This window comes from Podarcis erhardii, assembly GCF_964252035.2.
Source record: "Podarcis erhardii genome assembly, chromosome: 8".
Taxonomy (NCBI): Eukaryota; Metazoa; Chordata; class Lepidosauria; order Squamata; family Lacertidae; genus Podarcis; species Podarcis erhardii.
The window spans coordinates 28,779,980-29,008,504 of record NC_138499.1 but is presented as its reverse complement, the minus strand read 5'-3'; the positions used below and the strand labels follow the sequence as shown (position 1 = coordinate 29,008,504).

The following is a 228,525-nucleotide window of genomic DNA, read 5'->3' as shown; positions in this document are numbered from 1 at the left end:
GCAAGTTAAAGGAGCCACCAAGACGTCACTCAGAAAAACAGGCTAAAAACAAAAGAAGCCAATGCAGAAAGGAAAACAATGGATAGTTTATTTTACAAAGTCTTGGCACCAAAGTTTCTCAAAGTAGAAGTCAGAGTTAGGGTGTCTTTTGTTTTTCATTTTGATCCAGAGCTGCAGGGACCTTGCAGCTCAGAATCCCATGGCCAACAAAGGCAAAGCATTTTAAGCATACTGTGAGTCAGCTAGTCCTTCAAGGGTTTTGCATTACAGTGACCTCCACTTTTGCTGTATGTGCTTAGTACAGCAGAAGTGCAGTATGGGCTCACAGTAGTAGCTGCATATTGTGCCTAATGCAACGTCACTATCTGCCATGGTGCCTTGGAATAAATAAGTCTGCTCCTAATACTGCTTATCCAACAACAACATGCTCCATATTTATGGTACGAATGCACTGTGTGTGTGTGTGTGTGTGTGTGCGCGCGCGCGCACACACACACACACACACACACAGAGAGAGAGAGACATTGCTGGTTAAAAACACTGGTTGATATGGATTCGCCAGTGGCTTAAGATTTTGCCTTGTGTCATGCACACAATGAGGTACCGGTAGCTGTGTAGTTTTCCCAGTCATTCAGCTTAAGCACACTGTATTATTATTATTATTATTATTATTATTATTATTATTATTATTATTATCACCACCAGTAACAAAATAGTGCAGTGTATCTTTGCCCTGTAAAAAGAGTGCTGCTGTTTGGAGCTGCACCCACATAGTACTTCATAGTGCTTTCTAGCACAAGCCCACTTTAGAAAAAGAAACAAACATTTTGCAGATGGTAAAGTGATGGCAAAATGCATTAAAAATGTGAATGAACGAATGATTCATAGGAAAACATATAAACACCCTGCAAACAAACACCCAGCAGACAAATCAGGATTAATGCAGGATGAAGGCTCATTGCCACATAACATCGCTGCAAACAGATCAGAATGAATGCTTAGTAAAGGCCAGATATGAGCTTTGTGCAAGCAAATCAGGATGAACACTCACTAAATCGGTGCACAAATGCAGGAGCCTATAGACATATTAATACTAACAAAGTGGGAGCAGTACATTGCTCTGTTGTGTGTGTTCCTGCACCCCATGCGTCTTCTAAACAGTTGTACTTCTCCCAAGTTATACGAAGAAAAATCTTCTTAAGTCAGCTGTTCTGTGAATAAGATGACATTTTGCTCTCTTTGGGTATTTCTAGCCAGAGGGAATGTGGATATGAAAAGGATTCCTCTAGCTTGCACTAAAAAATAAAAAAAAAATTGTCCCTCAAGATTTGTTTGCATTTTTTGAAGGAATTTCATTGCTGTCCACCTGAGAAGAAAAGTAAACCAATTGATTTTATTAAACTAGGTCAGCTGGTGTATTCCCCTGTACTTTCTTTAATTATTGTGAATTCATTCCACATCCAGTTTAAAGAAAAAACACAAAAGTTACAAAGTCAATATTTTTAGAGCTTATCAAAACTTCTTCAGGCAAAATGAATTAAGATAATCATTACACACACACACACACACCCCACACACACATTCCCTGCCTGCCTGCCTGCCTGCCTGCCTACCTAACTAGCTGATCTAAATGTGTTAATCACTTTTCTGTAAAAAGCTCTCAATAAGATTAACAGAAACAACAACAGAGTGGTATCAATTATTTCCATTGGTGCTGAAAATTTTCTGAAGGAGAAGCCAAGTGGAACAGAACTTGTTCTTCTGCACTCCACTCAGTACTGCCTAGGAAATCTGGTTTAAGTCCCACTCAGCCATGAAGTTCACCTTGGGACAATCACTTTCTCTCAGCCCAACTAACAGGGTAGAGGACTCAGCTATACAGCTGCAAAGACAGTGGTACCTCGGTTTTTGAATGTAATCTGTTCCGGAAGACCGTTCAGGTTCTGAAACGTTCAAAAACCAAGGACTCAACAGCCAACAACTAGGCCTCAGGATCTTGCACTCAGTGGAAGCCGTGTGGCATGTTCAACTTCCGATATGTGTTCGAAAACAGAAGCATTTACTTCCAGGTTTACGGCATTCATAAACCGAAATGTTTGTCGACTGAGACATTTGAAAGCCAAGGTACCACTGTATAAGGTTTTAAGTGAGTTCTAAGTGCATTATATAAATGTGACACTAGATGGTGATGGTGAGCTAATGGCAAATTCAATATATCTATTAAAACTTTTTTTAAAGATGCATTTTCACAGTGGTTTTTTTTTATATATATGTCTAGATTCAGCCAGAGTTGAGGGTAAGTAAGAAGAGCCTGCAGATCAGGCCACAGTGGCCAATCAGATGCCTATTGAGAACCCACAGGCATCACCTGAGGGCAACCACACTCTTCCCACTTGTCATTCTCAGCCATTGGTATTCAGAGGCTTACTGCCTCTGACAGAAAAGGAAGAATAGTCTGAACAAGAGTTTGGCAGTGAAACTCTGGATAAGGAATTGAACGCTTCTTTTAGTGGCCACTTCTTTTTGGTACGACAACAAGGTATGTGAACACGTATGAAGTAGTCTTGTTAGCTTTGGGTGGTTTGTTTAGCTAAATGGTTGCCTCTGTTATCCTAGGAAGGTCACAGTTTTCTTCTTTATACTAATCCTTATGCTGCTGTCATTTCCTTTGTTCTAAGGCATCCAGCATGGGGGGGGGGGGGTTAGTAGTGACTTTCAGATACAGCAGCAGCAACCTTTGTACATGGAAATCCTGCAGCAGCAAGAACTGTCAGAGGCATCCTGGCTGAAGGAAGATGTTCCCTGAGCCAAAACCCCTCTAGGGGAAGTGAATGTCAAATCAGGCACTTCATCACCGAAACAGAAGAGAAGCAGCAAAGACTTAGCCATAAGCACAGATGCACAGGGACCACTGGCATCTGACTCTCCATGCAACTGTGAAATAGGGAAAGCCGTAACATCACATTTTGACAATTTACTTTGGCACATACCCAATTCAGTTTGTGATTTCAAACATGTTGTTTTCAAACTACCCTAAGGTCACAGCCACACCATGCATTTAAAACACTCTAATACCACGTTAAGTGTCATGGAGAATTCTGGGAGCTGTGGTTTGTTAAGGGTGCTAACCACACAAACCTACAGTTCCCAGCACCTATAAGAAATTACAGTTCTCGGGATTCTACCTGTTAAAATGGAATAAGTGCTTTAAATGTATGGTGTAGATGTGCTCCATCAGTTACATAAATTAATTCAATTTCACAGGCACCTCCAAACTGTCTTTATTATCTGGTGGGATTTGATCACACACTCATCTGCCCTACACAGAATCTATATCCCATTTAGTCTGCGTCTGGATCAGCAAAGATGGAAACCAGAAAGTTGGACAGACCATGGTTTGCAAAGCAAACGAAACATCAGGAGGTTACCAATCCACCATGGTCTCTACACAACGGATACCAAATTATCACTTGCTGAGCACTGATATGTGGGAGACTGGATTGAGCCAAGCAGACTGAGCAGACTCTTAACCCTCAAAGAGGATTCGACAGCACTGTTTGAGAGTGGAACTGTCTCCCTCGGGAGGTTGTGAATTCTCCTTCCTTGGAGGTTTTTAAGCAGAGGCTGGATAGTCATCTGTCACGGATGCCTTAGTTGAGATACAGTGGTACCTCGGGTTAAGAACTTAATTCGCTCTGGAGGTCCGTTCTTAACCTGAAACTGTTCTTAACCTGAGGTACCACTTTAGCTAATGGGGCCTCCCACTGCCACCGTGCCGCCACAGCACGATTTCTGCTCTCATCCTGAAGCAAAGTTCTTAACTTGAGGTAATATTTCTGGGTTAGCGGAGTCTGTAACCTGAAGCGTCTGTATCCTGAAGTGTCTGTATCCCGAGGTACCACTGTATTGCAGGTTCGACTAGATGACCCTTGGGGTCCCTCCCAACTGTACAATTCCATGATTCTATGACCAACAGCAGTACTGCTCAGCTTGGGATATCTGTCTCATCTTTCCAGAGCCAAAGGACCAAAAATAATGACATTACATGGGTACATTAATACATTTTTACTGTCTGGGTGTTTCCTTTGATAACAGCACCCATAAGGGGTGCGCTGAGCAGAACTGGAACCATGATGCACGACGAGGGGCTTAACTCTTTACCTCCCTCCTCTTTGTTGTAGCCTAAAAAAAATACCCTCCCTTGTGCTGCTATTAGCCTGAAGGAGGGAAGCTTCCACTTGGTGGTGGCAGTGGGAGGCCACATTGAGGTAATATGTATTAGGACTGCAGCATGCAATGGCTGGCCAAGGTCACCCAGCGAACTTCACAGGTGAACAGGGATTTGAACTCAAGTCATCCTGGTCCTCACTTGCCACTCTACCCACCACATCTCACTGCCTCTCTTCTAATTAGGAGCTTACCAGAATTTACAAAGTCAGTTTTTAATATTGTAATTTCATGTTGTGAGCAGCCCTGAAGCCTATGGATGATGGGTGATATACAAATTTAATAAATAATAATAATAAATAATAGGTTCAACAGGAAAGCATGTAAGTGCTGCTGTACGTCTCTTCAGCAATATATCCATTTCGCCTAAGCATGCTTACTTTAAAGCAAATCTCGGCCCAATCTTATGCATGTTTACCTCAAAGTGAATCTCATTGTGTTAAATGGCACTTGTTCATCAATGTGTGCTGCACACATTCGAAGACGAAGTGTCACTCCATCCTCATTTGGCTTTCAGCAAGGTCTGCCGAGCTGCCTAATGAAAATGAAAAAATTCACCGTGGAAAAAGCCAATCAGCATTTTAGTCTCCAATCAGACTTAGAACATACAAATGAGCTTCATTTTGAAAGGACAATGAACAAAAGTGGTGCATAATGATAGCTGAATTAAATTTCAAGGCAACCTGTATTTAAGACAATAAACCTGCTCAAGCTCACCTCGGACCGACTGAGGCTGCAATCAGATAGCACTGACATTTCCTTACTTTATGGACATATTCCTCCATCCCTGGGTTAGCTGCATGCCTGCATCCGCTCCTGATCCTAGGAGACAGGAAAAGCTTTGCCTCTCCCAAGGAGCTTCCTCTACAGATGGTGCCTTCTAGATCACTGATCAGATGAATCGGCTTCAGGGAAGTGATTCAACAGAATAGGCCCTAGCATCTGCCATATGCCAGAGGATCTGTCCAACTTTCTATAAATATACAGTATACCTCTGACAGTGAGGTTTATGTTGACTGTGAAATTTGCTGTCAAAATATGTTGCTGGCAGAGAACGATTTAGGAAGGAGTGAATTATTTGGCATGATTACAATGTGTATAACATGCACCTGAGAGTTACCCGGGTTCCACCATAACCAGCAGCCTCTCCATTGATGCTGAGCTGGACAAGCATATTGGCAAGGCGGCTAGAGCAATGGCTTGCCTCTCCAAAAGGGTATGTGGGAGAATGTGGTGCTAAAGTCCAATTCCAAGATGAAGGTCTACCAGGTTTGTGTGTTGAGCATGCTGATTTATAGAAGCGAGTTGTGGACAACTTACAACTGACAAGAGTGATGTCTCAACACCTTCCACATGCACTGCATCAGGAAGACTTTGGGCCTCACATGGCAGGACAGGGTCCCAGCCCACATTCTCAGCATGTTTGCACTCCTGTCTCAGTGATGTCTATGCTGGCTTGGTCATGCCCACAGAATGAAAGATGGCAAGATCTCCAAGGACATCCTTGATGGGGAGCTGGCTTCAGGTACCAGGCCTGTTGGCAGACCAACTCTGCATTACAAAGGAGGAAGAGGGGAGGACAGATATGAAGAAAGAGCTGTGAGTGAAGAGGCTCCCTTTTCCCATCCTGTGGACCACCAGGGAAACTCAACAAACCTGCTGTACCTGGAACTGGGAGAATACAGCTGAATGGGACACAGCTATGAGCAGCTTGAGCAGTACCAGCCACCTGCCCATAAATAGCAAATCTAGAGTGAGAGACTAGGGTAATACCCACAGTTTCCAGGAACTCTTCATGTTGTGAGACTTTTGTGGGTGAGCTAAGAGTTTGTTTGGACCCTGAGTGAGAACCCAGATCCGGGCTGAGAGGGAGGATATGTCAGAAGCAAAATGAATTCATACTGATATATATATATATCAGTACCTTTGTATTAATATAACCATTTTATATGTAACTGCATGTTTTGTAATATTTTTGTTTAAGTTGCTTGTTGTTGCTTCAGTTTTCTGTACACCGCTTAGAAATATTATAAATATATTAAGCAGTACAGAAATTAAATCATCTTCATCATTGCATGATAGAGAGTCCCAGGGTAAAAAACATTTGCCAGTGAAAGATCATGATGAAAGCTGGAGGGAGGGAGGGAGGGATGACAAGTAATTAGATCTCTGTGTTCTTTAGTCACCACTAACTATATTGCATCTATATGGGACCTCCTATTAAAATGACAGTGTTCATTAGTCACACTTATCCACTATGGTTTAGAATGTTGTATAATGATGCAGAAGCTATAACAAAAGCGAACGGCCTCATTTCTAAGGCCTTCCAGCTATTTTTGACTTAGCTACCAAGTTAATGGCTACAAAAATCCAGAACGAAAGCTCACAGGGATGGGATAAGCTATTCAAAAATTATATGCCACAATGAACGCTGCTCAAACACTTTGAAGGAGGGATGGAGAGGTGGCCTACGGCTTATTAAACAGAATTTCACCAAATCATAGCAATATGTCTGAACCTGGTCTATAGATATGTACCCATATCTATGTTATTAGCCAAAGGTGTACCACCCATATAGCTGGATGCAAGACCTTAGTTACAATGATGTCTGTGCTACTGTGATATTATGTTCTCTGAATATACATTCTTCTTGTTTGAGCAAAATAAACCTTAAAGATTACAGTGCTCTTGTACAGCTCCCATTCACTTACATTGAGGTTATGCAGGATTATTTCTGGGTGGGTGGTCTCTCATTTCACAATGAAAGACAGTTCTGCTTTTTATTGTAGGTTGAAACACAGTAATCTTGAAGCATTGCAAATATTGTCACATGCAAAGGACAGTGTTCCTCTCAATATCAACAAATGGGAGAGTCAACAAAATGTTGCACTGTGGAGAGTTCTGGTTCCATGTTCCACCCAGGCAGCCATGCCCTCTTAAGAACATAAGAAGTACCCACTGGATCAGGACAGTTGCCCACCCAGTCCTAAATCTTCTCACAATGGCCAACCAGATGCCTATGGGAAGACCATAAGCAGGACATGAGCACAACAGTCCTCTTCTCTCCTGAAATTTCTAGCAATTGTTAGCCGGGGGCATTCCTGCCCTTTACTGTGGACACAGGATATTCCATTCTTCTAGGATATTCCATTTCATTTTATTTCCCTTCTGCCTCAGTTTTTCTCCTCCCTCCCCAAATGACACTCCATCTTTTTTGTGGCATTTAATCTGAGTCCTAACTGGGTTATTTCTTCTTTTTCCTCCTCCTCTTCTTCTTCTTCAGTGGCTTAGTTTGTTGGTATTGCTTGTCAGTGCAAAGATGGATTCAGGGCAGCACAAACAGTTCCACCGCACTGGGCACCAAGCCTAGAGGGCTCTGTGGGGTGTCACAACTGTGACGTATTGAACTGAGCAGAACAGAAAGGGGAGGGGATTTTGATCTTACACAGGGCGCTAGTGAAATTTGAAAGACCCAAGTCCACTCTTGGCCAGTGGTCCCATTTGGCTACGATCACCAGCTGAATTCACTATTGGAGTGCTGTCAATTCTTTGAAGCACAAATTAATACATTAGGCCAACAGTGGCCAACCTTTCAGTCAAGGATGCTGCAAATCAGAGCGTCACTTGTGGCCACCACGTGCCAGAAATTTGGTGTTTTTACGTGTACTCTTTCAGCCCAATAAACATTATGCTTTCAAAGCCAATGTGCATCATGTTCAGAAGAGGAGGAGAAGGGAAGAGGATGTAGGAACTTAAGTGTTGGAAGGAAATCTTGTTGAGGAACATAGCCTGAGCAGAAGAGAGAGAAGGAGTAACAAAATAATCTGCATCGTGAATCCTGTGTACGCAATGAAAACCTCACGCAAGCTGCTTAATTACGCAGCTAAGAAATAGCCGCCTACATGTGACATAACAGCCACAGGCTAAGACTCGAATAATTTACATATCACTGCAAGAACAAAATGCTTCCAAGCTCCTCTAAATATGGAAACAGTAATACCTTTCCCTCCCCCACTTTTGCAGAGCCTTTCACTGCCACTTCCTATGCTAAAACCCTGCAGGGAATTACAGTGCTAGGCTTTCCTCATCTGACCTTCATCAAGAGTAGTGTGTGTACACACACAGGGAGAGAGACACATGCACATGCACACACACACTTTCCAGAGGAGTAAGCATGTTAGTTGTATTAGTAAACAACAGCCAAGAGTCTTGACAAATATTTATTATGGCATATTAAAATCTGTTAATCCTTCAGGTGCTTTGTTGTTGTTAGAGGATCAGCCCTTAGTTCTTAAGGTGGTTTTTTCTTCTTCTTCAAAGGAAGAGAATGAGATTTCCCTTTGTAATTATCTCTGTTTAGACTGGAGGAAGAGGCAAAGGACCTGTGGTCCTCCAGATCTTGCTGGACTAATTCCCATCATCCCTGATCATAGATCATCCTGACTAAGGTTGTTGGGAGTTGAAGTTCAGGAACATCTGGGGGGCACCACATTCCCAACCCCTGGTTTAGACAAATGAAAAAATATAGGGAGCATCACAGTTGGGCAACAGGAGGCCAGCCATTCATTTTCACCTGGACAGTACAGGAAATAAAGAACTATGCATGGGGATGGGAGCCAATTTGTGCCCTGGATGCTCAGAAAACTGACAATGCTCTTGTGCGCTGAGCCCACCTCTGCTCTCACTTGACTCATCATTACCGGGACTTCTGCTCGCTAACCTGGGAGAGGCTCAAGTAAGAGCACCTTACCAACTGGCTCAGGTGATGGTGATATGAGATGTGAGGTGATTCACATATTTATAGCTTACGTGGTTGCTTTACAAATAAATAGCTAATACATAGGGGAATTCGGAACCTAATAGAGACCACGACATGTGGGAGTCTTAAACCCTCTGCTCCCACCTTGGTCCTGATCCAAACCTGGGCCTCTGTGCGTACTGTTTACAACAGGAAGCAAGTTACCTGGGCAAAAACAGACACAGAAAAACCATCCGTTAAAGAGCTAAAAGATGTTAATGATAACACATATAGTTGGGCCCTAAAATAAAGTTAGGAAATAAAAATGAGATGCTAGGATCATGTTTGATCTAGTAAATGAAAAATAAAAATAAAATAAAGCAGGTAAAGCCAAAACAAATGAAAAAGCTGTGTTTATCTTTTGGTCACTGCTGTTTCCTTGTAGCCTGCACCAGTTAACGTACAGTACTGGCTGTGTTTTTGGATTAATTTATGTCTGTAATCACACATAATCCATGCTATAATGACCTCTAGATTAGATTATAGTAATGCAGTCTGTGTGGTACTGCCTTTGATGGCTGCTACAGTCTTCAAAGGCATCTCCCAGAAAGAGCACATTACCGTAACCTAATCTAGAGGTTACGATAGCATGGTTTGTGTGTGGTTATATGCATCAGACCCCAGTAATTAAAAGTGGGGAGGCAGATGGAGCACAATGCATAGCTAGGTAAAGGTGGGAAATACGTGCTACCAGGTGGGAAACAAGAAGCAAAGCCAGTTCCAGGGGAAACATGTAGCAAAACTGATCCCTCAGTACACATGGAACCCCATCTAGATTTGACTTATTTTTACTTTTTATACATATATCTGGAATCTCACCAATTTTCATCACCTCTCTTTTATGTGGCTTGATCTTCAATTTATTGGCCACGAACTATTCCATTACTGATTCCAGGCTGCAATTTGGGGATTCTGCTGCCTCGTTTGGGATTTGAGAAAGAGATAATTGAGTGTCATCCATCAGCATACTGATGACTCTGAGCTCTGTACCCTCTAACAAACATTCCCAGAAAATTTATGAGAAGTTTGAAAGCAGAAGAGGTACCCAATGTCACCTTCTGAAATCTGCCAGACAGGTAGGGATGTAAGCACTTTTCCTAGTTTGTAACAATTGAAATTCACCCAAGCAAAAAGTAATGAGACAGCACTGGAGACATGTCATGTATGGATATTGTTTTAGGCCTTACAGAGAAAGATTTTTTCCTGGTGCCTAAAAATATAAAATAAAGTTATCAGCCTGCTATTGAAATATTATGTTGGTGTTGAATGGCCAAGCTTTCTGTGTTGTGGGAATCAATATAGTGGGGGCAGGGGATCTTGTTACACGTTGCCATCCCCCCATCCCCATTTCATAAGAAAATTAAAATATATATATTAAAGTATGAAACCTGAAATTTTATTAAAATGAGTAGTGAAACCAGGGACTGAGGCAAAGGACCAGATGGCACCCAGTTCCCATTCCACATACAGAAGACAACCAGGCTGCCATCTGGATTTTAATCCAATACTGGTGATTGGGTAGTTTAGGGAGTGCAGATAACATACTTAGTTCTACACTACCACAGAGGGAAATGGTCAGGGGTCTTTGGAGGAACAGCAAAAAGGGTGTTCTTTCTAACCCACCCACCCCTGGCACCTTCCAACTGAGGTGGTTGCCTCAGTTTGCATCATGTTAGGCCAGTCTGGAACAAAACTCCTCCCTTCCATCGCTCAAATACTGTGCCCTTCTTAAACCCATGTTCTGAATTGGACTGCATTAAATATGAGAAGCTGAGCAACAAACAGCTCCACCATGAGGCGAGAATAAGCATACACCTGTCTGAGATGGAACTGAATCCTATCTGTGCATAGAGGCTACAGCATCAGTGGGGACTGGGAGAAGGAAGTACATTAGGAGAAGCAGTTCCCGGCTAGGAGTGATATCCAAACTTTCGCGTCTCTGTGCTTCTTCTTATTTCTAGCAGTGGATACCCAAACCAGCACCCGCAGATAAAAATTGCTTCCAGCATTGTCTCCCTTGAAGCCTACAGAGAGAACCACTGCTGTTGAGAGTTGAGGAAAAGTGGACTGCTCTCATTGCATGATCCCTAGGGTGGGATTTTATCTGGACTGCAGACTTAGGAGATGGGCACTTCTACACACTCAAACCCTATTACACTAAGAGACCGCTTCGAATGCTTGTGGAAATATACTGGCCCTTTATGGGATTATGTTGGCCCTACCACAATGTGCATGGCTCATTCAACCCAAATGAACTGTGAATCAGTGCTAAGGTTAAAGTTATATCTCTGTCCCTGTATCCATGCTTCTTATACATAAGGGCCATGAACTACCAGTTTTTCTTATAACGAAAGTGCATCATCCCATAACTTGACACCTCTGCAATAAGCATGCACACATTTTCTTCAGATCGCTAATGAATCAGTGGAGTGCACTCAGTTACCACAACCTGAATGGTGCCTGTGTTCAGCTGTCTTGACTCCTCCCAAGAGTTCACTGTCGCGAATTCCTCACGGCACTTTTTAGCGAAACGCTCAGAGTCCCAGGTTTCTTTTCAGTGCAGTCTTTTTAATGTGAGCTATATACAAGTATTTACAAAAACAGTCCATACAGAGTACCTGCTCCTTAAGGCAAATGAATACTCTCCACCACAGCACCACCACACCACAGCACAACCACCACAGCACAACCACCACAGTTATTGTTGAACAGGCTTTCCTTTTTAAAACAGGTGATAGCCAATCACATTAATCACACTCCTGCTGAGTCACTCTGACCCAGCACTTCACAGAGTATTGCATCATCCTGTTGAAGCCTGCAGACTTACTCAGTATCCTGCGAATCCCAACATTCACATAAGAGGTGTTCGCATGTTACATTCAATGAGTGTGCTATCTGTGTAGACAACTAATTGTGCTGTCTGTTTGTACAGTTATTTACCTGCAACCTTCAATGAGTTTCCGGGCACACCATAGTTGAGCTGTACAAATCAACATCTTGAGTGTGCATGGAGGCAGCTTGTAGTGTGTGAACAAGTCTATAGCGGCTAAGGCCATTTTGACAACTATGCAGGTCGTGCAATCCACACAGAGATGGATATCAGAAACCTTCAACTGGGACTAAGGATTTTGAAGGCACACAGTCCTGAACTTCCAGCCAGTAAAGGCTGGTCCACAAGGGCAAATGGGGCACTGCCCCACCGGCCTCAGTCTGCTCTCATCCCGCCCCCACATGCCAACTTCCTCTTCTTTAGTCTCAGTGTTGCCTTTGTAGAACTCAGCAGTTATGATGGGAGCAAAACTAGAGTTAGTTGGCTATGGCTGCCATTGGTCTACTGTTGGTCTCTCTACCTTCCTCCCTACTAGCCCCAATGGGCGTCAGGCACTACTGCTTCCACTTTGATGCTAAAGTGCTCATTTTGGAAGGGTGCAATGCTCCTGTGCCGATGTGCCTAATGGGTGCCCATTGGCTCCCATAACTTCAGAGAACAGACCCTACAAAACCAGTACCTTCCTATTCTTCTGAAATTTAGGAATATTTATTTGGAGGCTCTGGCTTACTACAGCATAGGGTAGTTCCTAAACAAAGTGACCTGATCTACAGGAGATCTGTGTCTAAGGAATGTCCATGTGCAGTTCTCAATGGCATTTCTTTTTAAGAGAGGGGAGAGTGAAGGATCACTTCTAAAGCTCTCTGGGCCTTCTTCCAGAAGTTGAGCTCCTTCAAAATATACCCAGCTAGGGAGTGCTTGTAGTGCCTGTACCTTTTAATCTTTCCATCACTTGGCAAAGGACAAGGACTTAGTCTCTTTTCAAGTGAATGCTAATCTCATTTGTTTGCCACTAACAGTATTAAAAATGCAATCACTTAAATGGAAAATGTGAACGACAGCCCTTGAAATGGCTTCCATTTGGGATAATTGCCGCAGTAACTAACTTCGCACAGCTCTCATTACCAATAGCCATGTGACGTTTTTAAGAAAACATTAACAGGTTTCTTCTGTTTGCAGTGTTGTGTTGCACAGAATGAAGCTTCTGTCCTTACCATAAATTTTGAAGGTCACTTGGAACTGGCTTAAAATCAATATTTCTCTTAGGCACTTGGAACTTATTGGTTCTTTCGCAGTCACCAGCTAGGAGAGGCTGGACTTTGCTCCTGGGCTACTTGCTCAGTTTTGTGAGAAAGCAAACTGTGCAAAAGCTTAGGACTATTTCTTGGTGAGAAACCTCCAAACTTTTTTTTAAAAAAATACTGACTCAGTGTTGTATGTTGGACAGAGTGCTGGGCTTGGGCTAGTGAGATCTGGGTTCAGATGCCCTTTCAGCCATGAATTTTAACATACGGCTTTCAGCAAGTCACTATTTTCCAGACCTTCAGGGCCAATCTACATCACAGTAAGAACCTCTGTTGCAAACTGCTCTCAGGAATAGTTGGCAACTCTCTCTTCTGCAGCAGAAAAGAAGAAGGTGGTGTTCAGTCTTTCCCCATCAGCTGCTGACCACCAAAAACTCACTCTCACACAGCTTCTATGGCTACCCCACCCGATCCCACGTTTCAAATACAGGCCCAGAACTCTGTGGGGACAGAAGCAGTGTTGGTGGGGAGTTTTGGGGAAGAGTCACTGGAAAGGGAAAGTGTTTAAGAACTCCTTGCCCTGTTTAATGTTTGCGTTATCAACTAAATATCTGGCATGTGGCCCCTTCAAGAGAAGCAGCCACAAGGAGGCCACCTCCTGGAGAGCTGATTCAAAGGTGTGGCCTGGCTGGAGAAGATATTGTTACTTTCTGCTGGCACCAAGAATAAAGTTTTGTGCTATCATTAGCTCAGCTTGCAGTGAGTTTCTGCTTAAACAGCAGAAGACAATACACTTGATCCTTTGCTTGCAACAAAATGTTTTCTTCTGTGGACACATTATACTGAACCAGGAGCCCTCTGTATCATATGCAGTGTACCATATGGTTTGGCCCTCAACCTAACCTAAGGGTGGTCGTTCACACAAGAGGGTAGACAGACTTCAGACTTGATTCAATTTTTATTGTAACATTGAGATCCATGAACCAAAGCCAGATCAAAATCATGGCACAGGGCAGGGGGACCCAAACTGTGGTCTGTGGAGTGCTGGTGGTCGATGAGCTTCACTCAGTTGGTCTGTGATGTGTCTGTAAAAGTACAATTTTAAATCATACGGCATCTAGCAGAGGGCTTTACAAATGCTAGAACAGGCAGAAAAAATATATACAGTGGTACCTTGGGTTACATACGCTTCAGGTTACACACTCCGCTAACCCAGAAATAGTGCTTCAGGTTAAGAACTTTGCTTCAGGATAAGAACAGAAATTGGGCTCTGGTGGCGCGGCAGCAGCAGCAGGAGGAGGCCCCATTAGCTAAAGTGGTGCTTCAGGCTAAGAACAGTTTCAGGTTAAGAACGGACCTCCAGAACGAATTAAGTACTTAACCTGAGGTACCACTGTAAAGTGGTATGTAATTCAATGCATACTAACATAAAGAAACTCAACTGTTTTATGAGTAAGCTACATCGGACTGTGCTGGAACACACTCCCTCCCATTCTTTTATTATTATTTCTTACTCATTTTAAAATATTTATACACCGCTTCTTAGGGTGGCTACCTTCCCCAGGCAGCTTCCATACAGCAATAAAGTACTGTACCAGAAACTAACTACAAAACTATTACAAAATAGCAAATATATTACAAAACTCATAAAGATCATAGGAGCAGTCATAACAAGGAACTTGATCAGACCAGCATAATAAAACCTACTAAACAAGCTAAAACCAGTTTAAAACCAGCTAAAACCAATTTAAAAGTAGCTAAATGGAGCATCTTATTAAGTACAGTAACATGCATAAGCTGAGCATCAATAAATGTCACAGGGCCAAATAAAAGCACTGTAATTATGCTCTCTAATGTCCTATGAAATTAATTGGTTAAATTACTGCAGTGTGGCAACAAGAGAGCCCTTGGGGGCAGGCATGCGTCTGTAATCAAAAGGCTTGGTTTCATTTTGAAGGGCACAGCCTCAGTTCAGGTCCTGAAGATGACTATAAAGGGAAATCATAGCTGTTCCCCTTCCTGAGTCTTATATGATTTATTTGGCAAAAGAGCAATGCTGTAAATTTTTTGACGCAGCAGGAAGGTGAGCATCCATGGCAGAGTAAACCATTTCCTCGCCTGGACTTCCCTTGGGAAGTTGCTGGACTTACTGGCAAGTGGATAGCAATATACAGCTTACATTTCAAGTGTTTTAGTATAACTCATAAAGGATCATTGTACCATTTCTCAAAGGAAGCATGTCAGAGGTTGCTTGACTACAAGAGTGTATAAGAGTGCACCTATTTACCCTCTGAAGTATGAGATGTTCATTTTCAGGACGCGCCCTATTCCTGTGACTGTAATTTGTTTTAACTGATTCAAATACAGTCGTACCTTAGAAGTCAAACAGAATCCGTTCCGGAAGTCTGTTCAACTTTCCAAACATTCAGAAACCAAAGCTTGGCTTCCGATTGGCTGCAGGAAGCTCTTGCAGCCAATCGGAAGCCGCAGAAGCCACACTGGATGTTTGGCTTCCAAAAATCGCTCGAAAACCAGAATATACAGTGGTACCACGGGTTAAGAACTTAATTCGTTCTGGAGGTCCGTTCTTAACCTGAAACTGTTCTTAACCTGAAGCACCACTTTAGCTAATGGGGCCTCCTGCTGTCGCCACGCCGCCGGAGCACGATTTCTGTTCTCATCCTGAAGCAAAGTTCTTAACCTGAGGTAATATTTCTGGGTTAGCTGAGTCTGTAACCTGAAGTGTATGTAACCTGAAGCGTATGTAACCCGAGGTACCACTGTACTCACTTCCAGGTTTCGATCATTCGGGAGCCGATTTGTCTGGGAGCCAAGGCATTTGAGATCCAAGGTATGACTGTACTGAATTTTAAATTGTTGTAACCTGTTCTGGAACCTGCTGATGAAGGGTGGGTAATACTAATACTAATACTACTCTTACTACTACTACTACTACTACTACTACTACTACTACTAATAATAATAATACAGATACAAGTTACCTGTTTACATTTCGTCCATTATCTCCCAATGGAAACAAGACTGTTGACTGCTTTACTGTCATCAACTCTGCTCCCCATTCATTTCTTTCTCAGTTGATTAGTATTGTGCAGTTGAATGATCATGTGGGCTAGAGAAAGGGGAAGTTTTTCTTGAATAGCCTGAGAAACACATGTGGAGTGCTGTGGAGCAAGTTTGGCCACCCCAATCTATCAAACCGTGTACACATTATGGTTTACTCTTGCTCCAGTGTACTCCCAAGCAAACATGACAGTCCGTAGGTCCTCTGTGGTTTCTTGAGAAATACTTCTGCTTGATGCATTGTCCCTCAAACCAGCTTCCTCTCCAATATGAAAATGCATGCAGCGGTTGAGCTGAACTGTGTACACTTCAGTCAGTCATTGCATATGCACAAATGACCACTTCATTGAATAGGAGCTGGTAAGGTGGGACGCTTCAGGCATGAAGAAACAAACTGGGTAATGCGCAGCAGGTGAAGACATTCCTGCCCCCTCTCTGGTGCAAGTGCAAATGTGCCTTGAAATGCAGAGGGGGAAATAACTGTATTTTCAGCTGCTAATGTGTACATAGCCTTAATATACACAACTGTGCACATGGTACAGTTGCCATACATCCAGAATTTCCTGGACATACCCTGAATGCTGCAGTCAGAAGCAGTGTCCAAGCAAAAATCGGTAAAATGTCTGGAAAAAACCGCATGTATGGCAACCCATGTCAGCACTGTTGTTTTTGCTGATTTCCCTTAAAAATAGCTCAAAAAGTCTGAGGAAAGAAAGAAAACACAATGTGATGAATGTGATGGATAGCTTGAGTCTTAGCCATTGTGACAGATACTATTATTTTTCTCTAGTCACTATGGAGGCCTAAATTATAGCCCACAAGGACTTTTTATGCCTCAGGGTCTAATGTAGAAAATCAGGTTGAGTAGTCTCTCTCCAGACATGGGAAGTCTCATCCAGTTTTCCCCACAGATAGTGGGGACATCTGGCAGTAAGCAGGCAAGTCTTACCCACAAAGATATTTCTGTACACAAAAACTAGTTGTGATCTTGTCACAACTGACAAAACAGGATTAGGCAATAATCTCCACTGCACTGGGTTTGTTGCCATAATAACAAGAAACCATATATGCACACAGTGCTTAATTATGATGGACAACATCTCACCTATTCAAAGAGATCTTGCAATTCATGTTAGGTTTTGGACCAGCAGCATGACTGGTGCACAGTGAGAGAATCTGTCAATATCAGCATCATTTTTAGAGGATCGGATTAGGCCACAGTGGACTGTACGGCAGGAGCCTGTTATGGGCCCTCATAAAATTTGGCTTTCACAAAATAGAAAGTGCAATGTCATAGTCTGAATGTTGGACTAGGACCTGGGAGCCCAGGGGTCACATCCCCACTCTGCTGTGTAGCTCACCTGGGGCCAGTCTCTAGGTTGTATGCTAGTCCTATGAAGAGTAAGCCCATTGAAATGAGTGAACGTGACTATGTTAAGTCAATTGATTTCTGTGGGTTGACTCTGGGCAAAACTCTGGATACAAACCACTGTCTCTCAACCTAACCTACCTCATAGGGCTGCTTTGGGGATAAAATGGTTAGAAGAAATATGCATGCCACCTTGGATTCCATGAGGCAGGATATGAATGCAATAATAAATAAAGCAAGGCACCAATTCTGGACTGAACTTCATATGATGTCAAATGCATACAAGCAATTACCATATTTTTTCGTCATGTATAAGATGCCCCCTATTTTGGGGGTCTCAGAGTTAATAAAATGGGGGGGGCATATATCCGTGTATAAGACACCCCCCCTAATTTTTCACATTAAATACAGTAACATGTGTACTTTTATTGTTTAAATGTCAGCTGCATAGGGTGGGGGGCAGGATTGGGACTGAGGTGCATAGGGAGGGTTTTAAAAATCTCTTTTGTTGTGTGCCACTGTCCTGTTGCAAATTACTCTCCCACAAAACTGACATTTGCCCCAGGAGTCCACCTCTGCTTCCAGTTCAGCATTCAAGTGTCAAACAGAATGGGCAGGAACTGATTGGACAAATCTAAGAAAGTTCCTGCTTGCCTTTTTCTCTCTTGCCTTCTCTAACTGCTGCTTGAAAACTAACAAGGACCAAGCATCCCCACCCCACCCCATGACCAATTATTCTAAATCAGAAGTGGGGAACCTGTGGCCCTACAGATGTTATTGGACTCCAACTCTCATCAGCCCAAGTTAGCAAGGCCCAGTGCTGTTGTTGCTGAATCAGAGCTAGACCCTGTAAATTTTAACCTTGACCCTTATGTTTTGTCATTACATATCACTTCCTCCTTTTATTTTTCTTTCAAAACATTCCCACAGCCAATTAGCATTTCTTTTTTTAAGTTGGCAGGAAAGCAAGATTACACACACACACCCTCCATAACTTATAGATCCTCGGCATATGGGCTTGGAGCCAGCTAGAAGACGAAGGTTTGTAGTAGCTTCATTAAGAATGGAGGAGTTGAGCGTAAAGTCGCACTGCAGGCTTCCTCCAGGGATTTGCTGCAGTCTCTCAGGAGATGGATTACTACCAGCTTTCCCCCCCCCCCCCCCACTACCAGATTACTGCAGCAATGCTACTGCTGACGTTTTTACTAGAGAAAGAGGAACTGGGATTCTAGTGGGAAATCAGGAAGCCATCCAGGGCTCCACTGAGATCCTACAAACCTGAGTTCATTTTCCAACTGCCGCAGCAGAATTTTGCAATGCAGATAGAAAATGTAATCGAACTAATGAGCTACAGAGGTGACAAATGCTTCCATCTATTCATTTGTTTGTTTGTGTTAAAAAGCTTTCAGAATTAATTTCCCAGGCACTCATTTTATATCAAGATGTTCCATAATGCAGAATGTTTTGGCGTCGACTGTCTCCCGAGTTTCTTTATTTACCTGTTATTTAAAAGCATTCTGTTTTTTCAGTGCTCAAGGGGATGGCCGGAAGGGGCTCACTGCATCTTTAGAAACAGGGTCATAATAAGTTACAGATAGGTAGCTGTGTTGGTCTGCCATGGTCAAAACAAAATAAAAAAATTCCTTCCAGTAGCACCTTAAAGACCAACTGAGTTAGTTCTAGGTATGAGCTTTCGTGTGCATGCACACTTCTTCAGATACATGTATCTGAAGAAGTGTGCATGCACACGAAAGCTCATACCTAGAACTAACTCAGTTGGTCTTTAAGGTGCTACTGGAAGGAATTTTTTTATTTTGTTTAGGGTCATAATAAGGTCAACATTCTAAATTAAAAGGGTGGGGTAAAACAAGAACCAATTCAGTAGATAGCAGAATCATTGCAACCCAGAAGGCCAATCACTTCGAGGAAAAGGAAGGTCCTTGCCAAACAGCAAAAGATCACAGGGGCAGGGTGGGTGGGAGAAGGGGACAACATGGACCTCCATTGGTAGGGCGTTCCATAACCTTGGTGTGGCCAGAGAAAATGTTCTCCCCAGCACCAGAGCCTCAGCTACTGATGGGAGAGACAGGGCTGGCCTTAGGCAGGCAGAGTAAGTTGGCTGACTCAAGCAGAAGATGCCAAAGGGCAGAGGGAGCTGAGTGGGACAGTGAGGTGTTTTGGGGCACAGCTGGTTGAGTAGTATTACCTGCCCCACACCCCCTAGGCCAGTCTGCTGCCCTTAGCTATGTAAGAACAGTGCATGCTGTCCTGTTGCAAATATTGGAGCAAGATTAAACTGCCAGTCTGGTTGCTTCTGTATGTGGAATGAGGGGGCGCCATTTTGTCATTTGCCTCAAGCAGTGAGAAGCGTTGGGCTGGGCTGGCCTGAAGGAGAGCCTATGCAGAAGATTTTAAGGAATGGATAGATTCAGTTGGGATGAGGTTGGCTCCCTTGCTCTGTTTCAAGCCACATTTGCAGTGTTGCTCGCATTAGAGAGGAAGAAAATATATTTTCGCCCAAAGTGCATGACCTATTTGGTTCCCCTCTGCAACACCTTCCCCCTGAACTCCGATTCAGGAAGCTATGTGCATATCTCAAATGTTCACACTATTCTTAAGTATGAAATGAAAGCGGCCGAGGTTTTCCAGTTGGATTGAAGCTGGTTTGAGGAAAAAAATGCATCAAACAGAAGTATTTGTCAAGAAACTACAGGATTGATGTAGACTGCATATGTGGCTTCAAAAATTAGCAGTGGAAGCACAATGGATCTGGAGTAAGTGGTAATGTGAACATAAACTTCCTCGTTAAGATTTTGGAGCATAGTTATTCTACAATGCAAAAGAAAAATCTGTATGTCCCAGAGCACAGTCTCTGCATTGACCCAATACTTGGCACCTGTAGTTCCCATTAAAGCAGGACAAATGTCACATTTTAACAGGTCACTTATGGGCATTCCTCCCCGTTCTATTGTTGGAAGCATTTCTGCCCAGCCAGGATATTGATTGTAAACAGACACGAGTAAGATTATTTATATTTGTTACATTTACTGCAGACCTCAAAATAGAATGCATTTAACAACAAACAACAGCAAATTCAGGTATGGGCAGGCTTCAAGAAGGTCAGAGCAAATTTAGAGGAAGCCATTAGGCTCAGTTACCTAATTAGGTTTGCATGTGCTATTTTCCAGAGGTCCTTTGTTTGTGGCTATATAAACAATGGGGGGATTTTTTAGAATTACAATGAAGAACATGGACATTTTCATCATTCTGCATTACTGCAAAGGTGTTAGAGCTTATTAATAAAAAGAAAATTATATATTTCTACAAAACAAAAATGATTGGGGGGTATTTATTTGCTTACTGAATTTATATCCCACCCTTCCTCCTCCTCCTCTTGCTTTCTGCCTTCAGAAAAACTTGCATGGGGTTTTGGTTTCTCTTTAAAAAAAAAGAAAAAGAAAAAGAAGAGTTGCAGACATAATTAGCTGAATTGTACCATCTAGTGGCTCCATGGAGAATATCCCAGAAACACCTAAAATTATGAGATTTATTATGCAGCAAGTCTGCTCTTGCAGGAAAATAATAATAATTGAGGTGAAACAGAAGGTGAAAATAGCTTTCAGGGGACTATGGTAGAACTCAACTATTTTTGATGGACAATTGCGTACCTTACAAAGATGAAAGAGGCGTTGGTAATGTAACCTAGTGAGGACAGAGTGAGAGACCAAGGAAAACAAACTCTTGTGAAAGTTCAAGAAGGAGTAGCCAAGGGTTTTTTTTGCCAGTAACTGCCATCTCATTTATTTCATTTGTTAAATTTGGAGCCCCCACCTTTTCATTAACTGCTGTTCAATAAAATGCAAGGTACAAAAAAACCCCCACATTTTTAAAGGCAGGAGAAAACACACCAATAAAATCAAACATGCTTTAAATATTTTTCTGGTGTCACCGCTTCTGACCCTGAACACCAAGGGGTCTATTATAACACATAACAGCGTTCCTCCAACACTGCTTAGGTTCATCCCTTACCCATTGGTACTGATATCCCCAAGGAAAGAGAGCTTTTATGGCAGAAATGGAAACCCTCATGCAGAATGCGGCCCCTCAGGCCTCCCTATATGTCCCTCGGAACTCTCCCCCAAGCCCCACCCCCTCTCTAAGCCACGCCCCTTCCTGCCCCTGCTTCTGGCTGGGATGTGTCTTGGAACTCTGATCACACCTCTTGCTTGTCTGAATGGAGGATGGTGAAAGGTATGTGCAGAAACGAATCCACTGTACACCCTGTTTTGTTGCCTGAGGTGAAATGGTAAAGTGCTACCCTGCCACCATGTCATCTCTGCCAAAGCCACCCTTATCTGGATTGCACAGCAACACTTGCAAAGCAGCAATGGCAATGGTGGTTTCTGGCAAAATCTCATGAGATCACACCAAAATCTGGTGAGATCATGTGCGTTCCATGAAATCTCACTCAATTTCAGTGAGATCTCACAAGATTTTGCTGGAAACCGACTCCGTTTCTCTGCCTGAGGTGACTGCCTCAAACTGCCCCATGGGTGGACCGGCCCTGACTGTAAAAGAATAAAATTTATGTTGCACTTTTGCCTCTGCTCACCCACCAAACACTGGCATGTGACTCTTGGAAGGCATTCCAGAAGTGGATATGGTTCTCAGGCTTTTTTTAAAAAGAAGGTTTCCGCATCCTTCTTTTATGGAATGATTCTCTGTAAAATTCCTGATCGCTTTCTCACCTGGATCAGGCAAATGCTGAGCAATAGGGACAAGATGGCTATAGACTGATAAAGAATATTTGCTTCATCCTTGAAGAAAGTCCTTACAATCTGAGGACTTTCTCCTGCCCCAGTCTTGACAGCTTTGAAACACAGCCTTGCAATAGAAAGGGGATTCTTTTCCTGCCCCATTAGGGTTGCCATATTTTGAAGAGCAAAAAGAGGACACATTTGCCGACTTCTACTTTTTGCTGTGATGACTTTCATTTTACATACCCTTTAAAAGAAGAGGACGTGTCCTGGAAAAAGAGGGCGTATGGCAACCCTAGGTGTAGGGAACTACCTTATGCTAAGTTATACCACTGGTCCATCTAGCTCTGTGTTGTCTACACTAACTGGCAGAAGCTCTCCAAGGCTTCAGACAGCGATCTTCCCTAGGCTTACCTTGAGATGCCAGGGATTAAACCTGGAGCCTTCTGCATGCAAAGCACATGATCTACCACTCAGCTACAACTCTTCCTGAATGACAGCTCACCACCACCTGTCTATCTGAAGAAGGATTTGGATGTTAAGGGGGAAGGCAAGGAATTTTCTTCATCATCATCTATCCAGTTGTTTCTCCTCTCCATGTCTACACCACCCTTCTTCTTCTTGCTTCTGCTCTTCCCATTTCCATCTCGCTGTGGAGCAACGTGCTCTAATCCAAACCATTTCTATTTCCTTACTTAGAAACTCAATGATTCAGTGTGTGTTTGTTTTTTACTAAAATGGGCCTCAAAATCTGATTTTCTGTTGGCAACTGTCATTTCAAGGGCAGCCATAAGGAAGTTCTGCTTTTAACCACACAGTTGCTGAAATGAGGAAGTTGTCGCTTCTGTGGAGATGAGGAAGTTGGAGATAAATATAGTTTCTGAAGATATCACAATGCACGGTGAAGGCAATAATGTGAACATTCAGTATCAATAAATGACAGATAGCTGCTCCAGTGTTCCTTTGCCATTCTCATCAACAGGAAAAAGAAAAAGAAAAACAAGGAGATGAGACCCAGACTTGACCACAAAGATAAGAGATGATATAAAATGGCTCCATATAGCAGCCTTCTCACTTCCCATTTCCTATTTATCACAGCTGAAATAACAGATTTTCCATTGCTCTTCAGCTTTGGGAACAATTGCTCACAATAATGCTTGGTCAAATGACCTAATGAGGTTAAAGCCCTACTACATTTCATCTGAGCTCAGTGGAAGACTATACACGGAATTAGGTTTGGCTTTTGATCTCTTTAGGTTTCTCTTCTAGAATAAAAACAACAACAACCCGAGTCATAATGAACGATAAGTATTTACAATGGCTTGAGTTCCTGTGAGCAGAGTTACCCCTGAAGCCCCCTGAACATCTGCTGGGGGGGGGGGGGTTCAGTGCCACAATAACCATTAGGCTATAGTCTTAGCACAGGATAGGAAATCTCTGGCCTACCAGCCTAATTAAGGGGGCACTAATTAGCCTAATTAGGGGCACAGGTGGCGCTGTGGGTTAAACCACAGAGCTTAGGGCTTGCCGATGAGAAGGTCAGCAGTTCGAATCCCCACAATGGGGTGAGCTCCCATTGTTCGGTCCCTGCTCCTGCCAACCTAGCAGTTTGAAAGCACATCAAAGTGCAAGTAGATAAATAGGTACCGCTCCGGCGGGAAGGTAAACAGCATTTCTGTGCACTGCTCTGGTTTCGCCAGAAGCGGCTTAGTCATGCTGGCCACATGACCCGGAAGCTGTACGCCGGCTCCCTCGGCCAGTAAAGCGAGATGAGCACTGCAACCCCAGAGTCATCTATGACTGGACCTAATGATCAGGGTTCCCTTTACCTTTAATTAGCCTACAATGTCATTTCCCTGCTTCCCACCTGGTGTCATATGTGCTTAGTGTAGTTGTTGGGATACACACTCAGAGTTTTGAATGTGTTTCTGTCAGCTGATGGGTGCAGACAGTGCAACTCCAGAGGAACTCGTTCTCAGTGCCCTCTGTTTCCCAGCTCCGTGGGTGGCTAGTTACTGCCACATAGCCTTATCTTCTTTTCAGAGGGTTTGTTGTGAGGATAGGTGGGGAAGGGAAATAAACATATGAACGCCATCTTGAGCTGCTTGGAGGAATGACATTGTTCATACCTTTGCCACAGCCAAAGTCAGGAAAAATGTTAGTGTGGTGAATTAATTCTGTTTGAAGATTCCCACCCCCCTCTGGTTTGAATTTATGGTTTTATTTTACTCCCTTCTTCCAATTTATGTCCTGCCCTTCTTGCAAAAAGGAGCCCAGGGTAGCAAACAGATCCACAATCCATAAAACACAAACACTCTAAAGCAGTTAAAGCATTCTAAGAACAATTGCAGTTAAAAACATTTACCATTAAAAGCATGTTGAAAGCATTGCTGTTAAACACTTCATTTCATCCAGCAATATCAGGATTGCCAGGAACAGTGTTCTTCAGACACTAAATGCTTTATTTCCCTCATGCCTTTAATCCATGAGGGGTTAGGGGCATAGGAAGCTGTCTTATACAGATGATCTGGCTCAGAATCTTTTGAACCAGGGATGGGAAACTTATGGGCCTTCAGCTTTTGCTGCTATGTTCAGCTACGGCATTGTGCTTCCCCAGGAAATCTACTTTTCTATAGATTTATATGGATGAGCATTTAACTACATGATTTCTCTTACCAGCAGTCTGAACATGCTGTGCTCATTGCGAAGACTGGTCCTTACAACAAATCTTGGCAAGGGAGGGAAAAACAATAAGGAGAACCTCGAAAAATGCCAGGCCAGGGATGGAAGAGCTGCAACTTGTCTCTTCATCTGTAAGGGCTGGCTATCATAATTTTCCAGGACAAAACTATAATTACAATTGGCTTTGGCGCCCCCTACTGTTAGGCTCCTTTTCCCCCTGCCCTATCAGTCCCAATGTTCACCATTGCTCAATGGTAGAGCTCATGCTTTAAATCCAGAAGTTAACTCTGTTTCCAAGCAGGGCTGGGAAGGATTCCAGCCTGAAACTCTGAAGAGCTGTGTAAGCAATACTGAGCTAAATGTACCTATGGTCTAATTCGGTATAAGGCAGCTTCCTATTTTCCTAAGTTCCATCATATGCAATTAGGTACAGATGGTTTATGACAATAAACTTGTCATTGTAAAGCAGAAATTATTCCTCGCTCAAACACAAATACCTACCTTGTTAATTGCCAGTTAAATCAACCCACCTGCGTCACCCAATAGCTCCCTCGCTCCTTTCTGTGCCAGCAGAATGAAAACATGATCTGTTGGGAGAAAACTATATTTGTGCTTTGTTATCTAATTTGTTTCACAGAGTTGGCTTTTGTTTCAATGGCGGGGGGGGGGGGGAGTAAGGGCCTATGCAAAAAGCCTTTGCAGATAAAATGACTTCTGAGAAAAGCTTTAAAGGAAAAGATAATACCGTATATACTCAAGTATAAGCCGATCTGAATATAAGCTGAGGCACCTAATTTTAGCAGAAAAAAACTGGGAAAACTTATGACTCGAGTATAAGCCAGTTCACCACACCACAAACCTGGTGGCGGCGGCAGGGGCAGAGGAAGAACAAGCAGTCAAAAGGGCTCCTTTCAGGCTGCTGCGCTGCGCTGTGCCTCTCCCAACTGCGGCTCCTGTGCCTGCCCTTGTGAGAGTCGGGTGGCGGTGGCAGGACAAGCGGCGAGAAAGGGCTCCTTTTGGGCCACTCGTCTCTCTGCCGCTGCTGCTGCCTACCTCACTTGAGTATAAGCCGAGGGGGGCTTTTTCAGCATAAAAAATGTGCTGAAAAAGTCGGCTTATACTTGAGTATATATGGTACGTGCTGAAGTCTGTAATACTGTACAAATCTAACTGGGACTACATTGCATTATTTGAAGCTGTATAAAAAGCTGGACTTGAATCACTCATATATCTCTGGGTGACTGCAACATCCAATGATGACTTGCACATATTGTTGTTGTTTAGTCGTTTAGTCGTGTCTGACTCTTCGTGACCCCATGGACCAGAGCACGCCAGGCACTCCTGTCTTCCACTGCCTCCCGCAGTTTGGTCAGACTCATGCACGTATTAAATCAAACAATAAGGATGATTCTTTAATACACACAAATCCCACTTTATGAACGCTTGCTATGTAAAAAGTCACTTATCTGAACACAACAAATTAGTACCCAAACCTCTCTACATGCGCCGCAGATACACACCCCAGATTACACGTTCAGGAACACATTAACAATTTCCCCATAGGAATCAATGGAAATCATCGACTCGTTATGCGAATAGGAATTGTAAACTCTTTATGCAAATGCTCACCTCGCAAATGATTTCCAGAGAACCGAGTGTACTGTACATTTCAGTGAAGTCAGTTAACATATTCAGCTGTGATATACAAAGCTAATGGGCTCAGCTATGTACATAATTATCCTTAATCCAGTCTCCACTTCCCCAGTGCTCAGATTATGGGGAAATAGTAAGCATCACCCTCTGACTTGTGCCAATTTTAGCCAAATCATGCTTCCCCAGTTTTCTAAAAACAGTAGCTAAGGCAGGACAAAAGGTTTAGGGAGCTACCTCCTGCCGCAGTATCGGAGCACTGCATTATCCCGCCCCCCTCACTGGACTAAAATGCAGGAAGTGGCAAAGAACAGTCCTGTTTATGCATTCTGTGTTATCTGCATATACACTAAACATGCAGACAGAGGGTGAAGCAACATGCCTCTATTCATACAAGGAAATACTTTCTCAGGGCTCCTGATCTTGAGAGCTGGAAAAGGATATGTGGACTTGTTCCTCAGCGGGCCCTGGGTCACATTCTGGTGGGCTTCAGTGCCACGGGCTGCCCATAGCACCTCCTCAGTTGCCTGCCCTGACCCCTAGGTGTAGCACTGTCTTTTGGTTGGACCAGAACCAACATTGGCATCTTGCCTACTGAGGAAAGGTAGCCAAGAGACTTTGGCTGCATTCACAATGCAGTTTATTCTATTTTCCCAAGGTTTCCCCAACTGTTAAGTTCCACATTGTATTTGAGCTTTCACATGATGTAGAAGCTATTTCCAGCACTACAGCGGAATATAGAGGAACTATAGTGCAAAGAGTTTAGTACTCATCTCTACATTATTTGCAAATGTTTTTTCCCCCTGGAAGCAAATAATATGGAAAAGAGCACTAAACCTGTACAATATTCCACTACAGTTCCAGAAGTGGTATTTATGTCATGTGAAAGCTCATATGTAATGCAGAATTTAACAGCTACAGAAGAGCTGTAATAAAACAGAATAAACTGCTATGTGAATGAAGCCAGAGCCTCTGAATAAGCAAATTCTGCCTAAAATAAGGAGGCTGAGTCACATTACCTACACAGCAAATGTCTGGACTTAGCTTGAGGAAAACTGAACCATGGAATGCCTTGTCACAAGGAAAATTCTGTAAAAATGAATTTAGTATTTACCAAAGATGTATTTGATATCAATAGGAAATGGTACTAGTAATTGCCAGCTGATTGTGCCACGCTCTGCCTCCACCTGCCACCACATTTTGTGATTGGCTCTGCCACAGCACCACCATTTTGTGACTGGCGGGCCTTAATAATTTTCAGCTATCTCAAGGGTGGGGTGTAGAAAGTGTGAGAACCCCTGTGCTAGAAATATGTTAAGGTTTTTATTATGGGAAATAAATAACCACGACGAGCTAGATATTGGCTAATGCAATTTATGTATTCAGAGCCTACCTACAGTAGTTTCTGTCAACTTGAGTTCTGGGATTTTGATTCTTCTGGGCTTTGCTGCTGCGTCACAGTAACCTTGGCTACAGAGCAGCTATTGATTCAGAACACAAAGCATGTATGAGAGAATTTCTCTGCACAATTGAGTGATTGTGGCCATTACAAGCAGCTAGTGTTGCTGAAGCAATTCTAGAATTTTTGCCACCTCAGTAAATGGTAATAAACCTGGTAGGAGTTCTTCCTATATTTTCCCTTGGCAATCTTGTTCACTGGAGAGGCCTCATCCTGGTTACCAGCCTTGCTAAATCTTTTCAAATGCAGTTGTGGTCTTTTTCATGTGCTATATACACTTTCAGACATGGAAGGTATGTTAGGGAGAGAAATGCAAAAGTCCAATTTGAAACTTTCTTTTGTAGAAGTAGGGATGAAGGAAGAATTCAATTCAGTTCACATTTAAAGCTGAATCTGTCAAATTCACACTTTCTGAACAATATGAGAATTGAAACACAGTCAGCCTTCAAAATTTGCCCATCTGAATTTTGTGATGCAGTTCTTTGACCAGTGTTTACAAAAATGCTTATGTTAGGGGAAGGTGTGCCTAAAAGTGAACATTTTAGTGAAAATAACACATAGAAATGCATTGTATTTGGATAAATTACTTGCAAAAATGTGTACATCAGTCAAAACTGCAAAAAAAATGTGTTTATTAGTTTAAAAATCACACTAAACTGCTGAAGAATTTTCATGGTGATCTTTTTAAAAACAAACAAACTTTTTTGCAATTGCTGCAGGAATGTGGCAATCTGAATTTAAGATTGGAAAAATGAGAAATGGAGAAAACCAAAATTGACAGGTCTTTCCATTTCAGCCTGTAAGTAAGTCCCACTGAATCAATTGAAGCTTTGCTCAGTTCTAAATACAATATTTTCCTGCAATCATTTCACCAAGATTTATATAGAAAGCACTTCTCCAAGTGGGTTGTGTCTTTTAAATGCCCCCCCTTCCCGATTTAGACTACAATCTTGTTTGTCTGTGCCTAACGTGTTAAGAAATTGTAAGAAGTGGCTAATGATATTCTCTTTATATTTATGCTAATCCTTTTCTCTAATCTGCACCCCAAGAAACCATCAAAGTTCTGCAATTGGGTTACTCAGATACAGTGCCTTGGTAACTTAACTTTCATAATTCCAGTATGTAGATTATGCAGATTTGTATTTATTTGTTTAATTAGCATACTTTACATATTTTAGTGCTGTTGTCTTTAACAAGAATTTTGAATGCAGGTATGGATAAGACACTTGCAAGCTCCATGCTCTGGTCGCTGAAAATCTAGTTGAGCTACTTTTGATTTGCCAAGATTTCACAATACATTTTCAAGTTTTCTCCAGGGTCAAAAGAAACAGCAACTTGCATTTAAATGCTTCAGGCTGATCTAGGATCTCTACAAATATTTTAGCAAACTGGAATGAAGATATCCATTTAGTTTTAGACAGCATGCAACTGTCTCACTCGTTTTATTTATTCAGATTTCCTCCTCCAGGGATTAAAAATAAACACACTACACAACGCAAGTTATGCTTATTAGCCCCATTCAGTATTCTTCCCTCCAGCTCTTCCTTATAGGAGTCTTACTGACAAACCTTGGTGTGAAATTAACTGATAACCTCCCTCCCCCTTTAAAGATGTTTCTTAGGGCACATCCAAACCCTCCTGCAAAAAAATGGATTTACTGTGATTCAGAAATGTTGGGGGAATGTACTGGCAAGTGTAGGATTGGATGTAATGTCATGTACTCTTCCTGCCAACAAATCAGAAAGAATGTTCAACAAATAGCCAACGTGGTCCAATCTTCCCTGCCAACAAATCTTGCAGAATGCTCAATAAACAGGTAATCTGGCAGTACTCTCATAGTTTAGCAGGAAAGGAAAATAAACCAAAGACTTATGTGATCGACACAGAGCTAGGAAGTATTCATGGAAAATGGGAAGTGAGGGCATTGCCCACATGCTGAGCTGTTTGCACATGCCTAAATCATCTTCAGTGAGTGAAGGTCACTCATAGATCATAGATTGCATAAATAAAGAGCTGTGGGGTCAGTCTTAACATGTATTGAACCTTCAGATTATAGCCCCTGGAGGTCTGTAAAATGACCTCAAGCTCCTGCACCCTCATTTATGCTGCTCTGTTATGTGGTAATGCAATTGCACCTTGAAAGAATTCAATTTTGGGAGATGGAATGTGCACTTCTTTAAGTGGCTTCTGACCTCCTTAATGGAGTCTACATATGCTGAACAGGAGATGCTCTCAGAACGACTGCCAACAGTAGGAGCTAAGGCTGATTGACATTCTGTTGCTTAATACCACCTGCCTCGTGCTCTTTTTAGTTCTGCATCAATGGTAGGCAATGCCTGCTTTTGAAATGCCATGTATTTAAATAAGTTATCATTCGCAAATAAATGCTGAGCAGGTAATTATGATCATTTTCATCTATGAGAAAGATAGCAACCTTTGTAGCAGCAGCAGACGTATTTAAGATTGCTCCTTTGTTATTTTATGCTTCTTTATATATGCACTCCAGTTCAGGGGCTTTGGAGCTTGTAGAAAGGCTCTGCAATTCTACAATATATTATTGACACAATAATAGTGCACTGATTTTTCTTCATTAGTTTCCCATGGTACTTCGCAAATGCTACTACATTGTTGCTTCCTGGAGGGGCTATAGCACAACAAAAATGGCACAAAAAGCACACACCCAGCACCCTGGCCCTGACTGGTGGATGCTGTACTCAGACTTCCATCTTGGTTTTTGCCAAAGTCTTTAATGTGAAGGTCAGTATGATACATAAATCCGGCTTCAAAGCATTCAGATTCCAGGGGTCACAATGGTCTAAGTTCATGGCTAGGCATAAGCTGAGAAGACATTGTCCCAACACTAGACTTGCCTCCAAAGCTCTCCTTTTGAATAGCGGGGGTGGGGGTGGGGACACAACCATTTATAGAATCCTAGAACTGTAGAGTTAGAAGAGAACCCAAAGGTCATCTAGCCCAACTCCCTGCAATGCAGGAATTTGCATGGTTGACGTCCCGTGGGAGCTGGTGCCAGAGACACATGCAGCTGCTATGGTGATGTATAATAATAATAATAATAATAATAATAATAATAATAATAATAATAAATTTTATTTAAATCCTGCCCTCCCCAGCCGAAGCCGGGCTCAGGGCGGCTAACAACAATAACAGTACAAATGTACAGCACAAACAACACTCTAAAATCATTCCGCGAAGATTGCCAAGGGAGGGAATCAGGCTGTGCCCTGGCCAAAGGCCTGGCGGAACAGCTCTGTCTTGCAGGCCCTGCGGAAAGATGTCAAGTCCCGCAGGGCCCTAGTCTCTTGTGACAGAGTGTTCCACCAGGTCGGAGCCACAGCCGAAAAAGCCCTGGCTCTAGTTGAAGCCAGCCTAACTTCTCTGTGGCCTGGGACCTTCAAGATGTTTTTATTTGAAGACCGTAAGTTTCTCTGTAGGGAATACCAGGAGAGGCGGTCCCGTAGGTACGAGGGTCCTAGGCCGTATAGGGCTTTAAAGGTTAAAACCAGCACCTTAAACCTGATCCTGTACTCCACCGGGAGCCAGAGCAGCTGGTATAGCACCGGGTGAATGTGATCTCGCAGCGAAGACCCCGTAAGGAGTCTTGCTGCAGCATTCTGCACCATCTGGAGTTTCTGGGTCAGTCTCAAGGGCAGCCCCACGTAGAGCGAGTGGCTAGGTCAGGGCGAGAGAGGTAAGGAGCCATCTGCTTAGCTTGGCAGAGATGGAAAAATGCTGCCTTTGTTATAGCTGCAATCTGCGCCTCCATGGAAAGGGAGGTGTCGAAGATTAGTAGTAGTAGTAGTAGTAATAATAATAATAATAATAATAATAATAATAATAATATAATATTTGTACTCCGCCCATCTGGCTGGGTTTTCCCAGCCACTCTGAGTGGATTCCAACAAAGATTAAGAATACATTAAAATGTCACACATTAAAAACTTCCCTGAACAGGGCTGCCTTCAGATGTCTTCTAAATGTCAGGTAGTTGTTTATCTCTTTGACATCTGATGGGAGGGCGTTCCACAGGGTGGGCACCACTAACGAGAAGGCCCTCTGCCTGGTTCCCTGTATAATTTGGGGTGTTATACAGTATTGAAAGCAGACAAAATGAGCACAAAGCATCCTTAATACACAATAATAAGGATGTCTGTAGGGCCCTAGATTAGCAAAAGTGGCAAGAAGAACCATCAATCAATATTCTTCCTTTGGGATTAATCTGTCATCGAGTTTAATCACCCTCTAGCTATTAATTGAATATAATGTGATTGTGACCTTTCATTAACGAAATTCTGCAAAATGCTTTGTAAACTAATTTGCACATGAATCTGATTAAAGCAGAAGCGCTCTACGCATTTATCTAGGAACTTACTTCTGAGTAGACAATTGCAGTTAACCAATGCAATTGTAGCAATGCTATTAAAGCAAATTTGATGTATATAACCATAATGTCTGTGTATAAATTTGCATAGACTCTTAATTTGCATAGTTCCTTGGTATTCATTCCAAAGTGAACTGAAGCCAAAGCATTTGGTCATATTTATCCTGTATTCCACTTTCCTCCCTCTCACTCACCTTCTGTTGTCTTTCCCCCATCTCAAACTAAATTTAGACTGTAATAATAATAATAATAATAATTTATTATTTGTACCCCGCCCATCTGGCTGGGTTTCCCCAGCCACTCTGGGTGGCTTCCATAAAAACCAGAAATACACTAAAATATCACAGATTAAAAACTTCCCTGAACAGGGACTGTAGATTCCTTGAGTCCTGTTGTACAGACAGGAGGCCAGAGATGAAAGCATGGATTGCAGGAAAAGACCTGGTCAGGTTAGAGGGCTAGTCCTTTAAGACTGACTCCAGCTTCAAAGGCTGTTCAGCTGCTGACTCCAGCTACAAAAGCTGTTTCCGCTGCTCATGATGCCTGGAGACTCTCAGGGTGCAATATTGATTAGGAATTGTTGCCGGTGGTCAAGAATTTGTTTTGGAGCTGCATTATTTTTTGGCATTATCAGGATTATGTTCTTGTATTTTAAATGTTAGACATTATCTTGAATTATCAGTGGATTGTTTTATAATATACAATATACTTTTGTTAGTTTATTGTTTATGGCTATTTAAATTTTGTTATATCTTGTAACTGTTGGTTGAATGATGTAAACTTTTCCTGTTGTGGGCCACCTTGAGCATGATTTCCTATGCAAAGGCAGCATATGGTGATAACAATTCTCTGGCTCCATCACATGTTTACAACAAACCTCTGCAGTAGAGAGCTTTGTATATCCATGGAGGTTCATTTTCCAAGTGGGAGTCCTGCGAGAACAGGGTTTCTACTTTCACAGCCGCCTCAACAAACACAGTGCACTTCCAGACTGATGCTATGTTTGAATGGGATTCAATCACACACCGACAATTTCAGATTGGGCAACTATAGTTGATTGGTAGGTCTTGTGAAACAAATCCACACTCCCCTCCCCACAAAAAAAGTTGGGCATCTTGTGATACGGAAAGTAGCAGAAAAATGGGCTTCCAAGAGTGTGATAATACTTGCTTTGACACGACTTCATCTAACTTCCCTGAAAACAAATCAGGATGAATGTCAGTGTAGTTAGACTGCTAAGCTAGCCCCTGGGAGACCAGGGTTCAAATCTCTACTCAGCTTTGGGCCAATCACTCACCCTCAGCTTTACCTACCTCACAGGGTTGTTGTGAGGATAAAATGAGGAGCTGAAGAGCTACGTGCACCATCTTGAGCTCCTTGCGGGAAAGGTGGAACATAAATGTAATGTAATGTAATGTAATGTAATGTAATGTAATGTAATGTAATGTAATAAATAAAATAAAATAAAATAGTCAGTGATGTCTGATCTCCCTGCCATTAAACCAGGACAAAAGTGCAGGTCATCTGGAAGTGCCCACTGCAGATGTTTGCTGCAAACATGTGAAGGCTAAATGAGAATCCTCACTGTTGTGCTATCTGTACTTCCTCTTCAGGCAAATAGTGCCTTAAGTGGGCTAGAGTATTCTGTTACACTGGTACCTCGGGTTACATACGCTTCAGGTTACATACGCTTCAGGTTACAGACTCCGCTAACCCAGAAATATTACCTCATGTTAAGAACTTTGCTTCAGGATGAGAACAGAAATCGTGCTCTGGTGGTGTGGTGGCTGCAGGAGGCCCCATTAGCTAAAGTGGTGCTTCAGGTTAAGAACAGTTTCAGGTTCAGAATGGACCTCCAGAATGAATTAAGTACTTAACCCGAGGTACCACTGTATTTGAATTCACAGTTCATCTGCAACAGCAACACATACAAACCCATTTGCCACAAGCCCTGGCAAACAGCACTGGGAGCTGAGATCATTTGCCAACATACAGGAAAGCACTCCAAAATGTGACCCAGTTTTACTTCAGCGGCAAGTCATTACAATTGGGGGTTTCAGAATGACAGCCACTGTTCTACTCATGGGTGATTATTAATCACAAAGAAAGCCCGGTCTTTTCAATCAATGGAAAATTAAAAGGCTGCTGACCTCCATGCTGTTCCCAAATCCTGCAAATGCAGCCTTTGCATTACTACCTGTATAAAGGCACGTAGAATCTCAATTAGAGCTTGCATAGGATTGTGTTATGGATTGAATAATGAGAGAGCTGGATCAAACTTCTTCAACCAATGCCAAGTGAAGAAAAAGTGTTTTGTTTGTATTTTTTTAAACTGCCAGATCATTAAAAAAAAATGTTTTCCCTTATTAATAACACCACGCGTTGCCAACATACTTAACACTGTGAGTCTTGTTTCCAAAGCTGAATAGAATAAGATGCTTGAAACAGCAGTTCAGTAACATTCAGAATGGCAATGGAAAAATAAATTCTGGTGGCAAGATGGTTTTGTGTGTCTTTTGGGGTGAATTCTGCTGAACCTTCTTTTGATTGAGAGCCAGCTGGAGACGGTTGGTTTCCAGTTTGCATTCAGAATATGCTTGCAGGGAACTGCTAGTGGGTGCCATTTATCACTAACAGTGACTGTAATATTGGATGCCATATGGCTCAACCTACTTTAGTAAGGCTTTTTGACAGTAGGGAAAATCACAGCTTATTGGGGTGGAGGTACGTATCTGCTCTAGCAAATGGTGCACCACAAAGAGATTGTTTCCTGTTTTCTGAAGCTGGGCAGAAATCACAATGAGTTTCTACTCAATTGTGTTAATAGTTTGCCAAATTGGTTTGTTCTTTGCCTTACTAATATGCAATTGTGTTTTTGGTACTATTGTAATGTTTGTGAATGTTTATATTGTTCTTATGGTTAGCTGCTTTGAATTCAGCATTGTTGCTGCAAAAGCGGAATACAAATATTAAATCAAAAGTAGGACCATAGACAGTTCACCGTGGAGCTGCACAAAATCAGGCTGGGTATTGGGCACCCACATTTATTTCATCAATAAATTGGAGCTAGCTTAGTGCATTCCACACAGCAGTGTCTTGTGAAATCTGAGCTTCTTCTGCAAGCAAGATTTGTTCAATGTCCACCTGATGTCCTCATCAAGATACTGTCAAACTACCACCACCTACCGTATTTTTCGCCCTATAGGACGCACTTTTTCCCCTCCAAAAATGAAGGGGAAATGTGTGTGCGTCCTATGGGGCGAATGCAGGCTTTCCATGCACAGCTTCCATGGCTTCCCATTAGCTGTAGGACACTCTAACTGGAAGCCGCGCCTTGGTTTTCAAATGGTTCCGGGAGTCAAACGGACTACTGGAACGCATTCTGCTCAAGAACCAAGGTACGACTGTATCTTTTTGCTTTAATAACTCTGAACCATTTCAGGTATCATCAGCAAACTTGGTGTGCCGCTGATCGCAGGCCTCAGTTGATGTAGGCAATTATCCAGTTAGGGCAATTTGAGAGCCTATTGGGGCGAAAAACCTGGATTTAAGTGTTCTAAATAAATAAGCAATCACTGACCTGAATGCTTCATCTAGCCAGTTCTCAATAGAACCCATACAATTAATCACCTCAACCCTGAATTACTGATCAGTGTTTAAAGACCACCAGCTGAGTATTAAAACAGTAACAGCAAAAAAGAAGCAAACTATCAGCATCTTCCCCCGCTATTCAATTTGGATGAGATCTTCCAACGATTTAAGGTTTAGAGCCATAATCAGCCTAGACCCCCATTAGTAAGGCCCCAGCAAAATTCCCCTTTAAGCTTCCAACCAACCAGGGAGGCCAAGTTTTGTTGGTCTCCTCGGCACTGCCACCCAACATGAATTTCCTCTTCATTGATGTCTGGTCTTTGTCCAGCCATGGCACCAGCAGAGTGAATGATGAAGAATGACTTATGCCAAATTCATCTAGTTTTATTACTGTCAAACTTTTCAAAACCTCCAGTGAACCTAAAACACCATATTGTCTCTTAGCAGACAAGCAGAAAGCCGGCACATAAGAAATTTACTTCCCTGCAGCTTATTCTCCTAGCAATATCCTCTTTCTCATAGCTTTCTCACAAAACACTGTGATTCTTGCCCAGTTTCTGGAACACAAAAGCCATATAATGTTTACATGGCATAGAACTGAGCAGAAAGGAATGATAGGCTTAATTTCACAGGTTGCGGAGCACTCTCAACATTCAGATGCAGAAAGCTGAAAACTGCTCATCTTGCTGGAGAGGCTGAGCAAATAAAAGATACCAGTAAACTTAGCTGCTGTAGCCTGAAATTATTTTTTGGGTGTGCTTTTTTTAAGATTCTCCTTAACTGCAAGATGTTAACAGCAAAATTTAATTTTTGAACCATTCTTTTTCACCCTGCAGACAGACAAAAAATACCTTATCTCATGTGTATCAAATTGCTCTATAAACTGGATCTTCTGTAGTTTGCACGTTGCAAAAGGTACAGAGAGACCTGACTGGCCCTATCATTAGGCAGAGTGCAGTAGCCCCTTCAGGCGGCAAATGCTGAAGAGCGGTAGACAGCAGGGAGGGGCTGAAGGACAGCACTCTGTGTACCATGCGGCCTACTCTGTCCCTGCTAAACTCACCTTAAGCTGTCCTTAAGCTAAACTCACCTGCTGTCCTCAGTTACAGTGGACCATGCCATCCCATCACCGCTATTTGTTGGAAGCTTGGGTGCAACTCAGCTTGCTGAGAGGGGTTTGCATGGAGTTTAGACAGATAGGGTATGTGACTTCCTGATTTTTCCCCTCCAAAAATGAAGGGGAAATGTGTGTGCGTCCTATGGGGCGAATGCAGGCTTTCGCTGAAGCCTGGAGAGCGAGAGGCATTGGTGCGCACTGACGTCTCTCGCTCTCCAGGCTAGGGAAGCTATCCGCAAGCCCTGCACGCCCGGGGGGAGTTCCCCCGGCGAGCAAGGCTTGCGGGCGGCAGCCGGCAGCACGGAGCACGGGGCGCCCTTCGGAGGACGCCCCGTGCTTCACGCTGGTGGCGGCAAGCCTTGTGCACCCGGGGGATCTCCCGCCAGGAGTGCAAGGCTTACGCGTGGCAGCCTGCAGCGCGGAGCATGGGGCGCCCTCCGGAGGATGCCCCGTGCTCCGCGCTGGTGTTGGCAAGCCTTGCGCACCTGGGGGATCTCCTCCCGAGAGCGCAAGGCTTGCGGGCGGCAGCCTGCAGCGCGGAGCATGGGGCGCCCTCCGGATGACGCCCTGTGCTCCGCGCAGGTGTCCGCAAGCCTTGCGCACCCACGGGATCTCCCCCCGGGCGCGCATGGCTTGCGGGCAGCAGCCGGCAGCGCAGAGCACGGGGCACCCTTTGGAGGACACCCTGTTCTCCGCGCTGGTGTTGGCAAGCCTTGCGCACCCGGGGGATTTCCCCCCGGGAGCGCAAGGCTTGTGGGTGGCAGCACGGAGCACGGGGCGCCCTTCGGAGGATGCCCTGTGCTCCGCGCTGGTGTTGGCAAGCCTTGCGCACCCGGGGGATCTCCCCCCAAGAGCGCAAGGCTTGCGGGCGGCAGTGCGGAGCACGGGGTGCCCTTTGGAGGATGCCCCATGCTTGCACAGGTGTCGGCAAGCCTTGCGCACCGGGGGGCGCATGGGGCGCCCTGAAACAGAGCGCCCCTGGCGCCGGGCAGACATCCGCAGCGTGGGGAGCCCTACGGGAGTTCATGGGGCTCCCCATGCTGCGGACAGTAGCCTGCCACCCAACACGCGGGGCGCCCTGAAGCAGAGCGCCCCTCGCACCAGGCAGATATCGGCCAGCCCCACAAGCTCGGGGGACAGCGGGGAGGCGCAGCACCGCCATCCCACTGTTCCCCGACCTGGTTTTTTGGGGGGAAATAAAGGGGAAAAAATTCCTTTATTTCCCCCCCAAAAAAGTAGGTGCGTCCTATGGGACGGAGCAATACAGTACTTCATAAGAACATAAGAACAGTCTGAAGATGAATTTTTTGAGATCTTCGCATTACAGATGTACCTTGGATCTCAAATGCCTTGGCTCCTGAAGAAATCGGCTCCCGAATGATTGAAACCTGGAAGTGAGAGTTCCAATTTTCGAACAATTTTCAGAAGCCGAACATCCAGCACAGCTTCCATGGCTTCCCATTAGCTGTAGGACACTCTAACTGGAAGCCGCGCCTTGGTTTTCAAATGGTTCCGGGAGTCAAACGGACTACTGGAACGCATTCTGCTCAAGAACCAAGGTACGACTGTATCTTTTTGCTTTAATAACTCTGAACCATTTCAGGTATCATCAGCAAACTTGGTGTGCCGCTGATCGCAGGCCTCAGTTGATGTAGGCAATTATCCAGTTAGGGCAATTTGAGAGCCTATTGGGGCGAAAAACCTGGATTTAAGTGTTCTAAATAAATAAGCAATCACTGACCTGAATGCTTCATCTAGCCAGTTCTCAATAGAACCCATACAATTAATCACCTCAACCCTGAATTACTGATCAGTGTTTAAAGACCACCAGCTGAGTATTAAAACAGTAACAGCAAAAAAGAAGCAAACTATCAGCATCTTCCCCCGCTATTCAATTTGGATGAGATCTTCCAACGATTTAAGGTTTAGAGCCATAATCAGCCTAGACCCCCATTAGTAAGGCCCCAGCAAAATTCCCCTTTAAGCTTCCAACCAACCAGGGAGGCCAAGTTTTGTTGGTCTCCTCGGCACTGCCACCCAACATGAATTTCCTCTTCATTGATGTCTGGTCTTTGTCCAGCCATGGCACCAGCAGAGTGAATGATGAAGAATGACTTATGCCAAATTCATCTAGTTTTATTACTGTCAAACTTTTCAAAACCTCCAGTGAACCTAAAACACCATATTGTCTCTTAGCAGACAAGCAGAAAGCCGGCACATAAGAAATTTACTTCCCTGCAGCTTATTCTCCTAGCAATATCCTCTTTCTCATAGCTTTCTCACAAAACACTGTGATTCTTGCCCAGTTTCTGGAACACAAAAGCCATATAATGTTTACATGGCATAGAACTGAGCAGAAAGGAATGATAGGCTTAATTTCACAGGTTGCGGAGCACTCTCAACATTCAGATGCAGAAAGCTGAAAACTGCTCATCTTGCTGGAGAGGCTGAGCAAATAAAAGATACCAGTAAACTTAGCTGCTGTAGCCTGAAATTATTTTTTGGGTGTGCTTTTTTTAAGATTCTCCTTAACTGCAAGATGTTAACAGCAAAATTTAATTTTTGAACCATTCTTTTTCACCCTGCAGACAGACAAAAAATACCTTATCTCATGTGTATCAAATTGCTCTATAAACTGGATCTTCTGTAGTTTGCACGTTGCAAAAGGTACAGAGAGACCTGACTGGCCCTATCATTAGGCAGAGTGCAGTAGCCCCTTCAGGCGGCAAATGCTGAAGAGCGGTAGACAGCAGGGAGGGGCTGAAGGACAGCACTCTGTGTACCATGCGGCCTACTCTGTCCCTGCTAAACTCACCTTAAGCTGTCCTTAAGCTAAACTCACCTGCTGTCCTCAGTTACAGTGGACCATGCCATCCCATCACCGCTATTTGTTGGAAGCTTGGGTGCAACTCAGCTTGCTGAGAGGGGTTTGCATGGAGTTTAGACAGATAGGGTATGTGACTTCCTGATTCCCAGACTACCACTGTACCTTTATCTGTATGCCAACTTCTCTCTATCTCTTTGATGTTTTGATGGATACATCTTCGATTGCATCCTGTTTACAACTTTTTCCCCACATGTTCCCTGGACTTCAAGGCGAGAGGGCATCTTGGATCTATATCCTGAGAACAAAGAGGGAACATGGCTTCTTTGTTTCTCCAGCTAGATACTTAGCTGGGGCTGTAGAATTCTGTAGGTACTTCCTTTACTAAACATTAACTTTCTTATTTTAAACCAAGTCTCAGTCTGAATGCCTTTCAGCTAAAGGTGTGCTCCAAGCAAGGATTCATTAACTAAAGTTAACTTCTCTGCTAACACTGCTGATTCCAAAAGCTGGTCTAGTTGGCTTCTTACATAGAATGGGGAGGGAACGCTGTATATTATTATATTATTTACAAAAACTACAGATAGACAACCTTTTTAAAAGAGGAATTCTCCCTTTTCTCTCATACATCTCACTAAGATAATGCCTACTGCTGTAAATGTGCATGTCATTGAAAAATAAAGTATGCTGATTGCTTCAGAAGTATTTGTTTTACCCATGTGCCAAGGTAATCAACTGATCGATCACCTAAAGCTCCTGCAATTAATCAAGTAAGATTCTTTAAACAGGTGACAGTCCTATCTTTGATCATCAATATCTCATGCATTCAAGTCTACAAACTGGGGACCCACACTCATGGATGAACTTGGCCTTCAGTTTCCCAAGGGCAAAGTAGAGACATTAACACTTCCTCGCTTTGCTGGAGTGTTGTGCAAATTAATTAGCTAACACCTTCCACAACACACACATACATGCTCAGCATTTGAAGCAGGTAAAATGCCAGCTGAGTCTTACTGCATGTAGAGCCCTCAAGTTGCCAGACAGTAAGGAGGTGAAAGCTAACAGCACTATTTACAGGCATGCTGGTTTGTGCTGCCTCCACATCTGTCATCTTACCTTACGGTTCACAGCAAGAAATAATTCATTTTTTTCTGCTTGAGTTAACACATTACCATGTGCCAAGGTTACCTCAAAGGAGAGCTGGGAAGGCAAGTCGCAGCAAGTGGCAGTTATCTAGAGGTTCAGGACAAGAGAGAGATGCCTCCTTCAAAATGCTTTTGCATGAAGGTAATGTTTCACTGCCTCGAACATCTGCGTCTTGCTGTGACTCTATTTCTTACTGCTAGAGCACATACCCAAGAGCATGTCTTTTTTAAAAGGCATTTTTTATTAAATTTTCCAAAGTACAGAAATGGGGGGGGGGGAGAGAGAGACAAAAATGAGATAGCCAAAGGTTAACCTGCAAAGCAAAACCACCCCTTATTTCTAAACGCAACATTGCAGGGAGAAATAACATGCAAAAATGCATGTTAGGGGAAGTTGTTTTTGCAAAAAAAAAGTGTGTACGTTGCGCCAAACTGCATACAAAGGTATGTCCTTCCCTAGTTGGAAAACCAGCGGTTTTTATGTGGTATGGCTTTTCTTTAGCTCTGCCCTGTGCAGAAACAGCATTGGGATTCCTACATAGCAAACTGAATTTGAATAAAACAAAATGTATTGGGGGTTATTGGGTTTTACCGCTGAAGAGGATGAGATTTTGTTGTACGCTGCAGCATCTAGGCTCTGTGTCATGGCCTCCTAGCAGACTTGTGCTCCAAGGCCATTTTGGAAAAAGTCCAATCGGGGATGTCTGAAAGCCAAACTTGAGGTGACACCCATTCAAACTTTTCCACCCCAGTGAAAATGGCCAGTGTGAGCTCTGATCCAGACTGGAACTACAGCAGGGGGCAAAGGGTTAAAATTTCCTATCCATCATGATATGGATCCGGTTTAGGCTTCCCTGTGCTGGTTATTGGTTAACAAGCTGTGCAATGCCAGACATATCATCTAATTTGGCCCTAAGTAGAGTCTCCTTAATGGCTTGCAAACTTCTATATGTGCACAATTTCCTTCTGCAATATAAAGCTGCTAGACAGGTGAAAAAATTCAGCCCTAAACTTCTCAATACAACAAATATAACATGAGATTTTGGGGACTGCAATCCTACTTACCTGGGAATTAGTCTCATTAAGTCAGGTGGGCTTGCTTCTGACTAAGCATATATAGTATTACACTGTCAGTGTGCATTAGCAGTCCTTCTTAGAGTTTAAGATAAATTCTTCTTTCCATTTCTACAATTGGATTTTAGATCCTGATAACATGAATCAAGATGGTATCATTGCAATACTGATTGGATTTTTTAAAAATCAAAGAAGAAAGCACATTATTTCTTTAAGGACATTGCTTCCTTCCATTTCCTGTCAAGTAATTTAATATTTTCTCAGAAGATAAGCTTTGCCTATGGATACAAAGTCCCTTGTTAGATACCCCCACAATGCTATGGGTGTAAGATTAAATCGCAGTAGTATTAATCAAGAATATTTTCTTGCATAGAATAGCATAATTGCTAGAGCTCCGGATTTCACAGCTGACAAAATATCTGATTAGAACTGCTTCACTGGCAATCCTCAGGTACAGCTTAACTAACCTATTTTAAAGTCTCTAAAAATACACTCAATTATCTTCTTCTGGAAGTGTTTGTTAAAATGACCTTCCTCGTGGGATATAAGCAAATTATTTGCTTGAGCTACTGCAATGCCTTTTGTGTCTCTCATCTTCAAAACATTTTATTTCAGAATTGTCCCACTTCTTTCAGAGGTACTTCCCCCAATACTTTTCTCAGCAATACAAGACAGAAATAATATTGACTATAGTTTGTTAAGGGGTTGCTGGGAATTGTGACTCTGTGAGGGGTAAACTACACTACCCAGAATTCTTTGAGGTGGGAAATGTTCTTTCAGGACCTCCTCAGCCCTTGCAGCCCAGCTCAATGACAGAGATAATCCAAAGGAGCAATGTCCCCCATGTTTCAAAAGCCCAACTGGCTTCAGCAAGAAGTCAGACATTTAGTGTCTCCTGTCCCAAGCTGTGGAATGCTCTTCCATTTGAGTGACCTTCAGGTGTCTCTTGAAGACCTTTTTCTATATACTGACAGCCTACTCAGTTGTTGAATTTCATTTCCTTTCCTTTTTGGATAAGCTGGTCATTTTTGTGATTATTTTGTCATTTTATGTTGTGCAGTGTCTTAATATGTTATGTGAATAGGTGGTATATAAATACTTTTATAAATAAGTCGCTTCATACTTTGCATCGCAGGACCAATCCAGAACCAGTGTTTGCCGATCGGCTTGCCGATCAGGTCGGTGGATTGAATCCGTGTGATGGGGTGAGCTCCCGTTGCTCTGTCCCAGCTCCTGCCAACCTAGCAGTTCGAAAGCACACCAGTGCAAGTAGATAAATAGGTACCACTGTGGCGGGAAGGTAAATGGCATTTCTGTGTGCTCTGGTTTCTGTCACAGTGTTCTGTTGTGCCAGGAGCAGTTTAGTCATGCTGGCCACATGACCCAGAAAGCTGTCTGTGGACAAATGCCGGCTCCCTCAGCCTGAAAGTGAGATGAGTGCAGCAACCCCATAGTCACCTTTGACTAGACATAACAGCCCAGGAGTCCTTTACCTTTTTACCTAGTGGTTAGAGTGCTGGACTAGGGCCTGGGACACCAGAGTTCAAAGCCCCACTCAGCCAGGAAGCTTGCTAGGTGGTCTTGGGCCAGTCACTCACTCTCTGTCCAACCTACCTCACAGGGTTGTTATGAGGATAAAATGGGAGCAAGAGGAACCGCATCCACCATCTTGAGCTCCTTGTAGGAGAGGTGGGATATGTCTGTCATCCATAGAAATAAGTCACCCCTGCGTATTACCCTCTTTGCACCATTACTTAAGGAACGGATGCGGTTTCAGTCATAATACGTAGAAAGACATACTTTCAAAACAGTACGACAGAAAGAACCCACTGTATTTTGGCGGACCTGGTTTGTACACCACAATACGCCATAACTATGGCACAGAGGAAATATGTGGGTTCACAGAGAGGAGATTGCAGCTGCTTCACTCCGACGCAGTCATTTTGCTGTTGCGTCATGGTTAGCCAAGCCATGGTTTGGCTTAATGTCCTGGTTTTGTTTCTCTCCAGACTAATCAGGAGACCTAACCAGAATCTGGGCTATGATTTACAGTTTATGGTTTGTCTGGGAGAGCTAAACCATGAGCCCTGGTTCAGTCGACATGAGAAGCTATTGCTTAGCTCAGCATGTTGGAGCAGCAAAATGACTAGGGCTGAGCAAACTGGCTACATCTGGGGCTGCAGGCACAGTTGTGCTAAGCCATAGTTTGGCTTAGCTTGGCATGTGAACCAGGTGCTAATGGAAGCTTAAATCCAGTAAGAACTTTAAAGCATTTGTATGTAAAACCATAAAAGGATGTCCCCATTTTCATCAGAGAGATGTTGGAGGGTATGGATTAGCGCCACAAAATGGAATTACTATTATTCGGCAAAATATATAGTTCTAAATAAATATCCATAAGATGTATGGTTTCGGTGTTAAATGGCAAAAGATTTTTTCCACTTTCCTCCTATGATTCAAAGTCACATATATATTGAGAGGAGGGAAGTACTAGAGACTCAGAAATTCCTGGTTGCTGATTCTTTTGTCAGCCGCTCTGTAGCAATCTCAGCTTCCCCGGGCAAAAATCGCTATAATGAAATAAATGTCGCTTACCGGCTAGGAACAACGCAGCTTTAAAAATTAGATTTTTGTTTCCTGTTGGTATAATATACTTGTAACTGGTGAAGCACACAGGGAGGAACATATTTAGTCACAGGGTTAGGGAGACTCCTAGTGGCTAAATGTAACCATTTTCAGCCATGCAGAAAATAAAATGCCCCGCTTGCCAGGTTGGTTAATGGTACAGCGGGGTCGGGATATGGCAAACGAAAATTAGATGTCAGATATGACATCTTTTCTGCAAAAGTCAGTTAGTGGAAGAAGTGGTGCTTATGGGGCAGAGGGAATGTGGTTAACTGTTTCACTTGTGCAGTTTTTAAAACGATGTATTCCAAAGCTGCAATCTTTGAGAAATATTTGCCCACCAGAAGGGGAAAAGGCATGTTGGGGTGGGGGTTCATCAGGAAAACAGAGCAGGGAGGAAAGGGTTAATCACCTCTTTTTCTCCCCCACCCCCCAAATTGTGGCCCTCCCAAAACTGCTTTATAGTTTATAGAAACTGGAGATCCAATCACTCTCCTTCAAACCAAAATAATACCTTTGATTTCAAATTCAATCACAGTTGCTCTGAAATTGGCTGTTGCACTTTCAGAGCATACGTCTCTTTGAAAGCGGTTTAAAAGGCGATGATTAAATGTTTTCAAGGAGCAAGCATGCATTCTTCAATATTTTAAGGATATGTTGTCCAGTCCGATCCAACTCACATTCTGTCCTCCTCCTGCCCTTGCTCTTATGTTGTCCTTTACACCCAGAGTAGCTTCGTTACTAATAGGAAAGAGTTAGTTTGTGTCTGCCTGCTGAGCTTATGTTGTGTAAGCACTATGCAGAGCGCAATGATGTTGTACTGGAAACAATGAAACAGGAAGGAGAAGCGAATTAAAGTCCAGCAAAGGCTAGTGACCACTTGCTGTCTACTTCTGGAGACACAAGACTCAGTACTTTTTTAAGCATAGAGAGGCATCAGACCATCTTTTCCACTATGCCGGGCTATTCAGAGTTTTTCTTCAATGTGGATCATGGGTATCTTGAGGGCCTGGTCCGAGGCTTCAAATGTGGCATCTTGACGGCTTCTGACTATGTCAACTTAGCACAGTGCGAAACGCTGGAAGGTGAGTAGGAGTCAAACGAAATCTCAGTCTCGTGACATTTGAAAGTATCACAGCGGCCTCTGTAGCTCTGCTGGGAGGGGAATGGTATTTGATCAACTAACATTTGTTGAAATGTGTTTTTCTTTTTAAATGTTACTGAAACAAAACAAAAAATGGGATTGTCCTTCAAAAGGTCAACTGGAATTCATATTGGGATGAAGGCAGAAATCATATATATACTATACCTTAGGTCAACTGAAATGACATTGAGTTTGTTGGGAATGTGTAACGCTAGCATATCAATAAAGTATTAAAATACAGCTGCTGTTACCAGTTGGACTATACAAATAAACCAGTATTCTTTTATACTTGTAGCCTAATTCATAGCCACGTTAAGTCAAGAACTGAAATAAACAAGACTACTGATAATTTGTCTTAATGGCATTTTTGGTGGATAAGTAGATGATTTTGTGCTGGAATCGTTCAGTGCCATCCAAGAAGACACTGAAGTCCCACACAAAACATATCCGCTGAGAAGTAAATCCCACTGTATATCATGGACATCCCTGTCTGGCAAACACATGTTTTGCATGCTTCCATAATTGGGCACTACGTTCCATCGTGTCTTAACATTGCTACTTTTCAGTATTTTGCCTTCAGGAACAGGGAGAAACGCATGTAGTGAGGAGTACCACCCATATTAAAAAGGGGACTCTAATGCATCAATTCCATAAAATGCTCTCCTCCCTTGGGCTGATCTTTGTCAGAAATCGCTCCTCAGCCCTGCCCAGATTTGGCGGATAAGCCCACCTGAGGCCACTTGAGTTTCCTTTGGCTCAGACCTCAAAGCAGCCCATATACAAGGAATTGGGAAAAGGCTGCTGGCAGGCTGCACAGTTCTGCCTTTAACTTTGTATCTTCTTGGCTCTTTTTTATATAAAGTTTCTTCTGCCTTGCTTTTCTGAGACTCTCCTAAATTCTTCCCGATCTGTTTGCCTGCTCCTCACTTTGTTTCCCCTTAGCTTCCTTCCTCCTTTAGCTATGCCACCCATGTCCTGGGGGGCAGGACTACTTGCTCCCAGCCTCTTGCTATGCAACAGCTTCTCATTGAGAAATGTTTAAAACACGGGGTGGGTGTTGTTGATGCTCGTTGGTCCTTACGGTTCTATGATCGCTTTCCCCAGCCTGGTGACCTGCAGATGTTCTCCTATCAGTCCCAACCAGTTTAGCAAGTGGCTGGGAATGGTGGGAACTGGTGTCTAACTGGAGCTCACTGGGTTGGGGGAGGCTGTTATGTGCTGGGTTTGTATCATTTGGTCTCTCATCACATCGTAACATGATCATGAGTGTTACACCTAACACTTCCGAAAGCTATATTACGGTGCAGTTTGGCAGAGCAATCCAGTGGTGATTCAGACGAGCAAACCAGCTTTAAAAATGTGGCCACCATTGCAGGAATTGCTAGTGAGCCAATGCAATCTGTGAGGGCCATTCCTTCTTGTTACCAGTACCAGCCTCTGATGATGACACAGGTGTGGGGCAAGACAACCTCTCTCTGATAAGCTCTGACAAGAAGCTCATGAAGGCTAAGAGGTAAATTAGGATGAAAGATACCAGCAGCTAGGGATGGAGGGGAACATCAATTCAGTTTGCATTTAAACCTACCTAATTTGCACTTTCTGGAACAATATATCAGTGGTGTCCAAACTTTTTTCAAAGAGAGCCAGACTTGATGAAGTGAAGGGCCATGAGGGCCGACTAAAGGGCCAACCACAGTTGTTAACCTTTTTTTAGGATTGAAGTTGGTTGAGGTTTTTTTAGGATTTTACCCCAGGAAATAAACTGCCACAGGGGCTGGATTAAACCGACCAGCGGGCTGAATTAGGCTCCCAAAATGGACTTTGGACATGCCTGCAATATGCCAACTAAAACACAGTCAACCTTTGAAAATTGCACTTCTCTGAATTTTGCAATATCTTTTTTCATACTTTACCGTAAAGCATTGCTTTCCAAATTGTGTGTCGTGACACGTTAGTGTCAGCTGCAGTATGTAGGTGTGTCACGTGACTGCTCCCCACGCTCCTCCTGGGGCTGGAAAGGGGTTAGTTTAACCTCTGGTTTGCTAGTAAAACTGAATTACTGTGTTGCAAAATGATGCTTGTCTAAAAAGTGTGTCACCAACATGAACACTGAGAAAAGTCTGTGGTAAAGTATGCATAGCTTAGTGAAAATAACACAGAAATGCATGATATAAGGTAAAAGTTCCCCAACTTCTTTTCACCCACTATTCACTATGAAAAATTCTGAGGGTCTTGGCAGACCATTTAACAATTTTCCTGTTGCCTGTTGTAGCAATTGTGATTCACTCTGCTAGACGCTGTATGAATTTTAATTGAACTTTTATTGGTTCTTTTTATTGGTTCTTTTATTTCTTATATTGTGATTTATTGTATTTATGTTTGAATTCCATAGAATTCAAATTGTAATTGTTCTTCACAGACCACCTGAATGAAGCTCATGGACCACTGTTGGTCTGTGGACCTTAGTTTGGGAAACCCTGTATTAGGGGAAATTGCTCTGTAAAATGCATATATTAGGCAATATTTCACACAAATACACAGGTGAATTTTCATGAGGACTTTTTTAAAAATTTGCAAACAAATGTTGAAATATGGAAAACTAAACTTAAGAGTGGAACAATGAAAAACTTAGAGAAACGAAAAATGACATATTTGGCTATCTTGACACAAGGTCACTGACCTTTAGGGCCAAGCAGGCATTTTAATCTGAATCTCTCAGCAGTCCAATTTTCTTTGCACACTACAAATTACATTCCGTTTCTGGTGCAAACAAGCTCATACATACTGAAGTAAAATGAACATGTGTGGAGGTCATTACAGATATTCGGTGTGCATTGATTTCTCTGCATTTGTGAGGACAAGTTATGGTGCGTGAATCACCTCCGAGTCATCTGTGGCTAGTTTCATCCATGCCCTTTTTCTGCATGGAAAAGAGTAATGAGACAGCAGAATGCTGGGTGCCTTGGGTTATTTGACTCCATTCCTTTGTTGCTTGTAAGGGTTTCATCCGCACAATATTTTACCAACAGAGCCTTGTTTTTAAATTCTGCAGCATTTTGTTTAACATGCAACCCTTCATTAGCTTTTACTGGCAGGCTTCAGTCTAAGGCAGAAAAAACAGAAGCCGCACAGGTACATGCTGATGTGAACTTGTATAATTAGTTAAACCGAGTGCACAGAAGCTTCAAAAGCATTTAAATGATCCAAAGCTCAGAGTCTGTCCTTGTGTGCAACTTCTAAAGGGAGTTTGTTATGGAGAGATGCTTTGGTATCAGATACTCTGATCTATCTTTTCCTCATTGCCAAATTTCCATTCCCAGATTTTGTACAGGGAAATCATTGTACATTCTGCAGTAGGAACTAGCAGACGATGACCTAGTTCACACAGTCAGTTGAAGTGGGTTTTTTCTTTTTTAAAAATAAAATAAAACCAAGTGACTAGTAAAATCACACACAATGAGTCACATTGCATCATCCTTCAGAATTCCTGATGGCGAAGGGGACTCAGTTTCATCGGTGGGTGGTGACTATTGACATTCTGCAACAGTGAAGCTCTTTGCTTTGCTTCCCCCCATAGAGGGGAGAACGTAAATGGATCTGGATAGGGACACAACTGGGGCTGGGGCTAATTTTTTTTCCTTACTGAAACAGATAAAATACAAAGCTTGCATGAGATTATAATAGTTGCATCCACTGATGTGCATTGCATTTATGTCATGAGACCTTTATGTGTATTCACTTCTCCCGGTGAGTGCCAATAAAACCCAATACGTATAATTTACTTAAGACATATAATAAACTTATTACATATATACTGTTGCATGTCACCCTAATCTCCAAGCAGTGTGAAATTCCAGGGGTTCCAGGTGCTTACCTAGGATTCCTGTTTCCTTTTGGAAATGTGGCACCGTGGAGACTATAGTGTCTTTATGATATATGCTATGCTTCGTTATGCTTCTTTGTTTTTAAACTGTATTTCTATGTTGTGTGAGTTAATTTTGTTCACATTTATGTACCCGAACTGGGAACATTTTGATGAAGGGTGATAGTAGCGCAGCAATAAAACTGCTAGCACAGTTGCAAAGCTAAGCAGGGTCTGGTATGGCTTCAAACTGGATGAGGGACTGTGTGTTGAGATTCCTTCATTGCAAGCAGCTGGACTAGGTGACCCTTGCAGTCCCTTCCAGCTCTATGATTCTATGAAGTACATTTTAAATAAATACATGATCAAGTTTTATCATTATTATAGAGGCTTTAGGGCAGTTTGGTGTCTGGTTTTTGTGTCTGGGAGCTGGACTAATGTGCTGCATCGGAACTAGGTCTTCCTATGTGACTGTAATACCTGCTCGACCTGTACAATTGCAAACAAAAACAAAGACCCAGATGCACTTGGCCTCTAATGCTTTCACCTTGAAACAACCCTGTAAAAGTTGTTATGAGATTCCTACTGCTCAGAGAATGGAGAGTGAAAGAGTAGCCCAAAAAAAGAGAAAAGGAAGAGATTCCAATCACACAGCAATCTTGGACATCTATGTGCAATGTCTGAATCCCTACATAATAGAAAGAAGAGGAGGAGGAGGAGGAGGAGTTTGGATTTCATAACCCGCTTTATCGCTACCCTAAGGAGTCTCAAAGCAGCTAACAATCTCCTTTCCCTTCCTCCCCTACAACAAACACTCTGTGAGTTGAGTGGGGCTGAGAGACTTCAGAGAAGTGTGACTAGCCCAAGGTCACCCAGCAGCTGCATGTGGAGGAACGGAGATGCGAACCTGGTTCACCAGATTACAAGTCCACCGCTCTTAACCACTACACCATACTGGAAGTCACACTCAGTGCAAACTGCGGTTTACAAGTCAGCTTCCAACCCTGATTTCAGATCTTGGCTTGTCAGCTCCACAGTGAGTGTGGTTTGGGGTGGGTTCAGACCTTAAAGCAAACCATGGGATTGTGCTGCATCTGAACCACTGGGTGTAAAAAAGGAAACGAAAGAGAAGTATGAATTTTTTTAAAAAGCGATACTGTCTCTTTAACCTCCTTGGTTTCTTTGTAGAAAACAAATCTTTTTCAATTCTATTCCAGACCTGAAGTTACAATTGCAAACCACAGACTATGGAAACTTCTTAGCCAACGAAACAGGCTCTCTCACGGTTTCTATCATCGACGACAAACTAAAGGCCAAACTATTGGCAGAATTTCACTATTTCAGAAATCATGCCTTCGAGCCACTTTCCACATTCCTAAACTATATTACGTAAGTAAAATTAGTAATTTCATGATGTGAGCAACTAATAAACAATGACTAAAAGCCCATAAAGTCAGAGTATTGAAAGCCAGTGTGGTCTAGTGGTTAGAGTGTCAGACCAGGACCTGGGAGACCAGGATTTGAATTCGCACTCAGCCAGGAAGCTCACTGGGTGACTTTGGGCCAGTCACTGCCTCCCAGCCTGCCATACCTCACAGGGTTGTTAAGGGGATTAAATGAGGAGAGTTAGAACCATGTACACCACCTTGAACTTCTTGGAGAAATAGGTGGGATATAAATGTGGTAATACATAAATTCTAGTCTCATGCATTTGTTTTTTAGCCCATTTTAATGGAATAGTTATGTACAAACGTACTGGATTTTCTGGGTGCCATGACGTATTGCAACCTGAATTAGTTTCCATTGGGAATAAACTTTGCATGGTCACTTTGTTCAAGCCCCGTTGAAATAAATGAGTGTTACACAGAAGCAGTGTTTGGTGGATTGTTTTCTGAAGTGTGCATCTTATGCTAAGCAGAATGGCCTAGACTCTGTTCAGTAACGGCAGCTTAATCAGAAAACTTACAGTACAATCTGATTACTCAAGAGTAAGCTCCGTGCATCCCCAGTAATGCATTTAGGATGGACTTCAATAAGTAGATCCAAGGCCTACTTATGTAGTCATTGTATTCATTAGCAATGCTTCTTCTGGCCTGCAGTAAATTCTTATGGCAGATGCCCAGACGTTTATCTTTTAATTCATTTTGGCAGCATTGTAATATTAAATTTCCCAACTCCCTTTGAAGCAAGGTTTATTTTTTTACTTGGCAACCTAATTAACATTGATTTCTTAACATCAGGCTGTTTGGGTGGATTTTGTGATTGAATTCATTAAGTCTTCTTAGTTGTTTAAAAGTCTATGCAAGGAATGGTAGCCTGCGGCCATGGTGCATGAGCTGTGATGCTGCCAGTGGACCACCCTCCCGGTCCTGTGATTTTCATGCAATAAAAGGCAAGAATCCCTCTAAATTTCCTCTGCCAAGTTTGGGCTGTGGTTGTGACTTTCTGGTAGAAGTCAGTGCCAATGTTTTCTTACATGTCCATCTCACCAGAGGCTTCCTGTCTGACATTAGAGCAGCCTCCCATAACCCAGTGCCCTTCATATGTCCAAGACTACAACCCCCATCATTCCTGACCATTGTCTGCGCTGGCTGGAATTTATGGGAGTTGTAGTCTGGAATGTGCCAGGTTCAGGAAGCCTGGGTTAAAGGAATGCATCGGGAGGCAGGATCAGGTGTGACTGATCTTCATGTGCTCATTCATAATAATGTTCGATGAGACCCCACATGTACAAATGTATGTGCATGGATTATTTCCACACTATCAAACAGGACTCTACTTAAATTGGCAATCGGCCCCTGCACATTTGGAAAATAAGCCCATTTCCTGATAAAAAGTGGCTCTGGGCATTAAATTCTAAGTTATTGATTTTTGCATTTGATTGCAGTGATTCTGTGCAAGCCTGCTTAGATTAGGGACTGTCTAATGTAGCGTTCTGTTTACAAGAATTCCTTGTTGCCACATTGCCACAGCTGATAAAGAGTGATCACACCTTTTCTGCAGAGCGCTGGCTATTTTAACCTTTATATTTGCAAAATGTGGCTTGGTGTTTGGCTTTTTTAAAGCAGTTTTCTCCCTGAGGAAGAACATAGTATTTTGATGAATGTTGTTTTCTCTCACTAGGTACAGCTATATGATTGACAACGTGATCCTGCTCATTACTGGCACACTGCGTCAGCGGCCCTTGGAAGAGCTGGTCCCCAAGTGCCATCCGTTGGGCAGTTTTGAGCAAATGGAAGCTGTCAGCATTGCTCCAAACCCTGCAGAGTTATTCAATGCAATTTTGGTGGATACACCCTTAGGTATGACAGTTCACAATTTGTGTGTGTGTGTGTGTGTGTGGACCTTCAGATGAGATTGTTTTCTATCATGGCAGCACTTGCTCTCTGCATCTAGTCTGCAGTACTTGTGGCCCATTAAAATGAAGGCAGCCAGTTGTCTTAGGGCAAAGACCACAGAAATGGCAGAATTTTTGCCCTGCATGAAGATGGTCCCAAATTCAATTCCTGGCACCTCTAGGTAGGGTTGGAAATATCCCCATTCTGAAACCCTCCTCTGATCCTCTGAAGAGCTCAGAAGGGTTCTCAAGCTGCTTTGCGCTTAGGCACTACTGACAGCTACTCTTAGCTTCAGAAGCTGAAGCTTTGCTGCTGGTCCCTCTCTGTCCCTAGAGGCTGGGGAGACCAGCAGCAAAGCTGGGCAGCAGAACGGGGGTTATGATCCTGGGGGGGGGTGATGCCTGAGGCAGCTGCCTCACCTTGCCTCTTGGGTGGGTTGGCTCTGCCCTGTAGGAAAGCTCTAGAGAGCTGTAAAAATTCATTGCATGAATGGGACCAGGCACTCTTGGTGATTTTTCTCTCCAATATTCTTAAAAGAAATAAATCACCATTTAAGATCAAAATTATAACAAAACAAACAAATAAATGTATCAGAGTGGGTGATATAATACATATACAGAGAGTAGAATAGCCTTCCTATAGATCATCTATTTATTTTTATTAGTTATTAAATTTGTTAGTCGCATTATCTAGGCAACCCAAAGCAACACTGACTGCTAGGTAGACCAAATTTTATGCTAGCATTTCCTACGAGACACCTGGTGGAGATTTGGATTAGCAACCCCATTATCTTAAAAGCAGAATCCTCCTGCAAAGCTGTATTATATATACACCACATCAGGAATGTTGAAAACATTTACTTCCTCTCCTTCCTTCTATATTATTTTTTGTAGTGCAGTAGAAAGTCAGTCATTGAGCATAAAAAAATTGTTAAAACCAATAAGTGGGCTTCTTATGCTTCTCTACAACTTGCCTTTATAATTTCAACATGTCTGCTTTTCAGCTGATTTCTTTCAAGACTGTGTATCTGAAAACGATCTGGATGAAATGAACATTGAAATCATGCGCAACAAACTGTATAAGGTAAATGCTTTCAGTGTCAGCTGTGAAAAAGTAAAGCAAGGGGATAGGTACAACGTATAGCCATGAAAATAAGCCGTCTTGGGAACTTTGGAGAATGGGTGGGATTTAAATAGTGTACTCTCAATAAATGGGGGGGAAATTAACCCTGATATTGATGTAATGCTCACTGCACCCTCTGTCGTTCCCTGAAATGAATTTGCATGCTACAGGAAACGACAAAAGCAAATGTGCAAGTGACAAGAGAGTCAACTTCCAGTACTTGGCACTTCCTATAAAATGCAAAGCCACCCTAATCTGAGAGCAGGATGTAACATATAGAATGTGTAGAATTTGGACAAGTTCAACTCTAAGGGTAATTCGGAGGGAGCAAGAAGAGCAAGTGTTTTCTGCTTCCTGGAATTTGTGTTTCTCTGTCACAAATGAAACTTTCACATTTCCCCTTGTGACCAGATCTCCAAGCAGCCACTGTTTCTGGAGGGGTAGCCATAATAGTGTCTTGCAGAAAAAAGAACAAAGAGTCTTGTGGAACCTTAAAGACTTTTCACACTATTGTGGCATAAGCTTCCATGAACTATTTTCCACTTCAACAGCTGCACGAAATGTTCTCTTGACTTACAGGTGTATATAAACAGACGGGTGTCTCGGGGGAATGGTAAACATTGAGGTACTGTATATTAGGCAGAATGGAGTTCAAGGAAACCTGCTTTTCTAGTAAATGTGCATGGGAATTCGCCTTTGTGCCATTACATGAGCACTGACAACCTACTGTAGTAGTGCATGTGCAAATCAGCTAACTGCACTTATTTAGTAAAGGCTAAGGTCCTCTAGGCTTTCCTACTGCAATGAACAGTGATTACCGTATTTTTTGCTCTATAAGACTCACTTTTCCCCTCCTAAAAAGTAAGGGGAAATGTGTGTGCGTCTTATGGAGCGAATGCAGGCTGCACAGCTATCCCAGAAGCCAGAACAGCAAGAGAGATTGCTGCTTTCACTGCGTAGCGATCCCTCTTGCTGTTCTGGCTTCTGAGATTCAGAATTTTTTTCCACTTGTTTTCCTCCTCTAAAAACTAGGTGTGTCTTGTGGTCTGGTGCGTCTTATAGAGTGAAAAATACGGTACTTGTGCATTCTAAATAAATAAAAACATCGCTTCTGCTAAACGTTATTGCCAACAGTTCGGTTCCTCTCCTACCAAACGGAATTACTATTGCAGCAACACATCATCAGTAGGAGAAAACTAACCTGTCGCACACCCTTTAGTTTTTACATGTTTTGTACTTCCCATAATGGCTGGTTGAACATAATAAGTAAGGGAAATGGCTGGCTGACTGCTCCAGTCATGACTGTCAGTAATTCAGAGAAGGTTTGAATATAATGTTACTTTTTTCCTGTCCCATTCTTTAGTCTTACCTTGAAGCGTTCTATACGTTCTGCAAAAACCAAGGTGGCACTACGGCAGATATAATGTGCCCACTCTTAGAGGTAAGGAAAACATTATGCCTAGGAATGAATCAGTCATTCTTTAGCCCATGCTTCTTGTGCATGCATACATTTTTCAGTCAATTTGTCCTGTTGAGCCACATTGAGCTACATTTGTTTTCTTTCCAAAATTCACCTGTGAATGCTTCTATACCTTGTCATGTTACAAGGTGATTCAAGAGCTGCCTTTAAGTTTTCCAGTCTGCCGCCTGCTGACAGGGAATAGCTGCTCTAAGAAACTACAAAGTCTGCCTGCCACCATAACCAATACATACATTTCTGATGTTACAATATATATATGTAAAAATAATCACAAGCTATTAGTCTACAATATCTCGATAGTTAAAAATAAATGAATAGGGCAAAAGGAAAATATCAAAATTCTAGATGATCCATTACGCATTTCACCAAAACGTACATGACCATGATTTTTCCATTTATGAATCACTTCCTATAAAACATCTGCAAGCAATTTAAAAGCATCATCAATGAAGACACATATAAGAACAATTATATCAATTTCATACCATTCATAACAATATTTCATTGATAACAACATTTCAAACAGCTTGAAAGCAGAAAATGAAAAGCTCATATATTTCAGCAGTTCAAGAAATACTCAATGCAGATCATGGGAGAATCAGTCAGCAGGCTGTATGAATCCCACTGTTCACGTGGGCAGGTCCACGCCAGACATTTAAAGTGCATTCAACGCACATTTAAAGCACATAGCTTCCCCAAAGCATCATGGGAACTGTAGTTTATTAAGGTGGTTGGAAACTGTACTTCTGTGATGGGAAAACTATGGTTCCTAGGATTCCTTAGAAGAGACTTGTGCTTTAAGTGTGCATTGAATGTGCTTTAGACTTCAAACAGACCTACGTGCATATATGGTATACTGTATATATCTGTTGACGATTGGGGCCTTTGTATACTATTATCATAATTTGGGGAGCGAATCTAACAAATAAAACCAGAAAGTTTTGATGCTTTTGATTCTGCTTCAAACATCCTGCCAGCCACATTAAAAAATGGCTTCTCTTTCAATTAATTTGCTGCACATTAATTCTGGGCCAAAATACTGTAGTTTGTTCTCACTACATCTGCAACCTCATGGTTGTTTTATCCCCTTTCACATTAAATCATCCCTTGTGATTCCATGGTGTCCCACAATTTCCACAGACTTAGGAGGAGAGCAATTTGGGGTAAGGAGGATGAGAGAAGGGTCCCATCGCCAGCAAACCCCTCCTGCACTCCACAGTAGATGTCTACAAAATATTTTTTAAAGGCTGAAAGCTGTCATTTGTTTTTGTCTTATGCAGTTTGAAGCAGACAGGCGTGCCTTCATCATCACCATTAATTCATTTGGCACTGAATTGAGCAAAGAAGACAGACAGAAGCTGTATCCAACGTGTGGGAAACTGTATCCAGAAGGCTTAGATATGCTTGCCAAAACAGAAGATTATGAGCAAGTGAAGGGCGTGGCAGACTACTATGCTGTATGTAAATACTAAATAGCTCCTAACAAAAGCTTACTGTGTCTACAACATTCCATGGCAAGTACCACCAAAGAAAGGGCATTAAGTACTTGTTCAGCCAGATTCTAAACAAAGTGAAGAGTGCTGATTCTCAGCGCCCCTCACTAAGGGAAATACATGGGGCAATTGCCAAGGGAGGGGACCATCGTCTCTGTCATAGGCACCAACTCCTAGGGGCCCAGGTCCCTTTGGGGGTCCCCCATAAAATACTTTAGGGGGCCAGACATCCCCCCCCAAAGTTGATGGGTGGCCTGATTGGGGGGGGGGGAGAAGGAAAGGCTCCTGCACCTAAAATTGTGTAGGAAGTCACTGCAGCTATTCATTAAAGGTGCAATAGTCCCCAGACCATGCTAGCCAGAGCCCAGCTCTTAGATGAGGGCGTGTACCACCAAAGAGACCCGGTGAAACCTTTATAAAGGTAAAGGTAAAGGTAAAGGTACCCCTGCCCGTACGGGCCAGTCGTGTCCGACTCTAGGGTTGTGCGCCCATCTCACTTAAGAGGCGGGGGGCCAGTGCTGTCCGGAGACACTTCCGGGTCACGTGGCCAGCGTGACAAAGCTGCATCTGGTGAGCCAGCGCAGCACACGGAAACGCTGTTTACCTTCCCGCCAGTAAGCGGTCCCTATTTATCTACTTGCACCCGGGGGTGCTTTCGAACTGCTAGGTTGGCAGGCGCTGGGACCGAGCAACGGGAGCGCACCCCGCCACGGGGATTCGAACCGCCGACCATGCGATCGGCAAGTCCTAGGCACTGAGGCCACAGCGCCACCCGCGTCCCTGAAACCTTTATAGTTGGGTCCAATTGATTTATGAAGGTTAATTGCACAATGTTAGAGAAGCTTTAGTGTAGTATCAGTCACTCAAGAAAAATGAATCTGTGTGCTTTGGAAAACTCATTTTAATCAGGAGATTGCATTTTCTGTAATTTACTGCCTACACATAAACGCATAGCCTAACATGATGCAATAAGGATACAATGGCAGGCTATCCCATGCACATCAACAAATACATTAAATAGGGATGGTTTCTGTTTCACTGTGTGTGGGTGACTGGGAGGTGTGAACAGCCCTTGAAAAATTACAAGGCTGTGTCGCCTTGTGGTTAATGTACCTAGCAAAAGTCTTCAGAACACAAACATTTCTATGTATATGAATCTGCCCTTTGGTAAGTCCATGAGGTTTAGCTGCACCAATCTGGCAGCAGCTGTCTAGGTTTTGAGGCAGCAGTATTTTCCAGCCCCACCTGGAGCTGTCATGGCCTGAACCTGGGACCTTTTGCATGCAAAGGATGTGGAGAGCCAGCGTGGTGTAGTGGTTAGGAGCGGTAGACTCGTAATCTGGGGAACCGGGTTCGCGTCTCCGCTCCTCCACATACAGCTGCTGGGTGACCTTGGGCTAGTCACACTTCTCTGAAGGCTCTCAGCCCCACTCACCACACAGAGTGTTTGTTGTGGGGGAGGAAGGGAAAGGAGAATGTTAGCCGCTTTGAGACTCCTTCGGGTAGTGATAAAGTGGGATATCAAATCCAAACTCCTCCTCCTCCTCCTCCTCCTCCTCTTCTTCTTCTCTGTCACTGAACTTTGACCCCTATAAAATCACTTTCAGGCAGTGTTTGAGTGAGGGGAGTAAGAAATACCCTTGAAACTCACTAGCCATACATTCTAGAGTTGTGCACCGAAGGAACCTATTTACAAAAAAAGATTAATTTTAAATACACAGAAACATCACATGTAAGTGAAATAAAACCAGTGGTGGTTTTTTGTACTTTCAGCAATACAGGGCTTGCTTCGAAAGCGTAGGAAGTGGTACAGGAGGAGAAAAAACGTTAGAAGATGCTTTTTTTGAACATGAGGTAAGATGCTCTTTCTTTGGTTCAAACCTTTATCTTTGTAACATTTGTTTTTTCTTAGACTTGCTCAGAGTCAACTGTGAGAGAAAGTGGTGATGGACTTGCAGGAGGTGACATTGTTCACTCTGAATAAACAGCCAGTATCTTCCTAAAGCAGGAAGAGGGAATATGTAGCCCTCCAGATGCTGCTGGACACCCATCATCCCTGACCACTGACCATACTAGCTGGGGCTAATGGAAGTTGGAGTCCACTAAAATCTAGAGGGCCACAGGTTCCCCATCCCTGTCCTTCAGTATTATGAAGGCGCAAAGTGTTAAAAATGACTACCACCTTTTGGAGAAGAGAACTCAAAAGAAAAAAAATGCCCACAGAGCCATTTGTAAGTAATAGAAACATATGGTCAAATTCCATTCAAAGCAGCTCTGAATCTTCCAGTGCTGCAGCCATTAGAGAAACATTAATTTCCGTGTCCTAACCTATTCCTTTAATGTTCCTGTGGCCTGTTAAATTGTCACAAAAACCCAAAGATAGCTGCACTTTGACCCAGCTCCTACTGAGAAAAGTACTTGTAAAAGAAAAGGTTTGTAAAACTCTTTAGAATGCTTGAGAATGAAAGATAACAAGTAACTGATTATTTCCCCTCACTAATAAAATATTTCTTTCTTGCACTCTTTTCTTCAGGTCAAAATGAATGTGCTGGCATTCAACAACCAGTTCCATTTTGGGGTCTTCTATGCCTATGTGAAACTGAAGGAACAAGAAAGCAGAAACATTGTATGGATTGCTGAATGCATTTCCCAGAGACACAGAACAAAAATTAACAACTACATCCCTATTCTCTAAACTAGACTTTAGTGGTGTGTTTTAATGGTACATCTATTTCATCTACTGGGTTCTTTACTAAATTACTCATCATATTCCCAAAAGGGGGGTTAATTTGCACATTATAGCTACCAATAATATTTTATAATTATGATTAGCCAACCAGGAATTTTATGTTTGGGGCACTTCCATTTCCTCCTGCCCTCCCCGATCTTTTCCAAAGGTTCTGTCAGTAGATCATCAGTAGACCCGTGACTGCAGAGTTTTCTGCAGGAATAGTGGAAGGCTGTGCAGCAAATACGCCTTTCTGACCCTTCTAGCCAGTGGATTTCAGGGTTACGATTGCTCTGGAAAATGTTAGATCTCCTTCCCTATCTGATCCCTTTAATTATCACTGCCCCCAGCTGGTGCTTTTTCTTTTTCTTTAAAAGCATGCACCTTAAATGCAAAGTTGCATTTCACTTCACTTCTGGTTGGGCCCCAAGAAATGTAAAATATAGAGAAAGAAAGGCATTACTTTAAAGCATTAGCATTTCATTAAAGAATACTTCTCGTGTATCACATGCATGGTTAGATTTAAATGGCAAGACTCCTATAATACCACTTAAGAATCATAAAGACCAACAAGAAATTAAAGGAACAGAAGTAGCTCTACTACCTACTAATTGCTTGTGATTAAAAACATGTTGCAAAGGCAGAAGAGGGAACTCCCTTGGGCTGTTTTGGTGGGACATAGGCCCGTTGTTGTTGTTTTTAAAAATGCAATAAATGGGTTAAATAAATTGTTTTCCAGAAATTTACTGCGAATATATAGCCGCCATTCAGCTTAGAGTCATCAAATAAAGTTTGTCATGAAATGTGATGATATGTGATGAGATGTAAGAATGTTACAAAATTGCTTATCTTGCTGTCTTGCTGAAATAAAATCTATTTCCTGGTCTATGCATGTATACAATTTCTAGTTTGCTTTTGCTTTACCGGAAGGACAGAAGGAAGGGGAGCAAGGTGTCTGCTTTTAACACCTTCCATGCTATTTTGCTAAGCAAACGTGAAGGATTTTCTTTAATAACATTCTTCTCATAAGGAGCAAATGAATGAACTTGAGAAAAGCAACAAACAAAATTACCTGTATGAAAAACTCAAATCCATATTATCTGAATAAACCAGCGTTGCGCCTGCAAACATTTTGTAGTGCAGGGAACCTTAGGACCTCTAAAATTTGTAGATATTATTGGACTCGAACTTCTGTATGCCCTAGGAAGCATTACCTATGGTCAGGGATGAAGAGTGGTGTAGTCCAATGACACAAAGAAGGCCACATGTTATGGCGTCAAGGTAGTGCCATCAGTGTACATATATCAAAATTATGAGCCAGGATAGAACTCTTAGAAAGCAAATGAGATTTTGGAATGTTTGCAGGAGACTAAATCTGTTAGAATAACCTTGCCAGAACTGACCAATGTCTGTCTGGCTCATCATTCTTTTTTGCTCACAGCAGCCAATCAGATGCTTCTGCAAGCTCACAAGCCATTTGTGAAGATGATGAGCCTCTCTTGTGTTTGCCCTCAGAATCTGGCATTCAAAGGTATATTGTCTTTGTATCTGGCAACAGCTTTTCCCATCCCAATGGACATGGTAATTAATTATCTGTAGCAGTTTACTGGTGAGCTGAAAAAGAACTTCACGGAGATCTTCAAGCACACACATGCACATACACGGTAACTGCCTCCTTGCGGCATTGTCTCACGCAGCTGTGATCTATGAATATTACAGTCATATGAGTGGAGATTATGACTTGGGCTGTTCTTTCACCCAGTTGACACGCTGCCAGGAAGAAACAAAGAAGGAAGTAATGTTGCTCACCACAAAAACAAGAGAGAAAACAACAGATTTTCTCAAATTTTGTTGGTGCATGACATGTTTTGGACAGAAGATTTCCCCTTAAGTTCTCAAGCAGACTTTTATTTTAGGCAAATCCCCTATCCACATTTGAATGACAAACATGTATTCCACTCATTACGAATGAGAATAAAATGGCAGTTATACTTTTGTTACTGGGCCTACTTACTGAAAACTCTTTGGGCTCCACAACAGTAGGTGAATTTACCGTAATGAAAACTTTAAAAGGTAAAAACGAAACACTCCCAAATCTTGTTAATACTAGTCCTCAGTAGACTTCTTCACTCACGGTCGAAATGGAAACAGGTTCCCAAGCCATCCTTGCTAACAGAAGAAAGCCAATTAAGAGGGAAAGACCCACGAAATCAAGCCTGAAATATTTTCGCACACACATATCACAGCCACATGGAATTGTTCCACATAGGGCTGGTCCAAATGTTTCATGGTCTTAGGTCAGTGGTGTCCAAACCTTTTTCCAAAGAGGGCCAGATTTGATGAAGTGAAGGGCCAACCAAAGTTGTTGAGGTTTTTTTTTTTAGGATTTTACCCCAGGAAATAAACTACCACAGAGGCTGGGTTGAACTGACCGGCGGGCCAGATCGCGGCCCTGAGATGGACTTTGGACATTCCTGTCTTAGGTGAAGGTCAATGTGGTGCTTCCTCCCATTCCCTGTACAAAGCTGACCAAACTAGCAGCTGAAACCTACTGCGATGCTGACAGTGGGGCAGCATCTTCCATTATGCCTAGAACCAGGAAGATAGCTTGAGGGAGGATGAACAGACCCCATGGCACACACACAGCTCTGTCCTCTAACACCTTGATGCTCCCCCCTGCCCTCAACAACTGCTACCTGAGGCAGCTGCCTCCCTCACACACCCTAATAGTAGGGCTGGCTCTGATACCACACAGAAGTAACTGCCATGTGCTTTAGTATGCATAAAGGGAGCCAAAGCCTTGAGCAGGAAGAGGCTGCACTACTCTACAATGTGTATTCTGATTTCTCACATTATGTAGATATGTGTGATTTTTCAGCCCATCGAGACAATGATGTGCTCGTCTTAATCACCGCAGCAGTGGAGCTGCTGTATTAAAATCATAGAATTATAGAGTTGGAAGGAACTCGGAGGGTCATTCCTGCAATGCAGGAATCTCAGCACAGAATCATAGAATTGTAAGTCAGGAAGGGCTGTAGCTCATTGGTGAAGCATCTGCCTTGCATGCAGAAACTCCCAACTTTGATCCCCAACATCTGCAGGCAGGGCTGGGAGAGATTCCCTGCCGAAACCTTGGAGGGCTGTTGCCAGTCTGTGCAGGCAATATTGAGCTGGCTGTTGTTCCACCTATATTCTGCTATTCCCTACTCAATTTATAAATAGCCCACACCTGTGGACTGGGGTCAATTTTATCCATGCGGATATCTTGTATTTGATCTAGTCAAATGTGCAAAACAGAGAAATGACATGTATTAGGTATGTGTAAAAAAAAACCCTTTAAGCTTGCACCTTTAAAATGACCAGTAAAAGACCTTAATGTAGCTTACACCCATGCAAATAATTTGCTGTGCTTCCTTCTTGATTAATGTAACAGTTAGTTGCTGACTAATCTTAAAACAAGGGATAATAGAAAACATGAATCCAATAGATTTTTTAAAAATGTAGACAAGTTACGGCATTCTGCTATTCATGAGTGCAGACACTCCATTCTGTTTCCCCTCTCTGTTATTTCTCCCCCACCCCACCCCTGCACAACAGACACTTAGCATTCTGTGATCCCCAAGTGCAGTAAGGGTTCTCCTCTCTTTTCCAAAGTTTTTTGTAATTCTCCAAACTTGGGATTGCCCCCAGTGGCAAAGCTGCATGCTCCGGCACCAGGGGTGGATAGCAGGCAGGGGTGTGTGTCCTGGGGGCACAGCACATCACTCACGGGGGTGTGGCGCCTGGAATGGTGGGGGGTGCGCTGTCAAGAGTTCAGCCTACACTCGAGTAGGACCCTGGCAGAGACACATGCCCAACTGGCATGTTCTCTCCCTCCTGGTCTGTCGTTCGTGAACTTCAAAAGCTTTTTTCAGCCTGAACATCACAGCATCTGATGCCAACAGACATTGGCACACTCAGGGATCCGCAGAGTTTGCGCAGTTGCGTTACAGACCTCAGCAACTCAGCATTTTGGCGAATCTACTTTATTTACATATAAACACTCATGGAGCACTGCAACATGGCTCCCTCTTTCTTGAGCATCAGACAGCAAAGAGAAAAAGAACAAAGGAGAATAGTTCCACTTCACAGAACACAGTAACACAAACATCCTGTCTTCGTCACTTCCCACTCTGTGGAGTCAAAACATATACCGTCATGTGATAGACAACAATCCTATGACTGCAATCACGGAGCAGGAATTCTAATGGTGCTGGTGATTGCCAGTGAATCAGCCAGTGATTGCCCCATGCCTGCTAATACCTCCCCCCCTGTGGTTGGATGGGGCCGATTTGGGTTTTGACTACATGAGCAATGGCACTCACAGCCCAAACATCAGAAATAGAAGGGAATGATGTCACCATATGCCACTGACGGGGGGGGGGGGTGTTTTCCTAAACTCAGCTCAGCGCATGACTCATGATATGGGCAGGTGTGCCAGGCAGATCACTCTGTCTAGCATACCAGCATGTCATGAAGCTTTGAGCAGCTGGCTAGGGAGCATAGTGTTTTTTTAGAATATCGGAGGCTGGTGCTATCAAGTTCTTTTCATATAGCCTTCAAGTGCACTTATGGTGAGAAGAATCTGTAACTAGGAAAAAAGCTGCTGCTGTTACGCAAGACTTTAAGTCAGGAGGTTGAACTTTATTGAGGAAAGCTGCTTGACAATCCCTGACAATCACCACAAAATTCTTTTGCAATTTTTCTGGTCCTCTCCACTCCAAGTGAGCTCTCAATGTGATCACTTCAGTTAAGTAAATGCAATTTCAAAGAATTCCCTGCTGCAAAGAGAAGGAATCCAAACAATGTTAAGGCTCTGTACTTTGTGGATTTCTCTTACCACATAAATACAGAGAAATGACTAAACCAAGTTAGAGAGAACTTTCCTTCCAGGCCTTTTTCTAAAACTGTAACACACTCCAGTTGCTGCAAATGGATAATACCCATATTTCTGTCTAGTAAAGCAGGTTAACCTTCGCACCTACTTGTTGGAGAACTCTGAAGTGCTCTTGATTATTTGTACAGTAGCTGAAAGATTATATGGCCCCTCTCAGATAATTTGTTTAAGCACAACAGCAGTGGCCCAATTGCTCCGTTGTGCCAAAGACAGGATCAAGATGCCCCCCCCCCCCGCCCTGCAGGGTACAGTTCTGTTGCAGGAATATTTTGTGCAACCTTTGCGATCGTGATTGAAGTGTGGAATGTGGTTGCATGAGTGCCAAAAACACCTATGGATTATTGTAGAAGCAGGGACTCTTTGACCTTCCTAATGATGTTGGACTCCAAGCCCCATGCGCCCCAGCCAGTATGACCAAAAGTAAGGGATGATGGGACTTGTAGTCCAATGTGAATCACAAGTGATGGAGCTCGCTTCATTCAGTGAAGGCTGATCCAACCGCAGTCCATCTGCCTTCTTGCTTACAACCAGTCCTGGCTGCCTGCTTCATTCTCCTTAATCTCAGTATCGCCATTGTAGAACTCAGCAGGGAGGAAGAGGATGGGAGACAATACCAGGACTGATTGGCTCTGCCTGTCAGCGGCTCTGGCTACTGTTGACATCCTGGCTTTCTGTCCTACCTGACCCAATGGGCACCAGCCACCGCTATCTCCACCCCATCATATGCTCATAGTTTCCCCCCTTTTATTATTATTCTATATTCTCTAGATCAGTGTTTCCCAACCTTGGGCCTCCAGATGTTTTTGGCCTACAACTCCCATCATCCCTAGCTAGCAAGACCAGTGGTCAGGGATGATGGGAATTGTAGTTCAAAAACAGCTGGAGGCCCAAGGTTGGGAAACACTGCTCTAGATACTTAATGCCTCAATGCAGTACCACCTTACAGCCTCTAGTCAGGGTCTCTTCTCAAACTTGTCACTTGCTGATTCTTCACACACACACTCCCAGTTGGAGGGAGGCATCTTTCCCCCAGCGCTGATGGTTATCTCATTCAAAAGCAGAACAACCATTTACAACAGGTTCCTAATCATTACCTCCCATCAGCCAACTGTCTTTGGGCTGTTAACCAGCAATCTGCCTAACAAATGAACGGTCAGCCAGAAGCTGTTTTAACCAGCAACTTGAATGGCTTTAAAAGAGAGTTTAGACACATTGACCCTATTTGCTGTGTCAAATTACTTGGTTTGGGGGTGGTGGCGGCACGAAATGGGGGGTTTGAGGGGTTCATGGCACAAAACAGCACTAAACTAGCACTAAACGTTAGCATCAGTTTGGGGAGGGATCCGGAATTTTGTGGTCACATGTTAATGAAGCTGAGTGAAAGGGGTTATCAGTGGCTACTAAAGTGATGGTCCTCTACGTTCCCTATTTGGAACAGTGTGCCACCTCTGAGGTGGAGAGAGAACCCTGGCATTCAGTTCCTGCTTGTTTCTGACCACTCTGAAAACAAGAGGCTGGACTACATGGGCCTTTGGCCTGATCCAGCAGGGCTCTTCTTATGCTCTTACTTTCTTATAAGCCATAACAACACGATATGATTGTTTCACAAAACCACCTTCCAAGGTCCAAAGTGTTGGAACAATTATGCTATAACATTTGGCACTGACAAGGCATTTAGTGGAGCTAACGCCCCTGACTTTAATAGCTTAATGTTTATAATTTTAACTCCGCACACTTTGACCATTATTTGCAAAGCTTATCTATTGATTTGCAGCATGTAACACAGCAATGAGAAATTAGTTCCCCATCACCGTGTATTCCTTTTAGTGCAAAACGCTAACTCCCCCACCCCTGCTTTATAGCCATGCTTGATAAACACACACATGTATGTTTTGACCCCAAGAGGAGGCATGGCAAGAAATTCATATTTGCTAGAGTCAGCCAGGCAAGAGGCTATTTTCAAGCCAGTGATGCAGTAAATACAGGCTATTTTCTGCATCAGTAGAAATTGCTGTACCCCCCAGTGAAGTGTATCGTTTCCAGAGACAGCTCAGTCTCAAACACACCTGGAAGCCAGTGCTGCCCCCTAATCCTAAGCAAGGATGGGTTTTGTTTACTTAATAGTGAGAAAGACACTGGGTGGTATTAGACTAGATCAGAAATCAATGGACTCAAGTTAATTGTGCGTATGGCTTTGGCAAATACAACCTACTCTGCACATGTTCAGAGGCCCTTAAATATGTAGAGACAGCCACTCTAGATATTTCAGGAATCTGCTGAAAATAGATTATTGGTCTAAACCTGGCACAAATTAAGCTCTTCCCAAGCAAGAATTAAAAGTCTGCATTTTGCACAACTACCAAATGCAGCGTGGGGGAGTGGGGAGAAAATTATTCATCAGACTGATGATTCTCTGCAGAATACTAATCCATTTCTATATCTTCCTCAGACTATTAAGGGGTGTAGTCTCATGTATTATTCAAACTGTGTTTTTCAGGAGACCAAAACATTGGAAAGATCAGACTACTGTGCAAGCACCTTTCTTGCAAAGTTGAAGAACATTTTGAGGGGAAGCAACGACAAGATCGCAATATCCTTGCAACAGAATCCTTCCACCTGCAGCAAACCAATCTGCCTGATTGGAATCCAAATAGAACACACAAAGCAAATATGTGGTAACATTCTGAACTGATACCGACTCCATCAGCTTGCTTGTTTAAGCACGCTCCAGGCTTTTAAAAATAATAATTTGGCAATGTATAAAATACATCTCCTTGACACTTGCCTTACCATTACATAACACTGTAGTGTAGATGGAGCCATAGCCAGCATCAGAGCACTGTTGGGTGCCTTCTGAGGCCCATATCCCTGCAGGGCCTGGTGAAAGTGTGAAAAGCAGTGATAAAAGGGAGGTGATGGCAGGGATGCAGCATGGGGAGGAGCTGTCAGGGCAATCGCCCTGGGCACATTTTTTCGGGGGGGGGGGGATGAGCTAGCCCTTTGCCACTTTGGAGGGACACCAGTTGGATATGACCCAATAGAAGTGGGGGGGGGGGAGGTGCATGAGAAGAGAGGTATTTGCAGCTCAGCGCTCTAGCTTCACGCTTTTCTTATTTCTTATGTTGCTTTTGCCACGCTCTGCCTGGCTAGTTTGTTTCTTCTATGTATGCTTAATTACAGCCAATTGTTGAACTGTGTACACCCCACCCCCCCATAACCAGTACTCTGTTGTAGAGATGAACAGCTCTAGTGTACCCGTCCTCTTCTCACATGATGAAAAATGATTCGCCGTATCTGCAACATCTGTTAGGTTCTGGTGGAACGCTGGGAAGTTAGTTAGTTGGAAATGATGTTAGGAAAGGGCATCTTAGGTGTTACTTCACTCTTGTCTTTCAGTTGCTGTTGTCCAATATAATTTATACATAGAAATATTTATATACCACCAGTCAATACGATATAACATGCTGGTGTGCAACAGTATATACAATAAAATATAAAACACCATAAAAACAGTAAAAAGAAAGAAAAGTTATATAGGCATGTCTACATACAAAAGGTCTGAAAGTCAAAAGTGAGAGTGCCTGCTGGATGAGTGTTCCACAGAATAGGACTGGTGACACTGCATGCCCCATTTATAGAGGACACCAGTCAATTCTTTGTAACCCTGGGGACAACTGGTAATATTCCTCCGAGTGACCTCATGCTGGACCTCATCATTGTCCTTCCAGATAGCAATCTTACAGTTCCAGTTCTTCTTAGTTTCATGATTTGCACTTGGAAAGAAATCTAAGGCCCCACAGTTGCCTAAACTTGTACCAGCTCAGAGTTTCACTACTTCTTTTTCTAAGCTCATCACATCCAATTGATGCAATGGTCAAGTGAGGGTCAAGTAGTTGGCTAATACCTACAGCCTTCTATGGAACCAGAGATGGCTTGGACAGCCCAAAATATAAAGGAAACTGTCTGAATGTGGAATGCTGGTGGTTTAACCTTTGAATTTGTGGCTTTCACCAATATAGAGGGACAAATAACTAGCTAGCAGTGGATATGTTTGCACACTGGGTTAATAAGTCACACTGTACACAAGTTGTATGCTAGAGTATGCAGCCTGATCAATCCTGCTTCCCTTCTCCCCCATATAGCTTAGCTTTATGCTATAGCACAGCCCAATGTCATAACACATTGGCAATCTAGCAACAAACATGGTTTCAGGCTGGGTAGTGATTATGGCCTGTGAGGGCAGAACAAACCATGATCCTCAGTGTGGATGTAAAACCAATGCAATTTGTTGTTGTTGTAGCCACGCTGCACCAGTGGTACATAGTTATCTCCTGCTTGGACTACTGCAATGCGCTCTACACAGGGCTACCTTTGGAGGAGACTTGGAAACAACTATAATTAATCCAGAAAGTGGCTGCTAGACTGGTGACTGTGAGCCACTGCCAGAACCACGTAACACCAGTTCTAAAAGACCGACATTGGCTACCAGTATGTTTCCAAGCACAATTCAAAGTGTCGGTTTTGCCATGTAAAGCCCTAAATGGCTTCAGCCCTGTATACCTGAAGGAGCATCTCCACCCCCATTGTTCAGCCCAGACATTGAGATCTAGCTCCGAGGGCCTTCTGGCAGTTCCCTCATTGTGAGAAGTGAAGTTACAGGCAGAGGGCCTTCTCAGTAGTCACACCCACCCCGTGGAACCCCCTCCTGTCAGATGTCAAAGAAATAAATAATTATATGACCTTTTGTAGACACCCGAAGGCAGCCTTAAATCTGGATGCTTTTAATGTGTGATGTTCTGTTGTGTTATTGTTGTTGTGTTTCTGTATATTATGTTGGGAAGCCGCCCAGAGTGGCTGGGGCAACCCAGCCAGATGGGCGGGGTTAAAAAAAAAAAATTAGCCCAAAGCATCCAAAATGTACACACTGTACCTCATACTCTTTTAAATTTGGGAATTGCTTTTAGGTTAATCTGTTTAGGACCCTGCTATAGTCCAGATGCACTACAGGCAGAATTGACTTAATGCAAGATTGTGATACTGCATGGGCAGAAAGTGACCCCCCCCTGCAAAAAAGAAAGAATTAAAGAATTGTACAGTTTTGTATACACAGCTGCACACAGTACACTTTGTACACAGCATTGTTGAAGCAGCTGACCTCTTTCCCTTTTGGCACTGAAAGCCAAATCAATCAGTCCAGCCAGGTGCAGTCAGGGAGGAAAGAACCTGCTCATCATCAATAGATGCTGGCAACTGTTTTCAAGTTCCCCAAGCCTTGGGGGCAAAGTTTTGTTTTGGTATCATGAAATTAGATCTCTAAGTGATACCCACATTCTTCAGGCGAGGCTGTCACTTCATCTCCATTTCAGAAAAACAGGTCTGCTTTTTACCAACTATAAGCTATTTTTAGGCAAAGGAACCCACTTAAAATGTGCATGAATTTAAATGAATTTAGATGGGTAAATGAAAAAGTGGTGTTTGCTTATTAAATTTGTTCCCAGTTAGGCAGCTTAAATGACTTGGCACATCAGTGGATGTGAAATTTTTGAAATAAGGTGCACCATGCAGAAAAGAGTAAAAGCATAGCATAAAGTAGGCTAAAATGAAAATAATTTGCATGTAACTGAAATCTGGTGGGTCATGAAGGTGCACTAGGCAAATGACCCCCCCAGGGTTGAGTCATGAAGGGTACTGATTCTAGTATACTTAATAGTGAATTGTATATCAAATCCCAATTAAATGGCATATTTCCAAAAATATGAAGCATGATCCTGACAAAAGAACAAAAGTATGTGCTTAACTCTCCCATATTAAAATCAAGATGGCTTAAAAGGTACTTCTATGTTTTATGGATGTTTAAATTTTAATGTATTAATGGGATTGTTTTATTGTGTTTATTTTGGAGGTTTATCATTTGTGATGAAACTTATTAGTGTTTTGTAAGCTGCTTATAAGCATAATTTTACATTAATTAATTATAATAACAATAATTTGGCATATATAAAAGGTATTGTTGTTGCTATGGTTGTGCTGTTGTTGGTTATTGTTTACCTTTATCTTGATCATGCCCCAAATGCTTTATTAGCAGAGTGCCATCAGCTGAAACTCTCTCTGCCCCCCTTTCTCTCCATGTCTTCCTCCTCCTCACCCCTAAAGTTTGTAGTAATATTTCAAAGACAAATACTGAAACATCTTTGGGAAAACTCTAAAACTATATTTGGTGAAAAGGATTCATAGTTGTGAGCACATACTCGGTTGAATGAAAGTGAGTTCAAGACAATGAGCCATTTTGTAACTTTTTGACCTTCCAGGTTTCTACCTTCCAAGCACGTATCTGTAGATAAGACTATAATGTTTCCTATATGAAAATTCTGGGGGTTGCATAAAGCAGGAAATGACTAGTCATTTTAGTATTCCACACTTCAGCATTTTCCTTCTCCTGTTTTTTGTTGATCTGCAGGCTCGGCACACTTCCTCTTTGGGTGTACTGTACTTTTTCGGTGTAATAAAACAAATGTAATCATCAGTGAAGACACCCTTCTTCAAAAAACAAAACATGAAACCTAGCTTGTGGCAGTCCTCTTGTTCCCTAATTGTCTCCCATTTCAAATAACTACTGAAGTGAGTGGATTTTGCCAAAAATCAAAAAGAAAAAAAGATGCTGATGAAAGGCATTGCTCTTGCGAGACATAATTTGAATCAATGTATTTCTGATGCCATAGAAGAGGTAAAACCAGATCTTGACAATCTGTACAGTTACTGACAGCACAAGCCTATGCATGTCTACTTAGAAATGAGCCCCACTGAGGTCAGCAAGACCTATTCCCAGGTAAGTGTATACAGGACTGCAGTCGACAAAGCAAAAACTTAAGCATCCTAACATTTTATCAACTACATTTATGTAAGCTTTATTCTTTCAAATAAAGCAGATGTCAAGGAACACTTGGGGATGTTAAAGCACATATCAGAATTTCACTTAGGTCCTGCCTGCAGGCTTCCCACAGGCATGTGGTAGGTCACTATGAGAAAAGGATGCTGGAATAGATGGGCCTTTGATCCAAGGAGCCTCTTTTTATGTCCTTAACATAAATTTCAATGGGGTTTTGGATTTTCTTCGGTACGAGAGATTTATACCACTGCAACAGTATTCCAGATATCTTTGAGTCTGTGTTTTCATTTCTTCTCCTTCTGCTGGCAGCACTTATCATTAGAAAGCTGAGAGGGAGAGGGTACTAGACTCTGCTTGAGCAACCTGTGACTCCTTTACCTGGAAGAAAATCCTAAGACTATGACAGCCTACTTTCCAGAAGCAGTAAGGAAAAGCCTCTTTCAGTGCGCCATTAAAGACTACTGTGACATCAGCAGGCAACAAATCCCCTTTAGTTTATTCTGCTCTCTGTTTTGTATGCTTGAAAATTAGAAGTTCTGAGTGGCAAGCTGCGCCATGCAGCAGATTTAAAAACATTTGATTTGCACAGCTACTGCCTTGGACAAATTTGGTACAAGCTATATGTTGTGGATGCAAGTTTACACTTCTCCCCTCCTGTGCATATTAAGAAAAGTCCTTTCTACCCCAATTCAATTTTAAATGTATATCCTACCACTTAATTGGCATCTTGCTAGCACTTAAAAAGACTACAGAGAAACAAGTACTGAATGAAAACAAGGATTTTTGAGCAGGAACTCCTGGGCTACATCCACACTAAACATTTAAAGCACCTGGCTTCTCCCAAGGAATCCTGGGAGCTGTAGTTTGTTAAGGGTGCTGGAAATTATTGCTCTGTGAGGGTTCCCAGGATTCTTTGGGGGAGGGAAGCCGTGAGCTTTAAATGTATGGTGCAGATGTGACTGTGTTGGTTCCTTTATTCCTTCTCCATATAGGTATTTCATCATAACAGCAGCAAAAGAGAGGGCACACAGAAGGGACATTTTATCATCTGGACCAAAGGAAAATTTGACCTGGGGCATCAGATTAATGTGTGGTTTGAAATTGCCAGCTGCAATTTGGCTGCTGCTAGTTGAAACTGTAGGTTAGAGAGCATAAAGTTCCTGACCCAAGCCTCCCAATCTTCATACAAACAGACATACAGTGACACAGATTCAAGCAGAAACAAGGAGTCCTGCTGCAGAAGAGCTTATTAGAGAACTGACACTCTTAGAACGAGCAACTGAAAGGTGCAGTTATAATGACAGCCTCAACAAATTGAGATGTACAGTTTCAAACTGTCCCTATTTATACACTTACAGAGAGCTGCTGCTCTATACAGGGATGTCTTCAGAAGGATAGATAATGATATCTGCACCCTGCCAAGGGGACCATGTTAGAAAACTAGAACTGCATGTGCAAACCATGATAATCTCAAGGGGGGGTTGTGTGTGTGGCCTTGTGAGCCAGCATCTGCTGGAAAGTTTCATCTTTTAAAGCCAACACACACAGTTGTGCTCCCCAACCCACCCACTGGCCAGCACATTTACTGAATTGTCTCTGGCCAGGGGTGGGGAACCTCTGTGATGCTGGTAGTGGAGTTCATTGGGGCTGGCCCTCTAAGGGTCACATGCCAGCTAGCCCTAGAAGCACCATGGTTCTGTGACACTGCCTGCCACAAGTAATTTAATCTATGGGTGATGACCCATAGATGAGACCCATAGATGACCCACTAGCTGAGACCTAGTAAAAGAATCCCAATAAGAGGGGTGGAGAAAAGAAAGGAGAAACACAGAGCAGGAGTAGAGACAAGATTCATCTACTACATATCAGAGTCGTCACACTACTATGGAACAGATGTTATGAAGACAGTAGCTTCCTATATGGAAACACTGATGGATAGAAATGTCTTGTAATAATAATAGCTTGATCAGGCCAACGTATGTCTTGAAGTTGGATAATGGCAAGTTAAAATCTGCAGCAGAGATGAAATTTTACAGAAAGTGAAAACTGAAAAGACAATGTTGAAAAGTAGCCGCAGAGGCCTACCAAAGTTTGTGGAACAATTATTTTGGGATCAAAACATGTCTATGGCACTGCTTCAAACATTTTCTTTTGATATTAATTTACTATGTATATTTTACATGTTTGTATTAAAATTAAAACTATGAAACTTCTTAAGCATTCTATATGACAGCTAGATCACTCAAGTCTGTGAATGATACTGCTGATCATAATGTTCTATAAAAGAACATTACCACTGTAGCTACATTTGTCTATGATTTATTGTTTATTGTAGGCAGGGGTAATATGGCTGAATGCCCAGGGAGGCACTTGGCCATAAATCTAACCTTTTAAAAATCTTAAGACTGGGCTGAAAACTGAACATCCTCAGTAACATGATAGACCATTGAGAAATCAGTGCTCAGCTCATGATGTAGCCAAAATTGAGCACTTTTGCATTTCATTGATTTCCACTGGGATAGTTAAGGATATGCATAACTGTTCTCCATTGAAATCAATGGACCTAAAAGTACTTAACTTTGTCATGTTGTACGTGCATAACACTTCAGTTGCACAAGACATTTTGCAATCTTCTGAACGGCACTTTCTCCACAATAGGTATTTCTAACATACAGTAAAGAGGAACTGATTTTGAATTTTACTAGGCTCTGATCAGATGTAGGGAGCAGAGCATGCTGACTGGACTTCCACTGTTTCTCTAAAGAGCTGCCAATTGCATTCATTTTGTTTCAACCACAAGTCGGACTAGACTTTAGAAACCACCATTGATCTATTTAGTATGGATTCTCCTTTCCCAGTTCCCAGTTTGTAATGTTAGAGCAAGGATGAATCTTTGTTTGATGCAATAAAAAATTGTAAATCATAGAATTGTAGAGTTGGAAGGTACCCTGTGGACCATCTAGTCCAATGTGACGAAAGTTACATATTCCAAATAATCAAGCAGTAGCTCTACGACCACGAAGTAGCTCTACGACCACGAAAGACAGTGCTTGTTACCTCATACTCCGAGATCCTATTCTCTGGAGGCCTTAGATATTGCAAAACCCTACGGAACCTGTGCCAAATATCTAAAGGATCTACTACTCCCTTCCCATTGAAGAGCCTTTATGCTCACAAGATTAAATGCGTTCCCCTCTGCAGTGACCAAAGGTAGATTCTCTCATACCCCATATCCAGCCTGTCTGTGTGCTTGCAACCAAATAGTACTTGATTCAATGGACCACATTCTCTTAGATTGCTCTCTACACAGTAGACCTTGCCAACTGGTGCTGAGTAAAATGTTGGACCTCCGGCCTGTAACACCAAGAAGTCAAATGAGGTTTCTCCTGGCAGATCGGGAAAAAAATATCACTGTTTTAGTAGCTTCCTTTTTAGCCACAATTTTGCCCGAAAGGGTTTCCAACGAACCATCCTTTTGGGGGACAGGGCAAAGCAGAATATCTAAGTGCACACGATCACAGTGTGACCTGATGATCCTTGACAGCTTCACCCTTGTCCTTTTAATCATCCCAGTCACCTGAAATGTTTTATACTGTGATGCCAATTTGATTTGATTTTGATTTTAGTCCAACCCCCTGCAATGCAGCTGTCCCATATGGGGATCAAACCTGCAACCTCAGCATTATCAGCACGATGCTCTAATCAACTGAGCTATCCAGGCTTTTTGTGATGCTGCCAGTTGCCCCGTGCTGGAATTTGTGCCATTAGAGTACATTATCAAATCAGAATTACTTGAGGGCTTGCAAATGTTGGGATATTAGATAATAGCCTCGGAGGACTGACATTTACAGGAGCATATTCAGAGGCACGTAGTCTCCCTTTTGGAAGGGGCAGGTTGCTGAAAGCATATTGCACCAGTGTTCCATTATTTGCCCTGACTCTGAATTAGTCCCAGGTTCAATTCTTCTATGTACATCTGAGAGACAGTGAATAGCTCAAAGTCACTTGGCTAAATAGTTGAATACTCTTACCAACACCCCACAATGGCATAACACACAATTGTGCCAGGATTGGTGTTATATGATATTCTGGTTATGTACCCTATGAATAGCATTATTAATTATTATTGTTTGCATTTATGCCTCACCTTATGGGCAAAGCAGTTCACAAGGCAAAATTCTGTATACAAAACAACTTTGTTCTGGAGCTGTGTGGAAAGGGAGAGACTAAATATTTGATTCAGGATAACTGACCTCTCATTCTGTTCTGCTGTTCTGTTGTAGTATAAGCAAACAATGGCCAATTCAGGGTAGAGCGATGAGATAATTTTACTATGGCCAATAGAATAAAAAACATCTCTAAGAGGCATTTATTAAGGCATTTATTTTCTAGAAAATACTTTTGGACAAAACAGGATCTTATTTCTATGTAAATCTGATGCCGGGCAGAGAAAGACTGAGAAGGTAAAGAGAACTGACAACAGTAATTCTGTAGCAGGAGAGGACTGGAAATACCAGGGCTGATCTACGTCTCTGTCATGTGAGAATCTTAAGTTTTTTATCCACTGATCTTTCTTCTTGTTCACCTTACAAAGCTAGAAGTTGAAGGTAACTATGTTGGTTTATGGGGGCAGGAGTGGGGATCCAAAGGCAACACTAGCATAGCATGAGGACTAATTGGAAAACACCATAAAGAAGCAGGGAGACTGTACAGAGGACTGGTCTCTATAAAGGACTGTTTGGTCTAAGCCTGGTTTAAAAATTAAGAACCAACGGCAAGCAGGGGCTTTGAAGTTGCCCCTTAGCAGTCAGCAACAGGACAGCAGACTGAGCAGTTCCAGGCATCACTGGGTCAGTTTTTCCCATGATGGTGAGATGCATTTAAATTATAGATATTCTTTCAAATTTTATATCTATACATTGGCACAGGCACATTTTGTGCAAATTTGCTTCCTCTTTTTTGGTGTTGTGTAGGTGCCTATGATATAATGTAGTGAGAAAGCTGTTAAGCTCACCAGAATTCTCTTCTCCAGGCTGGGTCTTCTGCCAAAAGTAAAAAAGAAAGAAGTGGTGGTGGTTGGTTGTGGCAGAAACAGAAAGAATATTTGTGGGCATGTTGGAAAAGGCAAATCTGCAAATTGCAACAACGTTAAGCCATAGCTATGGGTAGACATGTTGATCTAAGTTGCTTACAAAGCAGGTAAGTATTTATTGCTGTTTCCTAAACAAGGCACAGTAAACAGAAACTAGATCAGCATTGAAGAGCTGAGTTGCTAAATGAAACCACAGCTCTTTGCATGTTAATTAAGGTAAACTTGAGAATATGGCAGGAATTTACTCTTATTTAGTCCTACCCCAGCATAGTAGGGCTGTATGTGCAGCTGATACAAATGTGCATCAGAATGGTCATCTAGTTCTATTGAACTAGACTGATGTGTCCGAGTATGCTCATCCCATAGGAGAATAATCACACATGCATCAAAATATTATTAGATGTAGATCAGGACCACAATGTGCAAGGGAAACAGAACACTAATTTGAATACTGTGTAGCCTGTGGGACAGTGTATAAGATCAATTTAAAACCATAACTGCATGCTGCTTATTGTGCTGCTATTGTGCTTGTTTTCCTTCTCCTTTTTAAAAATACCTGCTTGCTTTAATTATTTGCATTTTATCTTGTTTTAAAATTTGTTTGTATGCTGTTTGAAGATTAATTGGTCAAAAGGCTGAACATGTGTACGATATGACTAGGTCTTTTCCATCACATCCAACTGATATAGCTTGCAGCCCTACTCTAGTGTAAACAGTGGGGTTAAAAGATCATGAAATGAAAAGAGTAAAAGATAAAGGTAAAGGACCCCTGACAGTTAAGTCCAGTCGCGAAAGACTGTAGTAGTGGCTTATCTGAAACTTGTAGGGTATTACTACTGCTACTAACTTTTCTTCTTTTCATTTGGGTATACGCATACATGCACATATGCCCCTGGCAGCTGAAGAGACCACCATGCCTGTGATGAAGTGAAGTCTAGTCCACAAAAATTATACTGCAAGACAATTGTTACCTTGTCTTATTTATTTATTTACTATACTTATATCCTGCCTTACTTAAAAAGGCAATGGCATATGCCATTCTTCCCTTCTCCATTTTATCTGTACAACTGTCCTGGAGTTAGGCTGACTGGCCCAAGCTCACCCATCCCTGGCCCAAATTCACCCCTGTGGGCTTCATGGCTGAGTGAGAATTTGAATTGGGCTCAAACAGTTGCTTAATAACTACCTATTGCAAAAGCATTTCATGTTAATCCTTGTAAATGCTTAATCTGTTAAAAGAAAAGTGCTACGGCAAGACCTTCCAAGCTTTTGAAGAGAGTACAGAATGTTATTCTCTCACACACTAAAGGATAGCTTGTCTTTAAAAAGTTCAAAATAGCCTTCCCTAAAAGTGATGTATTGAATGGACACTATTCTACTTTCAATACCTTGCTCGCTCGTATTCTTTTCAGTATTCGAATCCACTTGGATGAAAAACCTTTGCGGAGATATTAAATATGTTTTGATTTATGGCTTGGCATATAACCTTTCTAGAACCTTGAGGTCAATTTAAAAAGTAAGAGTCCTGCATGAAGCATATTACATTTCCTTCCAGCATAATGAAAAGGTATACCCTGCTGAGATGATGGGTCCAATAGTATATGGAGTTTTAATTTGATCCTGCTAACTTGAAGTACTGCATGCTAGGATATGCAATTGCTGCATGTCACACCATCACTGGAATATGATTCGTGTGTGTGCCTTATGTAATTTCTCTTAACTTAAAAAAGTTGGGCTAAGGCCCTCTGAAAAATGTCAGTGAGGATAGGAAGTTTCTCTGTGCCATTTTCTTATGCTTCATATATATATATATTTGTTGAAAACTACTTTTCAGAGAACTTAATATCCTATATTTTTCCTGTGTGTTGTTCAGAGTTCTGGAAATGCACACAGGCCCTATTATCCAAATGCTTGTTATACAAAAAATCCAAACACAATGAATTAGTACCCCAACCTTGCTATACACACTGCAGATTCATATATCCCAACAGCCAGAGATGCATGTAGTACTGTAAACAAATAAGTGCTGGTGGTGCCATACTGGAGAGCTGTATGAGTCTAGGGTTGCCATACGTCCGAAATTTTCTGGACATAGCCAGGAAATGTATCTGGATTTTAACCTTTTAAAATATGACAATCCTCTATGAGTCATACACCATGCTGGTTAAGCCAGACTGCTGTTCTCAGGTGTGATGGAAGTCACTGTCCCTTTGCCAGTGCTGAAGTAAGATCCAGCTGCCCTTCCAGCCAACTCCTGCTTTGGGCAGCAAATTGTCTTGGGGCAGGCCTTGTGCATGCCCCCAAGTTGGATGATGCCTTAGTATATTTAACATTGCAGACTTGATGTGCTATACAATTAAAATTGGTTTTGCCTTCCCTCAGCATCAAACAAAGGAAACGAACCCTAGCCAAGTGGTCAGATAGGGGGAAACTCGGGTTTACAACTGGCTAGGTAACAATTCATGCTCCTTCTTTAGTTGCTTTACAGGGTAATGCTATGCATGTTTTCTTCAGAAGCGGGTCCCACTGTGTTCATTGGGGCTCACTTCCAGGTAAGTGAACACAGGCATGAACAAGGCCGGCCCACCCATGAGGGAAGGTGTGGCAACTGCCTCAGGTGGCAGACCCACAATCCTGCTGTACCCTTCTTCCTGATGCAGATCTTCACTTCTACCCCTTTTTCCTTAGTAGGGAGGAGGTGGCACCATTTTGTGGCTCGCCTCGGGTGCCGAAATGTCTTGGGCTGGCCTTGGGGTTGAAACCTTCGACCTTCCATCAGTTTTGCCTCATCGGCTGACAAGCCACAAACCTGCTCAGGTTACTCCATTCATGACACAGAGAGGCTTGTTGAACAGGCTCACCTCTTCCTATCGAGCCCTAGGAGCTTATATGTATGCACAAATATAATAATATTTTGTTTTTATTTTTTAAAATAAAAACTCAGTCGTGTCCTCTTGAGCAACTCTAAAAAAACACCCACTCGCCCAGCTTTTCCAGTTAATTCGGTATAATACTATACTCCCCCCTCCCACCTGTCTCGTTTTCTCTCCCACTTGGTTCAGCCCGGGCCAAACGGCGCGCTTCTTTGAAGACATTCTTTCCTCAGTTCCCACCCCCTTACTTTTCTCAGCCAGTGGTTCAGCCCGGGACCTCCGCTCGCCGGCGGAGAGCGGTACTACTGTAAATCAAACTGCTGCTTTTTGCTCCGACAAGTTCCATCTCCTCAGCTCCTTTTGCGTAGTAGGGCTCGAAGCGCCATGTGTGCGCGTGCGCAGGGCGGCCCCGCCCCGCCCCCGTTCTCCTTTCGCCGCTTCAGTCGCGTTTGGGTTGCCTCGCGCCGGATCCTCCTCCTCCTCCTCTCTCCCTCCCTCCTTCCCTCTCCACCTCGACGGTTGGGGCGCGCGCCGCCAGTGGCAGGCGGGAGACGGGGCGCGCGCGCGCGCGCCATCTCTGCCTCTCTCTCTCTCTCTCTCTCTTTTTTCTGTGAGCCAGGAGGAGGGCAGCCTCCAATGCCGCTGCTGTGAGATGGCATCATTTTGTTGCGCTGTGGCGGCAGCGGCGTTAGTGGCAGCGGCGTTTGGGAGCGGTGCCGAGGGCTGAGGCGGCGGCGGCGGCGGCTGGCGTGGAGGGGGAAGGACAGCCCTCCGCCACAGCGAGGCGGCGGCGGCGGCACCACAGCGCAGCTGGGCTCAGAGCCACGGTAAGGCAGGCACCGAAAAGCAGCCAGCTTGACTGGACTGACTGACAAATAAACAGGCTGCGCAGCCAACGCCAGCTCTTCTCGGTCGGTTCCTGGCGGCGGCGGCCTGACGGAGACTCCTGAGGGAGAGAAGCGTCGTGGGGGCCCTGCATTTCTCGCCCCCTTTGGGGGAGGGGGGTGCCTCGCTTTAGTGGGTGGGAGGAAAGGGTGCGAAACTGCGAGTCTCCCCCCCCCTCGCACCCACCCCTTCTCTCTCTCTCTGCCGGGCCCTCCTGCTGGTTCGGGGGGGGGGTGGAGGGCGAAGGGTGCCCCGTGTCTTCTTGCTTTGCCTGCCTCCCCCTTCCACCCCTTTTGCCACTCTTGCCCTGGTGTCACCTTGTTTATTCATTTCATGGATCTTTAACTGGCGGCAGGGGCGGGGTAAGGCAGGCCGTGGGAGATGGGCCAGCTTGAGCCTTGAACCCTGTTAGCAGCGCTGAGTGGATTGGCAGAGCCGTCAGCGCCCTGGGAAGCAGTCCCGGCAGGGCGGCCCCCTGCCTCTCGATCCAAAGGGGGAGGAGAATATTAGTTACATTTTGATTGCTGTTTACCTTCGTTCTTGGAAAGGGGGTAGAGGAAGAAGGAAGAGGCACTCTCACTTTGGGATGACCTACTGTGACTCTGCAGCCTGTCATTCTCTCTTTCTCCCTCTCCCTCTCCCCCCCCCCCCAGCTTCGTCCTATCACCCTCCCTCTTTTTGCCCAAAATACTGCACAACATTGCTTTTCTCTATTGCTGCAAAGGGAATGGAAGGCCTGCGACAATTGATCATACCTTCCTACCAGAATACCACGTATCTGAAATAATATTGTTTGCAGCTGGATTCTGTTGTATGCTTGGTTGAAAGTTAAGTCGCACTGAATCTGATGTGACTTGCTTCCGAGTAAGTGGGCCTATGATGTAGCCTTAACGAATGCTAATAATAAAAAAGATAGTGTTATGCAATAGGACGGTAATGGGACTCTTCAGAAACTTGATCAGAACAAGGAAGGTCCTGCATAATAGAGGCTTACAATACTTCAGTGTTGAGGTGATGTGACAGTGTCTGCTCTAAGTCTTATGCAGCTGAACTCTCCCAAAATGTTAACAACTCTACAAGTTATTACAATTAGTGCTCAAGTACTGTGTGTTTGTAAATCTACATGGCTGAGTGTGCACTGTTGAGTATTTTATTATTAAGTTTCTAGTATGAATCAAATATATCATATCCTGCTTTTCTGTTACGAACTCAAGGGTTTCCAGGGTATTCATGAGACACCAGCTATACTCAGACGTGTTTTTAGTGCAGTTGCTGCACTATGTGCCTTAGACCATGATTTGAGACCGAAATACTGTACATATTCAGATGTTGCTTTTTTGGCATGCAGGTGTTCTACAGCAGTAGCTTTCATCAGATTCAGCTCCCATCTTTAACCCCAACCTGCAATATGGAATCATTCTATTTGGACTTTCTAGGACATATTTAGACATCACACTAAACAAAGGTTTTCCTCAACACAAGAGCCACAGTGAACCTCAGGCTTGAGTGCTCCCCTATTTTCATCCACATGGCCAGGAGAATTTTGGAAGCTTTTACTTTTAGTTTCTTTTAACTATAACTTTACATTTTGTCTAAATGGTAGATCATAGTTTAACACCAACAGCGCTAAACAGTCAGTTTAAATAAGAATAATTATTTCCAGTTCAGGCAAAATAAGAAGTCATGTTTATAGGAAACAGGAAATAAGTTTCCATAGTCTTTCTATTCCATCTGTGTAGGAGGAGAAAATGGAAGAAAGGGAGTGGGAGCCCAAGGTTTGCTTCTTTTTGTGCATGTCTTTCTAAACCATGATTTAACACAGGATGGGAAACCTTTCTATTTCCTGCAACATTCCTTTGGAAATGCTAGAGACAAAAGCGTTCCAGATTGAGTGATCCAAAATAAAGACTGCCCTGCTTCAATTTTCACTAATGTTAAAATTTGCAGGCCTGTTCTGCCCAGAAGTAAGCCTCATTGGATTTGATTGGTTGATCTCAAGTATATAGAGGTTTTTAAAACATACAACAAACTAATACAGCACTGATCTGAATACTTATTTCTCTCCAACTTTAGTATGCCCCCCACCCATGCATAAGTTTGGCAGAAGCTTACTATTTTTTCCTTAAGCAGCTGGGGGAAAAACTTAATCTCTCCAAACCATATAATCAGAAAGAAGAGGTGAGGGAGAACATCGGTCATTTTTTCTCAAGTAAAATACTCCCCTTCCACTTGCTCAGGAGCTACATGGAAAGATCAGGAAAATGCTTCTTTAAACACCCAGGAAAATTAAGGAGTAAATAAAAAGGAAGCAACTCTGTTGGGATGGAAGAATAGAGTATTTGGGTCAGGGATTACATGTCTGGGTTCAGGACAGAAAATGCATGTGTGAATGACTTGTGCTAGAGAATGGGCATGGGGGGAGCACAATCTCCTTGGTTCTGGACCTCTCAGTGGCTTTTTATATCATTGACCATAGCTGTCTGTCTCAGATGTCACTTGAGGACATTGTTCTTGCATGGGGGTTACAGTTCAGAAGATGGTGCTGGAGGACTTATGTTCTACCTATTGTCCTTTGGCATTCTTCACGGTCCTTTTTTATTTCCCATACTTTTTAACATACATGAAACTACTAGTGAGGTCATGCAGCTCCATCTCTCTTTTCCACATTCTTATCCTAAGGAAACCCTGAACAGATACCTGGGGGCAGTGTTTGGGTAGATGAGGTTAAACAAGACAAAAGTGCTGTGAGTTCGGGAAAACTGCACATCCAGTTGGCATTGTATTCCCCCTAAGGGGCCAAGTGAACATTTTGGGAGTACTCCTGGACTTGGTGCTATCTGTGGAGGCACATGTAACATTGGTGGCCCATGTGTTTTAACTAGTTTGAGCTGTTTTGTCTTATCCAGAGGAGACAGATCATGCCTCAGTGTCATTTGTGTTGGTTACATTCAGGTTGGATTACTTGAATGCACTCTGCATGGAGCTTCTCTTAAAGATGATACAGTAGTTTCAATTACTGCACCACGTATGTGGTAGCAAGAACACTTCTAGGAGTCAAGCGTTTTTATCTTATTACAGCGCCAGTTACACTACCTGCCTGTTCACTTCTGGGCCCAATTTAAGGTGATGGTGTTTAAAATAGTAAAGACTTTGGGTCTAGACTGTCAGAAGGACTGCCTACATTAATAAGTACCTGCTAGAAACCTGAGATTGACATCCGAGGCCCTTCTCTGTGGTCCACTGATAAAAATGGTCAGGTTGTTGAGTACAAACCCCATATTTCTGAAATGCCGTCTCTGAGGGAATTCATATGACTCCATTTTTGCTGATCTTCAGGGAAACCCTGAGTTGTTTTTTGTTTTTGTTGTAATTTGGTCAGCTTTTGGATGATTTTAGGATTTTATCTATTGCTGTTATTTTCATGTTAATTTGTTTTACTGCTACTTTAAATTTTGGATTTTTAATGTATAGCATTGATTTGTTGGGAAAGTATACACACTAAAAGATAAAGTAGAAACATGCTGTAGCTGTCACAATGCCTTCTTCCACATAATGGAGTTCCTTTACATTTGGTCTCTTCATATGTGCTTTTTCTGTTAAAGCTAAGCCCTAAAAATAAATGGTGGTGGCATGATTACTTTTGGATTACAACACTTTTGGGTTACAACACAAGGAATTGAAGACCAATGTTCTGCAATAGGGAACTGGATCTGAATCCTTATGTCTTCTAACCCTGCTCCCCAGGCCTAATTCAACGGGTGGTTGGGGCTGTCCTCTGCCAATGTGGTATGTCCTGTGAGTTCATCTTATAGCATGGTGGATAAAAATCAATGTTTGATATACTTGGGTTTTAAAAGTCATTTATTAAGAATTTATGTTAAAATAAATTGGTTAAAACGAAACCTTGCAAGTTAAACTCCACTATTCTTAAGTTTAGCTTACCTGGCTTTTCAGTGTGGAGGTTGCTTCTGAGAACCAACAGGAGGGATGAGGCAGTGGGCACTGTGAAGGTGAGGCAAGTTAACTCTTCTGCTGCACCCACATCATACCCACCTTCTTGCTCCTTACTTTGTGTTAGGAAGTCAGGTAAGCAATGCCATTCCATTCCACCGCTTCTGCTCCTTAAATTTGAATTGGTTAGCTGCCTGATTCACATGTAATAATGGCTCTGTGGATGAGCCTCCAAAAGATTGTGTGAAGTATAGGGCTCACATGCTCCACCTTCCTTCTCCTGTGGTACGGCTAGGAGGAAGACTTCTGCTCTGTTCAATTGTGCTTTCAATGGCTTAGTGTTGCATATAAAACAGGGTTCATGGCATAAATCACACAAGGATATTTAAACAAGTCAATTTCATAACTCATAATTAGCTTGAATTTAATGCATGAATTTATTTGGTTATGTTTGGTTATTCAAAAATTCTGGAGAGTAATCTTGGTTTAAAAAAAATCACAGGATAACAGATCATTGTGATCCAAAGAAAATATCACTAGCCTATCTAAAGTAATATGTTGAGAAAGATGATTTAGAAATACTGCTGACTGTGTTAGTAGCAAACGCCTTGGAATGGCTCAAAAAACAATTGTGATATTGCTTGGATGTAGTTCTGTACACACTTACCTAGAGGGAAGGACCATTGAATTAAATTGGTGTTACTTTGAGTAAGCATGCATAGGATTGAGCTGAGGAGGGTCCTATTTGGAACTGATCCTCCATCCTGGAATGAAGCTGAGAAAGCTGATGAAAATTTAAGTGGACAAGACATAGCACCAGTGGAACATGGCTATCTCTGGCTGAATATAAACTGTATAAAAAGGACAGGGAATGACATACTGGAGGTGGCATCACTCTGGACATCAAAGAGGACATTAAGACTAGCAAGCTAGAAATCCCTGAAGGGGCAGGCCCTTCCACAGGACTCTTGTGGTTGGTGATACTGGGCCACTTAGTAATTTAGTACAAAACATACTATCACTGCCCTGATCAAAATGCTTCAGGATATCTTGAGATGAAGAATAAAATCAAGGAAGCATCCTAAGGATTCAGATGTTGTAGTGATGAGTGACATCAATTACCCATACATAGACTGGCTGTATATGTGTTCCAGTCATGACCAAGAGGTAAAATTTTTATATAGAGGCAGCCCCTTGTTTATGCAAATTCTAAATGTGCATAACTGCATATTTTTCCAAATCCAGAAATAACATAAAGACATTACTGAAACATCACTAAAATGGTGAGCTGGAGCGGGTGTTTGCAGACTTTTTCAGTGGGTTTCAGTTATACGTGATTTAACTGTTGCCCATGGTGCCTTGGAATGTAACCCCACATAAACAGGGGGCTGCCTGTGCACTAAATTACTGTGCCCTAGAACAGTTGGTCATGCAATTGATCAGAGTGGTGGTGAACCTGGATTTAACCTTGAGTGGTGTCAGGATCTAGTGTGAGATGTAAGTGTTGTCAAACCAATTGAGAGTGGTGACCATAATGCTGTTTAATTAGATATACATGTACATGGCCAATTGCCAAGAAAAATATAACACAATCACATTTTACTTCAAAACAGGAAACTCCCCCAAAATGAAGGGATTGATAAAAAGGAAATTGAAAGCCAAATATATTAAAATGCTTGGGAGTTGTTAAAAAACACAACAGTAGAAGCTCAACTGCTATATAAACATACCATAAGGGCCAAGAGGATAGTAGTGTGGTTAATGAGCAGAGTCAAAAGCCCTATTAGAGGCCAGAAGGCTTCCTTCAAAAATTTGAAGTCTTGTCCAAAAGACTTCAGAACATGAAGAAAACAAAGTGGAACACAATCCTTGGCAAAACAAATGCAATCAAGACAGTAAGATAAAGGTAAAGGGACCCGTGACCATCAGGTCCAGTCGTGACCGACTCTGGGGTTGTGGCGCTCATCTTGCTTTATTGGCTGAGGGAGCCGGTGTACAGCTTCCGGGTCATGTGGCCAGCATGACTAAGCTGCTTCTGGCGAACCAGAGCAGTGCACGGAAACGCCGTTTACCTTCCCGCTGGAGTGGTACCTGTTTATCTACTTGCACTTGGACGTGCTTTCAAACTTCTAGGTTGGCAGGAGCAGGGTCTGAGCAACGGGAGCTCACCCCGTCGCAGAGATCCAAACCACCAACCTTCTGATTGGCAAGTCCTAGGCTCTCTAGTTTAACCCACAGTGCCACCCACGTCCCATAATCAAGTCAGTAAGGGATGCTAAAAAAGAATTTGAGCAGCACATTGCTAAAAACCTGAAGTCCAACAACAAAAAGCTATATAAATACTTTAGTAACTGAAGTATAGGGGAACTGTTGGGCCCTTGGATAAATAGGGAGTCAAATGTGTACTAAAGAAGGATAAGGAGATTCTAGAGAAGCTGAATTACTTGTTTGCATCTGTCAGTGGAAGATAAAGGGTAGATCCTAGTGCAGGGGTCTTCAAACTAAGGGCTGCAGGCCGGATCCGGTCCACCAGCCTCCTAAACCCAGCCCGCCTGAGATGCATGAGTACTGGCAAGGCGAATGTCCAAAATATTACTGAAGGCACAGCCATGTTGATACTAAGCTTGGGCAGCACTTTAGTGCCCTTGCGCATGCAGAAAGCGAGGAAAAGCCGTGAGGCAAAACAAGCACAGCGGGCAAAGGTGGAACTGAGCCTTTGCGGTGGGAGGAGGAGGATAATATGGTGGCCTGGTTGGTCCTTTTGGTGCATGCGCACTGCGGTGTTTGTGTATTCTAGCTGCGCGGTGGCGGCATTGTCAGCGGCTCTGGGGGAGGAGGGGAAGATGGCGTTGTCCTCGCTGGAGCAGAAACTGTCCCGCTTGGAGGCCAAGCTGAAGCAGAAGAACAGGGAAGCCTGGATGTGCATCGACCTCAACTTGGAGATCTGTTTGACCTGGGCTTGGCCTAGTAAGGGAGGCTTTGAGGGGAGAAACGGTGGCGGTGGTGGTGGCAGCAGTGGTGGCTCCATGGAAGGCCCCCCCCCCCGCTTGGGTGATGGACACAGGCCTGCCCGGCACGAGATGCACCTGCCGGGTTCCCCTGCCTGGAGGGAAGCATGTACGTGCTTGGAGAGGCGGAAGCGAAGGCAGGGTTCCAGCTCCACCCTGCCAGGCTGCTCCTGTTTTTCCTGGGGGCCGCCACTGCTGCGTCTTCCCCTCCGAAGCACCTAAAGTTTCTTCTCCCCAGCGGAGCCACTGGGGACTTGGCTATGATGGGGAGCCTTACCGCATGTGGCAAGGTGCCCTTGCCGTCCTCCGCCGGGCCGTGTGGCCAGCGGTGCTCTCTCCTCTCCAGAGCCCATGCGCCTTTGTCCAGCATGGTGGCCCGTACACGGCTCCAGTCCCCGGCCACCGCCGCCTAGGGCTGGCCACTCCTCTGGCTGCTTCTAGCTGCAGCTGCTGCTACCGCTGCTGCCTTCTCGTAGCCGTGGGGGACTGCCTTTGGGTCACTTTCTGTGGTGTGGGGGAAATAGAAGCCTTCTTTGTTGTCAGTTCTGGAGAGCTCGGGGTTTAATTTTATTATATTTCACGACTCTTTCTCACTCTACCAAGACTTTTCCAGGGGAGCTGTCACTTTTCTCTCTCTTCTCTCCGAGGTTTTGCTAAGAGCTTTCAGCCGGCAACTGGTGTCCTTGGACACCCCTGGGCCTTTACTCCTCTCTCCCTGACCTCAAACTTGCATGTCAGCCTCCTGGAGCTCAGGAGGCGTGTGTATCACCAAAGAAAGAATTGGGGAATGGGGATTTGTGTACAGGAGAAAGATTTGTCCCCCGTTCTCTCTCATTCTTTCTCAAGTTGTTGCTTGTGTGAGGCTGGGGGCGTGTGGCGACGGCCATGGGGGGAAATCTCCAGTGAACAAATTGGCAAAAAGTGTACTTTTTTATTACAACCCCCAACACACACACACACACACACACACACACACACACACACTTTAATTGTAGTTGATTTGCAGGGAATCTCGGTTCCAGACATCTCTGGGTCCTGGATTCCAGACATCTCATTCTTTAAACAACTTCAGTTTCGGCGCAGTTGAAAAGTTTATGTTGATTAAAATTGTTCTTCATTTTAAACATTGTATTGTTTTTCCTGTTTTTTTGTGCACTACAAATAAAATCTGTGCAGTGTGCATAGGAATTCGTTCATATTTTTTTCAAACTATATTCTGGCCCCCAGCAGTGTCTGAGGGACAGTGAACCGGCCCCCTGTTTAAAAAGTTTGAGGACCTCTGTCCTAGTGCCTGAACTAGCTCTTACAGGAAGGGAGTATGACGAACGGAGGCTGATAGTGGTGACAAGAGATGACATTCTAGACAAAATAAAAGGTTGTGTAAATCATTTTAAGATGCATTTAAATGCATTTAAATGTAAATCATTTAAAGCAAGTAGGAATCTTTCACCCAACATGGAGCTCGAACCCACAACCCTGAGATTAAGAGGCTCATGCTCTACTGACCGAGCTATCCCAGGGGTATCCCTGAACAATTTAGAATCATTAGAAAACTTGTCCACCTTACTACTCAGTCCTAACTCTACATCATCATCATCATTACTTTTGATACCTTTTTCATGATCAAACTGAACATCTTCCCCGTTTGCATTTATGAGTGCCAACTGTTTATCTTTCCTTGATTCACTGTGTTGCTCTATTATTTAGGTACCCATACATTTTAGATAATCTTTAAATCATTAACTTACCATACTATTTACCTTAGTTTCTGTGTTTTGTAATTACATTTAGTTCTGTATTTATTTAAAGCATTCCTTGCCCACTCTTCATTGCCCAAAGCCTTTCTCTATAATTCTAGTAACTAGACATAAGTGCCCCAAACATTGCTATTTGTCTGCTTTTAATTTCATTTAGGGACAGATGCATGTGGATATAGAAAGATGGTAAATCCTCACTATTTTTAATTGGGATAGATTGTCAAGCATAGATTTAGCATAGTCTTTTTATAGAATATGGCCCAGCAACTGGAGAAGGTCAAGGGCAGAGAGCAGGCTAGTGAACAGTCTTGGGAAGCCACCAGGTGAATTTTGGAAAATATTGGGAGGGTGAAGTTGAAATAGGTCTGTTAAGCAACTGCGGTTAATTGCTCAGATATTCTAGTTAAAAACAAACAAACAAACAAACAAACCCTAAGGCTAATTTGGATGGAGGGGTGGGGTGATTTGTGAAGTGGTTGGTTATAATTAGATAAACCAACTGCAATTGCAAGTGGTTGGGATGGGGTAACTGCAGTTTCTTTTCTGGCCTGGCCCCACAGGTTTTGTTTTGTTTTAAAATGTCTTTGGTGGTAGACAGTGTAGAACTTTATAGGGCTCTCTAAAACTCATCATTCTTGATACTCAATTATTAGAAAGATTTGCTCTCATGGTTATCACCAAAAATTAGATGTTTGGGAAAGCTAGTTTCACAAAATCCTGTTTGTGTCTGTGGTGATATATTTATAAATGATCTGCATGGAATTTTCTTTCAGAAATGGGGAAGACTTTGTGCAGAATGTATACATGTTACAATGTACCGATGTAGATATTTATACTTGGCCATATTTTGGAGCATCTCTTCTGATAAGCATGTGAACTGGTCATTTGTTTAATCATACCAGTTATATCACTGCGGTGTTTATACAGCATTGTTCTGTGGCATTTAGCACATACTTGTACTAATTTTTTTTTGGGGGGGGGGGTACAGTTGTTCTTTATTCTTCTCATATCCTGTTATGTGTGTTTTCTGCAGTCCTCAACATACCAAATTTACCTGAATCGAACATAGTATCTGGAATCAAAAGTACTATGTGTAGAACCTAAGGGGCACTACAGGCCTGCTGAAAACTGTTCCTGAAAGTTTTATGTAGTGTGGGGTTGTGCAAGTGTTTGGCTCTTGTGTCTGTTTTCAATATTAGACTGTTAGATGCTCCTGGAAAATTCGGAAGCATGGCATGGGGGATATAGGAGGAACTCTTGAAAATGTGGTGAGATTTACTGTAAAACAAGGGTATATATTTGTATTAATAATTTGTGACATGGATATATGTGGGCAGGTGAGTTGATACACTTTTTGACAATTTTTGGACAGATTTGAAAGACTGACTAAATTTAAAGTAAAATGTTTCTTTTTATTTAAAAAGAGTCTAGTATATATTAAAGTGGTCAATGCCATTGAAACTGGTGGCTGGTGCATGTAGTCAAATATTTCTTTCTTTCTTTCTTTTTTAATAGGCTGAAGTTGTAGCCTCTGACATGGCTGCAGCCTCTCCAAGATCTGGAAGCAGTAATAACTATCATGGAAGACTGCAAATGCAAGTAACTAGTAAGTAAAAATTTGCAAATCATAAACCTGATCCTTTAAATGTTGTCTTGTTAGAACAGACTTGTAATTTGCCATTATTCACCTTTGGTGAGCAGAAATTGCTTCAAGGTGACCAGTCAGTGCTGATCCAGTCCTTCTAGTTTTCTCTGTCTCTTTAAATGGAAGGTATAATTTGTGTATGCACAGTGAAGTGTATTGCCATAGTTTTTCGTTGTGACTCTGTTCCTCTCCCACTGAGAGGGGTGGGTCAAGAAAATTGTATAGCTCCCTTTAGTGGTTCTGTTGTGTATACATACAGATTTTCAGTTTTGTAATCCTAAACAAGGATGTTGGTATTTTCCATTAATGGTCTTCTGGGTTCTAAAAACAGACTTCCTTGTTACACTTACGGATATTAGTACAGTAGTAATTAACAGTACAGTGGAGTGCTCCCGTTCAGATTTCTTGCCATTCCATTTCTCTATCCTTTCTAGTTTTCTGTCACATCCAAACCCCCAAATGATCAACCAGCATTACACGTCCACTGAGCCTGCTCAGTCCTGTTTTTGTGGGCCACTCCCTATATTTTTTGCACTTCTGCAAGCCTTCAGGTTCTTCCAAGTCTGCTGATGCCTCCCTCTTGTTTGTGGATGGTGTCATTTTGACTTCATAGGAAGTGGCACACATTGAATAGGGTTAACCATTAGTATACATTCGATTGTTTAGCCACTGAGTACAACGAACATATAGAACTATAAATCACAAACTTATTATACATTTGGAAAACCTAACAGAAACATGCAAAGTCATTTTATATTAATTACCTGTGTGGTCTAAAATAATTAAAAATTATCTTCCTTAGAAAGGACAGAATTGATTCCGTAAAAGCTTGATGAGTGTGCATTGCAGAAATGGCAGATGGAGCAATCTTTGTTTTTTTGTCAATCCATTTATGTTGTGGCTTACGGACACTGCTATTTTCCACTGAGCATGCTAGTTTTGAATTTTCAGTAAAATGGATCCCAACTGTTTCCCTCTTGCAAGAGAACTTGTCTGTAAATTGTGGGGTGGATTGCCACTGCCATAAACACAAACATCTTGTGTTTTTTTATAATAATATTTATTAAAGTTTCAAAGAGATTACAAAAATGAAAAAAGAGAAAAAGAAAACAAAAAGAAATACAAAGTACAAAAAAGAATAAAAAACAATTAAAAACATTTCAATCTTTCCATGTCTTGTCTTTCATTTACTTATTTCCCTGACCACCTCACACCTCCCTCTTTTGTATTCTAGTTCAATAGTTGTTTCAGCAAGTTCTTACCCTTTTTGCATTTATCTTGATACTTTATCATAATAAATTATAATTTTACATTTTTACATGTTAACAATCCATTTTTATGTACCCCTTAACAACATTATTGCTAAAACCACTTAACTTCATTCCAACCTCCCTCTAACATTCCTTAATTTTACAGTGTTTCTGTAAATAAACTTTAAATTTCTTCCAATTTTCTTCTACTGACTCTTCTCCCTGGTCTCGGATTCTGACAGTCATTTCCCACAAACATCTTGTGTATAGGAGTGAAGCAATTTTTCATCCAGCACTGTTGTCTGTTTATATTGAAATCATAAAATTACAGCAATAGTCCAATGTTCCTGGGAAACCAGGAAAGTATAGCTTGTTTGGATGGTTCAGTGGTCATCCTTTAAACATGAGATTACTGGAAGATAGATCTCTTAATTAATGTAAGTGTAATAAGTGAACTCTGTATTACTTTTGTATATTACTTTGAGAGCTTATTTAGCTGAAAAAGGCAAATATTTGTATAGCATTTTAGAATAATCAGAGAACTTCACATATATTACCTCAATAGACACAAATGCTTTAAGTTATCTTTTCGAGCCTCAAATCCAATAAGTAATTCTTGCAAAGCCTCAAGAGTACTTTAAAACTCTGAAACAGTAACAGTCTGAGATGTCATTTTACCTGGCATTGTCAGCCTACATTTATTTAGCTCTTTGGTCTCCTGAGAAGCCAAGAACACAGCAACTTCTGAAAGGCCCAGTTGGCTTGGGGCCAAATACCTTTCACTCCTTTGAGCCTTTGACTGGTAACTAACTCCATGTCATTGAAGTTCACAAATGATGTAACAAGGTATGCATGGATGGGCAGGAAATCTAGTTACATTTTTTTTCTAGTTTTAGAGATGTCCAACAATCCTTCTTCCTCCCTGCCAATTTCTGCTGAATGACCCTGCATTTGAAATCTTCCATTTTAAAAAGCAATCTAATTTGATACAGAACAGTGGCTGAGATTATAGTTGCTTTCAGGGTTCACCAGTAGTGTAATCCTGCTGTATTTAACTCCAATAGACTAGAACTACTGCTGTCCAGTAAACTGTTGTTATTTAGGAAATGTATATACTACCCTTCATCAAAACGCTACAGTGCAGTTTGCAACATAATAAACAAGATAATGTAAATCCATAATATCCACACAATACAAAAATTAAAAATTATATAAATACAATTCATAATAATAAGAAATATATAATACATACTAAAATATAATAGATAATGAACAATACATAAGTAGCAGTGTCAAGTTATACATTTGTGAAAAAGGGAAAATGAGAGGTGTGCTCCTAATAGTTTGTAATACTGTACTTTTCTGTGTATAAGACTAGTTTGTTTTCTTTAAAAATTATGCAAAAAGTGGGGACCATCTTATACATGGATAGTGCATAGGGTGGACGTTTGATTGGTTGCTGCCGTGGCTGTCAGCAACTGTTAGGCGTGTTATTGGTTGCTGCGTCAATGGCTGGTGTTGATCGGCTGACGCTGTAGCAATTGGGTGGGCGATTGGCAGTTTGTTCCGGCGATGGGACAGACATGAGGCAGATTTTGGGACGCGTGTGGATTTTCGGCAACCCCCCCCCAAACAAAGCTCAACAACCCTACGTAATCCCCCCCCAAAAAGCACAAGAACTCTGGGCAATCCTCCACAAAAAAGCTCAACAACTCTGTGCCATCTCCCACATTTTCTTAAATTTGAATCCCCCAAAATAGGGGGCGTCTTATACATGTGGGTGGTACTTTACCAAAGTACAGGGGTGAATATAAATATACTATAGATACAGCATGCCCCTGCCTCTTAATCTATGCTAAATCAACACAGTACTAATGTTATGAATGCAGCCATTTTTTAAAAAAAATATGAGCCCGCAACACCTATTAGCTTGCTTCTCTAGATAACATCCATGGTATATTTTATTATTGTATGTAGATTGGTTCTTCACAAACAGTGCTGTTATGTTTCTGCACTTCGCTTGACTGTTGCAGTCAAGACTGAAGAAGGCAAAGCAATTTAAGCACACTGTAGAGTGAATATTGTTTGCTTAAGGCTTTATGTGAATAACAATGGTCTTCACATTTTCTGGTGTGGAAGACTGGCAAACTTTGTTATCTATTTCAATTCATTGCCATTTCCTCCATTTATCTTTTCTGTCACCTGAATAATAAATTATATGAAATATAGGGTAGTTTGTATTTCTTTTAGTTTAATGTGTTTTTCATCTGTTCATTCACTTATTCCATATTCGGCTCACCTTAGGCAAAGGATGAAGTATTGAGTGGATAGGAAATATTGAATTAGATCACAGAAATTCATCTAGGGAAAGAATGAAAAGATTTTTTTTTTTTTTTAAAAAAAGACTTTCTTAAATGGCATATGATTTCAAAACTCAGGTTTTTATTCAGTTTTTCTATTTTCCTAATATAACAAAAATAGCTCAGTACGTAGTATACAATTCAACATGGTTTGGCACTATGAGAACAAGCCTAGAAGGAGCCTTGGATGTGTGTATTCCTTCCTTCCCTTATGTGCTCAAAATACTTAAGTCACTTCCTGTTTCTTGGCAAACCAAAGTTTGTTTATATAAAAACTGGCAAACTGTAATTTGTGCTTGATCTGCTAACCAGGATCACAATCTGTGTTTTAATCCTGGTTTGCATGGCAAGTACAAATAATAGTTTGTCAGTCACTCCCTAGTAACAAACTCTTCAGATAGAGAGTGGTGACAGAAAAGAAGCAATACAGGGCCACTGAGAAACAAGAGGGAGGTGAACTTTATTTCCTTAAGAACTTGAGCATCTCATGTATAACTTAATTAGATCTTAGCTGGAGTTTACTTTGAAACGGAACAGCATAATCTATTGTTTAGTCTAGAAGTGTATTTAAATTTATGATCAGTTTTGCCACAGTGATGCCCAGTTGATGGTGTCATGCTCAAAAATAGGTCTGGGGGAATCAAATACTACATGTTAATCCCTGTTATGTTAGTACTGAAATGGCCCATGTGGGTATTGGATTCATAATAGTTTACTGGCCCATAATTTTTAAAATGTCGAGTTATACAGTGCCTCTGAAGGATACAGTGGCTCTTTCCTGTTTGTTTGTATACATATCATCAGTGCCCCCCCCCCCCCGCCGGGATACACAGGGGTATGCATACCCCTAAACATTTTGTGAATCTTTGTACTTTTGTCCATTTACTGTATTTATTTCCCATGATTTGAACTATAAAATGGTGATTTTCTTGAGTCAAAATGAGAGTACGCCTAAACATTTTTTAAAGAAAAAAGCACTGCATATCATAGGTATATATATTGACATTGTAAATGAGTTATGCTGAATATTAAACCAAAGCTCCTGAGAGCCAGAAGTAGTATTCCCCTATAGCCATACACTTAAAATATCTGCACTTTTTGCTATTCCACACCATCCCCTCTTGCCCCTGGCAGTGTTTTTGTCCTAAGATGAAAGATGAAATGTGTTCTGCTTGATTTATTTTTTTAAAAACTGCCAGAAATAGGGTACTTGAACATTAGGTTGAAGCTCCTTCTCTCTGTGTGTCCCCTCTGAGGGAGGTGCAGAAGATGGTAGGCCGGCCTTTCCTGTTTATGGAATGCTGTCCCAGGAAGGCACACTTAGTACCATCCCTATCTGGATTTTTTTTCCCCTGGTGCCTAAAAAAGTTCTGCTATCCTTCTGCCTTTTCTGAGACCAGAGGATGTTTGATTTGTTTAAGAACAATGGAAGAGTAGTGTGATACAGATACTTTTAGTGTTATTCTTTCATTTTTTTAAGAGGTGGTATTTGTACTGTTGCAGTGACCTATTGGGGGTTGAACTGTATGGCTATGCCTCTTCACTTGTCATTGAGTACACATTGAGTTGAACTGCTACATTTTTCAGCAGAAGCTGAGAAAGCAAACATTGTTTTTTCAATTGATTATTTAATAGATATGTTTGTCATTGTACAATATGAAATGTTTTCCAGTGGTTATAAGCAATGTTTTTGTTAGTTTCTAGTGCCAAACTGAAAAGAAAAAAGAACTGGTTTGGTGGAACTGCCATCTATACAGAACTAGTAGCTGATAGTGAAGTTAAGAAAACGTCTAAATCTAACAGTTCCTCAAATCCAAAATGGGATGAACAGTTGACTGTGTAAGTAGATCTTTCTTCATAACGTTTATTATTGTGAACAACTTCCTTGCAGTGGGATAATGATTCGCTGAGATGCATTTATTATTTTACAAGATTTTTATGGAGGAAACTTGCATCTTACGTTTATTTCGCTTGGCACACTTGGCCAGGAAATAATTAATTAAATAGAAAGTGGGTGGGACAGGCCAAAAGAAGGGCCGGTGGGCAGCAAGAACCCCTCTATGCCTCCATTCTCTTCCTTTCCATGGGGCAGCTAGAAAAAGATTGAGGAAGGTGGATGGGATGTGAAGCTGCAGGGAGAGTGCATGAGTACAAGCTGCCATATCATGGGTTTTCCTCAATTTTGCTTTTGCACACAATGGCCAGAAACATAATCTCCACGTAAGATGTAAGTTACCTGTACCTCTTAATAAAAATAAATCTAAGTGCTTTACTTTAAGTGCTATAATATGAAATACTGTTAAATAATATAAAATACTATATTATTCAGCACCAGCAGGTGTAGTGTTTGGGACTGCTCCAAGTCTCTTGCTCTTCTTGAAAGATCTGTGTACACAGAAAAATATGAGATCCTTCACTCTGATAAGTATGTTCGATGTTTGTATCAGAACTGAAACATTAACAGGGGAAAGAACTTATGGATAAGGAGGGCTTCCATTTTTTTACACCCCTGCCCACCCAGTATGGAATAACTAGCTATGCAATGAATGATGTGGTCAGAGAACATTGGCTATATTCCTCCAGTTCACAGTGGCTACATAGAGAGCCAATAATAATCTATAGGTAACAAAATGTGTGGTTTCAGGAAAGATTAGGTGAGGCTATGTAGCCCAAATCAGTATGAAATTGATGATTTATGACATTAATGTCTAAGCATAAAAATCTACAACTTGTTAAAGAACAACTTTATCTTCCTTCCCATTATGTTTCTAATTTCTTTTCTGTTTGTTTTATTGTATTCATTTTTGAGTTTCAAATGTTTTTTGTAATTACTTTTATGTTAATGTCTTTTAACACACTTAACAACAACAACTTTATTATTTAAACAACAACAACAAATTTATTATTTATACTACTACTACAGTGTTACTATTTATACCCTGCCTATCTGGCTGGGTTACCCAGGCACAATAAATGCAGGCTCATTCAGGTTTTTTTCTGTCCTTTCCTTTCCGTAAATACAGGACTCAGTAGACTTTTATCCATGCTTTTGCTTGTAAAAAAGTAGACTTGCTTTCAGGATTCTGGTCTGGGAAATACGTGGTTTGACTGTTTCACAAGCACTTGGCCCTTCTAAATATTCTCTTCAAACTGGCAATTTTATTCACATGATTCCCTCTAGGTGCAAACTAAGCATAACTAGAAGCTGAGATGCTGCATGTTTCTGCCACCTGTGTTTTCTGCTATGGGATTCCAACCTGATGCAAGCTGTGCCAAAACAAAATGTGTAGATGCTGTACTGTGTAATATCCTGACTTTTGCATATATCTGGAACTTAATTAGACTTGGGTGCCTAGACTGGGGAGAGGTCTTCAGAGCAGTGTACTTGCATTTTTCAGTGGGCGGGGGCGGGGGGGGGGGGAGAGATTCAACATTGACAAATTTGACTGTTATTAAAAACAGCTGTTCAACTTCATAATGCAGATTTATGTCTAAACTCTATTTAGGTCTAGCTGTTGTTTTGTACGTTGAATATGATGAAACTGATAGACTGCAGTGTGCCATGATGAAAAAGGAATTGAAACTTGTTTGTTGTTTATAGGAATGTGACTCCGCAGACCACTTTGGAATTTAAAGTTTGGAGCCATCATACTTTAAAAGCTGATGCTTTGTTAGGAAAAGCCACTGTAGATCTTAGACAAGCTTTGGAAATGCATGATAGAAGATGTAAGTTTCCAGTTTATTTAAATTTCATTAGTTAACAAAATCTTTATACAAAAATGTGTCTTGGTTTTTGTAATATATATGTTTAACTGCAGATGATGTTCCAATTGTTACATATATTGTAGCTATATATAAAGGCTTAAGGCTTACTTGATCTTGCATAATTTCTCCCACCCCACATAAACTGACCTTGCTGGTGACTGTAGGAATGTTATGATTGATAAAACATAACCCATAAAGCAAATTGGAATGAGCAAATCTATGAAGGTTCATTTTATTAGGCTGATGCGTCTTGCATGAGCAAGAGCCCCAAGCTGTCTCCAACCACATTTTCAGAGATTTCCCATTTATAGTAAACCAGTGCTTTTTTTGGGGGGGATGCAGGGGAACCCATACCCCTAAACATTTTGTGAGTCTAAGTTTGGCCTCATTAAGGGACAGTATTTCAATATGAGTAGGAAAATGAGAGTGCCCCTAAACATTTTTAAAGAAAAAAAGCACTGAGTACAACCCCACATGAAGCATCCAATACTTTACAGAAAGTTTCTGAAACTCCAAGGAGAGACTTTGTGGGGGATCACAGAACTGCAGAAGTGGAGGAAGGGTTGGAATGCCCAATTACCCAAGTTGCCTTCTGTTTGTAGAACTTTTGAATCCAGCCTGTAACTGATTAGGCAGGTATATATGTTTGTTTGTTGTAAGTGTACACACACACACACACACACACACACACACACACACCTCAGGGTGGGTGGGTGCTTATATCTACATATTGGTTATGTGTAGGCACAAATAGATCCACAACTGTTAAGGAATTGTGTGGCATAGTTTGTGATGAACTATTCAAGGCACAGTTGTATAGTCCCTGGAAATATGTCCCAAGTGATGTAGAATGGAAAGTCTGACTTCGTACGCTCTTCATGCCTATGGAAACCTCAACAGTGAACTCCTGCCATTTCTCCTTGGCTGGTGCACCATGAGCAAGAGGGCATGCTGGGCTGGATTGAGGGGGGTGTTTGATCTATAGGGTCTATAGGGTCCACGGATGCCCCCCATACCTCTAGCACACCCCCACAACAGGAAGAAAACTATGTTAGCCTTGGAGTTGATGAAGTGAGTTTCTCTCCTATAGGAACTAATGAGAGAGAAATTGAAAAAGGTAAAAAAAAAAAACAACCCAAAACAAAACCCAAGAACTTTAGAATTATTTAGATCAATTGCTCCTGCCACTGTCCAACTCCTGCTGTGGCTGGCAAGGCTTAGATATGACAGTACCCGGCCATGGATTCTCCCTTATACTCTACAGTAGCATTCTCTGTTAAGCATCTAAATAATGTGGAAAATCATGCTGTAGCAGTGTAATCTTGATATTTGAATCAATCATTCCAAAGAATTAAAATGAAAAGTTAAGTATTAATGCAAGCCTACTTAAAAAAAAATATATAGCAATTATTTTTTTCTAGTGACTGCTTCATTGAAATATATTTTTTTCTTATAGTAGAAAGAGTCAAAGAACAGTTGAAACTCTCACTGGAAAACAAGAGTGGCTTGGTGCAAACAGGAGAACTAATAATTGTGCTTGATGGTTTGGTGCTTGAACAAGAATCTCTCACAAACCACAGTTCACTAGTAACCAGTAAGTTAAACTGGGGAAAATAAAATTAACCTTAATATCCCATGGTATAAAAAAGAAAATATCTAATTTTGTTTCTTATTGTTTAGTAGAAGTCCAGCAAAATGGTGATGCTTTACATGAAAACAGAGAAACATCCGCAAGAACCACTTCCAGGTCAGAGTTTTCTTTAAAGAAAACTATTTATGGTAACAGTATAATCACCTTACTAAAATGTCATAAAACTGAATTTGTATTGCAGAATATCAGGTTGCATTTCAGAGTTCAGCTGGGATGTTTTGCAGTAAGAGTAAGAAAGGAAGTGCACTACTGAAAAATAAATCTGCTTTAGAATATGCATTTACTTCGGGGATGGGCATTTACTTTGACTCATTCTACTATGAGAAAGAGATTTTATTTAACTTATTCATCTGCTTATTTTGAATGCATCCAATAATATGCTCTGTAGAGAAGGGCACTCCAACCTTTTTGGACCCATGGGCACATTTGGAGTTGGTTCCACTGTCGAACAGCTCTTACTGTCAGAAGGTTCTTCCTGATGTTTAGTCGGAATCTTTTTTCTTGTAACTTGAATCCATTCATTTGGGTCCTAGCCTCAGGAGCAAGAGAAAACAAGCTTGCTTCATCTTCCACACTACAGCCCTTTAGATATTTAAAGATGGCTATCATATATCTTATTTCAGTCTCCCCTTATCTAGGCTGAACATATCAAACTCCCTCAACCATTTCCTACAAGGCTTGGTTTCTTACCTCTGATCATTTTGTTGTCCTTCTCTGCACACTTTCCAGCTTGTCAATATCCTTCTTAAATTGTGGTGCCCAGAGCTGAACACAGTATTTCAGGTGTGGTCTAACCATAGCAGAATAGAGTGGTGCTATTACTTCCCTTGGTCGGGACACTAGACTTCTGTTGATGCAGCCTAGAATAGCATAAGCTTTTTTTGCTGCAGCATACAGTGTTGACTCTACTAAGACCCCTAGATCTTTTTCACATGTACTGCTAGGAAGCCAGGTGTCCCCTATCTTATATTTGTGCAGCTGTGTCTATCCTATCCCAATATTTTTGTCAATTATTTTGATAAGAATAGGTTGTGAAATCCATATTTCAAGATTCATATAACTAACTTAGTTTTGTGGTGTTCCTTCTTAGCCACAGTATTTCAACTTCCATCAGCTCTGAGATGTCCAAGTTTTTAAAACTAAAGTCTAAGCAGTGTTTCTAAACTGTAAATATTGAAAAAACTACAGTCAGTTTTGTTGCATTTCATTAATTGTCTCAAACCACTCATCTTGGCATTAAGTGGTGTGTATATATAAAAAATAAAAAAGTAATACCACAGAAGGCAAACATTTCTCTCTCTGCTAGCCAACCCACTCCTGCTTTCTCTGCATGATTTACTGTGGGATGTATGTTTATGCACACCCAGCAGGAAAGTAATCAAGTATCAGATTCTTGCAGCCACCTGTTCTGGCTGCAGATCAGTTGGTGATTCTGCTGTGCTGTGAGCTACTTGCACATAAACACTTTTGCTGGCTAGAAATACTCTGTCCCTTTTCTGTGCTGGAGCTGTGGGAAGGAACATCACCCCCTGTGCATCCAGCTCAGAAATGCAGTGGGCTGATAAGGAGGAATAGACAGATTGGTTTCTGTGCTGACAAGGAAGTAAGAGGTTTGTCTTTCCTCTGCTAAACTATTCACTCACCAAGATGGAATTCTATGCAATTATTTGTATGGAATCCCCAGTCTCCAATGGCAACCAGGTGAGTAGTTAAATACAAGACTGAATTTGCCACTAAAATGACAGATACTGGAGCTTTCTCCATTGAGTCTAATCAGCTATTATCCAGCATTGTTATTGATAATGTTAGCCGTTAAACTGAAGTTAATTACAGACAAGGCTACTTTGAATTCCCAGTTGGTTAAAAACTTTATTTTCAAATAGCATTTGATAGTTTTCTCAGACAGTGATCTACATTAGGAAAACTAACTAAATTATAATGTCACTATGAGTGGGTGGAGAAGAGCTGGAATCCATTTAATGACTGTCCAAATATCACTTGCAATCAATGCAACAGAATTGACTGGCATCATATTGCACAATACTTTTATTTATATAGTGTATCTATGAACATGGTGTTTTGCAAAGAATAGATATGAGAGGCTCTTATGTAAAGAGCTTGCTATCTGAAATAGAGATAGTGAAACAACCCTTTTAAGGGTTGAAGACAGGGTACATATGGAATAATATGTGATTATGTCCATTACTTTTGCTTTGGCTTAGTTACAAAAAGAAATTGGGAGTGGGATAGTTTTCAGATGCTTCCTGGAAAAGGTGAGTTTTGTGGAGGAACTTGAAGGGAGGTGGTCAAATGAAGACCACCCGAGAGGCATGTGTGATGTTGTCTAGAATTATAAAATGAATACTGTTCTCATCCTAATTATATTCTTGCAAGTTTTATTCGGGTCCATTAATAATTTTTGTAGGTTTAGCACAAATATGTGTAACAAATGTAAAAATACTTATTTTGACAATATTTCTGTGCTGTTTTCAACAGAATAGACAATCAAACACCATCAAGCTCTGTAGTACAGAACTCATTCCCTATACATGCAGTTAATGGAGACAGTGGAGACAGCACACCATCTCCTCCTCATATTGCAAGCAGACCCAAAAATACCCCAGCACCAAAACCACTTACAAGCCAGTCTGATGACGTTGGTAAGAATACAGCCTATTCGACTACTTGATTATTATCTTTTTTTCAGGGAACTCCGTATTAATTATAGGAAGTAGTGTGCCAGCTAGTCTGGACTATGGCAGCATTTTCATGTATGAAATCAGATGTGGTGCAGGTAAAAACTTCACTAAAAATAATAATTAGTCTTATTGTGTGCTCCCAACTGTTCTTTGGCATGCCAGGACTTGCATTTGGCACCTTTCAGATTTTGCATCAAATGCATGCACTTGTAATTGGTTTCACTCATGAGCTCCCAGCCAGAGTAAATCTGTGCTGAAAGTGGGGTTTGTAGTGTCTGCAGATCAGTGGATTTGCACTGACTATGAGCATCTTTCAGCAGGGACCTTCATTTTCAGTTTTCAGCAAAACAAAACAAAAAAACAGCACACTTTAGAGTGCACTCCTGAGTGTTTCCTTTGAATTTGGGTCGCCTAACATCATGACATCAGTGGACTATGGTGGTTAAGGGAGCTAAGGATCTGTACTGCTACCTCTAACTTACATGTATGTGGTGTTCCATTTCCCCCCTTCGTGCTGCTTCAAATACTGTTCTGAAGAATCTCCTGGCCATTTGAAGCAGCTTTTGGGGAGGAAGAGCTGTTGTGGAATGTGTGCTGAAAGTGAAAGAAGGATGTTTGATTTATTTCTTTACCTACTTTAAATTATTAATCATAAGCAATCTGTTTCTAAGAGAGAGTAAATTATAAAAGAAGGCTGTTTGTGATCTCCAGTGTTGCCTATCAGTTGACAGAAGGAAATTGGTCAGTGGAATGTGCAGGGAGGCAATTTTGATTGTCCCCCTGCATCACCCCTCAAAAAAAACCCCTAAACTGCTTTGGAGGGTCCCTCAAGCTTATGAAACAGATGTAGAGGATGCACAGTATGTACAGGGAGGAAAAAGATTTACAGTTGAAAGCTTCCCTTCTGTCAGTGAACAGACACTCCTGAATACTACCCTGTTTATTTAAATTAAGACTTAAATAACCAAGAAAGGCAAACTTAAACTGCTTGCTTGGTACAAACATTCAGATCAAAACAATAATATTTGAAACATCATACATATGTTATCTTTTTTTAATGAATAGAAAGAAACAGTTTTGCTTTTCTAAATTCAGAGAAAGCATTCAACAGTGTAGAATTGTCATACTGCTTTGAATTCTTTTGAAGGATTGAACCAAGAAAAAGCCCACAGAAGGGGGCTGGCAGAAACTGGATTGCCACCCGTCGTTTCCCTGGCAGTGCCCTGAGCTGTTGCTTGGGTGGCTAAAAAAGAAAGTGGGTTGTGATCTCCAAGAAAACACGATTCATTATTAGAAATAGTCATCTTTTGCAATGGATAATTAAACATCTTCTTTGGCAAAGCGATAGCAGTGAAAAGGATATTAATGCCAATGCTAAATTTCTTGTTTAAACCTTTACCTAGCAAGTGGTTTCTAAAAAAAAGGCTCAATAACTATGAGGGAGGGGGTCAGGAATTTTACTTTTTGAAACATGGGAACCCTAGTACAAGCTGAAAATAAAATAAAAGGTCTTTCCATCTCAATTTTTAAAAAATGTATGACCATGTTAATTGTACTATAAACTGGATTAAAAATCAATAGTTACCAGTGATTTCATCTAAAGAAGTGCCTATTGGCTATTAGTATTAGTATTAGTATTAGTATTACTTCAGTACTGTGGGACACAGGTGGTGCTGTGGTTTAAACCGCTGGCAGATCATAAGGTCAGCTGTTCAAATCCTCGTGATGGGGTGAGCTCCTGTTGCTTTGTCCCAGCTCCTGCCAACCTAGCAGTTCAAAAGTGTAGTAGTGGGAGTAGATAGATAGGTACTGCTGCTGTGGGAAGGTAAACAGCATTTCCGTGCGCCAGAGCGGTTTAGTCATGCTGGCCACATGACCCGGAAAGCTGTCCACAGACAAACGCCAGCTCCCTCAGCCTGAAAATGGAGATGAGTGCCACACCCCATAGTCAAATTTGACTGGACTTAACCATCCAGGGGCCTTTTACCTTTACCTTTACCTACTACTGGAACTGCAGTCTTGTGTATGCTTAGGTGCAATTCCCTTGCCCCTCCCGTTCTCATAATACTAGAACTTGGAACTATAAATGGAGTAGAATGTTGGAAGAATCAGGACAAAGGAAAGTACTTATTCACACAGCACATAGTTAAACTGTAGAATTTGCTCTCATGAGAGGTAGTGAAGGCCAGCAGTCTGGATAGCTTTAAAAAAGGATTAAACAAATTCATGGTGGTTATGTTCTGCCTCTACTATTGAAGGCAATATGCCTCTGACTATCAGTTGCTGGGAACTGCAGGTGGGAAGCATACGGTTGTGCTCAGGTTCTGCTTGCACACTTCCCATGGGTATCTGGTTGGCTGTTTGAGATCAGGATGCAGCAGGCTCTTCTTATTTGCGTATGTAAAGAATAGCAGTGGCTGCCAATTTGCTACCACACTACGTGCATGTTGAAACTGATGCATAAAGCCATATACAACATGGAACAAGAATACTCCCATCTCATCTCTTATACCACATTGACCACTATGCTTTGCAGGAGAGGACATCCTGCAGATACTATCTTGTCAGGAGGTCCATTTGGAACCTCCCATTATATATCAGACAGGTGCTGTCTATAGTGGGGTTTTTGTCACATGTTAAAGTCTTTTCTCTTTTAACAAGCCATTTAGGGGGAAACTTTTATCCCAGTTGAGGATATTGGAAATAGTTTTAGCATATGTAATTATTTTATATATGTTTTTATTGTATTGTGGAAATGCTTTGAGATACAGTTGTACCTTGGTTCCGTTCTGGAAGTCCGTTCAACTTTTGAAAACCAAGGCGCGGCTTCTGATGGGCTGCAGGAGCTTCCTGCATTCAATCAGAAGCCACGGAAGTCGCATCGGACATTCGGCTGTTACCATAAAGAAGCAATGCAGAAGCAAGCAGCAGCTAAGCCAGCTGCTGGTGGCTGGAAAGCCAGACAGGATGTTTGTGACTGTTACCATGGCAAGAAAGGGGCAGTCCATTCTCCGTACTGAGCACCGGACGTTAGCTCAGTGTGTGTCATATGACCTGTACAGGATGTACATGGGTGAAGTTTAATTCTCTCTGCTGTTGTTGTAAAGAGTGCAGACATCTTTATCTGTATGGCTGCTAAAGACAGAAATAAAAGCATGTAGATACACTTCTGTCTGTCTGATTCCCCTCCCTGGGGTAGCAGGGAGGAGAGAGAAGCAGTGGTGTGTTTTTCTCACGTCTGGGAAAAATCGCCGATACAGACCTCGCCTGTTTACCTTCCGGGAGTCGCAGGGGGAGGTCAAAAGGAATTCAGCCGGTGCCTGGAGAGGTAGGCACATTCCTCTGACCGAGGCAGAATTCCAACATTGGCTTCCAAAAAAAAGTTTGCAAACCAGAACACTCACTTCTGGGGTTGCGGCGTTCGGGAGCCTAAACGTTTGAGTCACAAGGCGTTTGAAAACCAAGGTACAACTGTAGTTAATAGGAAGCAATTCATAAACAAACAAGCTAAATAATAAACTTCTACTACTTAGTTTCGAGTGAAGTAAAAACATTGTTTGTGGAGCCTGAGGAGGAAAGAAGAATCTGACTAATACATTTATGGGTCTCATCTTTTTTACACCAGGCATCTAAATGTTGCCTTTTTATTTTTATAATATTTTTATTGTTTTATTATGACATCAATTTTCCTTTATCTTTTAAAATTCAGGATGTAACTTTATGTTGTCAATACAATATGCTCTCTTTTTCTGCATCCCAGTTAATTGTGAGTCAACTATGATGGAGACTGATAATCATTCTGCCTCTGAAACTCTTATGGATTCTGGTGAGGCATCTTCTACATCTGTAGACTGTACTCCAGCTGCTGTAGAACCTTCTTTAGCAACAGAAGTTACTAGCAACTCTGAAAGCAACACATCTACAACTGCTCCCAGTGTATCTGCTGGGCTTGATGCTGCTGCTCCCACAGATACTGCATCTTCTAGTACAAGAAGTAATGTAACTACAGAAGCAGCGAAACCAAGAGACTCTTCAACTGTGTCTGGGGAAACTGTAAGGCAACAGCCTGGTAGCAACAGCATAGAACCTTTGCCCCCAGGGTATGTGGGTTTTGTTTTCATTAATAATATAATAATGCTTAGACCAGAAAAGTTATCCTTAGATATAGAAATGTTATTAATTCCCTTAGTTGTCTATTGGACAGGTTCAGGTAACAAAGAGTCTGGTGAACCCTTAAAGACTAACCAATTTATTATGGCATAAACTTGAATGGATTGCTGTCCATTTCATCATATTACATCATGAACACTGAAGTCAGAGGAAAATGAAATTTAGAAAGTACAGATAGCGTATTAGATATGTAACCAAGAGCAGTAATTCACAAAAAAATTGTTGATAATACAGACATCCTGGTATTCATAAGCCACTTGAAACATGTAGTGTTATTAAAATCCATCATCCCAGTTCAAGCCACAAGTGACTGCATTGATCCTCTTGATGTATTGTAAGTCAGTGGTTTTATGTTTTAAGTTCCTTTGTTCAAATATTTCCACTTTAAGGTTATTTACCAGGATGGTTAAAGAGTTGTCTCACTAGTTTTTAACTAGTTTTTAAGATTTATGCCCATTTATTGTTTTGCATAGGGTCTAGCATGTTTTTCCTTTGTAGAATGCAGAAGAGCATTGCTGACAAATGATGACACATATCAGGTTGGAAGATGAACAGGAGAATGAATGTTCTAGATAACATTATTCAGTCTTGAAATAATGTTGCAGAGCAGACATATGGACAGAGTTGGCATCTGAGTCTGATACATAGTGGTCCTCGTTTTCCTGTATCTTATTGAATTGGATTTAGATTAAGTTAGTTTATCTTAATTCCCAATAAAATCAATGTGACTTAAGTCATGTCTAACTTGACCTAAGTTCAGCCAATTTTGTCTGGATCTAACCTATTGTATATAAAATGCGTGACCAAAAGATGGTCAGTGCTTGCAGTTGCGTAGAGCAGTGATTGGGAATTGATTTTCGCCAGTGGGCTGCATCCTTATATCCCCTGCCACTTGTGGGCTGACCATGACAATTGTGCACAACCACCCACCTGCTAGCCACCTCAAGTCATAATGACACCAGGTGATTGACAGCTGTCAAAGCTCAAAAGAGGCCACTAGCCTCCAGTCAGCTGACTAGTGGTTACAGCAACCTCCTTTGAAAGTGGACTGTTTGGCAGTGGAAAACACACTTTCAAAGAGGCCTCCTGAAACTGATTCATCGTTAAAGCAAGCCCATTTGAAAGCCACTTGAACAATGTAATTTGGATCCAGTCCTCCAAATTGACTTCAAAAGGCCTTGATGCAGATGAAAAAATGCTCTTTTTGGAGAAAATGGTTTGAATGGAAGCTGCTTCCTGAAAATGAAGAAAGTGAGCCCCCTTAACTGCATTGGAGCATTCCTGAAAGGAAAGATTCATTAAGTTAATCTTTCAGAAAGTGACAACACTATTTTCTGTTAATGGTGTTTTACCTCTTTTGTATTTTTATAGATGGGAACAGAGAAAGGATCCTCATGGTAGAACCTATTACGTTGATCACAACACAAGAACAACAACCTGGGAAAGACCGCAGCCTTTGCCACCAGGGTAATAGATAAGTTGTATGTTGACTTGCTGTGTGTCATTTTACTTACTAAATACACAAATTGATTTTTTTTTTAGAGGATTGTGTTAGTTATGGAATTTTCTGTGCAATTCCTTAATAAAATAAATGTTTGTACAGTGGTACCTCTGGTTGCGAATGGGATCCGTTCCAGAGTCCCATTTGCAACATGAGCTGAACGTAACCCGCATCTGCGCGTGCGCGGGTCATGATTTGCTGTGTCTGCGCATGCGTGTGACGTCATTTTGTGCGTCTGCACATGCGCGAGCGGCGAAACCCAGAAGTAACCCTTTCCAGTACTTCCGGGTCGCCGCGGGACACAACCTGAAAAAAAGTATCATGAAGCAAATGCAACATGAGGTATGACTGTATTTAATCATTTTCCTTAGAAGCAGAGATGCAAAAAAATTGCTCACGGATGTATCTTTATTTTTTAAAGACCCATAAATGTGGCTCCTAAGGTACATTAACTCAAAGACATTCACAGAAGACAAGTTCCCCTTTCTTGTTCTTTCTCCCTCGGTCATCCGTGCCCTTTGAAGGGTGAGGGACCCTCCTAAACAAATGGATGTGATGTAGGACCTGCTGATACAGGGGTGGGGAAGTCACCCAAAATTAGATGGAGGTCTACAGAAGGAAGAGGTGACGGGAGTTGTTTGAACATTATTAATTTAATACTTTAGGATCCAAACTATAGTAAATGAATTTTTCTGTAGTTTTCTTTGCATGTTGGTACTGTAATACTACTGTCCTCTAAAAACTTTAGTATGCAAGTAACTGAATTTTGTCATCTGCTGGTAGTAATATCAGGAATCTGGAGTTAAATGCTGAAATGGCAGGGCATACCTTGCTTTTTATCTATTTGTTCTGTTCATTCTTTTATAGAAAAGTTCAGATTGCTCTGAATTAGGCCATACTGCCAGATCTCTGTATTCAAATTAGTTAGGTTTTTTTGGGATGACTTTCAGCGAGTCTCACCAGCAGCTTGCTCCTAAGTGGAGGGATGAGTAGAAAGCTTCAAATGGCTCTCATTTAGAACCCATGTAACTATTGATATTATAGCTCTATCAGCGTGTTTTGTGCTTTACAAAATAGAAGATAAATGCATGCTCCAAGGAGCATACAATCTACAATTTGCTAAGGAGGTTGGGATAAATAAGAAGAATATGCATTTCAATTACATGTTTTTACGCTTACAAATGGGGTGTCTGGCCTTAGTTTTCAAATGCTTTGATTACAAGATTGAGAACTGACTTTGCAGCAGATTTCTCACTTTAGAATTCTGTCATAGAACTTTATTTTGGGGTTTTTTTTATTTGCTTGTAAAGCAAATTTAGTTTGTGCTTATTTTGCATTCTAATTCCTTCCTTTCTTGAGAGAAGAAAATTGATATTTTTCCTGTGTGCATGTTTCAGAACTTGCACTGATACCAGAAGAAGCAAAATTCAGTTGTGTTGCTACTGCAGGAGACAGTACAACTAAGATTTAGCATGCACTATTCTGTCACTTAAACTGTTTCAAAAAATGACTTTGTGCCACTTAACACTGGCAGAAACTCTGAGGCAGATATTCAAGTCTGTGTTTGCTTTCTGATCCCACACTTTATTTTATAATATTGAAATTAGAAAGAATATTTGAAAGGCTTAGATTTATAAGGCAAAATAACAAAGAAAATGTAGTAAATTATTTTTGCATTTTGACTGGAAAGAAAATAGCTTCCAATGTTTCTTAGGTGGGAAAGAAGGGTGGATGATCGTGGCAGAGTTTATTATGTGGACCATAATACAAGAACAACAACATGGCAACGACCTACGATGGAATCTGTCAGAAACTTTGAACAATGGCAGTCCCAACGAAATCAACTGCAGGGAGCTATGCAACAGTTTAACCAACGATACCTCTATTCGGTAAATTTACAAAGTTATGAAACATTTTGAGTTCTTGTTTTTATCTTTGCCTTCAGTTAGATGTTTGATGCATGTTATATGCAGCTGCATACTGAGACCATGTTATAGATCATGGCTGGGTTCAGATGTATTACAAAGCTATGGTTTCTCGATTGGCTTGTTTGGACATTTGTACATAGCTTCATAAACCATTGAGTTCTGACTCCATTTGTTAATAATTGTTATTCCAGATTCCCCTGGTTTAGGTGTAATGAACAACTCTGGCTTAATGCTGGGGAAATCTGCACCAAGGCTGGTGTTCAAGGGGAAGGGGAAGATGAAGAAACAGTACACATTCATGACTCTTATAATAAACCATGCAGCCGTTGTCTTTCACTGAGTGGCCATGGACCAAAGTTTGTTTGGGGCTTGGCAAACCTGGATCTGAAACTACAGTTTGAAACCAATGTTGAACTGAAGTTTTTGGTAACACTGGTTTGCTGTTATGTCTGAATTCAAAGGAGGAATTCCTAGGTGCAGGGTTTCCTGAAGACTTACAGTGCCTCATTGTTAAGGCTTAGCTTTCAAACTAGAGCTTTGTAACTTGTGTTGTTTTTTCATTTGTGTCTTCAGAAGTAGCAAACTGGTTGGATCTAGTCGTAAGCTAGTTTCACATAGATTGTACTGAAATTAATGTGAAAAGTCAGCTTCATTTATTTGAACATGAACAAAGTGCAACTAAACTTAGTCTTGTCCTATTCCTTTTGCAAGTTGATTATGTTATGAATCTATCTGAAGAAGATTAATAACCAATAATAGAACTGTAGCCAGTGTGCCAACTTTTCACTGAAGTTTCACAGTGCAGAATCTCTGTGGAGACCACTGTGCTTTATGGACAATTCTGAACTGTTTTTATTTAAATCTAAATTTCACGAGACAACTCGTGAAATTCCAAATTATTTAAACTGGGTGTATACCTGTCTGAGATGCATTCCTTCCCCATGTGCAGATAACCATGTAGGTTTAGAAGAGCAGAGGGTGATTGATCATAGTCTTGAGTATATATGTTGTTCTATGGTGGGTACCCACAACATTTTACAAAAAGTGGAAAAGCCAACTGATCACCTTCTTGTTCAAATGCAGTCCAGATTTAGTCTACTTGTGTTGACCTCAAACATGGGGAGTGTTCTACCTAGCTAGAAGCAAAGTTATCAACAGGCCAGCTGGGATAAAAAAGAGATGAATTACATTAGACAAGGAGATGACGCCTTCTTTCTATATCGCCTTCTCTGTGAAGAAAGCTTGCAAAGTGAATAGTGCTACCTGTCACACAGCACATGTTCAGCCTGTCTGTTGTGGAGAAAGAAAGAGAGAAAGAAAGCCACCTGGAAATCTGAAGCTGGAAATGATAGGATAGAAAGGATGTAAAAAAATCTAAAATAAATCATTTAAATTTAGTTGTGAAGAGACGCTTGTTAAATATAGAAAGTGTTTTTTATAGACATTTTAATTTTTTAAAAAAATAAATAAATTATTGTATATTTTGTCTTATGTCTTCACTAGGCTTCAATGCTGACTGCGGAAAATGATCCACTTGGTCCTTTACCACCAGGCTGGGGTAAGAAATGTAAATAGCTTTGAGAAATAGACACCTATTTATAGTTAACTTTGCTCTAAATGGTTCATTTCTATTACAGAAAGGAGAGTTGATTCAAATGATAGAGTGTATTTTGTAAATCACAACACAAAGACAACACAGTGGGAAGATCCACGGACTCAAGGGTATGTTCATGTGTGTTTTCTATTCATAAATCGAGGCTAAAGTAGGTGTAAAGTGATTGGGGTTTTAAAGAAATATATTACGTTTATATTTTCAGCTTACAAAATGAAGACCCCCTCCCTGAGGGCTGGGAAATCAGATACACCAGAGAAGGTGTAAGATACTTTGTTGATCATAATACACGAACAACTACCTTCAGTGATCCTCGTACTGGTAAATCTTCTGTGTAAGTGAGATGTTGATGGAGATTTTAAAATATTTGCATTCATAGTACATAGGAGTAATAGTTTTACTGCTTAGGTAGTAGGCAGTGGATATCTTATGAATTTTGGTGGTGGCTAATTGATTCAATATGTACATGGGTTGTTTAAGGTGTACATGAGTTACACCTTATGAGGTGTGACTTTTTAAGCATTAGATGATATTTTAAAACTGACCTTGAAACATGAAGCATGTATGCTGCAACCTTTTCACTATATCTGAAGGAAATCTACAAAACTGCTGAGGAGCTGAAAGTGTTGTAAAATCTTAATTTTCTGCTTAGTAAATTTAGCTATATTTCCTTACAGAAATAAAGGACCACAAATTGCTTATGAACGCAGCTTTAGGTGGAAGCTAGCTCATTTCCGCTACTTGTGTCAGGTAATGCTGATCAAATGATAGTGTAAACTTCAATTTGCATTTTATATTTTTTAAATTTGCATATTGTATTTCATGATTTACTGTCTGTTTGTAGTCAAATGCTCTTCCAAGCCACGTGAAGATCAATGTATCCAGACAAACATTGTTTGAAGATTCCTTCCAACAGGTAAGACAATGTTTACATTATCAAACCTGGTAACTAAAGTAAAAACTGTATAGTGAATTTGCTTCATCTTAACATTGTTATATGACAAAGGGAATTTCATATTTTAAAACTCCATTAAAGCTGTAAAATGTTAGAAAGCTTTTAACTTTTGATAATTTGAATAGCTAGATTCTTTCCTAACAAATCTTCACTTACCTAGTGTCTAGTAGGAAATCATTTGTGTAATTATTCTGTATAGGACTGAGTCAACATGTGGGAGGGCTTTTCATTTCAAGGAAGGGATGTTCTGGGGCTACATAAACTGAGGGAAAATATTTGCCTGTCTGTCATGTGGAGGTGGGAGGAAGGAACGATTTCCACATTGTCTAGGCAGTGTTATATTTTGAGAAAATGTGGAGCATTACTCAGTTACCTGAAAGGGATAAAAACAAGCCCATCTTCATAACCAAGTGTGTGGAGCATTAACCGGTTACCTTGGTAATATAGATGTTTCCTCCCACTTCACAAATGCAGTGCTGCCCCATTTTCCTTCAGAGATGATGCTATATAGCCATCATTGACTAATTCACCATTTCATGCATTGCATGATCCATAACTGGCTGGGAGCATGTACAGTGGTACCTTGCGTTACAAACACCTCAGGTTACAAACGCTTCAGGTTACAAACTCCGCTAACCTGGAAGAGTTACCTTGAGTTGAGAACTTTGTCCCAGGATGAGAACAGAAATCGTGTGCCGGCGGTGCAGCAGCAGCAAGAGGCCCCATTAGCGAAAATACGCCTCTAGTTAAGAACAGTTTCAGGTTAAGAATGGACCTCCGGAAAGGATTAAGTTCGTAACTAGAGGTACCACTGTAGTAAGAGAGAAGAAAGTGACATCTGCAAAACTGTAGAGAGGGAACAAAGTATCTGCAAATTAAAAGAGGCAGAAAAAAGATACGTTGGGAGAGTTAAACACCCCTTAAATTTTTAATGGATAAATTTGTTTAATTCTATATAAAACCACACCAAATTGTATCAAAATTCATGTGTAATATATTCTAGGAAGTTGTTTACTATTTTGCCTTGTATTGTTCAACATTACTTTCATTTGCATTCACCAATTTGTATACAGATCATGGCTTTAAAACCCTATGACTTGCGAAGACGATTGTACGTTATATTCAGAGGAGAAGAAGGATTGGATTATGGTGGCTTAGCTAGGTAAATTATTAAGAATTTCTCTTGAATTTTTTCTTGTATGTATTTATTGACTAGAAACCTACCTTGCTCCATAACTTTATGGAGTATCTGGAGAAAAAAAAGAGAGGTGGGTTATTGAAGTTGCCTGCATGATACAAAACTAAACTAGAGACTGTGCTGGTAAGTAAAGGTAAAGGGACCCCTGACCGTTAGGTCCAGTCGTGACCGACTCTGGGGTTGTGGTGCTCATTTCGCTTTATTGGCCGAGGGATGAGCTGGTCATGTGGCCAGCAGGACTAAGCCACTTCTGGCGAACCAGAGCAGCGCACGGAAACACCATTTACCTTCCTGCCGGAGCGGTACCTATTTATCTACTTGCACTTTTATGTGCTTTCGAACTGCTAGGTTGGCAGGAGCAGGGACCGAGCAACGGGAGCTCACCCCGTCGCGGGGATTCGAACCGCCGACCTTCTGATCGGCAAGTCCTAGGCTCTGTGGTTTAACTCACAGCGCCACCCGCTTTAACAGTATTCTTATGAGAATATGCTTGCTTACTGAGGTTTTAAGTGTGGTCTGGAAAAAAATCATAGGGGAAAGTGGAGAGGCTTTAAAATGTAGTGAACGTGCTGGGAGCAAACGATTGGGGAAGTTGAGATGGTTCAGCATTCCTTTTCTGTGACGAAAACAACTTGGAGCTTTCCCCAAGCAAGTCTCTCCTCTCATAATCTTTGGCAGTAAAGGGGCTTTCTAGGTTTAGGATGAGGTGGCTTAGAGGAAATACACTGAGTTCAAGTCTCTTTTTAAAAATCTTCTCAGTGGCAAATACTTTCTTGAAGCCCAGTCCTCAGCAGTGAAGGAAAACTGCATTCACACTAGGTTTATTCAGAGCAGTTTTATGGAATAGCAAGGGGCTTTTCCTTTGCAAAGGTAGGAGGTACATACAATGGGAAAAGACTCTTAACTGGGCAATTGGGCAGCTTTTGAGACTTTCAGCACTCACACACACACACACACATATATATATATATATATATGGAGGTTGGAGCTTGCAAGTAGATTCTATCTGTGCACTATACCCTAAATTGTGATTAATCTTAACTTTGGTAGATAAGATTCATAAATTATGGCTTGAAGTTGGATTGTTTTAGTTAACTGTGACTGCCATTAGTCTGAAGCAGCAGCAGTCACTTCCATGCTTCTCCCAGCTGTGCTGATAGGAAGAGTCCAAGGCTCATTTGGGCCCATTCCCATGACAAGAAGCCATGTTTATTGTTGTGTCCAAATGAGGTCTGTGCATTTTCTGTGTGCAAAGGGGAATCTCTGCTGTGAGCATGCAGCACACTCTTGAAGTGGGGAAATTGATTTTAATTGAATGTATGAGACAGAAGAGAGGGACGCGGGTGGCGCTGTGGGTTAAACCACAGAGCCTAGGACTTGCCGATTACAAGGTTGACGGTTCGAATCCCCGTGATGGGGTGAACTCCCGTTGCTCAGTCCCTGCTCCTGCCAACCTAGCAGTTCAAAAGCACGTCAAAGTGCAAGTAGATAAATAGGTACCGCTCCAGCGGGAAGGAAAATGGCATTTCTGTGTGCTGCTCTAGTTTCACCAGAAGCGGCTTAGTCATGCTGGCCACATGATCCGGAAGCTGTACACCGGCTCCCTCGGCCAATAAAGCGAGATGAGCGCCACAACCCCAGAATCGGTCATGACTGGACTTAATGGTCAGGGGTCCCTTTACCTATGAGACAAAAAGTTGTTGAACTCAGAAATATATAAAAAATCAGAATTGGCAAATTCTGACAACAGCCAATGGATGATAACTCCAGATTATAAAGACTTCCTAGAAAAAAGGATAAAAATTGTTATTGGGTGATTTGCCATTTTCTATATGTTAGTAACTTGGGGGATCAGATTAAGGTTGCAAATATTGAAATGTTAGGCCACATGACTTCAGGGCTTTCTGCTTGTGTGTATTATATAATACTGCCAAATCAAATATTCATGTAATACTAGACAGTTGAATGCCAGGTTTGGAAAGAAATATAAGAAGTACTTTGAAAGCTCTTCCTGCAGGCTTTCACCCAGCAATGGGAAACCACTTTTTTCAGTTTAAAGCCATATTGTCTGTTCAGCTGGGTGATTTCCTGCAGTAAATTGTTTCAAAGCATTCTTTATTACCTTTGACATAAGGCTGTATCTTATATATTTAATGTCAATTTTTATGAATGCTTGGAGACACCAGTGTTAGATTTTTGTGTTTTATTTATTGTAAATTTTTGTAGAGAATGGTTCTTCTTGCTTTCCCATGAAGTGCTGAACCCTATGTACTGTCTATTTGAATATGCTGGAAAAAGCAACTACTGCCTACAGATAAATCCAGCATCAACAATAAATCCAGATCATCTTTCATATTTCTGTTTCATTGGACGGTTTATTGCCATGGTGAGTTTGATCATTTTTTGTTTCAAGCTGTATGTTTTTCTTTCTGGAGTGTTTCGTATTTGAGTACACATGGCTGTCTGTCATACTTGGATTTCATTCACCAGCAATTCAATCAAGTATTTCTCTGAATGGTTATAACAAGCATGTGAAGAAGAGATTGGTACATTTTCTATCATTGTCCTAGACTCTAGGACCCAGAGGTTGAGTTTGTTTGTTTTTTTAAATATGTTTTGCTTATTTCAAAAAATGTATATACCTCTTGATTGCAAAAAAAATATCAGTGGTTTACAAAAATAAGAAAATAAAAATACTACCACTAAAAATAATTAACAACAGTTTAAAATGTTCAGAAAATTAAAATCAGCAATAAACTAAAAGCATAATTAAAACACACATGAACATTCTAGGTATCAGGATAGACTCTTCTAAACAAAAATGTTTTTAGCACTGAAAAAAAGCACAGTGAAGGTACCTGCCTGATATCAACAGGCAGGGAGCTACAAAGTGTTGGTGCTGCCACACTAAAATATTGATTTCTTACAAATGTGGAATGGGTATTATGTGGCATGTGTAACAGTAGTTCCGCAAGTTGAAGAAGTCAAGTAAGCATTTATGGGGTAAGGAGATCTCACATCAAACTGGCTCCAGACCTTTGGAACAAAGGCTTTTTAGAGAAGTTAAAGAACCACATACCTTCCTCTGGGCATGATTCATTATAATTTAATATTGATAAAGACCCAGCATTATACTAGATGCAGTGGTACATTTGAATTTAAAAGGTACTCGCCAAAGTGAGTGAAGGCATAATGGAATGACAAAAGAGATTCAATGAAAGTGAAAAGCAGTGCATATTGTTTTGTTTTTTTTGCAGAAGAGACCAAATATATTTACTGAGGCTTCTAAATTAAATTCTAAATTAATTGTAATTACCTAGCAATGAAATATTGGGGTCAGAATTGAAAATTTGCTGAAAATATCAGCCCAGTATGCCACATCAGCAAAACAGGAATTCATAGTGCATTCCTATTCCTGTCTCCTCAGATAAGTGTATGTAGGATTGCAGCTTCAGTATAAGGAGGTTCAGTCGTACCTTGGTTGACGAACGCCTTGCGATTCAAACGTTTTGGCTCCCGAACACTGCAAACCTGGAAGTGAGTGTTCCAGTTTGCGAACGTTCTTTAGAACTCAAACGCCCGATGCGGCTTCCGATTGGCTGCAGGAGCTTCCTGCAGCCAATTGGAAGCTGCGCCTTGGTTTCTGAACGTTTTGGAAGTCGAGGTACCACTGTATAAGGGAAAGGCTGAAAATAAAATAGTAAGTATGTTGCAGTTACGCAGCTCTGTAGTGCCCCCATATTAACAAAACTACTCTGAGTGCCTGATGTCAGAGTCACTCACAATTAACATGTGTTTAACTTAAGCAATCTCAAATTTATGCAGTTGGAAGACTGGCCAGTTGAAATCACACAAATTAAATGCATGGAAGGCGGAAAGCTTAAAAGCTCTTTTTGTGCAGGGTTTTCCTGGCATGGAAATAACTTTTAAACTCTCCGCCTTGCTTACCAGGCTCTGGGAGGCTCTCATGAGATCTCAGATGGGTCCAGCAGAGCCTAGTAAGCAAGTCTGAAAGCTTAAAAGCTCTCTGCCTTCTTGTTGCAAGAAGTTGTTTTGACTATTTCAGCTTTACTTGCTATCCCCAGAACGTAACTCCCACATAAGATGCAAGTGATCTGTACAGAAAATGGAAATAAAGGAACCAGAGGGATTGAACAAGTTCCTTAAATGCTTAAGGAATTGGACATTTACCTAAGGAACATGGAAACGTGGGGCAAATCCCATAGAGCAGGGCCGAATAACCTGTGGCTTTACAAAAGTTGTTTAGCATCTATTGTCTTTGGCCATGTGAGGGTTTATGGGAATTATGAGTCCAACAATATCAAGAAGGCCACACTTTCCCTACTCCTACTACATTTTTACATACTTAGGAATAATATGCAAATTGAAAAAAAGCAAATTCATAATTGCACTATGGAAATGAGAAATCACACAATACTGTATTGAAAATGTGTTTTGTAGCATTCCTTTGTTCTAATCTACTTAAAAGATTTGACTAGGAAAGAATCTTTGATAATTTCTCTGGAGCTTCTTGGGACAACCTGAAAGCCCCCTGGTGGCAACATGTTGCATTTGCATTATGTAATCTTTCTCTCTGCATTTGGCAGCTAATCACATTTATGTTCCTATGCACATTCTTAAAACAGAACTCTTTCATTTTAAAAGTTATCACCGTATTTATTTTTCATCTCATTCATTCTCTTCAGGTTAGACACCTCAATGTACTGTATATCCTTAATTGGCCAGCTTTATACTGTACTGAGCAGTAGACTCATCTAAATAATTCATGTAATGAGAATCTGGCTGCAAGACTTTGATCTGCTCTGCTAGTTTAGTCTGCATTTGAAGGGATCTTACTCTGATAATGAGAATCATGTTATCTTCTGGTTTATTGATTTAGAGTGTTTATTTCATTGGTATTAGTTTCCCCTAAGATTACTATTTTCTATAAACAGTCACCACTTTTCAGAGTGATGCACCTGAAGCTGAAATACTGAATTGTTGTTACTTAAATCCTTAACAGGCATTGTTTCATGGCAAATTCATTGATACTGGGTTTTCCCTGCCATTCTACAAGCGCATGTTAAATAAGAAACTCACAATAAAGGATTTGGAATCTATTGATACTGAATTTTATAATTCCTTAATTTGGATAAGGTTTGTAAATCTTTTCAGAAGTTCACAATTTTTTCTGTCATATTAGTAAAGTGATTATATTTCATTTATCTTTGCTTAATTTTCCTCTTTAGGGACAACAACATTGAAGAGTGCAACTTAGAAATGTACTTCTGTGTTGACATGGAGCTTCTAGGAAAAGTTACCTCGCATGAGCTGAAATTAGGAGGCTCAAACTTACTTGTAACCGAAGAGAACAAAGAAGAATACATTGGGTATGGTGTGTGTATATATGTGTGTGTGTGTATATATATATATATATATATATATATATATATATATATATATATATATTTGCTTTCGTAGATTTTCACGGGTACAGGAATGCAGGTTTTGGTGTCCTCGGGTGTCTTCCCGTGTAAAAGTTGGGGTGTCTAGGCGACGTTTCGACGAGGTCTCACTCGTCATCTTCAGGCTGGTGCTTTCGGCTTCTTGTTACTGGAACAGAGCAGGATCTCAGTGTTTGAGTTCCTATAAATACTGTAGAGGGGGTGTGGTGTATAGCCTCCAATGTTCTGGGCAGAGAGGAAGTTCCCAGGCTAGTGTGCCTTTTCTTCTTTTGTTCCTTAATTACTTGAGAGATATCTTGAGTGATTTCTTGAGTGATATCCTGAGTACCACTTAGGTGGGTCATTAGGTGTGGATTAGTTGTTAAAGTCTTTGTGTCTTGACCTCTTGAACTTTGTGAAGAGTTTTCTTGAGAAGATGGCTGTACTGTACTTAGTTGTGCTCTGGCTTGGCTTCGTGTATAGGGGCGAGCTGTGGTTTTGTGGCTTGTGTCAGCCAGATCTGTGTAGGGATTGCAGGGGGGTGCAGCATCCGGAGGTGCCACCATGGATTGGCTACTGGATGGTGTCTGTAATTCATCTGTGGAGAGGGTCTGGGTTTGGGTCTGGTGTGGTTGATTGGTGTTGGCGTTCTGTGTGCCTCTGGATCTGGTGTCAGTTTTTGTGGGGAGGGCTAATTTCCAGATGTCTGGCAAGCGGGATGTGTCGTCACGCTTGTTCATGTTGTGAGGGTGTTTCTCTATCTCGATGGCTTCCATGATTATTCTGGAAATTAGCCCTCCCCACAAAAACTGACACCAGATCCAGAGGCACACAGAACGCCAACACCAATCAACCACACCAGACCCAAACCCAGACCCTCTCCACAGATGAATTACAGACACCATCCAGTAGCCAATCCATGGTGGCACCTCCGGATGCTGCACCCCCCTGCAATCCCTACACAGATCTGGCTGACACAAGCCACAAAACCACAGCTCGCCCCTATACACGAAGCCAAGCCAGAGCACAACTAAGTACAGTACAGCCATCTTCTCAAGAAAACTCTTCACAAAGTTCAAGAGGTCAAGACACAAAGACTTTAACAACTAATCCACACCTAATGACCCACCTAAGTGGTACTCAGGATATCACTCAAGAAATCACTCAAGATATCTCTCAAGTAATTAAGGAACAAAAGAAGAAAAGGCACACTAGCCTGGGAACTTCCTCTCTGCCCAGAACATTGGAGGCTATACACCACACCCCCTCTACAGTATTTATAGGAACTCAAACACTGAGATCCTGCTCTGTTCCAGTAACAAGAAGCCGAAAGCACCAGCCTGAAGATGACGAGTGAGACCTCGTCGAAACGTCGCCTAGACACCCCAACTTTTACACGGGAAGACACCCGAGGACACCAAAACCTGCATATATATATATATATATATATATATATATATATATATATATAAAGACTGTCAAACATTTTTCTTGTAACTTTTTCATCACTAACAATGCAGAAATTCACATTCTGTCAGCAGGGGGAAGATCTTCCCTCCACAACCTTGTGTGCACGGGGGTGGGAGGGACCTCTGTAGGGTTGGAATACTCTGTCAAGCAGAATGGGATGAGGTGTGGGACCCAGGAGAAATTGCCCAAAGTTTGACAGCAATATATCTGAGCAGAGCAAGTATTGCTATTTAATAGGTGTGTGGAAGATGGAACATCAGCTAGTATTAGTCTTTAATTAGTATTTGTACTTTGCTGATTTTCAAAGTGAAAGAAATGTGGGTGGATAAACAAATACATGCTACTATAAAAGTACACTAAAGATTTTGGCAGAGTTTTTCATAACTTTGTGCCAAGAATATACATACATACATACATACATACATACATATGTGTGTGCATAAACACATACCTGCATGTATACATAAATAAATAAATGTGTTTCATCTGTTTGTGTGTGTGTAGAGAGAGAGGAGGGTAGATCTTGTATTAGATAAGCTTGCTTTTGAGATGGCTTAATGTGCATTTTCTCACAGAGCTTTCATAGTGAGAGTCTAGCCCATAAACTTCCAATAATACATACAAAAAATTTGGATAAACGTCCATCTAGGAGTAAAGTATTGGTAAGAGGATATATGAGACTGTTCTAGTTACAATGCTAAAATAAATAAATCTGGAGTTTCTGGAGCTTATACAAATATGGAATTAGTGTAGCTGAGTATAATGTTTGCAGCTTGTTTTTAAATAAAGGATTCCACTTTTAGAACTCTAAACTTCTGTTTCAGCCTAATGGCAGAGTGGCGGTTTTCACGAGGAGTACAAGAACAAACCAAAGCTTTCCTTGATGGGTTTAATGAAGTTGTTCCCCTTCAGTGGCTGCAGTATTTTGACGAAAAAGAGTTGGAGGTAATTTTGATTCAAATTTATTTATTAAAAAGAAATTTGTGGTGCAGTGGTTTAACTGGGCAAGAATCTTTGATACTAACAAGAGGAAAAATAGTACAAGCAAATTGTTATGTCCGTGTTTGACTAAGGCACAAATAAATAGGCAGGCCTCAAAGTGCTGTGAATATTAGAAAACTTTTAGCTTTCATATTCAGTATGTTCACATAATTAAAGATGAAACATAATTAGAACAAAATAATAAAAAATAATTCAGTTGAGGAAAACATAGAGAAATATATAGATTTAATTAGAGGTATGTCAGGTATTAGGGACGCAGCTGGGGCTGTGGTCTAAACCACAGAGCCTAGGGCTTGCTGATCAGAAGGTCGGTGGTTCAAATCCCCGCGACACGGTGAACTCACGTTGCTTGGTCCCTGCTCCTGCCAACCTAGCAGTTCAAAAGCACGTCAAAGTGCAAGTAGATAAATAGGTACCTGTCAGGGGCTCAGGAGCAGAGGCACAGGAGAGGGAGGAAATGGAGAGCGAGGGGGAGGAATCCGAGGGAAGCACAGGAGATGAAAGTGGTCCGAGGGATTCCATGAGCCTTTCCAGCGAATCGGAAGATTCACAGAAGGGAGCGCCAATGGCCAGGGCAAGGGGGGTGCCAAGGGGGAAACCCCAGAAGGAAGGGGCCAGCGGGGACTCCCAGAGCAGCAGTTGGAAATCAGGACCAGCTTCCCCACCAGAGCGCAGTGGGGGGGAGGAGTCCCAGGCATCGGGACCAGTGTTCTCACCACCAGCGAGAGGAGATGAGTCAGGATTAACCACGCCTCCATCGGAGAGCGGGGAAACGGTCAAGAGGAAAGTTACCGGCTGGGCGCGCGCGCCAAGTTCAAATGTACAGGCGAGCGGCACAGCAGGCAGCCCGGATAGGGAGCCAGGTCCTAAAGCCCGCCGGAAGGAGGGGCAAGACTCAGGGGGGTCAGCGTCAGAAGAGTCCAGAAAGGAGGAAACCCCAGGGGGCAGAAGGACCCAGAGGAGGAAAGAACAACGGAAGAGGTGGAGTAAAGCTAGAGTCTTAAACTGGTGTCTAGGAGGCGGAGACTCAGATGGAGCTTCGCCGGTCTAGCTTCTAAGACGTAGAGTTGCACGCTGCGGTTTGGAAATGGAAACTAACCTTCAATAAAGACTTTTATATGTTATTACTGGCTAGCGTTGGTCCTCTGTGAGCTGGGACCTAGAGGCAGCTCTGACAGTACCGCTCCGGCGGGAAGGTAAACGGCGTTTCCGTGTGCTGCTCTGGTTCGCCAGAAGTGGCTTAGTCATGCTGGCCACATGACCCGGAAGCTGTACGCCGGCTCCCTTGGCCAATAAAGCGAGATGAGCGTCGCAACCCCAGAGTCGTCCGCAACTGGACCCAACGGTCAGGGGGTTACCTTTACCTTTATATCAGGTATTGCTCTTTGAAATGTACATATGGTTGTACATTCTCTTGCATTTTGTGACACCAGTACATCTCAAAGCTGCTCCACTTTTCAGTAAGCAGGTTATACAGTTTCTGCCTTCCTTCACTCATATAACGTCCCTTAGCTTGACCATATGGACTGTCTCCCTGATTCTTGCTATGGAATCTTCTAATGTGGGAGTAGCAAACACACACACACACACACACACACACACACACACAGAGCGCATATTGCTGTGCAGCTAGCTCTTAACCAGTTCCTTAACTGCTAATAAGACCAATTCTTTTAATATATCCTTTAAAATATGATGACTGTATTTGTTAGCGAATCATATTTTGTTAAAAGCTTCATCTCACTTTTCCAGAATCTTTATTTGGGGCAAGACAAGAAAATATCAATTATGTCAGTATCTGCTGTTGTGCTTCAGGATCTTAAGCTGCTACAGTGCTAAATCATGTGGTCTTTTTACAGGTCATGCTTTGTGGCATGCAAGAAGTTGATTTGGCAGACTGGCAAAGGAACACTGTTTATCGTCATTATACAAGAAACAGCAAGCAAATAATGTGGTTCTGGCAGGTATATTTTTGTTGAAAAAGTCAACAGATGTGAAATTATTACACATCGGTACAGTTTTTATTTTAGAAATAAAGCCAAAGTTTCTTCCTGGGCTTCTGTGTAGCTCCCTCCTGGAAGTTAGTACAGTGGTACCTTGGTTTGCAACTGCTTTGGATTACAACCGTTTTGGATTAAAATCACATCAAACCCGGACGTGTGTGTCCCTTTTTTTGGATTACAACCCATTTTGGGGGGGAGGCCCCATTGGTGAAAGCACACCTTGGGTTACAACCTTTTTTGGTTTACAACCGGACCTCCAGAATGGATTATGGTTGTAAACCAAGGTACCACTATATATGGGCTTAGCATTACAGCCTGGCTTAATTAGCTTTTAGCATTTTCTGGATCCAGGCAGTAGAAGTGTCTGGCACACAGTTTAACCCCCCAAGCCTTGATTAAATTCTAACACTTATTGGATCCAGGAATTTAGAGAGGCCCAGCACCCCTGAGCTCATAACACTAATTATATAAACACATATTTGATGTATTTATTCATATTTGCTTTGGGATGTTTAATGGGAAGCAATTCAGAAATGAAATGAAATGAAATGAGAAAACCAGTTTTAAAATGTAATGCAAAGCTTTAAACTGTAGGAGTTTGCTTGGTTTAGGAAATTTGGGATCATGTGTGTAAGTGAAATGTAATTTTTAATAGGAATTACTTCTGATAGTGGTAGACAAGCACAAAGTTAGCTCTTAACCAATTGACATTTCAAAGTAATAAAATAAACTTTAAATTTCTGTTAGTTTATAAAAGAAGCTGACAATGAAGTTCGCATGCGACTGATGCAGTTTGTCACTGGTACTTGCCGATTACCACTGGGTGGATTCGCTGAGCTCATGGGTAAGAAAACATAATATACTGCAAAGTGTGTGTAATACACAGTAACATTCCCTGGTCCTTTTAACCTGCATTTTCTCCCAGTTATTGAAATATGGTATCATTAATATCTACCCTGCTGTTAACTAAAATACCATTTTAACCTTTAATTTTATTTTTTATTACTCAGGAAGTAACGGTCCTCAGAAATTCTGCATTGAAAAAGTTGGCAAGGAAACCTGGCTACCAAGAAGTCACACATGGTGAGTTTTTGTAACAGAGAGTTCCTTGTTATCTTACATTTTGTTCTATAATAAGCTTCTTTAACATCAGCCATTCTTCGCAGAGGTTTCTTACCTTTTGGGGCTCAGGGACACATTGGGAATTTTCAAAGTGCTGTGGGCACCATCTCTTGCTTCTTTCCCCTATTCTACAGATCACACTCCCTACCCCAACAGATAGCAGTAAGCGAGTATGTGCACAAACATTCTCTACTTTTCCATAGGGTCCCAGTGAAAATTGGACCCAGTAGAGTTAAAAAGAGTTGTCTTTCATTTGCATGCTTTTTACATGCAAAAAAACTACCATCAGATTGAAATTTACATTGAGTAGATTACATAATAAAAATCACAGATTATTAGTATTATTACCGTATTTTTCGCAGTATGAAGAAAGTGAATTAGAGACAAACTGTTTCTTCCTCATAATTACTGGCATTTGGAACAACACAATGAAGTTTATTGTCAGCAGATTTGGGGCAGACAGAAGAAAGCTGTACTTTATACATCACCGTATTTTTCGCTCTATAAGACGCACCAGATCACAAGACACACCTAGTTTTTGGAGGAGGAAAACAATAAAAAAAATATTCTGAATCTCAGAAGCCAGAACAGCAAGAGGGATCGCTGTGCAGTGAAAGCAGCAATCCCTCTTGCTGTTCTGGCTTCTGTGATAGCTGTGCAGCCCGCATTCACTCCGTAAGACACACACACATTTCCCCTTACTTTTTAGGAGGGAAAAAGTGAGTCTTATAGAGCAAAAAATACGGTAATTCGATTTTTATACAGCCCTTTATCAAAAGTTCTCAGGGCAGTTCACAAGATAAAAGCACAAATAAATAAATAGATCCAATGGTTATCAGCACCAATGCATAGATAACAAAGATAATAACAAAACCGCCAACATATGAAAACAAATAATATTTGAGGATATTTGTATCCTCTCTTATGTTTCCATTTTTGGCCAACGACAACCAAACAGATGTTTCCATCTTTTGTTCATTTCTTACACTGCAAAACTCAAGGGCAATATCAGCCTATGGACAATCAATCTGAATCTGTAAACTTGACTATGTATTTTAATCTAAGTAGACATATCAAAAATGGTCTGCAAACTGGCTTATTTATTTTCAGCTTAACATGGGTATTTATGAATCTTCATGAATTACTTAGTACTGAAGAGGTAAAAATTACTTGCTTTTATAATCAAACAGCTGTGATTGATATGGTCCTGTGAAAGATGTTTTAAATGGGATGTAGAGTCTCTGATTCCCCCCCTCTTCTCTCCTAGTTTTAATCGTTTGGATTTACCGCCTTATAAAAGCTATGAACAGCTAAAAGAGAAGCTGCTTTTTGCAATTGAAGAGACAGAAGGATTTGGACAAGAATAAAAAACAAGTTCAAGGCAAAGTGAAATTTTGTTTTAGCAGGCTGGAGCAACAAAATTGCACAGTTAGTGGTATATAAGCTGTTTCTTCTGTACAGTGATTTTTCTGGAACTCTAAAAAATGTTCTCCGTTCTTCCACAAAGATATGCAAAACAGTTTTACCTTCTCTACTTTATTTATTTTCCCCTCAAAGACTGGCCAGAATAAAATTGAACATGAAAGACTTTATTTAAAAAAATGTGTATATAAATACACACTAATGAGCTCTAGTTTTATAGAGCTGTAAACTTATTAAACATCACAGCCATTCAGAAGAGTCAGGAGTATCTTTCTTGGTTTTGTTCAGAAAATGTGCAGACTGCTCTGTATTCTTCTCACTTATGCAACATCTCTAAGGGTTATTTCTATTGCATGGCTGTTTTAAAGGTGTTAAAAGGCTTAGGCCAAACACGTCCTCGCTATGTAGAAAAATGCTGCTGGCTTTTTGAAATGATAGAATGTGATATTCTGTCAGCTGAATTTAAAAATAATAATTGTAATAGCTGATAACCCAACTTCTGTGTAGCCGAGGTCATAAAGCCTTTATTACTTGCACAAGAGTAATGTACAATAAGATGAATGTGATTGTTAAGACATTGGTGCCACTGTTCTGACTTTTACTGTAGGAGCTGAACAGACTATTATAACTCATTGAGCAGCATTGAAAATTGTTTACATATTACCTTGGGTTATTTCCAAGAGAACAGTAGGTAATCTTCAAGGAAAAAATAAAAAGATTCCTACACATTCTGTCCCAGTCTGGTATCTTACAGGCTTTTAAAAAAAGATATTAGTGATATGTTTCAATTTCATTTGATAAACTAATTAATTTAGGAGGATATGAAAAAGAATGTGAATTGTTCTCATTTTTTTTAATCAGGATCTAGAAAATCCAAATGGAAGTAGTTACATATGCTTTGCACAACTGAACTAATTTTCTATTAGTCTTCAATACTCTCATCCCTTCAAGAAAAAAAAAATCCAGATGTTCCTAATTAAGCAACTCTAAATTTTGTTTTTATATAGGCCAAGGCTTATTTGTCATAAGTGCACAATGTATATAAAAAAATTAAATTGTGTTTGCAGTATTGGGGGGCATTTGCTAAACTGCAAATATGTGTAATAAATTCTACAACTTACTGATGTGAATTATTAAATGCTACTTTTAGCAAATTGTGCTTCCTTATTAGAGTAACATTTTAAATTGCCATTTGTATCATGCTTTCAATATTCACTGTAAATTCCATTAAATTTAACTTATACAGTTTTGTACACACATGAAACAGATTTCCTAGAATTAACATTTCTGTAACATATCAAACTGCAAAAAAACTGTAAATGCAGTACGACTCTGCTATATTTGCTCTCATTTTCTCAATATAGCAGTTTAATTCTGCCAAAATCTTATTTTTCTACATATTGTTACACTTTATTATTCATGGATATTAACCTGTGAATGCTTGATAAAAGCACTGCATTGATTAACAGACCTCCTGTCTATCTTGTGTTAGTTACCCTACACACACATATGTATGATTACACCAAAATATCATCTTGATTTTTCTACTCTGATTGGAACATTAGTCCCTTAGGTTGCCCTACCACCATTCACATGAGCAACTTAAAACAAAAAGTTCCTAAGATAATGCAGAAAACTAATGAAGTTTGACTTCTCCAATGGGCATCCTCCCCCCCCCCCAAGTGGGAACTGTTCCTATTGCTAGAGGGAGGGGGAGGCCTTGCCTAAGGCTACCTAGTAGAGATAAAATCCTCTCTCCCTGCTGCTTAATCTTAGGATTCAGTGCTTACACTTTTTAAACTGCTGGTCCGTTTTGATTTGGCTTATTGGAAGAAACACATTCACACAGGCCCAGCTACAGCCCATATAAGGATGGGTCATAGCATTAGGCGTTTGCCTGTTTCAGAAAAATGTAGTGAGGTCTAAGTCCGGTTCAAAGCAGTGGAATTTCTCCTGCTTTAGATAGGACTCACATAGCATTGATCAGTCATATTTCACTAGAACAGGGCAGGTATGCTTATCCTCAAGCTTTAAGGAAAATCTTTCAACAGCAATCAGTGTGAGGATTCACCCCCCAGCATAGGGAAGTAGTAATTTTCTTCTTGAGTCTCAGATGACAAGCAGATAACAATCTAGATTTGCCAGTTTTAAGATGACTGAACTTCATTTTCCTGTACCCATGGTGGGTCATGTATGTATGAACAGACTTCACTAATGTGTTGCAATGAGAGAATCAAAGTTGGTGGGGGGGTGTCTCTACATAATTTTGCCTAACCTGCTATTTGACAACAGAAACCTAGAGGTAGACCGTGTTCCTTCGAAAATGTCCAAAGGTAGGACATGAGCTCCCTCCAGTGCTTAAAGGTGGAATTGCAGCTGATTTGATCACATCCAACCAGTCCCTACTCCTGTCTTCATGCTGCTCAGTTTTGTGCTTTTGTATTTGTCTTGGTTCTTGACGTGTTCTTTATCAGCATATGGGGGGGATTTTTGCTAGTTTGCATGATTTTTGTGTATCTTGCTTTGTGTTCTAGCTAGACTCCCTCCAGTACTTTTTTTCTAGACTGTTTCACCCTTTCACTTTTGTTTTTAAGATCCTAGAGCCCATTTTTCCTTTAGATTTTTTTTGGTATTCCCAATTGTCCAACCTCTGCTTTGAAGACTTCCAATGAGTGACAGCCCACCACCTGTAGAGATCCTTTGTTCCATTGTCCAACTGCTTGTACCTCCCAAGCGGTTTCTCCTAATCTAGTCCGCAATAACTTATATGATTAGCTCTACACTTGTGATTAGGTAGTAGAGCACAAGCTTTTGTCATCTTCCACATGAGATGGCTTCAGGTATTTCAAGAGTATTATTATGTGCTACACCACCCTCTCCAAGCTAAACATACATTCCCTTAAACTTCAAAGGACTTTTCCTCCATACTTTTTGTCCTTGCTGAAACCTATTCCTATTTGTCTATAGCCTTCTTAAAATGTGGTGCCCAGAACTGAACACGCAAGACAAGGTCGGACTATTTTACTTCCTTGTTCAAATACATCCGGGAAGGGGAAACTGTGGCCTCTAGATGGCTTGATTCCAAATTTTGTCAGCCTTGGCGAGTATAGCCACAAGTCAGGGAGATGTTGTAGCTACTTACTTCAGGCACAGCACTACTTAGGAAGATTTAGGGGTGTGGGGGGAAAATTGTGTTGAGGCCAAGCTTCCTTGTTACACATACAGCACTGATTTCTATGGCAGCAATCCTTACTGTTTCCCTGCAACAATTAAAATAGAGCTGGCTTGACAGGTTTACAGAAAGGGTGATCAGTTTACAGTATCTCATGTGTCTTTTTGTAGATGAATGTTTCAATAATCTTAACACTGCAGGCAATGGAAGATCATACACTTGTAGAACGGAAATTTGGGTAAAGAAAATATACAAAGAGCTCTGGAGTCGGGGCAACCCTCAGCTATCCTCATGGTGGTTTACGACAGATGCACCGAAACCCAGAGTCCTTGGTCCTTTGGCTCAGTGTTCCCAACCTCTGAGTCAAAAGCATGGCCAGCAGCAGGGGGTGGCCCATGACCTGACAAGGGACCACAGTGCCCTGGGATTGATAATGTGCTGGCACCAGCCCACCACCACTAACTGGTCACCCTCCTCCCCACACAGACATGAGCAGCAAGACGACGAAGGGAGAAGTGATGGAGCAACAGGGTGGGGCAAGAGAAGAGAGACAGGCCCCTACCTGCAGGTCTTGTCAGCCCACTACTAGCAATGACTTGCTTCACCCTGTAAAGGGCCTTTCCTGCTTGTCAGTGAAAGAAGAAGTTTCAGTACTCCAGTCTTTAGAGTTGTTTCCCACCAGACACATGGGTTTCTCCCAATTGTTTGGCAAGTGGAATGGGGAGTTTAGTAATCAGCTGCTATTGCTACAAACATTGGTCACATCCTCCTTTAACTGCTCTTCCCCTCTTGCTTGCAACTGCAGTGGTGGCTCGCAAGACGAAAAGAATCCGTTCTGCGATTCTCTTCGTCTAGCGGTTTTTTTGTCTTGCGAAGCAAGCCCATTGACGGCTTAGCGGATTAGCGCTATTAGCGGCTTTTAGCGGCTTATCGGATCAGCTGATAAGCGGCTTAGTGGCTTAGAAAAAGGGGGGGGGGAGAAAAAAAAAGTCGGAAAAACTCGCAAGACATTTCGTCTTGCGAAGCAAGCCCATAGGGAAATTCGTTTTGCGAAGCGCCTCCAAAACGGAAAACCCTTTCGTCTAGCGGGTTTTCTGTTTTGCGAGGCGTTCGTCTTGCGGGGCACCACTGTGTTGGGTTAGCCAGTTACAGGCTTTTCAAGGTCCAAAAGTTACAGTAAGGAGGGAGCGACGTTACAGTTTCAATGGACCCTGTTTGCAGCCAGTACCTTGCTTTGGGCAGCTCGAATTTCATGCTTTCAAGTCTGCAAGAGGAATCAGTATATCCCAGGCAGATTTCAGCATTTAATCTGGATGTTTTAACTGTCAGCAGTCACCAGACAATTTTGTAAATAGGGATCAATTGTACAACAGGCTGGCTTGCTTTAGTTGTGGTATTTCTACACCACCCCACTACCAGAGTTCTCTAGATGGCTAACTTGCCCATGGTGATTTCTGTCTTCAAGGGAGAGAAACAGACCCCCCACAAAACTGAAAAGAGAAGGGACAATAAGGTGCCCCATACTGCGTTTAATGGCAAATGTTCCTTAAGCGTTTGCTGCATCTTTAGAGCCTGTTGAAAGGCTCTGAAAGAGGTAAGGCAAGAGGTCTTTCTTATATAGGAAGCCACACCAGGAATACACAGATCACACTTTTAGGAAACCAGTTTATTTACTGCATTGATACAATGCCTTCCTGCCAAGGCACCCATGGTGTTTTACAATTTAATACTAAAATAACTGATAAAAAGTGAAGTTGGTGAAGGGGAAGGGAGAAATCCATCTGGAGCGGGATCTGGTGTTATCTCTGCCTGCTTCCCTCATTCTCTTGATTAAGGTACCTCCTCTTTTGACAACAAGGAAGCAGTAGCTCATTCTGCCAAACACCAAAAGGTTCAACAAGTGTCCTGGAGTCTATCAAAATTAACCCCAAAGAGGTTCCCTACTTACTCCCCAAGGGTAAACAAATACCCTTAGAAATTGCCATGGGCATGTATTCCACATACATCACTCCAGGAGTTCCTAGTGTTGGACCCATGGGTGCAGTTTCACCCTTGAGGTCTTCCCCAGCACTCATGAAGCCTCTGTCCATCTTGCACCCTTGGTGATGAGGGTGGTTTCCTTTTTCCCCCTTCGAGAAGTAGAAAGAGCAGCAGGAGGAAGGTAGAAGCATGACATTCTTCTGCACTTCCTCCTTCAGTTCTGTGTGCTATTAAAGGCTCAAGTTAATTTTACTGGATCTGATACCCATATCCATTGGAAAACATGTCTCTTTCCAGGGTAGTGAGGGATAGAAGTGATTGGGGTACTCACTCAAAAGCCACAATATGTCCATGGGTCTTAAAAGATGGACAGGCCCAACATTATTCTTTCTATTAGGATTTTTTAAAGTTGGTGTTGGGGCTCTGAAAAACATAATGATAATTAGGCTGTTCTTTTCCCAAGATACTAGCTAGTGAGAGTTCAGCTCCAGCAAGTGAAGAACGGATTTAGAAGCAAAAGATAAACAATGCCTGTAAGAAAATTTTATAACTGCTTTGGATTGGAACAGCATATTTTATACATATCCCCTCCATCTCTCGCAATATATACTTCACACAATAGTCAAGACATTATAGAATTTCCTCCAGTTAAAGATGTGGCTATTTCCATAGCACCAGGCCTGTTTTATGTGTTTGATTAGTAAATAATAATAATAATTTGTACCCCACCCATCTGACAGGGTTTCCCCAGCCCAGTAAGTAGATCATAGCAACACAAAAAAAATCAATTTTCTTGTCACAGAGAATTTAGCAGTTCCACAGCTTCTTTATGTACCTGAAATGAAAAAAGATGAAAAGTTCAATAGTGTCTTCCCACCAAGACGCAGCCATACCCACAATACTCTCTTGGTTAGGGATGGATTTCATCTGCTCTCTGGGAAGCAGCAAAGCAGGAAAAGGGAGTTGTGGGGCAAGAGTGTGATTGAATCACCTTTCTCTGTAAGGACATCAAAAGAGGGGGAAATGTCTCAGCAGAGGTATACTGCCAATACCAATGCATTTTTCAACTGCACTCATTCAATTCATTGGGTGCTGTTGCATTTTGAAGCTGGAGGCTTTGAAGGGGCACTTTGTCATTCGGTTGTGCACAGGCATTATTGCATTCTGCTGAAACGGACCTTTCTACCTTTTGTAAAGATAAAAAATTTCCCTCTACCCTGCTGCAGACATTTTTTTCCACAAAGTCTCTGGAGAAAATGAAAGATAACATCTAAGAGGGGTTACTAAGAATTAAATATATGCCCCCCCTCTCTGTGAAATCTGCCTGCCCAGATTTCCACTGGTGTAATGCAGGCCTCAGCTCGAAAAAGGGACTTCCATCCCTTCCTTTAGAGCCTAACGTTTTACATTAGTTGGAATTCTGCAGTTCTTGGCTCTGACTTTTATTTTTATAATTGAGCAAATGAATGCCAAAAACATCTTGCTGAAGCCCTACAAGTGAAGACCTGCATTTTGTGTGTATGTGGAAATTGAGTGCAAAAATACTAACAGCTACATTAGTGATTAGTGAGAGCTCCAGATGACACAGTTGCCTTCACTTAGCCTGTGAATCTGTCCCCTTTGCAATGCTATTGTTCTTTTCTATTTTGGGGAGCTTCCCATTTCGGCTTAGTAAGCATATGAAAAATACATTAGCTTTCCCACCGTTTGTCATCTTTATTTCTATGAACAGAAGATCCTGCCTTAATTTGTAAGGGAACCACTGAGGTAAAGTAGACTGCACTGGCGGAGGAAGACGTGGGTTTAAATCTCCACTTCTCTATGAAACAGAGCAACCTAGGTCAGTAAACATTTTAGTGTAACCTCCCAGAATTGGAAGAAATCTTAATCTGTTCTTTCCTGAGCTCCAGGGAGGAATGACTATATACCACTGTGATAAGAATCATAACTAGGCTGTAAGATTTATGGCTTTCTAATCAATTCAAGCTCCCTCCCATAAAAAAAGAAATTTCATCCTCATAGTTTTAAATTCAGCTTCTTGGCAGGAACACTTGGAAATTTACTTAAAACTATATGAACATTAGGTCAGCTTAAAAACACTGCTAATACTCCCCATATATACTCTGATGGATTGTTAGCACACTAAAAGGCAAACAATTTGATGACATGTTTATATAGCTTTTTCATTTTGAACACTTATTTCCAAGCACATTCTGAATATACTGCCCTTTGGGTATATATAATAGGAGGAGGTTCAGAGTATGCTGTAACTTACTCTGCAAAAATAGTTGAAAAACACAAGGAGTTTCTTTAGCCAATAGTGACAATGGCCACAATGCTTACCTGCTTATCCTCCTCTGTGTGTGACAGCCGTTCTTTTGCCTTTGATAACCACAAAAGGGCCATTTTTCTGTTGTTCAACTTCATGTATGTCTTTCCCAAGAAGAGTAAGTTCTTACTATAGAAATTTGGCTCAACTGCACAAAAGTAACAACAGAAAGATTTTTGCTATATAATATTGTAGTCAATAACATATTTGAGAACTCTGCAGTGATTTCTGCATATGCACTTCAGGCAACACTAACATGACCAGTAAGGTTTTTGCTTTGTTGCCTATTGCATATAAGCTGCACCAGTTAACCAAAACGTACTAAGAAATTTTGCAGATGGTTGGACCAGATGATCCTCGGGGTCAACTTCCAACTCTAAAATTCTATGATTCTATTATTCTGGGAAAGGAAACACTTTCTTCCTGCTTTACGCCAGAAATAGTCAATTTCTACTTTCTCTCAAAACCAAAAGTAAAAATTATTGACTTGTATTCAATGCAGTACTAAGCAACAGCCCTGTGGGCACAAGGATTTACACTTTATCAATGGAACTTCCCCCAAATCTGTTCTGGAGGGTTGGGGAACACCCAGAACAGATTTAGGATGTATGGGGGGGGGTCAAAGTTGAGAAAGGGACAGGGCCTCCTATCTGTCCATCCCCTGACATCATAGTGACATCAGGCAATGTATCCCAAAGTGGACTTTCAAGCAGCCCTTTGTAAACATCCATTCATGGGGCTTTCAGACACCCCTCCCACATTTCCATACTCCCACTTACCCCAATGTGGTGCGGGAGGGGACATTTGGAAGACTTGAGTAAGGTATGATCCCACCACCCAACAGCTGATGGGTGAATGGAAGTTTGCCTCACTCAATCAAAGAAACAACGAGGAGCTTAAAGCTCCCAGTGGTTCTTTTGACATCAGGTGTTCGGCAGATTGGAGTGGCTTTCTGAAACTAGCCTCTTAAGGCCAAACAGGCAGGTCTGGAGGGTCCACAGATCCCTACCTCCTTCCATAAGGAATTAAAGATTGCTGTCAGAAAGTTATGTTTGTGTTTCCTCCCTGTACAAGTGGTGTATCTACTTACAGAAAAAGATATATGGCACTTTACAGAGATGTTTTAACACAGAGTTAAAGGCGAGGCCATAATAATTTTAGCAGGCTTTTACAAATGAGTCTTGGATATGGGGCTGATCCAAGTAATTTGTGTAGGATGTTTGCATGTTTATTGCTGTGAAATACTACATGTTATCTTGTTTCCTGCACCATTTGGAAATGCCTAGGAAAACCTACCCCAAGTTTTACATTTGAGAACTAATGGGATCCTACGATGTGGGAAAAGTAAAGAGAACACATATAACCTAGATCCTTGTTTCAGCTTCTAGAGAAGGCAAATGAAGACCTCTATACAGGTTTAATGTCTCAAATATTTCTGAGGTTAGTTATGAATAGTAGACTCTTTCATGCTTCTTCTTGACAAGGTTCTACTTGTGCTTTGGTTTTTAATTTTAACGGTTCACGAACAAAGGATACCATGTATTCTACAGTGCTACGTAACTTACCATCTTCAGCCTTCTGGAAGTAACGTAAAGCCTGCAAAATATTGGTATTAAAGTTAGATTATGGCTGAAAAATAACCTGAAATAATCAAAATCCCTCCTGCAGTGGGCTAAAAAAATCCAGGGATTCGTCCACTGTGCAAGGTAATTGCTATGTTTACAAATCCATTCTGTGAAATGGGTGTGCGCTACAAGTGTCGTCCTCTCCCCCCCCCCCCCATTATACATTTTTAGAAGAACATATTTATTTACAAAGTACAGTTTTAACCAGATGTGGGGAACCTGTGGCCTCCGCGTGATGCTGGACTCTGGCTCTGACTGGCCCCAGCCAGCAAAGCCAGTTGTCAGGGGTGAAGAGAACTGTAGTTCAACAACACATGAAGGACAGCAGATGGCCTTCCAATTTGTTTTGTTAAACAGCTGTCATGAATATAGCTACATTTATTTTTCGAAATCTCTGATTCTGTCAGATCAGTATGCTCATGTTTACTGCACGACAACCTTACAGTTTAAGATGAGTGCAACCTTCCACACCCTTTTTGTTCTATGCTTTAATTATAATACAGTAACCAAGAAAAATCCATGCATAGTCTGTTGGGGTACCATACCTCTTCATAGGTGGAGCTGGGTGGCGTTGAGAATAAAGCTGCAGCTATTTTGCTCTGATACCATGGCATGTCAGCAAACGTATAACACCTACAAGAAATGCAAAAGGACGTTGTATACTTTACACCTTGACATTTTGTATGCATGTTTGGAGAATGTTTTCATTCACTTTTAGGTCAACAGAACTATACAACCAACGAAGAACATCACAACACTCAACATCCTACAATAATAAAAGTTATAAATTATCTCAAATGTCTGTATTGGTTCACTTCAGTAAATCATTCCATAAGCTCAAATGAACAATAGTTCAAAATTTGACTATAACTCTGCCATAAAATAAGACCCTTGAATAAGACATTATTAGTCATGCAGGACAAAGGTGTGAGATACCATCTATGAAGAAGCTTTAATGAGGTTCCCCTCATTTTAGACAACACCGATTTTAAAGGTAGTTTTCCATAGAGCAATCCGTTGCTCATTAGCACACACAAGATGTTCAGTTTCTATCAGATTTATACATTACCGAAACTATACTTTTATATGACAGTAGAACATAAACAATAGTATTTTCAAAAGCGATGAGAGTTCTACATGTCTGAGCAATCACCTCTGGCTTCAACGCAAAGCCCATATTATGGTCTACCTGAAATCACAGGAGGCCAAACACTCTACCAGGCTAACCCTCCAAGGTTGCATCCCAAACAGATTAATTCAGTGTAGCACACCAAGTGCCGCAAAAACAGAAAGAACGTAGCAGTCAGCTGCAACCAACTCAGACAAATGAATGCTACCCCACCTATTCTACAAGGGAAATTTTAAAGTTCAGTGTCAGTAATCAGCCTGACCTAAGCGAAAATTCTTTCTCAACCCCCCCCCCCCCAAATAAAAAGAAGAACACAGGCATCTCCCCTCATAGGGCTAACAACTGCTTCAGGGGGATATTTAGAGCAGGAAAACAGTGCAGGAAAACACCTCCAGATTAAACAACAACTCATGTGCCTACTTTTAATTAAAGGCAAAGAAGTCCAGGAGAGTCAGGCAGGTATCTCCATCATGTGCTGCAGGCATCCTTTCCAGGCTACAAGGAGGGTCTCCTCACAAGCTGGAGGTACCGAGGGGCTTTGTTGAGGCTCTTCAGGTCTCTCCCATTTCTGGGTTTCTGGTGCCACATGTATGTGCGGTTGCAAGTGATCTGAATGCATTTAAGGGGAGGGGGGGATGCCTGTAATTCTTGGTCAGGCTGCTTCAAAATGTTTCTGGACACCCATGCCTTCTCAGCAAGCATGAGAAGAATAAAGAATAAAGACAAAAGCTCCCCATCTTGCCCCCCTTTCAAGGATTTGATCAAAATGGCCTCTTGCCACATGGCCATATTAATGTCTTTCAGGGCAGCAATAAGCAGAGCTTGTTGAGGACCTAACAGGGAAGTGTATGCTAATGTGTTTTCAATTTCTTATGCTAATGAACAGAAATATTGAGCCACTTATAACCATTAAGCAGAGCAGGAAGGAGGTAATTCTCCTAAGAGGATGACCAGGAACTTGGGAAATTGCCAAAAGCAATTTAGGTCTCTCAATAGGATTAGGAAGTGTGGCAAAAAAAAAATGTGGGTGGGGAAAAAGAGTTTTGTATGCAGTCTGACCAAAAAAAATCAAAGCAATCCATGTAAGAAGCAAAACACAGCACGCTTCCTGAGACTCCAAAATGGGAATGTTGCTCTTTTGAAAGTGGAAACTGAGCTGTGTTTGAAATGGTGCCCAAAACACACTGGAAATTGTTTCGGTTGCTGTTAATTTTCCCATAGTATTTATCTGTGTATTATTTGGAATACATTATTAAGCATTCTATTTTCATTCTAAACTATCTAGCTACAGAATTCCACAGGGGCCCAAATGGTAATGATGGGTGGAAATAGACTTCTGTTTCCATATAGAATACTAATAATGCTTTGCAATGCCTTATTGCAAACTTGTCTATATCGGCATGGTTGCCAATACAAACTTGGTTCATAATGCTGTTTATAAGCCAGTGCCAAGAGAATCAGGTGGAATTTGCAAAGTTTCTGTCCAAACATTTTGTATTTCATTAACAGCGGTGGCACAAGTATGATTTTGCTTAAAAATCTTACCAAATGCCCATAAGATGAAGTGATGTAGCATCCTTTGGATTCAGTTCTATCGCTTTCTGTCAAGGAAAGGCAACAAATGAAAGCCCAACGGGTATTTTTTTTAACACTGCATTTTACATTTAGGTTTCTGGTGAAAGGAAATTACACCTTTGCGGTAGATCAATTATTAAATACATATATTATTAAGACTGCTTTAAGTTAGGCCTATTATTATTCCTCCACCAAACACTGCTCTTTAAAGGGGCACTATTCATATTATGGTTTAAAGCTTAAATTTAAGTTCATTTGCTGTAGTTATCCTGAGGAATATATGGCCTCAAACACATTCACATCCTTCTCAAAAGAGAATTCCAGATGCTCAAAAGAGAATTCCAGATGTCTCTTTCTCACACATTTATTTAAGCTTTAAAGGTCTTTGTTTACACTGAGACCACATGAAAGTTTAAAATGGCTTGTATGCCTGGTCCTTAAATTCACTTTTGTAAAATGTGTCGAACTAGTTCCCTGTGTTAGAGCAAATAACAATCTCTCCTTTGTGCTGTGTTTAAGTCTGGAAACATTTCTGATAAATAGTTGGAAGCTTGTGCTACTGTCTGTCTGTCTATCTATCTATCTATCTATCTATCTATCTATCTATCTATCTATATGCCAAACACTGAGCAAACAGACACAAGACAGGAAACTTAATTTTATATACCTGGAAGTGTTCTTTGATAACAAAAGCATTGGTAATTTTTTTCTTTATTCCTTCATAATCTCCCACATCACTGAGGCAGATTGCATACCACTAAACATAAAGAAGAGGTACATAATTGAATTTAGGAGTATTGAGATTTTAGTGATTTTTAACAGAAAATATGCAATTGCTATTATTCTGCATGTTAGGAAATACAAATTCTCTTATCAGTTTTTAAAATAATATATGAAAATATTTAGTTCAATAATTCTGCTATGATTTACATCACCAGTCACAGTTATTTTCAAGAGGATGCATTTTCTCACTGTTACTGCTGTTGGGTTTCTAGACATTTAATCCTAACAAAGTTCAAATTAACTGAAATAGGCCCATTTCCATCACTTATAATTTTATTTATGTTGAAAAATCTACAGAAATTGTAACCATTCCCCTTTCTATTACTATATGGCTGGGAGCAAATGCTTATTAAATTGTTCTGTCTAGTTTACTATCAAGGAACAATTGGGAGGAATCTCATCTGGGGAGGACTGGGACCTTGGAGAAAACATCAATATACCCGAAGAGCCGTTAAGCAGCCAATTCACCCCACCACATAATCTAGATCCAGACTTACACACACACACACACACACACACAGAGAGAGAGAGAGAGAGAGAGAGAGAGAAAGAGAAAGAGAAAGAGAAAGAGAGACCGAGACCGAGCCCTTATGGGAGATACTGAACTGGCTGAAAACAAACTTAAGAACCAGAGGTCCATTCAGAAAGAGGGGTCTAGTAAAGAGGAAGAGCCACCAGATGTATCCTGTAGCCCAGATGATGACCAGGAACAATTAGCTGTTTTAGCAAAAACAACAAGAAAAAACACACAACCCTGTTAGTCTCTGCTTTGCCTTTGTGAGAAAAACAACTGCCTCTCCAGAGCTGCCCTATTTCCAGTTCTTATCTATGTTTTCTTGGAGTCTATCTGTCTACAGTAATAGCGATTGCATTTGATGCTGAGTGGATCCACCTCCAGTCAGGGGTTGCCTTTGCGGGATCTACACTGCCACACCCTCGCTTTAGTCTTGGAGCCCAGTAAATGGAGTGAGCCAGACTTACCTTGTGCACACTGAAACATGATTTCTCTTTCTCGAGTGCTTTTGTGGTGTAATCAAGTGCCTCATAGATCAGCTGTTTCTTTTTCTCTGCCGAAGTTTGACTAAGCTGAGCCACATCCCGTGATGCTCGTGCCAGGCGCCACAACAGTTGTGCATTCTCACTAGTTATAAGGAAACACAACAGGATGCACTGATCATTACCAGGCCAGAGTTAATAACCAACGACGAAACATAGCTATGGTTAGATCAGGGATGCTGTGGGCTCATAAGCTATTTCCCCTCATGTGCGAATTCCCCAGGCCTGAACCACCACTTTTACTTTCAGAGCTGGCCAAGGTGCAATTAATAATTTTCTCCACCAATTATGACACTAAGCACATTAAGTTCCATATGCAACCACAGTTAGACTCGGTTTGTTAAATTGCCATTTGAGTGACCCATGGTTAGCAAAAGCAGCACTATGTAGATAGTCTGCATGACACACTAACCCTAATATTGGCTTAGAAAGGCTGAAAATCTACAAGTTCCTAGAAAGGAGCACCCAGCTGCTTTGCTTTTCCCTGGGTCCTTTTTGCCATGCTGCTGTAGTTTAGCTCTCATTAGGAGCAAGCTTCAGCCAAAAACAAACCTAGACTGCAGCTCATGGTTAGTGAGGAAAGGGCTGAACTGTGATCCCCAGTTTGGATGACTTGCAAGGCCAAATCCTGGCTTAGCAAAAAGGATCAAGGACAAACGAAGTGGGTGCTAGCTTTTCTCCAGGAGTCCACATGTGTGCATGGTTTAGCTTAGTGTGTCATGTGTACCAGGCCACTGATGTACTGCTGTACATCAATCAAACTGCTCATATAGTTTTGGACCACGAATAGCAGCAGAAGACAACCTATACGGGCAGTATTCTACTAACATGTCCCATCAGCATAAACATGTTTGCCTGTGCAATGTGGAGGGGAGGAGAGGGGAAGAATGTTCTGTTGCACTAGCAGAAATTCTGTTGCACTGTAGCTTTGCTTCTCGCAATGAAGGCCCTTGGCACTGGACCTCAGCGTCCGGGCAGAATGATGGGAGTGGAGACACTCCTTCAGGTATACTGGGCCAAGGCCGTTTAGGGCTTTAAAGGTCAACACAAACACTTTGAATTGTGCTCGGAAATGAACTGGGAGCCAATGTAGGTCTTTCAAGACCGGTGTTATGTGGTCTTGGCAGCCACCCTCAGTCACCAGTCTAGCTACCGCATTCTGGATTAGTTGTAGTTTCTGGGTCACCTTCAAAGGTAGCCCCAGGTAGAGTGCATTGCAGTAGTCCAAGTGGGAGATAACTAGAGCATGCACCACTCTGGCAAGACAGTCCACGGGCAGGTAGGGTCTCAGCCTGCGTACCAGCTGGAGCTGGTAGACAGCTGCCCTGGATACAGAATTGACCTATGCCTCCATGGACAGCTGTGAGTCCAAAATGATGGAACAATTACCTTACCACTACACTGGACTCCACTATGATCCGAAATAAGGTTTTGATAACACGCCTTGAAGTAGAGTCTTTCAATTAAAACTAAAAGCTATTAAAACAAGCAGCTTCATAATAGCAAATTTCTCCCTGAAAAGAACTGCAATAATTTCTCAAATGCTTTCATCTGCTGTGAAAGAGGCTTCCATATCTCTCCTTTTTTCTCACAACACTTTAGAGTTTGGGTGGGGATTTTTTACCTTATTGTTACGAGGTTGCGCTTGGTGGGTTTTTCCTCTCTCATGAAACATTTCTCAATTGATCTTCAACCTCTACAACTGCCTACACTTCCTGATATGAAAAAGCCCTGAGCTAAAATCAAAGCATGGGAAATTAGGGAGGCTGGCTACCAAGCACATAAAAACACTGTGAATTGCTGATTTTGTCTTTAAGTGAAGTTCTAAATAAATAAAAAATAAACACCCCATACAGATTCTTTTTAACAGTAAAAAAGTCTTCAAAGTAAGCACAAAAAGCAACAATAAGCACCCCCTCTATGTTTACAGGAAGGTTCAAATGAAGATGTGTGTTTTTTTCCCCAGGAGATGTGGACAACCAGGAAGACTGCAGAGAGCAGACAACTGAAAGATGATTTGAGAAATGAAAGAAAGGACCACCTTGGCCACATTGAAAGTAAGATAAATACAACAAAAACCTTGCATCCCACAATATTGTTTTTCTAAAATTTTCTCTCTTTTCACAATTATAATGCAATATGTTTTCTCATTAATTGGTAAAAGAATGGTTGATACAGCACTACTTTTCTCAGCCCAGTCCTAAATACTACCTGCCACGGGGATGTTCTTGCCCTCTATTACAGAGTTGATGGAAGAATAACTAAGAATTCGTGCAACATTTCAAATACTTTTGACATGCTGACTGTTAAGTCTTATGACAATAGCACTAGCTTGGTATTCTTGTCTTCATATAGGAGATGAGACTGCATGTGTTGGGGAGTGGAGATTTCATGTTACAGAGGGGAAGTGGGAGAATTGAATTTCCTCCTGCCAGATGCAGTGATGGTCATCAATTTGGATGGCTTAATGAGATTATTAAGGCAAGTTCACAGAAGACAAGGCTATCAATGGCTACTAGCCATGATTGCTATGTTCTACCTGCACTGAATATGCCTCTGAATACCAGTTGTTAGGAATTACAAGTGGAGAAAGTGCTGCTTGTAAACATCCACAGACATCTGACTGGCTATTGTGAGAACAGGATGTTGGAGTATGATTAGATTCTTAAACAAAATTATACCCATGGCTGCTTTAAATTTGACCAGTCAAGTATATCCTTTAAGAATTATCTCCCCTGTCCCATTATGTTCTGCCCTACAGAAATGGCTGTCCTCATAAAAAGTGGCAGGTGTGACCAGAGTACAGAGGGAGTCTGCTACAATCACTTACCTGTTTTTGTATTGTTCCAGCAACTGATAGAGCTTTTCGGTTTCCCCACTCCCATATAGGTAGTCTGCTTGATCTAGGACTTCATTAACTTAAGGTTGTTTAAAACAGAAAAAAGTGTGACTGTGCTATTCCATCTTGCATGTATAAATAGCTCTAAGAAAAGAACAATTCAGCTAAAGTTAAATAGCACTATGTCTATTTCTTCCACAGTGAAGAACTATTACTAAGTGCCACACTATGCTATGCAAATAATATTGGTTTCTTTCCAGTAACAAGCTGACAGGAACAAGATTTTCATATCAACAGGGAGTTGCCTGTTTTATTCACTTGGTTTTTTTGGAGGGGAGAGGGCATTTTGTCTGTCTCTTTCTTGAATGGGTGTTCTTTTGGAATGCTACCTAGTTTTTTGTACTGCTTGTTTTGTATTATTTGTGTGGGTTTTATCTCTCTCTCTCTCTCTCTCTGTGTGTGTGTGTGTGTGTGTGTGTGTGTCTGTGTGCAAGGCGCGCCTACTTGTGTTACTAGTGTTTTGTTTGTTTTGGGTGTGTCTGTGGGTGTTTGGGGGTTATTTCTGAGCAACACCAGTTTTTCTTCTTCAAAATTGTCATTTTAAGGTGCTCACAATAGTACAGGACTTCTGCATACTGCTAATCATTATTTGCTGGCACAAAAGCCAGGGGAGTTGGCGAGAACAAAATCAACTGAGATATTGTTATTACTTAGTCCATTTGTTTGTCACTTTTTATGGAAAAAATTCAACAAACAAATACAAATACACTTCATGACAAATACGTCCATTAAACCAAAAAGATCCAGTAAAAGTACTCATTCAAAATAATCATCATAGAGTGTATGAAAGATCAAGAGCGAAAGAAGGAAGTATGACAGATGTCTAAATATCAAGGTGTTTAATGAAATAAACTATTCATAAATGTACAATAATATGGAGCAAACTGCAGGTAAAGACAAATACAATATACACTGAGTTAGATCTGGAGAACATGAAGAAGGGGGCGGGTAAAAGTTTACTTTCCTACCTCTTCCCTCCTCAGGGAAAGTGCCTCTGCCCTTCCCCCTCAATGCCCCCCAACATAGCCCAACCCATTGAGAAGAGGTCCCTAAGCTTTTTTCAGGGGCTGCCAGGAGGAGGAGGGGTGTGAAAGTCAATTGCTACCAACAGCCTTCTGCAGGTCTCTCTCTGGATCATATTCATAGGTTTTTCATTTTTAAAAAATAAAGCATTGCAAGTTATATCACTGTTATTACAGAACATCTTGTTATCTAAATATACAAAAAAGCAAGGACTACAGCAATGGAGATAATTCTGCTAAACGAGACCTTCTGGCTGAGCTTACAGATCATCATCATCATTTTGCTAACTAATGCTCCTTTTAAGTCTGTTATTACCCGACTTCTTTGGACTGCTAAGTTTCTGAGAGTTTTCAAAGGGTCAAAAAATGCACTGCAACCATAGTGGCATAAATATCTGATAGCTTCATTTCCATTTTGCTAAAGCAACTGATCATAGTCTTCATTACATTTCACTTACAGATTTGGAAAAAACATATACAAGACAGGAGTTTAGAAAAAGGATCTCTGGTAACCAGTTTTACAACTGTCCATCACAATGCACAAGCAACACTATGCCAAACTATGGCTAAACATGAGCATGTAAGCATGTGTATACCCACAGTAAAAACTGGTACTTCACTCCACTGCAGGCCAGGCTGCTGCTGCACTACCCAGAGCTAACCCATGGTCTGGTATAGCATCATGTTTGAAGCCATGTGATTTGTCTTGCTCCATGAGCTGTAGGCATGGTTTTTTCTTCGCTTACCACTTGCGGTTTGGTGGGGGAGGGGACACAAGTCAAAAGCTCATGCTCAGACATAACATTAAGGCAAACAGGTCTTAGCTATGGGTAGCATAGCAAACGCAGGACTGGGGAAGGAACACCTTCATATTTAGCAATTACTTGCTTTAGTGTTTTGTAAAAACCAGGCCTTTGAATTCCTCAGCTTACCTTTGACATCAGCATGAACCACACTAGAGTGAGAGATTAGTATGTACGCTTCGTAACCCAAGTAGGACAGCGCTGAGAATGCAACTCCTCTTCTGAAAAGTCTGGACTGTTCCAGCACCTAACAAGAGAGAGACAAAGGCTACAATCCTAACCATATTTAGTTGCAACTTGAAAAGAAACATTGCATCTACTTGAGTAAACACAAGTTAGACTGGGCTGTATGCATACAAACGAAGTCCTGCAAGTTCGGAACAAAGCTTTCAATTATTCTTATTACCCAGTACTAAAGGATGGCTGTGAAGCTACTTCTGTGAGTCCAAGGATATATGTGCAGTGCAATCTTAGGCATGTTTACTCGGAAGTAAGTACCACTGTGGCTCATTCCCAGGGAAGCGTGAACAGAATTTCTGTTCTTAGTCTTGATATAGCAAAAAACTATTATTCTTTGTACGTCTGAATCCAACCAGCCATTAATCATAACCAGAAACATGATTTGAAGTTGGGTTTTGTATCTTGGATTGTGCTACTACTTGGTGTCCTTGTTTACTCCTAGCTTGTTGTGTCCCCACTATCACAGCCTACCTGGTTATAAAGACATGAGAGATGATGCCCCCAAAATTAAACCACTTGGGTGTCTAAGTTGGCCCTTTCTCAGACCTCTCCCAATTTTCTGTCTACCTGGCAACAGGCTCCATTTCCTGCCCCCCTGTTGGCTAACAAGCCCTCCCTCTCTAGTTCAGCCAACTACCTCCACAACAGTATTGCAAGGAGGAAAAATTAAAAGCAGCATGGATAAGTTAACTCAAAATATAAATGAGTATGTTTAAAGCAGACCTGTGATCTTAGCAGCTACGTGCAATAGGTTTAACAGATTTATCTGGGCAATCTGTCATGCTGCGACCTGCCGGTTTCCTTTTCATATTCAAAAGAACTGTTTTAATGTGAGCACATGTTCTTCAGCTTCTTCACCATTAAAGTGAACATTACGAACTCCATACGTCTCTAGTGCTCTTACCCGGAAGAAACCAAACTCAGATTGCGCTGCCGCTGGAATCGGAGAATTGTAGAGTTGGAAGCAGTGGCGTAGCGTGGGGGGTGCAGGGGGGGCCGGCCGCACCGGGCGCAACATCTGGGGGTTAGGGGGCAAATCCATGGGTTAGGGGGCACAAATTACTTGTCTTGCCCCGGGTGCTGACAACCCACGCTACGCCACTGGTTGGAAGGGACCCAGAGCGTCAAGCTAATCCAACCCCCCCCCCCCCCGCAATGCAGGAATCTCAACCAAAGCACCCAGAGACTTCCCTACCCAAGGAGCGCTCAACTATAGTTGTCACAGCCCACCCTCAAAGATATAGGGGGGAAGTAGAAAGGGAGGAAATAAGGCGCGGGAGGGGGGGGTGTTAGAGAGTAAACCTTCACTCTAACGCCGAGATTTCCACCGACCAGTTTGTTTTTGTTTTGTTTTTTTGCAAGGCCGCCGTCCCAGGTCACACTTTAAAGGAGACATTGGGAGGAGGGGAGCAGGGAGAGAAAGCTAAGGATAAGCGCACATCGGAGCGCAACCGCACCTCGCTTGCCCCTCCTCTGCGCCCCGAAGCCACTTGGCGCCGCCAGCCGAGTCTCGCCTTCGGAGCGTCCCAGAGGAGCCGCGTCCTCACCGCGCAGCCTCCTCGGCTCAAAAGCCGCGCTGCAGACGCCATAGCGGAAGCCTCTTCCCGTACTCCCCCCTCCCCCCCACCAGGATTCCACCCGCGCCGGAAACGCTCTCTTTCCCAGGCCCCCGACACGCCGGAAGTTGCGCGTGGCCGCCTCCTAGAGCAGCCGGGTTTGCTCCAAAATCTGAGGTTTTCTTGGTTCCCCGGCCCCCTCGCGGCGGACCTTCAGCGAGTCGTCTACGGTTTTGGATTTCCCGCGCGCGAGGGGCGTCCTACGTCCGCGCCGACGTCACGAGGTAGCGCCGGCGTCTTCTCACGTGACTCTCGTGGTGCTGGGGGAGGGGCGGGGGTTAGAAGGATTGGTTTTATTTACTATTTTCCCCTTGGGTCCTCTGAGGTGGCCGACGCATGCGCACGGCCCGCTTCGCCCACAGCGCCTTGGGTTACACAAGTTCTGAGGTGAGGCTGGCCGTTGGAGCCACCACCCCAGATTCAAGTATCTGGGAAGGGCTTCGTCGGTCCTATTATTATTATTATTATTATTATTATTATTATTATTATTATTATTTATTACGGTCCTTCCCAGGCCCTGCAGAGAAGAGGAGCCGCTGCTCAGGGAGGGGCTGCTGCGCCCTTTCGGACGTTTGTGGGAAGCAGCTTCGGAAGGAAGCCTCTCTGAGGTGTGTGTAAAGGAGCGAGCGAGGGAGCAGCCTGTGCTTGTGGGAATTGCGCCTCGGAGAGGAATGGTGGAAATGGGAACCCCCAGGTGGGGGAGGGGGGACTTGGGTCATGCCATTCATTTAAGATGCTTTCTAGCATTTGGATCCTGCCCGTTTGCTCCCCATCCCACCCTCACCCCCAGAAAAAAGGTCCTTTTTCTCGGGCTCAAAAGGTAGGATAAAGGAGTGGGAGGGAGGCGGGCGAAGTTTAGCTGAAGCACAAGTTCTTAAACCGAACAGGTAACAGTGAAGCCTGGAAAGTTTCCAGAATACATAATGAAAGTCGGATCTCATCTAATTTATGTTTGCATTTCTCAGGGATACTACATACACACACACACACTCACGTGTTACTGTAGCCGAGACGATTTTCCAGTTTAAATTAGCAGCGATCCCTAGACGGATGTTTGTTTTGACCAGTGTTTATTTTCTTGGGGGTTACTGAAGGGTATGCAATACCGGCACCTATACACAAACCCCCACCCAAGATGTTAAATGTGTGGTACACACAGTAACAACTTAATGGTGAGTGCCTGCACCTTTTTATGTATAAAAAGCACTGGCTTTGTCTCTTCTTAAGAAGCGCGAGGAATATCCTTGACTTACTTTTTAAAATATATATATAGATGTGTCATATATATAATTTGGTTAAAGTTTGAGGGTTTGTTTGAAGGTGGTGTACCTGCTTTGAGTTTCGTATCTAGAATGAAAGTCCAAATTGAGGTCTGAAAGGTGTACCCTGTGGGGTAAACTTTGGTGGATGAATGTAGGTTCTGCACTGGGTGTGGCTCCTATGCTAGGATGGCAGTGGAGAACTGAAGGCTATGAGGTCTGTTTCATGTTTTCTTTGCAGAGATCACCATGTCTCTTTAGGTATTGTTGCTGGTGCTGCACTAGTCTTTCCTGCTGTATCGTGTATATTTAAAAGAATAATATGAGTTATTCCCCATCCTGCACCCCTAGGTCCTAGAGTGGGTAACATTTAAAATATAGCATAAAAAACTTATTTTAAAAAAATTACAATCAAATATGCAAATTGTGAAGGACAGTTAAGTGTCAGACACGTTAGTTGTTGTTTAGTCGTTTAGTCGTGTCCGACTCTTCGTGACCCCATGGACCAGAGCATGTCAGGCACTCCTGTCTTCCACTGCCTCCCGCAGTTTGGTCAAACTCATGCTGGTAGCTTCGACAACACTGTCCAACCATCTCGTCCTTTGTCGTCCCCTTCTCCTTGTGCCCTCCATCTTTCCCAACATCAGGGTCTTTTCCAGGTCAGACATGTTAAGCTGTGGCCAAATATCCTGTATTTTTATCTTGTGAATGACCCTGAGAGCTTCAGATGAAGGATGGTATTTACATTTAATTAATAATAATAATAAATAGAACTCCCCAAGTCTTTGGTAATATGTGCCTTCCCTTAATATGCTTTACATATCTGCTATGAGAAACACATCAGTGTAGCTGTGGCAAACAATTGCCACACAAAGTGATAATTGTATATGATTATCATGTGTAATTCCCTACACATTTGGGGAGCATATGCCCAGGGAAGCCTGAGGATCAGTATAGCAAATCATTCACACCTTGAGCATATGATTGAGTTGAAATGGATGGGCGTGTAGTTATCGTGTGACAACTAGAGCATTGGGGGTGTGACAGTTGCCTATGAATTCAGACATAACAGCAAACCATAGCACAGGCTCTGTTTTCAGTGCCTAGTTTGTTGGCCCTCAAACAGTGGTTTGTAAGCTCTTTTCTCTTGTAGTTCCATTTTGTAGACAAAAGTGTGTGTGTTTACTGCATTTGTTTATTTAGGAAACAATTGCTTGTGCAGAAGTAATAATAGTGTTGTTTGGAGTACACTGTACGTTAGCATACACCAGGTCCTGTTTTCTGAGCATTCTTGAGACAGCTAGTTGGCTTCAAAGGAATTCTGGTTCAACTCAGCATGGTTGTGTTTATGCTCGTATTGTAAATAAGGGTGCCATTAGCATCTGGAATGGACTGGAGTCCCAAGTTCTGATTCAGTTGTTCAGGCCTACTAGACTACTTCTTGACTTTAAAAAATAAATTGTGTGGGTTTGCAGATAATTTAACACATAAGTCTTCCAAGCTTTCCTAAAGTTCCATAAACTAGGATGTTGTTTTTTCTCACCAGATTGCAGATTTACTAAAATGAAATATTACAGAGCCTTTAGCAGGAGCAGTACATGTGTTCTTTCTTGTTTCATTATACAGGGAGAAAGAAAAGATCTGAGATAACAAGGTCCCTACTTAAAAACTTTTTAAAAAGCTCAACAAAAATTAAATTTTGAATGAAAGGCCATCTTTGATATGAAATGCAATTTTCTAATATGTCAACCCCTCCCCTCTTTTACATTTAGCATAAGCTGTACTATTTATTTCCTATTTTGCTGAAAGCACATGCTCAACTTTAAATCCGCAGTAAAGGTAAGGGGCACGTTGACATTTGCTAGCAAGTCAGTGGAAACATCAAAGAATCTTGAGCACCTTAAGGACAAATGACTTTATTGTGGTATAAACTTTCATGGGCTGGAGCCTCCAACCTTTGTGGTTGTTACTGGCACCAAGTCAATGCATATCTGTTTACCCAGGCATTTTAAATTGCTCTGACTACCTCCCTTGCTTTTATAGTTATTGTTGCCTCTCAGTTTTATGGTTAGTAACAAAGTGTGATGTTTTATAACATTGTGTTGGTTGTTGTTGTGGATTGCCTTGAAATCCATCAAGCTGAAGGGCTGTTTAAATTTTGTAAAAAAAAATAATAATTATCCTGGCATTCAAAAAATGTTTGTCTCAACTTTAGTTCAGTCCTACCATATCTAAAAGAGCTTGAATGCATGGTTTAGTGTGGCCCATTATAAAGTCTGAGAATCCTTGGAATGACAAACTATTTAAAAAAGAGGCTTTTGGCCTACACCCAGAAGTGTGATTCATCACATCACTCTTCTACAGTGTTGCTGTAAAGTACCAGAGTTTAGGTAACTTTATGTGTCTACAGTATAAGATAAGTGTCTTAAATATATTGATGCAATTGTATATACACTTACCTGGAAATGTCACATTGAAGTCAGTGGGACATACTTCTGAGTAGTACCTGCAGACTGCACTGCTGTGGCATCAACTTTTGTAAACTAGAGCTCATTTCATTGAATGCATGATGTTTTCTCCTTGGTTGGTAGGTGTATATGCAGATGTACAGCTGATTGATAAACCTATTGAGCAAGTTATTATTTCTGCTGTGTGAGAGTGACTGCAATCCATCTTGCACATGAATGCTTTTTATGTTCATGGTAGTTTATTTGTGAATGATTAAGCTGCTGGTTAGGGATTTATGCTGCTTAGTTCCGCTATTGACTTGCCAGCAGAGAAACCTTTTTCTTTTCTGCTCTGGAAGGTGCATGTCTACCCAAGATACCCATAGTCATGATTTATTGAATGACTGTTGGGCCACAATCCTGCTTCAGTGGGCTGTGCTTAAATCTTTGTTGGATTTGGACTGTGAGCTGTTAAAATGACCCCAATGTTAAGTATACTTGTTGCTTGCTTCCCATCCAGTGAGGCAGATGGCAGCGCAATGTGTAACAAAGGTGGAGCTAACCATCTCTTGCAGCAACCTCCTGGATAAAGATGTTGGCTCCAAGTCAGACCCATTGTGTGTGCTGCTTCAGCACACAAGTGGACAACAGTGGTATGAGGTATAGTATGTTGATACTTAATTAAATATTTCTAATAAAGTTTCTTTTCTGGCTATTAGCTCTTTGTTTTAATTTGGTCTTTAGAAACATCAAATTCTGGGATGTAAAAGTGAGTTTTATTTCTTTGAAACATCATGTGATGAACTCTCCCCATCACCACCCAATGTCTTATACGCAGGTTGATCGCACAGAAAGAATCAAGAACTGTTTGGACCCCAGGTTTTCCAAGAGATTCCTAATTGATTACTATTTTGAGCTGGTGCAGAAACTCAAATTTGGGATTTTTGACATTGACAATACAACTGTTGATCTGAGTGATGATGACTTCTTAGGAGAATTTGAATGCACACTGGGGCAGGTAGGTGTAAATAACTCATGGAATTCTCTCACTTTCTCTCACTTTCAGAGAGTTTTATTGGTTGCTTTATTTACAGTTCATTTGGTTCTGTCCTGAGAAATGTCATTTGACCTGAAACATCATTCATGCTGGTATTGTTCCTTCACCCAGCAAAACCAAGAAAAGGTCAAAGCGGGAACAATAGCATGTTGCACGTTCTCATTTTGTAAAAACAAAAAATTCCTTCCAGTAGCACCCTAAAGACCAACTAAGTTAGTTCTAGGTATGAGCTTTCGTGTGCATGCACACTTCTTCATTCGTATCTGAAGAAGTGTGCATGCACACGAAAGCTCATACCTAGAACTAACTTAGTTGGTCTTTAAGGTGCTACTGGAAGGATTTTTTTGTTTTGACTATGGCAGACCAACACGGCTACCTATCTGTAACTCATTTTGTAAGTTCTGCTTTTCAATAAGAATTGAAGTAGTAAATTGCCTTCCTTTTATAGGCAGTTTATCTAATGTTATGTTGAATGCTATTGTTACAAGAACTAATCTCTGTGGTTTATCATTCCTTGTTGTCTTATTCCTATGGATAAACTGATTCCCTGAACATAAAATCTGATTTGTGTAAACCAGTTTCCTATTGCAGGTAAATTGGGAAACCAGTCAGTTTCTGGCTACTTAACCAAGAATAATCCTTCCGTTTTCTACTTCCTATGTAACTGGTAAAACTGGTTTAAACAAACCATGATAGAAGTAACAAGAAGTAACAAAGGGGTGACTGTGTGAGCAATTTGGGCTGGAAGTATCTTAAGAGTCCATATGTATAAAATTATTACATACGCAAAAGCAGTAAACAATGTTTTGTTAAAAATAAACCCCGTTTCCTTATGCTCTGTCTTGATTGCTGAGATCTGTTGATGGGGCACCTTTGGTAGTTCCCTTCCATTCAGCTGGCCTTTACCAGGGGCTAAACCTTTAGCTTGACATGCCCTGCCCTGTGAATTCCTTCTTAACCCTTTTTAACCCTGAGACTCTTCACCAACCAGATCTTAATAATGTGTTTTGTGATTTTATTGAAATACTGTACTTTTAGTTTATACTATGTCTTTTGATATTTTATATGAACTTGTGGTTTATAAAAATTTGTAAAAATAAAAATTAATGCATGGGTTGATGCCAATTCTCAGTTAAATAAACCATAGCATATTACTCAAATAATTTCATCTGAACTGGCCTGTTGTGTTACTGCTTTTTCTAGTCATCTGCTAACAGCTTTGACTAAGTCACCATTTATAGAATTCTGTAGACAAGGTAAATTCTTAATCTGTTGAGTTTCTGGATATTTCTGTATTTTTACAGATTGTTTCTAGCAAAACGCTCACCCGGCCACTACTCTTGAAAAATGGCAGACCTGCAGGAAAAGGAAAAATAACGGTATGAAAACACAAATGGTTTTCTCCCCTTCTGGTATTTCTTTGTGGACAAAGATTTTGATGACCCAGGGAAACATGAATTTAGTCAAAACTAAATTTAAGCGCCTTAGGGATGCGGGTGGCGCTGTGGGTAAAACCTCAGTGCCTAGGACTTGCCGATTGCATGGTTGGCGGTTCGAATCCCCGCAGCGGGGTGAGCTCCCGTCGTTCGGTCCCAGCTCCTGCCCACCTAGCAGTTCGAAAGCACCCCCAAGTGCAAGTAGATAAATAGGTACCGCTTTATAGCGGGAAGGTAAACAGCGTTTCTGTGTGCTGCGCTGGTGCTGGCTCGCCAGAGCAGCTTCGTCACGCTGGTCACGTGACCCGGAAGTGTCTCCGGACAGCGCTGGCCCCCGGCCTCTTAAGTGAGATGGGCGCACAACCCTAGAGTCGGACACAACTGGCCCGTACGGGCAGGGGTACCTTTACCTTTACCTTTACCTTTAAATTTAAGAATGCTGAAATTCTGTGGAAATTAATGAGATGCAGGTTGGGATCCTATGTACTTTCTAGGAAATAAGTGAATTAATTAAGACCTGTTTTAATTGTTTTAGGGTTTTTTTTCTACATTTTTCACTTTAAATTTCATTACCAGAAGGCAGGGGCTAGTTTTAATTTAAAAACCAATTACATGCCTAGTTCTGCATCTTTCAAATTTTGTATCTCAAATAGCAGCCTCACATGCCAGCTGGAGAAACTGAAAACTGACTGAAATTTTTCAAAGCAGGGTGTTCATGCATTATGAGTCTGTTGTGGCCAACCATTTAATGTTCTAAAATGGGAGGAAGGAGCATCTTCTTATTACTATAAAACCGTATTCTTTTTTATAGCTGTGAACATGTTGTTACTGCTTTTGAAAATAATAAAAAATAATAGAAATAGAAATGTTACTTCAAATTTTACTACACTCCATTTGTCATACGTTTCATTCTACTGCCCATAAAAGAATTCTATTACATACTTTAGAATGCAGTATCTTATCATGGTGAATGTTGTCTTTGTGTGCTTACTTAGATTACTGCTGAAGAAGTAAAGGATAATCGGGTAGTCATGTTTGAAGTTGAAGCAAGGAAACTGGACAACAAGGTACTTCAAGGTTGCAATTCTATACACATTTATCTGGGGTTAAATCATATTGAGCAATGGGCAAAATCCAACTTTGTCCTCCTACCAAATGGAATTGACTTGTTTGTGCAACAAGATTTGCTGTTTCTCTCCTTTTTCCTGCAACCCCTGAGCATCCCCCAAAACCTGCTCTGGGTGATTTCATGACCCTGGAGAGTAGATCGGGGGGGGGGGGGGGCTGTAGGGGAGAGGAAAGGGATGCTGGATGTTGCCCCGTGGGATTGACTTGTAAGCAGACAAACATAGGATTGTGCTCAAAGTGTGTGTTCTTTAATTAACAGCTAAGGAAGAACTTTTTAGTTTTATGCTGGAACACATGAGAAATGTATGGAAATATTAAAAGATGACCTTTGGATTTCTGTTGAGTTGGATACATATGAACAGGGCAATTTTGTAGTGACACGGAATAACTTAAAAAGTTTAATCTGTTGAACAAATGAACCCAGTGGTTCCCTTATGTGCTCTGCTTTGTGAAAAGCACTGCAGCTTAAACTGGAAAGCTATATGGATGCAACTGGCTTTGTAGGCTTGGTTTTAGTTGGCTTGTGGTGAAGTGAGGGACATGAGGCAGGAGTTGATAATGCAGGTGAGCTGCGCACAGGTGAGCTGAAAGCAAGCTGCCGGCCAGCCCTGTGGAGCCTCCTTTTATTGAGACAAATATGCAAACCCAAGCAGATACATTTTGTGCTATGACCTTTACACATCTTCCAGAGATAGTGGGGTGGTACAAAGCTATTTTGCCACCTGTTTCCACCACGTCATTTTTCCCTTGCACAGTGTATGATGAAGGAGACAAAAGGTCTCAGAGGCAAAGGTTACAGACAGGACACCGCAGACTACTGAGACCGCAAAAGGTTAGACAGAGGCAACAGTGTTCAGACAGCCATGGCTTTGTCTGTGAGGGGTGTGTGTGCTCTGCACCCCAAGGTCACGCGTGCAGGCAGGCTGAGGCTGCCTGCGGGTGGGGAGTGTGCTCCCTCCGGACCCCACTCCCCACTCTGCGATCATCCCTACATTGTGGAAACTGTAACCTGCTGGTTCACAAGTCAGGGCAAACTGTGGTTTCCATGCAAACAGAATTAAAATAGAGTGAGGAAGGGAAGAAGGAGCACACATACATGCTACATCATGATTCAGCTCTGCATGTGAACCAACTCAAAGAGGGGATTTCAGTTTGTGCTGTTGTGCTGTGGTATCTGGTTTGATCTCCATAAAAACTGAAATATACTTTCAGATTTGGGGATGAAGCACTTGCATTTTATGTGGTTCCCTTTGATATTTAAATAAACAACTTTGCATTTAGTCCGCTTTGTCATAAATTGCTGAATTTTCTGATCTTTGGTAGTATGCTAGCAAGGTGAAGCCACAAATTTCTAAACTGCGTGTTTCATAGTTTTTTTACATCGAACAAATAGTTTGCAGCACTCGACACCTGAAAAAATGTAACCAAAATATTTGTGCAGTTAATGTAGTTGATACACCATACACACAGCTTTGCTATATGTGGCTTCATTTTGTTCTTCCACGCTTATGACTTGTACAGTGGTGCCCCGCAAGACGAACGCCTCGCAAGACAGAAAACCCGCTAGACGAAAGGGTTTTCCGTTTTGGAGGCACTTCGCAAAACGAATTTCCCTATGGGCTTGCTTCGCAAGACGAAATGTCTTGCGAGTTCCCGCGGGTTTCCTTCCCCCTTTTCCTAAGCCGCTAAGCCGCTTATCAGCTGATCCGCTAAAAGCCGCTAAACCGCTAATAGCGCTAATCCGCTAAGCTGTCAATGGGCTTGCTTCGCAAGACGAAAAAACCACTATACAAAGAGCCTCACGGAACGGATTAATTTCGTCTTGCAAGGCACCACTGTATTACTTAATGCTTTTACTTCTCTCCTTGTTGCTATTTCTGGTGATTATGGCTGTTGTTGTTAGAGAAAGTGAGTGATAGAGAGAGAGAGAACTTCTACAGAAATACTTAACCACTACCATTGTTCTGACTGGAGTTGCAGAGACTTGCATTAACAGAATTTCCCAAGGAAGGATTAATAATCTGAATGGAACCATGCATGTATGTGCAGCGCTGGTGGAAAAGAGGAAGTGAACTGCATGTTTGTACTTGGCATATAGGTGGTGTCTGTTTTGAACAGGAAGTAATGTAGTGTAAAGTTTATTTGATGGACTTTCACCCCATTATTTAGCTGAAAAAACTCCAAAGCAGCTTATGAATATCAGTAATAAAATAGTCCAGGCTCTCAGTTTTACAATCTACCGTAAATTTCGCTCCATAACACACAGATTTTTCCTCCTAGAAAGTAAGGGGAAATGTCTGTGCGTGTTATGGAGCGAATGCCTACAGATGGCTGGGGAATCTGCTGCAGTTGTGAGCAGTCCGTGGCTCGCTTTGAAACAGCAAAGAGGGTGTAAGCGGCTCCTGTCAGCGAGCTGAGCCAGGGAGGAGGGAGAGAAGCAGAGCGGGGTTGGCTGCTTTAAAACAACCCCCTGCTCTCTGTCCCTGCCTGCAGTTTTTTGCTGTCCGATTTTGGATTAGCCACTATAGGAGCTGTGTGTGTGTGTGCTTGAGCTGTCGTTCTCCTCCTCCTGCTTCCCCTTCGCTCTCCCTGCGCTCTCCCTCCAACTTTAGAATTGACACTCTGTGTGTGTGAGAGAGGGCTCCTTCTCCTCCTGCTGCTTCCCCTTCGCTCTCCCTGCGCCCCTGCGCTCTCCCTCCGACTTTAGAATTGACACTCTGTGTGTCTCTATGTGTCTGAGGGCTCCTTCTCCTTCTCTTGCTTCCCGTTCACTCCCCCAGCGCCCCTGCGACTTCCAGCGCCCTGCGACTTTAGGGCCAGTTCTCTCTCTGCATGTATGTGTGTGTGTGTTTTGACCTCACTGCGCTTGTTGGGGGAGAGTGTTGGTCGCAATTTTTCTTGATTTGTCTCAGAGTGGTTACTATCATGGTTTCCTTGCCGGGGAGGAGGGAGAGACGCAGAGCCTGCTTGTTCTAAAGGAGCAAAGCCGGAGAGGAGCCTCTCCTGCATTATCAGCAGCATCCTTCTCCACACCACCCACGCGTGCTCCTTGTCCCTTGAGTTCTTTTCCTTCCTTCCCCACTTAAAACGTGGTTACAAAGCACGGATCCACATGGATCCTCAGGATTTTTGCACTAGGTCACCCCAAATTCACCATCAGATCACATAGCATATCCATGGCTACAGCCTGCACCAAAAAACACACGCACCCACTGTTTCATGGGGCCGCAATGGCGCAAAAACGTGGTTACAAAGCATGGATCCACATGGATCCTCAGGATTTTTGAATTGGGCTACCCCAAACTCACCGTCAGATCACATGTCTGTGGCCACAGCATGAACCACAAAAATCATACATCCACTGTTTCGTTTAGAATATTTTTTTCTTGTTTTCCTCCTCTAAAAACTACGTGCGTGTTATGGTCAGGTGTGTGTTATAGAGCGAAAAATACGGTAAAAGTCATGACACACAAGGAAAAAGGGAGGAAGAAAAAAGAAGTTGATGCATCAGTTCTTAAAGTTACTGTTCTTATAATGACCAGCCAGGATAGCAGCAATTCAGTTAGCTTAATGGAATAGTTTCTGTTAGGTGACAGTTGAAGGCAGGGCCAGGGGGCAGGTGCTTTTCTTCTTTCTGCTCTGCAGCCTGACGTTTGCAAAAAAACCAACAACCCCATCCTCTAAAGACAATTTTGAAGCAATAGCCTTTGTTTTAATTGCAGGATTTCTTTGGAAAATCTGATCCTTATTTGGAGTTCCACAAGCAGACCTCTGAAGGAAACTGGGTGATGGTGCACAGAACAGAAGTAAGGTGGTTCTCGTTCTTTTATGAAGTAGGCTGATTTGACTCATTGTCTATTTTAATGCTTTTAGTTCTGTTTTTATGAGGTACTACTGGTTTCTATAACTATAGCACTTTCAGAAAGAAATTTGAAAGCTACTGTATCAGGCAGCATCCTATCCTACTGTGATATGTATGGGAAGCTCCAAGGATAGGTTTAGTGATAGTTATTGGAACAGCCAAAGTTATAAAAAGATGGTTAATGCAAAAACCCACAACCTTAATAATGTTTTAACCATTATTATTTTGTATTTATTTAGGTTATTAAAAATAACTTGAATCCCGTATGGAGGCCATTTAAAATCTCTCTCAACTCTTTGTGTTATGGAGATATGGATAAAACGATCAAGGTAATGTATAAAGGATGAGGAAGTAGAATGAGTATTTAAAACTAAACGTGAGCCTGGTTCACATGCCATACTAAGCCCAAACATTGTTTATTCTTGGCTACAGTCCATGGTTAGTGAGGAGACTGCTTAAACTTAAGTCCTGGTTCAGATAACATGCCAAGTCTAAGCTTGCCTTAGCTCAGTCGCAGCAAAAAAGTTTGGAGAGGAGCAGAGCAGCTATGAGCATTCTTGCTATGTCAACATTTGGCTTAGCATGTCATGTGAACAGACTCAAAAACTATTTTTTAAAAATCTGTTCAGGGCCGGATTCATCTACCCAGTCCCTCTAGTGGAAGATAACCCAAGGACTTCTGATAGAACAGCAGGGCCTTCCCCACCCTCTCTTCTTTCCCTGTGCCTCTGGGCCTCTCCCAAATCTGCTCTGGAGGGTCAGGAAAAACCCCCAGAACAGGTTGCAGGGAGAGGAGAGGGAAAACCATTCTGTCAGGCAAGCAGAAATACTTGCGCTGATAGAATGATTCCCTAAGTGCCATGTTGAATTCCACCCTCAATATTTACAATTACATTTTGTGTGTTATATGGGCTGCAAGTGAGCTGTCGGTATGATCCTTTTCTGAAAGTGTAGAAGTTTGTTGGCAGTAGCAGAAATAGCAGCTACTGGGTGTTTGAATACTGTGATGTGGAGAGAATATACCTGAGCTGTTAAATGGGACTTCCTTCTTTTTTGCTTAAACACATTGCATACACTTAGTATGCTTCTCTAAAGATCAAATATCTTACTGGACTACAGAATTCTATAGAATGGGTGTGGTGCCTGTAAAGTAAATTGTTTAACTAAGCTTTAAGAAAGAAGCATTCTTAAAGCTGTGTTTTACCCAGCATTCATAGCTTCATTAAATCTAGTGTTAGCACTGTGCTTGTAACCCAAGAGTCGCCTAATAATACTTTAAGCTGTAGTTTGTCCTTGTTTGTTCCCTTTTGCCTTTTGTTATGATAATCTTTTCCTCTCTTTAACTTGCATTGATGAAGGGTGTTTTCTTCAGCTCATTAATGCTTATTTCATCATGACTTAGTAGCTGGCCCCACAGCAATCCTGTAGAGTCACCAGATCTCAAGCCCTGCTGGTCTTGTAAAAGGTGTGCATGTCTGGAGTGTAGGTGATGTACTTAGCCCCCTGCCCCACCCCCACCCCACCCTCCACTTGCCATCCTGAGTGCATATCAAGGACATAGGAAGACTTTGGATCCCAAGCCACCTAAAGAACTCCCTTTTAATTCACCTTATCTGCTGCCATCAGCCTTCTCCATGTCAGCTTGAAACCTAAGGCTTTTGGTCTCTGTGCCCATAGAGAGGGTGATCTGCAAAACGAACTGGTCTCTTGGACCTCACCCCCCACCCCCACCCCCACCCCGGCCAAAGGATTGCCCCTTCATTCATATGTTCACCATCTATTCTCATAAGTTTGCTAGTTTGTTTCTGTATGTTTCTATATGTTATGATTATGTTTTGTATTTTAATTCTGTAGCAAAGTAAATTTCAACCCCTGCTGGTTTATTTTTGCCCCTTCATGAGCTAAAATGCAGTTTTCTAATAAACTGTTTTAACTTTTTTGGTGCAAACGGAATACAGAAAAACCTCATATGCATGCAGGTCTGTGCCATTGTAATCAAAATCTGACCTTCCATGTTACATCTTCCTGAGGAAATAGAAAAAGGTGAAATAGAGTCTTGCAACCTTATGGAAAACAGTTTAAAATGAAACTACTTTGCTGTAATGAATAAGGGAAAACATTTTATACTATAATGACTGATCAAACAATGCTTTAATACTTTATGCACACAGTGTCTTATGTAACTGGCTATTTCATTATAGTAAGTAAAATCATTTTTCAAGCTCTACCCATCACAAGTGCCTTTCTCTGTGTTAAAATGGCTGTTTGTGTATTCAGTTATAATACACAAACAACTTGCTTTGATATCTCATTACGTTTCCCCCCGAAGTGTGTGTGTTCAAGTGAGTCATTGAAGGCTTCTCTTACTAGCAGCAGGCATGTAGTCATTCATTAGTTCTGTTGTGGGTGGGAAATATGAATATCACACAAAAACAAGAGCAAGCTTGAAAAGGCTGTATCAACTGTTAGTATATTGGGTTAAACATCAACTTCTTAATAAGATGAAATATAGCTATAGTAATGCAAAATTTGGCAATGTTCTTAAGAGCTCATACTAAAAGATAAGTTTTTGGTCCTATTCCTTACCCTTGAATTCAGCTTTACTCTAATTCTGTGTGCTGTCATTACATGAAAATCTGTTTCACAGATTCTCCTTGGTCATAGCAGTGTCTGCATGCTGTTTGCACTGATGGAGAGTGCATGTGCATGTGTGTTAACCTAATACGGTGATGCTCTTGCCATACTTGAGTAGGAGTGGCAATGGGCCCAAGGAACATCAGTGTGAGGTACAATTAAAAGTAACTAGAATTGTTTAAAATAAATGTGAAATACACATTGTACACATAAGTGGCATTTGAAGTTGGAGCCATAAAACAATTATTACGCATGCTTCGTATTTTCAGTGAAACTACAGTTTTGGCTCTGTAGGTCACCGTTGCTGCATTTTAGTCTTGCCTGCCTAATTATCTTGGGACTGATACTCAGAAGTGGCAAAAGCCTGAAGCACACGATTTCTTCTCTTTTGCTCTCTTAAATTACATGGTGTCAGTGCTGTAACCACAACATACTGGGTTAACAAAGAATGCTTCTTTTTTAGGTTGAGTGCTATGATTATGACAGTGATGGGTCCCACGATCTCATAGGGACCTTTCAGACCACACTATCAAAACTGAAGGAAGCGTCGCGACATTCACCAGTAAGTTCTTTCACTTCCCTCCCTACCTCACTGGTAGCCTTAGGCAATCCACTTTCTCTTCTATACAGGCCCTTCCTTATTTATTAGAGTTTTTATGCATGGCCTTCCTTCAGATCAGAGCATTCGATGGATTACAGCACAACATACAGCTTTAATAATAATACTATAAAATAGAACACAGATTCATACAACTTGTAAAAACAACAACACTAGGTAGGTCTCAAGTCCAATCTGTACCATCAGGTTTCACGGTCCCACCTGCTGCACGAGGTGGTGGGACCATGAACAAGGACTCTCTTCAGCTGATCTTAAGGTTTAGAGTGGCAGGTATTGGGAAAGGTGTTCCATAAAGTTTCTGTGCTCTGGGTTTAGTGTTTCATTGTAGTGCCTCCTTCAGAATCAGTGACATGATCCTATATGGTTGTATCTGATAACAGGCTGCAGTAGTTGCAGCTTCTGAACAACTTTTAAGGGAAACTGTGCAAATCCACATTGCAGGAGTCTATATGGAAGACTAATAGTGTGCATAACCTGAGGTCAAGCTATCTTCTGCATTATTACTGAGAGCACATGAAGTGCTTTGAGGATTTGGCAGATAGCCCTGTACAAAATGAAGAATTATCTAAGGTTTCTACCAGTAATACATATGCTCTGTGCTTACGTTTTTTTAAAACAAGTGTGATGCTAAACTGCAGTTACCATTGTTTCTTATGATGAGCAAACTCTCCCAGGGTGTGTTGTCTTCTGACTTAGCTTTTTCTTGTGTTTCTGAAGAATTATAAGCCTGTAGATTTCTCTATGCTAACTTGTCTTGCTGACATACTGATTGGGTTTGTTATTTAGTAATATATACACAGCTCCCTTCCCCTCTGTTTTAGCACAGCTTTAGGGAAGGAAACACAAGTTTTGGGTTGTTTTGAACTAACCACATAGTTGTTATTAATGTCTGAACCTGAACAAACTATAGATCAACTGTTTTGAAGTTGACTTGTTTTCCTAAAGCATAAAAAAGGTAAAGGACCCCTGACAGTTAATTCCAGTCACACACAACTCTGGGGTTGCAGCGCTCATCTCGCTTTACAGGCTGAGGGAGCCGGCATTTGTCTGCAAACAGTTTTTCTGGGTCCTATGGCCAGCATGACTAAGCTGCTTCTGGCAAAACCAGAGCAGCGCACAGAAATGCCGTTTACCTTCCTGCCAGAGCAGTACCTATTTATCTACTTGCACTTTTTGGCATGCTTTTGAACTGCTAGGTTGGCAGGAGCTGGGACCAAGCCACGGGAGCTCACCCCATCATGGGGATTCGAACCGCCAACCTTCTGATTGGCAAGCCCAAGAGGCTCAGTGGTTTAAACCACAGTGCCACTTGTGTCCCACTCCTAAAGCATACTTAAGAATAAACATGCAGAACTAGATAAACTAATGGGAAGAATTTGAAACCGGCAGGACCAGAGATTCACAGAAGATTGGCGTAAATTTATGGACCATTTGAAAAGTAATTGTGATGATCAGATTACATTTGTAGGTTTGCAGGAAGTTTTGTAAGGGGAGTAATTTGAATTATTGCATTATTGAATGAAAAGGATGACGTTAGTTATGATAATTAAAGGCAATATGAATTTAAGAAATGCAGATGAAATCATAAAAATGGGAGATCATCAGAGGTGCTGATGGAAGTCCAAAAGATTGTATAAGAGGTGAAATTTTGTGGAATGTATGACAATTAATATGTTTTAAAATGAATAAATTTTTGTTTATAAAAAAAAGAATAAACATGCAGAGCATCAAACTCGTGATTGGTAGACAAAAAGCTTCTGCTTACTTCCTTGCAGTTGTGCTGGAGAGAAAGTGGGGAGCTCACAAGCTGTTTTTTCATAAGCCATTCCTTGCTGCAAATAGACCAAATCTAGAAGTGGCAGAATGTAATATTGCTAAAGGGTCCCAGACTACCTCAAGTTCTGTAAACTTTGAACTAAGTATGCTTAGGATATTAGTCTTAATATGTGCAATTTTTGCCCTGCTGCTGTTTTGTAGGCTGAATTTGAATGCATCAATGAGAAGAAGAGGCAAAAGAAGAAAAGCTACAGAAATTCAGGCATTGTGAGCGTTAAACATTGTGAGGTCAGCATCAATTTTTTTCTCATTCAGTTGTTAAGTTTACAGAAGTAATAATCACATTTGACATTGTATCATCCCAGCATAAAGGCATAGGATGCAGTCTTGAGAAAATGAGGCATCCGTAGATATCCACTGGGATTTAGACCACTAACCGTACTTAAAATATGTCTCTGGATTGTTCCATTAGTCAGGGCAAGGGTGTTAAACTTCTAAATACTAAATACAATAAACTAGTACTGCTTGCCAATGCTCTTTTTATTTTTAACAAATTTACAGTCAGTCAGTATAGAATTCCTTTAAATAGCCAAAAGTTGATGCATAGTACAGTGGACCCTCAGGTTACATTACCTTTGGGTAACGTAATCTTCAGGTTGCGAACGTGGCAACCCCAGAAGTGGGTTTGTCAATCGTGCATGATCAGAAGCAGTCCTCCAGTTATTAAATCTTCAGGATACAGCCAGGCCTCCGGAACGGATTCTGTTAGTAACAGGAGGTACCACTGTAGAACAAATAATAGGTCTTATTGATCGCTGCACAACATAGGAGCAAATACTTTTAATGCATTGTGTTTTGTATTGTGAACAACTGTGGTATCATTTAGAGGAAGAGCTATGTTTTTTTTTTTTAATGAAACCACTTGAGAAGTGTTTCTCAGCATGCTCATGCAAAAGCACACAGCCACTTCCTTTAGTGTGCTCAGTCCTGGGCCAGTATAATATGCCCACCTATTCCCTCCCTCTTCACTCTGTCAAGAAATGCAAGCTCTGAGTGCACTGTATGTGTGAGTATACACTCTCTGTAATGCTAAACCAAGACTTTTTAAGCTCTGCAGAACTGGTCTTGGCCGTGCAGTTGGAGAAGATGAGAGTGGGGAGTTTGTTTTCTCAGTGCTTAATTCAGACTCATTGAAGCTCATCTGCATAGCACTGAATCATGATCTAGAAGTATATGGAAACACAACCTGAATGTGGGCAGGTGGATGGACCGTTATGTCCTGTGTTGTCAGGATTTTTTCATGCATGGTGCTGCATCTGCAGCGGACTTCTATTGAACTGTGGTTGTCTGTCTCAATCATCTAGCTTGTATATTAAGTCCATCTCTTCATTAACATTATTGCCACTTCTCCCATCACTGCAAATCTTTTTTTCTCTCTCTCTCCTCTGCCCCCCTACGCCAAGTTGAAAACCCATGCTGATGGCCAAAGGGCTCAGCATTGACTGTAGGGGTGGCACTGTGTTCTGAAACCAAACCAATTAATTGCCATATACTAATATCCTGAGTGTATCACTGAGCGCTTTGATGATTTTTTTTTTTCAGATTATAATGGAGTGTACTTTCCTTGACTACATCATGGGAGGGTGCCAGCTGAATTTTACTGTAAGTAAGCTGTAGCTCAGCTCTTTTAAGAGAAGTAAGGGGACCAAATCCACTTGAGAATAATCATGTGGGGTTGTCACACCAGAACCAAAGACTGGACTATAATAAAGATAATAAAGATTCTAACCAGAACTAGCTGGGATTTGAACCGTTGGCCTGAAAGCTTTTTAAATTCTGCCATCCTTTAAAAAGCTCAGGACACAGCATACACAGCTCTCATCCCCCCCATTCCTGTTTTATCATTGCAACAACTTCGTGAGAAAGGTTAGCCTGATTTTCTAGGAAGGTGCTCCCAGTAATTTTTAGGTGTAGAAGAGTGGCTGGAGGGAAGACTTATTCAGTCAAATGAGTAATTGAGATTTGTGCCACAATACTCATGTTTCACCCAGCTTGGTCCATTCTATGCTTGTTTTGTTAGTTCAATAGCAAAACTAAAACTAAGTAAATTGCATGCTTCCTCAGCCTTGATGTCTCTTAGGTTTTCCCTGCCCAACCCAGTTTTTCAAGTAGTTGTTGTTAAGATTATGAATATTATTCTGCCCTTCACCCTGAGTTCCCAGGGCAGGTTATAACAACTTAAAATACAGCATTAAATACAATTTAAAACAACTTAGGATCAGAAAAATAGGGCGGGTTCTAAAAATATAGCAATGCTGAGCAGACAGTAATATTCACATCAGTGATGTTTGTACCTTTTGACAGGTTGGTATTGACTTTACTGGCTCAAATGGAGATCCTCGCTCGCCAGATTCCCTACATTACATCAGCCCTAATGGCGTGAATGAATACCTGACTGCCATTTGGTCTGTTGGGATGGTCGTTCAGGACTACGATACGTAAGTTTCTCTGCTAGTCCTGTTCTCAATATGCTTTTGTATATTAAAATTAAAGCACACACATTTAGAATTATGACATAACTCGGAACTTGTGATATATATATATATATATATACACACACACACACACACACACACAGCCCCTCCCCAAAAAATCTGCTCATTTTTCTCCCCAACTTGTCTAATTCAGAAAGGTGGAGTTCTGGTTTCTTTTTGTCCTGACTTTGTTGAGCAATGTAGATGTGTTAGAACAGGATGTGTCTCATTGGTATATTGTCTTGGTGAAGGGAAGTGCAAATTTTGTCTAGACTTAGCAGTTCAGTTCTAGCGTCTAATGAATTAGTATAACATTAGAGTAATTATGTTGATAATATATGAAGATTGTACAGTGGTACCTCGGGTTACATACGCTTCAGGTTACATACGCTTCAGGTTACAGACTCCACTAACCCAGAAATATTACCTCGGGTTAAGAACTTTGCTTCAGGATGGGAACAGAAATCATGCTCCAGCGGTGTGGCGGCAGCAGGAGGCCCCATTAGCTAAAGTAGTGCTTCAGGTTAAGAACAGTTTCAGGTTAAGAACGGACCTCCAGAACGAATTGAGTACTTAACCCGAGGTACCACTGTACTACAGATCCTGCTCTGAATGGATTGTGTTTTATTTTGCAGGTAGTTGATGGTACTGTTTTGTCACAGTTTACAAATCACCAGTGTAGCTGGCTGATTTAATTGGTTTTGTCTTTCAGCTCACCTAGAAAGCCTTTCCAGAGGGTCAGGAGATCCCTGCTGGAAAAAGGGGGTCTGCTGGGGAGAGATGGGGATGGGAAATTTTCCCTCAGGGAACTTTGTGTTCATGAAAGTGACTTCAGCATTTAATAGCAGTGCAAGCAAGAGATTTATGCTCTTATTTTGTGAAAAAATGTAGAACAGTGACTTGTTTATAATGGTTTGCTCTAAATTGCTTTTATAGAGATAAGATGTTCCCAGCTTTTGGGTTTGGAGCTCAGATTCCTCCCTCTTACCAGGTAAGGTGAAACAATTTTGTAAAAAAACAAACAAACCAACAAACCTGCCTGATTAGAAATGGACCTATAAAATAATTGGAACATCTTCCATATATTTACAGGTGTCACATGAGTTTCCATTAAACTTTAACCCATCAAACCCATTCTGCAGTGGTAAGTTTGAAAAATTTTAAGTTACGGATGTTAAAGAATTTCCTGGCATTTCTAGGTTTATTGTAGGTCATAGCAAGGTGACAGTAGCTCAGTTTGTATGTTTTTGAACTAGCACCATTTTATTTTTAAAATTTGCTATATTTATATAAGGCTGTCAGGGGGCACACAATCATTAAATGCTAAAATACAATATTCTAAAATGATAATATCACAAGTAACAACTTGTGGCCTAAAAATTCCCAGCAGAGAGAATAAAATCAGGTAACTAAAAAGTTACACAGCGCATAAACAGTGGTTCATTAACATTGTATAATTGAAAGAAATGTCAATTGGAAGAAATAAATCTGATCAAAGCTGTCAGGTCTTAACCCAAAATGAAGATAGGGGAAGATATTATTCATTAAAATTGTCACATAAATGAGAGGCCTGGGTAGCTTACAATTTCTTCCCAAGTTTCATTCTGTCTAATTAGTACTTATGGAAGAAAGAATTGAAATGAGAGTGTGTTTACTTGAAGTTAATAGTAATTCTATTCTCTATTCTCTCTGCTTCTATGTTTGAGGCCATACTTGCTAATCTGAAAGGAACCTCTAAGAGAGGTACTGTCAGTTTAGCCTCAAAGACCCCTAAGTCTTACTGTCCTGTAAACCTCAGCATCCCCCACCCCCTGCCCCATCACCACACTATTGGAATCTTAAGTTTTATACGCTATTCTGCTAGCTAGGCCAATTACCCTTACATGCCTGAGATAAGCAGCAGTATGGAGCTGTTAATCTGACAAATCCTTCCATAAGGACACTCTTTTATTTATGTATCTATATATGCTTACTGAAGCTTCAGTACACTAGAGTGTCGTTGAAGCTGTGGAAGAGATGCTAATATTGAAATGTAGTGAAGAATGTTCACTTAACTTCCCCAGGAATCCAAGGAATTGTGGATGCATACCGGGCCTGCCTTCCTCAAGTAAGATTGTATGGGCCCACCAACTTTTCTCCAATAATAAATCACGTGGCTAGGTTTGCTGCTGCAGCTACACAGCAAAAAACAGCTTCTGTAAGTCCTTTGTAGTTTCTAAATGGGCATGCTCTTACTCATCATTTATTGGAGGGCAATCCAACCCCGCTCCCCGGACATTGATGGTGGGAGAGATACCATGTAGGTGTCTATCTGCTCAGAGAGAGGAGCACTACTAATGTGGAGGTGGGGAGGGCAGCAAGCAGCAAGCCCTGAAAAGGTGTGTTTGGGAGTGGTGCACCAGTGGCTTTGGAGCTAGTGGGTTCAAGTCCTGAGGATTCCCTGGGGAGCCGGGCCCTTCATGCAGGGAGGGGAGGCTATATTGCTGAGCCTGATGCCAAGTGTGGTGTTGGCAGCAAGAATCTACTTTTGCACTCCTGGGTGAGAAGTAGGGTCAGTGAAAAGCACAAAACTTGGCTATTTAACATGTGTGGACCCCTATGGAGGAAACTTAATTAAATGTTTCGTTGTGGAATCAAAGCTTCAACTTTAAGAGAGCTTCAGTTGTAGGCACTGGTGGAGTCAGATAATTATCTCCTGAGAGTTGATACACCCATAGAATTGGCCTTCCCCTGATGAAGACTTTGAGCCTTGAATGAATCTCATTCTGCACCAACCTTTTCCTTTGACAAAAGGGTGCCTCTATATCAGTGCCACCTGCGACTGTATTTCAGGAGTTTATTTCTGTTCTCAGTTTTAACAAGGTATCCAATTGTTCAACAGCAATATTTTGTGCTCCTGATCATCACTGATGGGGTGATAACAGACCTTGATGAGACCAGATCTGCCATTGTTAACGCAGCCAAGCTTCCCATGTCCATTATAATTGTTGGTGTCGGAGGAGCTGATTTCAGTGCCATGGAATTCCTTGACAGTGACAGTGGGGCTCTGAGGTCTCTTTCAGGAGAGGCTGCTATTAGAGACATCGTTCAATTTGTGCCATTTCGACAGTTCCAGAATGTAAGTACTGTTTCTAATGACACCCTTAATGCTTGTTAGATTATAGCAGAAGATTCAGCCAAAATCTTGAAGTTCTGATGTGAGATCCAATAGCTTTGGCATTTTTGGCTTACAACGTTAAAAAAAGATCTGTGTGACAGCAGTTCAAGAAGAGCTATGGAAATCTCCCAGAAAGCCAGTTGCTGCTGGTCTAAATACATGTGAATTATCTTATATACACACACAAACAAGTAGGGTCTGAAGCTTTTTGCATGATGAGATATAATGAGGAACGGGAAAGTAGAGGTTTTTTTAATGACAGTGCTCCAGTAAAAATTGTCTACCGCTTATAAACCAGTACAGAGTGCTCTTCTTGAGCATCTTGGACTGTGAGTTGGTTGAGAGGAAAAGAAGACGCTTCATGAACCAGTGTGATGGCAGCTTTAGATGTTTCTTCTTAGGTGGGACTGTACTGGGAAATTTATCAATGACCATTTCCTCTGGCAGTGTGAAAGTGAAGAAACCTGAGGCCAGAGGGCCTCCTGGGATGTGCTGTGACCTTCAGCTGATGATTTGATTGAAATGTTTAGGAGACACCCAACTGCTGTATGTAGCCTGCATATGAACCAGATTGTTGCAGAACTGGCTGTGCAGCCTAACAAGCTTTGCATAAAGACTTCGGACTTTATGTATCCGTTGCCCCTCCTGTGAGCAAAATAATTGAAAAATAAAAACAGGATGAAAGATTGTAATTCTGGTCTCAGTGAATAATTGTTTGATCTAAACATGATACTCTTAGTAACTGTGGCTGAGAATCTACCCTATTACAGAAGAATTGAGTCATTTGGCTAGTGCATTTCATGGATAAAAGAATATTGTGTCCTAAAAGGAAGGGTATTTTCCTTTTTTAAAATGTAAGAAAGGCTCCTATTACAGTCAAATGATATGGAAGGCAAAGCTCATCAGTTACCCCAGAGTGAAATAAAAGGCAGACATTTCCTCTTCCTATTCAGACACACAGTCTATTGTGTAAATATCATTTCACTTATAGCCATTTTATTTGTAGAATAAAATTGGAAAGCAAAAATGCCTTTGCTTTCCAGAGAGCCCTTTTCTGAAGACCTGTTTGTGTGTGAAATCTCATAATAGGTTTTCTGCACATTTTATGCTCCATTTCCACTCCCTGCTGAAAAGCTGAAATTAGGGCATCAATGTTCCTTACTTTTCATTATTTGTTTAGGCAAACTGCCGAAGGGCAAGGGGGGGGGGAATCCCTTACATTCTAATGCGCTGCCACTGTAGGTTGTACTTTAACTTGGTAGTTAATAGTTTGCCTTTATCACTCTGCATGTAACAGGATTCACTTACTATAAACAGGCTCTGTTTTTCCTAGTATCTCATGCTTGGAACTTGAAATGCCCTTGGAGGAGAAGTTCAGGTTAAGTAATGCTTCAGGGAAAGGTTAGGGCTATATAGACTGGAAGAAATTACAGTCATTAACCAACCTCAGCAGCTTAATTTTTATGGCATGTTAACTGCCCTGGCTAGTGGCAGTTTTTATGGGCATTACATAACGGTTATTCTCTCTGGATATTCTTATCTTAAGTTGATCTGGTAACTATCTCATGGATTATCTAAATTACATTAAACCAGCCAGCTCTTATAGGTACGAGCCAGTCAAGTGGCTTAGGGGTTTCATAGTAAATGTTAATGAAATAATAAAATCCAGTGTGTCGCCCCATACAGATTAATGGTGGGACCAAATGGCAAGTAAACTTTCGGCTGACATTGTGTGGTGTGTGTTCAAGGAAATGCCTTTAAGTTGATCTTCCCAAATCAGCAGGGACTACAATGTGTGCTTTTTTTGCTTGACTTCCGACATTCTCTCTGTTTCTCCTTTGACTAAGGCTCCCAAAGAAGCGCTTGCTCAGAGTGTCCTGGCAGAGGTGCCTCAGCAAGTGGTGAACTACTTCAGCACTTTCAAGCTCCAGCCTCCAAACAACCCTGCAGCAAAGCAAGATGGGAGCTGAGCAGCTGGCCCTGAGTATCCAGTTCCTTATGTGGGGAATGTCTTCACCACCTTCCTCTGCAGTGTCAACAGGCCAGGGTGGATGACAGGACCTTTTGATACAGCACATAAAATGCATAAACTGTTTCAGATACTCCTTTCTTTCTTTTTTTGTTCTGGGTCGCCAAAGATGCTATTTTGCTTTAACAGTCAATTGCAAGTGAGACTGAAAACTTTATTTAGACTTAACAAAACTCTCAAACTATGTACATCTTCAGGAAGAACATGCCAGTTTGCTTTTTTGCCATGCCATCACCCCTTTGGCTGCTTATAGTGCCCAGGACAAAACACAGGGTGCCTCCAGCTGCCGTTAGGTACAGGGCTTTAGTGTGCCTTTGAAAGCAGTGCACTGTAGCCATCTTGACTTCCTCCTTTAAGAGAGCCTTGGCTGCTCAAAGCTTGCATAAGCTTAATATAAAATGCTCAACCATTTGCAGAGAAGCATCAAGACCAGGGCAGAGTGTAAAGGTCTGTCTTCATTCTCCCCCCCACCCCAAATGACTAGTATGTTGTCTTTCTTGGCCATTTATGAACATTTGTATCATTATGAAACAGGGAAAAGTGAGTATAGAGTGGTACCTTGAAATGAGCTATAGTAAGACTTTCAGATGTAAATCATGTTGGTTGTTTTTCAAATCAAGCATCTCATGTTTATGCAATGTTGCCAACAGTTGCAACGCAGAAGATATAAATTTAACAAGGATTTCTTTGACTGTATATCATATAGTCATACCTCGGGTTACAGAAGCTTCAGGTTGCGTTTTTTTGGATTATGGACCGCTGAAACTCGAAAGTACCAGAATGGGTTACTTCCGGGTTTTGGCGGCCGTGCATGTATAGAAACGCCGAATTGCAGCCCGTACGCTCGCAGATGTGCCGCTGCGGGTTGCAAATGTGCATCCCGCACGGATTACGTTCACAACCCGAGCGTCCACTGTGTTACGAAGCTAGTTAACTTTTAGAGAATCTGACTAGAAAGTAATAGCATGCGCCTTGTTGTGGACTAGGAAGCCCAGTATGTGCCAATGAGGAAGGACTCTTCCTTGATAAGAGTATTTTTCTCAATTTTATAGCTGTCTATAGAGAGAGGTGTATATGCTACTGAACCTGCATTCTTTTTTCACTTTAATTTTTTACACTGTCTTGGTTTAGCTAGTTCTAGGATGCCTCTCATTTGTGCTAGAGCACAGTTGGCCCAGAATGACTGAATGTGTGTTGTTGTTTTTCCCTTTTGCACAAGAACTAATTAGATTATTCTGTTCATTCTTCACTGTTGCCTTTGGGGAATCACTTACTTTTTTTATTAACTGCTACAGTGACATGGATTAGACTGAGGTGTCTGAAAATGATTGTTAATTGTGTAGTAAGAAAAAGTGTGGGTCAGATCCACATCCTATAAATGATTGTTCAGGGTCTAGATGCACATTATTCCTCTTGAGGCTGGAACCATATGCCTTCAGTCTTCATGCTTTGCCTTGTGGTCATGTCAAAACTCAAGGGTGTCAGATTGATGTTTATTATGCTCAATCAAATGTATCTACTCTGTGGATAATCAAAAGTAGTGGTGTATTTGGAATTATCAGCTGTTGCTCTGATTGAATGTTTTATTCCTATAGTGGATAGACTACATTGAACTGTCTCTTGTTCTCAGACCATTGATAACTTTTATTTTTTGTTATGTCGCCTTTTGCAAGTTTTTATATACATCATGGTTTCTCATTTACTGGATAGCAAAGCAAAACTGGATTCAGGGTTGTTTTGAAATTACTGTTTAGTGGATTATAGCCAACCTTGTATAAAGTCCAGAAGTTTTGAGGATCACAGAATTGAAATACAGTTATTTTTCTTTCTCTGTGTGAATCAAATGCCGACATAACTGCAGCAGTATTCTGTAGCAAAGTCTGAAAAAAACCCATCCCTGTCTACTTTCGTTAATGGTTCACACATCTCATTTCAAAGTGAATGAGAAAACAGCATCTTATATGGATGCCATTTCCCACATGCATTCCAGTCCATTCAGTGTCTGTTCTGTACTGTGTATTTCTCATCTCATAACAGGCCTTTAATAGGTACAGTGTGGCTTGAATCTGCCAAGTTTATACTGTAATGGACTTCTGGACCTACTGAATTGTTCCTCTTTTAAACAATAAACAGGGGTGGGCCAGAATTCAGTATGTATATATTTTTAAAAAATTCCAAAAGCAGCACCCCCAGAAATATTAGCAGTATTTCCTTAATGTCAAAGCTTATTTTTATCTCCTCCATTTGTCTCTTCAGCATGAGTTATGCATTAGCACCACCTTGTGGTGGAAGTTGATCATTAGCTGCTTTTGTAACAAAAGGAATCTACTTTTTCCTGTATATTTTCAAAGCAAAATATAGCTTTATGAAGAAAGTATCTTACGGTGTATGGTATTTCTATGCACAACACTATTCCTTGTGTAATACAGTTTCTTGTATTTGAAGTTAGCTTCAGGTGTAACATTATCTTAATGCCATATAACACAGTATATTAAACTCCACTTACGCCCCTCAGCAATTCTAATGTCTTTTGTCATTTTTTAAAGCTCTGAATGTGCATTTGCTGATTATTGTGGCTTTCACAGAAAATAGAAATAATGTCCCTGCTTTGTACTTTTAAGAAATTAGCTTGTATTCTAACTTTCCTTCTGAAACAGAAAAAGAGCCTTCCTTCATTCCCTTTCTCTCTGAAGCCTCCTGCCACCCCTTGAAAATCCACTCCTGGGTGTTAGGGGACCCTTGCAATGGGGCAGAATATGATGCAAGAGGCTGTTGGGGCAGGATTGGGGATCTGGTTAGAAATCTACCATTCTTGAAGGAGGAGCAGCTTGGAATCCAAGCCTTTCAGGGATTTTTAAATACATAAATTACAAATGTTTGTCTGTGAGATAACAAAGTACAAATCGGTGGTAGAGAAAACTGGAATGAAGAGAGGGAAACAAGCAGACAACTATGAAGTTTAGCAACAGCATTTCATAATGAAGAGTCCTGTGTTCCTGTAGATCAGTGATTTTCAAGCTTGTGGTCTGGCACTAAACTGACAACAACTTTTTTTCTCCGACAAAGATTTTGGGGTCTTTATGCTAACTTTGGTTTCTTCAGTATGAAAAAAGAGGGGTTGACATAGAAGCCCAATAGGGGGTGGGGCTGTAAGTGGCGGAGCAAGCCGATCAGGCGCCTGGGGGGGGGGGCGCATGAGCCCTGCACCCAGGGGTGGGGCCAGCTGGGGCAGGACGCTCCGTGGGGCCTCCAAGGAGTCTGCCTGCATCCTTTCCTCAGCCGCCCTACAGCTGAAGGGGAGTCGGTGGGCAGACCGTTTGGGGCAGCGCAGAGCCTGCAGGCGCTCAAGCTACCACGTCACTCCAAGTCACAACTTTCTTGTGCTAGGAGCAGGGTAAATATGCCTTAAACGAATAAATCTGCATGGGAAAAAACTTTGGTCCTGGAGAGCCAGCTTCAGTCAGAACAGATAGAAGACATCTACTTTAATTTAAATCAGGATGAACATATGGAGTGGGTACCCAGATTTCTTTGTCTGGTTAATAGTCCAGTGGGAAGCCCACTCTATGGCTGTTCCTCAACCATGTTTTACTTTCTTTATGCAAAAATTTCATTAGGAGTAGCTGCAAGTTCAGTCATCTTAAAAATGTTCTTCCTAGCCTCGTTCCAGAAATAATTACCCCCAAAAGGCATGGGTTACTTCTCTCTGGAGAACAGAACCACAGGGTCCTAATGATAAGAGGAGAGAAATCAAAATTTGCTAGTATGCTAATATCTCTGCAGGAACCTTTTCTGAATTTTTGCTCTGCCACAGATATTTTAATACTTTGGAGCAAATGTGAAGCACAAGGGTTAACTGATGTCCTCTTGCTGGGCTCCTTTCCCTAATCTGATGACATTAGAACAGAAAAAGGCTCATAAAGCAGCAGATTGGGTTTAAAACAGCTCAGTTAGGTAGGAGCTGACCTTTCTGCCAACAGTGGTTTATTAGCCGAGGAGAGGAAGAAATGGGGCTGTTACTCTGGAGGCTTGCTGCTCTAAATGAAATAGTGAAACAGGATGGAGGGCCATAAGGAAAGAACTCTACTGGGGAGAACCTATTATGAGCTCTCATACCCATCTTGTTGCTCTCCAAGGGCTGTGTAATACTCCACAAAACAGAGCTGCTTCTTAGGATGTAGGAGACGATTTCAATAGCAGTGAACCAGCCAGAGAGCTTTTTCCTCTACTTTCAAGCAAACCTGTTCCCCTTCAAACGTGTCTCAGCCAGGGCGGCGGCGGGAGGGGGGGTTAATTTGGCCCAAGATGGCAGTCCCAATGAAGAAAAGCCTTCCAAAAGGCCATTTTCTCCAGCTGAGGCTCAGAAGGGAGAGGCCCTGTATTTTTTATACTGAAATAGGTGTGAGGAACCCGTATAGATGCAAACTTAGGGGGGGACTGACTAATTTCAGTAGAAACATGTATCTAAAAATAAGCAGATTTGGTCCTGTAAAATTGAATTGGGCACCCAGAACTGGGTACAATGCACAGCAAGAGGAACCACCAGTTATATTTGATCCCTGACTTTGACTTCAACAGTAAGAATATCTCCTTCTCCAGGGGTGCTGGAAGGAGTCATGCTAATGATAAGGGACTGGTTAGTGGTTCCTCTGAGCAAACTAGGTTTAGGAGGAGCCGGTGGTGTTGGCTGGCTGCTGGGAGCTGGTTCTTCCTTATGGGCAGATGGTTCCGCTTGCATCTGTGGCTCTTTGGCTTCTGGAGACTGTGTTGGGTTTATTTCTGTAGGTTTGGTTTCAAGCTTGGCTTTTTCTTTTTTGTCTCTTTCTGCCTTTCGTTCCTTTTCTTTCTTTGCTTGTTCCTCCTTTTCTTTCTTTGCTTGTTGCTCCTTTTCTTTCTTTGCTTGTTCCTCCTTTCCTTTCCTTTCTTGTTCCTCCTTTTCTTTCCTTGCTTGTTCTTCCCTTTCTTTTTCCTCCTGAAACAAAAACAGTTAAATATTAACTTCTCTTTTCCTTTTCCGCCTTTTCTTTTTCTTCTTTTTCTTTCTTTGCTTGTTCTTCCTTTTCTTTTTCCTCCTGTAACGAAAACAATTAAATGTTGTTAAAGAAGGATGCTTGACAGGAAATTAAGATCATACCTAAGACCTCTCTGCATAGTAGGTGAGTACAATCCATCAAGCACAGCTAAAGGGATACCCACATTGATTTCAGAGTGGCTTGACATTGTCTTTGAAGGTCTATAAATGTTCTACTGAAATTAGTGGAGTTTGTATCAGTCACATGATGCAGCGATGCAAGACAGGGCCTTCTTTGTGATGGCAGCTCAACCGTTGAGCTCCCTCCCTTCTGAAATGCAACATGTGCCTGCCCTTTTTTCATTTAGACACCAGCTTAGAACATTGCACTTTTCACCTAGGCATTAGGAAGTGGTTAATGTTCAGCTTGAATTTGTAGTTTGCTTTTTCAGTGGACTTTTATTTTTTAAACTTTTATTTTTTTTTACTGTTACTGCCTTGAGAGATCTTTTGATACTATATTGATATCTGAAATAAACTGAAATATTTTAAATAAACAAGTATGCTCAGAACTCTCCGGAGGTAAATTTCCTCCAAAAAATGCCTCCCATGTGAAAAAAGCAGGCATGATCATATACTGAAAAATATTTTCGAGTGCAATTGGAGGAGAAAGGTCACCAAATGGTAACTTGCCCAGCAAAAAATAGCCACGTGCCTTGGCTCACTGTGAGAATGCAGAGGTGTGGTCCTGGACCTTTTTTTGTGTGTGAGTGATATTATGCTTACATGTCTATATTTTAACTGATGTTATTTTTATTGGTTACTTCTTTACTTGTTGTCGTGCATTTTATTATTGTTTAGTTACAAGCTGTCTTAGGAAAAACTATCTTAAAGTTGGGTTATAAGTGATTAAACAAACTCTGGTTGAAGTCCTGTTGGACAGGCTCAGCTCAGACAATAAATCCACATTTCATGGTTTATGAAGCTAGAAATTAAAGCCAGCACCAAGCGCTTCTCCTTTGCTCCTCACCCCTTTATTTTCCTGTTTATGTCAGTGTCTGACATAACAGGTAACTCTGGCTTAGCCTTTGTGATGGGAGAGAAGGTTGTTGCCTCCACCAGCCCCTCCTCGATAAGGGTATCTTGTTAAAAGGATCTGGGGTTGTGGATCCTGTCCAAAGGCTGGTCGTGGGCTAGGGCCATGCCATGACCCATTGGGGACACTGCCCCTCCCCATTTGACGTATGTTGTAGAGCTCCCACTACTGGTGATTTACCCTTAGTGTGACTCCCTGCAGATAGGCAGGAGTCGGGATATACCGTATTTTTTGCTCTATAAGACTCACTTTTTCCCTCCTAAAAAGTATGGGGAAATGTGTGTGCATCTTATGGAGCGAATGCAGGCTGCACAGCTATCCCAGAAGCCAGAACAGCAAGAGCAATTGCTGCTTTCACTGTGCAGCGATCCCTCTTGCTGTTCTGGCTTCTGAGATTCAGATATTTTTTTTTCTTGTTTCCCTCCTCCAAAAACTAGGTGCGTCTTGTGGTCTGGTGCGTCTTATAGAGCGAAAAATACGGTACTCTGGTTTCACCCAGTACCTAAACTCAACCCCTCACATCTGTAATCACAAGTTGTGACCTATTTTAGCCCATTAACCTAAAATATCCGTGTCCGTGTGTGTTTCTTATATAAGGGAACTACAGGGGTTTATTACGCAATTAATGTATAAAGTATAGCTTTCTTCTGTCTGCCCCAAATCTGCTGACGATAAACTTCATTGTGTTGTTCCAAATGCCAGTAATTATGAGGAAGAAACAAGTTTGTCTCTAATCCACTTTCTTCATACTGCGAACAATCTTATGAAATGATTTATTTGTTTAAATGCAGCTAATCGGGAATATGGCGGAAGGAAAGGGGATCTCTCCATCTGTGCTGATCACTGCTATCTGCTTCAGAAAGAAAATTGCTACATTAATGGGGGTGAACTGAAACACACCGTCATTGTTGTCTTCGTCAGGATGGGTTTATAAAACTTGCATCCCCTTTTGAAGACTCTGCTCAGCACATTTCCCACTGCTTATAAATCTGGTGGGAGGGTATGTGCCTTCTCAGACATTTCCGAGTGCGATGGCATGGTAATGCCTGCCATCTCCTTGTGCTTGGATGTTTAATGAGGATTAGATTCCTTGCTCCGGGAAGTTCCTCTAACTAACCTAACCTCCACTCCGCCCTGAGTTGGTATTCTCCCTGTTTAGCTCTTCCACATTCCAGGCTCCCCATTGAACTTGCAGCATTTGTGAGTACCTGTTCCTCCATCTGTCTCTTCAGCTGGATAACAGCCGCCATGCCACCACCTTTTCCACCCAGCAGCGCTTGGAACATCTTGGGTGGTTCTACTTTCTGTGTTAACAGGGTCAAGCCTTTGGCAGGTGCTGTTGGTCCTCCCACAGGTTTGCCTGCCTTCTTTATGAGCACTCTAGATCATAGGAAAAGGTAGGGGGGGGCGGAGAGAGAGAGAGCATGTGAAATAGTATTTGAACAGCCACCTCTCTATTTAGTAGTTTTGCAGTCCCTGTAATATTCCTGATCCTGGATTCCCAGCCAGGCAGCAAAAGACACACAGTTCGTCCATCAGCTTTTATTGGAGAGGGAAGCCTTGTGCGACACCTGGCCTCCAACTTCCAGTTCCATTATTTGTATTTCATTTGTTTCCTTCAAAGCGCTCAGGGCTTTGAATACAGTTCTCTCCTCCCACTCACCACCTCCCATGTTCCATTCGGAATTCAATAATTCTGCCTTTTTTGTGTACCGATTTGCCTTGCCACCCAAGGCAATCGAGCTGCAACATATAAAAGCACAGACCCATGCACCAGGGGGACTTTCTTTTAAGTTTCAGTTCTAAGCAACAGCCATCTCATGCCAATCTGCATATTGGTGGCTGCTTAAAAATTCAAGGAAATCCAGCAATTCCTTGCAGAAACGGATTAGTCCACTCTGGAAAGAATATGGAAAAGCTGAACTGATTTATTTTTTATCGGCAAGATACATGAAAAAAATTAATGCAGACTCCTAATTAGGTCTGATCTGTAATTGCTTCCTGGGCAAGGGCAAAAAATAGGTAAGAGTGATTGTCCTAGCCCCCACTAGGCATATGAACATTAAAAGCCCTGCTGGATCGTGGTTTTTAGGGTTAGACACTATTTAATCTAGCATCCCATTTCTCACAGTAGTGAACCAAATGTTTCTAGGTAGCCAACAAGCAAGTGCATGAAGGCAACAGTTGGCTCTTGTTTCTCCTCATGAGCTGGTACTCAAAGCATACAACTTTTAAACTTAGTGGTTGTATACAACCATTAAGATGAATAGTCACTGATCTCCAATGAAACTGCATGGGCAAATATTCTTTTGAGAATATGTATGCATTTCTTACTAAAGGCTAGAACTCAAAAGAGTTACGTTAACTTTTGAAAGATAAACACTTGAGGTATTCTCAAGAGGTCAATAGCAGAAAAATCTTACAACAGTAGTGTAATCTCTCCTCATTGTAAACCTGCATTTTAAAAGAACACATTCCTTTATACATCAGAAACATGGTCATCTAAGTAATGGAATTACATGGCATTAAAGAAAATAAATCACAACAGATAACTGTACTATTGGCACACAATAACAACTCTATTGGCTTTCGCTTGTTTGGGTCTGTAGCTTCTGCAAATGCATTGTTAAAAGATGACCCAGGGGATCTCCTGCCATTCACCCCTTCTATTATTTTTAAAATATTTGGTTTTTTCTTGCTGCACATGGTGCAGAGTACATTATTAGTGATACCAAAACCACAGAGCCTAGGGCTTGCCGATCAGAAGGTCGGCGGTTTGAATCCCCGCGACAGGGTGAGCTCCCATTGCTCAGTCCCTGCTCCTGCCAACCTAGCAGTACGAAAGCACCTCAAAGTGCAAGTAGATAAATAGGTACCGCTCCGGCGGGAAGGTAAACGGCGTTTCTGTGCGCTGCTCTGGTTCGCCAGAAGCGGCTTAGTCATGCTGGCCACATGACCCGGAAGCTGTATGACGGCTCCCTCATCCAATAAAGCGAGATGAGCGCCGCAACCCCAGAGTCATTTGAGACTGGACAGAATGGTCAGGGGTCCCTTTACCTTTAAACACCTGCCGCCTTTAGTTTGTCCATAAGTGCTACATATGTTTGTGGAAATTTGTGTTGTGGGCCTGTCTGCTGGGTCTTTTAAATAACTTGCAATGTCCCTGATCTTCTGGCATTATTAGCCCCAAGTTATCCTTCCTCCAACATTTGCAGCCATGTCCAGCAAGAACCATATGTCTAAGAAGCAAATGCTCTTCTACACAGAGGGAAAGAGATGCCAGCTCTGCATTTTAAGGCAAATGGTCTATAGATTTGTATAAACACTTACTTTCCCTTCTTCCTCAGGAGCTTTTCAGAATCAGGGTAGTGCACCAAGATTTCATTGAGGGTCTTCTTGTCAAGAATGAAGAGGTTGGCAAATCCATGGGCCACCACATTTGCAGTCCGCCGATTTCCCCCGCTTGCAGCTAAGAGGCTGAAACAACAGAGAGAACATTTATAAAAATATTTACCACCATATCATTAATAACATCAAAGCAGCTTACCGTTTTATATTTATATTGTCAGAGACCATCAGCTAACTGTTATGGAAAGTATTTTCTTCATTGCTGTGTAAATGCTAATGGCATAGAAAAGTTTTCAGCAGGCATTTAAATGCTGAAACAGAAGGTACCTGCTGAGTATTGACAGAACATTACACCAGACTGTGCTGTTCACACAAAAGACTCTTGTTTTGTGCTTCTGTCAAATGAGCCTTGCCTCGCTAACTCCTGGAGATGATCTTGGTGATTGAGCTAGGATAGGAAGGATTTTGGAGGCCCCTAAGGTACCCTTGGGACATGGGTGGCGATGTGGGTTAAACCACAGAGCCTAGGACTTGCCGATCAGAAGGTCGGCGGTTCGAATCCCCGTGACGGGGTGAGCTCCCGTTGCTCGGTCCCTGCTCCTGCCAACCTAGCAGTTCAAAAGCACGTCAAAGTGCAAGTAGATAAATAGGTACCGCTCCGGTGGGAAGGTAAACGGCGTTTTCGTGCGCTGCTCTGGTTCGCCAGAAGCGGCTCAGTCATGCTGGCCACATGACACGGAAGCTGTATGCCGGCTCCCTCGGCCAGTAAAGCGAGATGAGCACCGCAACCCCAGAGTCGGTCATGACTGGACCTAATGGTCAGGGGTCCCTTTACCTTTACCTTTACCTTGGACCTACATTGTTCAGGGCTTTGCAGATTCATACAAGAACCTTGAACTAGGAGCCAGTGCAGATGTTTCAACAATGCCGTCACGTGCTCTCAGCCCAATGCCCCCACCAGCAGTCTGGCCATTGCAATCCGAAACTACCTGGAGCTTCCAAGCCAAGCCCAAGGGCAGCCCCAAATAGAGCACATTGCAGTAGCCTAGCTTTGAGTTTACTGATGCATAGACTACAGTGGGCAGGCTATCCCTGTCCAGGAATGGCTGTAGCTAGTGTAGCAGACAAACATAGAAGCAGAACACCTGTATAGGGCTTATCTCCGTATGTAAGTACGATGTTTTCAGGTGTTTTCAGGTGGCTGAAATCAATGCCACTGCATGCGATAAAAGTGGAGTCTAGTTCTGTTTCAGCTGCCATCCTGCTATTGTTAATCTTCTGCAGACAGCTCTAAACTGCTTTTGGAAAACAGCAGCGGGCCAGGTTTAAATTTATCCACTGCTTACAGCACCCCTCGTGGCAGTGAAAATGTGCCAATTGCAATTCAACAAAACGCAAACTGCTCCTGCTAAATCTGCAAATAGGCAGCTCACAGACACCTGATCTAAACTTTTCCAGAGACAGAGGGTTCAATCTCTCAGCCAACCTTTTTGGACTAGAGGGCATATTTTGAATTTTGAGAGAGTGGTGGCGGTATCCGTCGCAAAATGACCACCATGGATGTGGTATGACATAACCCCAAATTAGAGAGACAACCACCCCTGGCAACCTTCTTGCTTACCATGGGAAGTCAGCTATGACCTGCTGGTCCTGATTATGGAGACACTTTCTCAAACACACATTGGTGTTGCTTCTGTCTAATAACAATTTGTGATGACACATGGGTATCTCATTATTTTATTTACTTGTTGCATTCACACCCCACCTTTCCTCCAAGTTGCTCACGGTGACACACATGGTTTCTCTTCCTCCCCATTTTATCCTCACCACAACCCTGTGAGGTAGGTTGGGCTGAGAGCAAGTGACTGGCTTGAGGTCACCCAGTGAGGTTCAGGACTGAGTGGGGATTTGAATCCTGGTCTCGGAGGTCTTGGTCCAACACTGACTACACTGGCTCTCCAGAGTAGTTTAATAGAAGAGACATTATTAGAATAATTTATTATGGTGATATACATTTGGTCAACCCTATGGAACAGCATATGGAGCTCCCGTTGCTCGTGCCAACCTAGCAGTTTGAAACCACATCAAAGTGCAAGTAGATAAATAGGTACCACTCTGGCGGGAAGGTAAACGGCGTTTCCGTGCGCTGCTCTGGTTTTCCAGAAGCGGCTTAGTCATGCTGGCCACATGACCCGGAAGCTGTACGCCGGCTCCCTTGGCCAATAAAGCGAGATGAGCCCCGCAACCCCAGAGTCGGCCACGACTGGACCTAATTGTCAGGGGTCCCCTTACCTTTACCTTTATGGAACAGCAAAGGCAAAAATGTTCCTCTTCAACCAGGCCTTTCAAATGTGCTTGGGGGAGGGGAGTTTATTCATTTGTGGTGTTTTCTTTTTTGTACTTGTTTTTATTATTATTTTATTATTATTTTTTATATGTGGTGAACCGCCCTGAGATCTACAGACGATGGGTGATATACAGATTTAATAGACAAACATTACCTGATCTCTCCAAATACAGCTCCTGCTCTCAAGGTGACCAGGACCTTGGTGCCATCAGGACCTCCCAGCACTTGAACCTCTCCTTGTTTGATGATGTACATTTCTCTACCAATTTCTCCCTAGGTATAAACACGCAGAAGAAAATATTCTCAGTCCATGATAGCTCAGTGGTGATAATGACACGCAATTGCAGAAAGAATATTATTTAAAGAGTCATGACTTATTTCTGCAGCTGGTGAACTTGCCACAAACTGAATCTCCGCTTTGTAACACTGGCATGATGAAGCAGCTTCTTCAACTGTGCAGTAAAATCACTATGCCCTGTTTTGAAAGGTTTTCCCATTGTAGATACAGTAATGATGAATAATTAGGTATCTCCTCCTCCCCTCAAGGAGGTCAGGGTGGCCAAGATGGGGGTTGCTCCATTTTATCCTCCCAGTGACTTTGCCAGGATGAGTTAAGCTGAGAGAGAGATACTATTCTAGGTAGGCTTGTACTACTCATGAAGGAACAAGTTCACTGTTTGGGCTCCTATGTGTCACCAGAATCTCATGTAGCTTTGGTGGCTAGGCGTGCTTATGCCCAGCTTAGGCTGATTCGCCAGCTATGGGTATTTCAGGACCAGGATAGCCTGGCCTCGGTTGCCCATGCTCTCTGGTGGCCTCCTACAATGGGGGGAAGTGACCTAGAAGACGGCTTGGAGCTTATACAGCTAGTGTAGAAGGCAGCTGCTAGACTGATAAGTGGGGCAACCCAATGAGACCCGAAGTCCTGAAAGCACTGCACTGGCTGCCAATTAAGGTTAGTACTATCATACAAAGCCCTAAGTGCCTAAAAGAATGAATTCCCCAGTATCAGCCACTTCAGACCCTGTGATTGGCCGGTGGCGTCACGGTGCTGCCACAGGGGGCTGCCTGGTTGGCTGACCTGTGACAGGGCCTTCTCAGTGGTGTCCCCTCTTTGTGGAAGGCCCTCCCTAGTGACGCATGTCTGTTTCCCTCGTGACTGACATATCGTCTGGACATGGAACTGAGAGGGGGAAATTCCTCCTCGTCCTTTGACTCAGGTAGCAAAATGCCTTGGGTCGGTCCATGGATATGGAATGATTTTAACCTTCACAGAGTTGAAAAAACTATCCATAGATGTGACTCTAGTTAAAAGTATCTCTCTCTATCTCACCTTGCCTCTCCCATTCTCCAAGACAAGCATAGCAACAGCAGCCCAAACAAATGAAACACTGCACATTCCAAAGCAAATCAGCATTTTAATTATTTTTCCTAATGATCATTTGCATAATTTCAAAGAGGAAATCAAGAATAATCAACCAACCAAAGCATCTGCTGTTTCTTGCATATTTACCAGCTCATTTGTGAGCTGATTAGCATCCAAATGAAGCCAATTATACCTGGACAAACAGGACTGAAATGTCTGCGCTTATGATATATGTACTCCAATCAATGTAATCTAGTATACTATAAAAGAAAAGGTAGCATAAAACTGGGATGTATCCATCATTTATATAGTCAGTGCGGTCCAGTGTTTCAAGCATTATTTTTGTAAATAATAGATCTGGATTTGAACAAAACCTCAGCCATACATAGGTAAAGATTTAAATCGCTTGTCAACTTCAGGGCCAAAGTAGATGTGACATTAAATGCATGTAAGAATTTAACGTGCTTGATTTATTTCCTTTAAATAGTAGCTACGGTATGTGTGTGTGAGAGAGAGATCAGGGAGGCAATCAAGACTGAGAATGCAGTAGGGGGGGGGCTTTAACCCTTTCCCACCATGCTGTGATCTTGAAAAAAAGTTATTCTCGCAAAAGTTGCTATTTGCTCCAGGATGGAAGCTCCTGTAGCTACCAGTGGAAGCTTCATTTAAATGCCAGACAACATCTTTCAGATGTGGCAGGGGAGTGGAATTTTCATCAGCACCTTCATGCAAGAGGAAAAGGCTAAGCTGAAGTTTTAGGCTTATGCGGAAGTCCTAATCCTGATTTCTGGGTTCTCCCCAAAAGACACAGCATTAGTTTGGCCCACACTTAGAAAACTGCTGTACTTTATCATCTAGTCATTACAGCAAGCATTGCTATATCAAGACTGATCATTATTGGCAAAGCGCAGAACATTTAAATGTATGTGTCTCAGATTCTTTTTTCAGATGGCAAATCACAGAATTTTACAGCTCAGCCTCCGGCATCTCTCTTTACACTTATATCTAGTTTTGTGTCTGCAACATTTCAGTTAAATAATGAAGTCTAATAATGTATGCCAATAGATAACTCATATTTAAATTCCAGTTGCTCTTACTCTATTTTTAAAAAAACCACAAACCCGCACACATATATATAAGTAATAAAATCCATATTGTCTGGGCCAAGTTTGAAATTTGAGAGTACATTATTATTATTGCAAATTGCATTCTAATTAGTTTTCACGCAATGTAATTTGCCCAAGATTAATTTTGTTCAAATTTTATTCTTGACCCATAGCTGAACTCCTTTTTCTAATGCTCTCATTATTCTTGCATTTGTAATATAAGTTGTCAAGATCACCTTTTTGCAGACAAAGTCACCAGGTAAATACACAATGGATTTCAGTCTCAGCAGCATGTCACAGATCATTTGGTTATCACATCCCTGTTAAAAAAAAGAGGGGGGGGCGGGCGAGAATAATTAGAATCAGAATTGTATGAATCAGTATGTATGAAATGCATACAGGTAATGTTACACAGAACTGGCAGAAGGTCAAAATACAAAAGAAGAAAAAGAAGATTAAATCTAATCTTTACTTGTGGATCATAGAAGTTCATTCTAAGATTAACTAGGTTGCAGGCAGCATGCATATGCTCACCCATTTAATGATTTAGTTCCAACAAAGAATTCTTGTGCAATTAAAAGTTTGGGGATTGTGGCCCCAAGGTTTGTTACACCAACCATTCATGACTCCATGTGATAAATGTTTTTTAATTATTGTTTTTTTCCTACATTTTTAGTGATTCTTGTTTTTATCTGTAAGCTGCCTTGAATCCCATCGGGGGAAAGACAGGGTATAAATAAAAATATAATAACGCAACGCAACGCAACACAACGCAACGCAACACAATGCAATGCAATGACCCTTGCTCCAACCATTTAGGTTTAGAATCTGAAGCCATCCTTGTGAATCTGTAAGTGACTGTACGTGCAACCCCAGTAATCACACAGCAACAGCAGTCTGGCTGTGCCACTCTTGGGAACAAAGACTGGGATGGCTAGGATGCAGCAATGACCCAGAATTCTTGCTGTAAAATTGGAAGCATTGGGTAATTGTCTCCTTTAAGCCAGCAACTTGTATAAGCATCCTTCACGGCTTTGTCAAAGCTTATGAACCTGTGTGGCTCCTGGTGGCTGGTTCAGTCCCACTGTGAGCCACTAGTAACTATATGAACCTCTTTCCCGTGTGCTTCTGCCTTCACAGGGCCACCATGTTGAAGATTCATTTCCCATGCTTGCAGTCATGGGATTGTTGTCTATCACATGACGGTGTATGTTTTCATTCCACAGAGTGGGAAGTGACGGAGACAGGATGTTTGTGTTACTGTGTTCTGTGAAGTGGGACTATTGTCTCTTTGCTGTCTGATGAGAAAGAGTCAGAATGCTCCGAGTGTTTTATATGTACCGTAAATAAATGTAGATTAGCCAAATGCTGAGCTACTGAGTTCTGTTACGCAAACTGTGGAGACTCTGCAGATCCCTGAGTGTGCCGATGTCTGTTGCCATCGGTCACTGTGATGTTTGGGCAGAAGAAAGCTTTTGAAGCTCCTGAGTGAACGACCAGGAGGGAGAGAACATGCCAGTTGGGCATGTGTCTCTGCCAGGGTCCTACTTGAGAGTAGGATGGCTCCTGACATACCATACTTGGTCCTAGTTGGGGATCATCGGCATTAAAGCAACTGTGTAGCTTTGCTTTTATCTGTTGCACTTAAATTAAAAATTGCTTACTACTGGGATTGTAAGGTAATTAAAAAATTTTGGGAAATGATATACAACGAATTGAAGAAAATGTTCCATTTAGCATTTGTTAAAAAACCTGAAGTATTTTTATTAGGGATTGTAGGGAAAGATCTGCCAAAAAAGCTGAAAAACATCTTCATGTATGCGACAATGGCTGTGAGAGTTTTAATAGCACAAGGATGGAAGACTGAAGAAACCCCAATTAAAGAATAATGGTAAGAAAAATTGATGGATTATGCAGAACTGGCAAAACTGACATACAAGCTACGGGACAAGGATAACTGTGACTTTAAAGATGAATGGGAACCCTTTACAAAGTATTTGAAGACACAACAAAGTGAACTGGACTCCTTGGCTGGTTTTGAATAAACATTCACAAACTTTTTATTGATAATAAGCAGCTAAATAGTTTGAGGATCTATACAACTGTGTAACATGCAGAAAACAGCATTTCCAGAGAAATCAAAGACTGGCACTGAGGGAAGTCGGGGGTGGGGGAGGGTGGGTTCTGTGGGGGGAGGGAGGGGAGGGAGGAAAAATGGGGGGGGATAAGGAAGATATGTTTTGTTTTAATTTTTAATAAAAAGTTATTTTTAAAAAAATTGCTTACTGGAATAGTTTTGCTTGTTTATTTGTCAATCCGGATTACTGCAAGCAAGCAAACATCTTTCCAGTCCTGGATGTTAGATTACATGAAAAGCCACTTACTTTGAACAAGTCAACTTTACTGACAATGGCAAAGTTCACATCGATTGCAATGGCTAGCTGCATCTTTCCTGGCATCTGCTCCAGTAATTCAGATTCATCTGCAAGGCAGGATTACAGAACAGGTGAGGGGGAGAAACTTTTTTAAAAAACAAAACAAAAATTGTGCTACATTGGATCTCTACCGACCAAAAACAACTACAAAACTAAAATGATTAGAAGGGAAGGGCTGTCAGGAATACTTGATAAAAGCTTGCAAAAGTATTATCCAATTTAGGCAGCCTTTCGGATCAGTTTCAATTTAGGATATGGATTTATTAAAAGAATATATTTTTATAAAGCACATAATTATTTGATGAAATCAGGTACAGTAGTTAATAACCACTGCTGATTCCCAGTCCATTGTCAAAGAAACTAAATTATATTGATATTCCCAAGGAAAGTGGGGAGGGTGGGCTGTAAGTGTCTTTTGAATTATTCTGAATTTTACCCAGCATTCCTTGCGAATCCCACGTATACTCATACCAAGTTCGAACACGATTCTGAACAATTCTTGGAATTGTGTTGACGTTCATGTAAGATACAGTGTTATCCATACAGGCACGGTAATAGTTCTGCCCTGCTGTCGCTGCGCCAATGACATCTCGCATCTGCAAATATCAACCAGGATCGTTAGAAGGCTATTATAACAGTCTGTTGACGTTTTAGTCACTTTTAGATGACATCTCCTGCATTTATATTGTTTTGTTTTTATTTGTTGGCTGAGGTTGGCCGTTAATGTTATTGACCTTTCAATATGTCATGAGCTGCTTTGTTGATGTGATAGTGGTAAGGAAGGATGCACAATTTTATATACTTATGCTATACTATGCAATTGTTCATCGCTTTTTTACCCCAAAAGCCCAGTTTTGTAAATAAGTGTTTGATTTGTTGCCCGAGGAGCGTCTCCACCCTCATCGTTCAGCCCGGACACTGAGATCCAGCACCGAGGGCCTTATGGCGGTTCCCTCATTGTGAGGTTACAGGGAATCAGGCAGAGGGCCTTCTCAGTAGTGGCACCACCCTGTAGAACGCCCTCCCATCAGATGTCAAGGAAATAAGCAGCTATCTTCTTTTTAAAAGACATCTGAAGGCAGCCCTGTTTAGGGAAGTTTTTAATATTTAATGCTGTATTGTTTTTAACACTCGATTGGGATCCACCAAGAGTGGCTGGGGAAACTCAGCCAGATGGGTGGGGTAGAAATAAATTATTATTATTATTATTATTATTATTATTATTATTTAGTCGTTATTTTAAAAAATGCAGTCTTCTTCTGTGGTGAATTATCAGTGTGCGCTCTGTTGTGAAAAGGGCATATGCCAACATCTAAACTAAACATTTTCATGAGAAAAAGTATAGCAGACTAAAAGCATCCTGATGTCAAGGATTGGCTGGATGAGGAAGAGTGGTGGGCGCAGCCAGCCCAAGAGCCCCTCAGAGACAGCACAGAGGAAGAAGACTTAGACCCAGAACAGTGGTGGTGGGACACAGGGGTTCAGTCTGCGGAAGGGATGAGCTGGGAGGTGCTAGAAGTGGGAGGTTTGAGTGAATATGGGGGGACAGAAGAAGGAAGCCATTCCAGGACAGGACCGGGTGCCGAGAATCTCAGTGTGAGCGCAGACTCCGACAGAGAGGAGGCAGAAGCTGCTTCTACTACTCAGCATCCGGATAGTCCTGTTCCTACTGGCTCTCCTCCTCCACTGACACCCAGAACATGAAGAGTCCTGCACATTGCTGAGCAACAGGCCAGACAGGCCCAGAGAGGAAACTCTCCCTGTTGCTGTGGTCTACAGATGTTTGGGAGGAGTCAAGATGAAGGGGACTAGAGAGGGAAGGAGGGGCCAGACGCCACTTTCCAGCAATGTCTTCAACTAGGGGATACTAGCCCAGATGTGTTTTCACTTTTGTGAATAAAAGCTAACGGCATTTCATGTCTCATGTCTCTTTTCCTGACCTGTGGATGACCTGCATTCTCCTGTCAGCCCCTGGACACCTAAGAATCTGGAATGATACTACTATAAAGAAGCACAGGAGGATTGGGCTGAAATTGTATTTGCCTGATTACACAAGACCAGTTAGTAAGCTCTCCAAATAAACAAGAGCCTCCAGAATCATACCTGTGTGTTTGCAGTCCGTCGTGAAACATAAGACTAGCTGCCAAGCACAGAGTGAAATTGGCAGTGATATTAACAGAGTCTAAAACTATAAGCCCATTTCCACTTACCTGAATTCTATGGGATTTACTTCAGAGTAGACATATATAGGATTACATTGCAAATGGAGTTTGTGCACTGTTCGAAATGCTGACAAGCTGTTTCCTGACTCCCAATAGCAATCAACTCAGCAACTAAGCTAATTTGTAGAAAGATCCATTTGATAAACAACAAATTAGCCTTTGTAGAGGACAAACCAAGCCTGACTGTTTTTTTTTTATCACTCCAGGTTAATATTTACTTCCCTTTTTCCCAATAAAGAGACTGGGAGCTGGGTGGGAGTGATTTTCTAAAATGTTGATTTTAAAATAACATGATTCAAAAAAGCCAAGACAATTTTGGCCCCCAACAAGATAATAAGTAGTAAAGGTGAGGACAATGAGGAAATCAAGAGTTTTATAAATTTGTTATGGGTCATCTAAGTCAGTAACAGCATCAAAACCATCTTCAACAATACATTTTCATTTCTTTTGGCAACATGAAACTCATATCAGATATTACTATGAGAAGAATGGTGTCAACCCTTTCTAAATGTTTTGGTCACATTACAGAGCATCAGTGTTTTCTGGAAGTTAAACAGGATTTTCTCCCTGGTATACCTATATGGAAGACCACCATAGAATGTGTGTTGGATGGTGAATGAATGAATCTTTATTTGTGTCAGCCATCGGTCATAGCAATAAAACAACAATATGATATACAAAAAATAAAATTAAAAAGTGAATTGTATAAAATACATTTTAGGTTTTGAATCAATAGTCAAATAGTGGATCTTATTCTAATTGCCCCAGCTAAAAGCCTTGCAACCTTTGCTGTCTCCTGCTCATCTTGATCTGCCAAGAGAAAGGACACTGTGGCAGTGCCTGGGCAACCCAGAATGGACAATAAAAGAGGGGTGATAACCTCATTCCTCAAGTCTTTATAAAGAGTGCAAGCTAAAAGGGCATGTTGGATAGTGTGTTCTGAGATGATCTGGGAGCTTCCAGTGTACATACTTTCCACCTTTGCTTCAGCAATGTCAGAAGTTCCAGGTTATGCAGAGGAGCCAGTGATGCAATATCTTCCCATGCCAGGGAGTGTGTACATGGTTCTCTTCCTTCACATTTCATCCTCACAACAACAGTGAGGTAGGTTTGACTAACAGACCATGACTAGCCCAAGCCCAGTCAGTGAGTTTCATGACTGAGCCAGGTCCTAGTCCAACACATATGCCAGTGTGCCATACCAGCTGTTGGGTACAAGGGCTGGGAGGGACCTCTGCTTAAGGCCATGGAGAGCAATTTCTAGTGGGCATCAGTCCTAGGCTAGATGGATCAGTGGTCCCATTTGATTCTATATATGGGAGCCTCATAACAATTCCCAAGGAGCCCTGAGTGATTCCCTCAGAAAAACAAGGGCATATAATACTGCTTCCATGAGTATCTTATTTTATTATATTTGAACATCAACATTCAGAGCAGACTGTAGAATTTTGCCATTTATGGGTCTAGAAGTTTATCTTTTTAACAGATGTCACTGAGGGGGAGATCTATACAGGTGAATATCTAGACAGCTTTGTACCTGTCTCTCTTTAGTAAAAACTCATGTTTTGATGTGAAGACTAAATGTTAATTACACAGATTGTTGGAAACATCTTAAACTCAAGGGTCAGTTTAACCATTAATGCCTTTGCTTACCTGACCAATCAAGCTGGAAAATACGAAGACCCCTGAGAAGAAATTCAGAAGTTGAAAGATGATTTCAAACATGGTTACTGGTTCTGGAAGCCCACCGATAGTGATTAAAGTGCGAACTGCCCAGTAGTAACATCTTAGATACCTGTAGATAGAATACAATTTTTGATATCACTATTCTTCTACATAGGTTTCCAATGCAGAAATACTATTCTGTATTATTTTGAATTTCAGAATCAGGAAAAATGTCCTCCCTCCACCTCCTCACTACAACTAGGTAAAGGTAAAGGTACCCCTGCCCATGCGGGCCAGTCTTGACAGACTCTAGGGTTGTGCGCTTATCTCACTCTATAGGCCGGGAGCCAGCGCTGTCTGCAGACACTTCCGGGTCACGTGGCCAGCGTGACAAGCTGCACCTGGCAAGCCAGTGCAGCACACGGAACGCCGTTTACCTTCCTGCTGGTAAGCGGTCCCTATTTATCTACTTGCACCCGGAGGTGCTTTCGAACTGCTAGGTTGGCAGGCGCTGGGACCGAACGACGGGAGCACACCCTGCTGCGGGGATTCGAACCGCCGACCATGCGATCGGCAAGTCCTAGGCGCTGAGGTTTTACCCACAGCGCCACCCGCGTCTCATCCTCACTGCAACTAGTCCTGATAACTAATGAACTAAAAAAAAAAGTATTACTTTATGGTTTTATGTAGAACAAGGATGGGAATCCTGTGGTCTTCCAGATGGCCTTGGTCCAGTATGCCTGAAGGAATGTCTCCACGCACATCGTTCAGCCCGGACACTGAGGTCCAGAGGCAAGGGCCTTCTGGTGGTTCCCTCATTGCAAGAAGCGAAGTTACAGGGAACCAGGCAGAGTGCCTTCTCAGTAGTGGCACCCGCTCTGTGGAACGCCCTACCATCAGATGTCAAGGAAATCTGACTTTTAGAAGACAGCTGAAGGCAGCCCTGTTTAGGGAAGCTTTTAATGTTTGACGGACTATTGTATTTTAATATTTTGTTGGAAGCTGCCCAGAGTGGCTGGGGAAACCCAGCCAGATGGGCGGGGTATAAATAATAAATTATTTATCATCATCATCATCATCATCATCATCATCATCATCATGTTGCTGAATTCCAACTCCTATTTATTGCAGCTAGCATGGACAATGATAAGGAATGATGGGAGTTGTAGTTCAACAACTTCTAGAGGGCCACAGGTTCCCCACAAGGGGTGTGTTTGTGTGTGCCACTAAACGTGTCATTATTAAGTACAGGTGGTGTCTGTAGAGACACAGACTTCATAGTTGTGTTGGCTTCATTTAAGTCAGGGGTCAGCAAACTTTTCCAACGGGGGGGAGGCAACGGGCCCTCAGACCTTGTGGAGGGCTGGACTATATGCCCCACAAATAACCCAGAGATGCATTTTATATAAAATTTAGATTTAGAAGGCAATTGGGCTGGATCCGGCCCCCGGGGGCAAACAGTGAGTCATGTAAAATCAGTGCTTGTTTTACCCCCCCCCCCCCAATTGTAGTGTCTTTTGAAATCAGGCCATGCAGCACACCTGCAAGGTTATTTCTGTACAAGCCGAGTGAGCGCATTGCCTATCATTTCATGACTCTATAATAATGGAGAGTATGTTGGACCCTCTGGCGGTCATATCTTCAGATTTCTTCACTTGAAATGTGTCAGACATATAAAGCTGTTCCTGAACACATCAGGGGAGATTATTGATCACTCTATTGAATTCCAAAGGAAATAATTCTCGTTCTAAAAAGTTCATTCTTGAGACAGCAGCAGATTGGCTACGTGGCTCTCATTTTAGCAGTCAGAAAATGTGTGGTGTTTGGTCTGTCTGCTCAGTAACACTTCAATCTGGCAACACCAGGTGTTTCAATGCATTGTTGCTAGGGTGACAACCACAAGGCTGTTGTCTACTAGTAGGGATGGGGTAAAATTTTTATTCAGTTCACATTTAAATGCAAACCTACCTACTTCACACATTCCAAAACAATACAAGAACCAAAGCACAGCCATCCATCAAAAGCTACACTTCTACGATTTTTTTCAGTACAGTTACTCCAAAAAGGTAACGTATACAAAAATGCATAGGATAAAATGTACATACAAATGCATATATTAGTGAAAATAACATTCAAAAATGCATTTTGTTACGGTAAATTGCTTTGCAAAAATGTCAATAGTAGGAAAATTACACGTAAAAATGTCTGTATGAGGAGAAATTGGTGCTAAAATGCTGATGAATTTTCATGCATACCTTGCTTTTGCTTTGTTTTTAAATCACAAATTGATGTGGAAATGTGGACAACTGATATGCAGAGAACTGCAACAATGAGAAACTGATATAAACCAAAATTGACGGAGTCACCCATCCCTATACTAGGCTCCTGGACAGGCTGCTTCAGGTCAAGCAAACCCTCTAGTATAATCAATTAATCTTTGTTATTATAACCCTACTAAGTTACAGTCAGACAAATACGATTTGCAATTTGCAATTTACAGGCCAGTAGAAGACTACTGACAGCACACCAAAGGGCTAGGATATATGTGTGAGTTCTTGCACTTTTGCAACCATTCTTAGAATGGATTGCTAGTGCTAGTATGGTTGGTATATTTAATCAGCCAGTCCCTAGCAATAACACACTGATGTAATTTTCCAGTATAAACAAAAAAGCATTTCAGCCCTTGGTGGAAGACTTGGCAAGTTGTAACCCAGGGACTGGCACTATACCTTTAAAGCTCAATTGTGTGGAATATTCAAGAGCCATGGATTCTCCTATTTGTCTCCCTGGTCCCTTTGGCCACCACTCCTTGCTTGCTGTGCGAGACACTTGAACAACATATCAGGTGATCTACCCTTTATAGCAAGCGGCAGGCAAGAGGATCAATGAGGAACCCAATAGCTGCAAATAGTGAGCCTCCTGTTTCATTGGGAAATTTAAATGAGTGATACAGCCTCTCCATGATTAGCATCCCATGCTAACAGGAGTGATGACTTTCAGTTAATCTAACACAAAGCATAATATAGAACCAGATATGTCTGAGGGACAAAGGTGTTCTGTATCAGATTATTTTAACGCTCAGGTACTTTGAACACAATAGAGTCCTGTGTCCTGCCCCATCCTCCTCCTGCCCTGGCTCCTGCCTTGTAGGTGGCACCAAACCCCATAAATCATTGACCCCCTCTCCTGGGTCACTCTCCTCGCCCCTGCCTCCACCACAAACTCTAAAGAGCCCCGCCAGTCCCTAACATGCCAGAGACTGAGTTTAGCCCCATGTTTTAAATCTAGGTACTCAGCCGATTCTTTTGCCATTTAGCCCCCCCACCTGGATCACCTGGATTCATATTTTCCTCCTACATTAACTGCATTGCCAAAATGTCTGCAAAAGCTGCACTCGCTACATTTCTGCATGCTGTTGCCTCCCCATATTTTGCTTTTGTTGAATTAATAGCTATTGACTTGGCACCTCTTCCCCAGCTGCACTGCGCAGTGTCAGCTCCCACTGGAGAGTTTCTCTCTTTGCTACATGTTTACATGTATCCTTTGCCATATGAAAGGAAATGACAGAACATGATCCTGTGAAGACTCTTAAGGGAGCAAAATGTTCTGCTGCAATCGGAAGGTTGCATAGTAATTGTACTCCATTGAACTTTCCACGTAGCTGTTTTCTTACGTATGTAATGCTTCTTCTTCTCACACCTAATCGGTAAGTTTAATTTACGACCCTTGTGCTTTCTAAATGTTTAATTAAGTTAGTGATTAGAGCTGACTCATAAACCCGTAAAAACCCCAAACGGTAAACTAATCACTCACTACACCTGCCTTCCATATAATTAGCATTGTTCATTACTTCCAATCAGCAGCAATGCTGCTAAAAAGTTAGCAGGGCAAGCAAGTTCTGAAGGTTTTGCTTGCAAGCAAGATGGGAAGGTGGGGAGGCTGGGGAAACACCATGCAATGCAAAGGAACTTACATGTTTCCTTTGCCATCATATACCCATTTAGTGCTGCCGAGTCCTTCGTAGGTTGAACCCCAGTAATACAGGCATGCATTAAGATGCAAGATAAACAACAGGTACCCAGTAGTTCGAACGACCCTGTAAAAAACATAAACAACAGTTGATGTCATTCCTGTGGGACACACATTCCTGTGCCTGTTTTCCCTTTGGAGACCTGGGTTTTGATCAATAGCAATACTAACACCTGCTGTGACTTACAGCTATGGCCAGTACTGACAGAGTGGAAAAATCAGCTGGTGCTCAACTCTCTTCCCCTTCTGCAATTGCCAAATGAATCACTGCCATTAATAACAGGTACAGGGGCTCTGGTAAAGTATGCTTCCCATAGGACCCTGCGGCTTGCTAATTCAATCAGCTAGAAATATTTATAGAAAGGTACAACTGTGTTCATGAAAGAGTGTTTGCTAGTTTTTGCTCACAAATGCAGGCACCATTGCATCACACCAGGAACCTGTGCCTTGGACATTAACATTTTCTGTTCATTTAGATCCTAGCCTTCCTCTAAGACTCCAAGCAGTTAACAACACAGGCCTGCCCCCAGCACCCTCACAGGACCCTGGCGAGTTATATGCCTGTGGAATACCCCCATTTTATGTCCCCATTTTACAGTCGGTATCTGAGGCTGTAAACAAAAACTGTGCCATCCAATGGCAGAGACAGGAAATGCTGAAATATGTCAACACTCTACAAATATGCCAACACTGATAATGGAGCATGTCTAGCACATACCTGTAAATGTATGCTTTTTCCATGATCGCCTCCAGTCGGTCATTGAATTCAAAGAACGTGAGATGCTGAATGCAAATCAAGAGAGGAAACGCAACTGTATATGGTAACACTATAATCTCACATGGATTTTGCGACATACAACTGCCTGTTTCTGGCAATCTTAAAATTTTGGTTTAAAAATTATCATACTGCTAAACTAGCAAAAAGCAGAAACAACTTGACATTTTAAATATCACTTTTTCCAGAAGCTTGGCTATGGAGGATACTTTTCCATTTAGCAGATCAGTGGTCTTGATGAATTATGATGACAGTGATATTTTACCTAGTCAACCGAAGTTTCTTGCTCATAGATAGAGTACATTCTTTTGGTGCTCCCCATTTATTATTTCCTTTCTTCTATATGGCTGGCTTTTTGAAAGAGAGGTGGCAGTCTGGATAATTACCTTTCTAGATTTTACAAATGAAGCGGGTTTGTTTAGATCATTAATTTGAAATTAATTTAGATAAACTGACACGGGAGCCAGAAAAAAAGAGAGAAGGATGTGTTTCTAGAAATGGTACCCATCGGAAGGAAACAGTAATTGCCCTTCATCCAAGTTTTTCACATGCTCAAAGGTTGGGCTTTTTAAAAACAGCATTTTGTAACAATTTAGTGACTCTACATTTTACAGATGTGCAGGGCAATCTTATGCATGCTTGCTCAGAAGTTAGTCCTACTCTTCTCAGTGTGACTTACTCCCACATAAGGATTGCATCTTCAATGTGTGAACTACTAACTCCATCCAGTTATGCTCAGACTAGGGCAGAGGAAACCCAGGTTCAAAGCTGTGAAACTCAGTGGGTGACCTTGAGTTGCTCACTATCTCCCAGCCTAATCAATGGTGCTGGGTTGCAGCAAAGAGAAAATATCTGGTGGTGGTGGTGGTGGTGAGATGGGACATATATGCTCCTGCCTTGAGCTCCTTGGAAGAAAGGCAGGACAAAATGTGATTAATTTATGGAGTAACTGGATGGAGGAGTCCAAAAATACACCTGGAATTGTATGAAGAACTATGCGTGCAAACAGATGCTGCAAGCCCACAGTTCCTGTAACTCTGCCTTCCCCAACCTGATACCTTCCAGATATTTGGGACTACAACTCCCATCATTCCTGACCATTAGTCACCTTGGGTCAGAGCTGATGGGAGTTGTAGTCCAAAATATCAGAGGGACACAAGGTTGGGGAGGGCTGCTTTAGCTAAAAAACTGAAACCAGGTGCGACTGTGTGTATGTCGCCTTCATCAGATAACGATAGTGATGGCTTTCTCTGTTGCTCTTCGATATAAATATTCTCAGGGTGACTCATACTATAAAAGCTATAGAAAATAGTAAAATAACAGTACACAGACTAACAATCAACATGCTAAACAATATCAGGGAGAGTTGTGTTCCCCGTCTTTATTTCCCAAGCAAGAGACTGGCACCATCACCAACAATCTGAAGGAGGGATGGATCCACCATTAGCCTCATATAAACCAACAGTACAAGGATCCATTTTGCAGTGTTTATAGATGGATTGAGTAGGTAAGCATCCACATCAGTCCCTCGAATGAATCTGTCTTGCTATGTTAAATGAAAATGTCTTAAATTACTCATCTGGTGGTAAATTAATATGGAAAGGCAAGGTCTGTTATCAGTGTTTGTTCATATAATGCCTTCTGGGAACCTGTCTGACATGTTTTTCAGCTCAAAACCCACTTATTCAGAATTGGAATGACCCAATAAACTTCAAAACAACCAATTTGTGTTGTGCAGCTGGAAGAAGTTTGATACCACCCTGTGCCGTGTATATTCGGAAATCTCCCCTGACCACTGTGGGTGAGCAACAGTATGTATTTACAAGTAGGATTTCTGTCCCTGGACTGAGGGCAACAGTAGATAATCTCATCTTACCTTCACCACCTTGTTTGCTCTAAATATTGCATTAAATCCAAACACAACGTACAAGACATCAAATGGTATTATGGAAAACACATCAAGCTGTTGAAGAAAAAAGTTCAGTTACAATGTTAAATTAATTCTCATGTAGTTAAAAACTGTAATGGAGTGCTCAGGTCCTATCTTTCTAGTACATGGAACACATTTTCTATATGCAGAAAATTGTTGTTACCTTCTTCTTTTCTCTGAACCACTTTGAGCACTCCAGAAAATGCATGCAGTATATAAATAAACTGAGCCCAGATGATGGTATTGTAAAGCTGGATTTAGCCAATGGATCCCTAGTTTCTGACTGGATTCATCATCTAAATTATTGGTAAGAGATTGAACAAGGTGCTAAAATGAAATGTCCATCTTTGGGAGATTTCAAGAAAAGCTCAGAACTGCATATGTAGTCAAAAGCCGAATAAGTGGTATTAAAATATTGACAAAGATCAAGCAAAATGTTTTCTGTGAAGTCAGTATATCCCATTTCAGGGCAAGAGTAGCAGACCACATTGTGTTCTTGCCCACCTCACATTTCTTTGGTCCTTAGCAGACAAATTTTGCCTTGAAATATTGTGAGTTTCAAATATCTAATCCAGATTTCAAAATGATCAGGTATCATTTTCAATTTCAGTTTCAACATCTGAAATGTACATCACTACTGATTTTCTGCTTGATTTCCACCTTGAAGACTACCTTGGTAGGGAGAGGGAAGCTGTAGGATAGCCATATCCAAGTGGATATATAGTTTGAATAACTGTTTTGTTCCCTTAGCAAGCGTGCCTTATTTACTTACCCGAAATTTTAACGTGCTCCGGTAGTATTTCTTCATTTCTACTTTATCTGACTGTAATTAGAAGCAGGAAAAACATGCAGTTAGGTAAAGCTCAGTACAAAAACAAAGAACCATTTCAGGATAGCATCTGACTAAATTAGACATGATTAGCTGAAGTCCATTAGCACTTGTGGACTGAGGTTTCAAAGCACAAACCTTTGTTTTAGGCAAGTTTTCATGCATACATCCAAATCCTTATCCTTGGCTACCCAGCTAATGTGAGTTGTCACTAAGCTTTATTGAAAGCAATGAGACTTTAGTTAGGCAAAGCCAACTCATTCAATTGATTTTGGATTTAGTTACAGCTAACTTTTAAAATTTAATGTATAGCCTCTGGAACTCAAGGCAGCATATATCAGAGTCTCAAACAATCTTTGACACAATCTTGTTTTGCTGAGCTTGAGCAAGGGGTCATACACACTGACACCAAACCCTGGGATATTAAGTTGGATCGGGATTTGTATGTTTGTAGGGAGATAACCTCTTTCCAAGACACAGTTTCTTTTTTAGTAACTTTGAGAATGGTTTAGAAAATCTGGAAATCTAAGCAAATATGTAGATTAACACTTGGTTATTTCTTTCAAATAAACAATATGCATTAGGAAACAAGACTGAGAAGAAGCCTATGCAGGTAGGTGGACATTTAGGGGTGATTAAAACTTCATGATTCTGCATGGGGAAAATCTCCAGTCTCTCTTTAAATATCATTTTTGAAAATATTTAAAGGTATAGAGGGAGGATAGAGGGAGATAATGTTAGAATAAAAATCTCAGAGCAGTCAGATTATGGGTATGGGTTCATAGGCTGTATGAACACACAAAGCTGGATGAATGTGCTCTCATTAGCATTAGAACTGTCAACATTAAGAATGATTAGATGTTTATTTTTAAATTACTGTCTGTGTGTAGGTGGGGCTTGATTGCACTTAGGAAATTGCCCTACATTGTGTCACACTATTGGCCTATCTAACCCACTATGGTCTACATTGATTGGCAGCAGCACTCCTGGGTTTCAGACAGGCTTTCTTGCCAACCCTACCTTGAGATTATTATCTATTATTTATTGACTTTATATACCGTTATGCCTATCGGTGTGGTTGCTCGAGAGCGATCAGGCAAGGTCCCTCACTGGTCTTTTCAAAGGCTTTATTATTGGTGCAAAACATTTACAATGCAGAATGCCTCTATTCCATGTCTTGCTCACTCACTAGCAGAATCTGAGAGTGGGCGGTCCTTAAACTTTCCCCAGCAGAGTAGTCTCTTGACCCCCAGCTGATGCCTCCCCTCTCTGTGCGAAAGCGCAGGGAAGGCTTGGGTAAAGGGGGACCTCCCTCCTCCCCACTTTGCTCAGGCACGGTGTCTTGGCTCTTTCTTGCATCCTCTGAGCCCTACAGCTCTTCCCCACTAGAGGCGGGGCTTCCGGGGGCCACTAGGGGGCGCATTGGAAGATGGCCGACAATACCATCTTTCCGACCCACACGGGGTAATTAAGAGGCTGTTATGGGAGTAGGCAGCCTCCCTTGTTGCCCCAAGGAAATGGGGAACACTGCCCTTGCCTGCTGTGCCCATAAATCACCCCCTAATTCGAAAGAAGGGGGTGAGGGCCCTAGGCAGAATGCCCCCGTGTGGACCTCGGCTCTCCTGGACGCTATCTCTGATCGCGCACTAGCTGCAGCAATTTGGAATAATTAATTACAAAAGAAGCAAATGCACATATTTCAAGTGAAGAAGGGGAGTGAAGTCTGCTAATTTAAGTGACCTCTGCGAAAGAAGACGACGGGTTGGAGAAACAGGAATATTTTACGATGAAGATACACCAAAGGCTGGGTATGTTGACAACGGGACTGAATGGGGGGGGGGGGAACCTTTTTTACTTTCCTTCTATGTGATTTACAAGAACCCCTCCTCATTAGAATCGTCGGTTGAACTGACCCAAGCAGGATGATTAAGGTCTGTGTGGAGATAAACTTTAACCAAAAGTATGCTTTATGGAGATCGAGAAGCAATAAGAGCTTTTGGAATGGTGCAGCAATTAATTCGGAGTCACCATCTTGCCAAAGGATTTATAACCGGGAGGAAGAATCTTTTGAGAAAGGAGGCAGATTGGTGAAGATTAATGACGCTAAGACTGTTTTGATGTATGGAAGTGATGTTATATGGAAAATGTCTGGATATGACTACTGGATAAAAAAAAATATATCCACGCAGGATTACAAAATGTTCTAACCAGCTTGTGGAGACTATCAGAGGTCACAAAGAGAAAGGAAAAATATATGAAAATAACAACAAGAGATGTGGAAAAACAATAAGAAAGGATTGGATAGTACTGTGAACATCATAAGGTTAGATTTGTGGACATTAAAACAGCAGTAAGAAGCAAGAAGTTGATTGGATTCCCTTCAGAACTTGAAATATGAGTACCCCCAACAAAAATTTAAAATTCGGCTGTGTAATTTGGAATTTGTGTAATTTGGTTTGATTTGATGTGATTGGTCGGTTAATAAAAAAATATTCTTAAAAATAAAATAGAGGTGGGGCTTCCTTCCTCCACTGAGGAAGTGCTGCTTCCCACGATTTTTGGAGGCTCTCTGTAATCCAGCTGCCCTTCCCCCTCTCGCCTCTGAGCTGATGGCAGTTCCCTGACATATACCACCCTGGGTCTCAGTGCGGTTCACATAAAAAGATCACAGTATATAAAATTAAAATAAAAGCAATTACCCAGTAATAGCCTCCCAAAAGAGCCACATTTTAAAAGGGTATGGGATGTTGATCAGGGGTTCAACTGGGACCTTCTCCATGCAAAGCAGGAGCTCTACCTCTAAGCTACAGACTTTCCCATTGTGTTTAACCAGAACTGTGCACCTGAGCATTCTTCAGTACTTCATGTGAAGGAGGTTTCTTTATACTTATTAGTGATGACAAAGACTTTGTGCTTGTCACCAGGCACCTGCCTTGCTCCACCTTCCATTCCTAGAAGCCACAGGCATTATGTTTATGTGCTGTTTAATGAACTGAATAGAGTGGAAGGTTATGAGTCATGGGGGTGGAGTGTGTGTGTATGAATTCTTCAGTGCTTAGTTTGTTTTTTAAATATTGGTTTATAGGTTATGAATGCTGTAGTACTTTGTGAAACCTCTAATGTGCCTTTTGTTGAAATTGTGCTGTTTAGCTTATTTTTTCTAGTTGCTTTGTTAATAGTGTTTTATTGATCGTATTTTGTTAATTATTCATTACAATTTATGTTGTATTTGTGATGTTCTATTATGTTATTTATTGTTTACAAGCCGCTTGGCGATTCATTTGAATGAAAAGCGGCATAGAAATGTAATAAATCAAATCAAAGGAAAGGAAAGGAAAAAATTTCCTCGGCATACAAAATGGATAAAAGTTAATCCCTCTATTTTCCTTAATTCTTATCATACATACCTTTATGGTAGCTAGATATCTCCCTATTCACCTAGCTGAACTACTTTTCCATAGTAAAAAGTGGAAAAGAAAGATGCATCAAGAAAGCAGGAAAGTTGCATTTTTAAAAGTAGTTCTCAAACTCTGTATCATATAGATTTGAAAATCATCTGCTGCAACATATATATCTTTTTTATTTTAAAAAATGCACACTATTAAAGACTCATGTGTTCTACTGAACAGATGGGGAACTCATGGGCCTCCAGACATTGTTGCTAACTCACCTGTCATATTCAGTATTACATATGGCCAGTTATTATAGGAATAGTCACATTAATTTAGACTAGAGAGGCCCATGCTCATGGCTGAGTGGGGAGTGGAACATAGGTCCCTCTGGTCAAAATCCAACATTACCTGCTACATTACGGGGTCTACTTATTGTGTGATTCTTCTGTGTCTTACCTCCCTGCCCACCTTTACTTACTATTATATCTCCACCTCTCACAAATTGTACTCTGGGTTGAAATATCAGCAGATCACAGACGTAGCAGATATCGCATAAGATGTCTACCACAATCCAGTATATCATGTTGCTTGGTGTCTGAAATGGGAATACTAATCGCAGTGGGATGAACCAGCAGTTCCAGTTATAAGCAACGGTAACCAAAAACAGCCATCCTATATAGCGACGATCTAGAAAAAACAAAAAACACACCCTTAAAATTACTCTTCCTGTTTTTGGCATGAGAATACATCGCCTTCAATATATAAATAAAATGCCCAAGGATATATCAAGTTTAATTACAACTCAAAAACCCAACGACATCTTACGTGTTGGCTAAGCTGTGTACCAAGCATTGACTGAGCAGGCCACTTTCTTGTAGCTGGTCCTCAAATTAGTAGTGGGTCACAAGTTTCAGGTTAGCTAAAGGTGAGTCCAAGGCTGAAAAAATTGAGATGAACTGGGCTGGGCTTTTGGATTGAATTGGCAAGGCACATTCTTAATTTCACCAGTGAATACAATAAGTGACTAGTGCCAACCCACCTACTTGTCTGTGTAACAGAACAGTAGGACTTATGCAGGGTTGCCATACATCTGGAATTTCCCAGACATGCCCAGGATTGAAGTGGAGAAATTTCCGGGCTGGGGTGAATATTGAAAAACTGGGAAAATGTCCAGGTTTTTGCCAACAGAACCAGGAAGTGTGTGTTTCAGTGTCACTCTTTGCCCATGCTTTTGGGCGATTTCCCCTCAAAAAAGCTCAACAACTTTCGTGTCAGGATTTTTTACTTCTGGAAATATGGCAACCCTAACTTATGTCAACAGAGGCCTTTATAATTAGTATGAACTGCCAGTAATTTTGTCGTATTTACAGCTGCCATCAGCTCTTTCCTGTAAGAAGGCATTCAGCTTACCTGTGTATGCATCTATACTTTCTGGTAGCTTCATTTTCCTCAAGTATTCTTTCATGGGCGGCCTCTTGAATTTGCAGCACAACATATCACAGTAATGCTCCTCTGGTTTTGCTTCTTCTGATTTCTTCTCCTCTTCCTTTTTCTCCTCTTTTTTCTCCTCCTTCTTCTCTTCTTTTGGCGGAGGGGGTGGCGCCGTCTTTTTGGGTGCTAGAGAAGTTTCCAAAGAAGCAGCATTGCACACAAGTTTCTCAAATGCACAAAGATATCTGAAGCTACAGAGAGTTATACGCTAGAATACCCTCCAACATTTCTCCGATGAAAATAGGGACGTCCCATTCCATGATGATAATTTTACTGTTTTATACACCACGCATCTTACTAGGTTTCCCCAGTCACTCTGGGCAGCTTCCAACATATATAAAAACATAATAAAACATTAAACATTTAAAAATCCCTTTCCTATGCAGTCATACCTTGTGTTGCATCTCCTTCATGTTGCATCTTTTCATGTTACGTCCTGCGGCAACCCAGAAGTACTGGAATGGGTTACTTCCAGGTTTCGCCACTTGTGCATGCACAGAAACACTAAATCATGCTTCGCACATGCGCAGAAGCACCAAATCATGCCGTGCGCCTGCGCAGACACAGTGCTTCGAGTTACGGGCATTTCACGTTACGGATGGGCTTTCGAAACAGATCCCGTCCATAACACGAGGTACCACTGTACAGAACTTCCCTTCAGATGGCTCGGGGGGGGGGGGAGTTGGATAACTCCACACTCTCCAATATTTCACCAATGGAAATAGGAACATCCTAAGGAAAAGTGGGACATTTTGGGATCAAATCAGAAACTGGAACAGCTTCTCTAAATCAGGGACATCCCTGGAAAATAGGGACACTTGGCGGGTCTGCACTCTGTGAACAACTGTCAACAAAATCCACTCTGCCTCAGGAACATGTTTGGCAGGGTGAGGATTAAAACTAATATTGTTATTAGTGTTAATATTTCCCTACACCATGATGATACGAGTCCTAGGTATGAAAGTTGAAATGCATTTAAATGTATTTTTTTAATCATTTCCTTTCAGCAAGATGCATGATGACCATACATCTTGTTCAGGGCTTCGTTTCAGCCAGAACTCACCAGAACTCAGTTCCGGCGCCTCTCAGATGGGCGCCATTGCCATTATAAGAGAACAAGGGAAGCGTTCATGGTGAGTTCTGGCACCTCTTTTCCTAGAAAAAAAATAGCACTGCATTCTGTACAAGGTTGCCAGTTTGAATAAGACATGAGGCTAGAAAGTAGGATTCCTTCTGGACTTCATTCAAATCAACGGCTTTGTGTTCGTTTATGGTAAGAGCAGCTCTGGATATAAAAAGTTACAAAACTTTCGGCATCTGATTGTTAATCGGGATGTGAAGAGTATGCCAGACCTAATCTCATGATTGGCTATTGTGTGCTGATTCAAAACATGTTGATGAAAATAAGCCAGCTCCCCCCGCCCCTGAACTGCCTCCCTGCCCAGGAAAAGCATCAAATGAATTGGGCATTAAACTCATCATGTGAATTGTAGGTGTCTAGGGTCCTCCTTAAGACCTTTGTCAAATGTGCAGAGGTCAAAGGGATGGAGTTGGTGGGGATGTTCATATTGGGGGTGGGGCCAGGCCAGTAAGGTGGACTCCCTCCTGCTCTATTAACTTAATAAACACAAGGTATCTTAATTTCTGCTGTAGGTGTGCCTGAATGCAAGAGAGACAGAAATCCAGTGAGGCAGCATGATGCATAGCTGCTGCTTACTAGGAGGTAGAGGGGGAGGGGAAAGACAATGGGGAGATTCACACAGTGCAAGCGCACCAGTAGTACCATCTAGTGCACCTGCTGGCGCATTTGCACTGCGCTAACCTTGCTGTTGCCCCACCACACGGTCTGCTACTGGCAAAATCTAGGAAAGAAAAGTGTGTGTAAGGGTTCTGTTGCAGGACCATAAAGCTGAAATATTGATATTTCATTTCTCGGATTTCTACTTTTCTTGGCAAGCATAAGGAAATAGATAAGCTGCTGTTATCTCAATCACCCCAGTGCATTTGTCCAGTTTATTGCATTTAGCTTAAGAGCAGACAGCAGTTTCAATGAACTGCAGAATGTGCCAACTATACACTTCCTTCTGTCTATTGTGCATTGTAAGAAATACAGATTTCTTCTGACAGTTGTTAAATACAGTGGTTAATTGATTTCAGGTGAGATGCATATCCTGCTGTGGCTTAGTGTATTACAGTCAATGTCAGTATCTCTTAAAAATAAAATTGCAAGATAATGTTTATGCCCCAAATGTTGTGTAATTTACTCACTCAGCAATCTCCAGTTTTTGATTTCTTCCTGGAGTTGCAAAAACAGAGCAAGTGTCAAGCACTGGGTAGTCTTCAAAACATGGGTTTCTGGACTTAATATTTGGTTTCCTGGTTCACACACTGTCTAGGGCTGACCCATACAGCTTAGGAAGCATAAACCAGTGTAATGATTTGAATGACAGTGCCAGTTTATTACATTCAAGAATAATTCAAGCACATGTAGGTGTGATACAGGGCTTATCCACCTTTCCTTTTGCCCCATTGCTTTCCCATTGGGAAACACAATCTTTAACACTGAATCGGAACAAATGGCAATTGAATTTTCAGCGGATTGCTGTTTGTTCCACTTTAGCGCTAAAGAGCAGGTTTTCCAGGGGAAAGTGACGGGCAAAGGAAAAACCACTCAGACCTGTGCCTAAAAAGTGTGGGTCAAGTGGAAAACCACTCAGACCTGTGCCTTCTAGGCAAAGGACAAGTGGAAGTGTTGGCGAGGCTGCAATTTGTTTCCATGAACTTAGAGAGATAAAATCTTTATTTGAATCAGCCACAAGTCATAGCAAAGGAACCAAACACAACTAAATGCAGATATAGGTAGATGGTTGACTATACAAAATATGTTCTGAGAGTTTACAACTATACAAATGAACTTACTTGCTGTTGGACTGGGCTCAGGAGAGGAGATGACTGGGTCACTCAGTTTTTCTTTATACATAGCTGTCCTTTCTCGCATCTGCTTGATGATTTCTTGAAGCTGAGTTTGAGCATATTCATTTATGGGGGTTCCTGGTCGCGTATTCTCTGTCCTGTTTATGTGGGAAGAGAGAGAAGGAGAACAGTGCTTTGAAAAGTAAAAACAGTTGAAGGCAAGTAATAATAAAACGGATGAACCTCACCCCAACTCAGTCTTGAGTAGTGGAACCATTGTCTTGACCCACCAGTGGTCTGGTGGGTCAGGCATGCACAACATCCACATATTGTGGCCTACCAGATGCTGGAAAACTCCAATCTTTGCAACTTTGGGGCCAACATTAAATGTGATGGTGGGGGGATATCATTCGCATGTTCTTTTTTTATATATAAATTTTTTATTAAGTTTTCCATAAAATCTCCAATCGTACAAATTTCACATCACATATTTTAACTTTTTAGACCTCCCTCAATTCCTCTAACAATCATCCGTAGTTGAATTCCTAACTTCACATTCCTTAATTCTAATATCGCCTTTAAATAAAAAAAAGAAATTTTCCCCCTCATTTACATTCTTACAGTATTTCTTATTTTTTCACAAAGCTTCTTTAAAACACACTGGCGTTGTCTGCTCTTCACATATAGTTTTCAAATATTCTCTGAACTTTCCCCAGTCCTCTAAAAACCTGTGGTCCCTTTGAAATCTATTTTTTCCAGTTAATTTTTCCAGTTCCACATAATCTGTTAGTTTTATTCTCCATTCTTCCAAGGTCGGTACTTCTTGTTTCCATTTTTGAGCCATCAATATTCTCGCTGCTGTTATTGCATACTGAAAGAGTTTACAGTCCCTCTTATTTATATCTTTTCTAGTTATTCCCAGTAAGAAGGTTTCTGGTTTCTTTACAAAGCTATATTTCAGCATTTTCTTTAACTCATTGTAAATCATTTCCCCAAACCCCTTCACTTTCTTACATTCCCACCACATATGAATAAATGTACCCTCTTTCTCTTTACATTTCCAACATTTGTTACAAGTTTTGTACATTTTTGCCAATTTAACTGGTGTCATATACCATCTGTATACCATTTTCATACCATTTTCTTTTAACGTAGTACACGCTGTAAATTTCATATTTTCATTCCATATTTTTTGCCAATCTTCCATATCTATATTGTATCCTAAATCTCTGGCCCATTGAATCATAACCACTTTTACTTCCTCATCTATCGTATGCCATTCCAATAAAATTTTATACATTTTCGAGATTATCTTACAGTCATTGTTAATAATTTCTATTTGAAATTTCGAATCTTTTTCTTTATACCCCTTTTCTTTCACATCCTTTTTAAACATATCATTTATCTGATGATAGTGCAGCCAATCATATACATGTTCTTTTACTTGCTCATATGGTTTTAGTCTCCATTTCTCTCCTTCTTTCACCACTAGTTCTCCATAAGTAATCCATTCACTCCTCATATTAGTTTTCTTAACTCCTATAACCTCAAGTGGGGATAACCAATGTGGGACCCCCATTTCTAATAAATTTTTATATCTGTCCCATACTTCAATTAGCGATTTCCGGAAGATATGGTTTTCAAAATATTTGTAACCCTTTTTCTTCTCTTGCCATAAATGCGCATGCCACCCAAATCTGTTATCAAATCCTTCTAAGTCCAGGAGTTTTGTATTCTTAAGTTTTATCCATTCTTTTATCCAGCAAAGACATGATGCCTCATAGTATAACTTCAAGTCTGGCAGGGCAAAGCCTCCTCTTTCTTTTGCATCTGTTAGTAATTTATATTTAATTCTCGGCTTTTTGCCCTGCCAGATATATCTTGAAATCACTCTTTGCCATTCCTTAAAAATCGCTACTCCTTTTAGAATTGGGATCATCTGAAATAAAAATAACATCTTTGGTAGCATCAACATCTTAATCATTGAAATTCTACCCCAAAAGGATAGTTTTAACCTTCCCCATACCTCCAGATCTTTCTTAATTCCATTCCACACTGGAACATAATTGTTCTGAAATAGGTCAATATTTTTTGGAGTTAACCATATTCCCAAATATTTAACTTTTTAAACAATTTCAATACCCATCTGTTGTTGCAGCACTTCCATAATTGTTTGTTCCATATTTTTAATTATAATTTTAGTTTTTTTTCTGTTTAATATAAAACCCGCCACCTCACCAAATTTTTCAATTTCTTCCAACACTCACTTCAGTTGCACTATCCATCGGATCTTCCGTCATTATAACCAAATCATCGGCAAAGGCTTTAACTTTATATTCGTTTTGGCCTAATGACACCCCCTTTATCTTTCCATTTTTCCTAATTGAATTCAGAAAGACCTCCAGGACCATTATAAACAATAAAGGTGAGAGCGGACAACCCTGTCTAGTACCTTTTGATATTTTGATTTCTTCTGTTATCACATTATTTACTATCAACTTCGCCTTTTGTTCTGTATATATTGCCTTAATTCCATTAAAGAAATCATTCCCCATTTCCATATATTCTAAGTTTTTCAACATGAAGTCCCATGACACATTATCGAATGCCTTTTCGGCATCTACAAACATTAACATTGCTCGTTTCTCATTCCTGGCTGTCAGATATTCCAAAATATTTATTATGTTCCTCACATTATCTTTCATCTGTCTGCCAGGAAGGAAACCCGCTTGGTCCTCATGAAGATATCATTCGCATGTTCATCCTGTTCACATGTAAGGCACAAATTGTGTGTTTAACATTCGTTTGGAAGCCGCCCAGAGTGGCGGGGGGGGGGCCTCAGCCAGATGGGTGGGGTATAAATAATATATTATTATTATATTATTATTATTTCTCTGTGTGCCTTGCTTTTACAGTGGTACCTTGGGTTACGAACTTAATTCAGTCCGGAGGTCTGTTCTTAACCACTTAACCACTTTAGCTAATGGGGCCTCCTGCTGCCGCCGCACCACCGGTGCGCGATTTCTGTTCTCATCCTGGTGCAAAGTTCGCAACCCAAGGTACTACTTCTGGGTTAGTGGAGTTTGTAACCTGAAGTGTTTATAACCCGAAGTGTTTGTAACCTGAGGTACCACTGTAATAATAAAAGGAGCCCCTTCTAGCTATGATCAGACAGCCCCTCTCCTAAACTTTCACTGCCCTTCTCCTCCCTGACTCTGTAACTAAACATTCAAGAAGTGTACAAGTGTCAACATTGCTATTCTGGAAAAGCTCGCCTACCACTTGAAATTATTAAGTGGAAACACAGAACACTGAGGATTTTGCAGCTGTTTGGTGGACTCTTTATGACATATATGAACAATTGTTCCCATTTGAGCATTGTCTCTGCCAAATATGACTTTATATGGAACTATTCATGACATCTACATATGCTTTTAATGTACACATAGCTTGCAAAGGCCAGTCTGGCTTTGGGTCTTCAAGTCAATCATATGGTGACCTCTTTCCACCCCTGTCCAGCTGCCCCATTTTCTCCCCCCTGCTTATTTATTCTTCTCACCCCTTCTTCACGTGTCAGTGGAAGAGCTGGTAGTGTGCCATCAATGTTTTCATGTCGAGTGTTAATGTTCATTTTGATTAATTTTTTTAAGCCAAACAAACAAGCACACCATCTTGTGTACATGTGTGCACAATAAATGAACTGTATAAAACTACATGTGTAATCTATTTCAGACAACTATTTCTACCTGTGTAGAGACAGCTTGTACGTGTGTACAGTGTAAGGTGTGAATGAACGTTAAGTGAGATGGAAATGGAGGCAAGTACCTGGAGCAACTGAGAGGAGGCAAGGTAAAGGGATGAATTTGAATCTATGAATGTGCAGCACAGAATTAAGATTGGCGTAATGCACAACTTTAATCTGCAAAGATAGTCAACAACTTGTACAACAGTCTTAGGACTCAGGAAACAATACTATGGAATGGAGAGTTGATGTTTAGAGAGGGCCTCCCAGGACATAGTTAGAAGAACCCTGGTGGTCTTTGCAGTTAGAGAATCAGGACCTCTACTGTATTTATTTCAGATTTATAGCATATGACGAAAAATCTTGCCTCCCAACCTACCCCACAATTCACTTTGACCTTTCTGTGTCCCCCACAACTGGCCTGATGCATAAAAGAGACAGGTTGGAGAGGAGGAAATGTGTATGCTTGCACACACCCCTCTTTCACAAATAAACACATATGCTTAGCTTTTCCCACAGCTGAGAGGTGCTGGTTTGATAGTTAAGTTCTGACACTTCCATGATTGTTAGGGGTGTGTCTTGGATGAGGAGAAACACAACCCTTCTGTAAAAAAACAACAACCCAATCCATTCTCTGTGAAACTGACTTCATAGTCATATGGAATATTCAGATTGACTGGATATATTAGATTGTGCTCAGCCTGCACTGAAGCTGCACCTCTTCCTAACCCCCATTCTCTAATGATGTGAGAGGAATTCCACTGGGGCAACCTCCAAAACAGGGCTGAGACTCAGCTGTGAAAGGCAGCCTGTGTTTAATTTAAATATTTGTAAAGCATGTTAATGTATTTTTAAGAGAAGACAGAAAATACACTTAATATGAAAATGGGTTGATCATAAACACATGATAGATTGGCTTTAGTCTGGATGAGTAACCAAATATTTAGAATAGAAAATCTCTAGGGTCCACAGAACTAAACTCAAAAGCAGGGGAAGAGTTTGAGTGATCAGCTCGGGGGGGGGGGGAGTTATTTTGTCATTTGAAATTCTTAGGAAAATATATACTTCCCTACCATAAATGTTGAAATAAAGGTGTCTATGTTCATTATTACATGAAAGCTATGGAAGGGCACTAAGCTTAGTCTTCTCTACCAGATTGTCCTTCCCAGAGCTTATGCAGATAATTGTTTGCCTGACTATTTCTCTATTCGCTTTTATGGGTCTTGTCTGAAAGGGAAAGATGCCCATGATCAGTGCTTTCTTTCTGAGGGTATGCAGGGGTAAGCATTCCCCTAAGCATTCCCCAAGCATTTTGTGAATCCTTGTACTTTTTTCAATTTATTGTATTTTTTTTCCGATTTGAACTATAAAATGGTGATTTTCATGAGTCAAAATGGGAGTACTCCTAAACATTTTTAAAGGAAAAAAGCACTGCCCATAATGCCTACAGAATGCACATCTTCCCACACACAAATTTCCAGAAGGGGAAAACATCCAACCTTCCTCTCTCTCTCTCCTACATCTTCAGAAGATGCAGAATAGATCTTGAGCTCCTGCCACACTAATCACATAATCCAAACCCAAGATCTGCCTGGATGAGAGAGTTTGGTGGATCTTGGGCTTCCATGTCTGGTTACACTTGCCCTCCCCCAGCTAAGTGGGTGCTCAGTCCAAAAAAGGGGCATTCTGGAGAGTGGGATCTACAGGTATTACAAACCCCTTTCAGCTTGTTCACGTGACCCAGCAGAACCCAGATGCCAAAAAGGGTGGTATATAAGTCAAATTCCTGCTGAACAGAGTTTGGAACAGGGGGAACTTCTGCTGGCTGTCCTTTTAGGTTTTTCAGTAGTCAGTGGGAAGCAGAATCAAAAAAGCGCAATATTGCACTGTAGCAATGCCATTCCCTGTGCCAGGTTTCTTCTGTAATGTTTACTCACAAGCAGGTTCTTCCCATCAAAAGTCCTTGCAACATTACTTAAATGCATCCTTATAGCTTTACTGGTTCCTGTAGAGTGTGATTGGGGGATTATTGATGAGTTTCCCCTTAATTTCCCCTTAACTAATCAGCTTGAAAGAAAAGAGTTTAATTACTGTTTTCTTTTCTCATTATTTTCCTTGTCTTTCTTTTATATTGAAATAGCAGAACAACAAGCTGGCTTCTCTGCCCTTTGTGCCTTGGATGAGTCTGTGTGTACTTCCTAGCACGGTCTTACCGATGGCCGAGTCATGCAATTTGTCTGAAGCTCCTGCTCCTAAAAGATGCACTTATTAATTATATGGTTTAATTAAACAATTATATAAGACTAATGACTTAATTAACAAAGTTTAAATGGGAAACATTAACCTTTTGTACACATTTCTAGCCTGATCCAAAGGCACAGAAGTTGGCAGCCCGAACATTGCCATTTTTAGTTGGATATGAACCCTATTAACATCTAATAGGACTTCCTTTAGGACTGCCAGCTGGGATGGTCCTGTTTGTTTGCTTTCAGGCCTGCTGCTGAGAAAACAAGGAGAAAAGCCATCCCTGCTGTAAAGGTTCCAAGTGGTTGCTCGAGAGCAAGCAGGCAAATACCTGCCTGCTCGGCTGTAAAGCCATGCTTTAGCTGCAAAAATAAACTTTATCTGTCCAGAGCGCCACTCTCCCGTGGCTGGCTCATTCACTGGCAGAATCCGTGAGTGGGCGGTCCTTAAACCTTCCCCAGCAAAGTAATTTCTTGACGCCCAGTCTGCGCCTTCCCTCTCAGTGTGGAAGCTTACTGCGCAAGGAGGGCATGGGTAACGGAGGACCTCTCTCCTCCCCACTTTGCCCAGGCAAGGTGTCCTGGCACTGCCTCGCCTCCTCCGAGCCCTGCAGCTCCTCTCCACTGGAGGCGTGGTTACTCTCCTCCGCTGAGGAGGAGCTGCTTCCCACGATCCTTGGAGGCTTTCTGTAATCCATTTGGCTTTTCCTCTCTCCCTCCCTGACACCTGCCTCTAAACTATTTCTTCCCTTCAGCATTTCCCTAGTATTCTGTACATTATAGGAGAAGTAACATCTAAAATGGTAAACTCTCCCTTTTGGATCCACTCATTCCCAGACTTGCTTTGGAGACCAAATACCTGACCTTAGCCATGTACCAGAATCTTTTTATTTCAAGAGCTGGCAATGCTGATTTTACTTCCAAATAAATGTGAGCCTTGCAATATGACATTCAGCAAATTTAAGTTTTGTTTTGGATTCGCACGTTTCTAAGCACCTTCATTTATTTGAATAATTACTCTCTTGGTCCCTCGAATCACACTAATGGGCTCCGAAAACACAGTTGGGGACCAGCAGGCTTAGTAAGAGCAGCCCTTCCTGACTCACATTTTGAGAACTGCGAGTCTAAAATGGTGCGTCTGCTTCCCCCTGCCTTTTCTCAAAGTGAAGGAATCGTATTCTCGTTAAGGCAGTTTATCATGATGGATTTTCTGGCTGTTGTTCAAGTGTAAACAAACATAATATTTTCTGTTGTGATTGCTGATTTGTAATAAATTGAGGCTATCCAATATTGAATGCCAAAGGGCCTTCTTAATGAGTCATAGATCAGGATGAGTGTATCCCAATAACATACATTTGTGTAATATTTTTTCTCTAATCCATAATCCTTCCAAAAGAAATGTGAGATTTCTGGGCTCAACCAGTTTTAGCTCGGGCGTGCAGTTCATAACATAAACTCTGTCACTATTTGGCAGAAAAGGTTTCTCAGTCTCGGCCAGGCCGGGGAAGGATGAGGATAATGTTATTCTATACATGTGTATAGTTACATCATCCCATGCTTATTGGGTTACTGACCTCTATTCTCACACTTCTGTGTCTTTCCATTACCTATCCCTCCCTTCTTTTGTCATCTCCTAATAAGATGCATGTGTTAGCATCTTCTGGCGATAAGCAAAATGATGTGCACCTTGCGTGGGGAGCAGCTCGTGAACAAAACTTGGAAATGCATGCTTACACTGCTGGGCCAGTTTCCAATGTTCTTGTATTAATTTACAAGGCTTTTGATGACTTAGGTCCAGGAACAGCTTAAGCACAGCCTGATCCCTTATATCTCTGCTTGATTACGGAGGTCTTTGGGGAAGTCCCAGTTAGTGATTATAAAGGAGGCTAAGCATTGTGCATCTTTCCTACACATGACAGGCACCATGTCTTACTATATCCACTGAAGTAGACAATCCAAAAGCAGAAGTATTAGAAGTTTCTTTTAATTATGTATCTTGAGAAAGAAGTGGCGAATCCAGGTTTCTGCTACAAGACTTCAACTTTGAACAGTCTGAGTTTGCAGGTTGAACCAAAGTGTGAACAAACTTTTCAAAGTGGGAAGAGGGGAGTACTTTGGAGAACAAATTAATGGGTTCCAGAACACAGTGCTAAATGGAGACACAGGTTATAGAAACTGTATCAAATATGGCCGTGGGCAGTGCCTGCATGTAATACTATCTGGGGACACTGTGAATGCCACCTTGAGCTACATCATAGAACCAATGTGAGTACTCCCTGCATGCTTGTGGAATAAGGCTGGAAGTATTTGCACTAGGATGGATCCAGATGGTAGTGAGACAAAAGGTATGTTCAGGAATTTGCCTGAATAGTCAAAGTGTGGGTGATGAACAGGGCACACATGCAAGCCCCAGCCCCAAGGTCTTCTTGTGTAGAGTCTCTGATCTTCCCTACATTACATGGGAAAGATATTCATGGGACTTCTACTTATGTTCACTGAAACATGAGTAGACTTCTCTGCACAACCAGGGACCCCACTTTATCAGGGTTGTTGGTTGCACAGAGGTGTGTGGGGCACTGCCTGCGAGGGCGTGGCACCCAGCATGGGTGGGAGGCACCCACGATGGCACCCCACTGGGATCGCGCTGCTGGGGGCGGTGCACTCTCCCCCGCACTCCTCTTCCTCCGCCACTGCCCCCATCCACACTTAGAGCATGTGTGTGAACATGCCTATAGTTTGTTTGAATATAGGCCCACAAAGTGGTGGTAGCATGTTCATTTTTCCTTTCTTTCTCTCTTTTTGAAGCATCACAAAATTAATACGGTATCTTGAAACTTGCTTCATGCTCCAGCAGGTAGGCTGAATTTAGATGGATGTGACTTTCATTTTACCAGGCAATTCCTCTGAGCTATAATTAATGTAAGCACAGTGATTAATAGCATAATTAATTGCTGGTTTAGTAGCTCCGATTATGAGCCTAAACAACATCATAGATACTCTTGAGCGTAAGTAGATTGCAGGCATGCTAAAGCAGGCTATACATCACCGTTTAGGTCTTCACATTATTTCCAAGCCATTGTCTAAATCAGTGTTTCCCAACCTTGTGCCTCCAGCTGTTTTTGAACTACAAGTCCCATCATCCCTGACTAGCAAGACCAATGGCAAGGGATGATGGGAATTGTAGTCCAAAAACAGCTGGAGGCACAAGGTTGGGAAACACTGGTCTAAATCAATAGGAGTCTCCTAATAGAGGTCCATACAACTCGTGACCACCAAGATGAATGCAGTGCATCAGCCACATATTATGGTTGTCTTGCTCCCCTCTTTTTGGCAAACAGGTTGGTGGGAAACCCAGAAGGTTTATGAAGTTGCTAGTGGGCTACATCCTTCAAGCTCTGATCACAGATCGTCCATTAACTCAAAGAGGTTAGAGACTGGGCTGGTGGTTGGATGAGCAAAGGTGCCAGACCAAGTCAGCAGTTTCATAGAAGCAGGTGGAAGCCTATCAGCCCCTTGTGTCAGCTGATCCCTGCTATGCTAACAGCAGTACTACCACCTCTCATTCCTCTGTGGTGGTGAAGCCATAGAGCAGCAGAGATGAGGTTAGACGGTCCCTCCACTAGCAAGCTGAACAAGTAGAACAAGATGACTGGGTTCCACTGCTAGAGTTCCAGGTCTGAGCACCTGGTGCCTTGTGAAGAGAAGTACAGGCAGGGTACGAGCATTATCCAAATATAGTATCAGGGAGTCATACATTCCTGAGACTTGGTCAGTTGCTCCAAACAGCAGTGCTTTAAATCTGAACAAACTGATTGTGGTATAAGGCAGCATCACAGCCCCTTTCATCAGATGCATATACCATTAATATCTACAGAGAAGCAAACCCTTTCTTCCACACTGTTTTCTTCATCAAAACTGTCATTAAGCCAATACTGCTATTTACTACATAGCACATAAGAAGTAATAGAACTGGACACGGGTGGCCATGAAACCAAGACACAGCTGATCAGGCATGGGAGCTTAATGTGACACCCCCCCCCGGAAGCCTCTCTAGCAGGCCTTCAGGACTTTTCCAAAGCCACACCCTGCACTAGCTCTGCCTCATCCATACATGTTTTTGCATACCTGCCAAGTGCCCTGGGAAAACAGGACATCCCGTTTTTTCATGCGAGATCACGGAGGCCATTTTGGGTGCTGCGATCTTGCATGCTCTCACACTGCACTCTCCCCCCCTGAAAAAGTGCTCTTTGGGGAGCGAGAGTGAGGTGTGGGTCGTATGACTTCCTCGGGAGCATGTCCCAGAAGACACACATCCCGTTTTTGGGTATGAAAAAGTCAGACGGTATGGTTTTTGCCAGACTAGGATGTGTTCTTCAACTCTGAGGCTTCTTGCATGCCTGAGTGGAGTAAAGTGAAGGATGTATATGATTTGATTTAATCTTGTAGTAATTGCACAGAAATGCAGCACATCTGCTACCAGTTCCATTGTTTAGCTCTTTGACCTGCTTTTTGGAGGGCAGGGGGAAGAACCCATCTGTCTGCTTGCCTTTTGCAATTTATACCTACCTACTATCCACCCCCATTGTTCTGCCCAGATGCTGAGGTCCAGCTCCGAGGGCCTTCTGGCAGTTCCCTCATTGTGAGAAGTGAGGTTACAGGGAACCAGGTAGAGGGCCTTCTCGGTGGTGGTGCCCACCTTGTGGAACACCCTCCCACCAGATGTCAAGGAAATAAACAACTATCTGACTTTTAGAAGACATCTGAAAGCAGCCTTGTTTAGGGAAGTTTTTAATGTTTGAACTTTTATCGTGTTTTTAATATTCTGTTGGGAGCTGCCCAGAGTGGCTTGGGAAACCCAGCCAGATGGGCAGGGTATAAATTTATTATTATTATTATTATTATTATTATTATTATTATTATTATTATTATTATTATTATTTAGGTGATCAATTGCTTCACACACCAGACAAAGTGGACTTTAGACTATGAAAGCATATGCCACAAATAAATTAAGTGTGATAGTCTTTAAGGTGCTACAAGACTATTGAATGGACTCTGTCAGCTTTTAGCCATAGTTCAAGTCCACTGAATACATGTATTCAGCCAGATATTTTGTTCTGCTACAGCTAAAGGTTTGTCATGGAAATTTCCTTAGTTAGGCTGTCACAACAGGTTGAGAATCCTTTAATCTTCATTATAGAGCTAAGGAATGAAAACCACTCCATGGCTATGCAATGCATACAGTTCTCCAACTCAGGTATCCAATTAAACTCTGAATAATATTTTATTTTAATTACTAGTTTTGTGACATGAACAAGGTATGAGAAAGTGTGAAGAACATATACCCAATCAATTAAACTTTTATTTAACAGAAATTCAGAGGAGCTATGTCACATGGTTTTTCTATTAATGGATGATTAACCTTGTTCAGTCTGAAACACCTTTAATGAGCCTTTCAGGAATAATTAGTAGAGCCAGCTTATTGCTTCACATGCTTGGAAGGTCCTAATAATTCAAAGAGAGATAACGGCAGCTTCCAGACAGAAAATCTTAAACCAAATTGTAGGGTTCTGGGCTGAAAAGAGTTGGTTGTTATTATAATTTCATCTGTGCCCTATGTATTTAAAAAAATGTGATGACCTGATTTATTTATTTTTTGAAAAAGGGAAATAAAAAAGCATCCAACAACCCTGCTTCCTGTACTATGAAAAACCGTGCAATACTGAAGGTTTAAAATTTTCAAGGCTGCCCCCAAATCCTCTCACCTCTTCACTTGGAAATTTGGCTTGCGTGGGTGATATTCATTTTGGCTCAGATATACAGAAAATCTGTGTGGGGTGCAGAATCTGAAATCCTCTATCTCGTTAAGGGTGTAACTCTGTAAAGACAATTATTGTTTTTTTCCATGAAGAAATGAACATTACCAAAAAATTAAAATGTCCACCGATTGTGGAATTTAAAAGCTCTCGGTCCAAAGGCTGTGTTAATAAGAGACAGTACACAGCTGAAAAAGAGAAGCAATGAGGCATGTAAAGTTTTTATGCCTGTTCCATTTATGCTATATAATTCCTCTGTGATTGAATAAGTCGGGACATATGGTCAGCCTGTGTAGGCTGTTCAACCCCTTCCTTGCTGAGGTAATAGCTGGCTATGCCATCGCTCTAGCTAATCCCGCAGGTGGATTTTTAAATTACCTCACTGATGTGGTGACTTTCTCCCTCTCCCATGCTTTGTATACTTTGAAACAGATTCAAAAGCTATCTCCTCCTTCTACTCTGATTTCAGCATATATCAATAGTGGACAGCAAAGGACTAAAGGCTCCCATCCCAAAATAACTGCCATTGTTCCTTATCTATGATGTATTTGCCTTCAGCGTTGTTCACTAAAGTAGTTAGACCACCAACTGGGCATGGTCTCCAATGACACTATATAACAACAACAACAACAACACCCCACCCATCTGACTGGGTTGCCCCAGCCACTTTGGGCAGCTACCAACATATATAAAAGCACGATAAAACATTAAACTTTTGTAAAAAGTCCCTATGCAGGGCGACCTTCAGATGTCTTCTAAAGGTTGTATAGTTACTTATCTCCTTGGCTCAGGGTTGCATAACTCCATAACCTCCAATGAAAACAGGGACTTCCTAGCATACCCTCCAACATATTTCCAATGGAAATAGAGATGTCCTAAGGAAAAGTAGGGCATTCTGGGATCAAATCAGAAACCGGGACGGCTTCTGTAAATCCGGAACTGTCCCTGGAAAAGGAGGACCCTTGGAGGGTGTGAGCTGCGTGCTGCTCACCAACAGGTCATGTATTATGGTCTGCAGGTTGCCTGTGAGCTTCACGGTCCACACCTCTCACACATATATACACCATAGCTGTCAACTTACAGATTTGAAAATAAGGGACCAGCAGCCTCAAAAATAAGGGCTCAGCAGCCAAAATAAGGGATTTTCTGAACACAGGTATGTTCAACTTCTGAGCCCCTCAAAGGCAGAAAACCCAGCCAGCAGCCAAACAAAGCCTCAAGTGGTGGTTCCCACAGTGCAGCAACCCGGCAAAGGGGATGCAGCAAGGAAAACCACTGTCACCTCTTCGCTGGGAAGCGCTGAGCAAAGGCGAGTCCCCAGGCAACGCTGCCAATTTGATCAACACAAGGCATGCAAGCTCCACCCCCCAGTCGTTCTTAGACTCCTTATTGGGTGAGCAAAGCAGCCAAGCAACACAGTTGGAGCCTCCCTCCTCCCTGGCTGGCAGGAAGGGAAGGAGAGGAGCTGCTTCCTTTGAAACCCGGGAAATTTAAGGGACATCATCAATAAGGGACAGCAGCGGGACACAGCCCTAGGATAAGGGACTTTCCCGCCAAATAAGGGACAGTTGACAGCTATGATATACACACAGGCAGCTCCTAGGGCTATGTATCATTGCTTCTCTGCTGTAAACTGCAAGTGGAGTTGCCTATAAAGGGTGCTCCCAGATAGGGGTTAAGCGAGTCATTCAGATAGCACAAATAGGTTGCTGCCAACAGGTTTTAGTTGCTCTGACTTAAAGGGATTTATCCTGAAGTAGGTAAATCTGGATTCAGTATGTTTGTGCGCAAGGGGCGGGGGGAGGCTGGCATTTTACATTTGCTGAAAAAAGTGTGCCGAACTGCCCATGAAATCCTGACATTTTAGAAAGAAGGAAGAGCAGCAGCATGGCTGTCAACACAGGCAGAGATTGTAGCAACCCTCTGTTCTTCTAAAAAAAGAGAGGGAAAGGGTCAGACTTTCTGCAGCCTGAGAAAAGACAGAAGAAACACAGGGGAAATACAGAAGGACAAGGTCAGATGACAGCGACGTATGGATGCCCCACAGAAAGGGAATGAAGGAGGCACAGTAATTCCACACAAAATGCCTGATGTGGAAGCATCCCTAGACAAGAAACAAAGGCCAGACTGAGCCTCACAGGTCTCTGTCTGACTTTTTTTTCTATATTCACTGTGCAAAATCTACATGTGTAGCAAAGACAAGGAGCTTATTTTAATAGGCTATTTATTTGCTTCATTGCTGGGGTGGGGAGGGTTTTTCGCTCAGTAGTGAGGACTCTGCTTTGCATGCAAATGGTCCCAAGTTCAACACCTGACATCTCCAGGTAGGGATAGGAATAGCCCCTGTCTGAAACCTTGAGAGCAGCTGCCAGTCAGTGTAGACAGCAGTGGGCTAAATGGGCCAATAGTCCATCTCAATACAATGCAGCTTCCCGTGTTTCTATGTTCCTACCATCCACTTACATAGCTGATCAATTCTGAGTTTCCTGTATGCATCTATACATTTTCTGGGTGACCTCAAGACCCAGCCTCTCTCAGCCTAACCTGCCTCACAGGGTTATTGGGAGGGTAAAATGGGTTCTGGAGGACTCTGTGTGCCACCCTGAACTTCTTTGAGGAAGAACAGGATATAAAACAATAACAATAATAAGGTATTGTTGTTTAGTTGTTTAGTCGTGCCCGACTCTTCGTGACCCCATGGACCAGAGCACACCAGGCACTCCGATCTTCCACTGCCTCCCGCAGTTTGGTCAGACTCATGTTTGTAGCTTCGAGAACACTGTCCAACCATCTCGTCCTCTGTCATCCCCTTCTCCTTGTCCCCTCCATCTTTCCCAACATCAGGGTCTTTTCCAGGGAGTCTTCTCTTCTCATGAGGTGGCCAAAGTATTGGAGCCTCAGCTTCACGATCTGTCCTTCCAGTGAGCACTCAGGGCTGATTTCCTTAAGAATGGATATGTTTGATCTTCTTGCAGTCCATGGGGCTCTCAAGAGTCTCCTCCAGCACCATAATTCAAAAGCATCAATTCTTCGGCGATCAGCCTTCTTTATGGTATAAAAATACTATAAAGGGGACGTTCCAAATAAATATAGATGTCTGCAAACATCTTCCTCTATTTTCCCAACAAGGGGATTTGGATTTACAATATTATTTATTTACAATAAAGAACCAAAATCATTTCTGCTCCACAACACTTCTGTGGTCTACTTTCTGCATGCATTAAAGAGAAAACAATACTCTGAGTTGTAAATCTGAGTTCTCTTGCCGTTTCCTTTCAGATATTTACAACATACCGATAAAGTAGCAGAAGACCCACTGCACAGATGGCCACAATTAATAAGTCTACACCAATTGTCGTTAAATGAGAATGTCAGCTCTGAGTTTTGTAGCTTAACATTGGAATCTATTGATGTTTGCTTGCGTGTATTGTATTTTTCTATTCCTTATGTGCTAGTATGAATTAATCTCAGGAAAAGTGAATGAATCATCAAATTAAATTATTAATAAGTGAAGGGTTTCCCCCCCTGAAACCAGGAAACAAGCAAAATGACAGGGGTTTCCTTGCCCACCAATCATGGAATTCTATACCATGTTTACGTGCATTTCACTTATTTATTTATTTTCCAAAAGCTTATACATTTGTCAGTGAATGCGCCCAATATAGGATTGTAATTCAGTCTACAGTTCAAGTTTATTTGTGTAACCTCAGAGTAATCTTGAAAACCGTTACAATAGAGATGGTTATATTTTTCTTGATCCCCTGCTATTAAGGATTCACATTCCTGTATATGTAGATATGATGATCTTACTGTTCCTACTCTGAAGAGATTCCATATATGACACCCTCATCTCATCACACACAGGATGCCAAGGACAACATTATTACTGTCCTGCAAAGCTATTAATCGGAATAGCCATTGCACTGTTATTAAAGGAAGAAGCAGAGATGAGGAACAACATACTAATAGACAGGCGAGTCTCAAAGTGAATCCTGATTCAAATCATTAGGAAGCTGGCATTAAAGGATTTCTGCTGCTCAATCATCATTCAGTTATTCAGCATCATCAGCCATTCATATATGCCCACTGCTTTTAGACATGACAGTTAGATGTGGCCAGACAAACGGGGGCTATGCCTGTCTACCATTGCTAATATCAATCACAATGTATTTTGTATATTTAAACATGAGAAAGTACTGAGATGGAAAGCACCCCAAAATGGGTAATTTCTCTTGCTAATGGACTGTGAGGAATATTCTGGGGTGAGCACCCTGTCTGTCAGAAGCTAAGTGAGTCATTTGACAGGATAACAAATTGGCTTCTCCATCCAGAGGTGATACACTAGAAAACGAAAAAAGAGCAAATCTCTCCATAATGGACCTTCTGGAAAGTGATGCATTATGAATGGCGAGCAGGGAACCAAAACACATTTGGGTAGCTGTTGGATTTGTGGCAGCAGGAGCAGCAGCAACAGCATCTGAGGCTTGGAGAGCGGACTTTTCAAATCACCCACCCATCCGCTCTCAAACTTCCATTCATTTGCCAGTGACTTAAAAAAACAACAACATTGTGTATTCTTGTTTACTGACAGTCACCTTGGAGTCCTGCTATCATGTCAGGCAAAGAGGTGGGATATAAATGAAGCAACTCCCTGGTCCAAACCCATCGTTTATAACTAAGCCTAGGTACATATAACTGGCATAGAGTACAACCAGGGCTCCCCCCCTCCCAGCCAGAACTCATAGAATCATAGAGTTGGAAGGGACCCAAGGGTCATCTAGTCCAACCCCCTGCAATGCAGGCATCTCAGCTGAAGCAGACATGACAGATGGCCATCCAACCTCTGTTTAAAAACCTCCAAGGAAGGAGAGTCCACCACCTCTCGTGGGAGTTTGTGTCAGAAGCTTGTCCTACACTCAAGTAGGACCCTGGCAGAGACACATGTCCAACTGGCATGTTCCCTCCCTCCTGGTCAATCGTTCGGGAGCTTCAAAAGCTTTCTTCAGCCCGAACATCACAGCGACCGATGCCAACAGACATCGGCACACTTAGGGATCTGCAGAGTCTGCGCAGTTCGCGTGACAGACCTCAGCAACTCAACATTTTGGCTAATCTACTTTATTTACATATAAACACACATGGAGCACTGTAACATGGCTCCCTCTCTCTCAAGCATCAGGCAGCAAAGGGAAAAAGGACAAAGGACAATAGTCCCACTTCACGGAACACAGTAACACAAACATCCTGTCTCTGTCACTTCCCACTCTGTGGAGTCAAACCATATACTGTCATGTGAAGGAAACAATCCCATGACTGCAATCATGGAGCAGCAATTCTAACAGTCTGTTCCACGGCTGAACAGCTCTTACTGTCAGAAAGTTTCCCCCCCAAATGTTTAGTCGGAATCTCCTTTCTCATAATTTGATGCCACTAGTTTGAGTCCTACCCTCCAGAGCAGGAGAAAACAAGCATGCTCATTCTTCCATGTGACAGTCTTTAAGATATTTGAAGGTGGCTATCATGTCTCCTCTTTTCCAGGCTAAACATACCCAGCTCCTTCAAGCACTCCTTGTAAGGCTTTGTTTCCAGACCCTTGATCTTCTTGGTCACCCTTCTCTGCACACATTCCAGCTGCTCAACATCCTTCTTAAATTTTGGTGCCCAGAATTGGACACAGTATTCCAGAACTCAGTTCCAGCTCCTCTCAGGTGGACACCATTATAAGAGAATAAGGGAGAACCCTGCTAGATCAGACTAAACACTGATCTATTCCATCATTCTGTTTTCACAGTGGCCACTCAGATGCCTATGGGAAACCCACAGAATAGCATTCTGAGCAGAATAGCATTCTCTCCCCCCCCTTCCTCTCTTGGTTTCCCTTTTGTCTGTCTTTAAGATTACCTGCCCTCTACATTCTTTGTAAAAGCTGGATAAAGGGACCCCTGACCATTAGGTCCAGTCGTGACCGACTCTGGGGTTGCAGCACTCATCTCGCTTTATTGGCCAAGGGAGCCAGCGTACAGCTTCCAGGTCATGTGGCCAGCATGACTAAGCCGCTTCTGGCAAACCAGAGCAGTGCACGGAAACCTACTTATCTACTTGACGTGCTTTCGAACTGCTAGGTTGGCAGGAGAAGGGACCAAGCAACGAGAGCTCACCCTGTCATGGGGATTCGAACCACCGACCTTCTGATCGGCAAGTCCTAGGCTCTGTGGTTTAACCCACAGCGCCACCCACGTCCCTTATAAAAGCTGGATACAACCCCATAAATATTACAGAAAGGCATGTTTACTGGACAAAGAAATCTGTTGTAGGTCAGGGATGGGGAAGCTGTGGCTCACTGGATGTTGTTGGACTTTAACTCCCATCATTCTCACCATGACCAATGGGCAGGGATGATGGGAATTGTTGTCCCAAAACATCTGGAGGGCCACAGGTTCCCCATCCCTGCTGTAGATGGAAAAGATTGTGCTTACTGCTTATGACATCTTCATTGCACTGCCCAAGATGAACCAATGAATCTGGTGAAAAACTAGTTGTGGGTTGTGTATTTTGTCTCTGTTTCTGTGACTGTACAGATATATTATAAACTTCTCAATGCAGAATGCCCACCATGTGGCACAGGTTGATCCTATGGCCAGACGAAGACCTACTGGTATTGCTGGCCTTGCAAAGGACCCAACCAGTCCCCTAATTTTTGCAAAGCAGAACGGGTCTCACTGCAGTCTGGCTCCGGCAATGCATTCACTGGGAAACAAGAGGAGCAAAAGCAGCAAGACCCTCATTTCTACAAGAATTAATGACATAGTTCATGGACAACCTCTTTCTCAAATGTCTAAACCAACAGTGTTCTTGTGACACTTTCTTTTTTTAATGGCACTCCCCCACAAAAATAAGTATAGGGTTAAAATATATCCATTATCTCCAGAACGTTTAGCACCTGTTGTCATTTCTTTTGGGAATCAGTTCTAGTGAATCCTTGTTTGTGGAGCCGCATGGCCTGATCCTCACATCTTTGCATATCGTTAGTGCCAGTGATTTATTATGAATGACAACTACCAGTTTCTTAGGACTGTTACTCACGTAGCTGTCTCTTCTTTCTCCTTGACCAGCTGTGCCTCTTCCTGTTGTGTTGCCTCACCAGGCTTGTCAGCTGGAGGGGGGTCGGGTTCTTTTTCTGGAGGCCCTGCTGCATCTAAAACCAGATGGTTGATAATAACCATTAAGGCATTTATTACAGAAAGCTGATGTCAGAAAAGCTTATTGCGTACCAGAGGGTTACGCAAATGGAGGTTCAACTGTAGAGGGCAGTGCTCTGTTGGAAGAAACCTTCTATTTGAAAGACAATCAAATCCCAAGCCAGGTTTAAAGATAACGAGTGACCAGAAGGTGGAGAGCAAGCAAGATAGTGAGCAGGGGCCTAAAAGTTGGCTTCAGATTGAGCAGGCCACCTGATCACAATCTGTTAAGGGAGCTGGGAATGGCAGCTCTGGGAGATAACTTCAGTTCCTAGGATTCTTCAGAAGAAGTCATGTACTTTAAATGTGTGGTGCATAAGCAGCTATGGTCACTCAGTGAAGCTGATGACTGACTAGGAATTTGAACTTGGCTATATTTGGTCCTAATTAAACATTCTAGCTACTTCAATTACAGGCATAACTGGAAAACCAATAGGATGTGGCCCTTCAACTGCATCGACTCTTATTTTTATTAAAAACTTGGACTCATTCTGATGTATTTATTATTCACTTTATTTTTTTCCTAAGAAAATGAAATGGCATTTCTCCAAGAAACCTGGTGCTGGGCTAGTTCTGGAACTTTTGAATTTTCAAATACCGGTAGTTTTAGTTTAAAAGATTGGAGAGATAAGATTGGAAATCGTGGGCTCAAAGAGCCTGGAGAAGTCCCCCCTCCCCCCGCTTTTCAAATGAATGTTCATAGGAGATGGTGAAATTGAGAATATCACCCACAGGTATATCATGACTTAGTCATACTGACAGAGTGACGTTTATGAGATATGATTATTGTCACACTAATAATTGCTGTTGCATTTCATTGCTTTTCTTGGATTTGTGTTTTTCCACAAAAAGCATGTAGAGCAGCCTTAAACAAAACAGTTGTTAATATAGGTATGAAATGCAAATTTGAGGGTGTGTGTAAATGAGTCACGGAGAAAGTGTCCTTTAAGATGACATTTAGCTATCTTGAGATGATTAATTTCTATAATTAATTTTCATTCGTATTTTAACTTTAATCTTAAAAATATATATGGTATGAAACCATCGTCATTGTGATATCATTGTGATACTTTGCCTAAAGCAGACATAGTCTTAATAAGTGCCATGAGTTCGTCACTGTTAGTCAAAAAGCCTTGATGACCATTACTATTATTCACACCTAAAGAGTTTGCTTGCCAAGTCAAAATAGTTGTTTGAAACAAAAAACACTTGGGGGGAAAAACTTAGTCCATGCTGCATGTCCACAAGTAACAAGTCAATATTGGTTTACAACCTTGAATTCCAGTGATTGAATGATATCTAAAGGAGTATATGACAGGCTTCTCAGCACTTCCCACAATTATTCGTAACGCAGCCTGAGAAACCCCTCCTCAAACTCAAGGAAACTGTCAGAACCACATAATCCAATGCACCTTTTGCTTGGAAGGAAGTCCCATTAAGTTCTTAATCATTTCTGGGAAAGTGGGTGGAGGATTACAGTTTAAGAGGCGCTTGGATGCTAGTCAAGGTCACTATGGGTGTGCCAGTTTGGGAACAATATGCTTTGTTTGTGGCAAAGTTCTTAGAATAATTCCTGCGGGTCCTATGAAGGGGATGTGGTACAGTGAGTAGAGTGCCAGATTTTGACATGGCAAATGGTCCATGTATGAAGCTCCTCTTTGCCAAGTCTATTATGTCACAGCCTAGCCTGCTTCATAGGTGGGTTGTGAACCAAAAAATGTTCCTCTGGGTCCCTTGGAAAAAAGACAGGATTTAAAAAATAAATCTAGAAGGTATAGTAATTTGTTCATATATCTCAACATTACACATACTTCTGTTTAGGAATTCAAGCTATCTGAAACTATCAAACTTCTACATTTTACTAATCAGTTCTAATGTTAATTGCTGACATTAATGCTGATGAAATGTATTAAGGAATATTTTATTGTGTTCTTTCCTCTCACAGCAAATGAAGAAAATGGTGATTAAATCAGATTGAATTGTCTTTAGAAGAATCTTGAGTATTATGGAAACAATGGAGAGAATCAGCTAAGTGTATACAGTGCAAAGTATCAATATATTAAGTATGCACCTAGTGTTATTTGAAGCAGGGAGCATACCCTCCAACGTTTCTCCAATGAAAATAAGGACATCCCATTCCATAATGATAATTTTATACCCCACATATCCTACTGGGTTGCCCAGTAAACATTTTTTAAAACTTCCCTATACAGGATGGCTCACTGGTCGGATAACTCCATATCCTCCAACATTTCTCCAATGAGAAAAGGGACATCCTAAGGAAAAGTGGGACATTCCAGGATCAAATGAGAAACTGGGATGGCTTCTCTAAATCAGGGATGTCCCTGGAAAATAGGGACACTTGGAGGGCCTGAGGGAGGGGGAATCTGTCATCCTTGAAAAATCACACACATATTTCTAGTCGCTGCTTGTTAAATATAGTAATTGAATTCACTCAAATTGTAAATGCTTCTATGCACTGCGATGTTGATTGGTTGATTGGATGGTAACTGAATTATAGAGAGTGCTCTAGTAGTGCTCATGTGATTGGCTAACATTGGTCACCAGAGATGTATCTAGCGAAGGAGAGACTCCATTTTATGTGAAGCAAGATGACTGTGTTTTAAAATCCACTGTGAACACTGCTAAGTTGAATAGAGTGTTGTAGTGCTTCTTCTCTGCTTGAAAGAAAGAGAGCAAAGCTGCAGGAGAAGGTAAAAGTGGAAAAGCTGTAAGGTAT

The 228,525-nt window shown here is 41.7% G+C and overlaps 5 protein-coding genes and 1 long non-coding RNA gene across 10 annotated transcripts; 3 read left to right on the top strand and 3 right to left on the bottom strand.

Moving 5' to 3' along the window:
- Nucleotides 1–44,545: 44,545 nt before the first annotated feature.
- On the top strand, nt 44,546–60,927 carry ATP6V0D2 (ATPase H+ transporting V0 subunit d2). Its single transcript, XM_081874585.1, has 8 exons — nt 44,546–45,957; nt 51,096–51,267; nt 53,002–53,180; nt 54,220–54,299; nt 55,702–55,779; nt 57,099–57,275; nt 59,085–59,165; nt 59,845–60,927. The coding sequence occupies exons 1-8, from the start codon at nt 45,828–45,830 to the stop codon at nt 60,004–60,006; spliced, it is 1,059 nt and encodes a 352-aa protein (XP_081730711.1). The 5' UTR covers nt 44,546–45,827; the 3' UTR covers nt 60,007–60,927.
- Nucleotides 60,928–76,225: 15,298 nt separating this feature from the next.
- Nucleotides 76,226–80,211, bottom strand: LOC309349088. Its single transcript, XR_014159685.1, has 2 exons — nt 80,075–80,211; nt 76,226–76,903 (listed from the first exon to the last, which is right to left on the bottom strand). It is a non-coding gene; the product is annotated as an uncharacterized lncRNA (long non-coding RNA).
- A 156-nt stretch (nt 80,212–80,367) lies between these two features.
- WWP1 (WW domain containing E3 ubiquitin protein ligase 1) lies at nt 80,368–127,350 on the top strand. 2 transcript variants are annotated; one of them, XM_081874116.1, is made up of 24 exons: nt 80,368–80,653; nt 90,943–91,033; nt 96,380–96,521; nt 98,284–98,408; nt 99,904–100,041; nt 100,131–100,194; nt 102,595–102,758; nt 106,558–106,897; nt 108,339–108,434; nt 110,183–110,357; nt 111,900–111,954; nt 112,034–112,118; nt 112,214–112,342; nt 112,686–112,758; nt 112,853–112,924; nt 114,037–114,125; nt 116,388–116,547; nt 119,185–119,318; nt 119,411–119,551; nt 121,900–122,020; nt 123,937–124,041; nt 124,828–124,924; nt 125,091–125,163; nt 126,470–127,350. In XM_081874116.1, exons 2-24 carry the CDS (start codon nt 90,964–90,966, stop codon nt 126,567–126,569), a joined length of 2,748 nt encoding a protein of 915 aa, XP_081730242.1. In that variant the 5' UTR covers nt 80,368–80,653; nt 90,943–90,963; the 3' UTR covers nt 126,570–127,350. The 2 variants fall into 2 exon arrangements, with proteins under 2 accessions (XP_081730242.1, XP_081730241.1); XM_081874115.1 differs by having other exon boundaries at nt 100,128–100,194.
- Nucleotides 127,351–131,444: 4,094 nt separating this feature from the next.
- On the bottom strand, nt 131,445–146,868 carry RMDN1 (regulator of microtubule dynamics 1). The gene is made up of 10 exons (XM_081874688.1): nt 146,695–146,868; nt 145,127–145,244; nt 143,104–143,191; nt 140,199–140,358; nt 139,102–139,191; nt 138,405–138,460; nt 136,276–136,363; nt 135,671–135,701; nt 134,120–134,253; nt 131,445–132,611 (listed from the first exon to the last, which is right to left on the bottom strand). The coding sequence occupies exons 1-10, from the start codon at nt 146,824–146,826 to the stop codon at nt 132,573–132,575; spliced, it is 936 nt and encodes a 311-aa protein (XP_081730814.1). The 5' UTR covers nt 146,827–146,868; the 3' UTR covers nt 131,445–132,572.
- Nucleotides 146,869–146,940: 72 nt separating this feature from the next.
- CPNE3 (copine 3) lies at nt 146,941–173,309 on the top strand. Of its 4 annotated transcripts, none has more exons than XM_081874374.1 (17): nt 146,945–147,077; nt 147,368–147,461; nt 151,080–151,219; nt 151,398–151,577; nt 152,921–152,995; nt 154,048–154,119; nt 157,903–157,986; nt 158,282–158,371; nt 161,140–161,238; nt 163,273–163,359; nt 164,674–164,733; nt 165,436–165,569; nt 166,542–166,596; nt 166,698–166,749; nt 167,669–167,802; nt 168,487–168,723; nt 170,610–173,309. In XM_081874374.1, exons 3-17 carry the CDS (start codon nt 151,088–151,090, stop codon nt 170,730–170,732), a joined length of 1,614 nt encoding a protein of 537 aa, XP_081730500.1. In that variant the 5' UTR covers nt 146,945–147,077; nt 147,368–147,461; nt 151,080–151,087; the 3' UTR covers nt 170,733–173,309. The 4 variants fall into 4 exon arrangements, with proteins under 4 accessions (XP_081730502.1, XP_081730500.1, XP_081730499.1 ...); XM_081874373.1 differs by lacking the exon at nt 146,945–147,077 and adding an exon at nt 147,112–147,240; XM_081874376.1 differs by lacking the exon at nt 147,368–147,461 and having other exon boundaries at nt 146,941–147,077.
- CNGB3 (cyclic nucleotide gated channel subunit beta 3) lies at nt 172,567–225,770 on the bottom strand (the record flags this gene model as incomplete). Its single annotated transcript, XM_081874991.1, has 16 exons — nt 172,567–175,763; nt 178,107–178,278; nt 180,229–180,375; nt 182,748–182,866; nt 185,302–185,385; nt 187,450–187,547; nt 187,937–188,096; nt 191,376–191,517; nt 195,361–195,483; nt 196,135–196,199; nt 198,068–198,154; nt 198,894–198,944; nt 202,821–203,029; nt 203,753–203,959; nt 206,753–206,904; nt 225,631–225,770. The coding sequence occupies 16 exons, from the start codon at nt 225,768–225,770 to the stop codon at nt 175,338–175,340; spliced, it is 2,382 nt and encodes a 793-aa protein (XP_081731117.1). The 3' UTR covers nt 172,567–175,337.
- Nucleotides 225,771–228,525: the final 2,755 nt, after the last annotated feature.

Excerpts from the sequence above, each read along its gene's own strand:
- WWP1 (XM_081874115.1), top strand. The coding sequence starts at position 90,964 with ATGGCTGCAGCCTCTCCAAGATCTGGAAGCAGTAATAACTATCATGGA. Across the intron at positions 100,042-100,127 it reads CCACAGTTCACTAGTAACCA|TAGAAGTCCAGCAAAATGGT; the intron begins GTAAGTTAAACT and ends CTTATTGTTTAG. Across the intron at positions 119,319-119,410 it reads AATTCCTTAATTTGGATAAG|GGACAACAACATTGAAGAGT; the intron begins GTTTGTAAATCT and ends TTTCCTCTTTAG.
- RMDN1 (XM_081874688.1), bottom strand. The coding sequence starts at position 146,826 with ATGGCGTCTGCAGCGCGGCTTTTGAGCCGAGGAGGCTGCGCGGTGAGG. Across the intron at positions 143,192-145,126 it reads GGTTCATGCTGATGTCAAAG|TTAATGAAGTCCTAGATCAA; the intron begins GTAAGCTGAGGA and ends AACAACCTTAAG. Across the intron at positions 132,612-134,119 it reads ACACAGAGGAGGATAAGCAG|GTACATAAAGAAGCTGTGGA; the intron begins GTAAGCATTGTG and ends TTTTCATTTCAG.
- ATP6V0D2 (XM_081874585.1), top strand. The coding sequence starts at position 45,828 with ATGCCGGGCTATTCAGAGTTTTTCTTCAATGTGGATCATGGGTATCTT. Across the intron at positions 51,268-53,001 it reads ACATTCCTAAACTATATTAC|GTACAGCTATATGATTGACA; the intron begins GTAAGTAAAATT and ends TTCTCTCACTAG. Across the intron at positions 57,276-59,084 it reads GCGTGGCAGACTACTATGCT|CAATACAGGGCTTGCTTCGA; the intron begins GTATGTAAATAC and ends TTGTACTTTCAG.
- CPNE3 (XM_081874376.1), top strand. The coding sequence starts at position 151,088 with ATGGCAGCGCAATGTGTAACAAAGGTGGAGCTAACCATCTCTTGCAGC. Across the intron at positions 163,360-164,673 it reads TGAGCGTTAAACATTGTGAG|ATTATAATGGAGTGTACTTT; the intron begins GTCAGCATCAAT and ends TTTTTTTTTCAG. Across the intron at positions 164,734-165,435 it reads GGTGCCAGCTGAATTTTACT|GTTGGTATTGACTTTACTGG; the intron begins GTAAGTAAGCTG and ends ACCTTTTGACAG.